The 242,047-nt window shown below is 35.5% G+C and overlaps 5 protein-coding genes and 4 long non-coding RNA genes across 21 annotated transcripts in view; 4 read left to right on the forward strand and 5 right to left on the reverse strand.

Moving 5' to 3' along the window:
* The window catches only part of LOC127842377 (uncharacterized), a 17,332-nt gene extending 16,274 nt beyond the window's left edge, over positions 1-1,058 (reverse strand). Inside the window, exon 1 of the long non-coding RNA XR_008031582.1 lies at positions 1,001-1,058. This is a non-coding gene — a long non-coding RNA (uncharacterized LOC127842377). The remainder of the gene's footprint in view (positions 1-1,000) is intronic.
* A 5,543-nt stretch (positions 1,059-6,601) lies between these two features.
* LOC127842367 (uncharacterized) lies at positions 6,602-15,025 on the reverse strand. Of its 2 annotated transcripts, none has more exons than XM_052371832.1 (5): positions 14,834-15,025; positions 13,884-13,969; positions 13,287-13,382; positions 8,375-8,459; positions 6,602-7,611 (listed from the first exon to the last, which is right to left on the reverse strand). In XM_052371832.1, the coding sequence occupies exons 2-5, from the start codon at positions 13,947-13,949 to the stop codon at positions 6,755-6,757; spliced, it is 1,104 nt and encodes a 367-aa protein (XP_052227792.1). In that variant the 5' UTR covers positions 13,950-13,969; positions 14,834-15,025; the 3' UTR covers positions 6,602-6,754. The 2 variants fall into 2 exon arrangements, with proteins under 2 accessions (XP_052227792.1, XP_052227791.1); XM_052371831.1 differs by having other exon boundaries at positions 14,827-15,023.
* Positions 15,026-24,213: 9,188 nt separating this feature from the next.
* Positions 24,214-93,456, forward strand: LOC127842364 (GATOR complex protein NPRL3-like). Of its 2 annotated transcripts, XM_052371826.1 has the most exons (16): positions 24,214-24,362; positions 30,204-30,260; positions 31,348-31,381; positions 33,348-33,429; positions 35,907-36,017; positions 40,001-40,027; positions 44,830-44,983; positions 45,872-45,947; positions 47,841-47,955; positions 48,996-49,030; positions 51,667-51,823; positions 57,075-57,181; positions 57,981-58,110; positions 63,634-63,865; positions 67,752-67,986; positions 73,108-93,456. In XM_052371826.1, the coding sequence occupies exons 1-16, from the start codon at positions 24,221-24,223 to the stop codon at positions 73,247-73,249; spliced, it is 1,836 nt and encodes a 611-aa protein (XP_052227786.1). In that variant the 5' UTR covers positions 24,214-24,220; the 3' UTR covers positions 73,250-93,456. The 2 variants fall into 2 exon arrangements, with proteins under 2 accessions (XP_052227786.1, XP_052227787.1); XM_052371827.1 differs by lacking the exon at positions 40,001-40,027.
* A 5,420-nt stretch (positions 93,457-98,876) lies between these two features.
* On the reverse strand, positions 98,877-127,528 carry LOC127842365 (protein RCC2 homolog). The gene is made up of 10 exons (XM_052371828.1): positions 127,232-127,528; positions 125,521-125,611; positions 122,361-122,501; positions 121,550-121,681; positions 114,596-114,799; positions 112,265-112,431; positions 106,775-106,955; positions 106,078-106,183; positions 103,033-103,105; positions 98,877-102,598 (listed from the first exon to the last, which is right to left on the reverse strand). Exons 1-10 carry the CDS (start codon positions 127,403-127,405, stop codon positions 102,422-102,424), a joined length of 1,446 nt encoding a protein of 481 aa, XP_052227788.1. The 5' UTR covers positions 127,406-127,528; the 3' UTR covers positions 98,877-102,421.
* Positions 127,529-131,990: 4,462 nt separating this feature from the next.
* On the forward strand, positions 131,991-139,665 carry LOC127842370 (heat shock 70 kDa protein 12A-like). Of its 7 annotated transcripts, none has more exons than XM_052371834.1 (8): positions 132,002-132,143; positions 132,531-132,567; positions 134,971-135,111; positions 135,642-135,793; positions 136,196-136,417; positions 136,622-136,778; positions 137,781-137,915; positions 138,152-139,665. In XM_052371834.1, the coding sequence occupies exons 3-8, from the start codon at positions 134,973-134,975 to the stop codon at positions 138,184-138,186; spliced, it is 840 nt and encodes a 279-aa protein (XP_052227794.1). In that variant the 5' UTR covers positions 132,002-132,143; positions 132,531-132,567; positions 134,971-134,972; the 3' UTR covers positions 138,187-139,665. The 7 variants fall into 7 exon arrangements, 6 of the variants coding, with proteins under 6 accessions (XP_052227795.1, XP_052227794.1, XP_052227796.1 ...); XR_008031564.1 differs by lacking the exon at positions 132,531-132,567 and adding an exon at positions 133,218-133,510 and having other exon boundaries at positions 132,007-132,143; XM_052371836.1 differs by lacking the exon at positions 132,002-132,143 and adding an exon at positions 132,200-132,334.
* LOC127842378 (uncharacterized) lies at positions 133,136-134,430 on the reverse strand. Its single transcript, XR_008031583.1, has 2 exons — positions 133,723-134,430; positions 133,136-133,357 (listed from the first exon to the last, which is right to left on the reverse strand). It is a non-coding gene; the product is annotated as an uncharacterized LOC127842378 (long non-coding RNA).
* A 4,696-nt stretch (positions 139,666-144,361) lies between the features above and the next one.
* On the reverse strand, positions 144,362-152,952 carry LOC127842375 (uncharacterized). Of its 5 annotated transcripts, none has more exons than XR_008031578.1 (8): positions 152,523-152,951; positions 150,896-150,993; positions 150,477-150,640; positions 150,122-150,320; positions 149,603-149,685; positions 149,370-149,390; positions 149,098-149,180; positions 144,362-148,043 (listed from the first exon to the last, which is right to left on the reverse strand). It is a non-coding gene; the product is annotated as an uncharacterized LOC127842375 (long non-coding RNA). The 5 variants fall into 5 exon arrangements; XR_008031577.1 differs by having other exon boundaries at positions 150,896-150,996; positions 152,523-152,950; XR_008031580.1 differs by lacking the exon at positions 150,477-150,640 and having other exon boundaries at positions 150,896-150,996; positions 152,523-152,952.
* A 21,253-nt stretch (positions 152,953-174,205) lies between these two features.
* LOC127842379 (uncharacterized) lies at positions 174,206-179,304 on the forward strand. The gene is made up of 3 exons (XR_008031584.1): positions 174,206-174,322; positions 176,667-176,786; positions 179,229-179,304. It is a non-coding gene; the product is annotated as an uncharacterized LOC127842379 (long non-coding RNA).
* A 56,777-nt stretch (positions 179,305-236,081) lies between these two features.
* Positions 236,082-238,736, forward strand: LOC127842173 (short-chain collagen C4-like). The gene is made up of 3 exons (XM_052371531.1): positions 236,082-236,097; positions 236,477-236,586; positions 237,996-238,736. Exons 1-3 carry the CDS (start codon positions 236,082-236,084, stop codon positions 238,503-238,505), a joined length of 636 nt encoding a protein of 211 aa, XP_052227491.1. The 3' UTR covers positions 238,506-238,736.
* The last annotated feature ends 3,311 nt before the right edge of the window (positions 238,737-242,047 follow it).

Here is a 242,047-nt window from a genome sequence, read left to right on the forward strand (position 1 = left end):
TCAAGAGCCGTTACCGCGGTGATACCCGTTGTGAGTCCGATCCACTTTCATTCAACTCTGCTGGCAGTGACAAACCTTTGACATCATGCAACACGGTACTCATGCATCAAGCTGGCACTATATCGCGGTGTGTTTGTTTAGCTTGCGTAGCTTCGGTTTGGAAAGGAAAACTGACACCGAATTTGGCGTATACACAGCTGCTATTTAGCTATGTGGGTGGGGAGAATCGTTCGATGAGCGACAATGAATTTAAGAAGGCTTTAATTTACTAGCATATACGCCTCGTTATAAGAAAACTCGGCTTAATGCAAGTGCGTAAAGTATCGTCTCAAACAAGGCTGTGTATTCCACGCAGGCTACTTATCGACGTTACTTTCCGCCTTAACTGGACTTTCAGTTAGTAGAGACTTCTTTTAAAGAACACTTTCTATAGAAACACCTTACACCCTATCAGACTCATATTAGTCCTATCAGGTTAGAAGGTCAATTACCTTCAGGTCAAGAATAAAAAAAATCAACTTTTACCCGACAAAACTAAGTTGCAACAGTGTTGATATAAATAGAGAATACTATGTTAGTGTGATTGTGTACTTAAATTTATCCCACGGGTGAAGAAAGGTTTACACGGCGAGGCAATCGGGACTCCTCGGACAATTCCGCCATAACGGCGATCGGTGTGGTGTAGCCCACTGTCCGATGCGTTCAGATTGCACGGCGAGGCTTGCCGAGGCGATTTCTTCATCGCCATCCATCTTTTCCATTTTAAAGCACTGGATGTAAGCAGAATTTTTTTTGTTGGTAGACATTCTTTGATCGACTGACAAAGGAACGACTTATTCATCAAAGAAATTACCCTTTTAATTCAACATCGATTTCATTCAAAAAGTTAAAAAAAAATTCACTGACAATTTTTTTAAATTTAATACATCAATTGTTCAACAAAATATCGCGTTATTCGAGTACATTCGACATTTTAACGAAATCGAAAATGCAGTCTCACCAGTTGTATTCCAGTTTTATATCCCAACACTGTTATTCACATTCATCATATTATAATAATCCATCGTAAACACACACACGCGTGAACTCGTTAAACGACTGAGTACCCAATGACCTGAATGACGCAATCAAGGGTGAAAGGCCAACAAAGTAGTCCCTGTGTACATGTTCTAAAAATATATGTGGAATAAACCTTATCTAAAAATATCTGTGGAGAAAACCTTATCTTTTCTGTATGGGTCCTATTATGTTCTATAAAATCATTTAGCTGTAGGATAAAATAAAATATAACGTGTATGGCATAAAAACGTTAAACAAAGAAACATAACATCATCCGCTAAACCGTTCAATACTGAAAACAATTTATGAATGAAAACAGTTGATCAATATAATAAAAATTAAATATATAAACATTTAACATGAATGATTATTATATGATACTATTATTATATATTTTGTGGTTCCGCGATTGATTACCGTTTACAGAATTGCGATTTACAGTTTTGATATCATTTAAAATCATTATATACGTCGGCGTTAAATATCGCTTAAAAAAAGAGGAAATTTTTGTGCAAAGCATGTTAATTTTTGAAATGCTGATTTTTCGTTTTTAGCGGATATAGAGTTGAGGCGGAAAGTGTCATACCTGATTGGCCTGTGCGGACTGCCCAGGCTAATCTTGAAGACTACGTACATGAATTAATCTCCGTTTTTTCTAATTATTCCATTTCGACCATCGGATGTACCCACCAAAAGATCGACGTGCTTGCCATGCAATTTCCTTTTTGACAAAAGATACTCTTTAAGGAGCCGTATTTAAACGTACCTAGATCCATTCGATCGAGTGTCTTACAAATGTTTATCTTATTGTAAATCACAACAAAATAAACACACATATGTTCGCAAGTTTATTAAATACATGCGATTATAGTCAAATAACGTGTTTTCTATTTCGGCATAGCTGTTTACCGTCACTTTTGACCTGACCTTTGTTAGTGTCCAATACAATTTAGATAAAAATTCCCGCGGCTAGACACGAATGAATACACTTCATTTATTCCATTGGCTGATTTGAGCATACCACCAGAACATTGAAAACATGACCGCGTCTTTGTAACACTGTTTTAATGCGTGTTCAGCATGAAACAATTTTATCATTTATGAAAAGGCTTGATAGATAGAACAGTTTTACACTCAACTCTCGACATCAATACAGTTTGTGCGTGCACCTTTTATTTTCAGAGGATTGCCAGCGCCAGATCGTTTGTACTTAACGGCTATGTTCTCATATTCAGTAATTACTTCCATATTCCTGTCTGTGTACTAGTATATTTAAGTTCATAAAAGTACCGTTTTTCCCTATCCTGATATTCGTTTTGGCCAAACCATTTTATATTGTTTTCGAAATTGAACATTTAGCATGTAAAAGTATAAAGGTTTAAACAAGCTGTCGTTCCAGCAGTGGAAGCGTGGCCTCCCTTTTATGCATTGCATTCCAGCCCGCAAGTTTTCAGGGTCAGTTTTCGGCCAGTACAATAATCGTTATATGATAAAGACGCTATCGCGTGAACTATGTGAACTGGAATTTTCTTTAGACCAGAAATATGTTAAATGTAGATATTCAGCGATATAGTTATGGTATGTCAATAATAGATTCTTAATGTGTTTTCAACAATACCATGATAACTATTATTTTTTATTAATTTAATTATTATATTATATTATATTAATTATTCCACCAAATTGACTAATGTATTAAGCATGAGCGCGATGATTCTCGATACTGTACATGATCGAATCAAATAGCAATGCCCGACAAAACACTAAAACAGGTTTGTTCGAAGAACGCGCGCATAAATATTTAAAATATGTACGGATACTTCGCGTGTGGCCGATTGACTCATATGTTTTAATTGCACTTCCATTCTTCTTTTGGTTTTCTGTGTTGTATCTATAGGTTTATGACAAGCAATAATCAATAATGTAAAATAACCCGCGAAAACTCCGCGTAACATCCCGACCTTCTCGTGATGCAGCTAAGAACTGCACAGAAAGACATTCGCTATCTTTACCTTTCACCAACTCAAACCACAATCAACGCCGTATATCTTTTTTTAAAGATATTTCTTGTTTAAAGATATTTCTTGTTATACTTATCGTTGAAATTCCACTTTAATAATTTTATAAATTAAGTTTCAGTATCAAATGTCGCTCGCACTAAATTGTTAGTAGTTTAGTTACAACCTATTTGTGTAAGCTCGATAGCATCGATAACCCTAGAGAGATGCAACAAGAGGGATTTCCTGGACGCTAGCAGGACTTCATTTGAGCCTCGATTTGGAAATCTGGACTTAATGCACGACGTGTGTAAAGTGGCATTTAAAATTAGCCTATGTGGAATAAAGGGACTAAACTCCGCGTTTATGGATTTTTGGTTGTTTAAAGAAAGTCTCTTGTTTTTGCAAATCCAGTCAAGGCGGAAAGTGTCGGTCATGCTAAGCCTGTGCGGATTGCACAGGCTAATCTGGGATTACACTTTAAGCACATGCTTTAAGCCCAGATTTCACAGGAAGTCGCACGCATCAACTTCCACACCGTGACTTTATAAGTGTTTGTGTCTGCGGTCACATGCACATCAACTACTACACCGTGCCTTTTAAAGTGCGAGTGTCAGCGGTCACATGCAAATCAACTACCACACCGTGCCTTTTAGAGTGTAAGTGTCAGCGGTCACATGCACATCAACTACCACACCGTGACTTTTAAAGTGCGAGTGTCAGCGGTCACATGCAAATCAACTACCACACCGTGCCTTTTAAAGTGTTAGTGTCAGCGGTCACATGCACATCAACTACCACACCGTGCCTTTTAGAGTGTTAGTGTCAGCGGTCACATGCACATCAACTACCACACCGTGCCTTTTAGAGTGTAAGTGTCAGCGGTCACATGCACATCAACTACCACACCGTGACTTTTAAAGCGCGAGTGTCAGCGGTCACATGCAAATCAACTACCACACCGTGCCTTTTAAAGTGTTAGTGTCAGCGGTCACATGCACATCAACTACCACACCGTGCCTTTTAAATTGCGAGTGTCAGCGGTCACATGCACATCAACTACCACACCGTGCCTTTTATATTGTTTGTGTCTGCGGTCATATGCACATCAACTACCACACCGTGCCTTTTAAGTGCTAGTGTCAGCGGTCACTAGGCAAATCAACTACCACACCGTGCCTTTTAGAGTGTGAGTGTCAGCGGGTCACATGCAAATCAACTACCACACCGTGCCTTTTAGAGTGTTAGTATCAGCGGTCCACATGCAATCAACTACCACACCGTGCCTTTAAAGTGTTAGTATCAGCGGTCACATGCACATCAACTACCACACCGTGCCTTTTAGAGTGTTAGTGTCAGCGGTCACATGCAAATCAACTTCCACACCGTGCCTTTTAGAGTGTTAGTATCAGCGGTCACATGCAAATCAACTACCACACCGAGCCTTTTAAAGTGTTAGTGTCAGCGGTCACATGCACATCAACTACCACACCGAGCCTTTTAAAGTGTTAGTGTCAGCGGTCACATGCACATCAACTACCACACCGAGCCTTTTAAAGTGTTAGTGTCAGCGGTCACATGCACATCAACTACCACACCGTGCCTTTTAAAGTGTTAGTGTCAGCGGTCACATGCACATCAACTACCACACCGAGCCTTTTAAAGTGTTAGTGTCAGCGGTCACATGCACATCAACTACCACACCGTGACTTTTAAAGTGTTCGTGTCAGCGGCCACATGCACATCAACTACCACACCGTGACTTTTAAAGTGTTCGTGTCAGCGGTCACATGCTAATTTATGTCATGCGATTTTTAATTGATAAACGAATTTATGGTCAACTATTCGATTATGTGAATATTATTAACACTGCTCATAAAATGCGTTTTCTACATAAATAATACTTTTGTGAAACATAATGTTCTGTATTTCAATTAAAGTATGGCCTGTGCAACATAAAATATTATTTGTCAAATTTGATTGCAAATGCAGAATATATAGTCTGGTAATGTTAGAATCGAAATAATGTTCGCTTTATCAATTTTATATCCGTCAATATCTTATGTATGATATTCATTTTTACATTAGAATGCATACAATTGTAGTTTGTCAACAGAAAATAATGTCAAAACCCATATAACCATTGAACGGCAATCACATTATTATGATATACGGTAAATGCGTCGAGAATACCAAAGAAATACCGATGATCTTTGTTCATGCTAGGTGTAAGATCGAATATATCATTTCATGGATGGGCATATCAAAGATAGTTTTACAAGTGCCCTTTATTTTCATCGTAAATAAATGAAAATCAAAGAAAATGTGTATCTTTAAAAATGTTTCATATGCCACATTATCAACCAAATTAAAAGCATTGAAACGTATCTATAGTTACAAGATTATTAAAAATAATATGCATTATTAACGAGCAAAAAAAGTAATGACATAGAAAATTTGTAGAATTAACATTATAACAACATTATGTTTTTATTCACAATTATTATAAAGCAAACATTTACTATAAAGACCTTCATTTGTGTAAATAAGTTTTTTTTTAAACATGATCATTTGCGAACAATAACTATTGATTGAAATTGGGTGGTGCGAACAGGTAATATTTTAAACAAATCCTTTTGCATAAATCAATTCATTGAAAATGTGCTTAGTTAATGTGTTGTAAATTGCACAGGTTTTATACTTCTAATGTGTTTGCCTTTGGGGTTTGTTCACTTTATAGAAAACAATCTGATTGACATGTGATCGTTTACAAACAATCAATCGAATGGTATCAAATATAAAGCCCTATTAACACTCAAATTCAACGAATATTTCTTAAGAAATAGTTAACACACAAAAAATGAGTATTCCTTATAGTAATAGCCAAATTGTCAACGCTACATTCAATCTTTTAACATAGATTAAACGAGATACAACATGCTCGTTTTTATTTATTGTGTGACAAAATATATTCCATGTGAATTTCCCACGACGATATCCGAACATTTACGAGTAACGGCAGCTCACGCGAAACACGTTGTGCTTTCGGTGCTGCCCGAAACCAATCTCGCGTTTGCTCGTTTATGTTCGCATATCATCACGGGAAATTCACATGGACTAAATTGTGACACAAACAATAAAAACGAGCATTTTGTACCTCGTTAAATCTGCGTTTTCTTACCATATCTAGCGTTGAAATGTTAGCTATTGCTATAAGGAACACTGATTTTGTGTGGGTTAACTTTATTTTACGAAATATTTTACGAAATATTCGTTGATTTAGAGTTTTTATGTGGCTTTTAAAAATCGTTACCAAACTTTTCGGTGAAGTCTTCCAAACGGATATGTACTATAGCCTCGGTTGTTGTTACCGTGTATAAACATATTGTATGCATCACCTGTATCTACAACGATTATGTTTTTAAATAAAACAATATAAAGGCATGCGATCAACCAAAACTAAAACATTGTCAGCCTACATTAAAGAAATGTAAATAATAAATGTATGGTATTACCAGTGTCAATACATAAAAAATAAAATGCCGTTGAGTCTGGTTAGCTTTATTAATAAATACAAACTTTATAGCAAAATGTTTTAGCAAAATGTTTGCTTTATATCAAAATATCAAAATCAATATATATTTCATATCAGATCCTATCACAGAATGTTCAGACACAAACACGCATAAACAATATGATCACCATGGTCGCCAGTAAGGTATCGTATCCGCGCAAATCGTATGCGCAGTGTGAGGTTGCAAGGTCAAACAAACTGGAGCAATTGTAGAACAAACAAATCCTTGTGCAAGTGGTGGGGTACTGGTTCTGTCAGATGGTCCGTTTGGGGTTGAACACACTGCGACACATTGGGTCAAGTCCAAGTTATTCATATCTTGATGTTGAGCATTTGGTGTTGAAAACGCCAAAACCTCATTGGCGCGTTCTGAGCACACGATTGTCGGAGATAGGGTACTTTGTGTTGGAAACGTTGACATTCTTTGAGAATTTCCTGGAAAACATGCGTTGTTAGATAGGGGTAGGATTTGTCTGAAGGTTTGATGTTGTTTGATATGCTCGAAAAATGGAGACGGAAGTGGTATCAACACCACCTGATTCCCATACAGCCATCCCAAAGGCTGCCCATACTGCCAATCTTGTCCTGTTGCAGTTACCTGTTGATCGGTGGTTTTAGTGTGAGTCGGCAAGCCGTTTGAACCTATCAGCTCCTCTGTGTTTTTCTCATTTGATACATGTGATCCATTTGTCCTAAAATCATTCACTTCATCGCAGTCAGATGACACGGAATGTTCTTGTGATGTGTGACAGACTTCGTTATTGCTCTTAGAGTGCGCATCAGAAAGATTGGTAACACTATTCGAATTTAATTTATCACAAATATGACGTTCTAGTTTTTCTTTTAAGGTGGTATTATTTGAAAGAGTTTGTTCTAGAAACCGGGAGATCTCGGAGAGGCATTCCGAGTAGCCGGCAACATACGTGGCATCACACTTGATTGACGTGTCACTTGATTGAAGAGAGTTAGGTACCATGGAGCCTAAAAAATAACATGTTATTTTAGCTTTTGTTAAAAACTGTTTAGGTACGCATTATAATGGAATTTCACACAACCAGTAATCAATATCTCATTAAACTAGCGCATTTAAAAACACACGAACACTTAAGAATAAAATGAAGATAATGAGAGCAACTCATATTAAAATTACATTATATTTTACAATTTATACGATTAGGGACATTATGAAAACAAAACTCTAGTAAATAAATGATAATATCTGTGATCACCGCATTAAAAACGGTCAACGCAAAAAGGAGGGAGTTTGACGGCTACCCCTATCTACCACTTTACCAATTATCACTCACAAAAATATCCACGGTTATACATTACTATTGGGTAGATGCGGTTATATGTGGCAAAAACGAAATATTGCATATATGCGTGCATGTCTATTAGTACATACCAATAACATTTTCAAATGTAGCATTCGCATACTTGTTTAGATTGATATAAGTGACGATCCATAAACTTTCAATTTAATCTATTGATTTGCATTGTATGTTTATCTCTATGGTGACCTACTGTTCAATGCCCTTGCGGTAGCTTACAAAAATACTAAATGCTTTAATCTTACTCGAAAACTGTCTGAATAAAAGCAATATGCCGAGACAAATATGAAAATATTTATTTATACAAAAAAAAACACTTCAAATAGCAAATCAAATTTACAATTGTTTTTGTCCTACACGTCTTACTCAGTCAACTATTCAGTGGATATTTGATACTTTCTCATTTTACCTACCCGTAGTTTTGTTCAATCGTGATTTCACGAACTCCACTGTCATTTCCAGAATGTCCGCCTTCTCCAACTTGGATGTGCGACCGGCCTGAAAAATAAGGCAATATAAAGCTTTATGATGCTAAACTATGTTTTAGGTTGTTAACAATCTTTTCATCGCCTGTACTTCTTTCCTTATTTATTTGTTGTGGTTTTTATCCGTCCTGGATGGTAGATATCAAAAGAATCTGCGGACACTGATGCTCGTATCAAATGTATATGCTACGCACTATATGTGTGTCAAACTTTAAGGCGTTTTTTCCCAAGGTCAATCTGACAGACATATACTGGCAAAACAGTTACCTACTTTTGACATAAGGAAACAGATAAACCTTGTTCAACTTACATATTTTGTATCGGAATGCATGTCATAGTAACATGTTTATGTTTATTTGAACAAACAGAGCATTATTTGGTTTCTCTTGCAGTTGGTATAACTGTTAAATTGATGTTTATCAAGTATTTTCTCAAACAGTTGCTCATTGTAACATGTCTTCAGCTATTTTGTTTACAGACCCGTTACAGACAAAGACTTTTCTGTATTCTGAGAGCACGGTTACCGATATCTTTCTTTTACAACACATTAATTAGTTCCTATTTTTTATTCTAGTTTTTATTACATCTTTAATAATACACAGACAAGTTGGTATTGACAATTAATATATTTTATTATCATAAAATAATCGGCTCATAAAGGACCAAAAACAGTCACGTATTCTTGATAATATTCATGGATACAAAACCTATCATTGCTGATTGTCAACTACACAAAGATAAATTGAACATTGCTGATTGTCAACTACACAAAGATAAATTGAACATTATTTCTGAATCGATCAAAGAGGTATTTTATAAACGACAAAAGCGGCGTATCAAATATATAAATCGTATTTTGTGGTCCAATTTTGGCATAGATCACTAACCACTCTAATATGAATAACAATGAATTGTTACAGCTATGATGATCTTTATAAATTACCATATCAATGGACGCTAAACATGCATTATCACTCCTCTTTAGTTCCTATTTGTACGCTGTAGTTTACTTTTATTGCCACACTCGTGCTGTTTCTTAATACCGTCTTGTTAGGACACGTTCGAAACCCAAATTTGATTTGAATTTTATTTTTAACAACTTGACTTACTGGCGGTCTGAAGCGAGCTTCGTGATAATATGGAGTACATAAGATTTAACGTGATATTCGTGTCAGATAAACGAGACCACGTCAGCGCGTGCCTGAACATGCGTGCGCACGAGACATTAGTTATTTCGGTTTTAACATTCGTCAATTGTGTAGCGCTACTTTATAAACAAGGTTCTTTGTTCAGACTATGTACAATAATGTCGTGCGATTTTATTACGCTCACAATTTATCGGTCAGGTTTGATTGATTGCCAAACTTGAATTTTCATTTTTCTGTCTGGACTTTTCAGGCACGCTTACGAAATTAAATCTTTAAACATGGAGATGCTTAATCAATCACTCGCTATGCTGCGAACCAATTATTGCAATTCGATCTATCGCACAATTGAGAAAAGGCAATTAAAGGTACATTAACTTTCGTTTACATTTCAATCTTACGAGAAAAGCGCAATGCTGCTACAAAAGGAAAGAGAGAACGGAGAAGTGTCAATAAAAACTGTATTGTACCCAACTGAAATTTACCATCTCATTTGCTGTGAGTATTTTTTTTAATATATGTATATTTAATTGTTATAGTGTATGGTGATTTATCATTAGAAAGACTACAAGCGGATTTAACTGAGAAACTAGAAAAATAAATCCTGCGATAATAGTTAAATACCCTGCGCTAGTTTAGCAGGGGTAACATCATGAAATTAACAATATATATTGTCTTATTTTATTTATGGTAAACACATACTAAAACGGTTTCATATATATATCTAGATACACTTTTGACAATTTATTTAAACCGAGTTTTGGTCCAATATCTATGAAGTTAATCCATTACTAAATCAAAATATTTCTGCAAAATCCGCTCACTATATTGGTGGTTTTTGTTAAAACGCTAGATACTGTGAAACTTACGTGTAGTGAAATTATGTTCTTGACTTTCAAAATATTTGTCGAGATCACTTTTGAGAATAAGCCGTGTATGGCTGGTCCTTTCGTGTTAATTAAATATAATTTTGTTGTTGTAGTTTTTGTCAATGTAATTCATTTAAAAACGAAATAATAATATATCTTTAAATAATCGCAATAACTTCAGGCATTTTTTTCGAAACAAAGAACCCCAGACCATTCCTCCATGCATAATCATCAATCGACATTTCAACCATTCAGATACGTATTTTGACGCAGCTGTATTCCAATAAAAAGTTTTATTTATTCAAATACCTTTCGTACTAAATTCAAGATTTAAAGGCTTAATTTCCAACCCATAGATACTGATGAGCACCAAACAGCATAAAACCTGAACAAACTGCGAGTTACTCGCAGGCTGTTCTGGTTTTATGCTGATTGCAAAAGCCTTTTTCACTTTGCTTCTTATGGGGAAAAGTGATAAACAATTACCGCAAGGCCTTTTATCGATCAAATGGCATACATGTATTTTCGCTGCATTCGATCACATGCGCTTAATTCACTTGTACATTTAAATACATAATTGCACAGATGTTTGGAAGATTTATTTCATTTAAAAAACTTGTAAACTGAAATGTCCATTGAAAGACCTTGCATATATACATATATATATATATATATATATATATATACATATATCTATATACACATCTAAAGTTTACTCAAGTTTTTCTATCGGGTGCCTTTATTTGTCCTAACGAAACATAAACGTTGTAGTTTAAGTTAGAAATATTTAACATATAGAAGTCCTTTGTTCGCATACTAAGGCGATATATATGTGTATCTTTTCCTGCTTTTAAAATAATTATGTTAGACTTTTCCAAATTTTATATAGATTAATCGATTCTTATAGAGCCAGTTTTAAGCTATGAAATTATATTAACAAGTCCGTATAACATGATGTTAACATGATGACTACATACTGATTTTAGTATAACAGTAGTTTCTACAATCAGAGGCGTATCCAGAAAATGTTCAGAGGGGGGGGGGGCTCAACAGGGGAGGGTGCGGGAGGGGTGTCCCCTTTCGTCGTCGAATTTTTTTCAAAATGGCACCTTGAAATGATGCGATTTCCTGCTATCTAATCAGCATTTTGCATGATAAAAGTGCATGTAAAACAAATAAGAACTTGAGTTCACACATCAAGTGTGACAGACACACGGACAGACAGACACACAGGGGTAAATCAAATGTCTCTCAAACCACTAAAGTGGTGGGAGACATTATCTTTATCCATAACTTTTTTACGGAGTTAGATGGGTGGACCTCCTATTTAATCGTGTTGGATATCCTACCAGGTCAACTTAGGTACAACATTAAAATGTTTATGTCCATGTCCCTATGAATGGAAAGCAGGCACACAGCGGACAACCTGTCCTGACCCATTGATGATCTTAGTTTTGTCTTAACAAGTCCTTGGGCACTGATACTCCTTTCACACTCGCATGATGTGACAGGGAACACACATGATATTGACAAAACAGTGAAAATGATGGGGTACAGCTGGGAATCACAATGTGCAACAGAGCCCTGAAGGGAAGTAGGTGGGTTGGGTACACCTTTCCACCTAGCCTGCCATATAAAGTGCAACTCGGCAGGGAGGGACTGAGGGGAAGGGAGATCATCATTGAACCATTCAAGGTCACTAGCACTGACAGGAGAGGAGCACATTTGTTCAGGTATAATCCCATGGCTGCCTTAGTCTACAAATCACTGAATTGGGTTTCCATTTCGTTCACATAAGTGTCTACAAAGGGAGTCGTTAGGTTTCTTGTGTGTTGCCGCCTCGATGTTGTCACGCTTTAAGAAAATGATTTAGTTTCATATAGCAAAGTAATTCTTCATTTTTGAGTCTTTTTTAATTTTAAAAACTATGGATGAACATCAAAGCAGTTAGCCCGATTTGTAAAAAAAAAAAATAATAATAATAACTAATTGCCATTCATTAAGTGTGCAGTTGAATTTCACTGGCAATAACTTGTTACTCAAAAGGACTATCACTCTAAAGAGCTAATACCAATTAAATTCATCAAAGAAATTACCGAAAAAATAATAATGATTGTCCATTGCGTTCGTCTAAACTCTTTAATTGCTACAAATTGAAATATTGTTTTTCACAAGTCTCATGCGGCAGCCATTTGTAAACATGTATCTATAGCTAAATATACGGATGAATTTCATTAGTTGAATGTATCTTCTTAAGCCAATCAAATAGCGCAGTTTATTACTTACAGTAAATGAAGCGTGCACTTTAGCTGACGAAGGTTAGATCGTCTGTACACATGCCTGGGGGCTAATCACACAAATCGACAGCTGTTTATGGCTTAATTAGGGACATATGACAGGAAATACACAAGTGGATTGAAACTGTAAGGGGCTCATTTTTATTAAAAATCGTGTCTAGCCAGCCAGCTGGGGGGGGGCTTTAGCCCCCTAGCCCCCCACCTAAATACGCCTCTGACAATAAATATATGGTTTGGTTGCTTCATTTTGTCTTTTGATATAATTTTATGGCCATTATGTTTTTTAATTATTAAAGTAAATGTCACAAAGTCTAAACGTGACATTGATCTACGTAAACATTATACTTCAGACTAGTCATATGTATTATTTCAAAACCCAAATATATAAATAATTAAATATAATTAAAACAAAAACACTTATATCGTTTCCTATGTGTTATCCAATGTTTCATCAATATGCAACAGTTAACACTATCATAGAAACGATTGAAATATTTCTTAACCTTACACATAAACAACAACAACATACTTGTTGTTCGCTGGAGCCAAGCACTATGGTCTTCAGCTGAGTCAAGCAGTCGTTGATCCGAGCCCGGCGACGCTTTTCGATCAGCGGCTTGTTAGTCTGAAATTAAGTGTTTGTGTTATATTGATATTGAAACCTATTATTATTACTTTTATTACTATTATTTGTATTTTATTTTTTTCATTTTTAGTTATTTATTTTACTAGTATCATTATTATTAAGTAGTATCATAATAATTATAAAACCATAAATGTAATATATTAGTGCTTATACTGCTGTTAAACAACAATGAAACGACACATGCAAAATCAAAGACACTTAAATACATAAAATCCAAATTAAAACAGCTAGTAATACGTTTATACCACACCGAAGTTGTATAATACGGAATATTTTAGTGAAACAATTTACGCAATTTTATAGTTTTTTTCTTAGTCAGTTTGTCCGTAAGTCTTCGTCGGCTCGGGTTGGATCGGATAAGTCGGTTAATCCGCTCTTCAGTTGGTCGGTTGGTCGTTCGGACGGTCAGTCTTTCAGCTAATCGGAAAGGAATAGGGCGGTCGGCCATTCGTGTTTTTTTTCAGTAAAATGCCACCCTACCTTTCTCTGAGCTAACTTTCGTGCGTCCACGTCCTTTGTTGAATCTGCAACTGTGGTTGGAGACATCGATATTCAGATGGATGGACCTAGAAATGGCGATGGAAAATGAACGATTTTAACTAACAGTTCTTCAAAAGAAACATATGCGTTCTCTTAAATAGGCTGTCATTAATAATCAAAACTGTAATCACTATGTACTTATATGACGATTTATTACCGTATGTTTTAATATTATGTGTTTGTCCATCAAATTGTTTCCGTCTCCATCAGCATGTTAGGTGAGTCAATTTATTGTGTCCAGATCATTACGAAGAAATACATTATAAAAAATTAAACTTATATTAATGAGCATATGTTGTAGACATAATAAAAACAACAACACTTACACCACCACCAACAACAGCATACCAATACAACAACTTATAATAACAATAAAACAGATGATGATGGTGATGATGATGATGATGATGATGATGATGATGATGATGATGATGATGATGATGATGATGATGATGATGATGATGATGATGATGATGATGATGATGATGATGATAAAATAATAATAATAATAATAATAATAACACTTCTTCTACTACTTCTAATAATTATAATACTTCTACTAATACTTTTAGTAATACAAATAATAAAAGTAATAATACTAATAAATGTATATATATGTATAACATTAATAATAATTGTTATTATTTTCATAAAAAAATAATAACAATAATAATAAGAAGAAGAAGAAAAAGAAGAACAAAAAGAAAAAAGTAGAAGAAGAAGAGGAAATACATAAATAATATACACAATAATAATAATAATAATAATAATAATAATAATAATAATCATAATTATTATTATTATTATTATTATGTTTTTATTATAATTATTATTATTATTATTATTATTATTATTATTATATTAAAAATCGAATTTTACTTACTCCGTACTTAATAAACTAGTATTCCCTCGACATCAACAACAATATTCAATTATTCGCACAAATGTAAAACTCCCAAAATAACTAGCGTTTGATCGTGCTGCATAGCAAAATCTACAAACGTCTATCGTTCGTAATCACTCGCTCCCTTGTAAATTTGTTCCGAACAATATGTACAGTCGAACACTTACGATAAATCACTCGAGTCGAGGCCTGTATACGTACCTTTCAGACACGCGATATCTCGCGACATTCGCATGCCTGTATACATACAGTATGGGTATAACAACGCAGTGTTGGCGATTGAGAAATCGAATTGTTGAGTTGATGGTTTAAATCGTGATAACGAATGTTAACAAGGCTGCTTTATTGATTTCGGACTGATGTAAAAGAGGCGATTTCTCATAATGATATGATCATTTTATTATGCAGTTAAAGCCTTATTTTTATTGAGTCGCGCTCTTTGAAAAGGGGGTTTAATGCACGTGCGGAAAGTGCAGTCCTCACATGCTTATCAGGGACGACACTTTCCGCTTTTATTATATTTGTTGTTCAAACAGAGTCTCGTCTTGGTAAAAATCCAGTTTAGGCGGAAAGTGTCGTCCATGATCTGGGACGACAATTTACGCACATGCATTAAACTCCTATTCACAGAGCGCGGCTCAATTCAATTTTTGGGAGGGGAATAGGCTGTCAGACTACTTAACTATTTGGGGGAAAGTTATATATCTATTATATAAAATAATGTTTTAATTAATGAAACACCCATGACTTTGGCGGTTTATTTAGGTTATTACCGAAATCTGTAAAATAATTTTACTCTCCCATTGGCAATTTAGTTTCTAGAATGGTTTCAAGAGCTGTGATAACATTTTGAAGCCTCCAATATTATTTACGTAAATTAAGTATTATTTCTGCATTCTACGCATTTCATTTCATAATAAAGTCAGTACACTGCATCCCTGTACTGTACTTTGTTATGATCTCATTTGAAATAATTCTGTCTGTATAATTTTTTTATAATATAAAGATTGTGCGTCGTGTTCTCGTCACAATGATACAGATAACTGACACGTGTATAAAACAGGCTTTCGGAAGTTGTGATTCTACAGACGTCCCTTAACGAAAAAATCCCAACTTTAATTAAACCACCGAACCACCGAAACATGTTCGAACGTTTAAGTTGCATGCTAAGATATAAGAATTAAACTGTCCTGGAAGCACAACTTCCAAAAGCCTGTTTTCTATAAGTGTCAGTCGTCTGTATCATTTTGACGACTGCACAACGCGCTCGTTTTTAAACTGATCGCATGTGAGCACAATCTGAAAAATAAAAAGGCTAAGGATATGTTTGGTTAATATTGTGCTTTAAAAATATTTCTTAAAAACGATGGTATATCTGATAAATTGTTGATGTGATCTGTGTGAAATTTAATATTTATTGCGATACCAATTTCAGTAGCGCGCAGATTTGTTCAATCTCGTGATTTTAATTTGTCATAGCATTTTACATTACATTTAGCATCTTGAGATAAACTAGATAAACTAGAAAACGGTTTTAAAGGCGCCAGTTTAATAATTATCCATTAATTTATATTTAATTTTATTTCCTGTAACCGATTACCCGTCCATTACTCACATAAAGCTTACCGATATTACCGTGTTATATTCATATACATTATAGTTCGCCCAAAAACGAAATACCATTAAATTTAATAATCAAGTAAGGTAAATCTTAAATTTTCAATGATTTAGAGATAAATTGTTGCACCGCAAGTATTTTCAGTCAAGGTGCTAGGTATGGTTAATGTGAAGTAGTATTCGATACGCAGTAGAAAACGCGAGTTCGGGTTAAAGAAGAAATTTTAGTCAAGCGCGAAGAAGAAACATGAGCAATTATCGTAATGCATAAAGTAAATGCATTCTAGTCATTTTGTTTTGATTTACCTAAGAATTTATCTTGTCTTTTTCTTATTTTACTAAAAAGTTTATATCAAGTATGATACAGTGTACGCTTGAATAACTTAAATATGGAATAAAGAACAATGGGAAAGGAACCAACTTCCTTTATATCGAATAAAGTAATTTATCACAAGTGGGCGACGGTCCATCTTTGTTCGGATCGAATTAACACGATGATGAGTGATTACAAACAAATGACTGTGTAATGTATTTCATTGAAAAGCATGTCATTTTGGTGTCTTACAATCGTGCAAATAATAGAACATATTTATTACTACTCCTACTGCTGTTGTAATTACCACCGCCACTGCCACTGCCGCCACTGCCACCGCCGCCGCCGCCGCCGCCACCACCGCCGCCGCCACCACCACCACCACCACCACCACCACCACCACCACCACCACCACCACCACCACCACCACCACCACCACCACCACCACCACCACCACAGTTTATCATGCACAGAAATTGTATTTTATATTGCAAAATTTTTAATGAAACATATGCCGCGAGGTTAGCACGATGGTCACGATGCAAACAGATTAAAAAGCCATTCATGACTTACGTCAGGGTATTTGTCAATTTGTCTACTGTACGTATTCAGTCGTTGTGTGATATTAATTAAGAGGTAGTATCACATTTCTCTTCTACGTAACATAAGACAGTTTTACTAAATAATATTGTTTATAAAGTTCTCTTTTTTTGCCGATGTTGATATTAACATCCATATATATCGTTTATGTTTGTATCTATTTAACCATTGTTTATATATAGTTATATTGTGTTTTGATCTTCGTGTCTTGTATATGGGGGAATAAAAGTATATACCGTGGAGTAATGTATTTCAAACAGCAACCAGATTGTTAATAAATTCTGGCAGGTATTGACATTATCGACCATGTATACATCACAAAATAAAAATGAGTTAGAAAAACAGCAAAGTTAAGCATAATCCGAGTTTGGATTAACGACCGCCTGACTCAGCTGTTTCAGACAATTGTAACACGTTCCACCAAGAAAGATGTACGTTATCTTTATTCATAATTGTAATTTTACAGACGAAATATATATTATAATTTTCGTTTTAGTCAGTTAACTTCTTTAAAAGCAATACAGCTTCTAAAAGCTATTGTCCAAAATGTTTTAGTATTCAAAACTTGCACTACGGTGCAACGTTTTATCTGTGCATACATACACATCTGAAATAAGAACCACGAGAATAAGATCACTGTAATTTTTTTTAACCCATTTATGCCTAGCGTCCTGAAAAAAGGACATTGCAAACAGCGTAGACCCAGATGAGACGCCGCATAATGCGGCGTCTCATCTGGGTCTGCGCTGTTTGCTTAAAAGGAATTTCTTTATGAAATATTCTAAAAATAGAAATAAATATACTTGACATCCCTAATTTTGGAAATAAATTGATCCAATTTAGAAGGATGGGCGAGTCAACTAGGCATAAATGGGTTAAACAACTGCTGATACTCAGAGTTGATATCTCTATTACACAAGATTTATTCAATAATAAAGGCGTAGATATAACAAATATAATTTACTCGCTTTATTACAAGAATATATGCTTCTTAATAAACCAAAATGAAAGTCATGTGAATAAAAATGCAATTAAAATACTGTTCGAACGGGTACATTTTAAAACGGAATTTGGGTACAATAGCATTAGTAATTATTCCTGTTTACAAGCGGATAAGATCAGTCACTTTTCTGTTCTCACTTTCCCTTTTGCAAGCAGAATATCATCAATTCTCGTTATATTGAAATGAATACGAACCTTAACGCAGATTTAATTGCGTTTCCTAAATTCTGCACACATATCGAATTTCAATAATTAAAATGCGGTACTGCGAGTGATTTATTTAACATCCTCCATATTTACAGTTTAAATTTCTTAAGCGTGTCAGATAAGCCACGGTAGAAGAGTGTACATTAAAGATTGGCAATCAATCAAACTCGACCTATACATGGCAAAGGTACTACAATTGTAAGGTACTTGGGTACAGTAAATAAATACAACGCTCAAAGAATATTTATCTGTAGCGGCTCATACAGATGGGGTAATCACGTGATAGTCAAGATGGCGACGTCAATGCCGAGACCGTTATTTTTCGTCGTTTTATACCCTTTATTACTCTTGTTTAATTTTTAAACGACGCTCACTTTCCAGCCATATCAGTAAAAAAAGTGATTAGCGTTTATTTCGTATTTAAATTCGCTTTGTATCTCGACTTTACTTCCCGCAAATTTTCTTAGAGGGGCCCTAATTAGGTCATCCCGCTAAGAAATATCGCACCGAGTAATTTCGAGATATAGAGTTATTATTACTATGAAATAAACGCCAGTAACTTTCTTGCTAATATGTCTGGAAAGTGGGCGGAATTTAAAAAATAAAATAAGTTATTTAAGGGTATAAAACGGCGAAAAATACCGGCCTCGGCAAGGACGTCGCCATCCTGATAATCACGTGATTACCCCCTCTGTCATATGGGGAGAATGATAGATACGGAATAAATAATGTCTCGTGCGCTCGCGTGCTCAAGCGCGCGCTGACATGGTCTCGTTTATCTGACGATAGTGTGCCGTAATATTTTAAGTATTAATATTATCACGAAGCGAGCTTAAGAAATATCGAAAGTCTAGTGTTTAAAGACAAAATTTAAATGTGCTGTACATGTAGGATAAAACGTGCCACAACTAGACCCGGGTATTCAGATATAGCATGTGTTTGGAAAGGAATTTTAGTACATTTAGAATACGCAGCGAAAATATACAAGCAAGGATTGAAAAGAAGTGGAAATGCATGTCCTGTTCCCGTTAATGTAGTCAACACAGGCTAATTAGGGCCTTTACCTAATTTTTGTTTAAGAGATACTTCGTTAAAACGGAAAATTCAATAAAATTGGGAATCGTCATCCCTGATTAGCCCGTGCTGACTGCAGAGGCCAATATGGGGCGACATTTTTCTGACATTCATAGACCATGTTTTCCACAGCGAAGCTCAATTTAAATTTATGAATACAAAATAAACAATATAAGAAGTTTGAAATACACTGAAAACTAACCAAGCAACACCAACTGTATTTCAACTAGAACGACTTAAAAGATATTTTGCCCCCATCCGTACGAGGTTAACTTTCGTTAAATCAATTTCTCGTAACTTATTACAGAACAAAATGAGATATGAAGTGAACTTATCCCCCAAATCAATATGCATTAAAGTATATTGCATTTTATGTTTTACAAGCCATTTGCGTGGAACATTCGCAATAAATTAAAATATTTGCTTTGTGAATCATTTTGTTTGGTCAGTAAGTAAATCAAAATAATTTAAATACACAAACGATAGCCGGAAACTGACTTTCATAAATAAGCAAAGTGCAGCAAGAGCATTTTATAATTTCTGTTATATATGAGCCTTACTCTGTGAAAGGGGGGTTTAATGAATGTGCGTGAAGTGTCGTCTGGGAAGAGGGGGTTTAATGCATGTGCGTAAAGTGTCGTCTGGGAAGAGGGGGTTTAATGCATGTGCGTGAAGTGTCGTCTGGGAAGAGGGGGTTTAATGCATGTGCGTAAAGTGTCGTCTGGGAAGAGGGGGTTTAATGCATGTGCGTGAAGTGTCGTCTGGGAAGAGGGGGTTTAATGCATGTGCGTAAAGTGTCGTCTAGGAAGAGGGGGTTTAATGCATGTGCGTGAAGTGTCGTCTGGGAAGAGGGGGTTTAATGCATGTGCGTAAAGTGTCGTCTGGGAAAAGGGGGTTTAATGCATGTGCGTGAAGTGTCGTCTGGGAAGAGGGGGTTTAATGCATGTGCGTAAAGTGTCGTCTGGGAAGAGGGGGTTTAATGCATGTGCGTAAAGTGTCGTCTGGGAAGAGGGGGTTTAATGCATGTGCGTGAAGTGTCGTCTGGGAAGAGGGGGTTTAATGCATGTGCGTAAAGTGTCGTCTGGGAAGAGGGGGTTTAATGCATGTGCGTGAAGTGTCGTCTGGGAAGAGGGGGTTTAATGCATGTGCGTGAAGTGTCGTCTGGGAAGAGGGGGTTTAATGCATGTGCGTAAAGTGTCGTCTGGGAAGAGGGGGTTTAATGCATGTGCGTAAAGTGTCGTCTGGGAAGAGGGGGTTTAATGCATGTGCGTGAAGTGTCGTCTGGGAAGAGACTTTACGCACACGCATTAAACCCCTTTTTCAAAGAGCAGAACCCATATATATTTGTTCTTTTGTTTTTCAACATCAGTTGTGTATGACCTCCACTGTTTAATGTCTTATTTTATGATGGTACTAGCTAATAAAGCAAACAGTTTGGTATCTTAGATCGTTCACCAATTTAACAATGAAATATCTTGTCACCCGAACATATTGACAGTGTATAACTTCTTATGCTTAACGGCTTAGCGTCCATAGATTACAGGTTCGGATATAAACATGCGATGAATGTGTATTAAATTTAGCAATTATATAAGCTTTATATTTTATCATAAAAAACGATTTTTTTTTCATATTTCGTACCAAATACATATTTCGTATCAAATGTAAGCATATAGGTATTATTAGTTACACTGTTAGAAACTGATGGGGTATGGGATATACACTCTCAGTAATGTCATACCATACGAGAGCAAAGCAAAGTATATCCCATTACTCGGGGTGAATGGAAATTACTCGGGGTGTATGGAAAATACACTATGGGCACGTGCCCGCTCTAAGCCAATCTGATAAGGTCATTCTTGTAGGAGGTAAGATATACATTACATTGGAAATTGTTAAAAACGACAGCATCCTGCTTCAGAAAACGTTCTCAAATTAAGCCTGTCAACGAAAAAGGACTTTGTGTTAAACATATTTGTGCCGTAATGTTGGGAGGAGGAATACATATTGAAAGATTTACGAACATAAATTACCACAATGCCCAGAATAAGGAATTCTAGCGCTTACATTTTAATAAAAACTTGTGCTCAGCGATTTTTTTTTCAATACAGGCTATGTTTAACATACTGTATAATAAAATAAAAAAGTATATACCAAACAAACAACAATTTATACCAATCATGTTATTTACTTAATTTATTGCGACACACATAAGATATGGAATATCAATTCATACACATATAAATACGAATTTGATCGACGGATACTAAATTCACATTATGTTAATTTATTTTTGATCGCCAAGTGTCTTCCATTGATATTTTCATAAAGAATTCGTTTGCAAAGTCGATGCCCACAATATGTCAAAATCACTTTCGTTTAACTCTGGTGGCAGTGCCTACTCATCAGACCCACGCAAGACGCCGCAGATGAGACTATTTCCCTGTATCGTATTTTGTTTGTTCAGCTTCATTTTGGAGAAGATAATTGACGCAATCTACTGCTGTATACCCAACCTGTAATACAGCTCCGTGGGTGGGGGTCCATCGATCACGACTCAATGTGAAATTAACCCACTTCAGGATTTACCGTTTTAGCTCCATCTGCTGCAAAGTTTAATGATTTGAATTCATGAATAAATTTACACTTAATGAAATCGCGGTCATTGGCCTCTGCTTGTGTATCGTGGATACCGATCAACTTTTAACCCATCTATACCTAGCGTCTAGAAAAAAGGCGTTGGCAAACAGCGTAGAACCAGATGAGACGCCGCATCGTGCGGCGTCTCATCAGGGTCTGCGCTGTTTGCTTAAAGGAATTTATGTAAGAAATATTCTAAATATTGAAATAAATATACTAGACATCCCTAATTTTGGAAATACATTGATCCAATTTAGAAGGATGAAAGAGTCCACTAGGCATACATGGGTTAAGTTACAAGAGTCCTCACTTGCTCCCCACATTTTATCCAGTCAAATACTGTTTTTTATAATGATTTGTTTATCTGAATTTAAGGCAAATAATGTAAATTTGCAAATGTATATTTTAATCATAGAATATTTCGTGCATATAGTTGTTTGTCCTGAAAATTTTCGTAACATAATGGTGGTTGCTGTCAATGTTCCCAGGTGCTTCAATAACTCCGCGCAGTAACGCATTAATAAATTGAACGATAAATGCAAATTATAATGTAAGCATAAAGGAAAATGTAAATTTACTCGAGTACATTAAACATTCAATTACATTTAATTGGAATTTGAATGTCTGACTTTATTCAAAATGACTTTAACAGTTAATATCTTGTCGACTTTACAAATGACTTATACATCAGCGTCGCATTCGTCACTAGGGAAATTGTGAGTAAATTGGATGTGAATTGAGGATCAATAGATCAAATGAATATTGCAATTTATTTGACATTTGATTCAATATGCGTATGTGAAAACTATAAGATTATAATATAACCTTTCACTGAAGTAAACATATGTATTTAAAGTCTTAAAGTAGTACATAAAGGGACTGGTACATAAAGGGAATGGTACATAAGGGTCACACCCGCTAATACGCATTGAAATTGCACACGGTGCATAATCCGAATTGAGCCAGGAGTTTTTTTACTCAACACAATTTTAAGACATGCGTATTTTCTTTTTTTCCATGCGTATTTTACGCAAATACGCATCTTATCTGGCCCTCTGCAAAGAAAGCTTAATTGCAATGTAATTGGTCACAATAAAGCCTGAAAAGCCTTAAGACAAAGTTTGTTGCATACCGTGGGGTAGAAAATGTGCCATACGTTATTAAAATCTGACAATATGGCCGTAAAAATACAAGTCAATGTTAATATGCATTGCATGTTCATATTTTCATCTTTGTCGACACATAATTATTTAGAGGATAATACACGGCTGAGCCGGGCCGGACAGTGATAATCGGCCCGCAGGGAGCATAACGGCCCGAGACGGTTTCCCAGTGCGTTGAGTGTACTGAGTACCGCCGCCCCGGTGTCCCTCTATTAGGCCACCCCCTTAATGTTCATGGAACCGCTTGGCCCCCTCAGGTAAGCAGCCCCAGGTCCGTCTCGTTTGTCCCCCACACTGGTGGTCTCGCTGTTCCACTGTCCCGTCCCCCTACAGACGGGACCTCTGGCAGGTCCGGGCCAGCGAGCTCTCGACGATAAACAGCGGGTGACAAGTCCGCTGAATCTTGGAGAAGACAGCAATCCCAGCAGTGTGGAAGACGTCCGGCTCGAGGGTGACGGACTCAGCTGGATTAGCAGAGCCACCCGCAGAAGTTCCCCGCTATAAGGAAATATGTACAGGTGAGAGAATCTTCTGCGGGCACGCTCCAGCTGCTGACCGAGAACTTACTCTTGCATAACGGCTATTTCTTTAAATATTGAGAGCTTTTCCGCGGCGAATGCGGTTACAGTTTGAAACGTCTTCAAAGGGAAATAACAGCGCACGATGTTCGCATTAGACTAATCAGTAATTTCCCTTGTAATTTAACAAATATTGAAAAGGGAAGTAACCGTTTGGATTGATCGAAAGTATCGAGTAAATGACCATTGACCTAATCGGCTCAAAAATGTCTGAGCAAAATGAATTGTTATCCATTTTATTTGTGACATCGGGTTCTCGAGGGGATCGCCTGCTGTTTAAATATCCGGTTGAAGCTTCTTCAAGAGCTTCGAGTGGCAAAGGTTTGCAGAAACGTGTTCGCAGGACATTTGTTGGTGTGACTGTAGTAGGAATTCGGATAGCATATGTCCGAATTGTTTATTTTAAATGTTAACTTATAATATACAACATATTTTCCCAATATAATTCATGTAAGAGCGACAACTTTCAGCGAAAATTAATACAACATTTTGCACATAGAAATCCCCATAACCATACCTTGTCTTAAAGCGCATTCCAAGCTGAATTGATTTAGGCAATAAAAAAGATATATCATGTTCAAACCAATTAAGAACTCGACACAAATCAAAATCAACTGTTTGCACCTGCTTTTTTCGGCCTTTTTCTAGTAGAATGTTACCTTTTTCAGTGCATTTTTTTGTTATAGTCTCCAAGTTTTCATTTTCCGGTTATTTAGTAGTGCACACCCATTCGTACCCTATCAATATTTCCAACAGATGAAACGAGAATAACAATCTTAAGTGTAAAACATGCCTCCAGTGAAACATGAATATTTTTTAAGAGAGAACTCTATTATTTAGTATAGTTTAACCAGATTTGTTGATTGTTTATTGAATCAAGCTATTATGACATTGCAAAGTTAGGTCTCAGGGCATATATGTCTTTCAAACTGCATATACAATTCGTTGCCCTGTTCCGACGGGATTTTGACATCGACAGGTCAAATTGTATCAAAACATTCAATGATAAAAAATGTTTATGCTGGGATAGGTCGACCAATTACTAGAGCTGCAACCATTCGATCCGATTCATCGAAAATCGATTCGAAATGCTTCGATTCGATTACGATACCAAACCTACCAAATTCGGTTCGATTCTTTAATATATATACATATATATACATAGATACGTAAAGCACGCTGTATTCTGACTATTGATTGATATGGGAAGGTGAAGGTTTTATGTTTACCTGTAATTACGACCCGCGCGATTGGTTGCTTATTACTTTAGTCATCCAATCAATAAGCGCGTTACGGTCTACTTTTGGAAAAAGCAGTCAAAATGGCTGAACAAGTTGTTGCCGACAAATTGAAATTATCAGATGCCCCTAAAAAGCTAAAATCTAAAGTGTGGCAGTATTTTGGGTTTCGGGATGGTAACCCTACCGATAAAGCAGCGTGTAAACTGTGCTTCACGGATGTGGCGTACGCAAAGTCCGGCTCAACCACTAATCTAATGCAATATGTCAAACGCAAACATAACATGAATTTAGCAAGACTAAGAGGTCGCACAAGTGCAACTACTGAAGTTGCGAGCCAGAAAAGAAGTTCTATTTCTGTTGGAATTTTGTTAAGTTTATTAGAGAATGTGATTTGTCCTACAGGTAACAGGTGATGCTGTCATGTCACAATGGTAGACATGCTTATTGCCGTTTTGGGTAAAAGTATTATGTGATAGTACTACCATTCAACTGATTCCAGATACGTTCTTATGATTATTTTTTTTAAATAATTATTGTGTAATCAACACAATCTTCTAGTCAGAAGTTTTTATATTAACATTCCTAATTTGCTTATCTTTTTTATGTGTTTTATTGAAATCACATTTGAACAGAAATGTTTATTGAACAGAAATGTTTATTTTGAGGCATAAGAGTGAATATATGTTAAAACTAGGTTTGAAGATGAATCGAATCGAAAAAATCGGTATTGGAGTGTCTGAAATCGAAATCGAATCGAGCTGTTGGTAAATCGTTGCAGCTCTACCAATTACTAGCCTAAATTATCACAAAAGATTGACCTGAATTTAAAAGTATTTTTTCTTTGTTCTGAGCCTTTACTTTTTCTTTAAGAAACTTTTTCTTAGCTGCCTGCTCTTTTCTTGCAAATAGTCATGTACTGACTCAAGCTTTCTCAAAGCTGACGTTCTAATGCTTTCTGATGAAGTTAAGCAGTCTGGCAAAGTATCAGAACTTGTTTTCCTTTTCTTTCTATAACTACAAGAAGGGAACACAAGGGCCTCCCTAACAGATGTTGACACAATGTCATCAACACCTGAACTACTGGTGCAATCAGTATTTACATCACAAACATTTGATAGTGATGTTAATACTGATTGCATCTGGCAACCAAGATTACTGTCTGACAAAGCTGCAACTACTGCAAGAATAGATAATGGGGACTGATGTGCAGTCAGTGCATTTAAAACATCTGCCCTGACCTAAAGACTAGTACTAGTTAAAACCTCTGACCCAACTTCAGTACTAGTACTAACAAAAATTGGGCTAACAGACACTGGGCTGACCACAGTACTTAAAGACACTGGATTGACCATGGTACTTACAGACACTGGACTGACCACAGTACCAACAGACACTGGACTGACCACAGTACATAAGGACACTGGACTGACCACGGTACTTACAGACACTGGACTGACCACAGTACTAACAGACACTGGACTGATCCCAGTACTTAAAGACACTGGACTTACCACAGTACTTACAGACACTGGACTGACCACAGTACTTACAGACACTGGACTGACCACAGTATTTACAGACACTGGACTGACCACAGTACAAACAGACACTGGACTGACCACAGCACTTACAGACACTGGACTGACCACAGTATTTACAGACACTGGACTGGCCAAAGTACTAACAGACACTGGGCTGACATCAGTAATAGTATTTACAGACATTGAGCTGGCCATTTAGTTGTTGTTTGTATCTACAGCAACTTTAGCAAAAGATACAAAAGTAACTGATGGCCATAGTTGATCATCAGGAACTTTGGACCGACAAACTGGAAAAATGCCAGTTGACTTAAAACTGTTTATGATTTGTTTGTAAAACTGCAAATATGCCTCTTGCAGTTTTGCTGCAAAGTTTTCTTTTCCAATGATTTTCCCAGGATTGTCTCTTGTGAAACTGCGCACAATACCATACCATGCCTTTTTTAAAGGTCCAAAAACACCATTGTCTAAAGGCTGTAGAAAGTGTGTTGCATTTGGGATTAATCTGTACAGTTCAACTCCCTTTTCCTTTGCAAAGGGCAAAAATTTCTACATCCATATTGCTGTTTACACTGTTAGTCAGTAATATTACAGGTCTTTCTTTACATGCATATTTATCAAAGTGTTTCAGAAATTTTAAAAATGTCATTGCATTCATCCACCCTTTATTAGTATACTCTATATTAGTACCGCTTCTGCTACCAATCAACGGGTTGTAGGCTGTTGGTTTAGGACCAGGATAAATAAAAAATGGTTGAATGATATCACCATCAGCGTTGTCGCAAAACATAACTGTCAAACGTTGCTTGCTGTTACCACTTAAATGAGGCATTCTACCTGGATAATTTCATTTGGTAGGCCCGATTACAGACGCTGCTTTGCTTTCCATAGAGAACCCCGACTCGTCTGCGTTGTACACTCTGTTGGGCTTGTCCAAAAGATGAAGTTCTGAAACAAACTTGTAATAATTGGCAAACCATCTATCAAGTTCTTCAATGGTTTCCTTAGCACGTGAATTTTCTAAAGATGACTCTTTCAGTATCTCAACTAAATAAGAATTTCTGGCCATAAAGTTGTAGTACCATGTGTAACTAGGTCTATCATTTTTTAACTTGTTTTTACGCTTGTCTTTTTTTAAGATACCTTGGACAAAGTCCAAAAATTCACCAACACCAAGGCCCATTCCTCTTTTGGACATCTCCGATAACCACATTGCCAGCTCTTCTTCCTCTTGTTTACTGAATATTGGCTGAGGCCCATTCCTACTGTCTAAAGATACTTCACCACTCAGTCTACGTCTCAAGAAACTTTCTGACAAATCGTGGTTCCTAGCAGCTCTTGTAATAGGAATACCTCTTCCTACTATCTGCTAAGGCCTCTTTCACTCGAATCAATTTACCAGGTGATTTTCTGTATCCCCTCTTCTATTTCAACGTTATTTTTGTAGCATTTTGGGCTGGGCTCAAATGTTGAGCTTACTTCCGGGAACTGCATTTACACTTACATGGAGTCCTGCAGTCTGACCCACTGCTATTAAGCCTAATTTTTCCCATGTTCCTGTTGAAAAAAGAATACATTTGGTAAAAGAGAAACAGAAAATGATTGAAAAGCATGGTGATATCGGATGTCAATGCCTGCTTACAGTCAATATTTATTGTTTGGGCCATATTAGGATTCTATATCAACATGTATACTGCCATGTGTTGGAAATATTTCAATAATCTCTGTCATATCAAAATATGGACAGGCTGACAGACAGACAGACAATCATAGATAGGTTACTGAAATAAAATCGGAGTCTGAGCAACTGACAATACAACAAAACAAGAGTTGAAAATTGATAAAGAACTGTAAAATTGCATGACTTTGCTAATTGCCCCTAAGGAGCCTCACCACTCAATTAAACGTCAAATCCATCGGAACTGGTCAAAAGTTATCCATTTATTTTTGTTACAATTTCATTCAGAGAATAGATATTGATTTACATCATATTTACCGAGGTACATTCGGATTCCATCTGAACCGGTGAAATGTCGGAACAGGGCAACGAACTGTATTATCATTATTGTGAAATTATCATGACTGGATTTAGACATTGAAAGTTTTTTAGTAGATATTTTTTGAGTTAAGCAAAAGGATTGAATAATTTTAAGAGCTCTGTTGTATCATTAAATTTTGTGAAATAATTAGCATTGCTTATATAAAGTATAAAAAACACCACTCACTATGTGAGCACGGATGGCCCAGTAGCTGTTATGTTTGAATGTTACTTAAAGTGTCAGCGGTTTGAGCCTAGTTTAGTTTTTTTTTCTTTCTTTAACTGTATTCTTGTTTTTTTTTCACTATACATGTAGCTATTAAGTTCCAATGTTTTCATAAATTTAAAACATTTAATGACAAACCTCAATACATGCCAAAATCTGTGAAGACAACCAGCCCCTAACAAAGATTTTACTGGTTCCCTCTATATTCAAAGATCAAATAAATCCCTGCCATTTTGAACTAACTCAGCTGAAGACTAGAAATGGCGCGGCAGAGGCTGAAGCATATCACCACGCCGCATGTTTGACCCAGGTGGCACCCCAGGGTTGGTAATGGGGCCATGCATAGTTGAGATTGACCGTATTGTCATAAGAGATGTTCAGTATCAATTGGAAGTGAATCGGTGTAGACATGAAGAAGTTAATGTAAAAAATATTTGCTTTATATCAAAATATCAAAAATCAAGAGATGTGTTTGTCAGAAACATAAAGCCCCCTTTACTATTGCGCCGCTTTGAAATAAAATTTCAATTTATCATTTGACAGGTTTAGCAATTATCTCCCTTTTAAAGCGTATTGCTTCCCTTGGATTGTATTTTTTTTACTTTTGACCTTGAAGATTGACCTTGACCTTTCACCACTCAAAATGTGCAGCGCCATGAGATACACCTGCATGCCAAATATCAAGTTGCTACCTTCAATACTGCAAAAGTTATGGCCAATGCACCATAACGGGGGCATAAAAATGGGTGAAAATCTCTGACCCAGCCCCACCCCAACCCCCATAATTGTTGACCCAGGGGTCAGATCAAAATTCCAAATAGTGCAGGGTCGCACATATGCTCATAGCTACCATGTGTGTAAGTTTCAAGGTTCTAGTGCTTATAGTGTAGGTTGAGATAGTGGCCAGGACAGGCGGACAGAGAGACAGACGACGGAGATAATCACAATGTCCCCATGCTTTTTAAATTATGGTCTGGCAATTTTTCTAGGCATATGCAGTTTGTTTACAGATTGGTAATTAGGGTAAATATCCAGCTTTTCTTGCAAAACTTTTACATGTGTAGTATAAGCCATCATTGTAAAATACTTCAACAATTTAATAATTTTCTCAATTTTCAGGTCGTGCAAGGAACCCATATGCAGTTCAGATAAATAAGGATTTTACAAAAGCTAAGAGGTAAGCACTTCTTTTAAGAACTCATTGATATTTAAGATAATGAATATAAATGTAATATAATATTATAATACTGCTTTGGGCAGTGTTGAGCAGGACTGCACAGGCTAATGTGGGATGACATTTGACGCATATGCATTAAACACCTTTTTCAAAGAGCACGGCCCATTTGCTTGTATGTGTATTGATATGTATCTGACATAAAAGAAGATTCTTATTCTGAATAAATAAGGGGTGCCGGTAAATTAGATGAACATTGCCAAAGATGGGTGTTTTACATGATGTACAAGACTGCTCACTACTAACTTAACCCTTTGCATGCTGGGAAATTTGTCGTCTTCTAAAATGTCTTCTGCTGAATTTCTAAAATTAGCATTTTCTTCGATTTTTTTCAAAGAATTCTATCAGAATAGCAAACAGTTTGGATCCTGATGAGACGCCACATTCTGTGGCGTCTCATCTGGATCCAAACTGTTTGCAAAGGCCTTCAAAATTCGGTTCTCGCACTGAAAGGGTTAACATGCTACCTCTTCTTCATTGTGAAATTTTCATGTCTGTTACTCATTGTCTTCTGTGTTTGTCTTTTTGGCATGATCTTATATTTATTAGCCGTTCTCTGGGAATACAGGGGGTAAATGCATTTGTGTAAAGAATCCAAGATTTGCCTGTGCAGTTTGCACAGGCTAATCAAGGACATCAGTTTGGGCCTAAACTTGATTTTCACAAAGAAGAGACATCCTTTAACCCTTTGCATGCTTGGTAATTTGTCATCTGCTAAAATGTCGTCTGCTGAATTTCTAAAATTAGCATTTTCTTCGATTTTTTTCAAAGAATACTATCAGAATAGCAAACAGTTTGGATCCAGATGAGACAACACGTTCTGTGGCGTCTCATTTGGATCCAAACTGTTTGCAAAGGCCTTCAAAATTCGGTTCCAGCACTGTAAGGGTTTAAATATCTTGAAAGCTGGAAAGTGTTCCCTGATTCGCCTGTTCTGACTGCACAGCTAATCTGAGACTTACTCATAATACACATGCATTATGCCTGCCGAGTTTTCCCAGAGTGACCCACACTTATATAATTTTCCAGGGAGGCAGTCCACATCAGACAGCATGTTGGCAGGGTTTGTGAATCCCTTTTTTGATATTTGATTCTTAAATAATTAAACAATATATAAAATAACGAAATGTGATGGAAGCAAATAAAACATTTCAATTAAATAAACTAGAAGTATTTTACTCAAGAGAACATTAATCTAATAAAATTTACAATAAATCAAGTACTTCACTCCAGAAAATGTGTATCTGAAGTAAAAATAATTTACCAAAGAAAGCGTTTACCTAAACAGTCATATCAAGTTTTACAAATGTTACAATGCTATATAAAATGATGTCCTACTGAGGTTTTCAAGTTATTCATGCATTACAAATGTATTCCACTGTACATATTGTTGTGTGCAATTCCATTTACAGCATTTTGACACAAATTTGAATGAATATGACTAGCCCTGTGGTAAAACGGAGATTAATGCATGTGCCTTAACTCATTTATGCCTAGTGTCTAGAAAAAAGGACTTGGCAAACAGCGTAGACCCAGATGAGACGCCGCATAATGCGGCGTCTGGGTCTGCGCTGTTTGCATTAAAGGAAGTTCTGTAAGAAATATTCTAAATATAGAAATAAATATACAAGACATCCCTAATTTTGGAAATAAATTGATCCAATTTAGAAGGATGGGAGAGTCCACTAGGCTTAAATGGGTTAAGTAAAGGCCAATCAGGGTGACAAAAGAAGAGACTTATTATGAAAGAAAAATATCTTATATGCGAAAAGTAGCATCCCTGATTAGCCTGCGATGCTACTAAACACACATGCATTTAGCCCCTTTTTCCTAGAGCAAAGCTGATGTGACTTTGAACTTTAATTATGTTACATGTTACTCGCAACCACTAAAAAGTTCTTTGTGCTAATATCACTACATCAATAAAATGTTTTCAGCACATATCTTGCTTATTATTTAGTCCTAGTCATAGAAGTCATATGAGTAAGGACTATATGTGTCTTGTTCTGTGAAAGCTGGTCATAATGCATGTGCGTAAAGTGTCGTCCCAGATTAGCCTGTGCAGTCCACACAGGCTAATAAGGGATGACACTTTCCGCGTAAACTTGATTTTCGTTAAGAAGGGACTTCCTTCAAACTAAAAATACCATAAAAGCGGAAAGTGTCGTCCCAGATTAGCCTGTGCAGACAGTGTGGTCCCAGATTAGCCTGTGCAGACAGTGTGGTCCCAGATTAGCCTGTGCAGACAGTATCGTCCCAGATTAGCCTGTGCAGACAGTGTGGTCCCAGATTAGCCTGTGCAGACAGTATCGTCCCAGATTAGCCTGTGCAGACAGTGTGGTCCCAGATTAGCTTGTGCAGACAGTGTGGTCCCAGATTAGCCTGTGCAGACAGTGTGGTCCCAGATTAGCCTGTGCAGACAGTATCGTCCCAGATTAGCCTGTGCAGACAGTGTGGTCCCAGATTAGCCTGTGCAGACAGTGTGGTCCCAGATTAGCCTGTGCAGACAGTGTGGTCCCAGATTAGCCTGTGCAGACAGTGTGGTCCCAGATTAGCCTGTGCGGACTGAAAGTATCGTCCCAGATTAGCCTGTGCGGACTGAAAGTATCGTCCCAGATTAGCCTGTGTGGACTGAAAGTGTCGTCCCAGATTAGCCTGTGTGGACTGAAAGTGTCGTCCCAGATTAGCCTGTGTGGACTGAAAGTGTCGTCCCAGATTAGCCTGTGTGGACTGAAAGTGTCGTCCCAGATTAGCCTGTGTGGACTGAAAGTGTCGTCCCAGATTAGCCTGTGTGGACTGAAAGTGTCGTCCCAGATTAGCCTGTGTGGACTGAAAGTGTCGTCCCAGATTAGCCTGTGCGGACTGAAAGTGTCGTCCCAGATTAGCCTGTGATTAATCTGGGAGGACACTTTACGCACATGAAGTTATCCCAGTTTTCTAAGAACAAGACACATACATGTATAATTATGAAGATATGTGCAGATATGTGCAGCAGCCATTGTATTTATGCTTCCTGGTGATTGTTACAGTCTCAGTGACACGACATTGGCACACCTACTGGGAGTGAAGTCACCACTGCAGTGTGGGGAAAAATTCAATGTCAAAATAGAGGTAGGTCTGATGAAAAAACAGGTAGATATTTAACTTTAACAATTCAGTGTCAAAATAGAGATAGGTCTGCTGAAAAAAACAGGTAGATATTTGTGCATGCAACAGCATATAAAAGTTTTTCATTTGCTCGAATCAGTTTGAACATCAATGCAGTACAGAAATCAGCATATCTTAGCCATTATGTAATGTCTGTTTATTGCTCCAGTTTGGGAAGACATTGAACTTAAAGTAGAATTATTTCTGTTATGAATGTAGTTAAATTAAAAGAACAGTATTTCCGTTAATGAAATTTTTCAAAGACATTTAAAAAGCCCAAAGCTGATTTAAGTTTGTTCCGGTACATGTTTCAAAAATGAGCTAGGAGCTTACCTGAACACAGTTTAGTATCACATGCTTGTGTAGGTATATCTGATAGTTTCTTTTGAAATGCAGCATGAACCAAAGATATTGACAAACAAGTTGATATATGACTGGGCTCATGCAAAAATAGGTCTAATTCCGTATGAGGCGAGGGTAGCTCCAGACCATCTCTGCTGAATGAGGCAACCAAAACTTGGGGGACTTTATTACTGACAGTTCAGCTCCAGACCAGTCTGTGCCCTTGGACTTTTTTTATCAGACCCATTTTTGCATGGCGCATCTCAGATGTGTGTAGTGTTATGAGAAAACCAGGAAAGGTGACAAGTTCACATCTTACGTTTATCTGATTGCTATCAAGCCAAGCCTGGCTAGATCACTTTGTCGTTTGACTGACAATTATGGGTTTTGAGGTTTGATTCGTTGGTCAGAAATATTACTGTGTTGTTATTGGGCGTGAAATTACTACTGTACCCAATCTGCACTTACCTGTTAGTCAAGTTAAGTCATTGACAAAGTAATTGTCATTGACTGGCATATGAATGTGCTTAACCCTTTCAGTGCGGGAACCGAATTTTAAAGGCCTTTGCAAACAAAACATGGCGTCTCATCTGGATCCAAACTGTTTGCTATTCTGATAGTATTCTTTGAAAAAAAATGAAGAAAATGCTTATTTTACAAATTCAGCAGACGACATTTTAGCAGACGACAAATTTCCCAGCATGCAAAGGGTTATTGTACTGTTCAACTGCTAAGATCTGCCCTAGCATGCACAGAAGGGTTAATTAACAGAAGTGCAATAAAGTTAGCTTGCTTCTGTGATAAAGTGTGATTTAAAGTTAACTTGGGGCTGTGAAGATTGTGAGTTAGTGAACTGATTTGTGAAAAGTGTAAGTTACTTGACTGCTGTAAAAAGTGTCAGTAAGTTAACTGACAGCTGTGAAAAGTGTTATTAAGTTAATTGACTGCTGTGAAAAGTGTCAGTAAGTTAACTGACAGCTGTGAAAAGTGTGAGTAAGTTAACTGACAGCTGTGAAAAGTGTTATTAAGTAAATTGACTGCTGTGAAAAGTGTGAGTAAGTTGACTGTCTGCACTGAAACTGCACATTTCAGAATATTTAGATAGCTTTGTGCAAATAAATATCAAGCAATTAAAAAAGACCCATATATCCAATTGTGAAAATTTCATGATGCAAATGTTCATGTTTTTTCTGGCTAATTTTCCCCAATTGGTACGATGCTGATACTTTTCCCAATTCGCACAAAATTGCTGGAAAAAATCCAAGACAATTTATATTTTTATGCCCCCGGAAGGGTGGCATAAAGCAGTTGAACTGTCCGTCAGTATGTCAGTGTGTCAGTCAGTCTGTCCGTCCGTCCGAAAAAAACTTTAACATTGGCCATAACTTTTCACTATTGAAGATAGCAACTTGATCTTTGGCATGCATGTGTATCTCATGGAGCTGAACATTTTGAGTGGTGACAGGTGAAGGTCAAGGTCATCCTTCAAGGTCAAATGTAAAATATATGGCGTCTGTCCGTCCGAAAACATTAACATTGGCCATAACTTTTTTAATATTGAAGATAGCAACTTGATATTTGGCATGCATGTGCATCTCACAGAGCTGCACATTTTGAGTGGTGAAAGGTGAAGGTCAAGGTCATCCTTCAAGGTCAAATGTCAAATATATGGTGTCTGTCCGTTCGAAAACTTTAACATTGGCCATAACTTTTTCAATATTGAAGATAGCAACTTGATATTTGGCATGCATGTGCATCTCATGGAGCTGCACATTTTGAGTGGTGGATTGAAGTTCAAAGTCAAGGTCATCCTTCAAGGTCAAAGGTAAAAAATAATAATAATTAAAGCGGCATTCTCATGAAGCTGCACATTTTGAGCGGTAGAAGTTCAAGGTCAAGGTCATCCTTCAAGGTCAAAGGTAAAAAATAAAAAATTTCAAAGCGGTGTTCTCATGAAACTGCACATTTTTATTGGTGGAAGTTCAAGGTCAAGGTCATCCTTCAAGGTCAAAGGTCCAAAAAAATTTTTAAAAAATTTCAAAGCGGCCTAATAGGGGGAATTGTGTTTCTGACGAACACATCTCTTGTTCTTTTTACAGAAAGTTCGCTTCGTTGGTTTCCCATTACTACTTGATGATTCTGCAGACAAAGCCTCTGCTGTGAAATCTGGACATAAAATCAATTGCTTCAACATTGCTTTTGTTTTACAGGTATGTTTAACCCTTAACCACTTATATACACATTTTGACACATTTTAAGGCTCTTAGCAAATTCATTTAAAGACCTTTTTTAACAGATTCAAGTTTTTAAGGCTTCATTTTCAACCCTAAGATACTGGATGAGCACCTAACAGCATAAAACCTAAACAGACTGCAAGTTAACCACAGGCTGTTCTGGTTTTATGCTCATTTCATATAGCCATTTTTACCTTGCTTCTGAAGGAGAAAAGTTTAAGATAAACAGACACAACCTTCAACTACATAGTATTCCTAAACTTTTCAACCTACAACATTGAAATTTTCATTAATTGTTACTTAATAAATGATGTCGCGAATGTGCATTTTGTTAGCATTGCTTAAGTGATGCCTCTGCTCAAGTTAAAATGTCCGTAACATTGCTATTATTACTTGTAACAGTTAATGACATACCGTGCTGGGTGGTAGGGCTACTTGGAGCCATTCTATTACACCCTCACATGACTATGCAATGTAAAATTTCCATATACCTAGCATTTGATCATTTTTAGTACCACTGGCCAAACGCCAGCGGGGCTTATGTCATGGTCCTGTGTCCGTCGTGCTTGCGTGCGTCCCTCCGTGCGTTAACTTTTCCTTTAAACATCTTCTTCTCCTAACCTACTGGTCCAATTCTGATGAAATTTCTCAGGAATGTTCCTGGGGTTAACCTCTTTCAAATTTGTTCAAATTATGCCCCTGGGATCAAATTTGACCCTGCCTCGGGGGTCACAAAATTGAAATTTTGCTTATATAAGGCCTATTTTAAAAATCTAAGCGTCCATAACCATTTGGCCTAGGGCTATCAAATTTGGTATGTAGAGACATCTTATAGTCCTCTACCAAATTTGTTCAAACTATACCCCTGGGGTCAAATTTGACTCTGCCCCGGGGGTCACAAAATTGAACATATGCTTATATAGGGTCTATTTTGTGAAAGCTTTACAAATCTTTTCGTCCATAACCATTGGGCCTAGGGCTACCAAATTTGGTATGTAGTGGCATCTTATAGTCCTCTACCGAATTTGATCAAATTATGCCACTGGGGTCAAGTTTGACCCTGCCCCGGGTGGTCACAAAATTGAATAAACGCTTTTAAAGCGCCTATTTTGTGAAATCTTTAAAAATCTTCTTGTCGAAAACCATTCAGACTATGGCTACCAAATTTGGTATGCAGTATCATCTTATAGTCCTCTACCAAGTTTGTTCAAATTATGCCGTTTGGGTCAAATTTGACCCTGACCCGCGGTTCACAAAATTGAACATTATAGACTCTTATATCTTGCTTCTTTTGTGAAAACTTAAAAAATATTCTTGTCCTTAACTCTAGGACCTAGGGCTACCACATTTTGTATGTAGTGAGATATAGTAGTCCTCTACAAAGTTTGCTCAAATTATGCCCCTGGGGTTTAATTTGACCCAGCCCAGGGGGTTACAAAAGTGTACATGTGCTTAAATAGGGCCTATATTTAAGTATTTGCACATGCCGAGAGTATTTGTTTCAGCCTTTTTTTCAGCAGTGGAGCGATACAGGGCCATCATGGCCCTCTTGTTTATATTGCGTAGGACGTTACTTTATACAATGTCACTGTCATGTGGAGCTAAAAATAGGACAAAGGAAAACCAGCATTGAGTGAATGTTGAACTTTAATTTGTACCATTGGTGCAAGAAGGTACCATGTGTCTTCTAATTTCAATGTCACATGGTCTATTGAGCATTATTTATCCACTGTTTTATCCATCCAGCCATATGCATTTGCAATTCCATTTATAATAATACTAGGGATGCAAGAGGTAAACCGGTTAACCTACCGAAACTACCAGTTAACAGGTTACATTTTCGGGAAAAAGGTTAACCTGAATAAAATAATGTAAGTATGCTTTTGTCTTGGAATAATATTTTTCTCGTTTTCATAATACAATTCGTACGATTTTACGTTTTGCGAGCGACCTACTGCCAATTTGCGCTGGCGACTAATAAGAACAACATGCCGCACTATCAATGGTAATAAATAACATGTCAACAAACAAGGCAGTAAAGCAATAAATCAGTACCTTTGTGGTAACAATCGGGGGTGCGTTTTGATAATTAGCATGCACTTTTGTTTTGTTTAACTCATGAGAATTTATTTGTTTTATCAGAAATTAAAATCATTGTTAGTAATTTACTTCATCTACGATGCCACCACTACCGTCTGAGGCAAGTTTGATTTAAGAAAGCAAATAAACTAATTTAATAAATAAACATTAATAATAAAAAAATAACGAATAAACATTAATAATAAAAATAAAACAGAATAAACCAAGAAACACACCATTTATTAGCGATATGACGCGAACGTAATGTAAGTGGCCCAATCAAAAATAAGTTAATGTCACATGAAAATTAACATTGTGTAATTCTTTGATTAGTCATATTCTTTTATGCAGGAAAAATAAATACATTTCCAAATTATGAAAATAAATGTTGCAATACATTTTATTAAGAAACAGACATGTTACCAACACTCAAATTACTTTCCTGTCTACAGAGAGTTCAGGTACGAGCAATATGTATGACATTGTTATGTACACTTTAACATTTAAACTACCAAAGGTGTTTCGGTTAAATAGTTACTAACCGGTAACCGCAAAAGGTTAACTGGTTAATGATTTTTGTAACTCTTGCATCACTTAATTATACCCATATTACCATTTGTAATGGGGGCTAGGGGCTATATACATTTTGAGTTACTTTGTTGGTTGGTCTGTCGGTCGTTCGGTCTGTCTGTCCCCAAAATTTAATCCGATTTACACAAAACTTGGTCAGAAGTTGTATCTAGATGATGTCTAGGTCAAGTTAAAATATGGGTCATGCCGGGTCAAAAACTTGGATACGGGGTCACTTTTAAACCAAACGTTTGTCTGGACCATAACTTTGTCATTTATTGTTAGATTTTAAAATGACTGGGTACATTTGTTTACCATAATCAAACGGTGTGTCATGCGAAAGAAGTACATCGATATCTCCAAGGTCAAGGTCACACTTGGAGTTTCCCATAAATGAGCTTGTCTGGGCCATAGCTTTGTCATTTATTGTGAGACTTTAAAATCGTTTAGCTCATTTGTTCACCATCATTTAACGGTGTGTCATGAAGAATAACGTCTATATATCCAAAGTCAAGGTCACACTTTGAGTTCAAAGGTCAAAAATGGCCATAAATGAGCTTGTTCGGGCCATAACTATGTCGTTCATTGTGAGATTTTAAAATCATTTGGCACATTTGTTCACCATCATCGGACGGTGTGTCATGTTAAAGAATTACGTTGATATCTGCAATAGTCAATGTCACACTTTGAGTTCAAAGGTCAAAAATGGCCTTAAATGATCTTGTCCGGGCCATTTCTATGTCATTCATTGTGAGATTTTAAAATTACTCGGTACATTTGTTCACAACTATTGGACGGTGTGTTATGCAAAATAATTATGAAAGAATTGCGTCAATATCTCCGAGGTCAAATATGTCACAATGGAGTTCAAAAATCAAAAATGGCCATAAATGAGCTTGTCTGGGCCATAACTATGTCATTCATTGTGAGATTTTAAAATGGCTCTGTAGATTAACTTTGTTCACAATCATAGGACGGCATGTCCTGCGAAAGATTTCAAGAGTTCAAAGGTCAAAATGGCCATAAATGATAATCGCATAATAATTCTTAAAAAATGCCATAAATTAGCTTCTCTGGTGTTGTAAAGAGAGCATGCAAAATATTTTGTGTAAATGCAGCATGTGGGGGTATACGTCACATCTGTGTTAAAGCTCTAGTTAGCAATATATTTTCATTTCATGTGATTCGTGCTAACCATATTATGATTTGTTTTCTAGACTGCAATGACTAATCAGAAGGTATCTTTGAATATATTTTCATTAAAATATTATTACCGGTAATACATGTAGTGCTTCTCAAAATAATTTTAGAAGCCGCTAATGAAAATGGAATCAGAGGTACTAATCAAGAGACTAATATATCACCCTTGCAATACTCTGAAAAAATGCCAAACCTGTGCAAACAAATATGTCATCACTGCTTTTGTTTTCGAATAAGCCAAATTTTTATCTCGTAAGTTGTCCTGAATGTACAATGCACATTTGTATCAGCACTACATGTATATTACTCTATTTGCTGTTGCACAATATGTTTCTTATTCAATAATTAAGTCTTGTTTACTTCTGATTTAAACCATCACGTTGGACAACTACCGGTATGTATTGATCACACACCGTCTTGTAAACAAGACATGTCTAACATTAGCTGTATGTTCTCATTGCAAGTATTGAAGATTACGGAAGGCCCCTTCTACCGTTTAATAATGAATGTTAAATGCAGTTACAGTTTGTTTGTTTAGTATAATAAAATGATCATAGACAACAATTTAAAACATGCAACCATGTATAACCCGCACCATTTTTAAAATGCCCAAATGGAGAAAAAAAATAGGGACCGAAAATGGCTGCTATTTTAATACTTTGCAAACAAACAATCTGTGCCAAAAAAGCTTTAAAGCATTTGTATATTAAGGAGCATGCGTTGCATAGCACTATATTTTTGACAATTTTAAAAGACCTTTTCTCTAAAAAAACATGGGTAGCTGTTCTCGTCATTGGGACTATCAATTTTAAGATTTCTGAAAAAGACAACATGTTCTACATGTTTAACCCTCCATATAGTGTGTTATCTATATAATGACAAAATATACTTGAAATTAGGTTTCAAGCTTTAGATAAGATTTCTCTATAATGACATGACGTAAAATATAGATTGATTTTAATTAAGAATAATTTTCCACAGTTATGGACCAAATGTGTACAAAGTAGCCCACAGTAGTATTAACTCTTTCAGTGCGGGAACCGAATTTTGAAGGCCTGTGCAAACAGTTTGGATCCAGATGAGACGCCACAGAACGGCGTCTCATCTGGATCCAAACTGTTTGCTATTCTGATAGTATTCTTTGAAAAAAATCGAAGAAAATGCTAATTTTAGAAATTCAGCAGACAACATTTTAGCAGACAACAAATTTCCCAGCGTGCAAAGGGTTAAGCCAACCTCGTTCTGGGATAACTGGGCTAAATGAACGTGCAAAAAATGTCTTTATACTAGGTTAGCCTGTGCAGACTGCGAGGGACAACACTTTTCCTGTACTAGATTTTCATTTTGAATTAAAAGGCTTCCTTTAAACGATATGTTCCATAAGCAGAAAGTTTTGTTCCTGTTTAGCCTGTGTAGAATGCACAGGCTTATCTGGGACAAAACTTTACTCACACACATTAGCCTAGAATTCACAGAACGCGGCTCATTTAGAAAAATTCAAATTTACAATCATCCAGCAGAGATGATCGGTATTCTTTCTTGGTTCAGTACCACATATTCCTGACAAAAGAATAATATGAGATCAGTTTTTATGCCCCCTTTCGAAGAAAAGGGGGTATATAGTTTTCGCACTGTCCGTCAGTCTGTCTGTCTGTCAGTCTGTCACACTTTTGGTGTCTGCTCTCTAATTCAAATAGATCTTTACCAAACTTGGTCAGAAGTTGTATCTAGACAATATCTAGGTCCAGTTAGAATATGGGTCATGCCGGGTCAAAAACTAGGTCAAGGGGTCACTTAGTTCATTTCAATAACCACTTTTCATGTCCGCTCTCTAATTCAAATAGTTTTCATCCCATCTTTACCATACTTGGTCAGAAGTTGTATCTAGACAATATCTAGGTCAAGTTGGAATATGGGTCATTCCTCGTCAAAAACTAGGTCAAGGGGTCACTTAGTGCATTTCAATAACCACTTATCGTGTCCGCTCTCTAATTCAAATAGTTTTCATCCGATCTTTACCAAACTTGGTCAGAAGTTGTATCTAGACAATATCTAGGTCAAGTTTGAATATGGGTCATTCCTCGTCAAAAACTAGGTCACGGGGTCACTTAGTGCATTTCAATAACTTCTATCAAAGCTTTTATTGGGGGCATATGTCATCCTATGGAGACAGCTCTTGTTTTCTGTTACATAGGTCAGTGATAGAAAATGTATCATGTGTTTGTACAGACTGTATGTTTATTGATATTCCTATTTGCTAGGCTATGCATAGCCCATATGTTTGGTATCATGTTTTATACTGACTATATGTTTATTTCCCAGTGTTAAAAAAGGTCCCCTTTGCAGCATTTTTTTAATGCTCCCGAAGGACGGCATTTAGTGATCGGACTGTCTGTCCGTCTGTCCGTCACACTTTGCGTTTAGGTTTCGAAAAATGCTCATTTCTTCTATGTCGCTTCAGATAGCAATTTCATATTTGGCATGCATGTTAATATGGACAAGGCCTTTCCATACACATATAAATTTTTACCCCTGTGACCTTGACCTTGAACTTAGAGTCTGCATTTTGGTTTCCAAATCTGCGTTTAGGTTTCAAAAAAAGCTCATAACTTCTATCAAGCGTTTATAGGGGGCATAAGTCATCCTATGGTGACAGCTCTTGTTTTGTTCAAATTTGGGTCCTGGTAAGGGACACCCATTTGCAATGAGAAAAAGTTCCCAAATGGGACCAAAAAATTCCCAAATGAAGTTTCACACAATTTTTTTTTAAGTATCAATATTTATTTAATCTCAAATCAAGCTGTATAATTTCAACCTTAGTAAGTATAATATTGAAATCACTGTTATTCTCAAATTTTAAGTATTTGTCAGAAAAAAAATCCACTCCACAATTTCAGTCAAAAAATGAAGTGATTTTTCCCAATTCAAAGGGACCTAGCCCCATTCCCAAATAGGTGAAAAAAACACAACACTGCTTTGGTTATTTATCAATATGGTTGCTTTCCTAACAAACAAAGATCTTACACTTTCTATGAATTAAATACTTAATCAACTACTAGTAATTACAAAGTATTATCCAGTTCTGCAGCATTAAGCCTTCATAGCTAGTGAATAAAGAGATTTTTTTACCAAACATTAACAATTGTTCATTAAACCATCATTTACAATTTTTTACAATTTGTGCCTTAATTGTTCTGAGAAATCTGGGCATAATATTGCATGTGCATAAAGTGTCATCCCAGATTAGACTGTGCAGTCAGGGATGATACCTTTGGCCTAAACATCATTTTTGTTTGGAAGAGAGTTCCTTTAAACAAAAAATTGCATTAAAGCGGAAAGTGTTATCTCTGATTAGCAGACTGCACAGGCTTAACGGGGATGACACTTTACACACAGGCTTAACGGGGATGACACTTTACACAGGCTTTACGGGGATGACACTTGACTGCACAGGCTTAACGGGGATGACACTTTACACAGGCTTAACAGGGATGACACTTGACTGCACAGGCTTAACGGGGATGACAATTTTACACAGGCTTAACGGGGATGACACTTTACACACAGGCTTAACGGGGATGACACTTTACACAGGCTTAAAGGGGATGACACTACACACAGGCTTAACGGGGATGACACTTTACACAGGCTTAACGGGGATTACACTTTACACAGGCTTAACGGGGATGACACTTTACACACAGGCTTAACGGGGATGACACTTTACACACAGGCTTAACGGGGATGACATTTTACACAGGCTTAACGGGGATGACACTTTACACAGGCTTAATGGGGATGACACTTTACACAGGCTTAACGGGGATGACACTTTACACACAGGCTTAACATGGATGACACTTTACACACAGGCTTAACGGGGATGACACTTTACACACAGGCTTAACGGGGATGACACTTTACACACAGGCTTAACGGGGATGACACTTTACACACAGGCTTAACGGGAATGACACTTTACACACAGGCTTAACGGGGATGACATTTTACACAGGCTTAACGGGGATGACACTTTACACACAGGCTTAACGGGGATGACACTTTACACAGGCTTAACGGGGATGACACTTTACACACAGGCTTAACGGGGTTGACACTTTACACAGGCTTAACGGGGATGACACTTTACACACAGGCTTAATGGGGATGACACTTTACACAGGCTTAACGGGGATGACACTTTACACAGGCTTAACGGGGATGACACTTTACACACAGGCTTAACAGGGATGACACTTTACACAGGCTTAATGGGGATGACACTTTACACAGGCTTAACGGGGATGACACTTTACACACAGGCTTAACGGGGATGACACTTTACACACAGGCTTAACGGGGATGACACTTTACACAGGCTTAACGGGGATGACACTTTACACAGGCTTAACGGGGATGACACTTTACACAGGCTTAATGGGGATGACACTTTACACACAGGCTTAACGGGGATGACACTTTACACACAGTCTTAACGGGGATGACACTTTACACACAGACTTAACAGGGATGACACTTTACACAGGCTTAACGGGGATGACACTTTACACACAGACTGCACAGGCTTAACGGGGATGACACTTTACACACATTTATAAAGCTGAACCTTCCCAGAACAAGACTGATATATTTAATGATATTTGCAGGCAATACACTGGGCTTGGGTGATTTTATTAAGCCAATATTGAACAAATTTACAACTGGGTCAATATAAGACACAGTCTGGGTAAACAGGGCATAATGCATGCGTGCAGTTTACATTTGTTGAGAAGGGACTTCATTTAAAGAAAACAATTCCATAAAAGCACAAAGTATTGTCCCTGTTATGCCTGTGGGGCAATTCTGGGATCATACTTTAAGCACACGCAAAAGTCCAGCTTTCCTAGAACAAGACTCACATGTTTATGGGTATTTCCAGGCCATCCACGGCCCCTGGGTGGTGTCGTGTTACCAAGACCTGGCCAAGCAGATTACAGTGGCCTTGAAGCATGAGGAGCGTCGCTGTCAGTATCTCTCCACGCAGGCTAAGATCATGGCCACTGTACATGACGAGGTAGCCTCTATGCCTGAAGGTAGGCTAATATGACTATGCACAGGCTAATCTTGAAGGAAGATCAAGGTAATGACCACTGTACATGACAAGGTAGCCTCCATGTCTGACGGTAGGCTTATATGACTATGCACAGGTTAATCTTGAAAGTTGATCAAGATTATGACAACCATGCATTATGAAATAGCATCTGTGCCTGAAAGTACCTGAAAACTGAGTGTTTAGTCTACCTGCACAAATGTTGTGGTTTGTAAAGTGCTTTGAAAATTTGAGATTATTTGTATGTTCACTTCATAAGTTTGGTACACATTTCAAGAAAACGGTAAAATGAAAATCTGCGTTTGCTGATAAGATAGCCTCCATGTATGGAAGTAAAGATTTGAAAAAGTTGTTAAGTTTTCATATTTTCAGTATATTCGGTTATAAAATGTTACTGGGTATGTCAACCAGGTAACTACCAGTTAACAATAAATAACGTAAGTAGATTGATCATCATCGTCACGTGGTAAATCCAGGAATGCGATTTGTGCATGTGTAGTGAATTGTATATATTATTTATATAAAATGATCAATCTACTTGCGTTATTTATAGTGTGTATATCGTTATGTCACCTATTTTCGCGATGTACTTTCGATTTCACATCGCAAAATTTTATTACCGAATATACTGAAAATATGAACCCCAAGTAATGTAATATACCAGTCGTGATATTTTAATCGATATAAACTAATGATTGTAAAAAAAAAACGGTTTTTTCTTTTTTATGTGGTCTTTGATTGACGGTCCCTTTAAGTGAAAATAAATGATATTGATTACTTACATCATAAAACAACTTTAAAAAATATATATATTTTCATAGTAATTTGGCACTTTGGGAGAGAATGTTAACAAGAGATGTTCTGTCCGCAGATATGATGTCCTCCCTTTATGAAATAATTTTACAAAAGAGTGAATTGGCAAAGCAGTTTCAGCACATATTTGAAAGGTAATGTGAGTTCTTTTCAAATTTTAATTTAGCCTCAGTTATTTTGAGTGTAGCAGTATATAATATTTGCAAATGAAGTTTTTAGTTAGCCCAGGATAATCTGTTTTTCGTAGCAACGCACATTTAACAACACATTTGGATATTTATGGTTTGACCCATACATTGAGATGAATAATCCTTAGAGGGAAAGGGGTTGCTTTAACAACCAACATTTGACCTTTGAAGGAATTTTGCAAACACTCACCCCTCAGGACAATGAAGTCGATTAAATCATGGGGGTTTTACCTGTGGGGGGTGGGGGGGGAAGGTAACTGGCCAAATTAGGATGGGGCATTGTATGTCAAAAAGAGAATCATTCTTTTTAGATCAGCGTGTTAACATGTTTATTTACATGTGATGCAACAAATGCTTAATTAGGTTATGATGAAACTTTCTTGCTTAGATTATGGACAAAATGGCCTCTAGTTTGGTCATTTTTTTCTATGTTGAGTCATTTCTTTTTCAAAACAATGCTTACATTTTAAGGTGTGTTTAAGTTTATTAAAGGGGAAAAGAATATACCTTTTTATCAAGGAAATGAGGCGGGATTTCAGCAACAAATAGACCCTGAAATATCGCTGTAAATGCACTTCACAATTTTTACTGGGTATGTTGAGCTTATGTGTCAATTCAACTGTCATTCTGCAAACATTTAGAACAAAATCAAACTCATTGTGTATGATACCCTGTTTGTAATTTCTGTTCATCCCTGGAGAAAGAAACAACTGGTTTAAATGATGCCATATGTTGGATGTAATTAGAGTATTAGTAATTTTTATGTTTTTTTGACCAATTATATAATTACAACAAACATAGGCCCAGTTAGCCTGTTATAATCAGAGGCGTCAAAGTTCAGGATTATGCCTGAAATCAGGATTTTGGCCCTTAAGGACCAATTTTGATATTGATATAGATCAGAGGATTTTTTTCTGGAATTGTAAGATTATTGTCACAAAATGTCATCTTAAACACAAATTATTTTACTTTGACATAATGTTTACAAAGTTATATACACTAGTTAACAAAGTTACATAAGTTATATACAATAGTAAACAAAGTTACATGAATTATTAACCCTTTTTTGCTCTGGCCCCAAAACGATAGGCCTATTTTGAGGATTTTAGATTTTGGCCAATTGACACCCCTGTATAATGAATAATAACATGATCCCAGTTAGCCTGTTATAATTAAAGAAAGTAATTAATGCAATTGTAACATTACAACATTTTGTATGAGTACCACTCTTGGAATATGGGGGTAAATGCATATGTGCTAAAAGTGTTTTCCAAGATTAGCCTGTGCAGTTTAGCAGCGACAACACTTTCTGCTTTTATGGAATTGTTTGTTTAAAACAAGTCTTTTGTACAATAAAATCCCGTCCACGCCGTAAGGGTCATCCCTGATTAGCCTGTGCAGACTGCACAGCTAATCTGGGACAACACTCTATGCTATTGTATTCTTATACTTTCTTAACAATTTTGGGAAAACTTTAAACAATGAGCAGACTTATTTGTGTCTGCTGTTTGGTCTGCATGCTGATTTTCATTTTCTTTTGTTCTCAAAGGTTAGATGGCCAAGGGCTTGTCCATATCTATGTTAACAATTGGATTTACGTGAAGTTCTGTAAGAATCAATTTGATTGGTTCAACTCTTCAATCTCCAAAATATTCTACTAGATCCATTCTGATTGGTGGCATTTTCTGTTTCCATCAGTTTAAATGACCAATGGCTGGCTCATTGCTATGTAAACAATAGGATTGAGGTGAACTTCTGTTAGAATCAATCTGGTTAAACTCTCCAATCTACAATCAATCTTATACTAGATGCATTGGTTGCATTTTCTGTTTCCTTCAGTTTAAATGACCAAGGGCTGGCCCATTTCTATGTGAACAACTGGATCGAGATCAACTTCTGTCTTCCATACAAGCTTCACAGCATGCAGGCAGGCTATAGACCGTTCAAGAAGGAGGTATTGCACTTGACCATTGTATCAATGAGCCTTGTTCCGGGAAAACTGGGCATTATGGATATATGTGTAAACTGTTGTCCCAGATATGCCTGTGCAGTTCAGACAGGCTTATCATGAACAATGCTTTGAGATTTTATGGACTTTTTGTTTAAATGAAGTCTCTTATAATAAACAATAAACTCAAGTTTATGCGGAAAGTGTTGTCCCTGATAAGCCCGTGTTGATTGCGCAGGCTAATCTGGGACAACACATTGTGAACAAGTATTTAGCCCAGTTTTCCAAGAATGAGGCTTAAAAAAGTTTATATTGGAAATGCTCTGTGAAAATGGGGTTAAATGACTATGCGTAAAGTGTCATCGCAGATTAGCCTGTGCAGTCCACACAGGCTAATCAGGGACGACACTTTCCATTTTTATGACATTTTTCGTTTAAATGAAGTCTCTTCTTGGCAAAAATCCAATTTAGGCGGAGGCTACAGACTAATCTGGGACGACACTTTACGCACATGCATTATACCGAGTTTTCTCAGAACACTACTCATATGGTTGCACTTTCAGAGGGGGGCATAAAGATGAGCTCTTATTCATTTGTACCTATGTCTATCCGTCAGACTGTTATATACAGCTTAACTCAAACAATATTTCTGCCGTTGTGATGAAATTTAATAAACATATTAACCTGCATGTGAACTTATACATGTGGGTGTTTACTAAGTTCTTTTGTTTTGTTCATAAGTGAAGTCGTAATCTTGATTTAACAAAAAGACACTGCTTACACGACTAAAAAGAAGTATATATAATATTAGATGATCCTGTGCACTTTGGTTTTTTGTGTGCAAATTGAAATGTAACTTTGTTATAATTCTCAAGAATCGAGAGGTTTAAAAAATGATGAGGAATATATAAGTTTCAATCTTCAAAAGGGACCATCAAACATTAAAATAGTGTTACTGCATTTTTTGTAATGCTTAATTTTTTGTTATATATTATACTTTTAATTCTTTAAATGTTAATGCAAACCTATAATCTCTTGTTTTGCAGCCAGATGCGTTTAAGAAATGTCTGAAGGCATTAAGGTATGTGTTGGTCTCAGTAATGAGTGTGTGGCATCATGCGAAAATGGGTCTTTTTATGCCCCTGGTAGGTAGGCATATAGCAGTTGAACTGTCCGTCAGTATGTCTGTCTGTCCGTCCGTCCAAAAAAAACACTTTAACGTTGGCCATTACTTTTGCAATATTGAAGATAGCAACTTGATATTTGGCATGCATGTGTATCTCATGAAGCTGCACATTTTGAGTGGTGGAAGTTCAAGGTCAAGGTTATCCTTTAAGGTCAAAGGTCAATTTTTTTATTTTTTTTCAAAGCGGCGTTCTCATGAAGCTGCACATTTTGAGTGGTGGAAGTTCAAGATCAAGTTCATCCGTCAAGGCCAAAGGTAAAAAAAAATATTCTTTCAAAGCGGCGCAATAGGGGGCATTGTGTTTCTGACGAACACATCTCTTGTTTGTGTCTGCATTTACATTAAAGTATTATTCTTATATACACGTATGTAGCAAAAGCGTTAATATGTATTGATAATTATTTGTATGCCCCCGGTAGGATGGCATTTAGCAGTTGAACTGTCTGTCAGTCGGTCTGTCTTTCAGTCTGTGCGTCCGCCCCAAAACTTTGACATTGCCCATAACTTTTGCAATATTGAAGATAGCAACTTGATATTTGGCATGCATGTGTATCTCATAGAGTTGCAATTTTTGAGTGGTGAAAGGCCAATGTCAAGGTCATCCTTCAAGTCCAAAGGTCAAATATATGGCTTCAAAGCGACGCAGTAGGAGGCATTGTGTTTCTGACAAACACATCTCTTGTATGTTAAGGTTCATATTTTTATTGGCTAATATTGAGCTCAGTTTTTCATGATAAAGCAATACTACAGTTTGTCAATGTTGCCTTCTGTGTGTGTTTAATTCTCTGGTACAGATTAATGTGTAACATCTGTTTTTACTGCAGGTTTTCACCTTAAAATTAACAATTGAGTTGACCTGCAATTTATCAGAGGTACGCTCCTGTTTTGTTTTCAGAAATTCAGGTAAACATTTGCGTTCAACATCTTGAAGTGCTCAAACTGCATTGACCAATCTTTTGTTTATGCCCCCTGTTGTATTAATACAACCATACTGCTTCATGCATAACTTAAGGATTGCGTGCAAGTTAAAATCCAGGATTTCTTGATGTGTGCAACAAGTAAATATTAATGCAACTACTAAAGATATTCAGTGATTTTTTTTGTTTAAATGTTTGGCCTCTAGGAGGACCCTTTCCCAATGGAAAAAGTGTATGTTTGGCCCAAAAAGGACCTGAACATTCCAAATTAAATGTTTTTCATTCAACATTTTTTTTTTTAAGTATTTGTTATTTAAAAAATCAAGAACACTAATTTCTCCATATTATTCAAAACAACAAGACATTTCTTAGTGCAATTAAAGACCCAGCTTCATTCCCAAATGGTGAAAAACACACAAATATTCGTTTGATACTTCACTCATGTCTTTGAGATTATCATTTGAGGTCACCAAGACTTACAGTGGTGTAAAGGATATGGTGTCGGCCTAGCGATTGGGAGGTCCTTACAGTGGTGTAAAGGATATGGTGTCCGCCTAGCGATTGGGAGGTCCTTACAGTGGTGTAAAGGATATGTTGTCCGCCTAGCGATTGGGAGGTCCTTACAGTGGTGTAAAGGATACGGTGTCCGCCTAGCGATTGGGAGGTCACAGGTTTGATCCTCACAGTGGGAGCGTTCTTTAGATCTCCCCCATAGACACCAGGTACTTGTTTCTAGTCCCAGGAAACAGACTCAAGAGCGTTTCAAATAAGCCTGAGGCTTTATATGCAATCGAGCTAAATTAAATAGGTTTAAGCTAACAAAGACTTACAACTTGAGATATGGCCCCATCACTTGCTCATTGGCATGATTTTCTTGTCAGTGACGAAGCAATGCAGTGTTTTTTGTAACACAGTTTGACCAAACTCAAGTTAAGCAATTACTGTTCATTTGGTTTGCATTTATTATTATTTACCTCTTTTTTTGTAACTGACTTTTTTAATTGCAGTCAGTATCTCGGGGGTACTGTTGCAATGAGCATAACAGCTTTTTAATGTGAAATAATTATCTTTATTTATCCCACATTTCAGTGCAGGCAGTACCATGGGTGTTTTCGCAATGAGCTTATCAGCTTTTCTGTTTATAATCCCACATTTGACTGTAAGCCTTTTATTTAACAATAACATTTAATAAAAGGTTTGCAAACATATAGGCGCAATATGTGTGTGTATGTGTGTTTGGAAAATATATTTTCACCATATAATAATACGTACATGGGTGTTATGTACAAAGCAGGTCAAGATCATGTACTTGAAGGGTGATAATAACTGCAGGCCTTTGCATGGATGTTGTTTATTTTCATTTCACCCACATTTTTCTGGAGGACTAACGATGTGGTATTGTTTTTTTACATTGAGCTCACATTTCTCTGCAGACTTTAAAATAGGGTGTCTTCATTTCACCAACATTTCTATGAAGGCCTTGCCATTGTAATGTGTATGTTGTTGCCCACATTTCACCCACATTTCTATGCAGACCATACCATCCTACATTTCACCCACATTTTACTACAGGCAGTAATATGGGGTTTTGTTTAATCCCACATTTTTCCACAGACCGTACCATGGTGTGTTGTTGCTACAAGACGAGCAGACACTGCTGGACTCACTTCCTGTCGACTGCACCCCGGCGCTGACCCGGTTCATCCAGGTGGCAAGTCCAATGCGAAGCCTACAAACCCTGGCCCTGGAGGCTGATCTAAGCTTGTTCCAGGTTATTATTATGATAAAAACCATTTATTATGCAAAAGTATTGTCTTATTATTCACTGGCTTTGCTGGCAGACCAAAGCTTGTTCCAGGTTATTATTATGATAAAAACCATTTATTTTGCAAAAGTATTGTCTAATTATTCACTGGCTTTGCTGGCAGACCAAAGCTGGTTCCAGGTTATTATTGTCTAATTATTCACTGGCTTTGCTGGCAGACCAAAGCTTGTTCCAGGTTATTATTGTCTAATTATTCACTGGCTTTGCTGTCAGACCAAAGCTAGTTCCAGGTTATTATTGTCTAATTATTCACTTGCTTTGCTGGCAGACCAAAGCTGGTTCCAGGTTATTATTGTCTAATTATTCACTGGCTTTGCTGGCAGACCAAAGCTGGTTCCAGGTTATTATTGTCTAATTATTCACTGGCTTTGCTGGCAGACCAAAGCTGGTTCCAGGTTATTATTGTCTAATTATTCACTGGCTTTGCTGGCAGACCAAAGCTGGTTCCAGGTTATTATTGTCTAATTATTCACTAGCTTTGCTGGCAGACCAAAGCTGGTTCCAGGTTATTATTGTCTAATTATTCACTGGCTTTGCTTGCAGACCAAAGCTTGTTCCAGGTTATTATTGTCTAATTATTCACTGGCTTTGCTGGCAGACCAAAGCTGGTTCCAGGTTATTATTGTCTAATTATTCACTGGCTTTGCTTGAACACCAAAGCTGGTTTCAGGTTGTTATTGTCTAATTATTCACTGGCTTTGCTGGCAGACCAAAGCTGGTTCAAGGTTATTATTGTCTAATTATTCACTGGCTTTGCTGGCAGACCAAAGCTGGTTCCAGGTTATTATTGTCTAATTATTCACTTGCTTTGCTGGCAGACCAAAGCTTGTTCCAGGTTATTATTGTCTAATTATTCACTGGCTTTGCTGGCAGACCAAAGCTTGTTCCAGGTTATTATTGTCTAATTATTCACTCGCTTTGCTGGCAGACCAAAGCTGGTTCCAGGTTATTATTGTCTAATTATTCACTGGCTTTGCTGGCAGACCAAAGCTGGTACCAGGTTATTATTGTCTAATTATTCACTGGCTTTGCTGGCAGACCAAAGCTGGTTCCATGTTATTATTGTCTAATTATTCACTAGCTTTGCTGGCAGACCAAAGCTGGTTCCAGGTTATTATTGTCTAATTATTCACTGGCTTTGCTTGCAGACCAAAGCTGGTTCCACGTTATTATTATGATAACAATTATTTTTTTCCACACTCTGGGAAAAAGGGGCTTAATTCATGTGAGTAAAATGTCTTCCCATATTAGCCTGTGCAGTCCCCACAGGCTAATCAGGAGCGACACTTTCTGCTTGTATTGTATTTTTCGTTAAAATGATTTTTTTTATAGCAAGAATTCAGTTGAGGTGTAAAGTGTTGTCCGAACTGCACAGGCTAATCTGATAAAACATTTATGCACTTGCTTTACATGTTCACAGAGAACGAGGCTACTTTATTTTGCAAATTTATTCTCTAGTTCTCTGCACTGGCCCTGTTCCAGGTTATTACAGGTATCATGATTTTAACCATTTATTTTGCACAATTATTATCTAGTTATGCCGCTCTTTGAAGTCTTAACAGGCTACTCTGGGATGACACTTTCTACTTAAACTAGATATGTTGTAAGATAAGAAAAGTTCTTTAAACAAAAAATACAATTAAAGCAGGAAGCACCATCCCTGAATAGCCTGTGTGGACTGCAGAGTGTAATCTGCGCTGGCTCTTTACCCTCATGCTTTAAACCCCGTTTTCCAGAGCAACGCTTATTTATTTGCAATATTATTATCTAGTTACAATGCTTTGGCCCTATAGGCTCAGCTTCTTCCAGGTTATCATAAATTGAAACCATTTATTAATTTTATTATTAAAAGTGAACTGCGACAATCAAAGACAAGAGTTATAAAAACTATGGTTATTGATAATTTCCTATACAAAATATCTTTAAAGTGTATTGAAACCAACAATAGAGCATCTGATCATCATACTATTAATTAATGCATGTGCGTAAAGTGTCGTCCCAGATTAGCTTCTGCAGTACGCACAGGCTAATCAGGGACAACACTACTAGCATAAACTGGATTTTTGATAAGATGAGACTTTCTTAAAATGAAAAGTATAAAAGGGGAAAGTGTCGTCCCTGATTAGCCTGTGAACATGCATTATGCCCAGTTTTCTCACTTACATTATTTACATTATTTGGCTCTTCTGTGACAAGCAAACATTTTGTTTATGTGACAAGAACAAAAAATGATATCCAGAATGTTCTCCAACAGCTCTTGTCACCTAATACCGCCATCTGCTAAAAATACTTCTATTACTAAAAATTGATTTTTTATACAAATGAAAAAATGCCAAATGAGGATCAGTGGTGGGGTGGGGGAAGAAGTTGTGTTGGTATGAAGGCCATCAACTGAGGATACGGTGGTGGGGGTGGAGGTAGAAGTTGTGTTGGTATGAAGGCCATCAAATGAGGATACGGTGGTGGGGGTGGGGGTAGAAGTTGTGTTGGTATGAAGGCCATCAACTGAGGATACGGTGGTGGGTGTGGGGGTAGAAGTTGTGTAGGTATGAAGGCCATCAACTGAGGATACAGTGGTGAGGGTGGGTGTAGAAGTTGTGTAGGTATGAAGGCCATCAACTGAGGATACGGTGGTGGGGGTGGGGGTAGAAGTTGTGTTGGTATGAAGGCCATCAACTGAGGATACGGTGGTGGGGGTGGGGGTAGAAGTTGTGTAGGTATGAAGGCCATCAACTGAGGATACAGTGGTGGGGGTGGGGGAAGAAGTTGTGTAGGTATGAAGGCCATCAACTGAGGATACGGTGGTGGGGGTGGGTGTAGAAGTTGTGTTGGTATGAAGGCCATCAACTGAGGATACGGTGGTGAGGGTGGGTGTAGGAGTTGTGTAGGTATGAAGGCCATCAACTGAGGATACGGTGGTTAGGGTTGGGGGTAGAAGTTGTGTTGGTATGAAGGCCATCAACTGAGGATACGGTGGTGGGGGTGGGTGTAGAAGTTGTGTTGGTATGAAGGCGATCAACTGAGGATACAGTGGTGGGGGTGGGGGTAGAAGTTGTGTTGGTATGAAGGCCATCAACTGAGGATACGGTGGTGGGGGTGGGGGTAGAAGTTGTGTAGGTATGAAGGCCATCAACTGAGGATACGGTGGTGGGGGTGGGGGTAGAAGTTGTGTTGGTATGAAGGCCATCAACTGAGGATACTGTGGTGGCGATGGGGGTAGAAGTTGTGTTGGTATGAAGGCCATCAACTGAGAATACAATGGTGGGGGTGGGGGTAGAAGTTGTGTTGGTATGAAGGCCATCAACTGAGGATACGGTGGTGGGGGTGGGGGAAGAAGTTGTGTTGGTATGAAGGCCATCAACTGAGAATACAGTGGTGGGGCGGGGGTAGAAGTTGTGTTGGTATGAAGGCCATCAACTGAGAATACAGTGGTGGGGGTGGGGGTAGAAGTTGTGTTGGTATGAAGGCCATCAACTGAGGATACGGTGGTGGGGGTGGGGGTAGAAGTTGTGTTGGTATGAAGGCCATCAACTGAGGATTAGGTGGTGGGGGTGGGGGTAGAAGTTGTGTTGGTATGAAGGCCATCAACTGAGGAAACAGTGGTGGGGGTGGGGGTAGAAGTTGCGTTGGTATGAAGGCCATCAACTGAGGATACAGTGGTGGTGGTGGGGGTAGAAGTTGTGTTGGTATGAAGGCCATCAACTGAGGATACAGTGGTAGGGGTGGGGGTAGAAGTTGTGTTGGTATGAAGGCCATCAACTGAGAATACAGTGGTGAGGGTGGGGGTAGAAGTTGTGTTGGTATGCAGGCCATCAACTTAGAATACAGTGATGGGGATGGGGGTAGAAGTTGTGTTGGTATGAAGGCCATCAACTGAGGATACAGTGGTGGGGTGGGGGTAGAAGTTGTGTTGGTATGAAGGCAATCAACTGAGGATACGGTGGTGGGGGTGGGTGTAGAAGTTGTGTTGGTATGAAGGCCATCAACTGAGGATACAGTGGTGGGGGTGGGGGTAGAAGTTGTGTTGGTATGAAGGCCATCAACAGAGGATATGGTGGTGGCGGTGGGGGTAGAAGTTGTGTTGGTATGAAGGCCATCAACTGAGGATACGGTGGTGGGGGTGGGGGTAGAAGTTGTGTTGGTATGAAGGCCAGCAACTGAAGATACGGTGGTGGGGGTGGGGGTAGAAGTTGTGTTGGTATGAAGGCCATCAACAGAGGATACGGTGGTGGGGGTGGGTGTAGAAGTTGTGTTGGTATGAAGGCCATCAACAGAGGATACAGTGGTGGGGGTGGGGGTAGAAGTTGTGTTGGTATGAAGGCCAGCAACTGAGGATACGGTGGTGGGGGTGGGTGTAGAAGTTGTGTTGGTATGAAGGCCATCAACTGAGGATACAGTGGTGGGGGTGGGGGTAGAAGTTGTGTTGGTATGAAGGCCATCAACTGAGGATACAGTGGTGGGGGTTGGGGTAGAAGTTGTGTTGGTATGAAGGCCATCAACTGATGATACGGTGGTGGGGGTGGGGGTAGAAGTTGTGTTGGTATGAAGGCCAGCAACAGAGGATATGGTGGTGGGGGTGGGGGTAGAAGTTGTGTTGGTATGAAGGCCAGCAACAGAGGATACAGTGGTGGGGGTGGGGGTAGAAGTTGTGTTGGTATGAAGGCCAGCAACAGGATGTCAGAGCCTTGCTCTGGATATTCATGCATGTACGTAAAGTGTTGTCCTTTGTACGTTAAGTGTTGTCCTATGTACGTAAAGTGTTGTCCTATGTACGTAAAGTGTTGTCCTATGTACGTAAAGTGTTGTCCTAGATAAGCTTTTGCAATCTTCACAGGCTTATCAGGGATGACACTTTCTGCTGTTACTGAATTTTCACAAAGAGACTTAAATATAAATACCATTAGTTTTTACACAGAAAGTGTCGTCTCTGTGCAGACTCAGCGGTTGTCAGATGGGTGAGCCTCGTTCTGGGAAAACCAGGCTGAATGCATGTGCGTTAGCTCAGGCTAAACAGGGATCAAACGGCATTTTTGTTTAGAATAGATTTACATAAAATTACATAAAAGTGCAAAGTGTTGCAGACTGCGCATGGTTATCTGGGACGACACTTTAAGCACATGAGTTTAGCCCAGTTTTTTCCCTGAACGAGAGTCATTACATACATAAGACAGACCCCTGTTTTCCCTGCCCCTAACAGGTGTTCCAGCTAGCGTGTCACCTGGTGTACTGGGCCAAGGCCTTCATCATCTACCCACTGTGTGAGACCAACATCTTCATCCTGTCACCGACAGCCAACACACATGTGTGAGTCAGAAATATGTTAAACTTGAAAGTGTGTGATTCAGCACTATATTTAACTTGAGAGTGTGTGAGAAAGCACTTTGTTTAACTTGAGAATGTGTGAGTCAGCACTATGTTTAACTTGAAAGTGTGTGAATCAGAACTATGTTTAACTTTAAAGTGTGTGATTCAGCACTATATTTAACTGGAAAGTGTGTGAGTCAGCACTACGTTTTACTTGAAAGTGTGTGAGTCAGCACTATGTTTTACTTGAAAGTGTGTGAGTCAGCACTATGTTTTACTTGAAAGTGTGTGATTCAGCACTATATTTAACTGAAAAGTGTGTGAGTCAGCACTATGTTTTACTTTAAAGTGTGTGATTCAGCACTATATTTAACTGGAAAGTGTGTGAGTCAGCACTATGTTTTACTTGAAAGTGGGTGAGTCAGCACTATGTTTTACTTGAAAGGTTGTGAGTCAGCACTATATTTAACCTGAAAGTTAGAAAAAATAAAACTTATGAAGAATATTGTTAAATTTAATTTTGATGACCAAATATCTGGCTCTTGGGCATTAGTGTCTGTCACATATTAGCCTGTGAAGTCCACGCAGGCTAATCAGAGACTACACTTTACCCTTATAATAGATTTTTGTTAAGAAGAGACTTTGAAACAAAAAATAAAATAAAAGCAGTAATTTTTTTCTCTGATTAGCATGTGTGGACAGTGCAGGCTAATCTAGGAAAGAATTTATGCAAATGCATTAAGCCCTGTTTTTCCAAGGCATGTTCATATACAAACAGCAGGTTTAATCTTCCTTTCAGCTCATCCAAACTCGTAGAGGAATTCACGCAGCAATTTCCAGGGTGTTCCCTGCCAGTCCAGCTAGCAGAGTTCTCCTTCCCCACTCAGCTACGGGACGCACACTCCCCACTGAGTAACCATGGAGACACGGTAAACTTGACATTGACCTTGTTGATAGGCTAGTAATCAAACCCCTGGATACGGTAATTGAACCAGCAATCCTCAGACAGATTTTTATATCAAGTCCAGAGCTCTACCAACTTACGCATCCTGGTTTTAAGAATTTGTTACTCATCAACTAGAGTTTATAGGAACAGTCTTCAGGTTGATTATTTAAGGATTTGAGTTGTGCTCTGGGAAAATGGGGTTTAATGCATGTGTGTAAAGTGTCATCAAAGATTAGCATGTGCAGTCTGCACAGGCTAATTAGGGATGACACTTTCTGCCATAACTGGATTTTTGTTAAGAAAATTATTTCTTTGAACAAAAAATTCCATAAAAGTGGACAGTTTCTTTCCTGATAAGCCTGTGTGGAATGCACAGGCTAATCTGGGACAACACTTAATGCACATTTTCACAGAGCGTGACTCATATACTTGTATCATCAAACTGGAGACTGTTCAAATAAAGGCTAGCAATTGAGTTACATTTATTCAAACCATACTGCCTCAGTTGGCAGATTTCTGGCCATGACATCTGATGATAACTGGTTTTGATTACAGGCCTTGCAACATCACTTGTGTGCGTATTCAAGTCATTAAATCTTTTTTCTGGCGATCTTTTTTATGTCCCCCACTATAGTAGTGGGGGACATATTGTTTTTGCCCAGTCTGTTTGTTGGTCTGTTGGTCCGTTGGTCTGTCTGTCTGTTTGCGCCAACTTTAACATTTTGCAATAACTTTTGCTACATTGAAGATAGCAACTTCATATTTGGCATGCATGTGTATCTCATGAAGCTGCACATTTTGAGTGGTGAAAGGTCAAGGTCAAGGTCATCCTTCAAGGTCAGAGGTCAAATATATGTGGCCAAAATCGCTCATTTTATGAATACTTTTGCAATATTGAAGATAGCAACTTGATATTTGGCATGCATGTGTATCTCATGGAGCTGCACATTTTGAGTGGTGAAAGGTCAAGGTCAAGGTCATCCTTCACAAGGTCAATGTCATCCTACAAGGTCAAACGTCATATAGGGGGACATTGTGTTTCACAAACACATCTTGTTCTACCTTTGCTTTAAGTAGGGCAATGTTTAGATACTGGCAGAAGTATGTTCCAATGTGTCCAAGATGTTAAAATGTACTATGAGTAATGCTTACGACAGAAAAGTAAAATCTTAAATTCCTCTTGTTCTGGAAAGCATTTTCTTGGAAAGGCAGTGTTAAAAATTAGCCCATTAGCTAAATAAATAGGATGATACTTACCTATTGGGGAGGTAACTTTTATTTATTTGGGCTATAAAAAGACAACACAGTACTTTTTGTTGCTATGTTCTGTTTTACCAGTGGTGGGCGTGCAGAATGGTTATTACACACTGTGTTGAATAAGAACTAGTCAGAAAAGCATGATATATAGGTTACAAGGATCGCTAAGAGGAATTTTAGGACTGATCATCAATGCTTTCAGGGTTCGCACAAGGCTTGAAAAGTGCTTGAAAACGAGTCCTAGGCTTGAAAAGCCCTTGAACAAAGGTTGGCCTTGAAAAAGTGCTTGAAAAGTGCTTATTCCATGTAAAAAAAAGCCTTGAAAATGTTTATTTCTGCTCAAAATTACATGTATCATCGCTTTAATTATAATCTTAAATCGTTCTTAAGGGAAATATTACGAAAATTATCATAAATTCCTTCGCGCAAAAAGTTGAGTACGAAATATATAAGTTTCGTACACTATTGAGTACGAAACGTTATGTGTACACGTCACAGATTATGTGTATACGTCAGAGGCTCTCCATTGTGATCAATTTTCGCGAGTGAAAACGCAGCAATGGGGATGTGTCATTTCAAACCAGGGTGGTTAACTTAATATTCCTGGGTACAGAAAACAAATGACATTCAAAAAGCACATTGTCGGGTCTGTATGAAGACCGTTGATGTCAGGGGATGGGGGAAAGCGCTTTGAAAAGCCACGAGAAAGGGGAAACCCACAAAGAAAACATGAAATTGAGAAGCAATGTGTTTGTTTGTAATAACTTTAAAAAGTAAATACATACAGTCAGTACACCAGTTTAGAATCGCCCGGCAAAAACGTTTATTCTTTTTACCACAATAATTTTTTCGGGATTTAGTGTCAATGTGAGAAGATGTAAAAATTAAGGGTAATATTTATTTTGTATGATAACAGGTTAGGTCAGACGGCATATGCAGTTTTTTGTCATAAATAGCCAATTAAAGTTCAACCTTAGGAAAATAATTAAAAATCATTCAGCTTACAGAATTAGTATTTCAAAACATTGTCATAGCATTTGTTTTCAATCAGCAAAAAACTTATTTGAAAATAATAAAGCCTTCTATATCCATATGCACATTTCAAAACATAACTCATTCAATCAGTTCCGGTTAACTTTTTGCTGCATTTTTCCATCCTGTAAGCTATTTACAAAAGATTTCTTGCTAAAACTTTGTTAATTTATTCCTTTACCTAATGTATACCTTAGACACTTATCATTTTGTTTTTATTGGGGCATTATGGAAAATTAAATACAAATTAATCGGAACTGCTGATTATCGGGAACTGGTTGACAAACTGTATGTGAGACTCATTGAGTTAAGGATGGATAACATGTATGTAATAACTAGAAATAACATGTATGAGTTATTGTGGAATAAGTTAAATTTGTTTGAGCAAATAAATGATATTTACTGTGTTAAACTTGCTTGAAAATGCACTTTTTTAAGGAAACTAACCTACGGTTCTTGGCCTTGAAAATGAAAATTTGGCCTTGAAAAGTCCTTGAAAAGTGCTTGAATTTAGGTTTGAGAATTCTGTTTGAACCATGGCTTTTAATGTTGACAGCTGTGTTCACCAATAAATGACACGGGAGGTCAGTATTGAGGGGAATTTGAAGATTGATCATCAATGCTTTGATTTCTGTCAGAAGCGTTAACCATTTATTTACAGAGGCAGTAAACACTGAGTTGACTTTTTATGCCCCCGGATTGAATGATCGGAGGTATATTGTTTTTGGCCTGTCTGTCATTGTATGTGTGAGTGTCTGTCCAGACACCTTGGTCATAACTTTTGCAAAATTGAAGATAGCAACTTGATATTGGGAATGCATGTGTATTTCATGGAGCTGCACATTTTGAGTGGTTAATGGTTAAGGTCAAGGTCATCCTTCAAGGTCAAAGGTCAAATATATGGTTTCAAATGAGCACAGTAGGGGGCATTGTGTTTCACAAACACAGCTCTTGTTTGGATTGATAATTAATGCTTTTATTTATGTTTATGTTTTCCATTAACTTAAGGAAGATGTAAACACTGAGTGAATCTTTGGATTGATGATCATCAATTCATTTACTTATGACAGCAGTGTTTATTATATTAATAACCTGCAACGGGGAAGCAACTACTGAGGGGATTTCTTGGATTTTTCATCAATACTTTATCTAATGACTAAACTGCGTGCCATTCACCCAATTTAAGGATTTGGGATTGCTCATTATTGCTTTGACTTATACCAGCAGTGTTAAAAATTAACCACTGATGGGAGTTTCGAGTTATTTATCATCCATACTCCCCAATATTTTCACTATTTTGGAGGTCCCCGTGGTGTAGTAGATATGGTGTCTAATTAACCCAGGAAGTCACGGGTTCGTAAGGGTGTCACCATACGCTCACCGTACGATACAATATGTATCGCCTACAGTGTGTACGATACAATACGTATCGCGATACGTATCGTCAAATGGAAACAACATGCAAACCATTTAAAACCATTTTTCAATTTTATTTGAAGACCTCTACTTATGTGTCATAGAATATACAAAATACCATATAATGCCATGAAAGTACACGAATTGACAATTAGTTATTATTATTTACAAATCTAAAACTTTGATTAAATATGAAAAATATGGACTGCTTTATGTTTCTTTTACTTCGATAGATTATTAAAGTTAAAAATAAAACGTGTTTACCGACTAGTCAAAAATTTCCAAGCGCAATTCGTAGAACCAGTCAAATATTGCACCTTGTTTCGTGACGTAGGCGACACAGTACATTTTTGAGTGGTTGAAATTTAATTTTAATGATTTCAAAGATTTTGCGAAATTCTCAGCGGAATCACAAAATTACAGCTCCTGCTTAGGAAATTCGTAGCGACTGAAGTTGTGATATAAAGCAAATGTTTATACAAAATAAACGCCTGCCACTTTCTTACTGATAACACAAAATGCTTCCATATTTTTTACTGTACGGACTCGGAGGCGTATCGTGAACCGTACCGAGGGGAGGCTATTACGATATACCTTGACACCCTTACGGGTTCGATCATCACTGTTGGAGCGCTCTTTATATCTCCCCCAGAGACACCAAGTACTTGTTCTAGTCCCAGGAAACGGACTTGAGAGCATTTAAATTTAGCCTTAGGCTTTTTATGCAATTAAGCTACCAGCTTCTGACCAAGCTGAACAATTGGGCTTAATGCATGTGCCTAAAGTCTCATCCCAGATTAGCCTGTGCAGTCAACACAGGCGAATCAGGGACGACACTTTCGGCCTTTATTAAATGTATGTTTATATCAGGGGACAAAAATTCCACTCGTCCGCTCGTATTGACGAGTGAATTCTTGAAAGGACGAGTGAATTTCCCTAAAGCTCTCGTCCTACAGGACGAGTGAAAAAAAACTGATGTTAAAATATATATTTTCTGACCAGTAAGACTCTTTTTCATTAAATAAAATCATTTCTTAAAGCATATCTATTCTGAAAGTAGAACGATAATGAACCAGAAATCGTAATTGAAAATTTCATACAGCGTTGTTATGCGAGACTGTGTCCCGAGTAAATATTGGCTTTTTGGTGTAAACTTTGCGCGTCCATGTTGACAGGGAACCATCTGACTTCATTCACTGTAAGTATTGATTTTTTTAAAGAATTATTTTACTGCGAAGTTCGGTTTTAAACCAGTCTGAATTTCATATGAAATATGTCTGACATACGAGCGTTCTTTAAAGGGGGCACGAGCGATGTTCAACCATCCGAAATGGAAAGCACGCAAGCATTAGAAAAAGGAAAAAACAAATTTGTCTTCATTTATTTATTTTGTGTTCCTCATAAATAAAGTAAGTTAACATTTCTTCTGTGATCAGCTGGCACGAATAACTAAGTAAGCAGCATTTTAGCAGTGATATAGGAAACATTGCTAGTCATATCAGTCCTTTGCAATCTTTCTTTCACACATATTTGAAGGACAAGTGCATGTGTTTGCAGGACGAGTGAAAATTTTAATGCACTTGTCCTGCAGGACGAGTGCAATTTATAAATATTTTTGTCCCCTGGTTTATATGAAGTCTCTTTTGATCAAAAATCCAGTTTTTGCGGATAATGTTGTCCTTGATTAGCTTGTGATTAGACTAGATTAGACTGCACAGGCTAATCTGGGATAACACTTTACGCACATGCATTAAGCCCAGTTTTCTCTGACCAAGGCCTATATGCTTGGATGTGTTCACAGGAGCTCATGGTGCAGATAGTTGTGTGGATGTTGAAGCACCAGCTGCTGACCCAGCTACACACCTACGTGTTCTTTGTGCCCCCTGTGCAGGGTCAAGGTCACAGACACAAGATGAGCGAAGGGAGCAGAAGCAGCAGCACCCCAAGGTTGCCTTTCAGGCAACATGAGGAATATGTGGGCATCTTCGAGTCAGGCCTCCAAAGATCTCCTAGCCTGTCTGATGCGGCTTCTGGTACAGTGATTTAGAGTTTATGTGAGGCTTTCTATGGGCAAACTGGGCTTTATGCATGTGCATTAAGTGCCATCCCAGATTTGAGACAATTTTTAATGCACGTGTATTAACCCTTTACCACTTAGATACTTATTTGTATGCCCCTGGATCGAATGATCGGGGCTATATTGTTTTTGGCCTGTCTGCCTGTCTGTCTTTTTGTTTGTCTGTCTGTCTGTCTGTCTGCCTGCCTGCCTGCCTGCCTTAACTTTAACCTTGGTCATAACTTTTGCATTATTGAAGATAGGAAGTTGATATTTGGCATGCATGTGTATCTCATGGAGCTGCACATTTTGAGTGGTGAAAGGTCAAGGTCATCCTTCAAGGTCAAAGGTCAAATATATGGCTTCAAAGCGGCACATTAGGGGGCATTGTGTTTTTGACAAAAACATGTCTTGTTTAGTTTGTAGTCCCTTAGAAAGTTAGATTCAATTTAAGACCGTCCTTACTAGATTCAAGTTTTAAATGCTTCATTTCAAATCCTAAGATACTGATGAGCAGTAAACAGCATAAAAACTGAACAGACTGCGAGTTACTCGCAGGTTTTACTCGCAGGTTGTTCTGGTTTTATGCTGTTTGCACTTAGCCACTTTCACTTTGCTTCTGAGTGGGAATGGTTAAGCCAAGTTTCCCCTGTATGAGGCTAAATGAGATATACATGTAGAGTTGAGTGTGAAGTTGTTGTATCTTCCATATAGAGTTGAGTGTGAAGTTGTTGTATCTTCCGTTGTCTTCAGTTGCCATTCGAGCACTCTCAAAGTCTTGATTACTGCATCATTTTTTAGAAAGATCATCAGGACATGTTTCGCCATGCTATCTCAGAACTGTTAATAGCTGTGTCTAGTAACCTATAAACTTTGGTCAGTTTGAAAGAAAGCTAATTAAGAAATCATGTTTATGACAACCACACCCATACCCATCTACGCAGAAGGGTATATGCTTTGCATCGGTTGGTCAGATTGTCAGATGATTCCATTATTGGTCGGTAGACCTTTTTGTTTTTTGATGATATGTTGACACTTTTTTGCCTATGATCATCCAAATTGCGATGCAGGTACATGTAACTTTGGAGTACAGGAAGATGTCTATCAATATTGAGGTCAACATGTCAAAGGTAAACTATCAATATTGAGGTCAACATGTCAAAGATCAACTATCAATATTGAGGTCTACATGTCAAAGGTCAGCTATCAATATTGAGGTCAACATGTCAAAGATTAACTATCAATATTGAGGTCAACATGTCAAAGGTCAACAATCAATGTTGAGGTCAACATGTCAAAGGTCAACTATCAATATTGAGGTCAACATGTCAAAGGTCAACTATCAATATTGAGGTCAATATGTCAAAGGTCAACTATCAATATTTAGGTATACATGTCAACGGTCTACTATCAATATTAAGGTCAACATGTCAAAGGTCAAGATCACACTTGTAACATGAAATGGGCTGTTCTCTGTGAAAAGGGGGTTTAATGCATGTGTGTAAATAGCCGTTCCAGCTTTTATGATATTGTTTGTTTCAAGAAAGTCTCTTCTTAGCAAAAATCAAGTTTTTGCGGAAAGCTTCGTTCCTGATTAGCCTGTGAGTGTGGACTGCACATGCTTATCTGGTAAAATACTTTACGCACATGCATTAAACCATTGAACTCCCTTTTCACATAGCACTGCTCAGATGTAATTTGTCTCATAGTACATCCTACTACACCACTATGACCTCTAATTACATCATTAGAAAGTAATGCATTTTGAGGGCGGGGAGTCAAAGTGGCACACATTTCAGCTTGGTTTCCATGGGCTGAACAATATATAAAAAGTCTGAAGACACAATTTGGCTTTGGGATACAGACACATATATTTGAAGTCATGTAACTAAGAATGAGTACTTAGATATTGTTCCACTCTTATTTAAGTAATTTGTATTTTAGGAACTAGAGATAGAAAAGCATAACAGTCATAACAGAAATATACAAGCCTTGCTCTGGGAAAACGGGGCTTAATGCATAAGCAAAAACTGTCGTCCCAGATTAGCATATGCAGTCTGCAGAGGCTAATCATTTTAGCAACAAAAAACCCGCAAATGTTGTCCTTGATTAGTCTGTGGGGACTGCACAGGCTAATTGGGGACAACACTTAAGACACATGCATTAAGCCCTGTTTACCCTGAGGGCGGCTCATATGTTTAAACTTTTATACGAAAAGAAAGTACTAGTAAAATAAAATATACCGAACATATATGTTATTTTTAGCTCACCTGAGCACAACGTGCTCATGGTGAGCTTTTGTGATCGCCTTTTGTCTGTCGTGCGTTGTCCGTCGTCCGTTGTGCGACCTCTTGCCTTGTTCACTCTCTAGAGGCCACATTTATTGTCCAATCTTCATGAAATTTGGTCAGAAGATTTGTCGCAATGATATCTTGGATGAGTTCAGAAATGGTAACCTTTGCTTAAAAACATGGCTGCCAAGGAGCGGGGCATTTTTCCTTATATGGCTTTATATGGCTATAGTAAAATCTTGTTTACACTCTAGAGGCCACATTTATTGTCCAATCTTCATGAAACTTAGTCAGAAGATTCATCCCAATAATATCTTGGACGGGTTTGAAAATAATGCAGGTTGGTTGAAAAACATAGCCGCCAGGGGGTGGGGCATTTTTCCTTATATGGCTATAGTAAAACCTTGTTCACTTTTGTGACACTTCTACCCTGATGTGAATATAATGATGCTCGAAGGTTTGCGTTGTGTAATTTTATTTATTATTTGACTCAAATGTCCCAGATTCGTTTCACTACTCATCAGTTAGCAAGATTATTGAAACAAGTCTTTTTCTAAAATATATCAATTTTTATTCCTGGTTAAATGATCGTATATTATTCTTATTAAAAAATTGCAACAATATGGAAGACAAGACATAATCAAGATACTCCAATCACAAATATAGTTCGTCTCAAAAGTAACTGTCCGTCTCTCCTGTACTGTCCCATGAAGCTGTTAAATTGGGATGTTCACTGTGCGAGTTGCTATCAAAATGGCTCGAAGTTTGTTAAAAAATACCCCGCTTTTATACTAATTCTTATATAAATGCTGTATAAACGGTCATGTTCTAGAAAAACGTGATGGTCTCAGCAAGTAAACAAAACTCTCCATCAACCTGTCAAAATTGTTTTTTCTAGAAGCTTTTTTGTATCTCAACCCCAGTCAACAGCAGTTTGTGGCCTGTTCAACACCCGTTTGACCGCCAAGAGCGATAGTTCGAGCCCTACATGTATAGATCATCCCATCATATGACAGTTCGAATCCTACATGTAAGATAGTTCTAATTGAGTTCAGTCAGTTTACTAGGACAAAAGTGTTAACACTCTAGAGGCCACTTTTTTTTTCGATCTTCATGAAAGTTGGTCAGAAGATTTGTCCCAATGATATCTTGGATGAGTTTGAAAATGGTAACCTTTGCTTGAAAAACATAGCTGCCAAGAGGCGGGGCTTTTTTCCTTATATGGCTATATTTGGCTATATTAAAATCTTGTTAACACTCTAGAGGCCACGTTTATTGTCCAATCTTCATGAAACTTGGCCAGAAGATTTATCCCGATAATATCTTGGACGAGTTCAAAAATGATGCCGGTTGGTTGAAAAACATGGCTTCCAGGGGGCGGGGCATTTTTCCTTATTTGGCTATACTAAAACCTTGTTAACACTGACTCTAGAGGCCACATTTATTTTCCGATCTTCATGAAACTTGGTCAGAAGATTTGTCCCAATAATATCTTGTTATCTCAGGTGAGCGACTTTGGGCCTTTCAGGCCCTCTTGTTTTTTGTTATAATTGCTTATTATATTTTATTTAGTAACCAGCGATGAAAGCATAACGCTGAGCACGCCCGGTATGCTGATTGCACAGATGTCCAAGAGCCCTTCGACTGAATTCACGGGCGAGGGAGTCACGATGCCCAAGTCGGGCGATTCAAAGGCTTATTGGCTGATACAGGAATCAGTGTGCTCTGACTTGTCTGTCGAAGAAAAGGAATGCATTTTGCGGGTACCTGCCGCCAAGAATCTTGACGATTTGAGGATGTTTACAAGGTAAGGAGTACATATACTAGTACTCTGAAACCATTATTATTCCCTGCACATTAACCTTTGTTAATTTTTTAATAAAAAAGATCTAAGAATTTAAGTTTGCAACAAATATTTATTTTCAATTTATAAAAAAATTAAGACTAATTTACTTTAGGCATGACAAACTTTAATATCTATCCTAATACAGGCACATGCCCTGTGTCTGTTTTGCATTCTAGATGAATCCAGATATTACACAGAGGGGAATACATTATACTGTTTACTTAACTGACACTTGACATTTCCTTTAAACCGCTCATGCAAGAGAGCTGTAGAAAGCTTATGTTTTAATTGAATAGTTAGGATAAGTGCTTATTGTCATCGATCTTGATAATGTCATTTTTATTGCAATACAAACAATCACATTTATGGTTTCAATAATAATGCTCGTTATTTCCTGGTGACTAAAGCCCCTTTTATGACATCAGTCTTTCAATATCTAAAAATATGTGTTTATTACAGAGAATGTAAAATCGATTTTTGTTGATTTTCATGTTGTCATATACAAAGGCATAAATACATTGGTTTAACAATTTGTAAGTTTGATGTTGTGGTTGCATAGCGGGTATTGTGTTCGCCAAGGGATGAGGAGGTCCCAGGTTTAGTCACTCAAGAGTTTTTTTGATAAAATCAATCTAAAATAAAAAGGTTTCATCTAAAATATGTGTTAAGTATATATTTTGCAGATCTGATATTTCCATCGTTTTACTTGTATATAAAAATGGCAGAAAATACTTTTACTTTTTGTGAGACCTAAGAAATACTGACCAATAACACCATGATATTCTACCAAAAATTGATTATTTGTTAGTGTTTTCACCATCCTGGCTTTCATAATCCACCCTTTAAATTACAGTTTACTCTCTTCATTCACTGACACAGTTTACACAGTACAGGGACAGTAAGAAGCCCTGTACCTAGATAATTCCACCTTTTATTTTTCTGTGTGTCACACTGTGTAAGGGGTGGGGTACAGACATTAGCCCTCTAGGACATTAGCCCCTAGGACATTAGCCTCTAGGACAAAAGCCCTTAGGACAAAAGCCCCTTCAAAAATGTGCACGCTAGGACATTAGCCCCTAGGTGTTTGAAAACGTCCAAAACTTTTTTCAAAGTAAGCATTTTTATTCTCTTTTTTTAATTTCATATGTAAATACAAACAATGTATAGCTTGTACCACACACATACATTTTAGTGTTTTTTTTACAATTTCGTTACTATTTTTTTCTTTTTTTGCAAACATTTTGCTATCTGAAACCATCCAGAAGTCTAAAATTACCATACAATTAGATACAGAAGAAACATATTGTGTTGTTGTTGCTGTTTTTAGCTCACCTGAGCGATAGCTCGGGATGAGCTATTGTGATCACTCAGCGTCCGGCGTCCGTCCGTCCGTCTGTCTGTAAACAATTTGTAAACATCTTCTTCTACTAAACCATTGAGCCAATTTCAACTAAATTTCACGTGGAGCATCCCTAGGTCATGGGACAAAAGAATTGTTAAAAAAAATTTGATCACATAACCAAGATGGCACCCATGACCATATATGGTAAAAACCTTAAAAATCTTCTTGTCAGAAACCGCTCATCAGATTTTCAAAAAATTTCACAGGGATGACCTTTGAAGGCTCCCCTGAAAAAGTTGTTCAAAGAAATTTGATTCGTCAAAAAACATGGCTGCAGGAGCTCGTTGAACTTTGCATGTTTATTCGTTTTTGCCTATTTTGTGAAAACTTTCAAAAATCTTCCACTTTTTTTGTCCGATCCTTTCCAAATTTGTACAGTGTCTTTATATCAATGAGGACACGAACCCTACACAAAATGAGCATTATTGGTCCATGAAGTACAGAATTACCTCCCCTTGAATTGAGAAAATGGTGTTTATGCAATAAAGTCCAAATTGTTCATCCAATTCTTTCCAAACTTGTTTATATATCAGATTAAAGAGAATAAAATTTTCTTTATTATGGTTTTTCTTTCATGAAAATCCATAAAGGATAAGTGTTATTAATCATTGCTTAATTAATGAACAATGCGAATTATCGGTATTGATTTTTTTCCTGACATGCCGTCCCAGATATTAACCGCTTTCAGCTGTAGACTGTGCATCAATACATCGCCGTGTTATTGACCTGAAAAATTCATACGCAGTCGGCATTAACACCGGTCATCGAGACAAATTACTGATGTGAAAACAAATCGTACATCGTAGAGGATTAAATAAACAATTACATCTGATTAAAGATTAAAGATTGCTGCCGATTTAAATCAATTTGAGTACTTTTTGCGTATATTTGATGCCGAATGGGAAGCTGTGTTTAGACTTAAGTTGAGAAAAATGGCAACGAGATACTTGCCTGTTGGTAGCTAAAGAAACTTCAGCGTACAGTTTATAATGGGTGGCCATTCCCCGCTGTAGTCTACGGGCGGGTAGTGAACTGGTTGAGAAAAGTGGAAGCTTGTAGAAAAGCGGTTTGAGAAGTTTGTAAGAAAACCCTGAATTATCAGTCTTGTGGGAAGAAGGCATTGCGTCTCCACGCAGAGGGCCCTTATCACATAAAGAATATAAGAACCATCAAGACCAACCAGGTAGGGTTTTTATTTTTTTAAACTAACACCCCGAATTTGGTCGTATTTTCTGTTGCTAAAGTTTACTGTTTATGTTGTTTTGCATCAAAAATCGGCAAGATAGATTTAGCAAATTTGCCAATTTTTTTTTATTAATAACGTACGATTCATTGATTGTGAGCTTTTAAAACATTTTGACCTTTGAATAAAGCATAAATCAGGAAAATAATTTTAACAGTAATTGAAAATACGATCAAATACGCCATTTTTGCTGACTGGGACAGGTCTTTTTAAGTTAAATAAAATGTTTTATTGTCCCCAACATATGAGCCCAGCAGCAAGAAATGTTTTTTTTTACTTTTTGTAAAACAAATATGGGCAACCTACCGTAATCCAAATTCGCCGACACCTTAATTCGACGATGTTCTATTTTTATCGATTAAATGGATGTTTATTGTCTTGGAATCATTTCAAAGTAATACAGCCGAGTTTAAAATTATTATTTTGTGCTATTAAACATTCATTATTTCTTAAATTATTTGCTAAATATTGCTTCATGTAACCGTTACATCGTCAAATTTGGGTCACACCAGGATACAATTATTTAGCATTCAAACAACGATTGGGATAAAAACTAGGGGAACCCATGCTGAAATTTTCAATTTTAACTGTTTAGCAGAAGCCACCATACCCAATTTTCTTAGTTGTATGTGGAGGCTTCTGGCAGCATGATTCTGTGAATATAAATGGTGACATTTGATTCTGCATTAATTAAACATGTATTATTGACTTTTTTAAAGTATGTGTGAAAAATATAATTTGTAACCACTGTTACAGGTTTTATCTGGTTCTTCAAAAGCAACACCTGCAGTCGAGTCCATGCCAGACAGAGGGTGCATGCGAATGAATTGCCTTTTGACTAACTTTGTGTTCTTTATCAAATACATGAAGATTTTTAAATATATGTGTTTGTTGTTTTTTTAAGAAAATAGAATCACCAGAACAGGTTCAGGCACCCTTTAAATGTGGCGAATCCAGGAGCTTCTGGGGGCCTCTGGCCCCCTTGTTCCCTGGACCCACCTAGGGCCCTGCGGCCCCCTGGCCCCCAGCTTTAAGTTCAGGATTTTCAAAATATCCAACTTTGACCCCTGCAAATGCTTTGCAAAAATTTTGGCTACAGTTTCTAAAATTTGGCTACTCAAAATTCCATTTGGCTAAAATGTTGGCCACAGAAAGTTTTGGGCAAGAGGAGCCCTGTTTGGATTGTATTTGGGTCATCTGGGGTCAGCAACTAGGCACTAGGTCAAATAATAGAAAAACCTTGTGTAGACTATAGAGGTCACAGTTTTCATCAGATTTTATTGAAATATAGTCAGAATGTTTGTCTTGTTAAAATCTGGATTGGGATTGACTTTGGGTCATTTAGGGTCAAAAATTAGGTCAGATTAAAAAAACAAACTTTTGTAGACAGTAGAGGTCACAGTTTTCATTAAATCTTTATGAAATTTGACCAGCATATTAATCTTGATGAAATCTGGGTTGGGATTGTATTAGGGTCATCTGGGGTCAAAAACTAGGTCAAATCATAGAAAAACTTTGTGAAGACAATAGAGGTCATAGTTTTCATATGATCTTAATGAAATATGGTCAGAATGTTTATCTTGATAATATCTGATTTTGGATCGTATATGGGTCATCTGGGGTCAAAAATTAGGTCACCGGGCAAATTCTAGTAAAACCTTGTGTAGATGAAAGAGGTCACAGTTTTCATCACGTCTTAATGAAATTTTGTCAGAATGTATTAATTAATGAACTTTGGCTTGGGATTGTATATGGGTCTAATAAAATTTAAGTTCATGAAGCAAGGTTAGTCAGGTGAGCGATTCAGGGCCATCATGGCCCTCTTGTTTTTAAATAACCCATTATTTCCATTAATTAAAAAAAAGATTAAATTAAATACCTAAAAAATGAATGTAAAAATAGGTAGGGGCTTATGTCATTAGAGGCAACTGTCCGAGGGGGCTAATGTCCAAAGTCTAATGTCCTAGGGGCTAATATCCCAGAGGGCTAATGTCCTACACTCGTAAGGGGTCAGCTATGCAAGTTATAAGTTCCACCTTTTAACCCACTACCACTCAGATACGCACTTTGACACTCTTGTTGATCCTCAGAATACAAATTAAATTTAAGACTTTTCTTACTAGGTTCAAGTTTTGAAGGCTTCATTAGTTACTTACAGGCTGTTCTAATTTTATGCTGGTTGAATGTAGCCATTTTCACTTTGCTTATGAGCAAGAAAGGATTACAAAATTTTAAATAGGGATGCAAGAGGATATACAAAAAATAAGTTTATTTACTAACCCTTTGCCGTTACCGGTCATTATCTGCTTTACCAAAAATTGGCATAGCCATTTTTTTTATTGGTTTGTAGCAAAAAGGTTAAATTATGCATTAAACTTGTCACACAGCTCGTATATTAAAGTTAAAACTTAAATAATGGTCAATTGTTCTCTTTCAGATTGTTCCCTTATTTTGGAGGAAAGAACCACATAGAGGAGATCATGTACTTTGAAAACCTTATTAGACCACAGCTTGTCACCCTCATAGAGAAGTTTAAGGAGGTACTGGTACTTTGCACTTATGAGGACTCCATCTCCTGATAACTTATGAGGACTCTGTCCCGTGATTGTTGAGTTTCCAACATTCAGTGATCGGAATATGCACAAGGATACATGGCCCTGCAAAAGTAAACTGTTAACCATGTTTGCTCAGATTCAAGGGTTCCAAGCCCTTTTGTCCCCCCCCATAGGCTCATGTAAATCAGTCACAGCCACGATTCTGTTAGCTGTTAAAATAGCCTAACATCATAAGGACTCAAATTCCCTTTGGGAACTTTCTCTAACAGTTGAAAGTTATTTTGTTTGAAGTCACAGATATTTTTGTTAATCTTTTTACACTCCCTGTATTGCAAACCAAGTGTTAACTAGGGTATGACTGAATAGCGGAAAGGGCCTAAATTAAGTTATTTTCAATGTTTTAAAATAACTGGTTTCTTCTTACGATACGAGTAATGGAAATGGACGAGCACCAAGGAAAGGGCTTGATCATCGTTAAGTTTCGTAATAAACGGCAAGAACCTGTAGATGTTCGGAAAGCGCTTGATATATTTAAACGGTTACTTTCTTAAAACATGCATTGGTATGGTCATAAACAAGTAATAAAATTGTGAGCATTGTTCGGTTTTTATTGAATATTTGATATATTTGATAAATACGATTTTGTGATACCATATTTGACGTAAACAGCGAAATATATTTTATGATACCATATTTGACGTCAAAAGCGAAATATATTTTATTATCTTTATTAGCATAAATATACACAGACTCTCTGTAATTGCCTTGATTCGAGACAAAACAAAATGCAATTCAGTCAACCCTTTTTATACCCCATCAAACGGAGTTTAGGGGGGTATATAGGAGTGAACCTGTCTGTCGGTCTGTCGGTAGGTCGGTCTTTATGTCGGTCCGTATTTAGTGTCCGCTCTCTAAATCAAGTAGTTTTCATCCGATCTTCACCCAACTTGGTCAGAAGTTGTATCTAAATGATGTCTTGGCCAAGTTCGAACATGGGCCTTGCTGGGTCAAAAACTAGGTCACAGGGTTACTTAGTGCGTTTCAAACATTCAGCATGTTGTCCGCTCTCTAATTCAAGAAGTTTTCATCCGATCTTCACCAAACTTGGTCATAAGTTGTATCTACATGATGTCTAGGCCAAGTCCGAACATGGGCCTTGCCAGGTGAAAAACTAGGTCACGGGGTCACTTGGTGCGTTTTAAACATTCAGCATGTTGTCCGCTCTCTAATTCAAGTTGTTTTCATCCGATCTTCACCAAACTGGGTCAGAAGTTGTATCTAGATTAGCTTAAGGCCAAGTTCGAACATGGGCCTTGCTGGGTCAAAAACTTGGTCACGGGGTCACTTAGTGCATTTTTTAACATTCAGCATGGTGTCCTCTCTCTTATTCAAGTAGTTTTCATCCGAACTTCACCAAACTTGGTCAGAAGTTTTATCTAGATGATCTGAAGGCCAAGTTCGAACATGGGCCATGTCAGATAAAAAACTAGGTCACATGGTCACTTAGTACGTTTTACACATTGAGCATTGTGTCCGCTCTCTATCCAAGTAGTTTTAATCCGATCTTTACCACACTTGGTCAGAAGTTGTAACTAGATGATGTGTAGGTCAAGTTCGAACATGGGCCTTGCCGGGTCAAAAAATACCATGTTGTCCGCTCTCTTATTCAAGTAGTTTTTATCAAATTTTCACCAATTTGGTCAGAAGTTGTATCTTGATAATGTCTAGGGCAAGTTTGGATAAGGGTCATGCCGGGTCAAAACAAGGTGACAGAGTCACTTAGTGAGTTTTAAACATCACAATGTTGTCCGCTCTCTAATTCAAGTAGTTTTTATCCTATCTTCATTAAACTTGGTCAGAATTTGTATCTAGATGATGTCTAGGTTAAGTTTGAATATGGGTCATGCCGGGTCAAAAACTAGGTCACGGGGTATCTTAGTGCGTTTTAAACCTCACCATGTTGTACGCTCTCTAATTCAATTAGTTTTCATCCAATCCTCACCAAACTTGGTCACAAGTTTTATCTAAATGATCTCTAGGACAAGTTTGAATATGGGCCATTCCGGGCCTAAAACTAGGTCACGGGGTCACTTAGTGCGTTTTTAACATTCAGCATGGTGTCCGCTCTCTAATTCAAGTAGTTCACATCCGATCTTCACCAAACTTGGTCAGAAGTTTTATGGAGATGATCTTAAGGCCAAGTTAGAACATGGGCCTTTCTGGGTCAAAAACTAGGTCCAGGGGTCACTTAGTGAGTTTTCAAAATTGAGCATGGTGTCCGCTGTTTTTTGTGAAGACGACATGCAAAATATAATGTGTCAATGCGGCATATTCGTCACGTCTGTGACAAAGCTCTAGTACTGTTATTCTTTTTGTAATGTGATGGTAAAAAGCTGAAAATAAAGAGAAAGAAATATTAGGAAACTCTTAAACTTATAGATCAAATGTGAATAGTTAATACATGCGTAAATAATGCATGGTTCAGTGATGAAAAAGGTACATAACACTTATTTAATACATGGATGAAACGTAATGCGTACGAATCCTTGAAGACTAAAATATTTGACGAGGAATAACTTGTTATGAACTGTCTCAAAAATTAAATATCATCAACTGGGAGAATATATACAAATACAATGATATATAACCGTATATTACTTACATCGTGAGGAACCATGACCAGAAACGACTTTATTGACTGACATTAAGATTTCGAGCGCGAGATTTTAGCTTAAAGTAAGTACAACAGAAATAAATCCATGGGAGAGAACTATAACAACAAGTGAATGAAAGTTCACTCGATTACCTCCCCTTACTGGCTCCATTACACTCCCCGTCTGATATTACAATATCACCTCATTAACTTTAATTCATATTTCAAAAAATAAAAAAAACAGGTCTATGGAGATGTGACAAAAATAACCTACCATACATTAAACATCGTGTTATACTAGTTCTCTTAATTGACTCTTATGGTCCACCATACATTTACAACTGAATTCTCACAAGTAAATTCTTAAGTCTTAACATGAATTTAGACATGTACTGTGGAGAATGTCAAGTGTCATAGGACTATGAACAACATATAGACCTGAACTTAAATGAAAGATGAATCAATACAATCTTCTAAATTTCAATTGAACAATGCATAATTGAAATTGCATGTTAATAAAATACCTTTACAAATATGATAAACTTTACTTTAACAAAGGCATAGAAACAATGACATCAGCGCACAAACAAACATACTTTGGAAAATAGGGATTAAATGTTATCTTAAAATCAAAGTATGGGACCTAACACAAATCAAATTTCTAACAAATCATTCATGTTAAAACTGCAATACTACCAAATTTGGTGAAAAGGCGAAACTATTCCAAAACAAATTTTTGGAGAGTATGAGAATACTGATTAAGTATGCATCATTTTAAATGATAATAAAATTAAAATATACAAAACAAGAGTAGTTTGATAGACATGAATCAACCTTGAATTTGTAAAAAAAAGCATGTTACACTATTTACAAGAAACAGTATGTTACACTTTTTACACACAAAAAAGTTACACTATTTACACGAAATTTGTTCACAATGCAAATGTAATTTAACCATATTATTGTTTCTTTTCCATATCATCATTCACTGTAAACATAATACACAACAATTAACACTGTTATGGTTTAACAATAGACTGGTCAAATAATTTCACAAGGTCGACAACTGGTCTCACAAAAACTGTTTTGTTTCCGTTGCGAATGACACAAACTTTCACTTTTCGCTCTCAACCGTCTTGACTAGGGAACACTCGTTGGACTCTTCCTAATGGCCAACTATATCTGTTCACGTCCTGGTCCTTCATCAGTACAATATCTCCTGTCTGTAGGTGATCTCTCTCATCGGTCCACTTCCTTCTATGCTGCAGTGACTGCAGGAATACGGAGCGCCATCTGGTCCAAAACGTATCCGCCAGATGCTTCACACGTTTTCATTGACATCTATATAAATCCTTGACGTCTAAGTCACATAGGGAATGTTCTTCGGCATGTTCTTCGGCATAAATCTTCTTGGTTAAAGAATATTGGGCGAGAGCACTTCCGGTTGATCACTTTCATAAGAGACTGGTTCCACTGGGCGTGAATTTACAATAGCAGTTTCCTCTGCCATGAAAGTTTTTAGGACCTCGTGAGTAAGAGTGGAGACATCTGCTAACATAGAGTCCAGAAAGCGAGGTGCGACACCTATCATTCTTTCCCAGACTACACCGAAGTGGGAACTATGAGGAGGTTTAAAGTGCCATGTCACACCATTGTCAAACAAAAACTGCTGACGTCACTGCTTTCAACGTTGATAGCGTCAATCTTGAAGTGATCTGAGGCCCCTACAAAATTGACGCCTCTGTCTGATCTTATTTGTTTCACTGGGCCACGAATTGCTATGTAGCGTCTGAGAGCATTTATGAATGCTAATGAGGATAGATCTTCAACAACTTTTATTGTACGAATGGTCAGGCACGTGAACAATATTCCCCAACTTTTCGAATTAGCTTGTCCGCCTCGCGTCTTTCTAGAGGAAACATGGCCCGAAGGTATCGAGACCAACATAAGTAAAAGGTGCCGACTATTCAATACGATCAATCGGAAGATCAGCCATCTTCATCTGTGTGGGTTTTTTCTCGAGGTTTTTTGCACGACACGCAATGGTGAATGATCGCGGCGACCAAACGTTTTGCACCCGTCACCCAGAAGCCTGCAGATCTTACTGCTCCTTCTGTTAACAGTCGCCCCTGATGTTTCATCTGTTGATGATGATGGTGCACTATGAGTTTGGCAATGTGGTGCTTTCCTGGAATGATCATCTGGTGTTTTTCTTTAGCATCTAAAGTACCTCGTCTGAGGCGACCTCCAACCCTAAAAATACCGTGGTCATCAATGTAGGGATCTAGACTGATAATTGGGTTGCTGCGAGGAACTTGTTTCCCCTTTTTGAGATATTCAATGTCTTCTGAATATGTTTCTTTTTGCACTTCATTGATTATTTGTATGGTAGATTCGCTGAACTGGTCGACTGTTGTACGGCTTGCACAGACGTGCCATCCTTTACAAGTGCAATCATTTGAGAATGGCTTCGCAATGTGACGCAATCTTGCAATTGTTTGGACCAATCTTTTCCAGTCTGAGAATCTCTCAAAACGTTTGGTACCCAAGTTTTTGTTAGATAACACAGTGGTCTTCATGGTTTTTATGCCCCGGGTAGGGTGGCATATAGCAGTTGAACTGTCCGTCAGTCAGTTTGTCAGTATGTCAGTCCGTCCGTCCGAAAACTTTAATGGTCATAACTTTTTCAATATTTAACATAGCAACTTGATATTTGGAGCTGCACATTTTGAGTGGTGAAAGGTGAAGGTCAAGGTCAACCTTCAAGGTCAAATGTCTAATATATGGCGTCTGTCCGTCCGTCCGAAAACTTTAACATTGGCCATAACTTTTTCATTTTTGAAGATAGCAACTTGATATTTAGTATGCATGTGTATCTCCTGGAGCTGAACATTTTGAGTGGTGAAAGGCGAAAATCAAGGTCATTCTTCAAGGTCAAATGTCAAATATTCTGTCTGTCTGAAAACTTAAACAATGGCCATAACTTTTTAAATATTGAAGATTGCAACTTGATATTTGGCATGCATGTGTATCTCATGGAGCTGCACATTTTGACTGGTGAAATGTCAAGGTCATCCTTCAAGGTCAATGTCAAAGGTCAAATTTTGAAATATTGAAGATAGCAACTACATATTTAAAATGCATGCATATCTCATGGAGCTGCACATTTTTGAGTGGTGAAAGGTCAAGGTCATCCTTCAATGTAAATAAAATTCCAAGGGAAGTAATAAGCTTTAAAGGGAGAAGATTTCTATACCTGCCAAATGATAAATATAAATTTTATTTCAAAGGGAGCATTTTGGTTCTGACGAACACATCTCTTGTCACTTCTTGTCTGATTTCCGCGTCTTCGTCTGGTTCAATCAATGGGAAATTTGCAGATTCTGTATTTTTAATATGCTGCAAAAAATCAGGTCCACTGAGCCAATATGACATAGCGAGGTCTTGTGCTCGAACTCATCGGGAACCAAGGTCAGCCGGGTTCAATTCAGAGGGCACATAAGCCCACTGTTCTGGATGACAGATCTTGCGACTTTTTGCTACACGGTTGGTTACATACTTGTAGAATCTTCTGCACTGGATGCGGATATAACCTAATACAACCTTGCTGTCCGTGTAGAATTGGACACTGCCACAATCTAGGTTTTCAGATACCGTTACAGCTATTTCTGCACCAAGAACCGCTGCGCAGAGTTCCAGTCTCGGTATTTTGTGACCTGATGTGGGTGCCACCTTTGCTTTCCCATACACAAATGACACTTTTCTTGGACTGATCGAGTCACCTACCACCAAATAAGCGCATGCTTCAATCGCGCGTTCGGAAGCATAAGAGAAGATGTGTAGGTCAAAGTGAGTTGTCCCCTTTGAATGGTCATAAACTGTGTATTTTCTAGGAATATTGAGCTCTTGTAGTGGGTCTAATGATCATCGCCACAACTTCCATGCTTCTTCTAATTCTGGAGGGATGGAGCTATCCCAGTTTGAGCAATTTGCAATAATACTGCGTAGTAACAGCTTACCTTCAATATGCGCAGGGGCTATCCAAGGGGAACAAAGATACTGTTGATCATGGAAAGAATATTTCTTCTTGTTACTGGCTTGTCATTTTGTATGACCTTGAATATGAACTTGTCATTCTCTAAATCCCATGATAGACCCAGACTTCGCTTCACAGGCAAAATATCGTTCTCCATGTCAAGAGTTTTCAGTTCAGATGACAAATCTTCAACAGGAAACGCCTTTACTACGTCATTGTCATTTGATGTCACTTTGTGGAGTCTGAATGATCCACTTTCTTAAAGGTCATGCATGGTATTTTTCATTAGCTTTATCGCCACCTGTGAGGTGGGGGTAGATGTGATTCCATCGTTTACATAAAAGTTTCTGTGCACAAAGTGTCTGACTTTCGCTTCATTTTTTTCAACAGAGTTTCTCAGTCCGTATGTTGCAATAGCGGGTGATGGGCTGTTGCCAAAAAATATGAACAGTCATTCTGTATTCGATCAACTCATTACATAGATCATTGTCCCTGTACCACCAGAATCTCAGAAAGTCTCTATATTCTGGATCAATTTTAAAACAATAGAACAGCTGCTGTATGTCTGCCGATACAGCAACAGCTTCCTTTCTGAAACGAAGATTAATTCCTTGGAGATTGTTGGTTAGGTCAGGTCCTTGTAGTAACACGGTTTTCAATGAACCATCGTTGAACTTTGCTGAGGAATCAAACACACCTCTTATATGTTCTGGTTTCTGTACTTGGTACACGCCAAATATCGGCAAATACCAACATTCCATTTCTTTAGGTAGATCAGGTGCGACCTCCATGTGTCCATTCTGTATCATCTTTCCCATAAGCTCTATGAAATGGGACTTCTTTGTTTCGTTCTTGAGTAGACTCCTCTCAATAGTATTTGCTCTTCTTAGTGCATATTGTTTGTTGTTCGGAAGACGTTTTCTGTCTGGCTTAAAAGGAAGTGGGGCTACCCATGTTCCATTTTCTTTCCTGAACTCATTGTCCATTATCTCTAAGAACATTTTGTCTTTGTACAGTCTTTGTAAGCCCTTGTCAAAGTCAAATGTTCCATCAATGTTTGAACGACACGAGGAACCGTGATAAGCGAGCTCTGTTTCAATCCAATACTTCCGGTCAGATTTGACGATCCTCTGGCACTGGAAATGACTCAATTTCAGACAGTCCTGTAAAACAAGGTCGTTTTTATTTCAACACTGGCTGACTGACTGACTGATTGACTGTCTGTCTGTCTGACTTTGATTTTTAAATAAATAATTCTAAAATTAAAATTGACAAATCGCGACGCTCTCTATGGAAAACTTAAGCTCATGAAAGTGTTAATAAGTCAAAACAAAAACACATGAACTTGTAAAACGTATAAACTATCAAAGTATGACGCAGTTAATGGACACACATAGAATGGTAAAAAATGGGCCGCAGAAATTAAGTCAAATTTGTATCAACATGGGTTGGGTAACCAATGGGTGAATCAATTTAATATGCCTTTAAACTTTCATTATTAACAACAGCAGTTATTAGATATCTTCAAACAAAATTGGAACTTAAATATAAACAATTCAAATAGACTACAATTCTATTTCTTATTAAAACACACGTTCAATGCAAAACAAATAATATTCAAACATCCTAAGCAAGTACATAAAAAGATATTGCAAACCATACAATAATTTGTAAGCTTGCTATCGAGTTCTTCAAAAATCACTGTTACGAATTTATCAGAACAGAACAAATCTTTTATAAGACAATAATTCATCATTCCTTACTGGTCTTTTATTCTTTTACATCTAACATTGAAAAATGATCATTAAAAAGTCATTATCAACAGAAACATTCTCTTCAAAAATAAAATTGGCATCCTGGCTAACGGTGGCTAACATGATTTGCCGTTTTATCACTGAATACATTCAAAAGGTTACAAAAATCATTTTTCCATCTGTCAAAAACTTGTGTCACATCATTTGTTAAATGACCTGATTTATCATCTTCTTCAAAATGCAGACCATTACATTGGTTATCTCTGACTCCTATGCTATCAATTGTTTTCCAAAACATCTACCTTATTATTATCAGCTTCATGTATTAGTTTTTCTTGAAGTTCTACCCAGTAACGTCTTTTTTTTTATCGGAACCTGTTTATCAAAAATTTCCTGTTTTGAACAAAACTATGTTTAAGGGTTGACTTACAATATGTGGTACATTTAACCCAATAACCTTCTGCTTCGCTCATGTCATTCCATAACCTTGGCTATTCCTCATTCCACCAATCTTTTTACTTTTCTTTTTTTAGCACTTCGTTCGAATTTGATGGTTACGGTCTTAGAGGGGAGTTTCAAACTAATTTCATTTTTGACACCAGCACAAAATATTATACATGGTATATACATTCTTTTGCACATCAACATTTGTTTGCAACACATTAAACTTTTCAACCACCTAATTTAAAAACCTTTCGCCTTCACAAAAATTTGGCGGCATTGTACGAGTGTCATATACAGTTTTATTCATTCTAATATTGACTTTACCGCGTTTGTCCCTACACCATTCATTTGAAACTATTACATTCTGTAATTTAACATCAGACATCTTGACAACTTCAAAGTCTGACAGCATATCAATATTCTCATAGGGGACAACAATATAATCACAGACAAACGTTTATTTGACACGAATGTGTAGTCATTGACTATAGAGTTTCTTCCATTTACTATACAAAAATTACAGTCAATTAAAAAGTTACAAAATAGTTCACCATATGTTTTGTTTGTATAATCAACAACATTTATTTTTGGTAGAACATCAATACCTTCAATGTAATCCGGCATATCTGCAATTATAGCATGCAAATCGCCTAAAATGTAGAAAGGACCACTTTTTTGATACTCTACGTCAGTTAACAATTCTTAAAAAAATAATTTGCATTTACTTAATGTGATGACACCATTGGAGGGAGATAGCAAGCATAAATATTAAAACATGTTTTATCAATTATTGACTTAAAAGAAACCCACAAAATACCCTTGTAATCATCATCTCAAATGTTTACATACAATATGTCTAGTATTGACTTTCTCACCAAATTTCCTACTCAACCAAACCCTAATTTTTCATGTCGGTGTAGCAGCCTTCTCCTACTACTAAAAAGTAAAAATACATAATTATCAACATTAAGCTCACAATTTTCCTTTAGATGTGTTTCTGCCTTAGGAAGTATATCATTATCAAGCTTACTTAAACAATTTGCTCTAAAAATAAAATTATCAGTTTCAACATTGTCAGACCATTCATGTACATTCCAAAACCCAAGCTTTACCTAGTTGTAATATCTACGGTCATTATTTCTGTATTTACTAAGATAGTGAGAGTCATGATTGTTCGTTCTTTGGTAAGAAACACTAGAATAACTGTTTATTTTGGATTGGCTGCCTCTAATGCTGTACCTTGTTCTGGGGCTGTGTCTGTTCTGGTTGTCATCTTCTCGCCTCATGTCATTTGACCTGTCATTTAATCTACTTGGTCTATCACTATTCCGGTTTGAGTAATCAGAGTTTGTATCCCGATAATTATTTCTGCGTTGCCGACTTTACTGTTGCCACGGATTGGCTTCACTAGTCGAACTATCGTCGGAAGAGCGAGATTGCCTAGTTTGGTTGTTATCTTCCTGTCTTCTAACACTAGGCGATTTCCACGGAGCTTAAACCCTAAAACACCAAGGCTTATAATTAATACTTTCAGGTTTCTGCTATTTTGTCGCATCTCGTCGGTTTGGTCCGAGTTGACATACACGTTCTCACACTTTTTAATATCGTGTAGCTTACTTTTTGTTTTCAAAATTTTCATTTTGTCTTCATCACTTTTCACTTGAAAATTATTGCACCCGGTTTGTCATTGAAACCTCTTTTCCTTTCTGCTTGTACACATGATATATGTGGGAGCTGCAACCCATTATGCAGCAAATCATTCACAACCTGTTTTGTGTCTTCCCGTTCCCTTTCAGGCCTATAACGAATGCATAGGTTGTACCGAATTGATGCGTCCTCAGCATCTGATGATCCAACTGATTTAATTCCGTCAATTATTGTTGCAAACATTTTACATCTTGACATTAATTGTCACTAACATTTTCGATTTCTTTAATTACTTCAGTTTTGATTCTGTTGCTCTCTGTACTCATTCTCTTGTCCATTATTTTTGAGAATTTATCGGAAAGCTTTCTCTCAATGTCTACAGCGATACGGTCAATTTTAGATGACAATGTATCACCCATTTTACTCATTTTCTTATTCATTTTTTGATTTTCGTCCGCAAACCTGCTGAGAACAGTCGCAATGTCACTCTCGATACCTTCCACATGTTTTTTTGCCGCCACTTCCTTCTGTTGCGTGTCTTGCGGAGCACTTTTCTGTGTCTCTTGCTGAACCTCTTTGCTTAAGTTTCTTTTTGCTTTCACTATACCTTCTATCTAAAGTTTTATATTTCTTGTCGATGCCTTCTTCAGGAACAGATAAATGTCCTTTTCTCGAGCTCGTAGTGTTATAACTGGTTGGAGAAACTACGTGTGTACATTGGAAGGGCATCGCACTCTGCACATACGCTGACGCCTCTCGAAAACGATCCGCCGAGGTACTTGTAGCTATAACTGGCAATTTGTCAAGCCGTCGAACCCCCAAGCAAAATGTTCAAAATGTTTTTTCAACCTGGGATAAATCGTTAAAAATTAATATAAAAATTCGTAAGGAGTTGCTATAAGATGCTTGCCGCAATAAAACCAAGAAGATTTGTATCAGTTTGGTTTCGTATGCTTTAATCTGTAGACAATTGCGACAATTATCACTTGCTAGGCGTGAACACTTAATTGAGGTTGATAGGTCAGCGTTGATAGGTGCGAACCAATAACAAGGTTTATTGCGATTCAAAATAAGCATGTGAATATGTGAAGAAAACTTCGATTCGGGACCGGAAAATGACTTCGAAATACTGAAACATGCCAATTAAGAAAATTGGATATAAGCGTTCAACATTTTAATTAAAATACGAAGGTTTCGATTTGGGACCGAAATTTTATTTGGAAATTATCGAGAATTTGAATGAATGAACTTCGGTTTGACGGTGTTCAGCTGTATGTATAAGTATTCTGGATTTTGCATACGAAATCCTCCAGATAACTATCCAGGGCTGGGGCGATAGAATAACAAGACGATTTCTAATATTGTACTATGAGCAATACAATAGGGTTTGTACTCACACTTCGTCGCTGTATTGGGTCACTTGCAATTGTCATCACTCAGGATTGTCACAGCTTTCCAAGGAGATCGTCGAGACGTCTTAACACATGGAACTTAAGACTTCTTTTCGGCAGCTACCGGACTGCATTCTGGGTCAGGACGAGCTAGTCGGACCGGTCTTCACCACACTCCACGTTCTAACAAGCCCCACTTCCTAGCCCAATTCAGCCTGGCAATCCCCAGCTAACGCTGAACTTCCAATTGTGTAATGCCTTACCAATTTAAAGTATTTAAGGCCAAAGGAGATTGTAAAAATTATCTATTTCCACCCGCTATGAGCTGCCCGTCCCCAAGTTACACCATATCCTTACACCACCCAGCCCATGTCCCTTCATCCCACATAACCCACCCGAAATCGGGTCATGACCACACTAAACAATACACCGCTTTATTCACCCCCAGATGGTGTATGAGCTCACTGGACCCGCATGACCGACTACTTTAAGTGTGGCTCCCGTGGAAGTGGCAGCCAAATGCGGATGGCACTGCAATCCTAGGTCACTCCCACTCTCAGACCACATGCTCAAACTCCACCACCAATACTCCTTCGGGAAGACCCAACACTCTGGTCTGATTCCGCCGTCCAAGCCTCCGCCACTCAAAACTCCAGAGGCATGAACCCAACACTCCGGGTTGCCAACGCCACTAAAACCTCCAAAGGCATCGAACCAACACCCTGGGTCGCCTCCGCCACTAAAAACTTTCAAGAGGCATCGACCCAACACTCTGGGTAGCCTCCCGCTCGCTCGAACGCCTGCACCTCCAACAACTCAATCCTTTCCTCACTTTCTAGCAACTCTCTTGCACTAGGCCCGAGCCCGAAAACCAACTTCTCATTACATCTCTCGCATTTCATCATTTCCACAGAAGCTGCACTGCAAGGTCCCAAACTGTAGGAGATAAATCAAGCGATCCCATAAGGACCTTCCTCCTCCAACTCAAACACTTAGAAAGAAGTGACCTCTCCAACAAGGTTATGTTCGGCTTTGCAGTATAATCCTCACATAACACACAACCCTTACCCAATCTAATGTTTTCTTTGGGGTAGCATCAATAGCAACACCAGCACTAAAATAACCCCATTCCCAACCCATCAAGCATTCGCACACACTATCAATTTGACATCTAAAGCCCGGTTCGTATCATTATTGTCCTCTACCGGTGAAACCGGAGGGGATTTACGGTTTGCACTCCGTCTGTCAGTATGTCAGTCTGTCTCTCTGCCCCTCACATATTTCTTGATCCTGCGATGACTTTAATAGTTCTTCATCCTTTTTCATGAAACTTGAAACATGGATAGATGGCAATATGGAGATTATGCATGTCATTTCATCTTGTTCCTATGGCACGAATTCTGGTTGCTATGGCAACAAATAAAAAATAAAAAAAAACTGTATGGCGAGTTTCACTGGTAGGGTACCATAATGCTTGGTAATCTCTTGTTTCATCCGATATCGAGGTTTGGTGCCGACAACTAGGTAGATTTATTGTAACATAATGATAAACAACCTGCACAATTCAACCCATATTCCATACAATTTTCAACCCACAACTTTATACAAATAGTCTTCAATATTTTTAGGTATGGTTCTCAGTTGTTCTGAATGCTAAATGTGTAATGACGCCTTCACCAATTACCACTCAGCAGTCATTGTCCACTATTAAGGGCATCCTAACAATTGACAGTATTTCTAAAACCAGTACTCTGCCTTTTCAACTTGTGTGTATTTTTCAAAAACAGAAAGGTTGCATAGGATATTTACTCTCGTATTTAAATCTATTGTGTCCAACAAGCAATAAACTACAAAGCAATTGAACGATTATTCTAATTCTAGAAAGATTATTTTTAAGAAGTCGTTTCCGATCCATCAACATACAATCTCGTCATACTCACTGCAAACAGTCAACAAATAATTATAGCCATTCATGCCAATATTTTCTACTTCTCCCTGAGCTTAACTAGGTTCGAGTGAACCATCAAATTGAGTTCTGCCATCTCATATCAATCAAATTGGATGAAAATGGCATTCTCCAGACAATTACCACCGCCTTGCCTGTACCTTTGTAGACATAGACGGGAACTCCTCCACGCCTGGTTTTCGTAACTTAACCCGATACAGGCACTACCACCCGCTGTACAAACTGCCTTCACCTGATGTAAGCTATCATTGTACTTTGACTTTGTTTAAGTGGTCCCTTAACAATTAAAGAGCTGTAATCATTATCGGTCAAAGTATTGCAGGCCGCACCAGTATCTACTTTAAAACTCATTTTGGTATTTGAAAGGCCAATATAAATATTTGCAAATACCTCATCTTTCTGTCTGGTAAATGATCCTATGTTGAAGCTGTTATCGTCACTGCTGTCGCTGTCGTCACTGTCGAGAACATGGACATTTTTCTTCTGGTGTGATGAACGTTTCACCGACCTCGCGAAATGGTTCCATGCCCGGCATTTCCGGGACAGCTGACCCTTGGCTGGACACGAGGAATCCATATGGCGATTTCCACATTGGCCAAATAGTTTCTTGTGTAGATCTGGTTTCTTGTGTATATCTTTATGTTGTTTACTCAGATGAGCACAGTTTTGCGGTCCCTGTTGAAGTTTGCGCAATTGTCTTTGTAACGCAGTGACGTCCTTATCTTTATTGTCAATATATTTCATTTGACTTTGTGCATACTCAAATGTTCTAGCTATTTCGATTGACTTATCAGTTGTCACCTTCTTGCATAAGCTTTTTGCGGATTTGTGTAGATGCAAGTCCAAAAACAATATTGTACCGTATCATTTCTTGTTTTATATTTGTGAATTTGCAATATGCTGCTGAAATTCGTAGCGTTGTTAGAAAATCCTCGATTGACTATTGTCCTTTTACAATGTTGTTGAATTGGTAACGTTTAAAAACAGAATTTAGCTTCGGCTGCACATGCTCAATGAATTTCGTGTAAATTATATCTAGCTTTTTGTTTTCATCCTGTGTAAGATTCCATGTTTTGTGTACTTCTCGTCCTCTCTGACCAACCAACAATAATAAATATGTGCACTTGTCCTCCTCTGACTTATCCTTGAGGAGACCCTCGAAAATGAGATCTACGTGATCTTTGAAGTGCAGCCATGCTTCTGGAAGGTTACTCGAGCCCCAGTCCATTTTGGGTTCTGGAATTCCCGATAAATCCATCGTGCACAATTATTGCAATAAATCCAAGAATGTTGAAACTAGTTCTATGTTCAAATTCTATCAGACGTTCACAGTAGTTTCTGACACCATGTCATAATGTCGGTCATTATAATAATGTGTTCATCAATCATATGAAACTCCTTAAGTATGTATATACTTTTATTGCGTGTTACTGGTTCGATGGCTACGTGTGACGTGTGAAGTGAAGCAAACATACATTATAACAATCAGTATCAAATATATAAACGGAAATAACTACTACCTGGTAGATATATAACATCAGCAATGGATCATCTTAATATCATGACAAACATACCGATGAAAGTATGACACTTTGACAAGTTGTGGCGCGACTGATAGATATGAAACTCTGTGGTTTCCTTCGTAGATCTCGGTTCGAATTCTGTTTTTCTGGTAGCCACCGATATCCCTAAACTCCCATCCATTCTAGAAGTTGATCGAGCACCTGGCCTGCAGGGGTCACATATAGACCATATATGCCACGTAGTGCTGAGTCTGTCAATGTAGCCAGGAGTGTTCCATCCCTGGCCAGTGGGAGAAGCTTGTTCTGGTAGTAGCTGATAATGTACAGCCTGTCTCCTGTGGGACTCACAGCACACCTGTCTACTGCAGAACAGAGTAACATCAAGATATTGAATTACTCTAGAAGGGGTCGACCTTGTTTGATCCACCGTGTCAAACGTAAAACTCGAGTCACTGAACACGATGCTGTTCTTCTTGATAAAATCCGCAAACAGCGAAAATGGCAGAAAAGGTACCTTATGCTATATATGCACCAGCACGAGATATCCATCTGTGCTGTAAATTGTATGGGAGCTTTGCAACGATAGGATTAATTCATACAGCCGAGTTGATGTATGCAAAGTTTGCTGCGTAATTTTCCATTAAACCCTCAACTTCAGCTAATATGTCGGCAAGGTCTAACAACTTGGTTACATCTTTGTTGGTGAGGCGATGGAATTGTTTTTATTTTACAGTTACAGTGTTCATTACGGTTTCAGCCGATCCGTATTGCTCATCCAAACGAGCCCAACCTTTTGCAACAGCCTCGTCAGAATCATTGTAGGTAAGCACTCCTCAGACTTAGCGCATATTTCTTTAATGTGTGCCGAGATATTTCACCAATAAAACAAGCCGACTTAAAAGTGCCTTCCAGGCACGGTAGTTGTCCGAGCAGTCGTTAAAATTGGAGATGCGCGATAGTATGAGTTCATTTCTCAACAGAAACTGACAGATGTTGTTATTTTCTTTAAACGTACACATTTGTTTCGAACATAATGATAAATGTGTCTCAATGTAATTTTTGACCGTGTTCAGTTTGTCTTCTTGCTCATCTGGTGGTTGCAAACTGACAGAACCTGCAGAATTTGATGTGTTACATATTTGTCTCAATTCCTCTGCTTCAACCGCCAGAGCCACTGCCTCTTTTTGTTGGTGAAGCATTTCAATTTCAGCATCCAGGTGGGCTTGTTTCAACAAAGCAGATGTTCTCTGCCTTTTCAGTCCAATCTCTTTTGCCACAAATTCTAGCTTCGTCTTTGCTGCTTAAGCTTCAGCTGCCTTTTTAAACAGCATTGTCGTAACTGAGTCACTTGTAGACGATACATTTGACATAACTTAATTTTTTTCAGTGCGTAGAAGTTTAATTTGTCTCAAGTAACCTTTTACTTGACTCTCGCACTCCATGAACATATTATCAACATGAGTTATTATTTCAGCTTCACTTTCACGAGTTTTTGTTGATTCAAGAAATTTCACGAATTAATTGTAGGATTGCTGAACAACAACATAAATGTCACTTGCCTTGTCTCTGCACTTATTCAAAGCTGAAATTTCGCTGTTAACTGATGAACCCGAGTTCTCTTTAATATATTCATTTAAGACATAAATTTCACCCCTAAAACGTGTGTAAAATGCTTCAAATTTTTCTCGAATAACTCCATGGCTTTAAAAGTCAATGATCATAGTCTATTTGATCTCTTAATGAAGACGAACCATCAACGAAGGCGAGATATTCTTGAAGTACCATATTATTAAATAACAGAGTTTAAAATAACCCCTTGGAATCTGATATTTGGCATGCATGTGTATCTCATGGAGCTGCACATTTTGAAGTTCAAGGTTATTCTTCAAGGTCAAAGGTCAAACATATGGCTTCAAATCGGCTTAGTAGGGGGCATTGTCTTTCTGACAACACATTTCGTGTTCTCTCAAAAACTGCTTCCTATCACTAAGACTTTAAATCCTGAAGGTTCTGCATTTATTCAGACTATGCGGTGAATTATGAAATGCACAGAATCGGTTTTGATTCAGAAGAAATATCAGTTTTCTTCGTGTTCACAAATTGCGGTTTTCTAGGTGGTTGACCTTGGTTCGGAAGTTTGTTGCTTTGTGGTTAACCTACATGTAAGCTGTTTTCATTGCGCAAAAGCCTGCTTGTGTCTAAACGTCGCGAATTCAACGAAAGGTGGGAAATATGTTTCATTTAAGGCTTTTTATCGACTCGCTCTTGTTGCCCAATGTTCTTGAATAGGCGGTGGTAACTTCGTCAAAATAATAAAGATCCCCATGGATGAGTCGTAATATGCCATTGAAGTACAGTTTGTAGTGTCTTCCTTCAAAGCTTGTATTTCCGATCAAAAATCATCAAGATCATACCATCGTATTGAATCGGACATAGTCAGACGAAGGTATTTCCTCTACACGTTTCTGTATAAGCCGGTTGACAATTTCTGGTCAACAACAATGCTCGTCTAACCTCTCCCATATTTTTTAATTTACACAGATCTGGATCATTTTTATACACAGTTTTTAATGCTTATCTTTTGGACTCTGGACCCAAATATTTAGTCAGAAAGTCTACTTCTAAAGTGGTATTCAAGTTGATTTCTTGAACGACTTGTTTTAAACTGACCTTCCATGCCTGGTATTGAGTGGGGTTGTCAGTTGTCAGTAAAATGTGTTATTCTTGAAAATAATAGTTCATTTTTCAGAATATAGTTGGAAAATTGTTGGTGTACATTTGTCGACACTTCTGTGAGAGGACGATAACCTGTATCGAAAAATTTGTTTCGCTTTTCTTCTTGAGTTAAATCCGGTAGACTGATTCCATCAACGGTTACCGTTTCTTCACTTTCACAATTTTCAGTATCTTTATTCTTTCCAAGGTGAAGAATGTTCAAACCGGCATTTATTTCTTTAAGAGTTAATTCTAGTCTAGTTTTCTCTTTTTTCAGTTAATCTTTCTTTATAAGACTTGTCTGCAGTTTAATAGTGTAAGTAATTAACAGCGGTTGCTTCGTACGACGCTAATCAAGACTTCAATGAAGTTTCAATTTCTTAAGGCTGACCAACATTATCAGACGCTATGTCATACGACAAATAAGATAAAACGTTGGTTTCTATAATAGCCAGTCTCTTCTCAAAGTCAATAACTTTCTCCTTAAAGAGTTCCATAGCTTTTTCAGTCAAAGTTCGAATTTTCCTAGCTTTATGAGTAAGAACCTTCACTCGCTCCCGACGACTTCCAATCCGACCTCGAAATATTGCTTTCACTATGCTGGGTGTAGGGTGAGATGATTGACAGACAGCTAGTATAACCATAAGCCATTTCTTCATTAATTTGACGTTCCAATGGCAATGCGGTTAAAGCCTGAAAATATGCATACGGATTGTTTAATATACTGGTGGAATAATTTTACATACATAAAGACATGAAAACAAGTGCAATGTATCTTTAATATATAACAATCGTTTAGGAAGAAAATATTGAGAACGAATAAATTGCAGGGGGCGAAAAGGTTCGAGAGCAATTACAGAAGCGAAAAGTCTACCAATAGATGTTGTACTGTAATAGTTGCATGGCTTATATAATATACATGAAATATAAAAGCTGTAACTTACAATATGTGGGGGCTTAAGGGTTGACAAGATTGAAATATCTATAAAAATTGAAATGACGGACATCGCGCGAGGTAAAATCTATTTAACTACCGCAACGACAACAAAGTGACAAAAATGGAATCTAAAAACCGCAAAGATTGTTTTTATAAAGCAAGGAGGATGTCGCGAGCCCCTTGGTGTAACAGCATAGAATCTGGATTCCTTTTTAAATGACTAAGTAACAGGCTACTGTAGTAGTAAGGTTAGGTTTCGTTTATGAAAATACCAATGAATGTCTTTAAAACTTTAACTATAAATAATGTAAGCCCCTTTCCGAAGACCAAGGCCCCTTTCCGCGACGAGCCCTTTCCGTGGTGTTCGCCCCTTCCCGTTACTCGTATCGTACGGCATTCAAAAATATTGTAATATTAAATCATTTCTTGATGGATTTGAATCTAATTTAAAATGTAAACATAAAGTATTTTTCGTTTATTACCATACCAATAAATGTCTTTAAAAATAAATAATGTTAGCCCCTTTCCAAAGGCCGAGTTCCCTTTCCGTTACGAGCCCTTTCCGTGGTGCTCGCCCCTTTCCGTTACTCGTATCGTACGGCATTCAAAAATATTGTAAAGTTAAACCACTTCGTGATGGATTTGAATGAAATTTAAAATAAACACAATGGAATGTGCTGCTTATGCAAATACCAATAAATGTTTTCAAAACATTGAAAATAAATAAATGTAGATCCTTTCCGAACACCGAAAGCCTTTTGCGCGGAAAGGAGCATTTTCCGCTATTCAGTCATACCGGGTTAATTATTCAATTAACGTGCATATATTACCAATTCAACATGTATTGAGATGCTTGCTAGTTGTGAAAGTTTTGTTGCCTGGTTCGAAAGATTTTATTACTGGTGTCAAATATATCAAGATGAGCATATTTAAGTTAATGTGTAGATTATTATTTGATGAAAAGCACAACTCTTAATAACATATTTGTTAAGACCAGAGTTTTCCACTTCAGCATAACTGGAACCTAAAATTTAATGAGTAATAGATCAACTTTATTTATCAAATGGGAACACTACATGTCTGATACGTACCTTATATTTACTTCAATATGTGATTCTGGTTTTGTAAGTGTCTATAATTCATAATAAACAATCAATGCGTTGTAGCCTTTTGTTGTTGTTTTCCAATTGTTAAATTATTGTTTTATAAATGTACCAAGAGAAACTTATACATGTGCTAATTCTGTCTGTATAAAGCAGGTTAGAAATTAAGAGGTTGAAATAAGCTTTCTGGCATTCCAAAATTCCGAGTTGGTCATAATCACAACCTTTACCATGACACTGACATGAAAATTGCTTTAACCTTCAAACTACAGTACGGAGCAGCTTATAGGGGTCAAGATTATGATATAAAACTAAATAGTATTTGTTTAAACATGTTACTCGATTTTTATTGAAATATTTTCATACCTGACCAAGGTTGAATATCAAACGAGAATATCGGTGAAATCTGATGGATGCTCTCGATGATGCGCTTTTTCAATGTTTGGGTTGTGTGGAAACCAATTTTTATCCAAGGGGGAATAACTCTAAGAAAACTCTTGAGCAAATCAACATAATGTTGGTCATATATATCTACCCCTTTTAGATTACGGTAAGCATGTTAAATGTACCAAATGTCATCGAATTGAAATAATAAGTTCTGGTGATCATACACTGAAATGTAAACTTCATAAAAAAAATCCATGGTATTAATCACCGTCTATCATCACCACCGGAAATAGATGACCAGCGAAGCGAAAGTAAACCAACCGACCATAGAGAGCAGTGAGTATTTACCTAAATATCTAATAACTACTCGCTCCTGGATAACCAATGCGTGTTATGCATCTTACAGAAAGATTAATTTGTTTAAAAATGTGTATCTATATTGCAATTCGTATTGATGAAGCCTTGTTCACACAAATTTATGACTGCTTGGTACCGGTTTGAAATTGGTTCTTCTCAAAGAAACAGCTTTTATTTTATGATTACATGGTTTGTCATCGTGTATGGAGTTGATTTCGTATTCTAATCGGCAATATATACCACCTGAACGCTATTTCTGGTCTTGGTTTGATTATTGTTCGTGGAAATCTATTAAAATTAAATAGCTGTAGTGTACGGCGAATAGTTGTTTATGGTAAAAGTCGTGAACAGTGAATAGTTTAAGTCATGTACAGCGAATAGTTGGCATGTTATCACTAGTCTGATAACTGATTATAATCAAATCAATAGTGTAGTGAAAACATTCCCTTGCATGTTAATTTATTTGAATGTTTAACCCATTTTACCACGCCTATGCAGTAAACTGCTACCATTTTCAGGCGAAAACTCGTTCTGATTTATGATCCAAACATACACTGCGGGGACACCTACAATTGTTATCTTTTTAAAATAGAATATACCCACAATATAAAGTTATGCTAAAGAGAAGAAACCAGAATGAAGTATATGCCACTGCAAACCGAATTTTAAATACGGACTTAGCATCCCCAGCAGACAAGATACTAACAGCTGGTCAGTGGGGAATTTCCAATAATTGATATAGTCATCCCAGAAAATCAATAAACTCTTCATTATTAGATTTTGAATCTTAATGAAATTAAATAGACATTAATAACCATTAAATTTGCTTTCCAATGAATATAGTTTCAATAAAGTATCCATTGATGATGCTTTGCAGAAACAGAAGTTAAGTCAGATTATCTTATTAATCTTACAGATCGCTATATTTTCATTTTAGACGCGCTCTTTTGACACGTATCTGTTTATTCCTTTTTTCCGGGTCACATAATTTCGATGAATATTAATGATGTGTACATGTTTAGACTCGTATATGATTTGTCTACAAAAATAAACTTGAATCATTGCACTTAACTGGTGACAGAAAATATAGGCCCCAAAGTTGTCGCAAATTAAAATGATTTTAAGTAAATATGTCTTCAGGATACATTTACATTCTTAAAGTCTTTGCCCTTTTTAATGATGTATAAATCTTAATTTTAAACTTTGTTTTCGCCCCCCACCCCTCACCCCCGCATTAATACGCAAACACAGCACATGTGCTGAAATTTAAACAATGGCGACGCCATGTGCGCTTGCTATTGAACGCTACAACGCTGTGAACAGAAAGTCAGCCGAGTTCCAATAATTAAAAGAGTTGTATATCAAATCCTGATTGGAATCCACTTGTAAGTAAATATTTTATCGATTCATCTTTATTTTAAAACATAAATATTAACTAAGCTGCAATACACTAGAATCGTATTTAACTAAAATACGGACTGAACAATGATCGATCGATGTAGTAGGTGCCTGTTATTCAAAACATTTTTTAATATAAACAATGCATCAGACGTATTATTTGGCCATAAACGGTCTCATCGTAAAGAATATAATTGTATTTATTTGTTTTACACCAAGATGGTCATGTTTTTGCGATATGTTCATTTATTTTCCCTTACAAACTCAAAACTATTCGCCGTACACAATTTAATTTTATTTTGCTTTACGCCGTACACATCAGGTGTTCTATTCGCCGTACACAACGAAGTTTATATTTTAGCCAAACATTTGCGTACTAACTAGATTTTAGGGCTGAAGCTTGCGAAAACCGATAGTTTTTAAAGTTCTATTTGCACACCATTGAAAAATTCGGCAAAATTAGTATAATTTCCTCGGACAAAAGGAAAAAGATGTCCCAATGAACTTAACTTTCGGTACCACGTAGCTGATTATTGATCTATTTCATTACTCGAATTTATTAATAAAGAACTAAAACTACTTACGATAGAAGTTTGATATGTCAACTATTAATTTGTCACAGTTTTTGGAAAATGTTTACGATAAAAATGGTACAACTTATTCTTTTCACGAGCCTCTTGCGCGATTTTACTTTCGTTTCTCTGGTCATCTATTTCCGGTGGTGATGATAGACGGTGTTAATGGAAGGACAACAACTGCCTGAAAATTATTTCAGCAAAAGAATCTGAACATTTACCCATGTCCAACCAAAAGGGATGCTGCATAGAATGGGGCCCCTAAATTGGATCAATTGTGTCAAAGGGCATGCTAGCTTAGTTGGTGTAGAACTTCATTACAAATCAAAAGGATCATTGGTTCAATCCCCGGTCTTACAACAGAACTTAGTTTGAACCTATTTAATTCATATTGATTGCATAGAAAGCCTTAGGCTTATTGAACACTCTTGAGTCCGTTTCCTGGGACTATAACTAGTACTTTTTTTGTCTTTAGGGGAGATCGAAGGAACGCTCCCAGTAAGGTTCGAACCCGTTACCTCCCGGTCCCTAGGCGGACACCATATCTACTACGCCACATAACTTTTGGGGCGTAGTCAAAGAGGCTACTATATGCTCTTCCCTTGTAGGGAGCATAAAATATGCTTAAACAAGAGAACCGATGCCTTTCCCCTGCAATAGGTTGAGGTTAGATTCCATGGGTATGATGTGAACAGACTTTGTAGTGAATCACAATCTGATGTTATTTAAATATATAAACTGTGGCTGTTGTGGTTTTAACTATGTTAATAGTTCTTTACTGTATAAGCCTATTGTTCATGTGACCCCTGAGGCATGGCCAGCCCTGACCAAACAGGCATGATTTGAATTAACTTAGTACAGGACCACTATCTTATGGAACATTTCAAATAGCAAAGATCATGGACTTTTGGTTTCAGAGATTGTTATGCCCCCGGATCGAATAATCGGGGGTATATTGTTTTTGGCCTGTCTGACTTTTATTCTGTGGAAAACCTTAACCTTAGTTAAATTTTTGCAATATTGTAGATAGCAACTTGATATTTGGTATGCATGTGTATCTCATGGAGTTGCATATTTTGAGTGGTGAAAGGTTAAGGTCATCCTTCAAGGTCAAAGATGTGGCTTCAAAGTGGCGCAGTAGGGGCATTGTGCTTCTGACAAACACATCTCTTGTTTAAGTTATAAAATGTAAGATCATATTAATCATGTGACCCCTTGTGCATGGCAGTTTTGACTCCAAGAGCATGATTTAAACAACTTTTAGAGGACCACTCAACGATGTTAAACACAGAATATTAAATCCCTGGTGGTTGTGCAAATGCTTATTTGTAAAACCTCTCAAATGATGTTGGAAGAGGGGTTATATGAAACACTGTCTGTCGGTTAGTTCTCAATCTATCAATACATAAAGTTAAAAGTCTGTTGAGCAAACTACTTTCTCAAGCTATAATTTTAAAAATTCAAATATGCTATCACCATGTTGTGTGGATATGCAAGACACAAGTTTCCAGTGCATTGATCCATTTACTCCTCAGCTTTTTATGGACGAAGCTTAAAGCTGATTTGCGATGCAAACTATATTCACATATCTAAAGTTATTTAATTGAAACTTCAAATAGGTCGTCACCGTAAGTTTACACGTGTTAGACCGAAGTCATTCACTTTATCCTAAATGTTTTTACCTTAAAGCCATGTTTTGGCAACATAATGTTCTAAATTATTGCAACAAACGACTTTGCCATTTCTCAAGTGATTAGATCTAAATCTAAACTAGAAATCTATCACCGCCATGTTGGGTCGATGTGCAAGGCATAATTTTGATATGAATTTCTATGATATGTGCACTTAAAGTCTTGAACTTTGCAATTCATATGGCTTCTATGTAGAATATTGGAAGTGTGGAAACAAAGTTGTTTTAAACAATTGAACTGAGACTTAAACATGTTACAATTGTGAATTCTAGTTGCTTAAGGCATAATAGTTGCATGCAGTAAATTTTCTTATTCCCAGTGTTACTAGGAATTCCTCGTTCATGGGGCAACAATTGCAAGCCCCAATCCCTAGCACGAATGGGGTTCAGCGGATTTGGACTAAGCCAATGGCATGACCGCCATGAGTGTGACAAAGTGTTACAGCGTTTTAAGTAACATTTGTTGCAAAGCCCTAGTTAGAATCAGTTTGAAGCTCTGGTGACCTACATAAGCTGCAGACTGGAACAATGTTAACAACATGGAAAAAGGGTCATTCCAGTGAAGTTTGTGAAAAGCTGTCAAGTGGTTCAGGAGGCGACACATGACCAAAACAAGAGCTGTCTCCATAGGATGACATATGCCCCCAATAAACGCTTTGATAGAAGTTATTAAAATGCACTTAGTGACCCCATGACCTAGTTTTTGACCCGGCATGACCCATATTCAAACTTGACCTAGATATTGTCTAGATACAACTTCTGACCAAGTTCGGATGAAAACTATTCGAATTCGAGAGCAGACAAGAAAAGTGTGACAGAATGACAGACGGTGCGAAAAGGGGGGATAAAAAGGAAAATACCACAATGGAGTTGAAACACAAAAATGTGTGCTTACCCTCTTTAAGTATGGCATAAACTTTTAACTTTCAACAAAAGCCAACATTTCAAAAAATGCCATCATAAACGTTCATTACCTGTGAACATGTCTGTTCATTTTTATTAAAACTGCCCTACACTCCCACCAATCAAATTTGTCTGAACTACAGCCTGCAACATTTTCACAAAACAAACACAATTATGTTTTGTTAGATATTTTATTGTAAGTTCTGATACAAAGTGTATTATGATGAATTCTACAGGTGAGCACAACATACAGATGGTTATGGAACGCACAGTGTACAGACAATGGTTTATGTACAATGTTTAAAGAAGGTATGAGCTCCAATCTGGGAAATCTGAGCTAAAAGCATGAACATAAGTGTCGTCTCAGATAACCTTTCGTTTAACCCTTTGCATGCTGGGAAATTTGTCGTTTGCTTAAATGTTGTCTGCTGAATTTCTAAAATTAGCATTTTCTTCATTTTTTTTCAAAGAATACTATCAGAATAGCAAACAGTTTGGATCCTGATGAGATGCCACGTTCTGTGGCGTCTCATCTGGATCCAAACTGTTTGCAAAAGCCTTCAAAATTCGGTTCCAGCACTGAAAGAGTTAAAGAAGTCTTTTCTAACAAAAATCCAGTCTATGTGGAAAGTGTCTGCTCGACTAGCCTGGGCAGTCTGCACAGGCTTATATGCACATGTATTAAGCCCAGTTTTCCCACAACATGGCTCATATTCAAAAACTCAGATATATATGCACCAACAATAATAGTTTTCCTAGTGATACACACAGAAACAATTTATAAACAAACTTGATCAAATCTAAATATTTAATAAGTGAAAAACATTAAACACGCGAGAAAATCCTGCAAACCACAACAGCGAACTCCCTGATACACTTCTTGCTACTTCTTGCTTTATAACTCAATTAGATTGGTAGAATAAAATATTCACCAATTATGAATAAGAATACCAATAATTACATAATATGTATGGTATCTTAACACACCATTTAACTAAATCTGCCTGATAATAATTTATAATAATTTATGATAGTTTTATTCATACTTCTTATTGTATTGACAGTTAAACTGAAAGCAAAATCGAAGAGCGCAATTAACAAATGTCTAAAGGAAGCTTAAACAAGGGATGTGCAAAGAATGTCTGATAATTCAGTTTATAGTAATGACTGTTATGATGAAAGATGGTTGAAGAATGCCTGAGGAAACACATTCCCTGCTTTGAATTACCCTGTGGACAATCCTTATCTAGAGCGTATTTAACACAAATTAAAGAAACCACACTTTCAATGTTGTACAATTATACGTTTTTGCCAAAGAATATTTCAAAGAGGCAAGATGTTAAAAAAATACGTTATACCAACTTCCTCCTAAAATACAACTATATTTTAAGTAGAAATCACAACATTTCAATAAATTGTACAGTTTTCACCGCTAAACCAATAGGCAATCCATTGTACAGTTTTCACCGCTAAACCAATAGGCAATCCATTGTACAGTTTTCACCGCTAAACCAATAGGCAATCCATTGTACAGTTTTCACCGCTAAACCAATAGGCGTCGGCACAAAATCTATTAAGGAGGAGAGCTGTATCGGAAGAAGAATCAATTCAATGAACAATACTGGCTCTGCATGTTTACATAGGAAATTCAGAGAACATGGAAACAAGCAAAAGGAAAGAATTACTTTCCGTAATTAAAGTATGACCAACCCATTCTTGAGATCATTTATTTGGTTACAAAAGCCTTTTAACCCTTTGCATGCTGGGAAATTTGTCGTCTGCTAAAATGTCGTCTGCTGAATTTCTAAAATTAGCTTTTTCTTCGATTGTTTTCCGAAGAATACTTTCAGAATAGCAAACAGTTTGGATCCAGATGAGACGCCACGTTCTGTGGCGTCTCATCTGGATCCAAACTGTTTGCAAAGGCCTTCAAAATTCGGTTCCCGCACTGAAAGGGTTAACATAAGCCTATTTATAATATTGTGAAATCACTAGTAAAAGCCATCTACTAAAAGTCTGTTGCATCCAAAACATACAATTTTTTTTTTGATAACCAACAATCTGCAGAAATTTAAATGATGTTTATTGTCCATGTAAAAGTGCTTTTCTGAATGCAACTTTGGGGACTTTCCTGTATTGTGAACTATAATCATAACTTTTATACCAGAATTTTATTGGAAGTACATCTGCTCAAAAATTGCAATTGAATCGTTAGTTTTTATAAAATGAAAGGCTTTTTTCCCCAATAATTTCAATATAAGGCATCCGTTATAACAAAGTAACAAAGTCAACATGATGTTCAGAAAATATATGTACACACACACAAACTTTCTGCCCCTCATCTTCAGAAAATAACAAGACACATAAACCACTTGCCTGATACAGAATACAGCCTCATTCACACATGCCATTTTGATCAAAAAGGCTTGTTTTAATTGACATTTTTTATTGAATATTCAGCCTGCTGTAAAATTTACACAAACAATTGTTTGAATAAAGCTAATATCCAAAACTTTTCCCAGTTTATCAGACTTAAGCTTTCAAAGTGAAGAATACATGCACTTCAATGTGCTTGTGCTATGAGAACCTTAGTAACAGGGTGAATCCTCGATTTGTCTACATACATTCATCTGAATTAAGAAAAACTAAGTAAAATTCTCAAATTATTTCCAGAAGAATCAAGTTCTTGATTTGAAATTTCAGTAAAACACTTAAATTTAACAGAAGTTTGAATGGTTTATGAACAGTTAAAGTAAGTCGACATTAAAAGAAATCTTAAGCTACCAGACCAATCAAGAGCGTAATAAGTCTTTTAATTAAGAAACACGTAATCCTAAACAAAACGAGAAGGTCAAGGTATTATTCTGCCAGTTAAGCAGCAAAGTTATTAGAACTTTCCAAATAGTGTAAAATCATTATTATTATGGGACATTAATTTGTTTGTGTGGGTGATCAATCAACATATTTAATTACAAGAAAATGATTGACACAAATTCCTCTCTTTTTCGCTCCCCCAAAAAATCCACACATTTACATGCACTCCAAAAAGTCATTTTTTTAAAGAAAAAACAAGGGACAAAATTGTCACAAAACCAGGTTTTCATTGTGAAAAAAAATCTGATAAAGGGAGAAAACTCAAACTGAACTTTTGAAATGAACAAACAAAATTAACCCCCTTTGTAAGTTTTTTTTTTTTTTAAATCTATTTTTAGTCGTGGCGACCTTGACATTGGAGATATTGACGTGATTCTTTCGTGCGACACACCGTCCCATGATGGTGAACAAATGTGCCAAATGATTTTAAAATCTCACAATGAATGACATAGTTATGGCCAGGACAAGCTCATTTATGGCCATTTTTGACCTTTGAACTCAAAGTGTGACCTTGACCTTGGAGATATCGACGTAATTATTTCGCGCGACACACCGTCCAATGATGGTGAACACATGTGCCAAATGATTTTAAAATCTGACAATGAACGACATAGTTATGGCCCGGACAAGCTTGTTCTGCCCGCCCGCCAGCCAGCCAGCCCGCCCGCATTCGCCAATCTAATAACCAGTTTTTTCCTTCGGAAAACCTGGTTAACAACAACAACTTTATGCCCACAAATATAAATAATTTTACAGTATTTAAAAGGTTTTTGTTTGTCAGTTTAGCAGCTTACAGCAAAAGATGATAATAAATGTGCAGGTGGATAGGTGAGGCTTCATCAATTACGCGGGCGGGTTGTAGAGAGGTAGCTTGTTCACTTTCTCCCTCTCCTCGTCAGTGTCCACCCTGGCGATCATGAGTGTGTGAGAGAAACCACACGACACGCTGTGCACGTGGATCCCGTCTAGGGGCTTGCTCTCCACAGGGGTCGTAGAAGATTTAGGGGTCTCACCCAGGCCCTGTGAGAGAACAGAGGGGTCATAATATACAATTGTCTCACCAAGGTAGACACAATAAATATCTGGTAAGGATGAGGGGGGCTCACCCAGGCCCTGTAAATAACGGATAATGCATGTGCGTACAGTGTCATCCCAGATTAGCCTGTGCAGGCTTGTCAGGGACAACACTATCCGCACATGCATGACGCAGAGTTTTCCCAAAATATGGCTCAAATATCAGGCCCCAGAACTGTAGACATATGAAAAAACATAATTCAATCAATAAAATCCTTCAACTTAGTCTATTTGATTTTTTTAAGTAAATATTGCTGAAGAGGTGAATATTTTATCTCCCTTAAAGTATTTGATTTCACAAAGATAATGCAATCTGAAATGTGCATTAGTTAATGCAGGCAAATATTTCCTTGTAAATGCTATGAAAATTAACCACTAACCAGCTCTCCAAAAGTGGGACTGCACCCCCAGGCAATGACACTTTCATCAGCAGCTACCACCACACTGCGGTTACTGTAAACAACAACAACATGTATTCCGCTCTAAGCCTACATATGTGCAAATTAAATACATACATTTACGAGAAATTTAAGTTCTGCACATGATGATTGGTATGACATTATCTTGAGGCCTTTTTGGGGTTGTGTTCATAGGCTCTGTTTTTTTTTTCAGTATATGGCAAAATTTATGTTGTTTTTCCAAATTCAGTCCCCAATAAATGGTTTGATTCATAAGAGGTTTCCATTGTTGAAATATATTCTTTTGAACATAAAATAGCAGACATGAGAAAGATTTTTTTTAAACAGATGAAACACCCTACACCACTTCAAATTTTTGAATTGGTACAAAGATCTGACAAAGTTTAAAAAAAAATCAATAAAAATACTTAACAACAAGAAACCGTCGGAGACGGGTGATGCTCCCCAAAGTTTTTTTTTGTCACAATACTGCACTATATATTCAGATAAAGGAAACGTCTTGAGGGCACAGTAGTTGGAGGGACAATAATTTTTTATAGAAAAGTGCCATAACTCTGTGAAAAATCATCCGACCAGAACCTGCTGATAATATGCACATCTCCTCTTGTTAGTGAAGCTTCCCATAAAGTTTCATTGAATTCCGGTCATTAGTTGCTGAGAATTAGCCCGGACAAGAATTGCACTATAAATTATGTACAGTTAATGGAAAATTTCAAAGGGCCATAACTCTGAAAAATCATCCGACCAGAACCCGCTGATAATATGCACAATTCCTCTCGGTAGTGATGCTTCCCATAAAGTTTCATTGAATTCTAGTCATTAGTTGCTGAGAAATAGCCCGGACAAAAATTGAAATATATGTACAGTGAATGGAAAATTTCAAAGGGCCATAACTCTGTGAAAAATTATGCGCCCAGAACCCGCTGATAATATGCACATCTCCTCTTGGTAGTGAAGCTTCCAATAAAGTTTCATTGAGTTCCGGTCATTAGTTGCTGAGAAATAGCCCGGACAAGAATTTCACTATATGTACAGACAATGGAAAATTTCAAAGGGCCATAACTCTGTGACAAATCATCCGACCAGAACCCGATGATAATATGCACATCTCCTCTTGGTAGTAAAGCTTGCCATAAAGTTTCATTGAATTCCGGTCATAAGTTGCTGAGAAATAGCCCGGACAAAAATTGTGCAAGGACGGACACACGGACGGACAGACGAAGCAGCGACTATATGCTCCCCCAAAATAAAAAAAAAGAAAATAAGCTAAAAAAAGAGGAAAATTCTAATGAATGTTATAAAATTCTATTTATTTGTTTCCACCCAAAATTGACAGCTAAGGTGAACAAAAGTCCTGAACAGGGTCTGACGAGACTGCAAACGTACTTAAGTAAAGACAATACTTCTGTACTTACGCACAGCCAATACTTCTGTACTTACGCACAGCCAATACTATGGTACATACGCACAGCCAATACTCCTGATTTTTCAACCAAACTAAGGTACCTACATGTACGTGCAGCCAATACTACAGTACTTACCTGCAGCCAATACAACCAATTCTCCAACCAAACTACAGTAATTACATAAAGCCAATACATGTAGTATGGTACTTCTGCACAGCCAATACTACATGTGTACCTATTCTACAACCAAACTACAGTACTTTCATAAAGCCAATACTAAGGTACTTACCTGCAGCCAATACTACCAATTCTCCAACCAAACTACGGTACTTACATAAAGCCAATAGTATGGTATGTACGTAAGCCAATACAACCAATTCTCCAACCAAACTACGGTAATTACATAAAGCCAATAGTATGGTACTTCTGCACAGCCAATACTACATAAGTACCTATTCTCCAACCGAACAACGGCACTTTCATAAAGCCAATACATGTGTACTAAGGTACTTACCTGCAGCCAATACTACCGATTCTCCAACCAAACTACAGTACTTACATAAAGCCAATAGTATGGTATGTATGTGAGCCAATACTACCGATTCTCCAACCAAACTACGGTACTTTCATAAAGCCAATACTATGGTACTTACCTGCAGCCAATACTACCGATTCTCAAACCAAACTTACATGAAGCCAATACCAAGGTAAGTACATGAGCCAATACTATTGTACTTATGTGAAGCCAATACTTCTGTTCTTACACACAGCCAATACTTAAGTACAAACGCACAGCTGATACTCGTGATTCTCCAACAAAACAACGATACTTACAAGCAGTTTTTTTGGTTAAAGTATCTATACCAGCCTGAAAATTGTGCGCGAAAAACCGTGAAATTTGGAAAATTCACCTCATGAAGTCTTCATATTGGGAAATTGGTTTATTTGAGTTTTCGCTTTCAAATACTTTGAAATTGATAACTTAATGTTGTCAATATTATATTTACTTAGGTTCAAGCCATAGAGCTGTATAGGGAAACTAACAAAATGTTGCATTTTATTGAGAAATTTTTATATATTTTTTTTAGAAACTATCAATTGGGAATTTTTTTGCCAGCAATTGGAAAATTTGCAGTTTTTCCTTATTGAGAAAGTGCCATTTTCCAGTACTTTATAAAGAAGGAAAAAATCGCTGCCTACCTGCGGCTAATACTTCGGTACTTAACCGCAGCCAATACTACCGATTATCCAACCAAACTACCGTACTTTCATAAAGCCAATACAACGGTACTAACAAGCAGCCAATACTACCGATTCTCAAACCAAACTACGGTAATTTCATAAAGTCAATACTAAGGTACTTATGCACAGCCAATACTACCTATTCTCCAACCATACTACTGTACTTTCATAAAGCCAATACTTCTGTACTTACATGAACCCAATACTTCTGTACTTACGAGAAGCCAATACTACAGTTCTTACGTGAAGCCAATACTTCTATACTTACGTAAGGACAATACTAAGGTACTTACTACTTCTGCACTTATGTGAAGCCAATATTTCTGTACTTAAGTAAAGCAAATATTAAGGTACTTACGCACAGCCAATACTCCTGATTCTCCACCCACTGAGGTCCATAACATGTTTAGGGTACATGTTGGCCTCACCTGTAGGCTTCGTCTGACCCCATAACATTAAGGCACCTGGAACACAGACACTTGATCAAATATCTATGAAATATTATTATCCGAAACATGCATACATGCAAATGAGAATCAAAGGGCTACATCTGAGTGCGAGGTAAAAAAAATTACAAAAAATCCACCATTTTGGGAATGTCCCTAATTCTATGGTCTTCAGAGATTTGTGTTGCCCCTTTGAGAAAAGTAACAGTACAGTGTCCATTGGGAAAAATAAGCATGGAATTCACTAATATCAGAAAAATTTGTGTTACAAAATCTTCATATTGGAAATAATGGGTCTTTTTAAATTGTTTGGTTAATAATTGCACAAACTAATTTAAATATTGTCTAACATGTATTTTTCTTGCAATGTTCAGTTTTTTGCTCGTGTTATTTGTTTACCAGTACTTGAAGATAATGCGCTTATGGAACAAACTTCACCCATCTTTCCCTCCTTTTAGGAATATTTTAGATGACAATTGGGAATTAAGTAATTTTACCTAAATTGGGAAAGTACCTTTAACGGGTACTTAATAAAAAAAAAAAAAGGGCTTATCTTAACATCTTTTCAGAACCCCCTATTGACCACAATACCTGCAGCCTTGTACTTACCATACTCAGTGTAGGCAAAAGATGAGCTGGACCCGGCTGCACAAAGGGCGGCCCCTTTGTTTGGCCCTTCAAACACCTTGATGAGGCGTGGAACCATCTCGTCCTTGTTCTCAGCATGACCCAGTCTCCCGTAGCCACCGAACCCCCAGCTGAACATGCGTTTCTGGCTGTCAATCACAATCTGAAACAGGATAACTTTAATATAAGATTGCCTCTTTTTCATAGTGACAAAGAAGTGTTTATTTACACCATTTTGGAAATGGGGCTGGGTCCTTTTGTATTGTGAAAATTCGCATAACTTTGGAAAAAATTGGGATACTAGTGTTGTTGCTGTTTTGCTAAAAAATGCTTCAAAATTGAAAAAACAAGAAATGTTTTCAGTGTTATATTTACTAAGGTTTAAATTATATTTGATGGGATATGAACTTAATGTTGAGAGCTGAAAAAATAAAAATTAAACCTTCAATTGGGAATGTTTAGGTTTTAGGTCCCATTTGGGAGCATATATAAGGGAATATGTTCAAAATCCGGACCTGATTTTCAACGAAAAAGCATTGCCTTAAACATCATTATAATGTGATCAAAATACGCACAAGCACGCAAGCTCAAAAATTGCAAACTTGGCTTCCTCAATTTTTGGTTTTATACATGCGGGCTTACATTTCCTTGATATGTGAGCCCCACAAGTTAAAATCTAAGAATTAAACAATGCTTGGGAAAACTGCTAATTTCAATGACCAATATTATGTATTAGAAACAAGCTAAAAAGCTGATAAAAATTACTCCTCATAAGTAGTCTCTGTCAAAACTTCATTTGTTGATTGCCAAAAGAACCAGTAAATATGTATGCTAAAGGGTTAAAAATCTCTTTTATTTACACACTTTATGTGGCCTAAAAGAAAGTTTATTGTATGAAACAGTTGATCTTAATTTATCACATGCTGAAGTCCCTTTAAACCAATATATAAGTCCCATTAATGCAACATTGATGTCCCGTTAATGCAACATTGATGTCCCCTTAATGCAACATTGATGTCCCCTTAATTAAACATTGAAGTCCTTTAATGCAACATTGAGATCCCCTTAATGAAACATTGTGGTCCCCTTAATGAAAGACTGACATCCCTTTGATGCAATATTTACATCCCTTTACTGCAACATTGAAGAACCCTTCATGCAACATTGATGCCCCCTTACTGAAACATTGAAGCGCCCTTATGCAAAATTGAGGTTCCTTTCCTGCAACATTGAAGTTCCCTTAATGAAACATTCAAGTCCCCTTAATGCAACATTGAAGTTCCCTTACTGCAACATTACTGTCCCCTAAATGCAACATAATAAAACATTGACATCCCTTTTATGCAACATGTCCCCTATACTGCAACTTTGAAGTCCCCTTAATTCAACATATATGTCCCCTAAATGCAACCTTTTAAGAACCCTTTTAAGTATATTAAAAACCTGTATACAGTCAAAACTGACCAAACGGCCACCTGAGAATAACGGTCACCTGCAGACAGCCGTCAGTCTGGATTCCCCCCGACGAAAATCACTCTTTATTATACTTGAGAATAACGGTCACCTGTCCATAACGGCCACTATATTCCACTCCGAAATTCATGTTTAAACTGAAAACAACGGTCACGCGTCAGTCGTCTCGAGTCGCAAAAATTAGAAACACAGAACATCATTTGTCCCGTCTATTTTGCGGGTAAAGCATCTGATAGCGGTAATTGCCTTTGATAATTTCATGGCCAAAAGTCATGTTAGAACTGAAAACAACAGTCACGGGTCAGTGGTTTCAGGTCCCAAAAATTAAGAACATAAACGAAACAGATGCACTAACAATAAGAATGTGTATAAGTAGCAATTATCGGCTGCATTCATAACGACAAAGCATGGCGTGACGAAGTCAATAAATCTTATAGCTGATAAGGTGTTAAAAACAGCACTTAGCTGGCGAGTGTTGTTTTAAGAAGGCGATAAAAGGATTAGTGATCGTCTATTCAGGAAAAAATGTAAACTGAATTGCAACTTTTATAACAAACTAAATATTTTTAACAAGATGTTGGCGTCTTTTTCTTTTTGCATAGAACGATACGGTTATACCGTACTGTCGGTTTTTGACAGCGCTTTTATTATTGTTTGGACGTGACGTCAATGACACATCACAATCTTCATTTAAAAATACATCCCAATAAATGTAATACAAACTGTCGATTTTACTTAATGAACGTTCTATCGGTTTCTGACAGCGAATCTGCTTTTTAGACTCGTTTGGTCGTGACGTCAATGGCACGTGACAAGCTTTATTTTAGCGAATGAACAAGATGCATGAGTAAACAATTATACTAGCGTTTATAAAGTCATTGATTTAGGTTAACAATATGAAATTAAATCAATTTATAAGATATTGTTCTGTATTTTTCAATGTAATTTAATTATGTTATTATGCTCAGTTATCGGCAATGAGCCTTTGTTTCACATGTATGCAAACAACTGGGCGGGGGTAACAACGTAGCAATACTACCAACTGACCAACAACCTAATAATTGTGATCCGTAAACAACGGTCACTTGTGGACAACGGCCACTTTGGTCATTTCCCTTTACTGACCGATGTTCTCAGGTTTGACTGTATGCAGCATTAATATTCCCTTTGTGTAATATTATTATCTTCTCTATGCAATAATAAAAAACCCTGCATGTAACACCGATGACCTCTTTATAGAATATTGAATCACCTTGCTGAAAAGCCCACATTATAGAATACTGAAGTCCCTTCAATGTAGAATTGGAAACCCATTTATAGATTATAAGGGTAGATTTTCTGGAATACTAACATCCTCTTTGTGCACTATAGTATTAAGTCCCTTTTATGGAATATTGTATTCTTTGTTCAACATAGAGGCCACCTTTATGCATGTTAAATTTGCACCTTAATAATTCACCTTCATCTAGAACGATTGATTAGATGTTTTACACCAGTTTTCTGACTGCACAATAACGTCAACTTCAGTTATATACCTGGCTCTGATTGCACAATAGTTACACTTTTATTTATTTTTTACGCACCATATTATCATACTTTTTGAGGACATTTTGCTGAATCACTGACTTTCCATTTTCAAACGTTTTTTGAAAAAATGTTTTTCAATCCAAAACTGTTAAAGACCCTCATTTCACATGCCACTTAAGTGCTTCTTAAAATAACAACACTAAATTTTCATGACACACGCTGTCCTAATTTTACATGACTCACCTTCAATTTTAATACTGTGAAACCATTATTAATCGTCAGGCATTAATTTTCGTCTATATCGTCAGTTGACCGATTGACGAATTCAAGATCCTAACGAACAATTATGTCACATATTTGAACAAATTAAGACTGAATTATCAAAGGCATGAGGCAATAAAATCCAATGTAATCAACGCTTACATACTCCGTCTGTTTCGTAATCAAGATAAATCCGGTTTTGACACAAAAGGGTGTAGATTACACAGTGTACTTAACTGACACGTGACATTGCTCAAAAACGCGAGTGCAGTACAGCTGTATCGATTGCGTTGACTTCATTTAGGTAGAATAGTAATGATTAGCGCTAATTGTTTACAACTTTATTACCCATTGTGTGTATTGTGTTTTTCAGTGTTGTTGCAGATTATACGGCCTCCACGCAGCGGATCCGGATCAACGACAATAAACTAAATTAAAAAATGATGATGTGGGATCAACACCTGACTTATATACATTCTCCGCATATATTAAAATATACAGAACATATTGATTTGCGTTTTGTTGTTTGTGGTGGGCTATCGATCCTTGTAATCATTGACAGCTTTTACAAGTTTTACGATACATGTTTCAAATCAGTGTTATTTATAGCAATTGAAAACGTAACAGGTAAAGAACATCCAAACATAGGGTATTAACAGAAATTCACTTTTATTTTTGCGCGATTTTCAGGAAATCCCCGGAGAGCACGTTTTTTCGAATGACTCAATAAAACAATGCTTTGTATCCTATTGCATTCAATCTAATTTAACTCAATCATCCATTGGTTGTTACAATTAAATCTGAACTGTGCCCTATGAAACTGCTGTCCCATAATTCACTGTTAATTTTACACTTCCGAAAATTATTGTACTTAAAGTGATAAAATATTTACGATGCAAAACTCTTAAAACTTAATTGAAAACTGACCAAATAGTTTGCTAACACTAATTTTAACCAATAATCTTCGCACCTTCTCTAATTTGCGCCGATAAAGGTAAGATTGTTATAACATGTAGTTTGGCCATGATAATAAATGAATAAGACCAATTGGCAACTGGCTTCACTGATGCAAACACTTGTTAACAGTTATTTGGTCCCATTAATCGCTAATCATAATAATGAAACACTAATGGGGGGCAAATTACTGATCACCTGATAACAATAAACTAGTAAATTGACATGTGACAAACAGGCCCCACCTCTTGCAAGTGACTCTCAAGTGTCCTCCCTCTTTCCCCACTACAATTTATCGCAACCGCGATATATTTCGGACATGTTTTACAAACAAATCGGATATTGACTGAAGCATTTTTTTTTCAATTCAAAGTAAGGAATTGGCGAATTTAAAAGCTGACGAAAACGTCATTTTTATAAAAATGACGAAATTTCGTGCTGGAGAAAATAAATGGTTTCACAGTATTTTCCGCTCCGTAAGAAGCAAATTGAAAATGGCAATATGCAACCAGCATGAAACCACAATAGCCTGCAAGTAACTTGCAGGCTGTTCATGTTTATGCTGCTTGTCAGTATCTTAAGGTTGGAATTGAAACCTTTGAAACTTAAATCTATTAAGAAGGGTCTTTAATTTAATTAGATTTTCTAATGGACTACAAATGGGTTAAAATGTGTATTTGAGTGGTAAAGGTTAAGGAACCTTACTCCACATCACATCGACTGTCCCGTAAAGACCCTTTATTACTTAGCCACTAACCGTGTGATTGGCACTGCAGGCCACTTGCTGTGTGATTGACACCACAGGCCACTTACAGTGTGATTGACACTGCAGGCTGCTTGCTGTGTGATTGACATTGCAGGCCACTTACTGTGTGATTGACACAGCAGACCACTTTACAGTGTTTTTGACAATGAAGACCACTTACCATGTGATTGACACTCAGGCCACATATTGTGTGATTGATTCCACAAACCACTTACTGTGTGTGATTGACACCGCAGGGCACTTACAGTTTGATTGGCACTGCAGGCCACTTACTGTGTGATGACACTGCAGGCAACTTACTGTGTGATTGACACCACAGGCTACTTACTGTGTGATTGACACTGCAGGCTACTTACCATGTGATTGACATTGTAAGCCACTTACTGTGTGATTGACACTGCAAGCCACTTACTGTGTGATTGACACCACAGGCTTCTTACCATGTGATTGACATTGTAAGCCACTTGTGATTGAAACCGCAGGTTACTTACAGTGTGATTTACACCGCAGGCCATTTCCCGGACCTCCACGTCGGTGACAGGCTGTATGTGCCCGTCCCTGTTCTTTTCAATCCAGACCTGCACCTTGCGGGGGGTCAGCTCAGTCTTGAAGGCCAGCTTGTTACTGGACACGAAATACTTGCCATCTGTGTTGTGACCTGTGGGTTGAACATGTTTAGTGACTGTACAATCATGTTTGAAAAGCATTTGCTGATACTAAACAGTTATGACCTGCACAAGGGATTAATTTGCATAAGAAACAAGATATTTCTTTAGATCTTCAATGTTTTACTACAAAATTATTATTTGGTTTTTGTGGCTATTTTCATATGCCAGATTGCTGTTAGGAGTGGGTTGGGGAGGAATGCCCCCCTTTCTAAGGTAAAATAATGTTATTTGTTGAGTAATGACTCTTAAGGAAAAGAACTGTCAAGTGATTGATAACTATGGTTTTTTTCCTTAACCCTTTCATGATACATTAGCCTTTTGTCTTAAGTATCAAATAATATTGGCATATGTTACTATTTACAGATTTTATGAAGGATCAAATCTGGAAAAGGGTGTTCAAACAGAGCATGCATAAATCACCTGAGGCGACGTGTGGGCACCATGTGCTGTTTATATTCTATTGGCATTGGTCAGTGGTTATCAAAGATGATTTTAAATCTTAATTAGATGGGTAAAACAAGGCAAAATTTGACTTCATATGATCTAAGACTCAGTATTTTAGGTCAGTATTTTTCCATTTTATCAATTATTTAAATGCTATTAATCAATCAATTAACATTTATCTCAATTTAAATTGGCAATCGAGCCAGTCTTTGGGAAAACAGGCTTATTGCATGTGCTGCAAATGTCTTCACAGTTTTGCCTGTGCAGTCAGCACATGCTTATCAGGGACGATTCTTTCTGCCTTAACTGGATTTTCATTCAGAAGAAATTACCTTTAACCCTTTCAGTGCTGGAACCGAATTTTGAAGGCCTTTGCAAACAGTTTGGATCCAGATGAGACACCACTGGACGTGGCGTCTCATCAGGATCCAAACTGTTTGCTATTCTGATAGTATTCTTTGAAAAAAATCGAAGAAATTGCTAATTAAAAAAATTCAGCAGACAACATTTTAGCAGACAACAAATTTCCCAGCATGCAAAGGGTTAAAAAATCCTTACAAGCTGAAATTGTCAACTCATTTACCTGTACAGATGTACAGGTGTCTGTCCTGACATTTAACGCACATGCATTCAGCCTCAAGTTGTTGGAGCAGGCTCTTTTACATATTCCAAACAAGGGACAAAATTGTCACAAAACCAGGTTTTCATTGTGAAAAAAAATATGATAAAGGGAGACAACTCAAACTGAACTTTTGAAATGAACAAACAAAATTACCCCCCTTTGTAAGTTTGTTTTCAAATAAATATATTTTTAGTCGTGGCGAACTTGACATTGGAGATATTGATGTGATTCTTTCGTGCGACACACAATCCCATGATGGTGAACAAATGTGCCAAATGATTTTAAAATCTCATAATGAATGACATAGTTATAGCCCAGACAAGCTCATTTATGGCTATTTTTTACCTTTGAACTCAAAGTGTGACCTTGACCTTGGAGATATTGACGTAATTTTTTCGCGCGACACACCGTCTAATGATGGTTAACAAATGTGCCAAATGATTTTAAAATCTCACAATGAACGACAAAGTTATGGCCTGGACAAGCTTGTTCCGCCCGCCAGCCAGCCAGCAAGCCCGCCCGCATTCGCCAATCTAATAACCAGTTTTTTCCTTCGGAAAACCTGGTTAAATAGAGAAAAAAAAGCCTTACAAACTCACCTAGCTGCCCGTACTCAGGGCACCCAGAGGAAAACAGGTCACAACAGATATCGGTGATCATGCTGAACTTAATATGAAAACAGGTCACAACAGATATCGGTGATCATGCTGAACTTAATAGGAAAACAGTCACAACAGATATCGGTGATCATGCTGAACTTAATAGGAAAACAGGTCACAACAGATATCGGTGATCAGGCTGAACTTAATAGGAAAACAGGTCACAACAGATATCGGTGATCATGCTGAACTTAATCCATGTGCGGAAAATGTCATCCCAGATAAGCATGTATGTTCGATCCGCATAGGCTAATCAGGGACGATACTTTCTGCTAATATGGAAATCTTCTTGAAAGGAAGTCTTTTCAAAATAACAATCCAGTAAAGGTTGAAAGTGTCGTCCATGTTCAGCCTGTGCAGTGACATGAGGGCCGTGCATGAAGCCCCATTTTCTCGAAGCGAGGCTCAATTAAATATTCTCAAACTCACCCAGCTGCCCGTACTCTGGGCATCCAAACGAGTACAGGTTACCGCGGATATCGGCAATCATGCTGAACTCCCCGCCGCAGGCGAGGGCTCGGACTGGTGGTCCCCTGTAGCTGATCCTCTGGGGGCTGACCACCTTCTCAGACTGGGAACCGATGCCCAGCTGACCCATCTTGTTGTCCCCGCAGCTGTACACCACTCCCTTGTCTGTGAGGGGGGAAGAGAAAGTCAACTATAGCAACACGGTTATCACCCCTAAAAAAGGTTGAAATACAGCGGGGTTTTATTTCAAATTGGGAGAAATACCAGTATTGATCCAATTGGGAAAAAGAAAGGTGTAAAGTCCTAAAATGGGGAACATTCAAGACATGAAATCCAAACTGATTGAATATGCTGTGGTGAAAAACCCAAATTAATGAAGTACAAGGCTACACACAACTTATTGATTTGATTTGTTCACTTGCAGAGTTTGATTTTGGTAGGAAAGTGCTGCAATTTTCCCTTGTTCGGGGAAATTTTTCAGACACTGCCTAAGAATATTAAATTAATTTACATTTTTTCTTGGAAAATTGGGCACAACAAAATGGAAATTTTCATTCTTTCAGACAAGTCTCTTCTAAATAAAAATCCTATTTAGATGGAGTGTCGTCCCTGATTACCCTGTGCGTACTGGATGAAACTAAATGTGCATGCATTAAGCCCAGTTTTTCCACAAAGAGTATCAATAGATTTAAAGCTGCCCGAAGCCAGTGTTTTGTTATTTTTTTTGTCATTTTGGGTCCAAATTTTCCAAGTACAGACCTGGATCAGTCAGGAATGGCTCAACCACTCAGAATGAAGGTACGCTGGTATGGTATGGGAATTCAGCCCCTAACAAGGCCAAAAAAAGAAAATACTGTCTGTTTGCAGCTTTAAATCAATAAGCAGGGGTTGTAATGGACCTGAAGTCCCAATCCTGAAAATCAGCCGGGGTCCAGTGGCTGCAAGCCCCGGCGGGGTCTAGGGGTGGAACCCCTTGTAGGGGGTTCAGGAAGCGAAGCAAAATAATTTTGAGCCTTTGAGGACTTAAAAAGTGCATCCTTGCTATGTCAAATTGTGTTTTATTATTAAGGTAAATGTATTGACTGACAGACTAAAACTTGACCTTGCTTTGGACACATTAAATCATAGAAAGCCTTTTTTCCATGTTGGCACTTACAGGGCTAAACATTAACCTAAAAACCAACTTGCCCTGCCAGGCAAGTACTTAGAAAATCTACTTGCCCTTAACGTAAAGCCACTTGCCCAAACATGAAGTTAACTGTAAACCTAATTTTTTTTATAAAGATCAAAATGATACACCACAAAACCTTTTTTTATTTTTGCTAATTTAACAAAATGATTACAGCACAGGGCTTTCCTTAGACCTCAAATCTCAAGAGTCAATGACTCTTGGGACCATAATTTCAAGAGTCAAAATCAGATTTGTACAAGTCATAATAATAACGCAAGAGTCAATGATCTTTTGTACTTTAAGCAAATTACGGAGATATAATATATAAAAAGCAACATATTAACAAATATCTTAACATGTATTTCTTATATTCCAGTCAATAAAAGACACAATGTAAACATACATTGTGACCAACATTGTGAGCATAGTGAAATAAATACGAAAAAAACACACCCACTGGTACTGACATAATATATATCAGGGGTGTCAATTGTCCCAAATTCGAAATCCGGAAAATTAAGCAGAGAGTCTTAAGCGGCCCATCCACACACAATATCATTGTCAATTTTATTGTCTCAATAATATTGACAGAATATTTTGTTGCCCTTTAAGCTGCCCATCCACACTGTCACACAATATAATTGTCAATTTTATTCACTCAATAATATTGACAGAATATTTTTTTGCCCTTGTTGACTGTATGGAAATTTTGACAAGACTGCATATAGAAATGTATAAATATTGATTAAATATTATTGAAGGGTGCAAAACACTCGTCATTAAAATTGACAATCCGTCAATAATTTTTGAGATCTCTGATTTTCTTCAATACATTGACTTAATCTTCAATATCATCCATTCACTATCAGTTTTATTGTCAATCTTCATTATTGACAATAAAATTGACAATTATATTGATTGTGGATGGGCCGCTTTAGACCATAAGATAAAGGAAAAGAGGGCATAGCCCCTTGAGCTCTAGCTAGCTTATTGTTATTGTTTATTGTCTTTCTATGTGCAATTTTTTTGTGAGTACAATGCAAAATTTTATCAATGAGACCATCTGTTACACCGCATGAGTTTTCGTCATTCTTTAAAAATGTTATAAAGACACGTTGAAAATAAATTAAAATCGACGAATCATACCGTAAAGTAGCTAAAATGTCTCGTCAGTTACTGCTCATAACTGCTCAGTGCCAGCGCTTACCATCGGAAATCAGAAATAAAATACCCCCCCCCTCGCCTTAAACTCACTCATCGGATTTACATTCATCTCAAAATCAACCCTGGACGGCTCAAATCCGGGTTTCGTTATAATTAATTAGCACATGCAGCATCCAAATTTGTCAATTTGCCACAGGGTCAGTTACCGGTTCAATGATTATTTTTAACAATCTGATGCAAAGCGTGTAATGTGACGTTGTCCAGCATAACTTTTCAGCGTATTTGAACGGAGCAAACATGAAGCAAAACAGGTTTGGGTGTATTCAGCTTTGGAAATACATTCTGACATATTGTGGAAGTATTTCTTAAAATATGGTTTACAGTGTTTTGTGGATATAGATGTTATTATTTTATATTGGATATTATTAAAACTTACACACGTGAGTCCATTCTGTTTTGGTGGGTTTAATACATGTCTTTACCGCAAACAGCTGAAAACAAACGCTGGGATAAATAATTGAACATTTATTACGCGTCATCAAACAAGCAGTGTTTTAATTGGTCATTACTAGATTTCTCAATGGGCCAAACTCTGCCTACTGGGCGGACTTGTGCTTCAATGATTGGGAACGGGCGATAACGGTTAGCGTCTACCAAAAGAGATACTCCGCCTCAAGCCAATTATCGCTTCGTCTTAACAACTTTTGATCTCGTTGAAGCAAGTCGGTATATTCCACAGGGTTAAATGTGACGCATGACGTAATTTTCTCACGAGTCAAACAAGGGTTTTCTGTAATTTTCAAGCGTCAAAACCCGGGAGCTCGGGTCAAAGGAAAGCCCTGCAGCAATTAAAGTCTAATTTAAGTCTAAATGTAGATTTGTGCCAATGTTTGACTTACAGTTACTTGTAAAGCCGAAGCTAAATAAACTAGACATTTCTCGTCTGCTAACAGCAGCCGTCGAAATTCGCACTAGTCCGACAGCAAAAAACTAGTATTTTTTCTTTCGGGCTTGTAGGAAATCCAATATTACAAGCCCGACGTGCTTGTACAATTCAGAAAACAGAAAACGAGTTCCACTTTCATTTTCAATATTTGTAAACGAAGTTTTGAGCCGCTTATATCAACTGCCGCTTATGTCTTAACACAATGCGCACACGTGCTGGGCAATCAGCCGATAATTGGATTACTGCGCATAAAGTGCATGGTTTTGTGGTTCCCGGATTATTATTATGTATAATAAATGTTTTGCGTTTCGTTCGGGACACAGAGAGTAATGGCCGAACAGTTGTCATTGAAGTACGTCGTTGAGGAATGCGAATCTGAGGTAACTGTGATTGACGCATTTGTCAACTGGCTTTTTGTAGAATAACCTGGCACTTAATTGCTTATATATTTTCTGGTGGTTCAGGTTTGCTCTCTCTTTTACATGGATATATGGGATACATTTTTGCTAATTTTTTACCTAAACTTAATGTATATATTTATAATTGTGATTAAATTGAAATCCGTGTGTGAAATTAATTTCTTCTTATTTCAGGATCCGATAGAGGCTGGCTCAGATGAAGAGGAAGCTGACTTGGATGAGGATGAAATTAATAAGAGAGTTGTATTGTATTCTAAAGATTGAATAAATGAATGCTTCTTTGGATGTTTTATGTTATGTTTATCTGCATTTTTAACAAAAATGTTTGGGCTAGTAAAATCTGACTCGGGCTAGTTCAAATTCCCATAGTACTAGCCCGACTTGCTTGTAGATTTCCATCTAAATTTCAATGACTGTAACAGTACTGTAAACAACACCTGAACCGTAACAAAAATGTGAATTGACGTAAAGCAAAAGATTGTTGAAAATGTATGTCGCAAAATATGAAATATATATATATATATATATATATCAGGCATTTCCCCAGGAATTTGGCCAGGCACAGCGGCAAGACATCGCGGAATGGGGGTTATTGCGGAAGGGTGTCCATTTTGCGGGTCGATTTTTAAAAACGATTTTCTACCTGTCTTAAATAAAATATACAATACTTTGAAGCTATTTAAAAAACTACAATTTATCTAAATGTGTATAATTTTTTCCTAAATTTATTTCATTCAAGTCATATTTTATACTATGAAATAACAAGAAAAATAAAAGCAGGCATTAAAACGCTTATACAGTTTCATATTTTACCACAAGTGTACAGATATAATAATTTAACTTCCAAAAACTATTCTTCGATGCTTTATCCAGGTGCTAAGCATCCATCATTCTTCCGAAGTCCACTTCCTAATTGTCTGGTCCTTCAATGCTGACCATCACAAGAGCATGGTGGACAGCAGACTTTAGGCGAACACGATTTTCATTTTTTTACCGTTTTCATTTTGCTGAAGCCCTCTTGCAAACTGCAATACGCATAATTTGTAAAATAATTCTGAAATTATAGAGATATTTAAGCATTTTTCGTTTGTTTATGTATTCTTGACAGTCTAGTTAAGTACCGACGGAGCAGTACCGACTGCTGAAAGCACTGGTCTGCACATGTGACGTATGCACAAAGAGCACATCATACCTACAAAAGATTGGATTATTTTTTCAAACAACTGTTTCATTTCATAGTCTATTATATGTTCATAAAGCTACATTAAGACATGCTTTCATATTGAAAATTTATTATCTGTAGTGTCTAATCTTTGATGCAACACAATATCTGTCTTATAAACCGTTTGAGCGACAATTTTAAATTATTATTCACTTGCGATTTCATTTTGTTTTGCATTTACTACATACTTATACAAAATATTAAGTAAAGTAAAGATGTACTTACTTCCTTCAACTTTTGTTAAACATGTAAAATCTTGCTTCCAACTACTTTCGAACCCAATGGCTCGCTGTTTGAGTCGCTTGGTAGGTGGGTCGGAGGTTTCAGGATCACTAACAACGTCCTGGAAACTTTCACTTGTATTTAATGCACTATTTGACAGCGACGATTCATTAGTAGCACTAACGAAGAAATAGATAATTGCAGATTTCCCAGATACAGGCCTTGGTCGTTTCTAAAATCGTATCATTCTGTCATGCCCAAAAGCTAAAGAAAACTTTGTTGAGGGTTTATAGCGTGCTCTGACTATAGGCTGTTAATGCATTTAATGAAGGTTCTTTAAATTTTTATAAAATGCTGTGAACACATTTTTAGTTGGCGGTAGCAATCAAATGAGGGGTTTTACTCCAATTAATTAAAAATACAACTTCAATTACGCTGAAATATATACTTTATTTTTCTGAAAATATACGATTAATGTGACATGAATATTCTTACTCATGCCTTGATTGTTTTGTTAGACTGACGATGTAGATTGTGCAAGTTATAATAAAACGCATGTTATGTTCTGTTCTTCAATAACGCACTACCGAAACAAGCAATAGTGTTTTTTTAAACATCGCTGAAATATTTGCATGCAATTAAAATAAAACAACACAAAATTGAGCATACCTTTAATTACTCTTACGCCGCGTATACCGGTTTATAATGGATCTTTTTTGACCATTTTAAGTGGACAGACACCATAACTGACCCCTATACACGACCCGTAAATCGTGCTTGCGTCTGATCAAAATATATGGATCACGGCTTGCAAGGGCTTGACAAATTCACAAGCGTCGCGGCGACATGATCGGAAAATCAAGCGCCGCGGCAAAATGGATTTCGAAGTTCAGGCACAGCGGGCCCGCTGTGCTAAAACCGCCTGGGGAAATGCCTGTATATATATATATATATATATATACGGAAGCTAGATCTATATAATTTTAGTAGTTTTCTGCGTGACTGAAAACACCAACGATATTATTTGTCACTGAAAAGTATAGAAAAAGATAAACACAATTGCATTTGAAAGCCGATGTTTGGAATCCCAAGCCATTTACGGCGTTTTTAAAAACACAGCGCCCACACACTACTTTGGGGGAAGGAGTCCGCAGCCCTTAGGAGGTGAATTTTTTCTGCGTTTCCCTTTTTGGGGGATTTTTTTAACTTACTCTCTCATTATTACATTTGTACACGTTTGCACTATATTCATTGCATTTTTCATAATTTAGTATGTTTGCAAAGATTAAATTGAAATAGAATTAGGCAAATAGTTTGTGATAATTTGTACTATTTAACAACATAACGGACGATTTTCTTTGTTCTTTTTTGCACTTGATTTAGCAGAATACTTTTAAACAAAAGGAGCTCCAGAAGAACCGGCCAATCAATTTATTGCTTTAAGACAGACGGTATCATACGAATAGTAACGCATGCAAACGATTGGCAGCCGAACTTTTACGTTTCTGCCGAATTGACATGGTCCGGATTAATCGCAAGTACCCGGATTTCGCGATTCGTCACCAAAATACTTCATACAGAGACTTTTTTGCACCCAAACCCCCTCACCCCCCCCTGAAAAAAACTCCTTGGATTTACGCCAATTTTAAAACTGGTCCGGGAGCCTACAAATCCGGAATTTTAAACCCCCTGAATAAGTAAGACACTGTCCTACTAGTCAGAAAGAGAGTGTGATGGCGTGCGCAGGTTCATTGGTCACTGGCTGACCTACCTGTCAGAAAGAGGGTGTGGTTGCGACCGCAGGCTGCACTGATCACTTTACATTCACTGAGGCAGTCCACCACTGTGGGGATGTCAACACGGTTGGTATGTCCTAGGCCAAGCTGACCTTTCTCATTGCGCCCTGAAATTCAGCAGTGTTATATGCTGCCCTGAAATTCAGCAGTGTTATATGCTGCCCTGAAATTCAGCAGTGTTATATGCTGCCCTGAAATTCAGCAGTGTTATATGCTGCAATTGCAGACCATATTCATAGTTTCGTTGTTTAACTGGGTTATAATAAAGTTTAGCTGTGTAATACATATTGATATAATATATAATTCAGGGTGAAAACAATAGTATTTTATAAACTGCCATTATAACCGGACTGCCAATCAAATTCGAGTACTTAATGTGAATGTTTTATTAAGACTTACCAAATGCATATGCACCACACGTGTATCCATTTTACCAAAAAAATTTTTTTCTTGTTGTCCCATTTTGGATATGGGGCGAGTCTTTTTGGATAGGATAAATATTGCTTTTTTTAACAAAAATTGGGAAATTGGTTATACTTTAAAATTGAGAATTGAGGCATTTTCAATATTATCTTAAAAAAGGTTCACCTCATAAAGCTGGATACAGATATTATCTAAAAATTAAAGTTTATTTTTATTTATTTAGTTATTTTTTTGGGAGGGGGGGGGTGGGGGTGGGTGGATTTCAAATGGGAATTAAGTCAGTGAATCTCATGCTCAAATATGGTCCAAATAAAAACACTGATGTATGCTACTAATGTATGTAACTGACGATGTTAGGCTTACCAAATGTGTACGCCTTTCCATCAGTGTCAATGACCACGCTATGTGAGCTCACACAGCCAGATATGACACTCCGTATCTTGACGTCCGTGAATCCTGAAATACGGTTTGGCTTCCACAGATTTGGACCACCTTTGCTTTTCACTGAAATTGCAAAAATTGTTCAACTGAAATAGGAGTACAAGTCTTCAAAAAGTCATATTATTTAGACGGATCATTATATCAATTCTAAATCAGATTTTGTGTCTAGATCATATTTACATTAAAATTTGTATTGGCATATGATTCTTGCATTGACTATTAATTTAAGAATACATAAGTGAATGCATTGGTCATTATGTAATTTGATGTTAATTAGTAAAGGAAGAAGATAGTAATCGAATAGCAGATATTCCCAAAAGTGCTGGACCGTCAGACCTGACCAACGTTTTTGAGACAGGTCCGATTGAAAATGTTATGTTGCCGGTCAGAATGTCCGGCAAATAATTAAAGAACAGAAGTTATTTATTTCATAGAATTAAATCTGAAAATAAAACATAGCTTAAAAGAAATATGAGCAGTAAAAATTAGGTATTTTTGTTAAAATTCATAAAAATGTAATGCGCACGCCCACCAAACACTTTCGAGTAAATATGTCGTCAGTAGTTTTTTGTTAAACTCAGATCGTTGTAATCGGGGCATAAACAATTTGTTCCTGATCAAATTAACGCTTAACTCTTTCAGTGCGGGAACCAAATTTTGAAGGCCTTTGCAAACAGTTTGGATCCGGATGCGACGCCACAGAACGTGGCGTCTCATCTGGATCCAAACTGTTTGCTATTCTGATAGTATTCTTTGAAAAAAAATGCTAATTTTTTTAATTCAGCAGACGACATTTTAGCAGACGACAAATTTCCCAGCATGCAAAGGGTTAAAATTGCAGTTCAAAGGCTAATAACTTAGGACTATGCGGCTCACAATAAAACTGTCTTGCACATCTATGCTTCAGAGTGATGACATATAAAGCTTCAATTCTCACAACTTGGAAAAGTGGGAGTTGTTGTCTCCACAAATTAAGAACTTTTATGAAGACTGACAAACCCTCAAGGGTATAATGAGAACCTTGTGATTTAGAGTACCCAAAAACAGTGAGCCTTGTACTGGCAGAGCTCCAGATAAGGTTTTGTGAAATTCTTAAATTACTACCAGATTTTCAAAAAGAATTCTTAACTCTGAAATTTTATTCTTAACGTAACTACTAAGTTTTGGAAAATAATTCTTATTTTTTCTCAATGACCTAAAAATAAACAATAATGGTTATTTTCATGCAAAAAAAATCAAAATAAACATACTAGCAACTTTATTTATACAAGTTCAACAGTGTCTTTTCAGTATTATACAATTTTATTTTTCAAATACCTTCATATGCCCAAACTGTGCTTAGATTGCATGCCTTAGATGAATTTTTACATATTTCACAATTAAAACGGGTCTCCCCTTCAATCTTTTCAACGATTAGCCACGGGACTTGTCCCTTCCACTCGTTCAATGTTTTTTTTGTTTTAAGTTTGGACCCATCATGTTGCGTTTTTGTTTAGCTTTTCGGACTGTGTCGGCAACTGAACATATAACATGGTATAAGATCTTTTCTATAATGTCTTTCCAAACATTTAACTTCGGCTCATTTTGCGTACAATATGTTAAAAGCGTGTTTTTGGGCGCTTTGCAGTTTTTTAGAACGCTCTCTTGGCGCCGCCATTGTTTTTTGACAGATAGACTTAGTGTTTTTTTATGGCAATTTCGGGGCCGATATTCGGCCCCATTCCTCTCAAAAAAGAGTATATATTTTTCCCCCATTTTGTAAAAAAATCCCCTCCAGAAGTAAAAAAAAAAATTTTTTTTTTTTTTTAGAAAGAACTGTCTCATAATCATGATAAATATATCTCAAATTTATTTCATAAACAACTAACAAAGTATTTAACTATAATTTACATTATTTAGAATTATTATAAAGAGTTATATTAAATAGTTTTTCCCAAATCAGTTGACTTTTCACATTAATTGCATTTTTCTCCCAAAATGGCCAGGAAAAGGCCAGATGTATCTATATTGTGTCAATATTTGTTGATAAAATCATTCCAATTTGGTCAATTTTATTGATAAAAAATGCTCAAATTTGCCATTTTATCGATTTAAAAGATCCCAATTCGACTCAAAATGGCTAAGAAAACTGAGACTGTGCATGAAGGCTGAACTGTCTGAAACTAATGTTGAAAAAATCATTGATATATATTTTAATTTTTAGAAAAAGTACAAAGACATTCAGCTGTCAATATTATATTCATACAAACATGTGTATTAATATAATAAATATCATTACATATAAACAAGTGAATTTTAATTTTCCCCTCTTCCTAAAAAACGACGCATTTTTCCCCTTTGTACGGGCCCCGCCACCATTCCCCTATAAGTGAAAAAAAACACTGAGACTGTATACGCCGCTTTTATTGGAAAAAATGCGCTTTGTTAAACAAAGCCGATAACCATTCTATATAAGCACCACAAAGATCTTTAATACGCGAAAAGAACTCAATAAAAATCGATACGAACCGATGTAAAAATAATATTTGTAACTTGATTTTGTAATTCTTAATGGTATGACAAGATTTTGAAATAAATACGTAACGGACTTGAAAATAATTCGTAATTACGAAAATACGACCCTTATCTGGAGCTCTGTACAGGGAAAAAATGGGCTTAAAGTGTGCACATAAAGTGATGTCCCATATGAGCCTGTATGGGCATCTGCTTTTATGGAACTTTTCGTTTAAAGGAAGTCTCTCCTCAACAAAAAACCAGTTAAGGCGAAGAGTGCTGTCCTTGCAGACTGCACAGGCTTATCTGGGACAATGATTTACCCACATGCATTAAGCCTAGGTTTCCCACTCAGAAGCAAAGTGAAAATGGCTATGTGCCAACATTATAAAACCAGAACATCCTGCGAGTAATTCAGTCTGTTCAGGTTTTATGCTGTTTGCTGCTCATCAGTATCTAAGGTTTGCAGTTGAAGCCTTAAAAACTTTAATCTAGTAAGAAAGGTTTAAAATTCAATTTAACTTTCTAAGGGACTACAAACGCGTGAAAATATGTATCTAAGTGGTAAAGGGTTAACTACAATTCATACTTCCTTTAGGGAGAGCCTTCCGACCAGACAGGTCCCAGTTCATCATTCCACAGATGAGCAGTTCTCCATTCAGCATTGGTGCTTCCAGGGTCTAGAATGAAATAAGACATGTTGTAAATTGCTAGAAACAGTTACATTACAGGCACAATGTTTGAGACTTGTCTTTATTTTAGATTAGTGCTTTAAATAAGAACAGGGCAACAAAAACTTAAACTGCTAAACCAGACTGTTCGGATCTGGTTAGATGTGGCATAAGAACCCTGCACCGTGTTGGTTTTTTTTTCGTCAATTTTAGTGCAGAAATTCAAATACCCAACATCAAAAATTATTTAGACTTTCGGCCCCAAAAACTTCCAAACGAGGGCCTTGGCGTGTAATTTTAAGTCCAAAATAAGCATGAGCAAATTAGCACAGGTTTATTGGGATGCTTTCCCCATAGACTAGATTTTTGTAAAAAAAAAGTTCCTTCAAATGAAAAAATCCTTAAAAGCGGAAAATGTCATCACTGATTAGCCTATGCGGACTGGACAGACTTATCTCATTAGACACTTTACGCAAAGGCATTAAACCAGGGGTTTTTCTGCCTATTTTGGGAAAAGGAGTCTGACCAAATTGGGAATTTTTTATCGACAAAATTGGTCATTTTGGGAATTTTTGCTTCGATGAAACGGCTCATTTGGGAAAAAATTGTGAATTAATCATGCTTAAAGAATTCAGTGGTTTAACAAATAAATTTGTTTTTATTTGGTTATTTTGTCTTCTTCATGTAAACAGATGCAATATTGGGCATGTTCAACGTTAATTCAATTACTGCAGTTTTGTTTTTCAGTTACAGTTACACTCTGTGATAAGAATTGAACAGTCAAAACCTTATAGCAAATATTTTTGACCAAAACAAACACTGGTTAGTCACACAAGTAATAAGACACTTCATTCTTAAAAAAAAAAAAAAAAAAAAAAAAAAAATTTTTTTTTTTTTTTTTTTTTTTTTTTTTTGGGAAATTGGGATTTTTTTTTATAATTTCGGTTTGGGATCAGGTCCGTTTGCTTTGAGAGTGCCTCCGTTGTCCGGAGGCGCAGACAGTGCTGAAAAACCCCTGTAAACCCAGTTTTTCAAGACAGCAGCTAATATTTATAACAAAATTATTATTTACAATGTCAATACAGAGTTTGGTGTCTTAAAAAAATCCCTGCTGCACCATTTTATTCCCAAATAGGATCAAAACATTTTGGGGCAATTGCACTTTACCGGTACGTACAACAAACGGAAAAGCATACCCTAACCCTAACCCGCAACACCTAACAACAAACCTAATAATCCTTTTTTATCCTATATATTTCCTAAGTATCAGGGGCTACCGCCCCCAAACCCCCGCTTATTCGATAGTGGTAGACAACTGCGTAAACGGTAAAGTGCAATCTAGCCAACATATTAATATCCTGAAATTTTGAAAGTGTTTGGGCTCATTTCAACCTTAATTGCTTTCCTTCTCTTATAACTTTAATACATTTTAAACATTATTATTTGCAGTGTCAATAGGGTACTCAGTGTCTACCACAATCGCTGCACCACCATTTAATGTCCGGACTCCTCGAATTCGGATAGTGCTTGGACGCCATTAAAAATATATTTGTTCCTCTGATATGCCTAATAACTTAAATAACATTGTAAACACCGTGATAATTTTAAATGGAAAACGTGATTAGTTACAATGTCAATAGGGGGTTCGGTGTCTTCCACAATCGCTGAAGCCCCATTTCCATTGTGTTGCTCATTGTCCGACTCGGATTCAGACTCGTCAAATTCGTCCTTCTTTTTCTTCTGGCGTTTCGCTTTTGGCTTCTTGGCACCGTCAGTTCCTGCTTCGCGCTTCTTCGGAGGCATGCTTTGAATGTGATTTGATCGCGAATGTGTCCCTGATTACGTTATTTTTGACGTTTTTGTGCCGCCAAAAATTTGGTGTTGTTTATCTGTTTTGCCGGTCTTGCGATCGACGGAAACATACGAAGTTTCAGTAGTTGGAGAATCGGACTGTTGCCATTGGTCGATAATATTCCCGCTATATCTCGGCTTTTCCGTTCCATTGTACGGTGGGTTTCATCAATGTGAACAATTAAGGTTACACGACACTAATATTGAAGTATTGCACGGCATGTGAACATTACCTTACAAATCAACCAACGAAGTATATATCGTTACATTCGGTTTATTTCATTGAAGTTTTATTCTGCAGCGGTCCATGATCTTATTAATGGGATTAAGAAAGTCGTTATATTGTTTCAAAATGTATCTCAATCCAGTCGTGCATGAGATTCTGTTTTGAATGTATTATCGATCAAAATAGCCGAATCGCCTATAGCGGAACATCATCAATAGCGCGACAAAAAGGTTTATAATTAAATTTGTCTGACCTCTTTCGTTAAAAAAGAGTTTATTTCATTGTATCAGCCTGCAATCCGAGCTTTAAACACTATTTACTTAATTATTCAACATTGCTCTGTTTCCATAAACTCAACTTGTTTATCCTTGATGTTGTAGTGTCAGTGACATCCGGTGCCACGCCCCCCTGTAGAGAGGTACCCGGCTTGTGAGACGTTCATGTGACGGGACCATGCTGCCAGGGATGGAACTCGCGACCAATCGGATGGATGCTGATGCCTGCTGGGATCGCCGTTGCTGGACCGCGCTCTCTTTCGAAGCAGACAGCGGACTGACCAGACGTACACGACTAGGAGATTCTTTTGTGCACGAGGTAGTATAGTGTATTGCATTGTATTTGCCCCCAGGCCCAATTTATTACTATTTACCCATTGATATATGATTATTGGCCCTACCTGTAAGAACCCACAAGAGCTAACCGCCAGAATCACTTCAATGTTTATGTATTTTAAGAAATCGCTTGGAAATCAGATTGTCCCACCTTATTTTGCACCGTACGTTTCGCTTTTTGGTTTGCTGTTCCGCGTGTGACCACAGCAGACAGTTGAAAAACAATTATTAAATATCAATAGTGTGTTTAAGTGAAAGAAGTCAACGAAAAATAAAATTGATCATTATAATAACATTTAATTATATTTTGAGTTCAACTTCCAAATAATATGAGGCTGTGTATAACACTAGATCGAAATATACAGTTCATTAAATGTATGTGGATATTGACATATAAATTGATATTGGCCATAAATAATTGTCTCCTGAAACTAATACTCATTCTCAGTAATAACTATCTTGTTTGGAAACATTTGTAAATCCAAGCAAATACATGTCAAATATTTCTGGAATTACCAAGCATTATTAATTAACTTTATAATATTAGACGAGAATGTTTTCAATTTGTTCGCCCCATACAAGTTGAGCCTCGCCAATAAAGCTCGAAACTCGCATTATACGAGAAAAAGTCGGCGAATATGGAAAAAAAACACGGCCAATACGGAAAAGGGTCGCCCAATACGAGATTCAGCCAGTCAGAAACCAGGACAAACTCGGCCTTATATGAGAATCTATTTCAACAATTTTGGACGCCATTTTGAAGTTGTTTTGGTTCAAAGTTTAGATCTTTAAAATATAATATTGCAGTTTACTTAAAGAACTCAGCCCTTAATTTGTTCAGCTCAATAACAAAGCCAATATGAATTCAACAAATTAATAACATTATATTATAAAGTACGACACACAAGTCATAGGAGCTATTCTAAAAAGTGTTGTACTTGTTGTTTCATACAATTTTAGCGCATGTTAAAATGGCAAAAAGTTTTCATTCATACTAAACTTACATTAGACGAATTCGTTTTATCAATAATTCTTATGAAAAGTAGTTACTATATTCCGTTATTGGTGACCTGACCTTATTTTCCGGCTAATAACTTTTCCCAGCATTAGTTGATTTCATTGGTAGCGGTGATAATGACAATGTGGCGTCCAAATTACAGGTCCCTGAAAACCTAAGAATAAGATCTCAAAGTCAACAGCCATATTTAGGAAATAAGTTTTGCACACATGATCTTGGTAGAAGTGAAGATAATAATGGAACTGAGTGTCGTGCCTGTCCCCAGTTTGAATGCCATATTGTCGATCCTCCATTTCGTATGTGCCTCAAAACGTCTATGCGTATTTTAGGATTGTCAAGAATCTTCGCTCAAATATAGCGTTCATTAGGACGATCTACATATGCACGGACGTGTCATGCTATCGCAAGGTCAATGGCAAATTGGAAAGTTTAATATTTAAGCTACACTGTTCGTGTTCCCCTTTTCGTGTTCTCTGGATATCCCATAAACCATTTAAACGTTTTGCCTTTTGGGAAAGTGAGCACGAAGGCAACAGCTAGTACAGCCAGACTATCGTGAACTCAAGGGTTTGATCTCACTAAGTTTAGTTTGTAAGTATGTTCTTTCAGGTCAGTTCTATATCTGCTGTGCATTTTAAAGATTTTTCAGCAACTCTACTGCAATTTGATCAATATAAGGCAATGCCCAAAAGTCATGATTAATTTTTAATTGCAATATAATGAGGTTAATTTGTGTTTGCACTTAAATGTTTGCGAATAATCTCGACCAAGCGAAAATTTTGGAGGTCCTTAAAGCCGTCTTAAACCTCTTTACTCTCGTAATCAGTTCTCCCTCTGGTAAAGCTTAAGTTTTACGTTGAGCATATATGCGGCCATTACGCACCCACGAGACCAAGGTCCATCCTCACTACGGGAACGTTTTGGTTCCACACAGGAAAATGAGTTCAAATCCTTTCAACAGGCCGGATTCTTTCGATGCAATCACGCTTAACAAGAAATGTGTGCACCTGAAAAATAAACGGGTGGTATTTTAGAATTCAAGAGGCCTGCATAACATTGCATTCAATACATTTGATGCCCCAGCATGATCTTTTACTATATATATTAAAATATTATGTTTCTATAAATAGCTTGATGACACAAATTTTTATTTTTAGACGACAAAACTGTTTTTTAAATCTAGTGTTTACAAATTGCAACATATAAGACCAATGACATACCATTTTTAAATCAATTTTTAACAAACGCATATAACTGAAATTATTATGATGCAAAGAATAAAATTGCATTAAATTACTCCATTAAAAAAGATAATGATACGTACCCCTTCCTTAACAATTAAAGGTGCATTATTTGGTGATCTAGTATACATTGACATTTTTTTTTTCAAAGACAATTATTTAAATGTATACTTGGTTTACAAAACGATTACTGTATGCTATGTAATTTAAACACGTATTTACAAATGCGTCATGCTGTAGTCCGAGGCAATGTATAAGAGGCCCCTAAAAAGATAGCACGTGCTTTGGTCTCCAATTTGAAGTCTTGTTTTATCAAGTTTTGCAAACAAATATATTATACCGCCAAATTTAATAATAACTTCATTTTAACAAATATTTAATATCGAATCTGAGAGTCTAAAATATAATTGTAATGATATATATAGTATACTCGTAAATATAACATGGCAAAACAATTGTATGCAAGTAAATACAACATGGCAAAACTGTGTATTGTTTTACAGTTGTAAGCTAAAAATCTGACCTGATGAAGTACAGTTATTGGGTAAATGAATTTATTGTGTATATACCAAGTGTATTGTGTTGTAATAAACACAAATTACTCTTTTATAATCATTTTAACGTTTACATCCAATAACAGAGATACCTGGGAACTTGAACAATAGTTGTTGCTGGAAAGTCTTGTGTGTTCATAAAATACTGTTAATTGCTTAACAGTTTTGGAGAAATTGGCTTTTCTCAGTCCGTTGATGAAACTATTGATAGGTATTGAATAATATATATGTGTTTTCGTCAGTGTCTCGGTGTCAGACCAGGCTTGCCAGGCAACGGGAAATACACACTGTACCACAAAAATGAATTTATTGTGCTTTACATTATGTGTTTGAATGCACAATCAATATATTGCTACATACAATAAGAATATTTATTATTTAAATTCATTTTAAGACTTATATTGTTTTAAAATAAGTCTGTTTACAAAATCAAAAAATAAAACAAAGAATTGAATCCTTTTATAATTTATGGGAAAAAAAATGCAACAGTATAAAATGAAGATACGCCAGACAATAACCTGTTGGCAATTTCGTGCATCTGTATGCAATTTTGCGCAAATCAAGTCAATCCTACTTGGACACATTCCATAGAATAAAATTACGGATTGTGTTATTTGTTTTTCGATTCTACACAATAATATTTATCATCTAACACTGGTGTAATGCAATTACACACCTTATAATTTGGTGCTAAAATTAAAAGTTTACAATATTTGCAAGCACTTCTTCAAAGCGGGTGGAGAGAGAGGGGTGCATAATTAATTAACCTATATAAATTGCATGTCCTACTCATTATTTAAATGCATACGCGTATACATATAAAATTGCATGTCCAACTCATTATTTAAATGCATACGCGTAACTGTTACATGATATGGATATTCGATAATCAAAACGCACTGGGACAAACTTGAATAATTATAGATACAGCTCAAGCTCGGTGTAAATACCCGTTAAAAACGATAAGAACTTACAATTGCGATATCGCATACTTTGTATTGGATATGTCATTTTTTGTATAATTGGATAGCTTGAATTAAGTAAGTCTTTCAATTTTGTTAAAGACGTAATCTTTTAGTTAATTAATTTTGTTGACCGTTTTTCCGTATGTGCTAATGTATGTGTCCTTTAAAATATTGCATAGAAGAAAACGTAAACGAAAGTAGAAGAAATACGGATTTCATACTAATATGTAAATAGACAGTGGTCATTTTAAAGCTCTCTTTCTAATGTAGGTTTTGATTTATATTTTATCTCACACATTCTTTTACGCGTATATGCTAGTAGATTCTTAAAGAGTTTATGAATTGAATTTAATATAACATGGTAATATGAATAGGTATAGTTCACATTGAACCAAATAACAATTTGTAAACTAGAACACCATTTAATTGTGTTGCCATACCATGTCATGATTTTATTTGCAGAAACGTTTGCTGAGTATAGAGTTTCCAAGTTCTAAAAGTAATGCTAAAATATTGCATTATATATTGTTTTGTACAATTCATTTTCTAAGTATGCTAAATAAAAATGTTTTATGACATTTGTCTGATCTATATTAAAACACGCAATTGCCCAGTATCAAACTCCAAATATATCCATGTTTTATCTCGCATGACCCAATTATAAACGTTTAATGTCTTCATTTCAATTTGATAGCTTTATGATTTGTTTTGCCAACTTAGCTCTTATAGATAGATAGGTGTGTGTGTTGAAATATGTAACTTTTAATTTACTGATACACCAGTTTTCTGTTTGAGTCTTTTAGCTAGTTGGCTAAAGAAGGTATGTTGTTTTATCCCACTTTTACAGCGAAATCGGTTGATTAAAGCCCCGTTGATTAAATTTCATCTATAATCAACGGCAAGGCTATAATCAATGGCACGAAATGACGTCATCAACTGCCGAACCGGGACTACTTTTTCCCACGCACCTCGTCACCTGTATTTGCCAAGTGCATCAATAATAAAAACAATCTCAAATGTTTGTCAATCTTAATGACCTTAAAACAAAGAAAAGTAGCAAAAAAAACGTGTTTTTTTGTCATTTATTTTTATTAAAACCTCTAGTATTAGGTAAATTTAACACTATGCAAATAGGTTCTGTTGTTGTAGCTCCCCTTTGAAGAAGTCAGTTCGAGTTGCTCCCCTTTGACCGTAGAAAACAATCGTCTGGACCAAGAAATCCTGTGTTAATTTACAAGCTGTACTCGGATATGTGTCCATCTGATTTATCTTCAAAGCATCTTTCCAACCTGGCAATACGCACAAATGACACTGCATCCCAGTGGTTCTTGCGTCAACAATTGGGTGTCAACAAGCTAGGTCAGATGCTGAAGGCCATGGCAAAAGACGCCAGCTTTCTCAAGCACAAGAGAATAACGAACCACTCAGTTCGCAAATTCCTGGTAAAAAAACTTCGAAATGCAAACATTCCACCCACTGAAACCATGGCCATAACAGGGCAAAAAATGTCCAGTCCATAACCAATTATTCCAACGTATCTGTTGAACAGCAGCAAAAGTGTTCATTCTTGCTCAGTCCAGTAAATGTAACAATCCAACAGATTCCTCTTGTTCACCTTCATGCACCGAAACTATGGCCGAAATGCAGCCTAGACAACCACTGTCTACCGTCGAACAAGTTGATCTTGATGTTCGCCCCACCCAGTCACTTCACCAGCAAATGTCTTTCTCTAGTTCGAACAACTTTGCCTCACAATTCTTTGGTGCCACTTTCAACATTCAAAATGTTAATGTATATAATTAGCTTAAATCCAAGTAATCTTTGTTATTTCGTCACGAAATAACCAAATATTATAACAAAGAAGGAAATATTGTGCACCTCGTGATCGACTCGATAGTTTGATATCGAAAGTGAATTGTGTGTGGTGTTAGGCTACGTTGTAAACAAATGTAGTTCCTTGTATATAACAACTTAATGTCATATTGATATCATAAAACTTAAAGATTTGCAATTCAATATGATTAAAATTGTAATTAATAACGCTCGACACTTTGTTACAGAACGATATTCTGATTTAAAAAAATGATTATTTGATCAGCGGTTATTTTTGGAACGCGGAGTAATACACTGACCTTGGTTACACTACAGTCATTATCAAAGTACGACAAACACTCATGAAAACTTATTTTGTTTAAATAAAAAAAGTTTACTGAATAAAAAGTGGGATAAATAGAATAATAGGTTAGTGTTGATTATAGATCAGGTTTATCATGCTCGGCACGAAAACGAAAAAGCACTCGCCAAGGCTCGTGCTTTTTGTTTTCTAAGCCTCGCATGATAAACCTGATCTATAATCAACACTAACCTATTATTCTCTATATATCTGCAGCTCTGCTGAAAGTGTTCTTCTTTTAAATGACGGAAATATTTCTTAAGAGCATTCATAATGAAAAGACAATGAGTCAGCAAATTTAAATATTCACGCAGCAAGGTTATACTATGGGAAAACATCGCTTTTTTAAATTGCCGTGTTGAATTTAAACACAAATTTATATTATTCATCTTGAACTTACGTTGACCACATATATGATATTTATACACAGTGCTATTGATATGTTTTGGCCACACCAATACCGAATATTGGCATTCAATGCGATTTATAAGTGATATGTGTTCTTCATTTCCCTTAATAGAAACAACAAAACTCTTTTTCTTATTTTGTAAAATTATTTCGTGTAGTGTTACCTTACAGTAATGATATCGTTAAAATTGAATTCTAATAATGATATATACACATTTATGTTTGCTTTATGTTTACAAACAATTATGATATATATGCATTTATAAATATGTCGAGGAATGCGTTACACGTATAAGTAACTGAATGATAATTTTTCAACAGAAATGGCATTAATAAGTGCCAGTATAGATTTTGGCACAACCTACTCTGGATGGGCTTATTCGTTCAAGCATGATTACGAGAAGGATCCAACCGATGTTAAAGCAAAACACTGGCCTGCTCATCAGTTTATTTCGTCAAAAGGTATACATTCTCAGACAAACATTAATCGTTGAAGGATGTTTCACTACCTTTAACAGCCACACATAAAAAACATTGTCTGTATCATTGCTCTTAAGCAAAGTCTTTCAGGCGGACTTCAGTAATACTCTTCATAAGAAAGCGAAAGTTATATAAGATAATAATATTACTTATGATTTCAAATGGTATATTTTATTTAATTTCGCATGTAATTATATGTGATCTTACAAATATGTGCACTTTGTTTATTCGTTCGAACTTCCTTTGAATAAATGTATTCTACGTAATTGTTTTCGGAAAACTTTAAATTCATAAATGATACTAGCATAAACACCCTTTGTCTAATACAGCACACATGGCAGACATTATGCAGAAGGTCTGAATGCGTGGACCTTAATATTAACATCTATTTTGATGCAGAATTAATATGTATAAACACAAGACGCTGCCATCAATACATGTACTCGACAAAAGTAAAATGCACGTGCATTACCCAGTCGATTATATAACTCTAATTCATATCTGTCTTAAAGCACCAACAATCATAATTCTACGATCGGATGGAACAACAGTGGAGGCCTTTGGTTATGAAGCAGAAACGAGATACTTGCAGCTTATAGAGACGAATCGTCACACTGAATATTTCTGTTTTCATTTTTTTAAGATGACTTTATATAATGAAAAGGTAATGATTTGTAAACATTATAACCTACTTTGATCGCCCTTAATACAATTTTTTATGTTAGGTATTATATGTCAATAATTTAACGAGCTAGCACGATATGATTAAATTAACACACACTGAGGTCCAATTGTACTTCATATTTTGATTGCACATTTTCTATAGCACTACGACTTTTTAGATACAGATTCCAGTTGTTCATAAACTCCACAGTTCCTAAAGTTCACATATAATTTGAGTTTTTTTCAAATTAAGGGCTGCCATGGTATACCAACCTACTGCTGGCATCAAACATGGGTAGCGTGTGTTTAAATAACTTACTCAATATATTAAATAGTTTTTACAGCTATTCAAAAGAGTAGAATATTTGCATTCTTTTTACAAAACTTCAATATTACATTTCAGAATATTGGAAAACACACACTGATCAAAGATATAGCAGGCCGAGAAATGCGAGCTTTGGACGTTTTTGCTTCTGCCATGAAATGGTTAAAAGATGATCTTCTATCTGCTTTGAACGATAAATACACAGGAGGTATCCATTTGACGGACATTCATTGGGTGATAACAGTGCCGGCTATATGGTCCGAAACAGCAAAACAATTTATGCGAATAGCTGCAAGAGAGGTACTTGCAATTAAATAATACATTGAGCCAACGCAATTGAACAATTCTATGAGATTATTTCTATATACGATTTGTCGTATACGATTCGTTTCAACGTTGGTTTCATTTTATGAACGTACATGATGTGTCGACTTGAGCATTAATGCACATATAAAAGTACATACTTTTGGCTTATATAAACGTTTTACTTAACATATTTCAAAGGCCGGAATTGAAATGGGACGTTTAAACCTAGCGTTAGAACCAGAGGCGGCCTCAATATTTTGCCGCCATACAAACATGCAACGCAGCGAAACATCATCGTCAGTAGATATGTCAAAATTTCCACCCGGGACGCGATATGCTGTATGCGATGCTGGTGGTAGGCATGACACTACTTGAAGTGGCAAAATAATTGTCAATGTTTCAAGGCTAAAAAGGCAATTAAGGAACTATTATCATACCTCAAGTTAAAACCGGAGGTATATTGCTCTGCACCTGTCATGATCGGTCCAAAAACCATTCGTTTCCACACGATATGTAGATAACGCTTTGATTTGCAACCTTGCACATTAGTATTATAATAACTTGTGATAAAAGGAAGAAGCCTATCGATTATGAGTTCGACGTGTCCAAGGTAAAGGTCAGGGGGTTCCTCACATGAAATACTAGTTATTTAAGTTGCTATTTAAAGTGCCGTAAACACCCATGAAAAGAACCGGTGAAGCATACTTTCAATTGCGATAATAATACAATATGGACTTAACTGAATGCTTTCATGAATTGTATAATGATCTGCATGATGTGTACATAACAAAACCTGTTCTAGTCTGTTTAAGTGTTGTTGTTTTTTATTTTAATGAATACCGATATGTTCATGTGGGGGATTGGAACCATTCACCATTGATGAAAAGTTGGGCAGGGGATGGGCATACATGTTTTACTAACAACTCTTGTTAGGGTCGTATACGTAGCTTAATAAAACATTATAGTTTTAAAAGTTACCATTAGAAAAATTGCTCACACGAATTTTCATACATACATGTATTGCTTAAATAAATTAATTAGCAACGCTATGTTTTTATTGCTTTCCAGAATGTACACACGTATTAAACACGTCGGATTTGTTTTCATAACTTATTGTTTAATTTGATTTTCCAAAAATATCGTTGCCATTGAAATAAATGTTTATTTATCTATACTTGTTCCAAGTATTGAGTACACAGTAATGTGTGTCTTTTTGATTGAAATTGCCAAGCATGTTGTTTTTTAAACTACAAATTCTGGTAAAATCGTGTATGTGTTCTTCTATAGAAAATGTCCTCTGATATCTTGCTAATTTAAACTTTCCTGCAAACTTCCCACGTGTGTGTATACAAACCAGGTGGAACAGTGGATATAACAGTCCACGAAATAACGTCAGATAACAGGTTAAAGGAGGTATCAAAAGCCAGCGGAGGTGCCTTTGGTGGCTTGAAAGTGAACGAAGCTTTTGAGATGTTAATGGATTCCGTAGCAGGTATGATTTTCAATTAACGTGTGCAGCTTTAACTTAAAAGGATGTTACAGGTGCTAGTAAGTAACTGTTCTGTGTGTCGAATCAGTCAGCGAATTCCTTGCTGTCATTAATGCTCAATAAAATATGACATGTTTTGAAAAGGCAGCATGCATAATGGATATTATAATGATACTTTTAGTTGAAATGTACATTTGGGTTGGCACTATTGATATAGATAGCGGTATATTACATTGCAGGCTGTGATCTCATTAAACACTTAAAGATTGAGTAAATGGATGACTATCTAGAACTGATGAGAACGTTTGAACTGCTAAAACGGGACAATGGACATGACATATCAAATAATGTGACATTTCGAATTCCATCATCTGTGAATGAGATCGTCTGTAAGTTGACAGGTTCTTCTCTTAAGGAGGTTCTTAAGAATTCTGTCTATGACACACACGTTAGTGTGGTCCGAGATAAACTAAGATTTGCATCCAACATTATTGTTGCCCTTTTTAAAGGCCCTATAGGAAGCATCATCGAGCATCTAGAGTCCATTTTTACAAACGAAGACCACAACATTAATACCATTGTCATGGTTGGAGGGTTTTCTGAGTCCAAATATCTTCAGCAGCAAATCAGACTCGCATTTCCCGATAAGCAAGTTATCATCCCTGAGGAAGCTGGCCTTGCTGTATTGAAGGGCGCTACAATGTTTGGGTACAACATGAGGCAGATTGAGACCCGTATTTCAAGATACACATTTGGTCTTGCTCTGACGACGTCGTTTGATGTACATGCTCATCCTATTAATCGGCTTGTCATAGAAGGCCCATTAAAGGGCAAAGTGTTTGGTCTGTTTTCAAAGCTTGTCGAAATCGGCCAAGCTTTGGATGCAAATACGTGTGCATGCACACAAACATTTGTTCCACAAGATGGCATAACTTACTACGACGCTTGTCTTTATGCTTCGACGTCAGCCAATCCTCAGTTTATTGACGAACCAGAATGCTTCAAGATAGGTTCCTTCGTTGTAAATTGCACAGATCAAAATGGAGAAGTGGGTTCAACCACTTTATGGATGTGCTTTGGCGGAACAGAAATTGTAGTCCTTGCAGTGCATAATATCTCTGGTCTGAACACAAGTGCAGTTTTTAATCTACCAGAGTGACATGTATTCTATACCATCATTTGATTTCAGAAAAATACAATCAATGACATTACGGAATTAATTACTTATTTCGTGATTCATTCGAGTCTCTGTTTGCTTCAATTGGAATGTATGTTATAGCATTACTATACTTTGTAGCATCAATACACATTGCTTAAAGAGTGAATTTCTTATGCTCCCACAAACAAATTTTGAAAGGGATATATTGGCGTCACCATGTTGTTTTGCTGGTTGAATGGTTGGTTAGTTTGTGAGTTTTTTGTTCACGCGAAATATTCGAAACGTGTAGTAGTGAGTGAAATATTTACAAATGTCCGACTGGACCACATTTTGAAGTAACTTTTTTCCATCTAAGTACGTATTTATAATTTTGTTGTATTTACACTAAACAGTCTATATGTTGGTTTATTAAACAATACACCCAGAAGACCAAAGGCCAAAGTGGACACAGATAGCATACAGTGTTTACAAAGTACACAGCTAAATATTATACAAAATGTAGTTATAAAAAGAAGTAACACGTTCAATTGCGACGATTCATACATGATTTATTTTTTATTACACTATAGTATATCAATAAATATCGAAATTATATATGTAATTAAATATGTCCAAATTACGTCAAAGTATAATGAGGCTAATTAACTTGAGTTTATGCAATATACAACATATACTGTCATTTACATTTATTAGGTCTCCATAAGTCAAGTGTAATAATAATAATAATACTTTGTATTAACCCGGATTAACAAAATTCGTTTAATGAGGAACATTCTAAGGATACCAGTACATGTATATATACATTATATGTTTTAGAGTAGTAGAACAGTTTGTGATAGTAACAGGTTTCTAAAAGACTTGTTGATAGTAAAATGTTCTCAAACAAGTCAATTATAACACATGCATGTAATAATAGCATAAAAGTCAGCCCTTGCAGGCTACTAAAACTAAACAATTTATACATCATATTCTAAGCAAGTGGTGGTGAGTAAAACTCCGTTCGCGCTGATCAAATTCATGATTTCATCTGATGTATTTCTTAACAAGTCTATCTTCTTTAAATATAGATTTTATTATTATTATTATTGAATACCAAATAAACGAGTGTGTTCATTTCCGGTCTACATAAGTATAAGTTTCATGATCAATTGACAGATGCTGATAGAAGGTAAACATTAAGTTGAGTTTAAACCTATTTATTTTTGTTCGATTGCATCGAGATTCAAAGGCTTATTCAAACACTTTCGAGTCCTTTTTCTGGGCCTAGAACCAGCACTTGGTGTCTTTGGGAGAGATCTAAAGAACACCCCTCTAGTGTGGATCGAACCCGTGACCTCCCAGTCGCTAGGAGGGACACCATATTAAATACGACACGGCGACCTTAACTATAGGAGTTAGTTTATACAATCATTGTCTTAATGCGTTGGTGTGTACACGAATGTGAACGAGGAAGGTGAAAGAAATATATTAAAATATAGAGAGTTGTGTGATAATTCAATGTTGTCGACCTTTTCATGACTACAGTAAATAGCGCACTGCAGATGCCGACGTTAATATGTTAATTAAAAAAACTTGTGCTCATGCGTCGTATAAACAAATCGACATATGCTGTTGAGGCTTTTCCAATAGTGAAAATTGCGTTTATATAAGTATTATGAGTCTGACTAGGCTTTGTATTTTACGGGTTTCTATGTACTAACAATACTGACTTGGAATTGGACAAAAACTGGGCTGGATCGTTCCGTGTATTACTCTTCGATGGACACATATCAGAGAGGCGGGGCATACAGTGGGCATTTCAACAAACTATTATAAATATTTAATATTTTATGTTATCAATTAACACGTATCAATAAAAGCATCCCTTAAAAAGACTTTCACCATCTGAACTGAGATTGCTGATTTCCATTCTTATTGGATAGATTATGGTACTTGCAGTAGAACAATTAGTTCGAACACAAAATCCTGCCTTACATGGTGTTTACAAATGAACCTGTTCAAGGCAGTTTCATTACCCATACAATCATTTTATTAGTTTAATTGGAATTCACTACGTTTACCCACTTTCCAATTTTATTAGTTTAATTGGAATTCACTAGGTTGGTTTGCCCACTTTCCGTTACGTCTGTCTGGCCATCTGTCCGTCAGTTTGTCCAACCGTTCGTCAATCCGTCCGTTAAAAAAAACTACAGAAGATACTTCGTTGACACTTGGTACACGTATAGAGGGCATGTTTATTATTATACTAAGAGATATTTTTACCACAGGTCAGAGGTCAAGTATCCGTTTATTTAAATATAACTTAACTTGTATTTATAATAATAAAAAACTACTCAGGCCATCTTTATAACAAATTATGGTTTAATTTATTTTAAAACTGGTTTCTCTTAGAAATAATGTATAAATGTGTGTGAAACACAAACCCGTGCAATTGATACCATTAAGCACATAATACTTACTTTTTATTTACTATGTTTTTCTTTCGTACTCTCTATCCACCATCATGAAAAACTGTCGAAATGTTGCCCACTTTAAGTGTCACTATAACTTAGGTTGCAGTACAGCAATCTTGTGCACATCGTGATTTGTGAAGTAGCCTAAATCGATAAAGATTTTCGAATATGTACACTGTTTCAACATAAAAATATCAACAAGAATAGTGTGTTAAACATTGTCGTGTTTTTAAGGGTGCACACAAATGATAACGTCCGTAGGTTGCCATTCAGGTAAACTTAGTGTGTTTTTGAATTGTATTAATTGCTTAATTTGGCACGACCGACGTCTTTTTATGACTGCACACTAATCAGCAGCGGATAACTGCGGTTGTGTTAATGAAGGGGTGCATATGGACTCCAAGAGCCATCACAACGAAAATTATCAAAGGCTTTGGAAGTCCGTTCACATGGACTACATATGAGTGTAAAGTAGCGAAACAATTATGTGTTTTTTTCCAATCAATTAATTGTGTTTCAAATGAATTATAAAACAGCACAACATGCACCACATCATTACCACAGGGAATTCCTATAGACTTTGTAATATACAAATGTAATATACTACTTAAGAGAATAAACAAATGAACTTATTTTCCTTTTGGGATTGGGTTCGCAACTTTGATTTTACCATAACAACTGTAGGGCAATCAATTAAAACGTGTCCATGACCCAAAAAAAAACCATGTATTTATATAACCTTTGGTAAAATTGTGGTAAATTGTTTATAACATGTTTTATTCTGAAGCTATTTCTAATGGTCTGCAAATTAACACAAAAAGTAAGGTTTATTTTCTTTCTACTTCGGCAGCCATCTTGTAACAAAAGCTGATGCCCATCTAATACGCTATATTATTGGTCGTTTTCAGTTCCCTGAATCTATTGCAAATTGTTAGTAAGACACGCAAAAAGAAATACAGAAACACAAACACTCTTCATCATACTGCAAACAGCGTACGAATTTTAAATTCGTCAGCAAACTTTTTCGAATTGATACCTTTACCGTTAAAAATACCTACAACTTTCTAAAAGACAAATTATCTTGTACGTTTTCATTCACAGAAGGTATGTTGCACTTTGGTAGGACGCTGGCTAAGGGTCGAGAGGTCGCGGGTTCGAATCCCGCCCTGACCACTAGAATTTCCTTGGGCAAGAAATTTATCCCACATCTGCTCCTCTCCATCCAGGTGTATAAATGGGTACCTGTGAGGGAAATAAGCCAATGTGCCGTGGCTGCATACTGCGCCAAGATGTTAACGGACGACTTATGACCCAATGATCGGGGACAAAATGTAAAGCGCCTTTGAACGCACATCTCGAGTATGAAAAGGGCGATATATACATGTGGTATATAAAAAATGTAATTAAGGACGGAAAAAATTCGATATACTATAGTTATATTATGAATTATCACTCTAATTTCCCATTACACATGTTTTGTAAACAAAGTTAATAACGTTGTAAAGATTGTCGACGAATATGACCATTTAGTACCGATAACTAGTGTAGCAAACTTAAATCAGTTATTGTCTTTCAGATGATCGATGTCAATAACTGTTTTTTACTTTACTATTCCATTTTTAAGATGGACTTCGTGGTTGCAATTACAGGACCGTATATTCAAATTCGGGTTGTAACACTTAAAAAATTACAGATTATAGTAAACTATATAGTAGAAGAAATTCCAAAGGAAATTGTATATAACAGCAACAGTATAACACAATTAAAATCTCCATCAACAGCCCCAACAACTTTAAATTTATTTCTTCATTGCAATTGATTTTACAGTTTTTGTAAAACATACGCATGATATTGCGGAAGGGAATGAGCATATAGATGTGCCCTTGTCTATTCATCCATCGGCATTTGTGTCGCGCGTGACTCAAAAAGTATAATTGCTATATTTATAAACTTCAAAAAAAAAATCAATATCTGTCTACCAAAAATAAGTTAATGCATGCTCAAAAAGCATTAGTGCCTACAAACGAAAACGACTTTGATGGACGTAAAGACTATATTTCGTTTGTTAGAAAAATGAAAAAGAACACATTTAATCATGTTTATATTTAGGCTGCATGGTGCGAATGTGGTTGATATATGTACCTCAATTAACCAGTTCCTAGAACCTAGACAATTCATCATAAAGGTCAAAACTGGATGCTAACTACGGAGAACATTAATGTATATGCATTGAAACGATTTATATGTTTTTAGGAAAGGTGTCGGTGATGATGATGAGTATTATAATTATGATGATTTTTATGATGATGAAGCTGCTGCTGATGTAGCTGCTGATGATTATGCTGATGCTGTTGCTGCTGCTGCTGATGATGATGATGATGCACCGATCCCTACAATGATACACACACAAGTAATGAGCGCAAACGTTTAGTTAAGACATACAGTTTAAACGTTTCCCTCCCATTTTTTTCAAGCACATGATTGTCCTAGAGTTGCATATAATGTTATAAGGACAAAAATTATATTTCACAGTAGTGAGCCTTTTAAGTACTTTCAATATGGTTTCGAGAGCAAATATGTTTTTTTTGCAATAAATATCCTTCTTTCTGCAAACTGTTGCACATGCAGTTACATGTACACATGTAAGGAATATAAGTACAAATGAGGATAGGACCAATTTGTGAAACACAGTTACTAGGTAATATTAGGAAAAGCACACACACACACACACACACACACACACACACACACACACACACACACACACACACACACACACACACACACACACACACACACACACACACACACACACACACACACACACACACACACACACACACACACACACACACACACACACACACACACACACACACACACACACACACACACACACACACACACACACACACACACACACACACACACACACACACACACACACACACACACACACACACACACACACACACACACACACACACAAACACACACACACACACACACACACACACACACACACACACACACACACACACATACTTGTAAAACCTTCCAACCGGGGAAATGTGTTCTAAACCTACCAACCGGGGACCACCATTTCCACATATTCTAGAAAGCTTAAAGTGATAAAGAACATACAAGTTTCGAACCTAAAATACGATTTTGACATAAAAATTATGATAAATAGGGTAATAAATCAAAGAAAATTTTACATGCACACCGGGGAATTATGTGCGTACCAAATGAGGAACTGCGATGTGTGCCAACTGGGGAACGGTGTATACCAACAGGGGTACTAAGTGCGTACCAACTGTGGAACTTCAATGTGTACCAACAGGGGAACTTAGTGCGTTCCAACTGTGGCACTTCAATGTGTTCCAACTGGGGAACGGTGTATACCAGCAGGGGTGCTATGTGCGTACCAACCGTTGAACTTTAATGTGTGCCAACAGGGGAATTGTGTTAACCAAGAGAGGAACTTAAGCGCGCTATCACCGTGGAGCTTCAATAATGTCCAACGGGGAATTTGCGTTTACCAACAGGGGTAATTGTGTGTAATCTTGGTACCGTTGTTAATAGGACAATGGCGTGCACGTTCATGGATAATATTTAAGTTAGTACAAAAATTGAAAAGAATATGTATGAAACAATATTTAAATTAAATATGTTTATCATATGACCTTATATAAGTTATACAAAAATGCCTTATTTGATTGACTCAAATATTATTCACATCAAAATAAGAATAAGAGACAAAACGCAAATCAAACAATACATTAATGACTTCATTAGCTATAAGCCGACTACAAGCATGCAAGTGCTGCATTATACCATAACAATCATGGTGCAATTAATCAACAAATGAATACAATTCGTTCTTAAAACTAAAAAATAATGTTATTTTTTTCAGGCCACGCTATTTGTCAAACCGAATGAAGGAGAGGGGAGGCGGCTTATTTGTTTAATTCCTTTTTTCCATCAGAAAAAAGCATTCACGATTTTCACCTACTATGAAGTTTTTTATCCTAAAAGTAGAACTGCCCATATGCATATAGATTGAGTAGTGTAAATTTTCTTTGTCCTTACTCTGAGATTATAAAATAACTCATGCATTTAAATTAAATTAATCCCCTGAAACAGGTAAACATCAGAAAATTCATTCACACGCATGGCAACTTCCACTTCACTTAAATTGTTTTAAATACATTTATTGCATTTTTAAAAATAATAAAATCTGTAACTTTAAACAATCATGAACGTTTCACAACGAATGTGGCGAGGCCTGAGAAACTAAATAGTTAAGTAAACTAGCAAAACGACTTGATAACAATGCATTTTGACGCGACAGTAACTTAGTCTACGGCGGTAGGTCAATCTGAATAATGATCAGTAGTTATTGTTATAATATATGTATTCCAATTCTACAACTGTGATACCATTACACATGTGCTGTATTAAAAAATACAGTATGTATGCACTTGTTTGAGTAGAGAATGCCAAAAACGGGTTAACGTTAATAATGAACTTACATTTAATTCTACCTGTCGAAATAACAGATTATATTTTAAGGAAAATAGTCACTGGCAATCGCTTTGTTTTCCCTTGCAAACCAAACACCTTTTTTAAGATTTGAATTCACGTATTTTTTTCAAACTACCTTAATGTTAACCAACTTATGTACCTAATTTTTGCATAAAATATAATAGAAAGAGTGTATTTTAAGCACTGAAAAATTATGCCGATGTGTCATCCATATGTTATTTGTTGAAAACAATATAAAAGTAATAATTAATGTTGTTATACACGTATAATCACCGCTGACTTTGACAGCATTATCATTATATAAAAACACTAATAATTAAATATGAACCAAAGCAAACACTTATCAAACACGTAGTTTAATATTATTTTGAATCACTTACATTATAGTATATATACTTACTGGGAGTGCACATGTGGATCAATTGTTAAACCCTTGTTGGTGCCAACTTAAAAATAATATGTACCAACAGGAAAATTATAACAGTGTGACTCAATTCTGAATATACAGAACCAAATCGAACAAGATCAATTTCGCATACATGTCAAAACACTTAATTACATTTCAGATGGCAGATAACATGGTTAACATAATGACTAATCACTTAAAACAACCGACAGTATAGCATCATATCGCAAAGTGTATAAACATTATTAATTATTAGCTTTGTGCCTGCATTTACACATCACATATAAATATATGTTTCAAATATGTTGTGTTCTAGGTAATCTAAGTGTGTGTATATGAAGAGTATTCGAAAAAACAAGTAAATAGCTTGTGTTAGAATGCATAAAAGAGGTCAGTCGCAAACGCGATAAATTGTTTTAACAATATCTTAGTCTGGGAAATGGGTATGTTAATTGATCTTTAACCATAAATGAGAAAAAAAACATAACTAAATCTGGCATCTTAGTAATTTTCATCGTCGTTGAATTATAAACTTCAATAAAAACATGGGAAAAAATGCATAACTCCTCGCGAATTTTTGTAGATCAAGCAATTTTGATATGAAAATATATATAAACATACCAATTATATACACAAAGCAAATATGTGAATTGATAGCTAATGTGAATATCTACACGCAAAACAAATGCACAAAAATCTGTGTAGGAAATTATTGTAATATTTAACAACTATTTAATCAATTCTAGTGCGATATTTACGCAATAAGTTACATTTTGGTAAATGTTTACTTTAAAATAACTATTAAGTACTCAACTACAAGTCAGACACCTGTCATTCAAAACAAATTTTGTAAAATTGACAAAATATTCATTTGTATTCTTCATATTATAGCAGTAGTTTAGCAGTAGTTTTTTTATTTTATTTAAAATGTAAATTTTATCCGACTGAATTTTTTGTGTGCCTTCTCTGAACGTTTAGCCTTCTAGATTGATTTGTTATCATGTTTGCTATATTCATTCATATTCAACAAATTTAGGGTAAAAAATAACTTGTATAGTGAGTAACTCGTAGAAACTCGTAATAGAAAGTACAAAGAAACACTCATTGGCCGAACTATATACCAATCCTAATTTGTTCGGCGATAAGATTATGAACAAATATCGTTTTTTGGCAGAACCGTATTAATAAAACATTCAAATACAATAAGCACACATATATCGTTTTCGAAAAGAGTATATAGAACAAGAAAACACAAAAAAATGTGGCAACTTCATCCTTTAACGTATTCTCCTAAACGTGCATTATATGTGTAATATTTTTTTAAGTTAAAAGTCCCCGTCGCTTTTTTGTTTCAATAAAATTTCTGCAAAAGTCTTTGACATTTTTCCAACTTCTGTTGCGAAGGTCATTCTCACTTTCAATTCATGCAAGTATTTCTTTTTTCTCTGGTAATTTACCCATTATCAAAAAACGATCAAAGTGTCTGTGAACAGCTCCTTTTTCGTTTTCACTCCATTGATTGTTGGCTGCTTGTTATGTTCTCCTGGTATTTGAAGTACTCTTTTCTGTACATGGATAATAAAACACAATATGACGTCGCTAACTGCCATTTGTAAGATATTCATATTAAATATATATACTTCAGTACAATTTTTCATAGCAAAATTACGACAAAAGCGTCCAGGTACTTACGGCACCTGATAATGACATAGATGTCACACGACAAATTTGGAAACATTATTTTGCCTAATGAATCAAACAATTACTTTTTTAAAAATTGGCTGAATACACCGACGTAGCATGTCATTACATATACCAGGTTGTTCCAAACATGTTATCAAATTTCGAAAAAGTATACAATGAATATTTTTTACAGATACTAATAAGACAAAATGTATGCACGGTTTAATGAAAGGTATTGTACTTCTCTGGACAAATGTGTTGGAAGAAAAAAGAACTGGTGAACGGACTGTGGTTCACGGTAAATCATGTATGTATTGTGCGGTGGTGGGTATAAAATGAACTATCTTTTCTTACCCATGTCAGAATGTATCGTATAGTAAAATATCGAGTAGACGCTATTGTTTTTTTGTTGTTAAGATAAAATATCAACCAATGTCCATATGTAACACGCAAGTTAAATTTCCTAATGTCTCAGAGTTTCATACACAGTAATTGGCAGCGTATAAGTCTTATACTGAAAATTAAAATTAATGATATTACACTTCTTGGATAAGCGATGATTAACGTTTTTGTGATTATGATGAAGTCGATGTTTATAGACTACAGTGGTTAATACACATGCTCACCAGTTTCATTGACAAGTGTAAATTCTAAATTCTTTGTGTATATGAAGATTTTGAAAGACAAGTAGTTCATAGTCACTACAACTGGTAAACAATATTTTATTCTTTTAAAATTCGCATAACGTGTGCTATAACATGTTAATATAATGATCATCGACGTACGTGTTATGTTAAGCCCAAATACTAATTAGCATCACCCGGAATAAATATTGGCACAATATAATTTAAGGCAAAATTACGCCCATTTCACTGAAGACTAAACCAAACCAGAAAATACCCCTTAGTAGCTTCGACATAGTGAAATATTACAAACCGTCTCATCGACTTCTTCCGTGTGCACGGGGGTTGTTTGTCCTGGTTCCTGGCTGTCCGTAGATCTAGTAGTCATTGTGTTGCCTATTCAAAACAACAATAAAAAATGGTATAACACATAATTTACTCAGGGTTAAAATGTTCGTTATTCATGAAACCATTTAGTACAACACATTGGCATTAATTCTTTGTACAACAATTACAATAATTTCATGATGTTCATAATATGATTTTAAGAATGTGTAGTAATAACAAAATCACTGTGAAACATACCCTTTTTTGTTCCGTACATTTCTGAAAATGCAAAAAAAAATACACATTATCAGACAGAACGCATTTCAAGTAGAGCTTGACGACGTTCAATGATAAACCATTTTAATTCACGGCTGAAAGGTATTTAACGAGAAAATACGCCTTAGTAAGGTAAAATTACGCCCATTTCACTGAAGACAAAACCAACCAGAAAATACGCCTTAGTAGCTTCGACCTTGCGAAATATTACAAACCGTCTCATTGACTTCTTCCGTGTGTATTGATGTTGTTTGTCCTGGTTCCTGGCTGTCCGTAGATCTAGTAGTCATTGTGTTGCCTATTCAAAACAACAATAAAAATTGGTATTACACATAATCTAGTCAGTGTTAGAAAGTTCGTTAGTTATGAAACCATTAAGTACAACGCATTTGTATCAATGCATGTGTAGTAATAACAAATCACTGTGAAACATACCCATTTTTTTGCTCCGTGCATTTCTGACAATTCAAATAACAAATACACATTATCAGACAGACCGCATTAAAGTAGAGCTTGACGACGTTCAATGATTAAACATTTTAATTCACGGCAAAAAGATATTTGAATATCTGTATTTAAAAAGAATAACTCATGAATGAACATGAATGCAATCATGAAACTGATTGGCTATATTTATAAAAATAATAATTCAAAAGACATTTAAAGCTAATTTAAAATGTGATAAATATCAGTGATAAATTCATCACAGATGACGTCTTAACAATAGAATGTACCTTTCTCCATGGAAGTGTTGGTACTCCATAATCATATCGGAGTTCCTCGCCAATTGCAATGTCTCTGTCGGCGAAAGTGCATAGATGGGGAGTTTGGTTGACTTCAACTATTTTCATTACACAATTTTGTTTTGCGTCTCCATTTTCGGCATCATTTATCATTCGACCCTCGTGGAATATATCGTTGGTAGCGTCAATGCTGAATAAGACATTTAAATAAACACTTCTGGTGCTTTAAACTAAAATAACGCGCATGCCAAATTTAATTATTATGGTGAAAAAACTAAAGATTATTCTTCTTCTAATGGCGTGATTTAAACGTTTGATGTGCAAAGTAAAGCTAATTTGTAGTTACCAGCAAGATTTGTCTCTGTATTTAAAAAAGTAAATGAAGCTGCCTTGACCCTCCTGTTCATACTCCTTTTCTAATTGCATGTTTTACTCGTGTTATCAGATCCCCTTTGTATTCGAGAAGAAAGTCTCCTTTTTTAAAAGGCTAAGTGGCAAAGACTCCTTCGCCTGAAATATTTATATTTGTAGACATTTTATATTAATAATCACTTTGGTCAAATAATTGAAGGCTAGATATAGGCGCCAATAGTGTTTTATTCATAAATAATCAATAAATCTTTATGCTACTTCCATACTTCTGCCCAGTATTAAGTAACCCAATAGTCCATGTTTGTTTTCTTCTTTTTAATGGAAAGGGGCTACGATGTTCTTTTATTATTTCTAAACGTGTTTAAACATAACCATATACAAAAATATTTGTACCTATGACATCATTGACGGTTTTTACTTCAAAACCTGGTGGATCAACGTAATTCTGACAGTACGTTCTTGCGAGATCAAGGGGACTTGGACCCTTTTGGCTACTAAATGTTAAAATGGAAATGTCGATGAGAAAAACAACAAGAGCTGTCAGAAAACAGCGCGCTCGACTATTCAAGTGCTTGACAGTATAAAGTAAGCCACCATGGGGAAATTGTTCATATTCAATAAGGTCAAGGTACTATAGTCATATTCTAACTGGAAGAGGACCATAATTGAAACATATGGATCCTATGTCAATGCCATGTTACTTGTGAATATGTTACTATGTCGTAATAAATAAGTTTAAGCCAAACATATTGATCGCTTATGTTTTAAAGAAATGGTTAATTATAGACGATTCTGAGTTCAGGTTTCCACAAAACATATGTATTGAACATTTGTAAAGATATAAAACAAACTAATAAGATTGTATTTCAAGTTGGGGTCATGTTGGTCAAGAAGTATGCAAAATATGAAAGCAGCATGTCAAGGGACAATTAAAATATTTGAGGTGGTAAGCAAACTTTAACAAAGAATTATTAATAATATGCATATTCTAAGTGAAAAAAGGGGCCATAATTCTTACAAAATGTTGTTTACAGTAGTCTGCTCTTGTTTATAGATTGGGGTCATGTTGGTAAAGAAGTATGCAAAATATGAATGCAATATGTCAAGGGACAAAGAAAATATTTAAGGTGGTACGCAAACTTTAACATAGAATAACCAATAGTATGCATATTCTAAGTGAAAAAAGGGGCCATAATTCTTACAAAATGCTTTTTACAGTTGTCTGCTCTTGTTTATAGATTGGGGTCATGTTGGTAAAGAAGTATGCAAAATATGAAACCTTATGTCAAGGGACAAAGAAAATATTTGAGGTGGTACGCAACTTTAATAAAGATTTATCAATAATATGCATATTCTAAGTGGAAAAGGGGCCATGATTCTTACAAAATGCTTGTTACAGTTGTCTGCTCTTGTTTATCGATTGGGGTTATGTTGGTAAAGAAGTATGCAAAATATAAAAGCAATATGTCAAGGGACATAGAAAGTAATTGCGGTGGTACGTAAACTTTAACAAAGATTTATCAATAATATGCATATTTTAAGTGGGAAAAGGGGCCATAATTCTTACAAAATGCTTGTTACAGTTGTCTGCTCTTGTTTATAGATTGGGGTCATGTTGGTAAAGAAGTATGCTAAATATAAAAGCAATATGTCAAGGGACATAGACAATATTTGAGGTGGTACGCAAACTTTAACATTCCAACGCTCACGCTCACGCTAACGCCGACGCCGGGGTGAGTAGGATAGCTCCACTATATATATATATATAACGTAAAACACTGTAGAGCTCTAGGCAGTTTTCGTTATATATATATAACGAAAAACTGTCTAGAGCTCTACATTGTTTTACGTTTATTTAAAAAATATATTCGTGAAATATGTACCGTAAAACAAGCTTTGTAATCAAATGATATTAATATAAATCGATCTTTAGAATTCGTCTTCCAGTATTACTTTAAAGTTTACATAAAAACGCTTTTTAATAGCAATTGAAAGTTGTAAACATAATTAAAAAGCTTACCTTAGTTTAATGCGTTTGTTCGCTCGAAACTCCATTTTTCCAACTTACTTTCACTAAATGATATAAATACCGAGTGTATGATTTTTAAACAGCGCAACCGGGGAACTGTTATAAGCCTGGATACACACTCGATTGTAATTTGGTCAATATTTGTGTATATTTTGTGCATGCCACAAACCCGCTAATCGGGGAAGGCGTTGGATTTCTAATTTAAATTGACAGTTTGGTATTTCATACACGTAGATTAGAGATTTTCGCCTAAAACCAACCGGGGAATTCCCCGGTTGGTAGGTGTTCCCCGGTTTGTTGGTGTGTATTCATACGATTTTCCCCGGTTGGTAGGTTTTACAAACTCACACACACACACACACACACACACACACACACACACACACACACACACACACACACACACACACACACACACACACACACACACACACACACACACACACACACACACACACACACACACACACACACACACACACACACACACACACACACACACACACACACACACACAAAAGCAAAATGAAGCACCAGAAACAATACCAGGCGAGAAAATCTTGTGTTAATTTCTGGAAGTCTTTTCACAGAAAGTGATGATCCCATAAAAAATATAGGACCACAAATACAACACAACGTTAAACATAAATATTCAATCTGCAGTGACGCTTTTTTGGAACTGCCAATGAATGCATTTTAAATTCTTCAGAGACATTCACAACGTTACACTTAAGACAAGCATACATCGCCTTTAACGGTAGGAGTGCACATAACAACAATGAAATTACATGAGAGATACACATTAACAACAATGGTTAATGATGTGGTCACCGCCATGCAACGATTAATACGAAAACACATATTGGACTAAAACCATATTATCCCGAAATATTAACATTAAAAATATTAATGTGTAATTGATGTAGCTCGATGGCTTTAAAACATCTGGTAAAGATCAATTATCCAAAAATAAGTTTAGCTATGTTATGCCTGTAAATGTTTCATATAATGCTAGAATTCGAACTAACTACTTCATATGTTATTGATGTGTCTCGGGCGCGTATAAAGATCACATGTGACATTTCTGACATAAAATGATCCTGTTTTGTTTTGTTATTTCTGCTCATTAAAATCCAAATATAAACATAAAACGCTATTATAAAGAATGTACACGATTTAATACCCTTGCGTATATCTTTGTACTTTTGCAAAGAGACTGCAAACAGATGACATTTAAAGTTTGAGCCCAAATACTCGAGTAAAATCATTTGTAAAGCTCTTAGTGTATTAACGTTGACAATCGGTAAAACTATTAACAGAACGATCGGCGACCTTCAGACCTGACACATATCTAGGTGTCCTCAGGATTGGTACCAAGCGTGACTTGTTTCGTAAGATAATTCAGCAAACATAACAACAAAGTTTCTAATATACACAATACATAATAATTATGTTTTATTATTTATATGAGAAATGCAATTATCCAATTTTGTTTTAATTTTGTTATTAAAAGGACATACAAAATTACGAAAGCACTATCACACAAAAAAGTATCGTAGCCAAAACTTAGTCTTATACGACACAGACCAATACATGTGTAACAGGGTATTCACACACACTAATCTGCTAGTGACTACTAATCCAATGAAGACTGTGAGAGAGATTCAGTGTGGGTTATAACTGGTGATGAATGACGGAGTTATATTACTAACCGTACATGCTTTTTAGGTGTGTTGATTTTAGAAACATCTCTTTGGTTTTAAATTATCTAAAACATTTGGTCCTTTGTTTGTCAAACCTTGAAATAGGAAGATAGTATGTCCCACTTGCCATTTAATATATATTCTTTATAAAATCGCCTAGCATAGTTCACTGGTGAGTCATTTGTTCTATAATTATATAATTGTGTTTTATTATTTTATTTTATTTTATTGCATATTATTGTGTAGTACGATGAAATATTAAACTTGTTATTACCATTGTAATGTGTTAATTAGGAAATGTGTCTAATTTATGTTTCAGATCTTCATTCATATTTTTGAATAAAACGCGGACCTTATACCAATAAGCGTTAAGTACACAAAACCCAGTTACACATAAACGCATAACTTATAATTTACATGACTTAAGAAGTGATGACTACCAATACAAAGCATTCAATTCTTGAAATTGATGCTCACAATACAAAATAAAAACACTAAACCTTGATGTAACCTGGATCCTGCATATAACATTTGGTATCAGACTATGTCACCAAAGGGTTACATTTGAGGCGTTCTGTGCACACTGGTATCCTTGTGATCATGATGAGGGTAATGCAACTGTTAACAACTCTTTATTTCGTCGTTGGCTTTAAAACATGTCTTATCGTCATTTTCGAATGCACTAGATATCATAATTATGGATAGAAAAATGGCTCTCGTAGCTTACAATGCGTTCAGCAATTAAAATGTTTTCTCGAAGACAAAAGAACATGTTCAACCAGTTTATGTTACCATATATTGGATTTCTTTGCTGACTAATTAAAAGTGAGAGTTCAACATGCAAATATCAAAGCAGCAGAAAACTAAATAATTGCATATGAGTGTGTAGTAAAGCATTTGAGTCGCTCTGTGGGAAAACCAGGCTAAATGCATGTATAATATATCGGCATATAGCATGTATGATCTCATTATGTCGTCAAGTATCAAGGTGACAATTATACTTTGGCGTCTGTATACACAATAAAATAGTTTCAATTAAAACTATAGTGCATTAGGCGTATGACATGGATCACCATGTGTGCATCCGCGTTCAAGTGAACGCCTGGATGTAACGTTGCGGACAAAGAAACTAATAATACAGCAAGCTCAATTTTAAAAGTGCTTTGACGTATTTAATGTGTTCAATTACACTAGTGACTGTGGCTTCGTTCGTTTAAAGCAAATGCAACATACAATACCTTTCACGAAGTCTCTGAATTGATTGTTGCAGTAACCGATTATAAATGCATTCAAACAGCTCCCGCCTGAGGACGTTGGTATGGTACGACAACTTAAGCCACAATGGGTACTCGTTCAAATACTCAATGACATTTGTATGGGTAGCGTACTTTATAACAAAGTACGGAGCAAGACGCAGTAGAGACACGATGGTCACCATGAACGCGATTAAAGTGATTCTCAGACTCAAGGAACGCATATGCAGCGACTTTTTTCAACTGGTCATTGCTGTCTGTCGAGCACCCGTTTTGCTGGTATACATCTACAATGTTTGACAGAGAGTTGTCGTTACTGCTTTGCAAAGTGCTGTGTTACCTGTTGATGTCTTTAATTTTATGGCAATTAATGCATACATAATAAGTCGATGAATCTGAGCCAAGTCGTTGTGTTTTGCCGAATCATCGCAAGAGTGACACATGCTAGTCATGTTTGTTGTTTGCTGTATTGTGCATTTGTACGTGCGTATTACAGAAGTTAAAAGATCCGGTATTGCAAACACGCATGCGCCAAGAACATTTCCGATATGCAAATATTTGGGACTTCTCATGGTCAATTTGACAATCCTCAATGAACTGTGAGGAATCTGTCTACACCGATCAGCGAGAAGACGAACGAGGAGCTTTCCAGACACGAGTTTGGTGAATACATTAGTAACCTGCACGAGTTGTTGCTAAGGCTAATAAAAGTGACGTTTTAAATGGCAAGCAAATGCAGGTCACCAAGTCGATCAATGAAATCGCTTTCAGAAGAAGCATTAAAATTTTGATGAACTCGTCGATTATCTGTAGAAATTGAACGCGACATTTTTACTAAGAAATCCAGTAAATCACTCCGAAATAACCACGACAATCACTGGCACGTCACCCGGCATGATTTTGTCATACTGTTGAAATACAATTTTGAGTTTACCTCCAGTCGTCTATTTTTCAGTCGCTACAGTCGATATCTGCTTCATATTATTTAGTTATGTTTTCATTCACTGAATATGTGAAATTGCACCAGCTATCAACGATTCTTTGTTTTTAAAAGCATGCCATAATGTAATGAAGGCCGAAAATCATTCAATATACTGTAATGGAATTATCAACAACCAATCTAACAATCCATTGAAATGCTGGAATATGACTGAATAGTAAACGAAAGTAATAAAGTTGTTAAGATTGTCGACTAATATTCCAATTTTGGTACCCTTTACTATAAACTATTTGCACAACTAAAATTGTATTTCATATGATAAACATCAAAACTTTATTTTGCCATTTATTTTCTCCATTTTAAAGACTGAATTCGTTGTCGTTAGCTGTCCTCATCGGCAAACTCGAGTTGTCTCCCATGTATATATAAATTGTGGTATACAATAAAAAAGAAGAAATTGCAACAGCACGGTTGGTGACACAATATATTAATTGCATTTGCTTTAATTTGTATTCGCTTTTTGTAGAAACATCTAGATTATAACGTCAGAAAACAATCGAAATCTTCTCCACCCGCCTCTTTGATTTCTTTCTTCATAGAATATGATTTTACAGTTTTGTAAAGCATATACATGACATTGCAAAATTAGGGGCATATGGATTTGTCCTTGTCCTTCCGTCCGCTTGAATTTGTTTCGCGACTGTGATTGATACCTGTACTTCATGTAGTCAGTTTACTTCATCGATGTACTCAAAAGGCATGAGACGCTATCGTGTTTATATACAATCTATGAAATAATATGTATATAATCTTCATTATTCGTGCGATTAAAATGCTTGTTTTGTAGTTTTGTCGGTATAATGTTTATCTGATTCAGTTCCTACCACCATGCCGTTTTTCAACACGTGCCGCGCATCACTGCAAACGTATTTGATTTATAGTGGTAAAACTTTCTTAATATATCAACCTTCATGTGAATTTGCGCATTTTTTAACCCATTTATGCCTAGCGTCTAGAAAATAGGCCTTGGCAAACAGCGTAGACCCAGATGAGCCGCCGCATGATGCGGCGTCTCATCAGGGTCTGCGCTGTTTGCTTAAAGGAATTTCTGTAAGAAATATTCTAAATATAGAAATAAATATACTAGACATCCCTAATTTTGGAAATAAATTGATCCAATTTATAAGGATGGAAGAGTCCACTAGGCATAAATGGGTTAATGTGGTTCGATCTTGTTCACCGCAGCGACATGACATATAGTATTAAAGTTTCCCTCCAAGCCTTTTCAAGCACAGTGTTGTCCTAGATATACTGTAATAAGGACATAAATATAATTCACAGTAGAACGCAGCTCAAGTGCTTTCAATATAGGTTCGACCGCAATCCTGTTGTTTTGCAATAAATCTCAGTTGTTTTGCAACGTGTTTCAGGTGCAGTTAACAAAACTGATGTAAGGAAGATATTAAATAATAAGGATAGGACCAATCAGGGAAACACACGTATATAATATTAGCAAAAGACACACGTTCATAAAAGAAAAAAATGAAAACACAGAAAAAATACCAAGAGAGAAAACCGTTTTTATTTACAGTAGTTTTTTTTCAAGCAAGGGATAAATTCCTTACACAAAAGAGGACGATACATACATTGAAACGTTAAACATAAACAATTTTAAGCAAGCTGCAGTTAGCGTCTTGGAACTGATGACCCAAGCATTTGAACTTGTAAAAAGACATTCATAACCTAACACTTAATCCAAGCATTAATTGCTTGAAATGGTCGTGCCACGCAACGGTAAATATGATAACAGAGTGGGGCGTACACCGTATTGCATTTAACTTGATATTGGTTTAAATATTCATTTAAAAAAGTAAATTCCATTAAATTATAAATGTATTCTCTGAAAATGATGTGAATACATGTACTTCCAAGATCGGTCTCGTGTATCAAATAATTTGTTTCTTTTCATTATGTCTAATACTTCAAGGACTATCGAAATGTGAACTCTGAAAAGTGTTATTGATGGACCATGATGGCTTTAAAAAATCTGTTAAAGATCAGTCATTAAACAATAAATGATAGACTATTTATGTATCTTGACATTTCAACCAATTTAAGACTTTGAACTGACTACTGTATGGATTATTGATGGGTCTCGATGGCCTAGAAAAATAACACGAGACATTTACAACCCAAAATGAACCGTTTTTTTATTTATTTTTCTGCACATTAAAAAATCCAAACGTACAGACGAAATTTGAGAAGCACTATCAGAAGAAAAAAATCTCGTTGCCGGTACCTTTTTTGTATTCATCAACAATTTCTGAGGCTTAATTATAAAGATAAAGGCTATTCTTGATACAGTTTTGTTCTGGTTTTCTAAAAGTACAATACACCTCAATATGACATGAAATCTGATACCTCTAACTACACAATTCTGCATAAACAACAATGTATTTATTTGTTCGTTTGCCCGTTCGTTGATTCTTTGAGTGTTGGCTCACAAATACAAAATCAAAACAGTTTAATCCTGTATAACATTGCAGTCTATGCTTCCATTGCGTTATTTTCATATAAGGCAGGCTGATGCGGTTGAGACAATGATGAGGGTAAACCAACATAATACAACTCAGAGACATCGCCAAGTCTTGTGCAGGCTGATGCGGTTGAGACAATGATGAGGGTAAACCAACATAATACAACTCAGAGACATCGCCAAGTCTTGTGCAGGCTGATGCGGTTGAGACAATGATGAGGGTAAACCAACATAATACAACTCAGAGACATCGCCAAGTCTTGTGCAGGCTGATGCGGTTGAGACAATGATGAGGGTAAACCAACATAATACAACTCAGAGACATCGCCAAGTCTTGTGCAGGCTGATGCGGTTGAGACAATGATGAGGGTAAACCAACATAATACAACTCAGAGACATCGCCAAGTCTTGTGCAGGCTGATGCGGTTGAGACAATGATGAGAGTAAACCAACATAATACAACTCAGAGACATCGCCAAGTCTTGTGCAGGCTGATGCGGTTGAGACAATGATGAGGGTAAACCAACATAATACAACTCAGAGACATCGCCAAGTCTTGTGCAGGCTGATGCGGTTGAGACAATGATGAGGGTAAACCAACATAATACAACTCAGAGACATCGCCAAGTCTTGTGCAGGCTGATGCGGTTGAGACAATGATGAGGGTAAACCAACATAATACAACTCAGAGACATCGCCAAGTCTTGTGCAGGCTGATGCGGTTGAGACAATGATGAGAGTAAACCAACATAATACAACTCAGAGACATCGCCAAGTCTTGTGCAGGCTGATGCGGTTGAGACAATGATGAGGGTAAACCAACATAATACAACTCAGAGACATCGCCAAGTCTTGTGCAGGCTGATGCGGTTGAGACAATGATGAGGGTAAACCAACATAATACAACTCAGAGACATCGCCAAGTCTTGTGCAGGCTGATGCGGTTGAGACAATGATGAGAGTAAACCAACATAATACAACTCAGAGACATCGCCAAGTCTTGTGCAGGCTGATGCGGTTGAGACAATGATGAGGGTAAACCAACATAATACAACTCAGAGACATCGCCAAGTCTTGTGCAGGCTGATGCGGTTGAGACAATGATGAGAGTAAACCAACATAATACAACTCAGAGACATCGCCAAGTCTTGTGCAGGCTGATGCGGTTGAGACAATGATGAGGGTAAACCAACATAATACAACTCAGAGACATCGCCAAGTCTTGTGCAGGCTGATGCGGTTGAGACAATGATGAGGGTAAACCAACATAATACAACTCAGAGACATCGCCAAGTCTTGTGCAGGCTGATGCGGTTGAGACAATGATGAGAGTAAACCAACATAATACAACTCAGAGACATCGCCAAGTCTTGTGCAGGCTGATGCGGTTGAGACAATGATGAGGGTAAACCAACATAATACAACTCAGAGACATCGCCAAGTCTTGTGCAGGCTGATGCGGTTGAGACAATGATGAGAGTAAACCAACATAATACAACTCAGAGACATCGCCAAGTCTTGTGCAGGCTGATGCGGTTGAGACAATGATGAGGGTAAACCAACATAATACAACTCAGAGACATCGCCAAGTCTTGTGCAGGCTGATGCGGTTGAGACAATGATGAGAGTAAACCAACATAATACAACTCAGAGACATCGCCAAGTCTTGTGCAGGCTGATGCGGTTGAGACAATGATGAGAGTAAACCAACATAATACAACTCAGAGACATCGCCAAGTGAAGCTAGTTGGAAGGAACATGCTTTTAAATGAATGATTACATGATTTTTTACATGAAATAAAGTAGCATAACGCTCATTTACAGTACCGTACATATCCACAAAACATTCCTTTAGAAAATTTTGATAAACACCTTTAAATTATCGAGCACTGTCTTTCATAACTAAGAATAAATAATGGCCCTCGAATAAATTAAATGCGTGCAACCATTAAAATGTATTTGTGTACACAGTTTACTCACACTGCATGCCATTTTGATGGGGATATACTCTTTACGTTCGACAATCAATATACGTTATAGTTCAACAACCATATATTAAAGCAGCAGACAACTAAGCATATTAATATGAGTGTGCTCTTTATTATTTAGGTCGCGCGCGTTCTGCGAAAAATGGGCTTAACGCATGTGGGTATATTATCTCCGCAAATCTGCCTGGGTATATGTTATTTTTGGGACGACGATTTTCACCTAGATTGCACTGTCGTTTAGAAGAGATTAGCTTTTAACACAAACTTCAATAAAAGCTGATAGTTTCATCCTTGATTAGCCTGTTTGTAAAGTCTAGTCTTATCGTTGACGTAACTTTTCCCAAATTTAGTAAGAAACGATTTTTCAGTGCGCGCACACTTTTATTATCGCAGCATCTTGAAACTATTATGCATTAACATTTTTGGCTGTGTATAGTACGCAGAAGATAAAATTAATTTGCGTCTGTATAAAAATACAGCTTGAATTAAAGTCATATTGTATTTGGGCATTCGACTAAGAGCGTCTTGTGTGCAACTAAGTCTTGTTCAAAAATTGAATCGTCTTGATGTTATTTTATTAACTAAGTCATTATACATGCAGCAATATCGATTTCAAAAGTGTTTTGACGTCATGAAAACGTATATTTGTTTGGTTCGATTACTTCAGTGTCTATTGGTTGTTTCGTTTAGGGCAAAAAACCAGATGTCACTAAAATCTATTTCGTTTGTAAGAAAAACATTTAAAATAAAACATTTAAAAATTTTAGTATGTATATTCCAGATAGTTTGGTGCGACTGTGATTGATACATGTACTTCATGTTTCCAGTTTACTTCAGAGATTTACTCAAGAGGCATCAGACGCTATCGCGTGTATATATACACTAAGCAATAATTATTGTAAAATCTTCATCATTCAATTTAAATGATGTCAAGTGTCGTCAGTATGGTTTCGAGAGCAATTATGTTGTTTTGCAATTAATCTCCTTTTTTCTGCAAACGGTTGCAAATATAGTTTGAAGTACGAATGTAAGGAAGATAAGAAATAATGACGTTATAACAAATTTGTGAAACACACTTGGATAAATTGGTAAAACACAAACCTACGAGAAAGGAAAAATGAAAGTCCAGAGAAACGTTAAGGGGAAATAGTATTGTTTATTTCCGGTAGACGTTTTTAAGACAAGAGATAAATCCCTTAAACAAAAGAGGACAAACATACAACAAAACGTTCAACATACCAATGGATCGCGCTCTGTGTTAAGGGGGTTTAATGAATGTGCGTAAAGTGTCCTCCCAGATTAGCCTGTGCAGTCTCTTAGAAAAGACTTTCTTGAAACGAAACATATCATAAAAGCGGAAAGTGTCGTCTCTGAATAGCCTGTGCGGACTGCACGGGCTAATCTGGGACGACATTGACGCGCATGCATTAAATCCCCTTTACACAGAGCGCGGCAAAAATATTTTACACTGCAGTTAGCATCTTCTGACTTCTGATTACATATGCATTACATATGAGAAAAACAAAAAGAAAAACAAACATGGTTAATGCTGGGGTCACCGTCATTCAACGATAACTATAATAGCAGAGAGGGGGCTTAAACCGTATTGCATGAAACTCTCAATTGGTTTAATATTAAATTTGACAAGAAAATAACATTTCAAAATTTATTTATTCTCTGTAAGTGATTTTGATCCTACCAAGGTAGGTAGTATGTAACAAATATTATTGTTTATCTTTTTATGATACTCAATAGATCTACTTCACCAAATGTTGACATTTAAAAATAAAATGTGTAATTGATGGACCCCGAATGCTTTAACTCTTTCAGTGCTGTAACCAAATTTTGAAGGCCTTTGCAAACAGTTTCGATCCAGATGAGACGCCACAGAACGTGGTGTCTCATCAGGATCCAAACTGTTTGCTATTTTTAGAGTATGCTTTGAGAAAAAATTGAAGAAAATGCTAATTTTAGAAATTCAGCAGACAACATTTTAGCATGCGACACATTTCCCAGCTTGCAAAGGGTTAGAACATCTGCTTAAGGTCAGGCATACAAAGTATTTTTATGACTCTTGACATTTCTCAAAATATTAATTTTTGACCTATTGCATAGATTATTGATCGTTCTCTATTGCTTAAAAATATCACAAAATACAGTTATAACCGCCAAATGACCCGTTTTTTGTTCATCAAAACGTACACCAAAACGTTAATATCTAATATGTGGTCGTTTAAATTTCCCTACAAAGAGGATATTCCTATGAACCTTCGCACCGAGAACGTAAGCAGTTGACAAACGTGGAATATTTTAGCCCAAGTACTGGAGAACAATTATTTGAAAACGTCTTATTACATATACGTCCACATTGATACACAATATATCTAGGACACATATCTCTGGGGTACTCTATCCTCAAGAATGTGTAAAAAGATCGATTTGTTAACTTGTTTCGTAAAAAACAGCTAAATTTGAGTTTCTAGCTCCAATATATAGTGTATTTCATATCTGAAAAATACTCATGATCATATAAGTAATTAATTGGGCAAATTACATTTCAGAAGCACTATAAGAAGAGAAAGTTGTGTTGCCGCCGCCTAGTCTTACACAGCACAGGCTAACACATAGAAAGCAACACTGCAACACTAAGTATTCACATGAATAAAGCAGTGGCATCGCCTTGTGACGACAATAAAAATCATTTAATTCTTAAAGCATTTAATACTTGAAGTTGTGGCTCACACATACACGAAACTTATCCTCAGCATAACTTGGATCTTGCATGAAACGTTCGTCAACAGTTTGTTTTACCAATTTGTTATATTTGAGACCCTAAATGCAAGCTGGCCTCATTGGTATAAATATAAAGGTAGTGCTTAAATCAGTCCAGGCGGACGGTACTAAGGCTAATCTGGGAGATACTTTACGCACATGCTTTCAGCAAAGCTTTTCAAAAGCGCACATACGTCCATTATAGCAGCATCTTAAATTATCACTCATGGAATTGTTTCAATCTAGTAGCCAAAAGATACTTATACATGTGCGTATGCATAAACAATACGACATCTTTTATTAAAGCGACATTGCATAAGGCGTATGACATAGATCATCATGTGTTCTAACGCGTTCAAGTCCAATATATTTTCACAAAATGAATAATTTGAACGTCTTGATGTAACGTTGCAGACAAAGTCACTATATTCATGCAGTAAGCTAAATGAAAACAGTGTTTTGACGTTTTGAAAAAGAATGTATTGAATGTTTTCAATTACTCTAGTGCCTGTGGAATCTTTTGTTTAAGGCAAATGCAACATAAAATGCCTTTCACGTAGTCTCTGAATTGTGTGTTGCAGTAACCGATTATAAATGGATTCAAACAGCTCCCGAGGACGTAGGTGTGGTACAACAACTTGAGCCACAATGGGTACTCGTTCAAATACTCAATGCCATTTGTATAGGAAGCGTACTTGATCACAAAGTAGGGGACAATGCTCAGTAGAGACACGATGGTCATCAGGAACGCCATTAAAGTGATTCTCTGACTCAAGGAACGCATATGGCTTGTTTGCCTCTTTTGTGTTATTGGAAACATACACGACTTATTTTCTTTAAACTGGTCATTGCTGTCTGTCGAGAACCCATTTTGCTGTTGTACATCTAAAATGTTTGACAAAGAAACGTCGTTACTGCTTGGCAAAGTGCTTATGTTCATCGACCTTGATGTAACTGTTGACTTCTTCAATTTTCTGGCAATTAATGCATACATTATTATGAGTGTAACAGATGAAACGAAGACAAATGTCACCTTAATAAGTCGATGAATCTGTGCCAATTCGCTGTGTTTTGCAGAATCATGACAAGAGTGACACGTGCTAGTCATGTTTGTTGTTTGTTGTATTGTGCATTTGTACGTGCGTATTCCAGCAGCTAGAAGATCCGGTATTGCAAACACGCATGCGCCAAGAACACTTCCGATGGTCAAATATTTGGTACTTCTCAAGGTCAGTTTTACCTTTGATGGTCCTGAATGCACTGTAAGGAATCTGTCTACACCGATCAGCGAGAAGACAAACGAAGAGCTTCCCAGGCAGGCGTTCGATGAATACATTAGTAACTTACACGATATGTCACTTGTAAATGTTGATGAGGCAAATAAAAGTGAAGTTTTAAAAGGCAAGCAAAGACAGGTCACCAAGTCGATCAATGAAATCGCTTTCAGAAGAAAGATTGATTTTGATAAACTCGGTGATTGTTTGTAGAAATTGAACGCCACAATGTTACAAAGAAATCCAGTAAAACACACTGAAATAACCACGGCAATCACTGGTACGTCACTCGGCATGATTGTGTCGTAGTGTTGTATCACCATTTTGAGCTCACATCTAGTCGTCATTTATCTTCAGTCGCTATCATACTTTTTGCATAAGGCATCACGAGGTCGACAAGTAGATACTGATGAGAAGTAGGAAGTTGCAGGGTATTGTTTGTGGAAAACGGACGAGGAACTTTAAATTAAGTGCCACACGATTTTATTGTACACTGCAAAATATAAGTGCGTTTAAGTAGTATCTTAAAGAGTTTCTCTGACATTGAAACACTTTTATTTTTAAAGGGCTTTTATTTTTATCTTTTAGCCGTGTGCTTGCTCGTTCGATGCTTGATCATGTATGTAACTTATATGAGGTTGGTTGTATAATAAATGTTTCGAACTTACTTAAAGATTAGCCTTTACACGTCTAAACATGCATAAAACCTTGACTGTGGAAAATGAAACTTCATTCTTATTAACAGCAGAGGAAGTATTATTAACGTCCGCTAGTCTATTTTAAAGAGGACTCCGGTAAAAACAATACAGGGAAATAAACACTACATAACACCCAATATAAAAAATGCTATAACTGTTGTTACTTTTAAGTGGTCAAACATTGATCTATTTTAATCTAGTATACGTATTTATCCATCAAATAATCTAGGCCCTGCTTTTAAATGTAACAGCGACACTATAATTAATAATTTTTTATCTTTTTTTGCGAAATTAACACAGACATTTTATCGCGAATTAGACCTATACTTGTATGTAAAAGACGAAAATCCGTACATGACATTAAGATTGATCCCTTTCCTCTAATTGACTTCACTGGAGTGTAAAAGTCATTTCAAAATACGGTAACTGGCGACAGTGCCACATTTTATTGCGAAATCTAGTTACCACAATTCAAGTAAATACTTTTAATTGTAAAATTACTATCAATATAGTTCAGTCGATTGACATTCGTCCCTTTGTAACCGTCGGTTGCGTAGAATTTATCGCAATTGATTATTAAGCCGTTTCATCACTAGAGCTTTAGAACATAATTTAGTACGTTAGTGTGATTAACAGAAGGCGTTTATGATGGTGTGATACATCGTGTCCACTTGTTGTGACGTAACGGTGACAGAGATGAAAGCGTTCTTGTTTTTATGTATGTCGTTAGCATGTCGGAACGACTTAGTAACACGTATGAATAAATTTGTTAGTCGTGGAAATGACTTAGAAAGTCGTGGGTACAACTCAGAAGGTCGTGATAGCTTCAAAACAAACATGTGGTTAAGACAAAACAAACTGGTTGTAACGACATAACAAACTGGTGGTTACGACATAACGAACTGATGGTAACGACTTAACGAGCTGGTTGTAACGACATACCATCTGGTGGTAACGACATAACGAGCTGGTTGTAACGACATAACAAACTGGTGGTTACGACATAACGAACTGATGGTAACGACTTAACGAGCTGGTTGTAACGACATAACAAACTGGTGGTAACGACATAACGAGCTGGTTGTAACGACATAACAAACTGGTGGTTACGACATAACGAACTGATGGTAACGACTTAACGAGCTGGTTGTAACGACATAACAAACTGGTGGTTACGACATAACGAGCTGGTTGTAACGACATAACAAACTGGTGGTAACGAGATAGGAGGGGCATTGCTCACTCGTGGGAAAACTAAGTAACTTGTAAGAACGAGATTAATAATTAACTAACGACACAATTAACCAATTAGATAACACGAAGCTTGAAAAGCAATTTGATATCTAAGCTGTTAGATAATTATATATCGTTCAAAATACATTTGATCCCTCTCGTAACAGACATTAAAATGCGTATTTTGATCGGTTAATTATGCCTTTACCATGAGTTTTTTACTCGTTCTCAATAGTCAGTTATCTCTTTTCCACGGCATATTAAGTCGATGGAACGGTATATTAATTCGTGGGAATGCCAGAAATAAAGAATACGCATAGAGCTAAATTACGCTTTTGTGCAAGGAAATAAACGAATAGAGTGTTGTTTACCGATGTATATAACGACGATCTTCTTTAGGACAGGTTCATAGTAAAGCTGTATGGAAGCTAAGCGAGAAAAGAGTTGGGCACTTATATTTATTTTTCTTTTATTTAATATTTCGGCTGTTTGATTTCATAATAGCTTTACTAAACGTGTACGTATATATTAATTTCTGTATTGTTTTCAATATTGAATTATGTTTTAAACATTCTTCGTAGATTCCATGAAAACCACACAATCTATAACCACACAATTGTAACTGTATTATTAGTTACACTGGTAGTAACTGATACTGTATATCCAATACACCATCAGTTTCTAAATGTGTAACGATTATGTCTCAACCGACTACTCGATTACTCGGGGTGTATGGTAATTACCTCTGGTGTATGGAAAATACACCATGGGCACGTGACCGCTTTAAGCCAACCGGATTAAGTCGTTTAGGTAGGAGGTGAGATATATTCTAGTTGTGACCGCAGTTATCTGTATAAATATTTGCGCAGCGATAAATGTATAACCGCAATTATTAATATGTACATGTATGATTCAAACGCAACCAAGTGAATGCTATAATTACAATTAAATAATCTCTCAGGTATGTCTTGTTTAATAGTAAAATTGAAATTCGTGCTAAATGGTTCTATAATGAATAAAAACTATTGCCAAGCAATAAAAGTCCCCTACCGGCTCCAAAATTGTCAGAAATTCCACCATTGTCAGAATATATTTTTTTGTTGCCATAGCAACCAGAATTTTTGACGTATGAACAAAATGAAATGACGTGCATAATGTCCATATTGCCATCTATCCATGTTCCAATTTTCATGAAAAAAATATTAAGAACTTTTAAAGTTATCGCAGGTTTCAGAAAAACACCATTTTCAGCAGTATTTCTAGACTATTTGTTGCCATAGCAACCATATTTTTAGACGTAGGAACAAAATGAAATGACGTGCATAATGTCCATATTGCCATCTATCCATGTTCCAAATTTCATTAAAAAAAATATTAAGAACTTAAAAAGTTATCGCAGGATCCAGAAAACCACCATTTTCAGCATTATTTTTAGCTTATTTGTTGCCATAGCAACCAGAAATGTTGAGGTAGGAACAAAATTCAATGACGTGCATAGTGTCCATATTGCTATCTATCTATGTTCCAAGTTTCATGAAAAAATACTCAGAACTTTTAAAGTTATCGCAGGATCCAGAAAAACACACCATTTTCAGCAGTATTTCAAGTCTATTTGTTGCCATAGCAACCAGAAATTTTGACGTAGGAACAAAATAAAATGACGTGCATAATGTCCATATTGCCATCTATCCATGTTTCAAGTTTCATGAAAAAATATTCAGAACTTTTAAAGTTATCGCAGGATCCAGAAAAAAACACCATTTTCAGCAGTATTTTTAGTCTATTTGTTGCCATAGCAACCACAATTTTTGACGTAGGTACAAAATAAAATGACGTGCATAATGTCCATATTGCCATCTATCCATATTCCAAGTTTTATGAAAAAATATTCAGAACTTTTAGAGTTATCGCAGGATCCAAAAAAAAGCACCATATTCAGCAGTATTTCTAGTCTATTTATTGCCATAGCAACCACAATTTTTGACGTAGGAACAAAATGAAATGACGTGCATAATGTCCATATTGCCATCTATCCATATTCCAAGTTTCATGGTGAAACCGGTAGAGGACTAATAAAATAAACGCTGAACAAGTCGATGTTATACTTATGGCAAAAATAATGGTATAGTTGCTTCAAGCAGTACATAATTTACCTAATATATAAGAGTAATTAAAACGCAACAAGATCTGCACCAACAGTCCTGAAAATCTTCTAGAACACATACCGAACAAATATTAATTTAACGAATACGCACGTTATATGACCAGCATGGTCAAATGCTGTCGGAGAAGATGTACACATTAATGCGTCTTTTCTTTTTAACAATAATGTCAATTAAATACATAAAATTCACCATTATTTAGATTTGCAACATACCATAGTCGCAATGATCTTATAAGACGGAACAACAATCGTTATATTAATTGAATTTGTAATCAATACGCGCGTTATAACAACAATATTTCCAAATAATTGCATAAATTTAGTTTTCAATAACAATATCTTAACTCGGAAAGGAAAATACTAGGAGATAAACCGAATATTAACAAGAAGGGCCTCATACTTGAACTATTCAAAGAAGAAATAAAAATGAAGTAAATGAATGATCATAGAAACGAAATATAAAGTCGATCGAAATCATGCTGACTATGCAATAATACAATAAAAGAACGATGATGAATCAGTTCTGTTTCAATCTGGAACGTAATATGACAACCTTAACATATAACATACATAAATCGATCATGTTTATCAGACATTTACTGTCAACTAAGTGTCATATATGTGGCTAACACGCGTATACTGTCATATACATGGTCATTACAAATACATGGTATTGAAAAAAATCGGGTTTATGTAATATATTTGATATCCAATAGTGTTATAGCATGCCATCGTTTGATAGAGTTATTAAATATTCAGACTGCGGCACCGCTAATCGTCAGTTAGTTTTTTTTACGATACGTTTATTACCATACCTCAAGACAGGGTTGTGTTAACTTTGCACTTTCACCAACTATTTTATTCGTGGACATTGACATTTTGAACCAATTTAAATATGCTTTTTCAAAATAGAACGTATGCATTAAGTTAACAAATGTTCTATGTTTGCCTGTAATGATACGGTTTTAAACATGAATGTCTTAAAGCGGGTATACACGATTTTTTATATGTGTTTAATTGTAATATATTGATAAAATATGTTACAATAACACAAAATAGGCAAGAAAAATTATACATTACAGCCGAATTTCATAAAATGCAGCAAAGACAAATTAGCGCCCCGAGCCGATTGTGACGTACATATTTTCCTACAATAACCGAAGCATTCGTCTTTGTATTAGGAACGGAGTTAGTGTTCGTGTGTCGTATGAATAGATATCGTTGCAGGAATTCAAATAAACCGTTAAACTAAGATTAGATTCACATCGTACATGTATGGTATACATGCTGGCGAATTCGGCTGTACAGCCGTTTTCAATTTCAGAATTAAATATCTGGCTTATTTCGCATTTTTCGACACATGTTCTTGTTACCTTTTATTTTAATTTATATTGAAATATATATATAATAAGTTTTTTACACATTTTATATTAATTCATAAATATTTGACAAAATCGTATATACCCGCTTTAATATAAGTATTCATTTTGCTTTTCTACTTTTCACATTACTGCACTCACTGCCGATGACATGTTGGACATGTTATATATGTGGATTGATGTTGGCAATAAAATAAATCAGAACCTTAATAATCACGTTAAGTTGGTTGAGCGGTGTGTCGTTCAATTACATGTACTAACACGTGTTTTCTTTGCGTGATAGTGAGTAATAATACAAATCAGTGATGTACATTTAGCGTAGAGCAACAGTGATTGATACAAGTATTTGTGTATTTATCGTCATTATCGCACAATACACCACTGTCACACGAACAGGATACCGGTTGATCTCAATACATCTTATTATACAAGATTCCTGTCATTAAATTGCACCAGTTGACTAGCAAACATAACACTTTGATAAGTCTACATTGGATGCCCCAGTTAATGTTTATGGACATAAATTGGTTTAATAAATATTGATTGATGCAAAAGTGTATATCAGAAATATAAAAAACAAAATGTATGCTTAGTTATTGGCCACGAGGGAGTTCACAGAATCTAATAGACTCACATCATAACTACAAAGATTTTTGTATGGACCGATACAATATGGAAAACGACCCCTAAATGAATAAACAATATATTTTGTAAGAACTATAATGTACTATATTCTGCTAAGGTTTTGCACCGATATAATCTGCAGCATTTGCTTATTGAAACATGCCTCTTAGAAATACAATGTGTTTGCCTGGAGCATTTGTGACCCCGAATTATCTAATTTTTATTGGAATCAGATTTCAGAAATTCGTTGGCGATAATTGTCGAAACAGTTAAGTGTACACTTGGAGACTTTTCTAACGCAACACTTTTCAAACTTGAATACATCAGTAATGAGTTAAGATTTTTATTAAATTTTTCACATTTGATCATTTGACTATATTCTGTTCAAGATTGCGATAAAATCATTCATCCGTGACAATCAGGCGCTTTTGCATGTGCGGTAGGTTTGGTTTCATCTTTTTGCACGTGAAAATAGTGAAACGCTTCCTTTTAGGTGGGTTGATACACCAGAAAAAAATAGTAAATTAATTTAAAAAGCAAAATGTATCGTATAAAATTTCAGGAGCGCAACAGCGCAATCGGCATGTTGCTGGTCACCTTCCCCACTTGCAGAAGCATCCGATCGTCACAGAAGAATGATTTCATCGTTTGCTTGTAGATATTGTGGTCAAATGATCACATGTACAATTTTAAATCAAAATATTTACTCATAACTGAAATATTTAAGTTTGAAATATGCTGCGTTCGAAAAGTCATCAAGTGCAGTACAGCGCGCTATATAATTCCAATTTAATTTCAATTTTATCATTCAAGGTGGGTTTGCACACAAGAAAAACATAACATTTATAATTAGAAAAACAATATGGCTCGTATGAGCGCAATGTTACAAGCCGGTCGGGCATTAAGACGTGTTAGTTAATGCATTTTACATTTCACATTAGTCTTTTACGATGTACGATTTGAGAATTTTACTTTTTCAATGATTTTGTTTAATTTGTTCAGTTATATATTTTATTGTTGATCAATTTCAATTAAATTTACTTGGAATATAAGATATGTGTTGAATTAGTCCGAGTCAAAATTTTAACAAAATCCATTCAAAATAAGGGAGCTATTTTGATTTGAATACGTGTTGCGTTAGAAAAGTAGAAGTGTATTAAAACAGTTCAACTCGTAAAATCATGAAAAAAACTGTTAATCCAGGCGAGTAAAACTGATTTTTAACAGTAGGAAATACTTACGTGCGATTTAAATGATCGTTTTACTTTTCACTCGAATGTAAATGCAAGTAAAGAAGCTTAAATCACTACAAAACACATAAACTAGTGACAGTGTCAGATCTTAATGCAAAACATAATTGCCATAGTTCAAGTAAATTCTTTTTATTGTACAATAACTATCAATTTATTCTAGGCGATTGACTTTCGTCCTATAGTAACTGTCAGTTTCTGAGAATTTATTAAGATTTATAATCAAACCGTCTTTGCACTTTAAACATATTTTAGTACGTTTGTATTATATACGGAATGTGTTTATGAGGTTTAGATAGAGCATGTCTATTGTTGTTATACTGCTGATACAAATAGAGATATCTTTTTTATTTACGCCGTTTCTACGGCTCAATTACTCGTTTCTGCGACGTGTTACGAGTTCTCTCGTCAAAGGAACTCAACCACTTTATACGCCATAAGGCTGATATCACTTACTCGTGGGAACGACATAGTAAGTCGTATAAATGAATTCGTAAGTCATGGGTTTCACTTTGTAAGTCATGGGGACGAATAAGCAGGTTGTGCTAACGACTAAACTAACTAGTAGAAACTGAATATCTTAATCGTAAAACGACTTAGTAACTCGTAAAAATGTCATAAATAACTTTCGATCATGACGAAAGAAACCCATCGGAATACAAGAAGCTTGAAAAGCACTTCTTTGCAAAGTTGTCCGATTTATATGGTTCAAAATGATGTTATCCTCCCATGTAACAGCCATTCAAACATTCGTATTTGATTGGTTTATTTTTTCTTAACCTCGAGTTATTTTCTGATTCTCGGGTCAGTTCTTTTTTTTTCAAGAACTTTATAAGTCGTGGGAACGAGATAGTTATTCGTGAGAGATAAATAAATAAAACATGCGCAAAACCCGAAAAACGATGTTGTTAAATGGAATAAACAAATACCGCGTTGTTTTAAGATCTATATAACGGTTGGCATTTTTTGAGGACAGATTTCTTGCATAGCATTAGGCACGCTTTTTTTTTAGAAATTCGTCGGTCTCTTACATATTATACCTATTTAATTTTGCTGTTGCCTTTGATAATAGACCGATGTTTTACTTATATTTTGGTCATATATTGAATACAATTTGTATCCACACAATTGAAACTGTACATTGAAATTGTGACTTTGAAAACGTGGTTACATTTACAATTTAGGGTTATTTGGCTCGTCGAAGCTATGCAAATCGGTCAAAAGTCTATTTTCATTTTCCAAAGGAACACCGAACGATTTGTTCGTGTATAAAAACAGTTGGGAATAACAATTTTTACAGCACAAAACTAAACTTGAAGAAACGTATACTTTAAAGATAATTATGAATTCATATCATTCTAACATTTGTACTATAATGTGTGTTCTAAGGTATTTATTTTATTTATGGTTTGAAGCAGTATTCAGTATTTCACATTTAACACACTCAGTCCATATTCTGCAAAATAGTTCCCGGTCCATATATTATTAATTGTTTATATCCCTTTGGATCTATACTAAACCATTCATATAGACAACGAAGGAAACGTTTATGTGCGTAATACTATAACATTATCTAAATTTTGAATTATTTATTATAATAGAAGAATTATACTATATGTAAGATGATACACGAACATTTCAAATTATTTGAGAATTATCGCCATTCATGCAACATATTTTTATATGTCAACTTTGGGTCATTGATTCATATGACAAATAAGTTTGGAATTAAACCCATATCCATTTTCGGAATAATATACTCAGTAATTACAATCCATCTTACGGCGTAATGGTCTATTGACATTTACTTCATGGTAATGTTTATAATCAGTGACACGATAAAAGGTTATGTGGGGCAGAGTTTTTCTAAAGGTAGTGTCATTTCGTCTCTAATACTCGACCTGGCCGGCTGCACCATGTTCATAGCGACCATTCTCATGCTGTTGGCACTCTTGGTTGCCATTCAGGCGTGGCCATGTAAGTTATACAGTGTTTTGGTTTGCTTTAATACGTTAAATATGTTACATTAAAACATTGGCTACTAGCGTGATATGAGTTTAAAGGGTTTCTATGCAAATTTATAGTTTTCAAAACTCTTTGCGATGGTTTAAAAGTTAAGTTCTAACTCTTTTATTTGGGATATAACGTGAAATTCTTTTAAACGCAATAACTTACTTTTTGCAATTATTTGTAATAGTGTATATTTTTATTTAATTTAAATTTAGTTTTGGTGTATTAGTTTTGGTTTAGACGTGTGTGTTTTTTACTAAATGTCTGTGGAATCCATTATCGCTCATATTTTCCATTATTTATACATTTGCATATATTTGTAATACATACGTGGACGTGGATATAATTGTATCGATTAAAGTAAATTAAAATAGCGAAATAGCGAAAATAAATAATATAGTTGTATGAATAATATTAATGTACTTTGGTTTTGCTTAAATACTGTTGTGTTGTAAAGTTTGGCATTTGAATGAATTAAATGTATGAAGCCTGCATAATGTGTTTGGTTAAATTTACATTGAGGTGAGATGGTTATGTTAAAAATTTCTTTTCAATAAATTGACTGATTAACTGTTGTCAGTTTGTGTAATTGATTTAAATGCAATCCTAGTGCAACTTTTTATGAAATTTCATTTTCGCGGTTCGTTCTCTTTGCTTGGCTGTACTGAAGTATACATTACTCTTAAGCAAACGTTAAGTGTGATTGTTAAACTTATTCATCATTCCGTAGCATTTCAAATACATCTTTATCTACTGATGATACATTATTTAAGCAAAACGTAAGTGTGTTTCGGCAATGTTTCTATTGCAAATGTTATTACCAATATTAAATGCAATTATTTAGTTAGACAATTGATATGATTATCGTTCAATCTAAAGCATACACACACTGTATTGTTTCAAATTTCTTTAACGTCAACAACTTTAAGCAAGGTAAAAGCGCATGGATTGACCACAATAAACCATGATTCACACAGTAACAGTTAAGCTCAGGCCCGGTTTAACCACAATGCGAACCTTGCATTGGGCTGACTATGCATTTGGGGAGTTAGTGCGGCACAATGAATTACGTTAAACTATAAGAATATGTAAAAGTGCCACACTTGAGTAATAAATGCATTGAATATTGATTTCGCTAAAGTGGGTGGACGCTGGACACTCTAGGTGACATTACACAAAATCATATTTTATCCCGCCGTAATTACATTTAGTATAATGAAACCATGTATTAAACCAGCCCGTTGAATAGTTGAAGAATAGTTGAAGAGCTGATGCTCAAAACATATTAGATTTGAGGGGATATTGATGCTAGTAAGCATTAGCTTAGTTTAATTTTAAGTGTATGAGATGTGAAATTACATTGTGAATGACTGACAAACCGAATTATGCACGTTTGCATTGTGTTTTCGTCTTGTCAGATCGATTTTAGCAAATGTTTATGCGAGTCTGCTATTTTAAGGCCGCTTTACGGTAGACTTGACTTAGACTTGTGAACAGGCATTGATTTATTATTTAGTAATAAGTCTTCTGCAAAGGTTGTTAATTTAATGGAGCTGTGAAATTCGAAAATGTGTTGCTGTGCCGACGTCAGCATAACAAGGGTCAAATCACATTTACTTGCCATTTATATAAGAAAAAAATGTTGTTTGCTTGTTTGACTTTTTTGTTAAGTTATCGTGTATACAAATGGACCATTTCAGTTTTTAAGAGGTGAGTAGCAGCAAAAGCGCAGAAAAATAAAGTTTTGAAATTACATAGTTTACCATTATACATCTAAATAATTTATGCTAGAAATCCAGATACTCTGGCGCCGGCCCTGGTTTAGCCTTTGGGTTTATATAAGGGTTCGGCGTGAGTGTGTGTTTGGGGGGGGGGGGACGATAATATATGCGTATGTAATTTCGTTCGCAAACATGTATGGTTACTTCAAGTACGACATGTCGTTATTATAAGGTTTAAAAATTACACATGGCCCACTCGTGTTAAAGATCTCTAGATAACAAGTATACAACTTCGTTTAATAGCTTCAAAATACAAACGTGTATGTGCATTAAAAAAACTTTCTTTCAACGAAGAAGCAAACATAAAGAGCACAATAACTAACAAATATGCCATCACAAATTTAATGCAATACATGTATGCTTCCAAAAAAGGTGTAATGTAGCAAATTTGCCGTAAGATTATTCAAACGTCCTACTACTGTACTAAACGTTCGCAGCAGTTTTAGCATGCCATGTTTTATTTTACTTTTTAAACATATATCAATCTCAAGTAGTATGTATAGAGGAACTTGTGTTTTTTTATTATACAGTGTGGGGTGGAAGCGATGATTGGGACACGAATTGGTTGGGCAACCTTGGAGGCGGTTCGGATTGGGGCTGGGACTGGGACGATTAGAGCACAGAATCAAACGTGGTGAATTGAGTACATGGTATGTACATCAGTTCGTTCGTGTGTACTGCATATTTTGAAGACATGAAAAGGTATAGTTACATAATATAGGCAATTATATCTTAGGCGACAAATATTTACTTCATTTATAATGTTTTGTTTGTATTGCCGACTCTACAAATACATACCTTTACGACAGTTAGGTAATATCTAATCATAAGATTTGAAACAATGCGTGCCTCTCGATGCGACAAAGCCCCCCCCCCCTTCAACCACACCAGCTAATGCGACATCTCCCCCAAAAAAGGTATTTGAATGTAAGTGGGGTAGGAGTCAATAAATAAGCAAGTGACTGGAAAAATAGCTACATTAATAAATCAAAATTAAAAGAAATTATTATGTACACATCGTCTTGGCATGGAAGATAACGAATCAAAATATATGGGTCGTGCTCTGTGAAAAGTGGTTTAAAAACATATGCGTTAAGTGCTGTCACAGATTAGTCAGGGACGACACTTTACGCCTCAACTTGATTTTCGCTAAGAAGACACTTGCTTTAAACAGAAATTACCATAAAAGCGGAAATTGTCGTCCCTGATTAGCTTGTGCGGACTGCACAGGCTAATCTGGGACGACACTTAACGCACATTCATTAAACCCCTTTTACACAGAGCACGGCCGATATGTTTTACCAATTCCTTAAAGGAATATTGACTTTTCATGAGGAATAATTTTGCGAAATAATATTATGCTCATTTTAGGCAAATAAAGATTACAGATTGGAAACAAAATCCAACCATAAAGAAAACACAAATGCGCCCAACGACGGGCTGTTAAACTACTAAATTAATTGATTAAGGTGCATAAAATACAACATTTTCTATGTTCCAGAAATCGAACGACAATTTTATTAAACCAACTTAAACGTTCAAATTATTTGGATCACCTACGGGATATACTGAAGTTGCATAAAACGCAAAAATTTAAAGGTCCGGAAATCGAAGGACAGACAGTTTCGTTTGACAAACACAAACGTTAACATTATATAAGTACATAGGTTCAAAGCAATCACAAATGGACTACATGTATATGGCAATCCCATTAGCTCCCAAATACACCTAATTAGCTTGTAATTTGCGAATTTTAATGCAATCTTATTGACAAGTGAAATTAATATACGTTGAAGGCCTTTAAACCAAACAATAGCGTAGTTTGTAAAGAACACGCAAGTTGACAGATATGTGCAGATCAGCGACCAATTAATGGTAGTAAATATCAATTAACATGACAAATAACGCACGATAAATCACATGCACACAGAAAGCGACTTTTCATGATCGCAAAGAAAGACTTTTAACTTTTTGTGGTGCTTAAATGCCACCGTGTCACTTCAAACAATTGTTCAGTCGGTATTAGTCAGCGAAATCAAATACATACATTTATACATTGACATGATTATTTGAATATCTACACCAAGAGTCCTGTTATTCCCTGATGAAAAGAACGACGAATGAACATATATCCTTTTTTTAAAAAGAAGCCTAGTAAATGACAATCATGAACAAATGCTTAACTTTATTCACACAGGTAATGTGTGTTTTCTTGTTTTGTTCCTTCTTTATATGCTCAACTTTTCCCAATATTCAAATAATACGGAACAGAAAATGGTATTGCTTTTTTTAAAACAATACTAATAGTGATCTAAAGGCGTTTTTTTACCTGATTTAAGTAAAATCAACCAACGTGTTTTTTAGTATAACAAAATAAGCACGTTATGATTACACTAATGTAAAAAATGCATATTTTTGTTTATGAAATACAATGCATACAACAAGGAAATTGAATTGGCAGAAATTATCAGAATATTTTGCTCAAAAATAACCTAGTGCTATTAAAACAACAAGTAATAATATGGTTACATATCAACGAAATATATAGTCAATCAAGATCATAATGACAACACAGCAATAAAATAAAAACACGATGATTAATCAGTCCTTATGCTATTTGGAACGTAATGTAACAACCTAAAATAAATAAAATGCAAAAATCGATCATGGTAAGCAGACATTAACTGTCAACTTCTTGGCATAAATGTGGCTAACACGCGCTTACTGTCATATGCATGGGAAGTTCAAATATACAGTATCCAACAACAAAAAATTGACTAGTGATATTGAATAGTTTCATAGCATGCCACGGTCTGGTAAAATGACCCAATAACCCGACAGCAACTGTGTTGATGCCATATACTTTTTTCTTGACACATTTATTATTATACCTCAAATGACAGTTATGTGTTCTTAACGCCTTCACAAAAAGTAAAGAATCTTGGTAATAATTTACATTTTCCCTCCAATAAAGCTTAAAGATTTATTCAAAACAGAACTAACGCATTACGTGAACGAGTATACCATTTTGTTTCTCATTATATATTTTACAACATACATGTCTTAATATTAATGTTTGTTCAACTTTTTAGATGACATCACAGACAGCCGATGACCTACTGGACATGTTATGAATGTGGATTGATATTGGCAATACAATAAATCCGAACCTAATAAACACGTTCAAAGGCTCACGGCGTGTGGTTGAATGAGTTATATATGTTATTCATTGTATTATAATGATAAACGATGTACCAATTGGTGTTATACATTAATCGTTAGGTCAAGTGATGGATAGAGTTATGTGTGTATTGAACGTCATGATATATCGCACAATACGAAATTGATATTAGTTCATTGCAATACATCTTATAATGTAAGTAAACTCCCTCTGTAGTTTAATTGCACCTGTTTACTTAAAACAATAATGAACACGGACATTAAATTCAAACTCCCTTTGCAGTTTAATTGCACCTGTTCAGTTTAAACTCTACCAAACCATAAAGAACACGGGTATAAGACCCAAACTTCCTCTATATCTAATTGCACCCGTTTGCTTAGAACTACTTTACCAAACCATCTGTTCTGTTCATAAAGGACTCGGACATTACATTTTGATAAGTGTTTATCGGTTAATATTGAATATTTTTTTAAAGCTGTGGCCTCGTAATCACACATTGCTTTAATTAATAGAATACACGCCAATGCATATTTCATGTTTATGGCCTAACTTTAAAATTAACTAAACAAGAAGCTAATGCTGGAATGGTAAATAATTTACTATTGTGTAAAAACAACAACATTGGACTTCTAATGGAAACTTTAATCTTAATTATCAGGTCGAAATACATTAGCATTTCTTTTAGGAGCTTTGGGAATACCGGCACTGATGCATATACATTTAGCAAGAGAAGTTGCTTTATAAACTCATAGGATCTACAAAGAAGAGTTGTCCGATAAACAAAGCTATAAAGATAAATAAAGATTATGAGAACATGCTTTCAATTCCTAAATGATACAAGAAATACGTTGTGTATAACTATAGTTAACTATCATGTTCCGCTCTGCTTCGAGACTGAAAAAAGTATAACATGTGCCTATACACATGTGTCCGGTAGAAAAGATTGTGTTAATGCATGGAGCCATTGTGACGCTGTATGATCTCATTTTATTGGAATCAGAACACGGTTTGCCTTATGCGTCGAACAAGACAGAATATTGTCAAAAATATCGACATGTACCATCACACATTAATAGGTTTCACAGTTGATAAATATTAATAATTATTTAACGGCAAAGGAGTTAAAGATGCGCTTTGTAAGAAAAATATCACAAGTTTGCTATATTTGACTGTAATACCTGTGTAATGTCCGTACAAAGTTATGCCGTAGATCTTGATCGGATGCACATACATTATACAATTGCTGGCCTTGCATCATAATACACATTTAATTTTAAAGAAAGACTCTATAATGTATGTCAAAGATCTAATGGGAAACGCAGTAGTTAAAAGTAACCGATTAACCTTTATGACTGAGCGATTTTTGTAAAGCGTGTGTCGCATACAATCAATTGTTTTAAGTTTAAAGCCTTTTACACATATAGAAAATAAGAGAAACAATTAATCCGGAAATGAATCGTTAATATATATTTCTTGTTTAAAAATATTAATTAGATGATGATTATACGACGTGTAGGCAATGCAATGAATTTCAATCTGTAACAAAATATATAGTGATATCGCTGAAATCCGGAATTGAACGGTAGATATACATGTTTTTTTTATGAATATTTAATTAGGTGATGCTAAACGGCTTGTAAGCAATTTTATATATAGCAATCTTTAAAAAAATATTTATATAACTGACATGCATGAATATATTTATACAATAATCACGCATCACTATGTATTTATTATGTGCGTTACGATATATTTTAGCTCTTGTATGTAGTTAATGGGATGTTAGAGTAATCGACTGAATTACAGTTTGTACCGGACGGGTACTGCAGCGCTCAGGGCCCGTATTCACCAAAAATTCTTCACTTAAGAATAAATAATAATAAAGAAAATTCGTTATTCTGTTCTTGTCTAAGTATGTTCCAAGGTCGATTCTTTATTGGTTTTCACCAACCATATTTTAAGCGTTCTTAAGAATTCTAAAGAAAATTCTTTGTTTTTAAGAACTTTCTTTAGCAATATGTGTTTGTGAATTAGACTGGAGAATTTTTTCTCAGACTAAAGAATTTTCTATATTCTTAAGGTTAAGAATTTTGCTAAGGAATTGTTAGTGAATACGAGCCCAGATGACACTTATAGCGACGCTCTTTTCATGGAAGAGCTCAGCGGTAAGGTTGACTGATTAAGGTGTCGGTGTATACAATTTTCCGTACCAAAATAATAAAAAACAGTGTTGGGCACAATCGACATGACTGATCGGTTGTACAATATCAAAAATAATAGTACATTTATTACTTAAAAACAATGTTAAAATGATATGATTATGAACTAACGAATACACTCATCGTGATAAATGCTAATTTTTAAATAAACGGCTTATATATAAGATATATAAATACATTAGATAATCGAGCAATGTGATGAAGATTCAAAGATGTTTTCAACATTATGGCGAATACAGAGAGCACACAACACAGACGGGAGTGAAGTGTGTATGTTGGTTTGCTTTGTTCCATCCAATGTGTAATACCCCCGATACACCGACTCCGTTCGAAGTACGTTCTTAAAAATGTGACTAAACGGGCTCGAACTGTGTGAGAACGGAGTGATCGTAGTAGCAACGTGTTACGAACTGTCTTCGAACTTTGTGGACGACCTGGAACGGGGTTAAAAGGGAGAGGTGTTTCAGAACTTTGAGCCTACTCAAAAAATTTTTTCCGATCATCCCGTTCTACAATTAAACGTAGTAACAATGTCCTGGAAACGGAATGGACGTACTAAGAACGGATAGGTCTTACAAAGGTCGGGTTATAACGTAGTGCGATCGTATCGAAATTACCTGTACGATTCCACACCGATCGAGTCCGTTTCTAGTCCGTCCAATCCGTTCTTAGACAGACCGACAACGTCCACACTACGTCGCAATACGATCTTGTTTCGTGTAAATAAATAGAAATTAAAAGATAAGTTCTGACAACGTTTGTAAGACGTTCTATAAGTTCTCAGTAAGTTCTTAGTTCGTTGGACTCGTTTTAATGAGATCGCAGTAGGTTCCAAGTATATGTACTCGTTCAATGCAGTTGTTACAACGTTCAAACCGTAAACACAATACGTTTAGAAAATGTGCATATAAATAGTGGTCGTTGTCTCAAAATTCATCATTTGCGATGTTAAGTTGAAACATGGACAATCTTGGAGCTGTTATTTTTTGTAATGTTGGCTTCGTGCAATTTATGTTAGAAGCAGAGCAGCAATATTATGCGGAATTATTGCTTGGAGGCATTACAAATGTACGTCTGGTCGGCTCAAAGCGTGAAACATAAATGAGATCTGATAGGAACGTAGTCGGTTTTATAATCGCCGTGCAGAACGTTGCTGCAACTACGTGCACTAAGAACGTAGTAGGACGGAGTGAGAACTGCCTTTAAACGAGTTACCACTGCACAACGAATAACGAAGAACTGCGTACTAACGTGATCGAACTGGCTGAGGACGGGCTTGGTCTGACTGGAAACGGTATACCAACGGGGACAATGGGAAATTTGACCCGATTTGAACTTGATAAAGACGGACTGGCAACGGGATAGGACGGGATAGAAACGAGCTGCACGTAGCGCGAACTGTGTATGAACGTCATTCAATCATATTGTAGCTTTTTCCTGACCAAAACTACACGTTCAAGCAAGTTCACATCCCGTTCTGCATTTTCTTCAGAACGTGGTCGAACTGTCTAAGAACGTGCTTAGATATGGGATCCTTATAATAATCAGTTAAAACCGAAACCGTTCTTTATTGTACTACTGCATGTATGAAAAGGCCTGCTAATGCGTCTGAAAAACTAAATATGTTGCATGTTAAACAGCTTTGTTCAATTCAAACCATGATCTCTTTTTTTTTGCCAGGACACAGTTGTTTATTATTTCATTTCTTCACGTAGTAGCATAAATTTGATATAAACAATGTCAATGATGACAAGAATAAACGTGCACATGTGGTAATTGTTTCTTTCGGATTCAAATTGAAATCAGGAAAGAGCCCGGAAATGTAAATACCTCAATCCAAAAGCAATTACTGGCAAGATGCATGTATAACAAACAATACTCCATATGTGTCGAATCTCATTTGGAAATAAACGTGCAAATGTATTTGTTATTTGCGTGTTGCCAATCTTTATGAATTTTATGCATGGTTCGGAATGATTTTAACTTATCGGATACGTTGAATAATATGTTTTAAGTAATATGGCACACTGAAAACAGAACACAATTTTATTGATGACAATTCTATTAAATAATGCATTACGCATGCGTTGAAAAAGATTAATATTCGAATCAATTGAAATAGTTTAAAATTTAAAAACATAACACGACATGACATGCTCCAAACAAAATTTCTGATGCGATTAATTGAATCCATCCACAATCTTGATTCAGGGATGGAACTAATGACTATATCAATTACGCAATTTCGATCTGAACAGAATCAATTAGCTGGGGCCAACGAAAGCTGTTTTTCTGTTTATTATACAATTTATAATAGGTCATTAATTATTATACGTTATATAAACAGGAAGATTGAATAAATTCTAAAGTAACCAAATTGACACTTCAGCTGGACCAGCAGGAAAAAGAACACTAATTATAGCACGTGCTTCGTGAGTAGTGGCAAGTAGCCCACACCAGAACAGTCATATATATATTCTGATGACGTAAAGTAATTAACGATTGCTACAAGATTTTTCACCTAATTCCTCTACAAACACCGTTAACAGTAATACGCAACATCTCCATCGAGCAATGAAGCCGATCAGTTTATAGATCACCATAAAGCCACTGTAACGCCTTTTGGCTTCAAACCCAGACAATCGGAGTTTACTCCATAAGGCTGTTTGTGTACGAAATCTACTAAACCTACAAAATCTATTTTTTACTTAGATCAACATATTGTCACTCATCGAAATTCGTCTGTAAATGATACAATTATTACTCCAGATACATACAGGTTATTCTATAGCCTTCATTTATAGTTTTCTTTCTATATATCCTCGAAGTGTTTAGTTTAGTTTATTTTAGCTCGATTGCATAGAAAGTCCTACTTAGTTGAAATGCTCTCGAGTCCTTTTTCTGGGCCTAGAACCAGTACTTGGTGTCTATGGGAGATCGAAAGAACGTTCCCGCAGCGGGGATCGAACCCGTGACCTCCCGGTCGCTAGGCGGACACCATATCCATTGCACCACGGCGACCTCGTATGTTTATGGGTCTACACTGGTATAATGTAGCTTTTGCTAAGCGTGTTAATCTGTCTTAAAGGGGCATTTTCACAGATTTAAGCATGTATTGAAGTTTGTCATTAAATGCTTTATATTGATTAATGTAAACATTGGATCTAAAAAGCTCCAGAAAAAAATCTAGAAAAAAATAAATATAAATAAAGTAACTCTCAACAGGGCTTGAACCACTGACCCCTGGAGTCCCGGAGTAAAAGTCTCCAACTTAGACCACACGGCCATCCGTGCTCATACATGTAGGATGTATTTTATACTTTATATAAGCAATCCTCGTAGATTAACAAAATATAACGACAACAACAGAACTCTCCAAATTATTCAATCGTTTCGCATTGCAACGCTTAATACTTTGCAGGTTTTTAAATCGTAAAAAAAGATGCATATAATGGCTATTTTAGAGCATGGTAAGTGTTCAGTATAACTGTTTCTACAACAAAAATTTGCTATTCTGAAGCAAAAATTTTAATTTCGTCAATTTACCAAAACTTTAAAAGGCCCCGTTAAACATGTCATTATTCAAATTAGCGACATGTGTCTCTCGTGGGAAACTTTATTTTCCAGATGGCGTATGATCAATGTGGTTTGCCACAAAAATTTCTTAACACGAGTTGGTCTGTTTATCATCCAACTATAAGTAGTTTCGTGGTAATTAAATCAAAATGCATCTGCGTTTATTTCTTTTTAATTTGTTTTTTGATCGTTCTTGGCCTTTTGCTATATTCTCTTAAAGGTCATTCACGTTTATTGGGTTTTAATTTGATTTGTGATGGTTCTTGTTTCATTGTAATATAAACTTACAGATTTGGTTAATTTTCTTTGAACCGATGCGTGAGGTTGAGAGCTCCCGAAACCCTGTAAAAATTTCCAATTTGTCGTTACCGTTCCAAGGCGGTGTGCCTAATTGTTTTCATCTTCCGTACTTGCGTAAATGCTATGTTTCTTGTGTAGTCAGTTGTTTAGTTGATCAATTTGAGTGAATAGTTCTTGGCGATGTGTGCGGGTTGGAACTCCATAAAACGGTTTAAATCCTAAATGCCTTGCAATGACACCAGTTTTATTTATTTATATCTGCTGGTTGTGTACTTGCGTGTCGTGTCTAGAAACTATGTAATTATTCACACGCATGCATACACTAATTATATACACGTATCATAAAGTAAAAGGCGTTTATTAATAGTACAGATACATATTGAGAATGAATGGCTTAATGTACTATACTTTAATCGTACAAAACATGCTATTATGAAGGTTAATAAATATCTTGAACCACTTTTCCTGTTCTTGATTTTTCAATCGCAATTAAATGCATTATTAATTGCATTATATAAGTTCTCCAAAATAAAATAAACAGGTTGTTCGGCCTGACTAAATCGAAGATACATAGTTTTGTAAAGTAATTTATGTGTTCCCTGGATACTCTGATTTGTACATAGAAACAAATTGGTCATTTGACATGTTCATGCATCAACCAGTTAAGACATTCCTGACAAAGGCTATTCCGGTGCTTGGCATGCAAGTTTTTGATTATTTTGTGTCCATCATGGAGACTATGTTAACATAGAAAAAAGCAAATGTTCTTATATTGAAAACTGACCATTTACACAAGTTTAAATCTAATCTTGGTTTCTTTACATGTGGTCCAACAATTTACTTTTAGGGTTTTCGGAATAAAAAATGTTTACAACATTGAGTCCGCTGCTTTATTATGAATGTTGAGGCACGCGGAAGAATGAAATAGCAAATAATCAAGGCTTTGCTAATACTTGAATATACTACATTCCTTTACATTAATATTAAGAAGGTAAAATGTAAGTGGTACAATTTATTTAAAGTAAACGTGATCCGTAGGAGTACCAAATAAACGTGTTCTGTAACTACGAGGAAAAAGTTTGGGTAACGTTGATCACTTACCTGTTGTAAAGCATCGTATACATTGTCATACATATCGTAGAAATATAGGTTTAATAACTCCCTAAACATTATCAGGGAAAAAATGTTTTATAGCATCCTTAATTTTTGTGTTTATCTATGTCAGTATATGAATGTCATAATTGAAAATGAAAATTAGTAGAGCGTGGGTCGATACATTTCATTTTAACATTAAAATATATACTATCATTTTGTATATTCTTCATTTTGCTTTAACACAATAATGGTCAAAAGACAAGGTTTTAATATGGATTACATGGACAGCAGATGTAGTGCAAAATATATGTTTAGGGTGTACGACGCATTTAGAAACAGCTTTAAAGCGACACTTATCTTAAGATCATGTTCACCGGTGCTTATGTTTATCATCGTATAAACACTCATATAATAGTGGCGAACAAACACCTAGTAGACTCAACCATGACTTTAAAGACGTCTTTTCAAGTGCAAGTTTATCAAATAATATAATCCAACACCATTATTGGTTCTATTCATATACATGTGTCTATAACTTTCAATACAAAAAGCACATTTTGAAGTGTATAGAACAGTTGACAAGCATGAATCAGAATAAATTGTATGCAGTGCGTGTCGACATAATCAGTATTTATAGATATTGAACTTATTCATTTCACTAATTATAGCACCTGCCGATTACATTAAAAGGGGATATTATTCTGCAAATGCAAATCTTGCGTCAAGTCAAACAACAAAAAGGTGTGATCTATTTGCAGCCTCATGATTGATGTCCTCGCACCGTATAAAACCTGCTACTTAATGAGGATGAATTATAGAAACGAAGTAGATCTCGATCATCATTCTCCGCCGTCGGTGCAACTGTGTGCTTCTTGCTCTGCGTATATCGAACATTCAACCGAGTGAAATGTCTGGATTGAGAGCTCTTGCCGCCTTTCTGTTTGCACTGATTATTCTGGTTGTTGTCAATCTTTCGGAACAACAAAGATTTTTCAACAGTACGTATGCGTTTTTGTGTATATTGAATATGTTTTTAAATTGCTTTTTCAAATATTTATTAATAGGTTGTTGTAAATTTATTATTTTCAAATAAAACTGAACTGAGAGATAAAATCACGTCGATAGACTACGCTTAACAGTTGGATAAAATAATATATATTTCATATTTATATTAACCTTAAAACACAATCTTTACGTACACAGTAAGCGACAAGAATACATGCGGTGTTGTGACTGTTTCAGTCCAAGATATTTATACAGATATTATTCATACAGAATGTATGCAATAATAATATTTACCTTACTAACACTCTCAAACGAATTTGAATTCAAAACTTTCGCCAACAACCAAATCATATATAACTGTATAAAATGTAAAATAAAAAATGTTAAATACAAAATGTGGTTGAGTGTAGTATCAATGTGCATGAATGATTTTTTTAAGTCGTAGATTATCGTATTTAAGCCTAGAAAACACGACAAAATAATATACTTTATATTAAACATATGTTAATAAAATATGTTTTTGATATGTATGAATGAAAACAATTATCAAACGTTGGTTTAAACTAACATTTTTGTTTTTTTTAATTAAATACTTATAATTAAAATGTCAACCGTGTTTATTCTCAAACGTGTATTTTTTGTGTGTCTATAAAGGGAAATAATTACGACGGTTTAACAAATGTATATAAAAAAACTTTGCTTCCTGTCATTTCCAATTTTACGACCCGAAACTGCATACACTCCCTTTTATTTATACACACACGTTGTTATATAAACGTGCAGGAAACCATTGGTTACTTTCATGAAAACACACAAATTTGTCTTGTCACTTCCAGAAAACCCTTTTGCTATTTCCATGAATACAAACACATTTGTATTGTCACTTCCAGGAACCCCTTGGTTATTTTCATGAATTCAAACACATTTGTATTGTCACTTCCAGGAACCCCTTGGTTATTTTCATGAATGCAAACACATTTGTATTGTCACTTCCAGAAACCAATTGGTTATTTTCAGGAATGAAAACCCATGTTGCATTGTCACTTGCCGGAAACCATTGGTTACTTTCATGAATGCACACAAATCGTTATTTTCACTTGCATGAAACCATTTATTACTTTCATGAATACACACACAAAAATGCTATTGTGACTTGCAAGAAACCATTGGTACCTTGCATGAATGCACACAAATTGTGTTGTCACTTGCAGGAAACAATTGGTTATTTTCATGAATGCAAACACAATCTTATTGTCACTTGCAGAAAACCATAAATTACTTTCATAAATACACACCAATCTTATTGTCACTGACAGGAAACCATCGGTTACTTTCATGAAACATACACATACAAATTGTTAATACCACTTGCAGGAAACCCTCCAGGAAACCCTTGGTTACAGATGTATAGAACTTATCAGCAATACCAGATGTTCGGCGGCGACGGAGATGATTCACCATTTGGGTCATTTGGGTTTGATGACTAAAGTGGAATCTACTCATGCGATACAACACAAAACCACACGGGAATAAAGAGAAAGAAGAACGCTTTACGAATTATTTTTATGCAATAGAGCATTAAATACCTAAACAGTTTTTCGTATCGGTATATGTTTTTTTAATCAAGCCTTTGATTGTTGCAGTTTACCTCACATGAAGCACTGTAATAGACCAATAAATTGATTCATTGAAATAGAAGCTTAACAAATACTGACTTTATTTTCTGTTGATTATACAAATATTGTAAAGCGTTAAACAATTAACATTAATGCATATTTACAATTGTTTATAAAGGTATTAAAAATAAAGAATAATAAGTAGTTTGTACTTTGTTGTTACAAATTTTGTTTAAATAGAGCTAAAAGCCGCGTGAATATATATAAGGCCGATAAGTTCCAATAAATAAAGTAATTAAACCATATTTTAATATTAATGTATTAATATACAGATAAATAAGTTTTGTCAAGATTTTGATTTGCAATGTAGGTAAACAAGAAATAAACGCTGACAAAGCTTTCTCATTTTGGTGTTCGAGGTCTTCATAAATGTGTACATATCCTTGCATCCAAGAATTGTATGGTCAGTATAGAAAAAAACACAAGAACTATAAATACTCATTATGTGTCCATATTTTAAACATGTCTTAGAAGAACATTAAAGATCAATGTACACATATGAACATATCGTGTGAACTGAAACGAAACAGATACGAGTATATAACTATATCGCCCGTTGTCGAAAAAATTATCAAGACTATCATTAAAAATAAGCAGGAAAACCTGGCTGTTTGCAATGTCGACTTTGGCGGTAAAAACCTAAAACGGATTTCGGTTTTAATATGGACTATTCATTGAAAAGTGTATATTATAAAATTCGTTAAATACAAAAAACAGAATAAATGACATTTAAATTCAAGCGTTCATTCGCTTATTTAATCTGTAATTAATATATGCCGTGGTTAATACCTTCTTAGTTGCTTACAATAATGATGCGAAACAACTGCATTTCTGACATGATCCAGTCTTTATTGATACATTTTAGAACAATTTTAATAATATTTCATTGATGTTATTAACTTCGTCTGATGCTCAATTAGCTGATAATTGATAAAACACACTATGATCAATACTGTATTACAGTTTAAAAGACCGGTCAATTTAACGGCACTTATTCTGTCACTCACCAATCGTGATAATACGTTGAGAAAATTACATTATCGATTTAAAAGGGATCTTTTCACGTTTATGTAAATTGACAAAAAAAAATAAAAATTGTTTCAGATTCGCAAATTTGCGTTGTAGTTATGATATTTGTGAGAAACAGTAAAACTGAAAATTTACCATGCTCTAAAAAATCCATAATATGCTTCTTTTGACGCTTTAAAAACTTGAAAATTATAAAGCGTTGCAACGTGAAACGATTAAAAAATTGGGAGAGTTTTGTTGTTGTCGTTTATTTTTTTGACACTGCGAGGATTGCTTATATTATGTATACAATACAACAAGCATAGTATGAGCTCGGATGGCGGAGAGGTCTAAGAGATAGACTTTTTCTCCAGGGGTCAGTGGTTCGAGTCCAGTTGAGAGTTACTTTTTTCTTTCTTAAATTTTATTCTTGTTTATTTACAAGAGCTTTTTATTCCAATGTTCACATTTATCAATATGAAGCATTAAATGACAAACTTCAATACATTCCCAAATCTGGGAACAGGCCCCTTTAAAGGGGCCTTTTCACATTTTTGGCATGTTTTGAAATAAGTCATTAAATGCTTTATATTGATAAATGTTAACATTGGATCTTAAAAGCTCCAGTAAAAAATCAAGAATAAAATTAAAAAAAGGAAAAAAAGTAGCTGGACTCGAACCAGTGACCCCCGGAGTCCTGGAGTAACCTGGAGTAAAAACGCATTGGCCCGCTCGGCTATTCTGCCAATCATACTTGGTAGAAGTATTTTATGCATTATATGAGCAAGCTTCGTAGTTTTACAAAATTTAACGACAACAACAGAACTCTCCAAATTATTCAATCGTTTCGCGTTGCAACGCATTATAATATTTCGGTTTATAAATCGTCAAAAGATGCATATATTGGCTATATTAGACCATGGGAAATGTTCAGTAATACTGTTTCCTCACAAATATCATAACTAAAACGAAAATTTGCGAATCTGAAACAACTTTTTTCAATTTTATCAATTTACCAAACCGTGAAAAGATCCCTTTAAACGTCACTTAAGAACTACGTGGAAATTTTGAAAGAAAGAAGACTAAATTTATACGAATTATTCTTTTATATTTAATATTCATATCGATTACCAACAATTGTCTTCTACTATTGATCTCTTTTCCCGTAAGATTGTATTCGGAGTATAGTGTGCAGATTATGAAGTGTGTGTGTGCATTTATTCTATGAATTTATGATGAACAATATATAAAGTAATGAACAAGAAACAGCACAAATCCGGCATATATATTAGTTATATATTACTATTTTTGTTATCGCGCTGACGTCACAAAAGGGGCAGTACCTTAGCGACGGTGAAAACAATGCCCTAGATACAGTCGATTAACTACGCTGATTGAGCTTTATACTTTATACTTTACATCATCACGATTTTTCTTTGCGTATAGTGAAGTTAAAAGTCCGTTATCAAAAGTGTTATTTACATAAATTATTTTAGCGGAAAAAATGCTTTTTTGGCTTAGGCCATCATTTAATGTTAATGTGCAATAATATTTTTACGTCAAAGCTGATATGTGTAAGTGAAGAATTGTTCGGTCCCAATAATGTTTTGCTGCCTACTGCCATGTCACTATAATTTGACGATGCCGGATTTGTGCTGTTTCTTGTTCATTACATTAAATACTGGAGGGAAATGTGTTTTGTGAACTCGATTAAAAATCGAACACAAAAAAAATCAACCGAACGGTAATCTTGATCAATCTAGCGTCATTTGTAAGTGAGATATTATCGAATGAAAGACAAATATTTATTCCAAATGAGTTAACTTCTTCTGTTTTGTCGTGATACTTAATAAATACACTAACATTGTCATCGATTTTAGTTTAGTTCTTGAGTAGGCCAAAGTCTTATCTTCGTAGTTCACGACGCGTACACATTTGAGACTATAAGCAGAATGTTCAATCACATTGATTTACTGCTTTAAGTTTCCATATTTGATCATTTAAGTGTACACTTCTTTCAAATGAGCAATGTATTATGGTAGTCCACGAGTCGGCATACACTTTTACCTCTCCGTGATTTATAATGATTGAACGCAAACAAATAAGCCGCTATTGAACGACAAAACATTCAACGCCCAGTTGCACATGCGCGCACAGCAGTATTTCAAACTATTTTTGTTATCGCGCTGACGTCACAAAAGGGGCAGTACCTTAGCGACGGTGAAAACAATGCCCTAGATACAGTCGATTAACTACGCTGATTGAGCTACCTCTGCTGATATTTCGCCAATTCCATTCCTATTTGGAAGTTGATAGTTAATTAAATGTGCTGTAAGTGGTGTTTGAAATGTCTTTTGACTATTATGAAGGGTTACATTGCACTTCGAAAGCCCGATGTTACAAGTAAATAAAACTAATTTGACTAAATTAATGTCCGTACAAATTGCATGCTGGATGTTGGAAAAATGACCCGACTAAATGGCCGATGTTCGATTACGGCGACATTCATAACTTTCTCATTTAGACACCAGATATTAGTTTATTATATTATAATGAGAGTTTCATTGTAGATGTTGATGTTATTAATATTGTCGTTTTTTAGGGTTCATTAATCTTCGTACATTATATATTTCTACAATGTCAATTTATAATAATAACCAGAAGCTGTAAAAAAAGTAGGGAATTCTGGTACACGACTTTCTTAGTTGTGTTATAAAAGTCAAAGTCAAGCTTTATTTACTTTATACTGATCTGATTTATAGTATTTCTTTTTTGTTGGTACATTATCCGTTTACATTGTGATTTACATGCAATTTTTTACGCCCCGTGATTGGTTAAATAAACGTGACTTACTTACTAATTGTCTATCGCTTTTACTTTTGTAAATAAATCAAATTGAAAAAAATAAATAGATCTAATAAATAAAAAACCGCCAACCTCTAAGTTAGCAGTTACTCAAATGGCATTTCACACCTCCTGCATGTGTGACAGCTGAAAGATGTACACAGTCCTAATGATTGTAAATTGACTTAAAGTGATATTATGGGCATTTTTCACTGTTGAATTGAGCTGAAAAGAATTGCTGTCAAACGTAATTTCTTGTTTTTATGTCGTTCGTTTATTGCCGTAACATTAAATCTTAATACGGAATGACGTCGTTTTAATTAACCGATACACGCTTAATACGTTACTTGTTTTTTACGTAAATTTTATCATTATTAAATACTTAATTTTTTATAACTTAATCGGGCTATTTTTACGGTGTACAATTTCTGATAATCTATATTGGACATGACTTTAAATTTGTACAATATGTAACATATTTAAGCAACTGTTAAGTATGCATGTCGGCGTTAATTATTCAACCAAATGACAGAAATAGAAAACATGGTGACATCATCAATCGTGTTTAATGGCACTGTCATCTGCCACCCAGTGTGGTTTATAACACCATGTTGTTAGTTAAGTCACGGACTCTAGATGTGGTTAATATACGCTCCGTGGTTTAATCTGGACAAATTCTTATCAAGACGAGATATTCGCATTTAATTTAGTTAAATGTTTATTTAAGGTATCAACATGTTTGTTTTCCCAGACAAATATCATTATGGTTAATTTGTATATGTTGAACATTTGCAATTGATCTATTTATTGCTTGTTTTCAATCTTATTTAATTGTTTCAGTAAAGTAGAACAACTTGTTAGCATGTTGAGAAATAAAATCTTAATATAATCGTTTAAATATAACCGATCACGCTCTTTTTTCAATGCAGACAAAATGGCGGCATCGCTTTTGTTTTCACCGTCGTCAATGGGCACGTAACTCTAACTGACGCAAGTGCCAGGATGTTGCGATATTATGAATACATACATTATGTAAACTTTGACAATGAAATTTCCTTGCTATTGTTCTGTTCAAATAAAAAGAGTTCGCTTGTGCAGGAGAAAGACAAATACAAACTACCTGTAATATTGTTGGACCCCAGTGTCAATCAGTCTTCTTTATTGACATAAGCTATTTTTATGACTTGTTTAGTGTCTAACCTTAACTTCTAGCTGCATAATTCACTGTTCTCCTCCTAAATTGTTGTCAAGTCTAGCATAGCCACATAATAATTATTGCTGACCAATTAAATACTTAATGACCAGTCAAAAGAATTACGTATACAAGCTGTAATCATTTTGGTGTGTTAATTCCATTGTTTAAAATTGCTTGTATTTACTACCTGTTGGCAAGGCAGACATTTTTTCTATAGGCATAACTTTCTTCGTCAGTCAATTAAAATAATACCTATGTCTATCAATTAATAATGTTACTTTTCATATTTTTGGCAAATGTTACCACATAAACCTGGCTTTACCCAAAGATGTTTTTCCATTTAAAGCTTTAACACACGGTGTTATGGATGAATTGGCAGTCATCTTGATTTTTACTGTACCCGATTCTCGTTGCCAGGTTACAGTCGGCTAAGTCAACAAGCGTTCATCAGTATTCTTTAAGAAATGTTTTCAAATTGTAATGGCAGAAAACGCTCTTTTGAGGTTATTATATTTTCCAACGTTATTGTTAGTTAAAATTGTATTGTAGAACTTGTATGTTTTGGCATTTCTTCTGAGCACCTGTTAAGGCACAGTGATTTCTGCGTCCGGCGCAAAATTTGTTGTGGCAGGCGCACTGTGTCATGTTTTGGGCGCACTGTGCCGTGTGCCCGGCACAAGGCGCAGTGTGCCATCCAAAGTAGTATATATAGCCGAGATTTGTCTCATAAAAATAACTAACATTTGGGTATAATCTTCCATACAACTTTTATTTAGAATTTAAGTAAGTAAAAATGATAAGCAAACTTTGTTTATAAAATAAAACCCACGAAATTTAGAGTAAATACAGTGAATGTACTGATGTGAATTTATACTAAGACACTAATATTACTCTGTGTTGCATTTCTTGATTGAAAAAAAAATCCAAAAATCCATGGACAAGTTATTCGGTTTGGTTTTATTGAAAACACGTTAAGAATTTTATTATTTCTGTAAACGCGCAGACTTGATCCTAACAATATCATACGCTTTGTTTTAATGTTCTATATGCAATATCCCAGTAGCAACTGTGCACACTTTAAGCACACATTACAATTTTAAATTAATTATAAGTAAAGTAACAACCTACGCAGTGTTCACTGTTTTTATTTATATTGAATGTGATTGCCTGAAAGAAAAATATTAGTGTTTAGAACCAAATGCGGATGAATATATAGGATCCTCTTGTTTTTTCCTTTTCTATATATTTTCCATTTAACATATTAGTTTGAAAATAATAGGATTTAATTTTCGTGCTACGGCACCTGAACAAACCATGATAAACACGGACATTTCTAGCATTCTTTATATATATATATATATATATATATATATATATATATGCAGATGTGTTCATTGGGCTTTAAAACACAGTTTTCGATTCTGTAACAAATGCGAGTACCGGTAGATGTGTCAAAATCGGCTTTCATATTGCCACTGTGAATTTAGATGAAGTTAACTAATTTTATTTAAATTCCCAATATAAGATTGTTTATAAATTTGCGTTATTTTGTAGATATATATATGAACAAGGACAATGAACAGGATTTTAGCCGTGCTCTGCAAAAAGGGGGTTTAATGCATGTGCGTAAAGTGTCGTCCAAGATAAGTCTATGCAGCCAGCACAGGCTAATCAGTGACGACACTTTCCGATTGTATGGTATTTTTCGTTAAAAGAAATTCTCTTCTTTAGGTGGAAAGTGTCGTCCCTGATTAGCCTGTGCGTACTGCTAAGTGTCGTCCCTGATTAGCCTGTGCGTACTGCTAAGGCTAATCTGGGATGACATTTTACACACATGCATTAAACATCCTTTTCACAGAGCGCGGCTCATTTGTGATTGCGTCAAAGTCTTTTATTTTCTTGTACCACTTCTTCGGAACTTATATTCTTATTTCGTTATAATCAATGTTTCTCTGCTTTTATCGTTATAAAAATATCCATTGTACCTATTTGTCACATCTTTCACACAACATCGTGTTTAGCCATGCAAAAATGGAAAATGGTATATTCATACAATCTTTCTCTGCTTTTATCGTTATAAAAATATCCCTTGTACCTATTTGTCACATCTTTCACACAACATCGTATTTAGCCATGCAAAAATGGAAAAAAGTATATTCATACATGTGATTGGACTACATGTTTTATTATGTATACATCGAGTTTTTATTTCCAGGCTTTACATATCGACCATTTGAAGTTCTTTGATGACAAGGATTTTGAAGGCCACCATGGTCATCCAACTACCCATGATCAGTATATGAGTATCATGGACACCTTTGTGTTCACACTGATGAAATTTGTTCCACAGGTAATTGGGTTGTAAGTGGTAATGTCAGTATTTTAAAAATACGTAAAAACGTTAATTACTTCAACTTAAATAAGTTAACAATATATCAGTGTGACATTTATACAAGAAGTTTTAAATCTTTAAATTGCGTGACATTGGGATCAAACAAAATATATTTTCTTATTCATATTATAATAACAAATTTTTGTTTTGCACTTAAACTTGTATTGACAGTGTTTGTGAAATAATGTTTAAACATCTTAAAAATACCTGTGAATTTATCGAAACCATTTTTAAGTACACTCTTTTTTAGTTGTGAGCGTTGTGAAATAATGTTACAGAGCTAGTTGTGCAAGTCAGTATGCGCTTAGCCATGCTAGGAACGATAACCACTGCCTGTTGAACTACCTGCAGTAAAATTATGCTGACGACGAATGCTATGAGCGTCTGCTCTACTACGCTAGGAACGTTAACCACCGCATCTGCCTGTATATAGTTCACCACTGGTACACTGCAGTGTGTGTTTATATGATCAATAGTGTTTACCAGCTGGTAAAACGACATTAGCCAGTCTAATGTTTGTTATTGAAATCTGTATATATTGGCTGCTTTCAGGGAAAACGGGGCTTAATGCATGTCAAATGAGATTAGCCTGTGCACACTGATTAGCATGTGCAATGCACACACGCTAATCAAGGACGACACTTTCTGATTTTATGGTGTTTTTCGTTGAATGAGAGTCTATGGTACTGGGATGACATTTAATGCATATGCATTAAGCCCTGTTTTCCCAAAATAAATCTTAAATTATCTTTTTTACTAATGATTTGAAAAAAAAACACATCTCGACCTGTGCTTTAAGACAAACTCTTTATAAATTTGAATATGCTTTGTTCATTTCAAACTTGCGATATAAAAAGCTATAACATAATTTTGAAAATTGAGTTGCGTCAAAGATTATACAACAGCGAACAACTTCAGTGCCTTCAGCGCTTTGATTTTCTTTCTTGATATATGTGCAAAATGTATCTTTAAGTACAAAGATGTAAGTAATGATACATTTAAATATTTCTCAACATTCTTTGAAGAAAAGAAACATATGTCCTGTAGACTATGGCGTCAAAACAATATTTAAGTTCAACATAACTCTTGTATCAAAAATAAATGCGTCCCACATATGCATGTCAACAAGGTACGATGTTTTGCAGATGTATGTATCAAAACGTATTTTATGTTCATAAGGTACGAATATATACGTATAATGCGTCAAGACCGTGTTAAGGTTTACCAGATGAAATTGTTTGCAGATCAATGTGTTAAAACCATTAAAAATTAATAATTAAAAAATACTACGTGTTTACGACAACAAGTATTTCAAAACTGCACGTACGTACAACCGGTAAGTAGTATTGCCTATGAATGTGTCGAATCCAGAATTAAAAATGAAATATTTGCAGCGTATAATAATTTGCCAAAATTGTATACAATTTGTCAGTTGTTTTGCGGATTTATGTGTTGTTACTATTTTTAAGAACAATATATGCTGTGTCAACAAAGAAAAAAATCGTCTGCCAAAGATATTTTGATTGCTTGCTTTTCCAAATATAAATTGATTGATATATGACTTTAATTTCCATAAAAGATTGATCTATTTAAGATTATTTAATATGCTAATAACAACGTTGAAATATAATTAATTTTCATGCGCACATTAAATAATTTATTGCAGTTATTTTAGTCTGCATTAAAATACAGTTATTTCAATGTTTTCGTTCTAGATTTTTTTTAATCATATAAATTTTGGTACCATTTGGTACAAGTATGTGCTAGTCAGTGGAATTATTTATGCTGAGTTTTAAAAATTAATAACAAATCGTATTTTAATCGTTTTCAAAATTAGTTTGCATGCAATACATTTATTATTCTAAATATGTTACTGTACCAAGAAAGAGCAAAACAGCATTTGTTTTTATAAAACGAAATCTGCGCATACATGTACCATTGCTATTCGCCCCATATAACGTATTGCCAAACATTGACATATCATATTAACTTTTCAATAAACTGTTCTAGATTTTTGCCAAAAACAAATATTGTCACAAATGTCAATTATATGTACACGAATCTTATGTTGTAAATTAATTCTATATTATATGCATTTCGATATCATATGTGCCTTAAAGATGGTTTAAAACTGATCAAACAATTTAAACGTATTCGCTGCAAATTCATTAAATCTTGCATTCATATTAGTTTTGGAATTACTGCACTAGCATATTCATTACTTCATAGAAAAGAATAAATTAGAATTGATATTCAGCTTAAATACATTAAACATATACTGTACTTTATCCTATTACCAGATGAAAATCGATAGTATAACAACGATCGTATAAACTTAAGCTTTATACTATCGCTATTTTTAGATCACACTCGGATGTTTCCCACAAATGAAGAATCTGTTCTTGTCAACTTCGGAAGAACAAAATCGTCACAAAAGGGATATTTGATAACTATTAATGGGTAACAGTGAGGAAATAATAGGATAAATAGAATATTATGTGAGTTGTGGATAAGCCTCGCGCTACATTGGTTCTAAGCCTCGCATGATAAACTTGATCTTTATCCAAAACTAACATAATATTCTCTATAATTTATACTGTAGGCAATTCAATGGTCTATTTATTATTCCGCAAATCGTTCTAAAAAGAAGGCTCCGACTGAAGACTAAACCCTTTGTATAATGTGAATTCGCGTTATCAACATTGATAAACAATTTATTGTATGTTTTTACTTTTACTATTCTTTATTTAATCTAAAAATAAGGCTGCGAATGTAGACTTTGGCGTGGTTTTTAAACCCTTTGTATAATGCGGATGTGCGTTATCAAAATGGATTAACAATTAATTGTATGTTTTTACTTTGTACTATTCTTTCTCAGATGTTTGTTGTTGTTATTTTAACGCTTTTTTCCTTGTTGGCTTCATGCGTTATTGTTTTCGACGATGGGCTGTATATCCTTAAGTCGCAAAAAATTATTTGAAGTGTGCGTTTTATAACATTACTCCGAATCGGCCCTATTTACAAAGAAAGACGGGCGACACAGCAAAAGCCTCATGCGTTTCCTTTACATTTCACGTTATTATGATTTTATTGACACATAAGATAGATATTATTTATGATAAAAACAACACGAACCTATGCAGAAACATTTAACATGATTATTATTTATTGATTCCTTGTTTGACACAATTTATATTCATAAATCATGATTATAGACAACAATTGAGTTAATTTATTTAAATAAATGAGTGTTTCTTTTAAATTTGATTATATACGAAAGGATAACGGGTTTAACGATGATTAATTGCGATGCATCAAGTTTTAATGTTTAATTTTTTATATAAAACATAATTCCATCATTCAAAAATGCTTCCCTTAAAAATCATATTCATTAACTTTACTAAAAGCATATTGAGACCGTCCTGGGTATCAAGGCGTGTTATCAAATCTAATGGAATATTTTTAAAGTAACATTAATATACTTCTATTTTAATGGTTTGTTTCATTTGCAACTGGAATAAGTTCATTATTAAATTGTGTATGAGTATTAATCTTAATGAGCTGGTAAATCTTGATTAACTATTTTCTCTCTTTATTATAACAAACAAAAAAGTAACATGCAATGGGATAGAATATGGATAACAATAAAGCGTCAAATATACATCTTAATGAGCTGGTAAATCTTTATTAACTATTTTCTCTCTTTATTATAAAAAACAAAAAGTAATATGCAATTGCATAGAATATGGGTAACAATAGAGCGTCACATACGTATTGCTGGTATTGAGTCATCAGTCTACATGTATCAATAGGTACAAGAGAGACATTTTCTTCTTTTCCAGTCAAATCATTTTTGTATGAAGATTTCCCCAGTGATCAAAACGACATGTCATCATAGTTTATATGTAAACTATTAATACACAATTGACTGGTCTAGGTTTTTGTAGTCCGTTATCGTTTTCTCCAACAGCTCCAAAATATAATAGACTTGCTCCGTGCTATTTAACTGCAGCTATATACAGTGGCCCATATAAGCTGCGTATCTGCGTCTTTCACCATATTAAAAAGTTTTAAAACGCAAAGACATACAATATCATTCGTATTGAAAACGCAACCAATTTGACTTTTACGCAAATTCGTCAAATTTGATGCGAACGATACAATAGTTTCAATCGAAAATGCTTTTCTCATTTTCGGTATTTTCTCTTTGGAATTATTATCCTTACGCGGCGACGCTTTCATTCAGCAAGCACCTGGATGACGGAGCAGGAAAACAGTCAAAGTTATTCAAACGCTCTGCGGACTAGATTTCATACTTTAATAAAGCGCCTGACCAAATTATTTACGACGACATACATGCGTTTTCAATCTGACTTAATCCGTCGCTCATTGTGCATGTATTTATAAAGCGTCTGTACTTTCAGTTCTATTACGATGCCAAATGAAAATGTCTAAGAGAATTAGAAAGACGTCCGCGATGGTTGCGCCAAAATATCAGTCGATCGCAAACTTTTTCGAACCAAGAAAGCAATAGCCAATTAGTGCCGTATAACTCGTGTTATCGAGTTACAAGATGTGTATTCAGCAGTTGAGTTGACATCCATTAATATGATGGAAAGTCTGTGACTGAACAAACCTGTCAAAAGTGGAAAAAGGCATTTCCTTGGTTAGAAAATGTTGACATTGATGGGACAGAAAAAAGATTGAAATGTGCATACTGCACCCAGTTTAATTTTAAAAAGTATAGTCAGAGAATGAACCACTAACATACAGCGATCGTCAGTTGAAAGACACACTGAATCGAAGGACCATGTAAGTGCTGCAAAAATGTTTTGAGTAGAAATGTTGATATTAATTTTGAGACTGAGTGTAATGAAACAGAAACCTATGATGGAAATGTCAGTGAGCAAGATGTGTTTTTATTTAGAACTATTTATAGCCTTGCTAAAAATGAAATACCATCAGAAAGAGTAAATTATATGTTCGAATTGCAAATTTGAAACGAGGTTGACATTAAATACCAGAATTTGAGTCGACCATTTTTAAGGACATTCAACAATGCATCTCAACTGTGTTGAAGAAATCGATTGTGACTGAAATCAACAACTCTGAGTACTTTTCTTTTATGTTAGATGAGAGCACTGAGATTGCAGTGGAAAAAACCCTTAGCTTTATGCATTCTCTGTGTCTGGAGTACAAATACAGTCTACATATGCACCCTTTGCTTCTTAGACACATTGCTTGGCGCACAGACTTAACCTTGCCCTTACAGATTCAATTAAAGAGAATGAAGCTCCTTTCAAATTCAGGGACAAGTTTAGTGCTCTTTACAATTTCATAAAAGCTCCTACCTCTCAAACGTCTGCACTGAAACAAATAATACAACTTCTTGATGAACCAGCCATATTCAATCCGCTGGCTTGGCTTAAAGAATGCAGTTCGCGCAGTGTATATGTGTTATTTCTCAGTTTTGATAACGCTTTTCAAGTTTGCAAATGATAAGAATGCTTCTGCAAAGGGCATATACACGTACTTTTCTTAGTACAAAGTGGCTCTTCTAACAGCGTTCGTGCTAGATATTCACAATGAGTTTGCTTCCCTGGGAGTGCACCTCCAACAAAAAGACTTGTTGTTCAGTGAAATACAACCTGTTATTGACAGCACGCTTGGACATTTAGAAGCTATACAAGCATTTGTCAGGGAACGATTGGCTGAGAGAGGCATAATATTGGAATATCCGGGGGCAAGGTATAATTCAAGGGGTAAGATCTGAAAAACTATGGAAAACATATTGACATACAATTACATAATCTGAAACTCAAATAAATATCCAACATTTCAAAGAACATTAGGTTTTCAAAGGAAAGCAGCAAAGTTCTGGAAACATGACAAATCGATTTGAACCCATTACAGTGCAGTTTTCTTCCGACTCTGACAGTCTTGAAGCAGTGACATTCTTAGCCGATTTCTATGGAACAGAAAAGAAAGCTCAATTAGCACATGGTGACCTGCTTCTGGGTGTTTAAAAAACATAAACTGTGATTTCTCCATTACTAAACAAGTAAGCACTGGTTAAAGAATTGCCTGGGTTTTGTGCTACGGTAAAGGGATCATTTTCCAAGCTCATAGTTAGTAAAATAAGTACGAGGATTATAGTGTTTCATCAAAACATCTACCCCAATATTGCAGTTCTGTCAAAGGTGGCTCACTGCCTCATGGTTACGAGTGTCGAATGGGAACGAACATTTAGTTTTCAAAATAGAATTACAATCAAGTTTAGAAGTTCACCTAAAACCGAGAAATTGGATCTTCTACCGAACATTGTTCTAAATGGGCCATCTGTTAGAGACTACGGTCAAGTTCCGGCATGTAAGGTGTGGCTAAGCTCCAAAAACAGACGAAAGAGGAGGCTTGAACAACCATACAAGCCACGAAAAAGAGCTGCCACAACTACTGTAAGTTTTGCCTAAGGGTGCCTTGATTAAGTGAACAATATTTCTAGAACATGTTTACATATTTGACAGTTACAAAGATGTCAGTTAACATCAGTTTTCTTTTAACGTTTAAAGTTTAAATAATAGACAGTTTCAAGGATAAAAGATGTTATGAAACATCAGTTTATTAAAGTTAATTGAATCAATTCAAGTGTGCAGCTTCAGCAGAAGTAAAGCAGAATTGATTTTAAGGTATGCATTTTTATAACTCATTTCGCCCTATTTCAAGAATGTAATCAACCTATTTTTCATCGCAATTGGTGAAAACCCTATTTTCCAAATAATTATCTGGGGCACTGCATATAGACACTGTGTGACTGCCCGGAGAACAACTGATAGATCACATAAATTGTACATTGAAAAATCAAGTTGTTGAACATCAATTTGTACTATATATTATGACACACTTGAATGCTGTAATAAGCAGCTAACGTTAAAAAGCTTATGTGAACATTTCAGGTTTTGTCAAACCAAACATGTATTACACAATACGTATAGATCTGTCTTTTCAAATCCTCATTAAACTGATTTGTTACCTAGAATGCGCATACATCATAGGGCAAAGGGGGTCATTCTTGGCAAAATGATGTCAACCAATAACGGCATCGTAGATTTTCCTGCGGGCAATACAAATTTTTGACTTAATATGAGTAACTAAAGGCTGCGTTGTGATTTAGAGCTTCCGTGTAACATAAATAAATGTCCTTAACTGAAAACACCGTTTGCTTTTGATATTCATGACTGAAAGGTATGAATTTGGAAACACATTTCTAACAAATGTCAACTTATTTGCACTGGACAAAGAGTTTACACTTACAAATGCAGTTGTATCTAAAATGTCTAGTGGCGATGTGTCTGAATTGAAATCATCCGAATATTTAAAACTGACATCACAACAATGCAAAATTTAATTTAGCAAAAACAGGATGTGTTTAAATTAATCCAAAATTGTATAAACCGCAGACACTTTGATAAATTGTTAATCTTTTTCTAAAACTTTTTTATCTTCGTCAAAGGATAATCACATATATTCGGTTAACATTCCTACGTGTCAACATAGCATACGTTCGAAGATTTAAAACGTACACACTGTCGCCGTCCTTAACATGTTTTTGTAGACAATGTTTCAAAATGTTCAAATAAAACTGATCGTTAAGCGACTATAATGAGTTTTCGGTTCCGTTTGATAGATTAGTGAAAGATTGATAGTAATTAGTACAAGAAGTTGTGAAAAGTTTAGGGAGGTCGTATAGTTTACGACTGTTATCCATCAACGCCCTTGTACGTTTCTAGGATATAAACATACCGATTTTAAGTGTAATTCAATAAAAATATAAATATTCAAGTGTATACATCAACCACATCTGTACAAAGGGATCTTTAAATGTACCCGCAGAAGAAAGATTGCAAAATTGAAAAAGTCATTATTTATGACAAGGAACCGATTTTCAAGCAATGTGACACGAAATACAATCAGAAATACAAGTACTGGTGTCACCGCCTTGGATAATGCAGAACTTATAATGATCGCAGAAAATGAAGGTTAAATAATAAAGTTACTCATTGTTTTTTTGTGTTAATGCATTAAGATATTTATTTATACTATCAATCAGAGTGTAAACATGTTATTGTATAATTATATATAAGTTATCATGTATACTGGATTAACATCAGCAACGGTTTAACTATAAATGATGTATAATGCCATATATTTAAAGGTCAGAAAATCTGGAATGCCGAGCGAAAAAAACTAACAGACCAATAGAAGCATTGCTCGTGTTTACACTGGCCATAAAGTATTTGAAAGAGGACATGCTGGTGTATTTGCCAGACCGTATACATAGTTAAACTGACTGAAATATCGGTATTTAAAGAATATCTGTCTATTAACATATGTAGATAATTTACCAACAGTTCAAATCTATAGTTTAATCATTATATTAAACCTTATTTGCTCAATATTTGATATTGCACTTGGTACTTCACCTTTTACAAGACTTACAAAGTTTACTCTCCTTAGTATCCAAAACCCCATTTGTAAACATGTGTCACTGCAAACTTCACTGACTGTTTTCCATTGATTAAAAGATGATCAGGTAATAATATTTCTTTCTATTGTTATGTTTAGTGAAGGATAAGAATATTGTTCAATTCTAACACTAACATAATTAATGACACTGATAAAAAAATAGTCTTTACAACGATCTAAGTGAAAAAAGCTAGGGTTTCGATGATTAAGTAAATTTGATGCTAGTACTGGTCATGTAATAAATAATAAATAAAACTATTTTAAATATATATCAGTTCTATTTGTTATGTCGGTACCCATATGCAAAAATAGTTTAAAACGAAGGCTAAGCTTTATCATTGTGTTCTAGAAATTATGTACAGTCTAGGTATAAATCTAAAGAAATGACATTTCTCCATACGTCAACAATTTTTTGTTTTGCTTACAGAATTTCTATGTTGGCTGTGGGGCTTACTAACAATATGGATGTAGTCCATCTGATATTACTAACAATTATAATAACCATGGCTCAAATGGTCACACATGCAAGTTTGTCTGGACCTTCAGAGGTACGCGAAGAAAAGGTGCCTACTGACTGGAAGTTGTGTTTATTTTGTCAGTTAAAGACAAACGAACCTCTCACCGACCCAACAAATAATTATAAGAAATCATATGATACTAATGAACTTATCATGAGTTAGCAAGAAGAATTTAGACATTATCTGATCTTAATGCCCTTCCGTCTTATGTAGATGTAAACAGAATGGATAACGGTGATGGCATTGAGACAACTTAAGTTATAAATAAAGCAAAGAAGCATAAAAATTGTTATGCAGCATGCAACAGCCAGAAGGTTGAAAGGGCTCCGAAGAAATGAAAGTTTCAAACTTGTGATCAGTTGTCAAATATGAGTCCAGTTAAGAAAAAGTTGAGATATAGCACATCGGAAACAGCTAGTTATAGTTCAGAATCAAACACAGCTCCTGTATTGACATGCTGCTTCTGTGATAGTGTTATATTTGGAGATTTTCACAGGGTCGAAACATTATCATTAGATGCAAAAATTCGTAAAATTGCCCATGACCGTACAGATTCGAAGCTACTTATGAAGTTATCATGTGGTGATACGGCTGCCTTTAACGCAGTGTATCACAAAAACTGTTTAACAGCATTGTACAATCAGTATAGGAAGTTTGAATCTGCACAAAATGTGCTTGGAACCTCGCATACGGACATTGCCCCTGAGACCATTGCTGTTGCGGAACTTATAGATTATATTGAACAGTTTCATAATGTTTCAGTTCACACAAGTCATATATTTTAACTTTCAAATCTGGTGAAATTATACCATGACCGCATTTTAAGTCTGGGTGGTACTGTACCAAAACGAATTAATAACACTAACTTGAGAGAGAAAATATTGAGAACGAGACCATCATTAGAAGCCAACAAGAGTAACTATGAGGTTGTATTGTCATTTAAGAAAGACATTGGTGGTGCTTTTCTTTGTGCAAGTAGTATAAATCACGACAATGAAGCTGTCACCTTATTTCGAGCTGCAAGTATTGTACAATAAAGACCTCTTTAGCAAAAAGTATGAATCCAAAGGCTCTTTGATTAATGCCCAGTATCAAGATCTGTCCAAATCTTTAAATATGCTAGTTGAAATGATATTCTCTGGGACAGATTTTTGGCTTGAGACTGGACCATAATATAACCTTAAAGATATTGCTTCTTCAAAGACAAAGCTCCTGGTTTTTAATGCTGTAAAACGTGTAAAGAAAGATTCAAAACATGTTCGTACGCGGCATCCTTAAGATAGAGAGACAAGGTTGCCCTTATATATGGGCCTTACAGTACACACTAAACCAGACGTAAAGATGTTGTAGACGTATTGTACGAAAAAGGACTTTCCGTATCCTATGACCGTGCGTTAAATTTAGTTTCGTCTGTAGCCAATGCAGTTATATCAATGTACGAAGATAGCGGAGTGGTGTGTCCACCGGTTGTTCAAGAGAATGGCTTTATATCAGGTAATTTGGATAATATCGACCGCAATCCGACATCGGCAACAGCAAAGGATTCTTTCCACGGAACTGCAATATCCCTAACTCAACACCATTGACAAGTGCAGAGCGAAAATCAGATTTTACAGAATTATTTATTACATGAAAGTATTGTAAAATTAAAGGTAATCGAAGAATTGTCGGAAAATTATACAGAAGTACCACCTGTTGCAGTGAGTCACAGCCATATAAATCCACCAGTTATCCAAGGCTGTTCACTTCCACCTACCTTACAAATTGAGTTTGACCAATCACAGTATGAGTGGTTGAACCATGTCAATGAGTTGTACAGCATGAATAGTAATGACAAAACTCCAGTTATGTCGTGGCTTATTAAGTAAATGTTTAGAATTCCACCAGTCCCGGCAATAACAGCTTTGTTACCTTTATTTGGTGACAATGCTCACTCATTTGCTATGATTAAGCATGACATGGATGTTATAATACAGGCGACGCAGTACAAGAATCCTCTTCAGACCCCTGTCTTAACTGTAGATCAGCCACCGTATGCTATTGCAAAACAGATGCAGTGGTTATGGCCAGAAGAATACGGTGAGAGAAAGTATGTTATAATAATGGGTGGACTTCACATCGAGATGGCATTTTTGAAAGTCCTTGGTGAATGGTTATATGATAGTGGTTGAATTACAGCAATAACCACAGCTGGAGTAGCCACGGCTGGTAGAGCTGACAGCGTGCAGAAAGGTGCTAGTACTTCGTGTGGTCAGTAGGCCCACCAAGTGATGGTAACTGCTCTTTATATATTGGAGTTTAAAGCTTATAACGCGTATACTGAAAGAATCACAGATAGTGCTGAAAAGTTAGATTATCAGCAGTGATCAGATATGATGGATAATATCCACCCTCAATGTGCGTACTGAAATAAAACAATGGAGCTTGAAATACTGCTTTTACAGTTTATGAAATCTCAAAGGGAGGCTAATTACGAGATGTATGTAGGATGCCTGGGTAAGATGGTGCCATGGATGTTTGCAAAGGACCATGTTCATGATGCTCGTTGGCTGACTGTCCATTCACAAGATTTAATTTATTTTACTTGAAGAAAGAAGTATCGATGTCCACGAAGAGTTCACAAGAGGACCCTTTGTAACAAATAAAACTAAACACAGATTTTCAGCACTTGCTCACGACCATTCCGAGTTTTGATATACTGATCATTTTAGATGTGTATAATTATGCATTAACCATACATGAACAGACTATTGAATTATCATTGTTTAGGAGACAATAACTTATATCGAATCTTACAAGAACCTAACATAATTAAGATAACATATTCAACACTGAAGTTGTTTAGACTTGATCAAGTTCATTTGTTAGTTTGTAATTGAAATATAATTCTAATATGTTATATCACGCATTTGATATGAACTGAAGTTTATGAATAGTTATGAACAATAATAGTACGTATTGTTTGGCTTAATCATGTTCTCATTTTACTCATACTCAGTATTGAAGCTGATACTCAGTATTGAAGCTGATATACACTAAACAATTATTAGTATGTTCCCATGTAGGGCCTCATATATGGCTTTAACCTTAATAATTAAATTTGTAATACTTGTTTTGAAATATTAATAATGCAAAAATGATTAATTATTTTAAGTTTTTTTTATTGGTCTAGTGATTCAACAGTATTTGTATTATTTGCATTACCAGAGAGGCATTACTTTAGTGTTCCCCATTAGGGACCTCATTAATTTTTGGGAAGGAATTGTTTAGTTTTGCATTAAAAAGTTGTAGGGCATTTATTAAAATCAATTATGTTAAATATTCTATGTAAGCTCAATAAGTGGACATTTTAAAGCATATGTCTATGTAAATCATTATTTCAGAATTGTCCCCCTGTTAGGGCCTCATTTTTGTAATTTTACTATGTTTGTAGTATAAAAATGTTTGATATATTAAATATTGATATATTTTTAGATAAAGAAACAATAGTAAATGAACAAAATATGTATTGTTATTGTTTTCTATCATGTTACTCAAAAATAAAAAATGAAAATGGGCTCCCTTTTGGAGCCTCATTTTAGGGCATTAAGAGTTATCCAATCGCGTGTCCTCACATCTAATTAAATTCAGCATACCTTAAATTGGTTATATACAAAGTTTTATGCTTTCTTCACAAAGTTGAACATCTTTTTCCTATAACCTATTAACTATATAATATACCAGTTGAGCTACACTAACCTAGACGATTGCTTTTTTGTTAACATATAAGGTAAATTAAAAAAATAGTTAAGATAATAGATGATATCACAATAAGATATATTATATCGCCAATTTATGTAGATTTTCAAAATAAATCTCATTTTCTTGATTTGAGGTTTTATAATTGATTATCCGGTTTTAACTAAATCGTCTAAGCAATCGCTCATTTGTCGTACAGTAAAAATCTAATAATTATATTTGATACAGGTGAATACATATAATAAATATGAGCCGTGCTCTGTGAAAAGGGGGTTTTATGCATATGCGTAAAGTGTCGTCCCAGATTAGCCTGTGCAGACCGCACAGGCTAATCAGGGACGAGACTTTCGCTTTTATGATATTTTTTGTTTAAAGAAAGGATAATCAGTTTAGGCGTAAAGTGTCGTCCCTGATTAGCCATAAACGTATGTGAGTCGAAAAGTCCGGAAATTTTGGAAGATTAAAATAAACACATGGATCTTTTACATGATGTTAAACCTGCATCATTACATAATCTTCTTGCTCAAGTATATGTTTTCATGCCAGATGACACGGATACCGCAAGATGTACAATCAGCCACCATATATAATGACTACAAGGCGGGATGAGCGAGTGTTTACGGCGATAAAATTTTTTATCAGATGACACAGGTTTAAATTATTATTAAATCTTGTTTATTCTTTATTCCTATTAGTATCTGAATACTTTACTTGAACTTTTTAAATCCTATGAAATCGCATCATAAATTAGGACTTCTTTCAACATGAAACTTGTCAATCTTATAATATAATTATAGTATTATATGCTGGTGATATTTCACTTTGATCTTTGACAAATGTCATTTTATACAGACACAACAAATGTCCTAAAACTTACATATGTATTTACTCTTCGTAGTGCGTACGTTTTATTATTAGTATTGCATATAAACACAATATTAAATGATAGCACTAAATCAATGTTAAATAAACCACTAGATGCTAAAATTTAATTTAGTGGATGACGTATGAATAAGAGACAGTAATGCGTTTGATTCGGGGGATGAAGTTCTTCCCAACTGTGGTAAGTAAAGACTTTTTGTCATCAGCCATTGAATATACTGGTGAACAGAATGTTGTATCTGCTAACCGTAGGCATGTTTAACTTACGTTAAGCCCGTAAAGCGGAAATGCACCGTCCGACACAAATGCTTAAACTGGACCATAAACGAAACATAAACTTTAATATAAATTATATCATGTTATATTTAAGAAGAGGTTGCTGAAGAACAATTTGTGTTAGTTATTATTGTGAAAATCGAAATATTATAAGATCACTCTTACAGATAATATATTTATAGTGTTAAACATTTATTGTATACCATTTCCTCTAAAAAAAAATCCTCAATAAGAATGGCGGATACACTGTAACAGTAAATTTGTTATTAAAAGCCATGAATGAGAACAAACCATTCTTTCTTTAAAATGTAATAAGAGGAAGTAATGTGAAGGAAATGCAACACAAAACAGTGCAAGTGACACATATGAAACAATGCACAATAAAAACTATGAGTAATAGCCAATATCAAAACAGAAAATTAGCATATTGATTTATGACATATAATTTAAAACGCATTCCATTAGTCATTGCATTTAAATTGAATCAATACAACTTTAAAACGCATAAAACACATACACAAGACGTGCTTGTTTTGATTACAAAACACAATCAGCAAACTTAGTCATATTCATGTATAATTGAATTCATAAGTGGTCCTTTCTTTATTATGTACATATCTAGTTAAAACACTATCCATGCAACAAACTGTGCATTAACCCATTTATGCCTAGCGTCCTGAAAAAAGGACATTGCAATAATGCGGCGTCTCATCTGGGTCTGCGCTGTTTGCGTAAAGGAATTTCTGTAAGAAATATTCTAAATATAGAAATAAGTATAGTAGACATCCCTAATTTTATAAATAAAATTGATATAATTAAGAAGGATGGGAGAGTTCACTAGGCATTAATGGGTTAGCATTGTAAAAACAACAAAAAATAATTCGGTAAGTCAATACCATTTGGATTAATTATCGCGATCCCCATTATCATCCTTTCAGTTGACCGTTATCGCGATCCCCATTATCATCCTTTCAGTTGACCGTTGATGACTACCTCAAGGCAATAACCTGAATCGAAATTTAAGAAACATATTTTGTCCTTCAAAACGTTGGCTAAAGTTGTCTTTAGTATGTCAATGAGATTAATCAAATATAACAGCAAAAGGGAGACTTAACAAAAAATGAATCCCTCACCGTAGCGAAATACGTAGTGATATTAAGCAAAATTGTGAACACTTGAAATGCAACACCAGCGTTGTGCTATCTATCGTTAACAACCCAGTGCAAAAGTAAGTCGCCAAACTCAAGCAATTTGCAACACACAATACAACAATTGACCAAATCATTTTGGCAGGTGGATTCTTCTCCTACCAGTCATCCCATACGCTGCAGTTTCCCAGACAAAAAGATAATGCTTCCACCAGATGCGGCTTAGCTTTCTTGTAAGTATCAGTTATAAACGAAGATAATTGTGACCCAAAGTCTCAATCGGTTTCATATCTATTAAATAATTGGATGTACGTGTGCAAAGCCTAGATTGTATCACCAACGTGAAAATCATTAGACATATTAATAATTGGTTTGAACAAAGGCATAACTGTTGGGCGAGCTCGTGATGACGAAACTTATCCTGCAAACGTGGCGCCCCGTTGCATATAAAACATACTTTAGACTACAACGATGCGGTTCAGAGAGGTCCGATCCCGGATATTTTGTTGTTAAAAAAACTTGTTGTTAAAATACTTGTTGTAATCAGTAATTTAGTCGTAGATGGCACTGATGATAAAAGTGGTGTTGGAACGGAAGTTGTGTTCCTATTTTGAGAGCTCAGCGCTTTGTGTTATTGCAATGAATCCATCAGACAGGTAAGTGTCGGCCACCATTTAATAGCCTGATGAAGAGTCTGTATGATACTAAACTCTCACATTTACATTACATTAAGTCGATATAATCAATTACGTAGATACATGTCTTCTACCTGATAGACTTTAAATGTATATATATTGCATAACACATTTATTGATAGGTATGTAAACTCAATATAAGGACTATGGCGATATCCGGAGACTTAAGTATACCGCAAACCGAAAACATACATCACTTTTGTGATGACACTTACACAGTTAGCTACCTTCAGTACTATCCAGAAGACCAGGCAACTCTATGCAGCAGTTCAGGTAACTTTATTCAGCAGGGCAGGGAACTATATTCAGCAGAACAGGATACTCCATTCGGCAGGCCATGGAACTATATTGACCACGACAGGAAACTCTATTCGCCAGGCCAGATATATATATATTGTGCGGGCCAGGACCTCTATTCACCAGGCCCTGGAACCCTATTCAGCAGGTCAAGGTTAGCTATTCAGCAGACCACTGAACACACCACATAGGCAGATTGTTATCGGTAGACTGTTCTGTTCTACACAAAGTGTATTCATGTCATCTGCGTTTTCATTTATTGGACCATTTCCAAATTGCGTAATTTACTTTTAAATAAGAAAACCTTTTCTGCAACGTGCCACTATTTAATTAGATAAGATTGACGCTAACATTATCCATGCATTACTTGCTTTTTTACTATTGAACTGAATGTATTACAAGCCGCAGTCGTGCAGCGTTCAATGTGTGCATAATTAATTGTGAACATTCCATCATTGATACAGAACGCGTCATTATGTCTAAATTGCCTTTGCCATCTAAACTTCACTAATTCGATTAATCTCCATAATTTGATTACAACAGTTGATGTCATGCACCAGAAGAACTGCTTTTTCATAGGCATCGTGTTAAAAACAAATAATTCGAATCATTCGGAAGGATTATAACAAAAAATGATGTTCATAAAATTGTATAGGCATATACATATTTTAAATCATAAGCAGCGCTAATCGCGTATATCAGCATTAACTAATGTTAACAAAAGTGTGTTTTGGTAGATATTATCAAAACATTTTAAGGTCCATAAATCTATTGAAAAGACCGCCCCAAACATACTTTTAGTTTGTTGAAAAAGGTACAATAATATCCTTAATATCAACAGAAATTATTGGGTTATTATTTGGTGCGTTGTCTGTCTATTAATTGCGAAGTTGCAGCATGACGTCACGATGTGTCATGTCGATTTCATATAACTAAAATTACGTTTGATTAAAAGCAACTTTGATTTCCAATAGGAAAGGAACCTTATTAAAATATTTGGGAGTTAAACAAATTGAATAATTTGTTCATGTTTTTTCACCGAGTAAAATATATACAATATAATACTATACATACGGAGCAAACTACACAGTGGACATGGGCAAGAACCTTAAGATACTGTTTTTTATTTTATGCTTTCCGGTGGTTTATAGAGAAATATCATTGAATTAAAACTAATAATTTCACTGTTTCAAACAGTCAAAATTATCAGTGAAAAGTATCGATATTTTTCACTGTTTAGTGTGAAATTACGTCATTTTTTACGAAATGACGTCATTATCCCAGCGAAATTCTTTAGTCAAACTCTTAAACAATGTATATTAACGGTGAAAAAAGCATTTAAAAAAAGAAAATTAGTTGGATTCGGTGGATTATCGATTTTAATTCACTCGTGAAAATATTATTTTATATGATCACTCGTAAATTAAAATCGATAATTCACCGAATCCAACAAATATCCTCTATATAATGAGTAAGCATCAGTTTAAAATAGGAAATATAACCAGTGTCTGTTACGCGAAATAATTGAAACGTTTGAAAATCTTCTGTTCTTTCTTTTGTTTTCTTAGAACATGTTTTCCGCTTAGATGACTAAGAATAAGCAGCCATCTAATGACTGAGTGGAATGGCCGAGTGTTTAAGATTATAACCTTTTAATTGGTAAGCAAACCCGACTTTCGATGGAATGTACATGCTTACTCCTTATTTATATCTACTGACTTAGCTTAAACAGTTTAGGCACCATGCATGGAGTATTTTACGTAAAACTAACAACTTAAAAATGCACAAAAATTGTGAAGGCCTCTTGCCTTATTTTTTTATTTTTGAAAAGAAGGCTTCAATTTAGTCGTCCTGCATTTAGTTGCTAAGGCTATTGTTTATTTAAACTTGTGTATTTTGTAAAATGATCGGCATTCCGTTCAACCGGTTTTAACCATCGTTGCTTTTCATGGACCGTCACAGGTCATTAACCGCATCTTTAATCATTATGATATGTAATGCTGAGTTGTTTATTAGCCCATTTATGCCTAGAAAAAAGGAAATATTCTAAATATAGAAATAAATATACTAGACATCCCTTTTTTTGGAAATAAATTGATCCAATTTAAAAGGATTGGCCAGCCCACTAGGCATTAATGGGTTAATGTCCTAATTGATATATGGGAAATTGGTAACATGCCTTGCATAAAAACTAGTAGAGAACAACACTATTTAATTCCCTGATACGCGTTTATCGAGATTGATTGTTCCTATATGTGTGAAATAAACAATCAAGGCTAAACTATAGCTAATAATTATTATATAACCTAAGTTTTAAAGACCCATCCATTACTAAGAGTTTTTGTTATATATCAAATAACCCGCTTACTACTTTACATTTAGTTCAATTGCTGATATATGAACGACCGACATGTGTGATCGATGTGGGGCTGGCTTTTTTCCCTACTATGTTTAACCCATTTGTGCCTAGCGTCTACAAAAAAGGCCTTGGCAAACAGCGTAGACCCAGATGAGACGCCGCATGAGGCGCTGTTTGCTGAAAGGAATTTCTGTAAGAAATATTCTAAATATAGAAATGAATATAACTGTCATCACTAATTCTGGAAATAAATTGATCCAATTTAGAAGGATGGGAGAGTCCACTGGGCATAAATGGGTTAAATTGCTTGATATCAGCTATGTAATATGCTTAGTGATCAAACAAATTGACAAATATTTTTAACGCCAACCAAATGTATGTTCAACCAATGTTTAATATGTCGATCAAAAGGAAGCGTCTGATCGTATGGCTGTCTGATACGATTGTGAAGATTTTTTTATCTGTTATGTGCAAAATATGTAATGCACCATTTTGTGTGATGTCAGTGCTGACTCATTCCAAAACATGATAAACGCTAAATGAAATTATATCACGAGATAAAAACCCTTTAAACTGCAAATGTAAACCAGATCTTGGTTTATGTCAAACACAGAAACAAATATAGGCGAAACAGAGCGACGAATAACGATTGAACATAAACATAAAAAAGACAATTAACATTTTTATTTATTACACATTATAAAAAAGTATTGCATGCACACTTGTTTTTACATTGAATCACTCAATGTTTGAAAAGCATTAATTTACAACATATACAACAAGGTGCCCTAGATTAACAACATATCCAACAATGCCGGCTTGTTTGTTTTAGAACTAATACATCTGTCACAACCGTTGAACGTGTCTAAGCAACATAACTGATCCTTTTTAAAATTTCAAACATATAAATATCTAACTTAAACATCGGTTTCTTAATCAAAACCAATCATCGGTAGAAAAGTATACAATTTTTTATTATTTAATGCGATCCCAACAATTGTCATATTCGTACACCTTGACACGTCGAAGCCAATGTCGTGTGACGTCATTGTCGCGTTCTAATCATCATCCCAATCTCCCATTCTCATACCTGGGAAGCCCCACGGTCCACCAAATTGAAACCTCTGTTGCATGAACTGTTGCCATGCGTTAAACATCTGCATCCATGGATTGTTGGCTGAAGTAAGATGATCCAATAAACATGTATTTCATCAAAGCTTGATAACATTCAGTGAGAAATGTTTCCCTATGAAATGTACTAGTAAAAGTGCAGGAGGTTTTTCCTTGCCGTGATTTAATTTTGTAAGAAACAGTGTGAATACGCCATTTTGTTGTACGAATTGTTCTGTGAAAACATGCTTTGGAAATAAATATGTATTGCACAGTTTTATTTCGGAATAAAAATATCAGTGCAAGTATTTGTTCAATTTAATTTTGACGGTGAAAACGTATTGGCTTTAAAACAAACAAAAAAATTGTAACTGAATAAAATCCCGAAGGAAAAGCACAAAACAAAATATATCAAAATACTGACGTAAGAATTATGCCGTGCATTTGTACTGTATTTAAGTGGCGTGGTTGTTTGAATTTAAAATAATTACACTATTAAAACAAGATAATACCTTATATTTGTTACGTACATCATAATAAAGATTAAATTTTACATTTGAAACAATATTGCGTCAGTAAGCATAACGTTGAAACTGTTTGCAATATAATATTCAACAGAAACACTAACACGGTAGATTCATTAAGTACCATTAATAACGTGATTTCGCAATCAAAAGTCGCAGTTAAAAGTATTTATCTTGACGTACTGTTTGATGAGTCTGTAGATGAAGTCTGTTGTTGATCCGATAAGTTTACAGCTACCAGTATCAATAATACCCATAAACCAATCCCAGCTGAAGTCCGCGCCATTGCGATAGCAGAACAAAATACAAAATACTCCTTAAAATGCACTGTTGTGTAAGAGATCGTTTTGGCGTCTGACAACTTGAAATCAGAGACTTTCTTTATACTGCACATGCAGCCATCAATCAAGAAGAGGCGCGTGGACCGAATCGTGTTACATCGACTATGTCCGGGAAAGATTTATTAATGCAACTAATCGTCTGCTGATCTAGAGTGTCGTACATGTACACTGAGTAGATCAAACGCAACTACGCTTTTGTAAAACATAATTTGCATAAATGAATATACTACCTTTGCATTGACACATTGATGAGTTTGTATCGATGAATCATTGACATTCAAATGAATTGGCCAATACATAAAGTTTTACCAGACGTGTGCTTCAAATGAATGAATCACATCATCAAAAGAGCCATTAGTATCAATATTCATTTGCAACCTATCGTTGTAAAACGAAATTGTAATATCCTAGATCTTCAATGAAGAAGGATCGAACACATGCAAAATACTTACTTAAGGCCCAGTAGCGTAATTCATTGTACGAAATAAATGCACCATGGGAAAGTGTTCACTCGCTTTATTTTAGTTGTTATTTAAAGCATAAATAAATCATGCACTCTTTAAAATAATACATGTAAGACTCACCAAACGGACAATATGGACGGGTCCTCCATGCGGGAGGCCTAAAAAATGAACGAAAAGAGCTCACAACTCTAACAGAGCTTCCTACTTTACTTTCCTACTTCCTACTTTTTACTACATTTTCACTCAAATTTGCGTGGTTTTCAAACTGTTATACCACACGGCTGTAAAATTGTTATAAGAAAGTTATGCACAAATATATTTCGGTAAACACATTAAACTAGTAGATTAGGGATCTTACCGTGTTCGTATGAAACTGGCGAGACAAAGATGCAATCAATAACAAAATAAAGCATGATAACATGCATGTACATGTATACGAGTTTAACATGTGCATATTCTTTTAATTGCATACGCGTGTTCAATCAAAACGTTTTGCGTGCAATCTTTCTTTAGGTGTTTTTGTTGTCGGTCTTTCAACAAACAGATATGTTTTGAACATAAAATCATTTCTATGTATTTTGAAACGCTTTGTCGAAATATTTTTCTAAACGATGTCGTCGCACTTGCAATTCGTTATTTTATAAACAGGATATGTCTTACAGTAGAAAACGTTTGAAGAGACACACACCCTATTCATCAGATTAAAAACCTCTGCAGTAAACTTTCCAGTCGTAAACGATCGAATGATAACAAAAGAGTAATGATCCAACATCATTGATGATAATGACCAAAAACGTTTCATGGTTGACATAGTGGTTTGCCCGTATGATAAAATATATATCAATTTAAGGTGTAAGTGCGTACAAATACATTTGTGTTTGGGCCTGTCATTTATTTTACTTTCCCATAGAATATGAATATTCGTGAACAAATTCATATGTTCAATACAATTAGCTAAGATGTGTATGCTTCAAAAGAAACCTGAAGATTTTAGGAAGTTCGACACACTGTTTTTAATGTATAAAATTTTAAATGTGCTCATTTTATGTGTGTTTTAAACCCGAAAATCCATGCACTCATTCATTAATTCTTCATTTATTTATCTACTCACTTATTTTAATTTAATTTAAGTAGCGTTTTGTTTTATCTATTTAGCTTGGTTATTTTTAAGTGTTTATACGATTTAAATTATACCTATATGTATATGGTGTAAGCTTTTAACCTAACAATTTCTAATAATGTTATGTTATATTTACACGTACTTGCATAAAAATAGGCGTTTAATCAAATAAAACAGTTTCAGTTTCAGTATGCTTCCGTCGATACTTTAATCTGTACGTCTGTCCGTCCTTCAGCCGGTCCCTTCCGTCCGCCAATCGGCCCCACTTCTAGTGCGGAGTATAACTTGGGAAATATAAAAGGGATACACATGTAGCTTCATGTAATGATTGTTGGAATTTACGTAAAGTATATAATGCAGGGTCCGAAACTCTAACTGAAGGATTTAAAAGTTATTGCACTTTAGTGAATGTTTTCTCGTGGACCATAACTCCCTAAATCTAAAACAATACTCTTGGACAGCATTGAGGCGAAGTGCTGATTACATGACCAACAACTTTTTTATCAGTACTTTCGGAGTTATTTCTCTTTGCTTCGTTTTGCTTAGCCTTTTTTCTTCATGTGATGAGCATAACACATGAAGTATTGAAGGGTCTCGCGTAAAACTTTCATATCATGATAAAGTGTTTTAACGGAACGTACAGAGTGTAAGGGCTTTAACTTATATCTTCATACAAGCTTTAACTCCAAAATTACAGCATTATCGCTCTTGCATGCATGTTCTTTCTTGTGCGGAACGTAATCTCATTTCAATTGAAACAAAAATAATTATAAGAAATAAGCATTGATGAACGGCATTAAGAGTATGTTCAAAGTATAAGAAATCACAACTGTTTTGTGAGTGTTTTGGAATTATTGCCTTTCTCAGATTTATTGTAAGGTCCTTTTCTTGTGTGGAACATACTTCTAAAAGAATTGAAGAGTTGTGCATGGAACATCATATCATGATAGTTGGCTTAAAAGGCAAACATCCGAGTAAACGGACCATGACTTTCTTCTCAATATTACAATTTGTGCATTTAATTAAATTTTTTGTACGTAGCATTACTCCTTTTATGTTTGAGGTTTTTAATTAAATCTTTGTACAATGATTAAAACTATTGTCCGTTGTTTACTTATGATATGTGGAGCATAAATTCATAAGCATAAAATAAATCTAAATACGTTTCTCTATTTGGTTATGAATCGCTTAATACTGAATAAATCTGACAACAATTCGTAATATGAAAAGGCACACCGAGGAGCGGTGAAATGAAGACATATTATACAGCATTTTCAGTATTTAAGAATTATTGTTCTTTGTTTATTGCCTTTGGTATTGCTAAATAAACAAGTTTCATATTTTCAAAAACTTTGAAAGTCAAGATCACTATTTAGGATATTGGGCACTTACAGTTACAGCACTAAATAATTAAATTTAATATTTATCAGATTACATTCTAGGGATGCGGCTATAATAACTGTGCGCCAACATCAGAAAATAATTGAGTGAGATTTTATTTTACAATCAATTACTGAATGTTGCATCTGAAACATAAACTTTTAAATGCTAGCATGCTCTGAGTAATTATTTAAATTTCTTTAGTGCATTCATTAAATATATTTGAATCATGAATTCAGACCATAGTCCAGAAACCATGTACGGAATGCGCTTAATTGACGCTGACGTCTTTCAGCCTTCATTGGACTCAAGGTTACGCTAGAAATAGAGCAATTAGAAGACAAATGATTACCCTCATGAAATGTGAGATTCGTGTCTGGAATGAACATCGTTCACGCATAAATTATTTAATTACTTGCATGGATATGGAGTCTTTCAGTTGTAAAATAAATAAATTAGTGTTGATCTTAAGGATTGCCGGACGCGCCGATTGAAATGATCAGGGTTTTAATTGACCAGTTTATTGAATCCATCCATGTCTGTGTTCATTAAAATGTTTTTAAGGACACGTTCATCTTACTTTTCATCGTGAAATGTTTATTTTGCTGTTGAAGTATACTAGTAATCTACGTTATATCAGGAACCAATCTTAAAAAAAAGGTGGTATTAATTATGGATAATATGTGAGCTTTTGAATTCCTTTCACAAGACAAGTGTCATAGTACTTTTCAAACTGTTCAAAGTGAAATGTATTTTGTAGTTGAAATATAATAGGACGCTACTTAGTATAATTAACGAATCATGAAAACTTTGGTCATATGTATGTGTGTTGTTGTGATTTAGTATGGTTATTATGGGCTATATGTGAGCATCCTTATTCTTATAACAAGTTTAAATACTGGTTTGGACAGATCGTCCTAAAGCGATGACCGGCTTCAATGATTATGTTTGTTTGTGTTTTGTATATAGTGCTAACAATAGTGAAAAAAAAATTCCTGTTTCAGTTTTTGTCAATATTCAGATACTGTGTAATGAGCCATTGGTTTCCCAATGAATCATTGGTTAGTAAATGACGAGACACAATATATGACAGTAAATAACTCTAAACGCCGGAATCTGGTTGTCAAGAAATATTTATTATATTGGTGATGTATGTAAGCAACATTTAAATGCCACTTCAGTTTACATTAATAAACTTAAGCATTTAAATGTTTTAAATGTTAATTGGGTTTTGCACATAAATATTATCAAATTAAAATTGCTAAATGGCATGCACATTTTATTGCTTTAAACGGGGGCTAAATCAAAGACATTAACTCGTATACATTTATTTGAATCAAACTAAACAATTCATGTTATATATGCAATTAACACAATTAAATAATAAGCCTAAAATAAATTCGCATAATACCATCATGCATGTGGCGGAACAACAAAACCATATATAAATGATCAAATATCCAACATTTTCGTTTAAAATATAATTATTCACGAATTTGTTACATTTTGGCTGAGATTTACCCTGCGCATGCCCAGGATATAATCCCGCGTTGCAAGGCTTGTCTGTAGCCAAAATATTTTTAGTAAGTGTATGATCGTATAGCACCCAGCACGTGTTGTGTATAGGTAGAAATATTCACGTTGACTAAACAATATACATTATAGGTCTGGAATGAGAACAATTTAAATACTCGACGGTTGGATGAAAACAAACGCAACTGAATTGTAACTTTCTGAGACACGTTGAATGAAACATAAACAACAAGAGTTGTCGGATGACATCGCGCACGACTATTCTTCCGCGTTGATAGTATCAAATGGATGGTCTGTCAGTCATATGATATGATGACCATAAAGATATGTTTGAAGTTAAATATGTGTAGCAGATGTATAGTTTGTGTAGACATGAAGCTTAACATTCATAAATTTAAGTTAAATACCTGTAGAGTAAATAGTTATAAGGAGAGATTGCAAGTTTAGACATAACGAATGTCTCCAAAAGCTCATCAAGCAATTTTAGTTGTTACAATATTTACAAATAAATCTCAATTAATAGTACTCAATACTGTTCGTACAGCGATCTTATTTTTTCATATGACTTTTTGTATACGCATAGTTAATATGCATACAGCTTGTGAAAATTGAGCACGTTATATATATTGCACATGCTCAATTAATTATCTATTTGTGTATGCATAACGCTTACTCGAATAACTTTTTTTTATTTGCATGTAATATAAATTTTATTTGATTACATAAATTCTTTCATTGACTTTTAACTGAGACTTATAGTTACTAAAGATAATTTGTAAGTTCGTTTTCTTTAGGTGGTCGTCAATTGGAAACGCTCAGATAATACTTCTAGTTATGACACTATTCCTAATGTTTATGACAAATGATTATATCAATACCTGAATTAACAAAGATCGATATTGTTTCCACATAGACAATCTATTATTACTGTGTACATAGATGGTACAAAATGTGGTCGTACTTAAAGTGTTAATAAATTTCAGAAACTCAATTATTAGTTATTTTACCAGCACAAACAATTACTGAAATCATTCAGTGGCGAATAAAATGCATCTATTAAATTTGTTTAAGAAATTTACTTTAAGTTAATTTGACAGAGTTAAAAATAATATCAAAAGTACAAAAGTCAAAATTTGAATTAATTATATTTGAATTGTATGGTGCTTACCACTATTATTTGAATTTATCAAATAATTTTTACAATTAGTTCAGATTAAACAAATGTTTAGTACAACTACTTGTATTTTATGTGTCGCTTACATTTTACGTATACTATGTTTGAACAATCGGGCAAACATAAATTTGTTTATGCCTTTATGCTAATATATGTTGTTGTTGTTTGATGTTATAGTTGTTATCCTTAACCAAATGTCCAAGTACAAAAATGGGGTGTTATTATGCTAACTAGATCAGTTTGTTTACCGTCTGTGTATCCCTCAATAATTATGGCGACGTATTTAAATCACCACTTCTCATGTGCCAATGACGTCGCTACGGTCGTGATTGGCAACTAATTTTGTCACAAGACATGCGACCAACGGTTTCACTGACAGTATAAAGTCGGCAATGACCACCTGGGAACGCCAGCTCGTCTTCATTCCTGTTTTGTGGTCATCATGAACGGAAAGATTTGCCTATTGCCTATGATCGTGTTGAGCTTTGGATGTGCCTTTCCAACAGACGAAATCTTGGTATTTTAACTATTTCATATGTTTTTCTTTCAAAGTTTTTGCATGTGTGCATTAGTAATTTAAAAGCGTTTCGTAAATAGAATAGTTTTTCGCATGATTAAATCATGTATTTTAGCGCTCAGTACACAATGGGTGTACATGTTTCAACTATCTTAATTAATGTAAACGATGTAGAAGTATTCTATACAATATTATAAGAATGTGAACATGTTTAAAGTTTTGGAAAAAAAGTTGTTTTATTTATTCATTTAATATGTTGTTGAATTTGTTCTTTTTTGTTTCATTGTGTTTTTTTAGATAAATATGTATTTGTTCATTTAAGTTTTCGTGTTATGTGCATGAAGGTTTCAGTTGCATTGTGCAATATTAAATGAAAACTATGTGCGTTTAGTTATGAAAAAGCATCAATTAATTATTGTCAATGTTGAAGTGTTTATAGATTTTGTATTTGACAAACAGAAGTCGTGTTAGTTGTAAACAAAAGAAGCCTGAAATAAAATTACTAAAAAACAAGACAGACCTTCTGTAATATTAAGTCAAAACATATTTAAATATATTTCAATCAATGCACATGTTTTTACATAGCGTTACATGTAACATTTATACAATAAACTTGTTTGAATAGGATTAGAACGAAGGACAATGCCTTATATAGTTATTCTCCCTCATATATTAATAATTAATATTTGTTACATGAATTTCATTTTAAGTAAATATAAAATTGTTTATTTTTGTGGTGTTTTGATCATTGAAACTTTCTTAAATATTAAGCGAAATTTGAATTCATCATGCAAATGCTCCTTAACATTAATTACTTGGTTCAATGTAAAGTACAATTAGACGCAGTAGAATGTGACATAGTAAAGAAATGTCGTTTTATTATGTGACGTAGAAAATTTGACATAGAAACATGTGGCGTTTTATAATGCGTCGTGGATAATAAAATAACGTGCTAGAAGGTGACAATGTTTTATGTGGCATACTAGAATGCAACGACTGACATAACTGTTCAAATATATGGGGCGGCATATATACACATGCGTAACTTAAATTCCGTTTGAGCGTCGAATTTTCATTTAGCATTCCACAAACAAATCTTTAAACCAATTCATTTGATATCTTGAAGGCTTTTGAAAACTTCTGTACATTACAAAGTCACATTTATAGATGTTATTATGGATTCGCTTTATGCCTGCTTGATCTGCAACTGACGGCATTCCAATCTGTTACTTGATTCGAGCCAGATGAAAAGCATACAATACTAAAATGGAATTGTATAAAAACAATCATAAATGTCGCTCACATTATGGGTTGTAACAAATACATTTTGTAAATAATTTTAAAATGGTTACGTCAAAATTGAATTCTTTTGTATTGCATATAAGTCATTGTTTCCGTCTTTTACGAAAATTAAATCAAATAGTAAAAAAAAAATGCTTTAAGAAAAACACATAAGAATATCACTTCATGTTAAAAATCGCTGTTTAAGGAAGGCGTACACTGAACAGTAAGGTTATTAACTTTGGATGATTCATTACTTATTACATCCTGAAATGTATTCTTTCAAGTTACAATAACGTTATCAATCCACAGACTTACATTTATCATGATAATTCTTATTTCCACTGAGAGAATTTTTTAAAAAGTGTATGTTCTGTCTTTGCAAGGCCGACGGTGCAGTAGCCTGTTTGACAACAGATTTCATCGACAAGGAGATTTTCATGGATGTTGACAGATTGCGTAACGTCAGACTCTTGGAATCCATGGTTAGTGATATGTGTCGTAGTTGTGCTTAAATTAAAAAACTTTACAAGGTTAGCAAATGACTGACTGGTGGAAAATTAACAATCTATAGCAAGTTTCTTAAATTCTAACGATCTATTTTTAAACGTTAAGTTGACTTGTACTGAAAATTATAAATTAATTACAAACCTCTCAACAACGAAAACAAAACGTAGCAATTAAGTGACTTTATACGTTTCATTAGCGACGGAGGTTTCCGTACCGAACGATACAAAATGATAAGTACAAAGTATTATCATACCACCGCATTGATATATGCCTGATATAACGTTGCCTGATATATTTTTTATATCATGGTCAACAGGAAGTTCTTATATCAGTCAATGTTTGGAGTTACGTGGGATTTGCAATAAAGTCAACAATTTGTATCAACATGAATCAGGTTCAACAAAACAAACAATTTGATACCAACACCGTACATATTTTATTCTACTTTATTGTCATAAATCACAAAAACGTTATTTTTTTTTAATCACCACAGCCCGCACTACAGAAGTTAAATGACGTCATCAATAGGGCAATAAATCTTAAATATCGATATAGTCATTGCACTCGCAAGTGTTTCACAGAAAGTCGAGACAAATGAAAATTGTATGCTTATCCTAACCTATTCAAATAAACGATTTAACACGCTTATGTCAATATAAATCTATTGACACCATCATCAAAATGTCACTTTCAATACACAACTCCAAAATGGCGTCTCCAAACTATTCGGTGAAGTGTGTTCTTCGATTTAATTTGTCGCTGCAGTCCATTCCTGATCTCCAATTCAAGACGTTTATAATTAAAGTGTGTGTACTCTTCCTATTCGTAGTGCAAACAACTTTTTTTCTCAATACGATGTTTAAAACAAGCGACTATTCGTGTCGTCTTTTCGAACGCCGTTGCTACATGTATGTCAACGTTCACAAGCCGGATCAGCAAAATCAGCGGCGATCCTTACATTTTATATATACCAAAAAAAAACGGATCTTTTGCAGACATTAAGGAAAATATGATATGATAAACAGAAAAAACAGGTTATTGTCCCATCGTTTTGTAATATATCAGGCTCGGAACGAATAAAATAACGATGGGACAGTAACCTGTTATTCTCTATATTATCGCATTTATCTGCGAACAATGTTGATTTAAATAAATATGCAAAATGCTCAGTGCAAAGTTATCATTTGAAAGTATATACGGTCCCAATACAATAATACAAATATGTTGCATCTGGGCTTGTTAATAAATGTATAAATGTCAAGATTATGATATTGTCTCTTTATGATCAGAAATAACATTTCATTTCTTTTTATTGCAGAGCAAAGCATAAGCTTATTTTGCATTCTACTGACACCATATGAGCAAATAGCACTGTATTAATAACATAATATATAACTTACCCACCAAACCGTTTACAAAAACAAAACACCGACGTAGCTTACCAGCTGTAATTTAGTTAATACTTAATAGGAAAATATACAAGGTCCACTGTAAACACATGTAAAATTCTCGTAGTCTGTAGCAAAGATTGAAATTTTCGGCATTGAAATTTGAGAATGTCTCATTCAATTACCGTTGATTTGATGGTATACACGCATTGTCAACGTGTGACCAATTTGTCTCTTGAATATACGAATTCCTCCGATCCGTCTAAATTATTTCTGAATCATGGTTTGCCACATTGAACCGCATATTGGCATAGGTTTTTCAGAAACACAATTTACGAGACGTTTACCTAGATTTCCGCTGATGATTTGAACAACACCTTTAATGGAACAGCCTTTATCTGATAGTGCTAATACAACTAATATGTACAATAGTGAAAATACTGGGAAGTGGTTCTTATTCCATGATAAGTATACAGAGTATTAAAAAATGTGTTTGGAGGTAAGCGAACGTGATGTTTATAAGGTTGACATCTTTAAGTCTTGGCCATATTTGCAGTTAAACACTGCAATAGGTATGGGTATACTGTATAGGTATACATACCCGTTTGAAGTGACTTTCATAAGAAAAAGTTTCCCATTATTATTGATATTGGACATTACAGCTATTGCTAACACCAGTATAACAATTTCAGGCTAGTAAATACGAACTACTTGAAACGGTGTATTTGTGAAAACATTAATTTATTTTTAATTTTAGGCCACCAAACGAAGACCTTCAAACATACTCCCTGAATTCGACGCGGATTTATTTCCTCAGAGAAGCTATAGCCTATTCCTTCCGTATAATTTACAACAACGCACAGGACAATTGAAGCCTGAAACGTTCACGGTTTCGCATACCGGGAGCAATACTATGAAACGAGCGTTCGACTCCATAGCATATTTGAGAAGATTTGGAGGCTTTAGAAAATAACTTTATACGTCAATGCGATAGTTCGAAAGTAGAACCATACGTTTTTTACGGTAATAAAAATGACAGATTTTTAGGAATGCGTATTCTGGCATAAATGATATCATTATTAGTTTCGATTGCATAAACTTGTAATAAGTTGATTACGCAATAAATGTGTTATCAACTACATTATAGATTAACTTTATAGTAGTTGAAAAGGTACACTAATTCGTATAAAGTTGTTAATTCATACAATCAGCGGTCATTAATTATTTTGTCGTTTAAGCGATGCATTGTTTGTTAAATAAAGTATATGAAAGATATACCCACTCTGCCGTACGTCTCCATAGGCGGCTCCATGGGGGCGGACGCGGCGTAAGCCCCCCCCCCCTCTAGAATCGTCAAAGTAAAGTTAATTCATTTGATGTTTCGAGAAGTGGTTGTCAAAGCCTTCAAAATCACTAAAATCGTGGAGCTTCCGGGGGGCTTCGCCCCCCCCCCCCCCAAGACCCCCTGATAACCGTCAGTGTGTTCTTCTTTATAGCATTTCTTCCGGCAATATCCATCTGTATTACGTATAAACTATGCACATTTTTAGCACTATAAGTAGGAACTTTGATGAAATTACATAAGGCGTGACATGCCCGAGAAGTGGTTGTAAAAAGCCTTCAAAATCACTAAAATCATGGAGCTTCAAAGCCCCTGGTCCCCCTGGGAGGGCTTTGCCCTGCACCCACCAGGGGCCCTAGCGACCACCTGGACCCCCAGCAACTCTTTCAATATCCCGCCACCCCCCCCCCCCCCCCCTCCCCCTAACCAGAAATCTTGGATCCACCACTGGTCTCCACACAGACATACGCATACTTTTGCTAACACTTTTACTGTAAATACAATATTAATTACGTAGAAAAATTACAAACTAAAAATATGACAGGTCTATAAAACTCACCATGTCTTATAAAACAAATGGTAAAAAAACAAGAGTCGTGTTGTCACAAAACACACGCATCTAGTAAGAATTTTCTCTTTGTAAAGATTGGAGTCTGAACTAGTTTATCTTACAATATCTTTGACCTTGAATAGTGCCCTTTACCTTTGACATATGGGCTTATTAATTGCGTGTGTTAATAAATATGTGCATACTTAAAACTATTGTAAAGTTAATTTGAAAACAATACGTCATCTTCGATGTTGTTATATTTTCAGCCTTCAGAGGCTGGTGGCGGTATTGTGTTTTTATTATTTTTTAAGAAACCTTGTTTAAGACCTTTCTTATACTTAGATTCTTATACATTCTCTGTACTTATAAAGTAAACATGTATGTTCATCAATTGAGAGTTCTGCAGGTTATACTGAATTTTTACAGACCATTATCTGACAAGCTGCCTCTTACTCTTTTATGTATGTTGACTTGGCAATGTGTATTAATGTGATTATAAAATTGGTGGTTTCGCCAAATAAATAACCCATGGACAGATTGATTTCAAAAAACCCGAAAGTTAATCTCTCACCATTGAGAATTCCGATTACACGTAGTATTCATTTGCCGTTAAATTATAGACAATTACTTTTTTCTAAACCTACAGTCAAATTAAGTTTACTTCGAACATCTTTCATTGGAGGTACAATGCGGCTGGGTTCTAGTTCGCAGCGTAATTTAGCTCCGTGTAATCGGTATCCTACAATAAATAAGTGCAACTGCAGGAAGTGTTTATGTTGCAAGTTTTTAAATATGTCCTCTTTTATTCTTTCATCGGTTAATAACCGCAAATTTTCAATTAATATTAAATCCGATGTCTCATGAAATTCTATGCATGTGGTTTATGTTATTACTTGAAATGTACCCTGTTGTGGTGCGCAATACGTTGGGCAGACGGGTAGATCACTTAAAACACGTTTTAGGGAACATTTTTTTAAGATTAAAAATAACAATAAATTTTATAACTTCATTTACCAGCACTTTAATAAAACAGGTCATAGCGTAACAAATATTTCAATTCAACCTGTGGAGCAACTTATTTTTAATAATAGTACTTCAAGTCAGTGCCAATTAAAAGCAAGGTGCTTGTCAGAATTTGAATGGATTAAACGTTTGCAATCAGCTTACCCACTTGGATTAAATGATAATATTCTAAATGTTGGAACTATTTCTAAAAATAAATCGATTAATTCATTTTCTCTGTTTAGTAAACGTCTAAAAAATAAACGCTCACATGGCATTAGGAAAAATGGTAACTTAAGGCGTAAATTTAAACGTCTGCTTTCTTTAAATGATTGCTACACAGTATTACAAAATGGGGGTAAACATAAATTACTAAGTGCACTTTGCTCTCTTTCTGTTTCTTCGTTGGCGCATATTGATAAGGAATGTAAACTTATTTTACTTCAATCTGACCCTCTATATGAATGTGCTTGTATTATTGAATCTTTCACTGACTACTATCTTAAACCTTTTATTGAAAATGTACTTAACAAAACAAGAAATCGTATCAAAATTGAGTTTTGTAACAAAGGTCTTGATTTAATTGACCTTCCTAAAATATTCAATGATAAAAATGTACGTCGGTTGATTCCCCCTTATTTCCGCAATACTGAATCACCACTTATTTGCTACAAATATAGTAAACCTGTAAGAAGTATCGTTTTTAATTATAATTCTATTTCCACAGATATAAATGTAATAAGAAATTGTCCTACATTATGTGACTGTACTAGTTCTAAATATATATATGGTCCAGTTGGACATGTTATTACTGGGGACCTTAATTTCATTCAAAATTAAAACCATAGAAATTTGCTACGCAGAGGCCCTAAGTACAGACTGCCTATTCCTGTTGATTTTGATGACTGCATTAAGAATATCGTAACATCCTTACATGATTATTGCACTAAATGGTGCAGGAAGGAAAATGCTGAAATTACTGCACTCAATGATTGAAAAACAAAAATATTTAGTATGGCCATGCATAAAATATGTTTTTATGATACACATCCTTTGGCCCTACCACATTCACCTAAATTTAATAAACAAAATCTCGGTAAATTGCTTGAAGACTTAAAATCTAAATTCGCCTTAGTTCCTGCTGATAAGGCTGCTAATAATGTTATCATAATATGACGAGTGTTTTATGTTCAAACTATTTCACAAGAACTTTCACAAAGTACATCATATTGTGAGAACAATAAGCAACCTATGAAATTATTACCGACCATATTGCCCAATGCATAAAGTTAAATGTAATAGTCAATATTACTGACAAGAAATTGCCATCACTTTACTGGATACCTAAATTACATAAGACGCCATATAAAAGTCGTTTTATCGCTAATTCAGTGTCTTGTACCACCAAACAATTATCAGTGTATCTTACATCTGCATTGAGTGCTATAAGATATCATATAGCTAAATTTTGTAATAAAGTTTATGAAAATAGTAATATTAACCTATTTTGGTCAATAAAAAACACCTTAGAAGTTATTGATAAAATTGAAAATAAAAAATATAAGGTGTCACAGGTAAGTACTTATGATTTTTCGACACTATATACAACGCTTCCTCACGCTTTAATAAAATCCAAACTTGTTTCTTTGATTGAAAAAACTTTTGCTAGAGAGAAATGTTTGTATCTAGCTTTAAACACTAAAACAGCTTTTTTTACTAATCAGATCTTAGATAATTACATCATTTGGACTGGTCTTGACTTTTGTGCAGCACTTACTTTTCTTTTGGATAACTTGTTTGTTGAATTTAATGGTAAAATATTTAAACTAATTATTGGCGTCCCTATGGGTACTAATTGTGCGCCACTTATAGCTGACCTTTTTTATATTGTTATGAAAGCGACTTTATGTTAGAATTATCTAAAACTAAGCAAGTAGATTTGATTAATTGTTTTAACCTTACTAGTAGGTACATTGATGACATACTTAATTTAGATAATCCATTATTTGAACAATATATTCACAAAATCTACCCAAAAGAACTAGTCTTAAATAGATCGTGTATATCCAATACAGACGCTGCGTATTTAGACTTACATTTAACTATTAATAATAATTTGATCAAAACTAGTTTATACGACAAACGGGACGATTTTAACTTTGAAATTGTGAATTTTCCGTTTCTAGATGGCAACATCCCTAAAGGACCTTCCTATGGTATTTACATTTCGCAGTTGGTACGTTATGCCAGAGCATGTTCGTGTATTAAAGATTTTAATGATCGTAATCTAATATTAACTAAAAAATTGCTAAAACAAGGCTTTTTGTATCATAACCTAAGAAATAAATTTGCTAGATTTTACTCTAAGTATGGTGATTTAATTTCAAAATATAATGTTTCTTTAAAATGGCATTTAAATAATGGAATCTCCCATCCATCTTTTTACGGAGATGTTTTGCAGCGTGTCCGCAAATTAAAATATGTTAAACCAAATGTTCATATTAAACTTTTCAATTTAATTAACTTGTTTTTATCAAAAGGATACGATGCTTATGTACTTAAAAACACGTGTTTGATGGTTTTCGATTCACTATATCTTTCTTCCCTTAAAATTTGGAATCATTAGTGATATTATAGGCATTTTTCACTGTTGAATAAAATTGTGTCATTGTGTCGTATGAACAAATCTGCATGAATACTACATTATAGGCATTTTTCACTGTTGAATAAAATTGTGTCATTGTGTCGTATGAACAAATCTGCATGTAAACTACATTTGGACTCAAATCGTACATCAAATCATTTCTGTCTTCAGTTGTCAAAACACCTATATACTGTTTGATTCCAATAATGTCGCTTTAATGGAATTACCATTTGTATTCACTTGCTTCTTAATATTAAATCACCTAAACTTGTTTTATTAGTAGCACAGCCCCATTAATATTTTTATTTAGTACTGCCCTTGGAATTTGTTCACGTCATTATGTCATTATGGATTTTTGTGACGTCATACGACCGACTTTCCCAGTTGTAATCTACATGCATAGGTCATTGGGTTTATAACGTTCCATTTTATTTATATGTTCTCTCTGATAGGCGTTTCTTGTTTGATTTAATTATTTTTAATTTGTTTAGCAGTCACATAAACAACCAAGCTATGTAATATGGAATTTTTACACCCATTATTGCTGCTTCTTCCTGTATTTGCGCGATGATTATCTGAGATATTAACTCTATGATTCTATATTCTCAAATCTTTTCTATAAAGAAGGAATGTAGTTGACAATTGTTAATAGTTTTATTTGATCGTTCGTCAAAAAGTTATAATTCTGTTACTCTTGTATCTTCAATGCAATTGAGTAATTAAATAGTAATTAAATTGAATGCGTTTTAATTCCCTTTTATTATTGTTTAATTTGAGTTACAATGCTATGACGTTAAATTTTATTTACACTTAAATGTATTATGAATATTGCTGGGCCAAGTGTGAGGTTGAGCGCTCTATAACCAGGTTTAAACCCCTAATGCTTTGCATTGACCGTTCCAAGGCGGTGACCCCAGCTTTATTCATATTTTGTGTTTATGTTGGTTTGTATTGTGCTGTATTGTGCAGTTTTGTACTGTTTGGGCAATCGGTCACTTGCCTTAAATAAAGGACCAACTAATTGTTTTTAATGAAAATTCAATACTGCTCCAGCAGCTGGAGTTTCACTTCTTTATATTGTGTTGATGTTCAGTTTTGACATATGACCTTGAATGGAACGTTGACATAGGGGTTCGGTTCTAGTACAACACAGAATGTATATCAAGTATTTAACAACCATCTATGCATGACAAAGATATTCTATGTAAACTGTTGCATTGTGTGTGTGTTTTTTTATAAATATTATTGAAAAGAAACATAGAACAGCTACCTCGACCTTAGATCTATGAACCAGGTTCGTTTGCGTGAAACTATGAATAATCATGCTAATTACTCTGCTTTATATTAATACAAATCCAATATCTTTGATAAAGTTATCAATTGTTGCCCTGCAATCATGTTCCGTTTCTCTTTGGAAAACAGACTCATTTATAATTATGTTTCTTCTCACTTTAATGGTAAGAGTGTACACGTCGCAATCCTCCATTTTGTAGCCTCTATCTGACCCGTTTACGTAGTGATAGGTGAAGTAACCAAGGCTACGGCTATTGTTGTTCAGAATGAATACATAAGGCACAATATGTTAGTCTAGGCACCAGTAAAACAAAGAAGTCATAACCACGCCTTTTTGCTGTAGCTTTCATATAAAACTGTATTGTGATATAAATTCATATCAATTAATCAATAAACTTCATGCACCATGCACCCAACAATTAGTTATTATTATCAAACTATTTCACTATAATTGATGTCATGGTCATCAAATAATATGTTCAAATAAATGTGTGTGTTGTGTCAACTATGAATAAATCTTGGCATGATACACAATTTCTAGATATACCATAATGTCCGTTTTCTAATTCATATCCACATTAATAGATTTTACAATTGTGCTTATTCTGGATACATAAAATTTTTGTATACCATGAACTATTTAAGTTTATCGATATCCTGACAGAAACATTATATCAGACCATTAATACCACAAGAAGATGGTGAGGTTCTAAACATGAACATAGATATGGCAAATCAGTGGCACAACCTGTAAATTCCATCTTAAATACTACACTAAAAAAGAAGTAAGAGCCCTGTGCGGGTAAAAATAACGATTAAAAAGCAAGATACAATATAATACCTAATTTCAAATTTCAAAATGTAAACATGTCCTTATGGTCATCCGCGGAGGCGTAAGCATGTAACAAAAACGGCACCCCAAGAATAAGCCGTTGGTTACATATAGGGACGTACCAGCTGTTTCGCAGACATTGAGATTTTGATCAGTTTCATAAAAAATATCCTAGAAATTATCAACGACTAGCTGTATCTGATTCCTTAAACGTTAAAAATCCATTACAAACCCATTACATAAACACTGCATCAACTTCAAGTCTAGAATGTTGATGGCAAGTCAAAGCCTTTATTCTTTGTTGATGATTTGTTTAAAAAAATAATCATAATTCTTTATTACTACATTAAAGTATGAAACTTTATCTACATGTCATTACTTGGCAGTTGTCCATTTTTCATATATCGCCATATTTCCTAATTGTGATATATTTATTTTGTCTTTATAAAATAGACATTTCATCGCATAAAGGTACAAAGTACATAAATAAGATTTGAATTACGAATTCGAATTCACCAAATATGCAGAATTATCTGTCCAAGACATGGGTACCAAGTGTTACCAGCCTTCCCACTGTGGCATATATATATATATATATATATATATATATATATATATATATATATATATATATATATATATATATTTATTTATTTATATATATATATATTTATATATATATTGCTTTTTTACAATTGTTACAAGAGAAAGCAATAAATCAAGATAGGACAACAGTTCTTTAAAAGAATACATTTGTTTTGGTGGTTGTTTTTACTAAGGAAGCCTTTTTCCATTTCGAAAGATGCGGATGAAGACGAAACGATTTGCAATTGCTGTCACTTATGTTATTGATCACGGAGGATATTAATTTTAACTGGCGGCGTCAGTATCCAAAACATAAAATTTAAGGGCTACTTCATTAAAAAGGAAGGTTAAGATTAGGTCACTGAACAGGGAGGCAACTGGCGGCGTCAGTATTCTATACAGGAAGGAAAGTGATACTTCACTTAATCTCAAGCTCAGCATTTCCTTCCGTGTTACACAGCAATAACGATAATAGCGAGGAATATAAATATCACCATTTATTGATCCTTCGAAAGAAAATTATATAAATATCATCATTTATTGATCCTTCAAAATGAAAAGGAAGAACCAAGGCGCATAAATACAAATGCACAAAAAAATGAAAATAATAAATCATGACATGTTTCAAAATGTGTAGCTGTCATTATCTTAACTTGTGATTTGAACATATCCTAAGCACTTAGTCGTTCCATATGTTCTTTTTGTTTAAACATTTCCTCTAAATTTTGAGCTATTAGATCTACCCAAGCAAAGAAAAGAAAAGCAAATCAAACCAAATATTTGAGACTGAATTTTCGCAAAGAAAAACATGATAATCTGAATGCAATATTAAGAGTATGCAATTGGGCCTTCAAAAAATGCAAAGGTAAAAGCCATTTGAAGTGCATACTCTTACCCACTATGATCGCTGTAGATCTGTGAAGTTTCATCTTCATGCAAATATTGTAACAAGTCGCGCTTTTCAGTAACAACAGGTTTTAAACTATACTGTACACAGAGACGCATTATAATGGTAAAGGTACCTAGCCCTAATTCTTTAAATATTCTTTGGGACAGTATAAGAGTAGGCGTTCGGCGCATCTGCTCCACACCGCCCTTGCAAATAACACCTACATATCGTTCGCTTAATCGTCATGCATCATTGTGTACACCGGTCTTACTGACAATAACGCAGTGACGTCACCATCTATGTATAGAATGCGTCATGCATATCAAACTTCAGATATTCAGGCTGCAGTTAGTATTGACATGACGGTTAGAATGGTATTTCGCTTTATTGTTCTCCTTGCCTTAAGTTCTGGACAAAATCTTGAACCGCAATGCTCCAAGTTTGATTACGAGGAGAAATTAATTACAAAAGTTATAAAATTGGAGCTTAATATCAACGCATTGAAGAAGCAAATTCGAGAGACTGATGCCCAACGCGAGATGACGCAGCTGAATGGTAACAATTGAAGAATTTTAATTATACTACTACTACTTATTATTATTATTATTATTAGTAGTAGTAGTAGTAATAGTAGTAGTAGTAGTAGTAGTAGTAGTAGTAGTAGTAGTAGTAGTAGTAGTAGTAGTAGTAGTAGTAGTAGTAGTAGTAGTAGTAGTAGTAGTATCATTATTATTATTTTTGTCGTCAAAATGGTGGGCTTATGTTTATGATTGCATTTGAAATGGTGAATGATAATAATGAAAATAATTTTAATAATTTCGACGACGACAACGATAATGGTGATGATTTCACCGATATGGAATCAAGATTTGTTGAGCCTTAGAAGTTATTGTTTTATTACAACTGGACTTTCATATTGACTTTTCTTTCCCAGGGGGTGGTACTTACGTGAGATGGGGGCGGACCAGCTGTCCTGGAAATGGGACCGAGACCGTCTACAGAGGTAGACCAAAGATCTCTTTAAATGGCTTCCTATCAATACTGGTATTTTTATTACACTAGCTTACATGTCAGTGATTTAATCCAATAGCATGAAAATAAAAATCCATCTAATGGTTGGACCGATGTTAATATTTAAGCCAATATTTAATGCGTTTTAAGTCAAGTCATAATGAACATTACTCATATGTTTTTGAGCTATTTAATTAATTGGATGAAATAGTTATACCAACGTCAAACTAAAAACATAATTATTAAACAATATACAATAAAAACAATAATGTTCCTTAATCGATTGTGCAGTTTATGGGTTGGTAGTTGCACAAAGATTTAGAATTTTTATGTCATAGTAATTTTCATTGAAAACTATCGTTAAAGGGACTGTCAACCACGAATGACGAAAAAAGAAAAGTTCTAAAATACCGTATTTTTTTACAATTATTAGTTTATATTGATTAAAATATCACGACTGGTACCGGGGTATTTTACATTACTTGAAAAAAAATCATATTTTCAGTATATTTGGTAATAAAATTTCGCGATGTGAAATCGAAAGAACATCGCGAAAATAGGTGACATAAAGATATACACACTATAAATAACGCAAGTAGATTGATCATTTTATATATTAGATATATACAATTCACAATTTGCATTCCTGGTTTTACCACGTGACGATGATGATCAATCTACTGGCGTTATTTATAGTTAACTGGTAGTTACCTGGTAGACATAGATACCCAGTAAAATTTATTACCAAATATACTGAAAATATGAAAACTTAACAACTTTTTTCAAGTAATGTAATATACCAGTCGTGATATTTTAATCAATATAAACTAATAATTGTAAAAAATATGGTATTTTACAACTTTTCTTTTCCTCGTTGTCGTGGTTGACAGTCCCTTTAAGAATACGGTTATATAGTAAACTTTGTTACACCATGACAATGACAAAAATATAAACAAGTATAATCCTCTTTGCAACAAAACAACAACAACAGGCGACTGATAAACGGATATAAACCTTCGTCCCAAAATAACGCGTATCAATACTTTTGTAAAGTTGAACATTTGCTTATATTGTTTCATCGTGATTTGAAAGAAGTTTGTTCAGTTACCTCTTCCGACCCGCTGAATCCGCCTCTGATATGCAAACTAAGAACGAGTCACCGTCCGTTTAGATTTCGGAAAATCTGAATTTTATATAAAAGCAAAAATGCCTTTTGCCAGTCAAAGTTTAAATCGCAAGCTTGTGAAATGCGACTTTGTACGCACAACTTTTCAGCGTTTCAAGTAATATACTAGTGTTAAGTCAAACTGATAGGTATCAAACAGTCTTTAAATAACAAGAATACGACGAGTCAGATGACACTTCTAAGATTTTTTATAATAAAAAAGTGCATTTGCACAAGTATTCCTCAAACAATAATGAGGAACTGAGAACTTTAATAGAGTATAGTCTTGTTACATTCATCAGGTTACGTCGCAGGGTCGTTTTACACACATAAAGGAGCAGCTGCAAACTTTCTGTGTCTGCCGGAAACGCCAGAGTGGGGTTATTACAATGACAACGCTATCAACGATACTGCATATGTATACGGCGCTGAATATCAGCTGGACGGCAGAGAAAGCGACAATGGTTTCATAGGTAACGTCTACCAACAAGACGCCCCTTGTGCAGTCTGCCGCACTAGCCGGAAGTCCGTGCTAATGGTTCCCGCCAAGCTTACGTGCTTTAGCGGCTGGACCATGGAGTACAGCGGCTATCTCGTCGCGGGTTCCGCACTGCATGAAGCGGCAACGGAATACATCTGCCTAGATGGGAAGCCAGAAATGGTTCCCGGAAAAGGCGAGAATCACAACGGGAAGCTCATGTACCTGACGGAAGCGCGTTGTGGTTCACTGCCATGCCCTCCTTACGTCAACGGCCGGGAACTGACGTGCGTCGTGTGCTCACGTTAACGTTTTAATGTACAATTTCTTATTATTAAATTATAATGTTTTGTTTCAAGTCGAATACAGTGGGACCATGCTTATTTTTTGTTTATTTTGAATAATCGAGTTTGTTCATACGGACATGTTTTAATGATTTGTAAATCCCTTTCCTGCAATACAACTACTCAAATTCAATAAACACTCATACAATAATACCTTACATCGCTTAAATTGGCTGATTGTATAGCCGTAAATGGGTCAAGTTTCAAATAGCACAACATCTAGAGCGAATATTCCAAAAAATATGGTTTGACTGTCAAATTTTCAGAAATAGATTTTTGAGTGCAAAAACAAAGACATTTTAGTAAAGGATTAAGTTTATTCAACAATCATGCAAATTTTACTTATCGAATATTTTTTCAGTATTATTGACAGTAAATTGACGCTTAAAGGGGCCTTTTCACAGATTTAAGCATTTATTGAAGTTTGTCATTAAGAACTTTATATTGATAAAAGTAAACATTGGATCTAAAAAGCTTCAGTAAAAAACAATGATAAAATTAAAGAAAAAAAAGTAACCCTCAACTGGACTCGAACCACTGACCCCTGTAAAAGTCTATCGCCTAGTCCACTCGGCCATCGGCGCTTATACATTGAGCGATGAATTTTATACTATATATAAGCAATTTTTCTGGTATCTCAAAGTTTAACGACAACAACAAAACTCTCCAAATTATTCAATCGTTTTGCGTTGTATCGCTTTATAATTTTCAGGTTTTTAAATCTTCAAAACATGCATATAATGGATATTTTAGAGCATGCTAAATGTTCAGTATTACTGTTTCCTCACAAATACAATAACTACAACGAAAATTTGCGAATCTGAAACATTTTTTTCAATTTTGTTAATTTCCGAAATGTGAAAAGGCCCCATTAAGTCTCCAATTGTTCTTATAGTCATATAACAAAGATAGTAATGGCAAACAATCATCATGTTTAAGTTAGCATGACTCATCTATATAACAATATACTTCTGCTTTCAACTGTTTGGAATATAAATAGTGTGCCTATACTTCCAAGCTAAGTTATCCGCTATTCCAACTTGTATTTCGACAATTTGAAATGTTCTCTATATAAATCTGCGTTCTGAAATTGTGTAAAATAGGCGGTATACAGTTCATACTGGTATTTACTTTATCTAATTCTTCACCAGACATGTGTTACCATGTTGCTTTGATGCTTTTATCAATTAAAAAAAGAGTAGTTTTTTAGTTATATTTTGCCAAACTAATGAGACTATGCAGTAGTCCTGGGCAAATCCTTAGCATGATAAATAATCCCTTCACATGAGAAATAACCCTTTAGTTATGTATCTTAAACACTGCACTTATAATCTTTGAGATCTTTCTACCTATGAAATTGTAAGATCCTACCTCTTAGTTTGCCAAATACAAAACGGAAAAATAAAAAATTAACAAAGGGCAATGATTCTTCACCATATGGAAGCAAGTATTACAGCTTCTGTTGACTGCGAATCGCCTCAAGAAGATCTACATACATATAACGTTTCAAATTGATATGTCTTCGGGGACAAAACGATTTCAAGACTGCACAAGACGTCCTTCAGGACGACTGCATTCCAATGTTCACTCGTCCTGCAAACACATGCACTCCTCCTTCAAATATGGGTAAACTATAGATTTCAAGTGCCTGATATGACTGTTAGAGTTTCTTATATCACTGTTTGAATGTTGTTTAATCAGATTGTTTATGCTATCTGATCACACATGTGTCATGTTACTTTTGTGGTAAAACCCAGTTGATTCAGTTATAGGTTAATGCCAGTGTAATCTCCATTTCAAGAAGTGAAATAAGTTACTTAATTAGAAACAAAAAATAAATGCAGACAATGTTTGCAAACTGAATGCTGTGCACTTTTTAAAAATCTTAACATGTAACAGAAACATGACTGAAAATTATCAAAACTGAAACTGACATATTCACGCGTAAAGTGTGCACCAAAAAAAATACTTTGGACAGTCTCGCCTAACAACGCGCACCTGCAATATGAAATTTACAATGACAACTTTAGGTTCATTTGAGTTCTTCGTTTAGAATAGATATATGCTTTTTATTAAAAATGAAAAATAGTCGTACTGTTCATACAATATTTTAACAGATTTTTTTTTCGCACGTCCTGTAAGAAAACGGCTTGTCGGACATTCACTTGTCATTTCAAGATTTCTCTCGTCAATACGAATCGATGAGTGGAATATTTGTCCCCTGGGCCGCTTGTTGCATTCAAGATAACTTCCAATATTTCAATAACAATAAATAACAAAGGACAACTACTCGAAAATATGTCTGCAAGAGTTACGGTTCTTGCGTACTTCCGTAAATGAGATTCAACTTTCTATGAAGTTTCAAGTTGATGTTCTTTTAGTTTCCGATGTATGCAGAAAAAATAAACAAGGGACAAAATTGTCACAAAACCAGGTTTTCAATTTGAAAAAAAGTCTGTGAAAAGGAGACAACTCAAACTGAAATTATTGTTTAAAATTAACCCCCTTTGTTTAAAAAAAAATCTATTTTTAGTCGTGGCGACCTTGACCTTGGAAATATTGACGTAATTCTTTCGTGCAACACACGGTCCAATGATAGTGAAAAAATGTGCCAAATGATTTTAAAATCTCACAATGAATGACATAGTTATGGCCCGGACAAGCTCATTTATGGCCAAGTTTGACCTTTGAACTCAAAGTGTGACCTTGGATATATCGACGTAATTCTTTCGCGCGACACACCGACTAATGATGGTGAACAAATATGCCAAATGATTTTAAAATCTCACAATGAACGACAAAGCTATGGCCCGGACAAGCTTGCTCCACCCGCCCGCCCGCCAACATTCGCCAATCTAATAACCAGTATTTTCCTTCGGAAAAACCTGGTTAAAATTCAATAATCATGAAGATATTGCAGCTTAATTATTGTTCTTGTGCATAGTGAATCCCCTCAAGGATATCAATCTTCTTACGAAGTTTTAGGTTGATTGAAATTCAATGCAAGCATAAACATACTCTAGTAACTTTAAAAATATTGAAGCAGTACATGATATTGAATGAGAATACGATGTATCTACATGTACGTATTCAGTTTCAAAATGGTACCTTAATTACTTTTTGAGATAAGGTGCAGCACAAAAAGTAAGGTATCAACATTAACAAAGTGAAATGGCTCTAAAAATATATATGCAAGTATTATAACTATTATGCAGGCACTTCCGCAATCAGAATTATTTACAAATAAAGTTGTAAGTCGATACTTCTTGTAGAGTTCGAATATGACCTAAGCCAAATTTTAACGACTGACATGACCTAAAATATAGTTAAACAAAAGTCGTTGCTCTTGAGCATTACACTAACCCCAAATATTTATATCTACCAATGAAGTTCAAAGGTGATACATCATTAGGTTTTAAAGAAATCCTCTGGAATAAAATGAAATAATAAAGAGCAATAGCGAGTACTCTAAAAATGTGAAAGCGTCTCTTGTGAACTTCATTTTTC

This window comes from Dreissena polymorpha, chromosome 8 (assembly GCF_020536995.1).
Source record: "Dreissena polymorpha isolate Duluth1 chromosome 8, UMN_Dpol_1.0, whole genome shotgun sequence".
NCBI lineage: Eukaryota > Metazoa > Mollusca > Bivalvia > Myida > Dreissenidae > Dreissena > Dreissena polymorpha.

Bases quoted from the DNA above. Each gene is read 5' to 3' on its own strand.
- LOC127842367 (XM_052371832.1), bottom strand. From the start codon at position 13,949: ATGTCTCCAACCACAGTTGCAGATTCAACAAAGGACGTGGACGCACGA. The intron at 13,383-13,883 runs GTAGGGTGGCAT...ACTTAATTTCAG, and splicing joins GAAAGTTAGCTCAGAGAAAG to ACTAACAAGCCGCTGATCGA. The intron at 7,612-8,374 runs GTAGGTAAAATG...GTTATTTTTTAG, and splicing joins ACGATTGAACAAAACTACGG to GCTCCATGGTACCTAACTCT.
- LOC127842364 (XM_052371826.1), top strand. From the start codon at position 24,221: ATGACCATTGACCTAATCGGCTCAAAAATGTCTGAGCAAAATGAATTG. The intron at 31,382-33,347 runs GTTTGTGAATCC...TGATTGTTACAG, and splicing joins TCAGACAGCATGTTGGCAGG to TCTCAGTGACACGACATTGG. The intron at 40,028-44,829 runs GTACTAATCAAG...GGGTATTTCCAG, and splicing joins TAATGAAAATGGAATCAGAG to GCCATCCACGGCCCCTGGGT.
- LOC127842365 (XM_052371828.1), bottom strand. From the start codon at position 127,405: ATGCCTCCGAAGAAGCGCGAAGCAGGAACTGACGGTGCCAAGAAGCCA. The intron at 122,502-125,520 runs GTATGAATTGTA...TTGCAATTTCAG, and splicing joins GAAGGCTCTCCCTAAAGGAA to TGAAAAGCAAAGGTGGTCCA. The intron at 106,956-112,264 runs GTAAGTAACCTG...ATCCTGTTTCAG, and splicing joins CCTGCGGTGTAAATCACACT to ATTGTGATTGACAGCCAGAA.
- LOC127842370 (XM_052371835.1), top strand. From the start codon at position 134,973: ATGGCATTAATAAGTGCCAGTATAGATTTTGGCACAACCTACTCTGGA. The intron at 136,779-137,780 runs GTAGGCATGACA...TATACAAACCAG, and splicing joins TGCTGTATGCGATGCTGGTG to GTGGAACAGTGGATATAACA. The intron at 137,916-138,151 runs GTATGATTTTCA...ATTACATTGCAG, and splicing joins GTTAATGGATTCCGTAGCAG to GCTGTGATCTCATTAAACAC.
- LOC127842173 (XM_052371531.1), top strand. The intron at 236,587-237,995 runs GTATTTTTATTA...GAACTTTAATAG, and splicing joins ATGGCTTCCTATCAATACTG to AGTATAGTCTTGTTACATTC.